Source organism: Phoca vitulina, unplaced genomic scaffold, assembly GCF_004348235.1.
Source record: "Phoca vitulina isolate PV1807 unplaced genomic scaffold, GSC_HSeal_1.0 scaffold18, whole genome shotgun sequence".
NCBI classification, from domain to species: domain Eukaryota; kingdom Metazoa; phylum Chordata; class Mammalia; order Carnivora; family Phocidae; genus Phoca; species Phoca vitulina.
Window position 1 is genome coordinate 15,920,708 of NW_022589721.1, and position 250,199 is coordinate 16,170,906.

General features: G+C 39.5%; 1 protein-coding gene across 1 annotated transcript; it reads left to right on the top strand.

Moving 5' to 3' along the window:
- The first annotated feature begins 24,906 nt into the window (after window positions 1-24,906).
- Window positions 24,907-234,423, top strand: COL14A1 (collagen type XIV alpha 1 chain). The gene is made up of 48 exons (XM_032415699.1): window positions 24,907-25,211; window positions 39,528-39,653; window positions 48,718-48,834; window positions 57,512-57,655; window positions 61,916-62,002; window positions 80,015-80,170; window positions 81,000-81,119; window positions 86,134-86,298; window positions 89,109-89,270; window positions 94,312-94,463; window positions 95,617-95,746; window positions 96,491-96,636; window positions 99,584-99,713; window positions 101,811-101,950; window positions 107,365-107,491; window positions 109,345-109,484; window positions 109,973-110,105; window positions 111,435-111,494; window positions 113,067-113,209; window positions 118,459-118,588; window positions 121,367-121,489; window positions 123,825-123,974; window positions 126,988-127,104; window positions 134,843-134,989; window positions 139,248-139,304; window positions 140,686-140,825; window positions 142,274-142,397; window positions 142,603-142,746; window positions 143,803-143,967; window positions 144,560-144,598; window positions 144,746-144,884; window positions 148,416-148,558; window positions 151,924-152,033; window positions 155,389-155,547; window positions 170,567-170,644; window positions 172,541-172,627; window positions 181,123-181,176; window positions 184,534-184,629; window positions 186,028-186,081; window positions 186,851-186,904; window positions 199,283-199,336; window positions 199,793-199,864; window positions 208,285-208,320; window positions 209,331-209,397; window positions 212,240-212,428; window positions 229,971-230,048; window positions 231,763-231,918; window positions 233,569-234,423. Exons 2-48 carry the CDS (start codon window positions 39,566-39,568, stop codon window positions 233,646-233,648), a joined length of 5,382 nt encoding a protein of 1,793 aa, XP_032271590.1. The 5' UTR covers window positions 24,907-25,211; window positions 39,528-39,565; the 3' UTR covers window positions 233,649-234,423.
- The last annotated feature ends 15,776 nt before the right edge of the window (window positions 234,424-250,199 follow it).

A 250,199-nucleotide genomic window follows, 5' to 3' on the forward strand; every position in this document is an offset into this window, starting at 1 on the left:
TGTGCATCTGCTACGTGCTAGGTGATGCACACCCTGGAGACAGAGCAGAAAACAAGACAGACACAGTGCCTTCAGGGATCATTTATTCCAGTCAGTCAGATAGACATTAAGCAGAGAATGCCAATAAAATATAAGACTAGAAAGCCCAGATACCTTTCTCTCAGAGAGATTAACCTTCCTTTATGTTTTAGCTGACTGCTAGGAAGAAGTAATTGAAAAACTGTGCAATAGTCATTTTCAACAGGGACTGATTTTGCCCTCAGGGGACATTTAGCAATGGCTGAGAACATATTTCGTTATCCTGACTGGGTGCTCCTAGCGTCTAGTGGGTAGAGACCGGGGATGCTTTTAAACACCCTACACTACACAGGACAGCCCCCTACAACAAAGAACTATCCAGCCCCAAATGTCAATAATGCCAAGGTTTAGAAAGTGACTCATAGCATTCGGCTAATACTTCAATATCTTTCCCAAACCTCCTGCCGTGCACAGGGCAGCCCCCCATAACAAAGAATTATCTGGCCCCAAATTTCAGTAGTGCCGCAGTTGAGAAATAGTGCTTGTTCTGCTCCAAATTCTGGCTCTTTATAAGCCCAGGAGTGGCTTTCTTCTACTTTTTTTTAAAGCCAAATTCTTTGGTATTATACTTACTACAAATAAATTATTAGCATTTATTATGAGCCAGGCATTGTGCTAACAACTAAATACTTGTGCTGTGCTAAGAAAGTTATATTATCTTATTTACTCATCAGGAAAATATGAGATAAGTAAGATTATTCTCATTTTATAAATAAGAAGACAGAGGTTCAAAGAGATTAAATAGTGTCCTCAAGGTCACACAGCCCATAAGCGGCAGAGCTATAGCATTTGAAACCCGGTTTACAAAGGCTCAGCCCTTAACCACCTCATTCTACCCTTCTCTTGTGATAATGTCATTACTTTGCAGTTTTATGACGTTTTGTAGTTTTCAAGGCCCTCGTACAAAATTATCCCTAAAGTATGGGTTTATGGTCAAGTGCTGGCTTGAAGTCTTATGTGTGTTTGAATCCTAGTCCTCACTTACTCTGTGACCTCAGATAAATTACTTGACCCCTTTTGGCTTCAGTATTCTCATCTCTAAAAAGAGTGCAGTGAACTAGTTGATTTCTTCATGCCCTTCCAGTTCTAATCTTTTTTTGCTAATAAATGATATAAGGTAAAACTGCCATCTATATCATTGCCTATCAAGCATCTTATTCATAACATATAGCAAGAGATTCATTTTGCATCATGGCTCAGTATATATAGATATAGATATAGATATAGATAGATATAGATATAGATATAGATATAGATATAGATATATAACTTAAAAGAAAAATCTCCAAATGATAAAGCAACAAAGATTTTGTCCTGGCTTATGTCATGTGCATCGTGAGGCAGCTGGGGAATCCTGCTCCACTTTGTCCTCATCCCACGACTCAGGCTGATGGAGCAGCCTCCTTCCCAAAGGTTGCCAGTCTCAGTAGCAGAGGGAAAGAGAACATGGCAGATCCCACACCAGCACTCAAAACTTCCACCTGGAGGGGCACATATCACTTCTGCTCACATTTCTTGTCATACCCAAGGGGTGGGGAAATGTAATTCCACATGCGCCTGGAAAAAGTACCAAAAATATCTGTTGAACTGCATGAATGACCACCACAAATATGTACTGTGATGGTCAACTTTATGTGTCAACTTGGCTGGGCCATGGTGCTTGGATATTTGGTCAAACATTATTCTGGATGTTTCTATGAGGGTGTTTTTGGATGAGATTGACATTTAAATTAGTGGACTTTAAGTAAGGTAGATTGTCATCCATGATGTGGATGGACCTCATCCAATCAGTTAAAAGTCTGAGTAGAACCAAAAACTGACCATCCCTGAACAAGAGGGAATTCTGCCAAGAGACAGCCTTTGGATCTGAAATGCAACATTGGCTCTTCCTGGGTCTCTAGACTGCTGACCCATTCTGCAGATTTTGGACTTGCTAACCTCGATATAAGCTGATTCCTTAAAATAATTCTCTTTGTACATATATATTTTATATATATATATATATATATATATATAGAATATGTATGGTATATATTCTCTATATACATATATACTATACATAATATATTAATACATGAATTCTACATATATACTATACTGATACAAGTATATATCTTATATATTTTAAAAATAACTCTATACTATATTATTTATATATTATATTATATTATATTATATTATATTATATTATACCATATTATATTATATATACATCCTAGTTCTGTTACTCTGGAGACTCGTGGCTAATATATATACCCATACTATGTAGGATGCATTCTGTTGTTCTCTTTTTCTTTCTTTCCCTTTTTTTTTTTAGATTTTATTTACTTATTAGAGAGGGAGAGCGAGAGCACGAGTGGTGGGGGGGAGGGCAGAGAGAGAGAGGGAGAAGCAGGCTTCCCACTGAGCAGGGAACAAGATGCAGGGCTTGATCCCAGGACCCCAGGAACATGACCTGAACCCAAGGCAGATGCTTAAACTACTGAGCCACCCAGGCACCCCTGTTATTCTCTTTTTCAATTTAATTGAGTTCTATTCTATCTAACCCTATTCTATTTCATTTTTTAAAAATGCTAGTTACAATCCAATAAATCTATTTCAAACTTGATCACAATCATAAACTTAAAAAAGACTGGCTGAGGGTTCTAGAGGGGAGGGGGGTGGGAGGATGGGTTAGCCTGGTGATGGGTATTAAAGAGGGCATGTTCTGCATGGAGCACTGGATGTTATACGCAAACAATGAATCATGGAACACTACATCAAAAACTAATGATGTGGGCGCCTGGGTGGCTCAGTCGTTAAAAGTCTGCCTTCGGCTCAGGTCATGATCCCAGGGTCCTGGGATCGAGCCCCGCATCGGGCTCCCTGCTCCGCGGGAAGCCTGCTTCTCCCTCTCCCACTCCCCCTGCTTGTGTTCCCTCTCTCACTGTGTCTCTCTCTGTCAAATAAATAAATAAAAAATCTTAAAAAAAAAAAACTAATGATGTAATATATGGTGATTAACATAGCATAATAATAAAAAAAAACAAAAAAATGTAAAAAAAAAGAATATATTGGCTCGTACGAATAAAAATTCATTTCACTCATATGTGGAATCTAAAGAATAAAACAAATGAATAAACAAACAAACAAACAAAAGACTGGCTTATAGCCAATTGGAAGTGACAGAGTTTGGAGTAGGCCTTAATTTTAGCCAATCAGAGATTCTTTTACTGGTTTTACACAGGAAATGTTATAGTGTGTATGTTTCTGTTCAAAGGGAAAAGAAAACAAAACAGAATAGTGCTTTATCTTAGCACAATCAGCAAGTCTCTCTTCTCATCAAAGGAAGCAGACTCTAATCATGTTCATTGATATAGCAGGAACAGATTATTGATCTGGAAGAACAGGGGCAAATCCCAAGTGATTGAACCCAGCCATGTCCAGAGTCAGGTTGCAATATTTAGCAAACATAGAAATGCCATCCTTAGGATAATGGATGTTATGGGTTGAATTGTTAGGAAATCCCCAGTACTTCAGAATTTATGAAACAATAATAGAATCCGTGGGGGCAGACTGAACCCACACTCTAGATTGAGACTTATTTATACCTTACTATACAATTAACATTCCATAATTATACAGCTCAAAATCCAGTTATTGAGCAATGGTATTCTACCAGAGAATACCAATTACTCCCTACCAGGGAACTGCTGAAAATCATTAATTTGTGTAAGTCTGTCCCAACAAATTCTATTGTCGTTTTATAAAGTCCAGTTAAACTCAGTAGGAATTATTATAAATAGATATATGGAATGGTCAGACTTTATCTATTTAAAGTAGATATATTCAGGCACAAAATAGGTAAAACCATGTTTTATGGGATCAATGCATATATGGGCCATGCTGGCTGCATACTGCACAACAGTAGGAGACACGCTGACACAGACTTTGAGGGATGGTGCCTCTTGGAGTTGTGCAACATGGTGGTATTGGCCAGGTAAGCAGTCTCCCATTTAGACTGTGCCTTGTAGGGCATTTTCCCTTTGGCTCTACCAGGTAAGCAAAGCTCTCAGCACAAGGTGATGGACTCAAAAATATTGCTTGATTCTATCTCCGTATGAAAGGAAATGAGGCTTTGGGAAATTGTAATGGGGGGCACCACCAAAGTGTTACAGCTGAAAAAAGATAGAGCCATTATGTAATTACGTCAGCACTCTTTTGTCTGCTCCTTCAAGATATTTCACTCCTGATTGAAGAACAAAAAACAAAAAACAACAACAGCAACGAAAAAAAAAAACAAATGGCAATCTTTGAGATAATATAATAATTGGAATTCTTAAACTAGGACTATATGGCTGAGCATAGGTATATAAAGAAAGAAGTGTCTAGATTCTCAGTGAATGAAACAGTTCCATTTCCAGGAACTTGACTTAACTTACAATGCACCTGAGCACAGGAAATAAAAACGGCGTTATCAAGAGCTCTTGCTCAATATGAAGAAACATGGAAGCAAGAAAAAGAGTCTTAAAATCTGGAAGCTTCTTCTACTCAGCCTGAAGCTTGGAGTTGTCTTTGCACTTACAGCTTCCGCACGGAGTCAGAAGATCTCTACAGCCTTGGGTCTGCCTGTTGCCTTGTTGTTTACCAAGGAGAAATCAGAGCCAAGAGTCACACTGTTTACAAGCTGTGAAAAGAAGCAAGTAATTTGTCTTCCCTGTTAGAAAGGTGAGAAACATCAAGAAGATTAAAGGAGCCTCCCCTGTTCTGTTCATGCAACCTACATGCAGGTGGGAGGGGAAAAAAATGGTGTAGAAGGAGAGAGGGACAGGCAGCCCCTGAGTGGAGTCGACTCTGTGGATTGCTGCTGTCTGTGGGTTCCGCATTTGTGAGAGAAGATGCATGACAGTGAGGAGAGATGCTCTTTCTGCAGTGAGGAGAGATGCTCAAATACCTAAATGACAGGGGGATTGTGGCCACGTGTGGGGAGACGGGAACTAAGACAAGAGTGAGTTGCGGGGCTGTGGTTGGTGCAAAACTCACCCTCCTCCTAAAGCATTCAACTGCTGGCGCTGTTTGTTTTCAGACAAAATAGAACAAATCCACTGCCCCAGCAAAACAAAACACCTCTGCAGGCCCCGTGCTCCCCTCAACCCACAGGTTTGTAGTCCCCGATTGAAAGGGTCAGAAGCTGGCAAGAGCTGTGCCTCTGTGTTTCCTGAAGGTCACAATTCTGCCCTTTCAATGTTCCTCACATCTGGAATTTTGTGATGCATAACAGTTTCTCTGGAGATTGGACTCTAGATTTTCACCATTTCACTAGGTCTTCAAGTATTGTTTTTTTTGTTTTGGTTTGGTTTTTTGGCCCCAATACAATAGCTATCACTAAGAAAATGTGGCCCTGTCCCCAGGTCTCATTGCTTCTCTCAAGGAGTAGCTGTGTCAGGTCAGACTCACTCTGTTCACCTCCTAGAATGCAGTAAGTAACACAGTCTCTGTCTTGAAAGCTTAGACATTCAAGGGACATCTTTACTATCCCTTGAAGGCTGGCTCAGTGGTGGTCCTGATAGACTGCTAGCTGCACCTTGCTTCCCTGTACTGATTTCATTGACATGGAGCGGGTATGGTGGGCTTAGACATCATTGTTGGAGCTAGGAACCCTCCAGTTGTGTATGGCCAGGTAATTAGGATGGTGGGAAGGATGTGCAGGTGTGTGTGTGTGTGTGTGTGAGAGAGAGAGAGAGAGAGAGAGAGAGGGAGGGAGAGAGAGAGAAAGAAAATGGTGAATGTAGAGCAGGGAAAAGGGTAAATAAATAGGAAAAGCAGCAGCTTGGACAGAAAAGGACCACATGGTGAACACCTGCTATGTGTCGGGTACTTGACATGCCCTATCTCATTTAACCTTCACACTGACTCCATCTAGTTAGGTGTTTGGCTATCCATCTAGTAATGAAAAATCTGAGAGAGGCTACATAATTTGCTTAAGTGTCAGAACTTGGGATCAAAGGCATGTGTGTACAGATTCCCCATTATATACTGGCACCTCTGGGCTGCCATGAGAATTAGAGTATAACATGATATGATGTGATATACATAGGAATAAGAAAAAGAGACAGCTGATCTTCCTAGGAAGACTTACTATGTGTCACCCAATTTATCTTAGTTCATTCTCATAACAATGCTGTAAATGAAAGACTACCATTTTGCCTATTTAATAGACAATGGAACTGGAGCTCAAAGGATGACGTTATTTCCTTAAGGTCACACAGTTATGTAGTAGAACAGGAATTCAGATTAAGTCAACTGATGGCTGAGTCACTTGCTCCCACGTCCCAGGACAGCATCCAACCCCAGAGAGGCCCTAATGTAGGTGCCGGGGGTGGGGGATGGGGGGTGGCATTAGAGGATCAGTGTCTGGGCAAGTAACAAGGAAAGCAGAGGTTGACTACCAATGCCTGTGCTTTAGCAAGCAGTTAAAACAGAATACTTAATTGCAAAAGGTTGAGAAGATTCTGTCTGAATGAGGAGCTTATTAAACCACAGAACAAACTCTCTCACCTTTTTGTAGTGATGGTGCCCTATTGGGGAGTATCGGCAAAAGATAATTTTGTATGGAAAATAAACCCATGAGAATTTAAGAGTATTTTCAGAAAAAAAAATTGCTTGAAGCAGGTTTGTCAATGATGTAGGTAGGTTTTGATCCCTTATTGGGTTGTGAAATACATGGAGTGGATTGAAACCAGCATCGTAAAAGGAAGCAATAGGATAGACTATAAATGATCCATTTGCACATACTTAAAGTGTGTATTGTTTCATTAAGCTTTTCTTTGTAAGCGTGTGTATTAGAGTGTATGTGTGTGTAAAGGAGCATGATGTAAGTTTTCTCAATGTAGTGAAAAAGGTTTTAAAAATACTAAGATATTTGTGACAGTATTGCATAGTTTGGAAAACAAAACAAAGGAAAACACGTTTTTGGAGTCAGAGACATCAAGGTTCAAATAGCTGCCCAACTATAATTTTTGTGAGAACCTAAGTCTAGGCTGCTTGCTCACTTGCTGCTCTCCAATGGGAGAGCCTTGTGGAAGAGGTTTAGAGAGTCTCCTGTATTTTCATAAGGAAGCCCATCCCTCTTACTGCTTACAAAACATTGTGAAATGCATTTCTTGGGGGTTCTGCTCCAAACATGCTTCTGAACATGATGGACTGGACCCCACAGACCTTTGCATGTGCTTCTCACATATCATCCATCATGATGTCTTTCTCACTTTCTCCACACCTGGGAGAATCCAAAGGTTGTTGAGGGGCCAGGGCTAACACTTGACTCAAAGATTCTGACATACCTTTGGTATAGAAAAGATTTTTTTTTCAGAATAATTTCTTACCAGATGGTTTATACTTGAGACCTAAGTGCCCAAGCTTTAGGGAGATCCTTGGGAAGGGAAAGACCAGGAGGTCATCTAGTTATGGAGAAACAGAAAATGATTACACTCCAAAGGAATTTGAACTCCCTTTTGGCAAGTACCCTCCATTTTTCCAGGCTCCCTGCCCAAACACAGATTCACTCCGCCCCTTGCAGGTGTCCACATGATGCAGTGGGATTCATTTCATGGTAGGAGTGTGGGCTGGAGAAGACCTGGCTCAATATCAGCACAGATAGTTTAGAGAGGAGAGGGGACTCAACTTCTTGATGTTTCCCCAACTCTCCCCTTTGCAACTAGATTCCTTTTCCCTGGAATTCAACTCTTGGAGTAGAGAACATCATTACATGTTTTCAAAATCAGAAAACATACACACAATTTTAAAAAAATCAAAATAACCTCTGTAAAAATCATAAAAGCAAGGCAGAATAATTATGGAGAACATTAACAATAGAGAGCAACAAAAAGAAAATTTATGTTATCTAGTATCTCAATGACTCATGGAAAACCTTGGTTTGTACCTTGGTATTTATTCTTCCAGATCTCCTTTATGCCTAGAAGACACAGTTGTTTGTTTGCTTTCTGATTATCCTTGTCACTTAAACTTCACACAGAGCCATGATCATTCCTTAAGATAATTCCTACAAGTGTAATTACTGCATTTCCTAAGTCAAACAGTACACATAGTTCGAAGTTCCTCTGTTTCAGAACCAGTTTTCATACACATTTCCAGTCCTGCCTCTGCCCTGTAACCTTCCCATGCAACCTGGACATATGTTGACACTCACAGCAGTGTTGGTGTTCTGCTGTAGTCCATATAATATCCCCTTTTGCTGAGGAATTATTTGATAAAATGCAGTGTCTGGTTATTCCTGTAAAGGACACCAGATTATGCCACCCCCCCCAAATATGCCACTTTGGTATGAGGATTGTTTTGAACTAAAAGCTATTGAGAAGTAGACATAAGAAAAACTCTCTGCTCTCCCCCAATTTGTCTAAAACAGGACATAACTTGATAAAGTTTCCTACCCCCCCCCATCTCTCTTTTCCAGGAAGGACAGAAAATCACCAGAGATAATTCTAGACCCCTATCAGCCTAGAGATGGCACCAGAGGAATCTACATAACAAATCTTGCTAAAACTAGCTCTTATCTACATTAGTTTTCCCATATATTTGCCTTCCCACGATTGCTGGCCCTAGAAGCTCAAAGTCCTTTTTCTTTGGCTTGCCAGCTCTAAAAATGTATTGTTCTTTTGTAAAGATGCTATGTAAGCCCAAGTTGAAACCACCCCTTTGAGTTCCTCATCACTGGGTACTCCCATGTGTATGCACAATGCATATGTTAATAAATTTCTGTTTGTGTTTCTCTTCTTAATCTGTCTTTTGTTAGCCTAACTGATAGAGCCCCAGCTGAAGAACCTAAGATAGTTAGAGGAAAAAGAATTTTTCCTCCCCTACACCTTCAAATGCCAATATTTTTATCCACCTACTATATGACTAAAATGAGTTCAAGGGACAACCTTGATAAATCTTAGATATAAATACTGTGAACTGAAGTTCATTGGTACAAGTGCTTAGAAGTATTGGTATAACCAAGAAGCGCAGAGGAGTTAGCTTTTTACGGCATGTGATATGACCAATGGTGAAAGAGAGACAGGGGAGTTTGTCTTCTAAGGGAATCCCTAGAAAGCAGTATTGCAGAAAAAAAAAAGAGAGAGAGAGAGAGAAAGTTACAAGGTAAGAGATGCGATTGATATTCACATTAATACTTAACAAATTTTACATGACAAACCCAACTCATTATACTTGGAGGTGCACTTTTACTTTCTCACTGGAGCCTCTGTATCAGTCAGGGTGCAGAGAAACAGAAGGGTGAAGAAGTAAACATGCCTGTAAGAGCTAATTAAACAGTCTTTGTGATACACTGTCTAGGCAGAGAGTGTGCCATTTTGCACACTTGTCAGGAACATGTGAGGGTACTCGTGCCTTGTCAGCAGAATACATCATCATTCTAATTAACTTTTATCACTCTGAGAAGTAAAAAATGATGTTTCTCCTTTTAATTTGAACTTAATTTTGGTGAGGTTGAAGTTCTTTCTATAGCATAAGGAATATTTTGTATCTTTTTAGGGGGCTATTTTCTGCTACAGGGGTTTTGCCCATGGGTTTTGGTCCTTTTTCATTTGATGTGAAAGAGTTCTGTACCTATTAGTGATATTAGTTCTTTATCTGCAATATATGCTGCAAATATTGTCTTCCATTTTGTAATTTGTCTTTTGACTTTGCTTATAGAGCTTTGTACCATGCAACTTCCTTTAATTTTTCTTTTGTTTTTATCCAGTTGAATTCATGATTGTTCCCTTTTATTTTATCTGAATTTTTAAACATATTTAGAAAGCATTTCCTTACAGGTTTAAAAAAAAAAAAAACTACCTACTTTTAGTTTCCTTTTAGTACTTGCCTGGCTTCCTTTTTATAATTAGGTTCTTTTTTTATAATTAGGTTTCTTATCCATTTGTTCTTTTCTGTATTCTCTCTGTGCATAATAGGAGTTAGGGATACAATTCTATCTCTTTCTTTCTAAGTAGATTTCCAGTTGTCCCAACATAATTTTGGTCCCAGTGCCTGGAGATGCCAACTTTATCACACATTACATTTCCATATGTATTTGTACTTCCTAGTCTATTCCATTGATTGATGTGTCTATTCATGAACTAGTGCAACACTCTTGTACTTATAACAGCTTTCCGATATATTTGACTATCTGATAGAGATTTCTACCTCCCTCACTCTTTAATGGCTCCTCTTGTTCAGTGTTTCCCTGGCTATCCTTGCATGCTTATTTTTTCATGTGACTTTTCATGTGAACTTATCCCATTTTAAGATAAAAGCTTTTTGGTATTTTTATGGAGGCTTTATGATTAACCTATGGAAAACTAATATCTTTATAACAATGAGTCATTTTATTCAAGAACAAGGGATGTCTGTCCATTTGATGAAGTTCATAAATCTTTTAAAAGTATTTTGAGATTTTTCTCATGTAGATTTTGCACATTTCATGTAAGCTTATTTCTAAGTATTTTATCTTTTTTATTGCTATTGTAAATGGAATTCACTCTTCTATTGTTTTTGTGTATATAAAGGACATTGATTTATATGTTAATTTTATTTTTTTTCTTTATTTTTTTTATTATGTTATGTTAGACACCATACAGTACATCGTTAGTTTTTGATGTAGTGATCCATGATTCACTGTTTGCATATAAAACCCAGTGCTCCATGCAATACATGCCCTCCTTAATACCCATCACCAGGCTAACCCATCCTCCCACCCCCCTCCCCTCTAGAACCCTCAGTTTGTTTCTCAGTCCATAGTCTCTCATGGTTCATCTCCCCCTCTGATTTCCCCCCCTTCATTTTTTCCCTTCCTTCTCCTAATGTCCTCCATGCTATTCCTTATGTTCCACAAATAAGAGAAACCATATGATAATTGACTTTCTCTGCTTGACTTATTTCACTTAGTATAATCTCCTCCAGTCCCATCCATGTTAATGCAAAAGTTGGGAATTCATCCTTTCTGATGGCTGAGTAATATTCCATCATATATATGGACCACATCTTCTTTACCCATTCATCTGTTAAAGGGCATCTCGGCTCTTTCCACAGTTTGGCTATTGTGGACATTGCTACTATGAACATTGGGGTGCATATGGCCCTTCTTTTCACTACATCTGTGTCTTTGGGGTAAATACCCAGTAGTACAATTGCTGGGTCACAGGGTAGCTCTATTTTTAATTGTGTGAGGCACCTCCACACTGTTTTCCAAAGTGGTTGTATCAACCTGCATTCCCACTAACAGTGTAGGAGGGTTCCCCTTTCTGCACAACCTCTCCAACATCTGTTGTTTCTTGCCTTGTCAATTTTTGCCATTCTAACTGGCATAAGGTGGTGTCTCACTGTGGTTTTGATTTGAATTTCCCTGATGGCTAATGATGATGAACATTTTTTTCATGTGTCTGTTAGCCATTTGTATGTCTTCTTTGGAGAAATGTCTGTTCATGTCTACAAGAGACTCATTTTGAACCTAAAGATATATCCAGACTGAAAATGAAGGGATGGAGAACCATTTTTCATGCCAACGGACCTCAAAAGAAACCTGGGGTGCAATTCTCATATCAGACAAATTAGATTTTAAGCTAAAGACTGTAGTTAGAGATACAGAAGGACACTATGTCATTCTTAAAGGGTCTATCCAACAAGAGGATCTAACAATTATAAATATCTATGCCCCCAACATGGGAGCAGCCAACTACATAAGCCACCTGTTAACTAAAATAGACATATTGATAATAATACGTTAATAGTAGGAGACCTCAACACTCCACTCTCAGCAAGAGACAGATCATCTAAGCAGAAAATCAACAAAGAAACAAGAGCTCTGAATGACACACTGGACCAGATGGACCTCATAGATATATACAGAACATTCCACCCTAAAACAACAGAATACTCATTCTTCTCGAGCACACATGGAACTTTCTCCAGAATAGACCACATCCTGGGGCACAAATCAGGTCTCAACTGATACCAAAAGACTGAGATTATTCCCTGCATATTCTTAGACCACAATGTTTTGAAACTGGAACTCAATCACAAGAAAAAATTTGAAAGAATGTCAAACACTTGGAAGCTAAAGACCATCCTGCTTAAGAATGTTTGGGTCAACCAGGAACTCAAAGAAGAACTTAAACAATTCATGGAAACCAATGAGAACAAAAACACATCAGTCCAAAACCTATGGGATACTGCAAAGGCAGTCCTAAGGGGAAAATACATAGCCATCCAAGCCTCCCTCAAAAAAATAGAAAAATCCCGAATTCACCAACTAATTTTACACATATGTTAATTTTATATCTTGCTATCTTTCAGATCTTTAACATTGTATGTGTTTTCATATTGATTCTCTAGATGCACTGAGTTTTTAATTTTTTAAGGATTAGGATTTTCTTTTCTAAACTCTCTTTTTTTGGGGCACCAGGATGGCTCAGTCAGTCATGCCTTCAGCTCAGGTCATGATTCTGGAGTCCATGATCCCAGAGTCCCCAGACTGAGCCCCAAGTTGGGGTCCCTGCTCAGTGTGGAGTCTGCCTCTCCCTCTCCCTCTGCCCCTCCTTCTGCTCCTTCTCTCTCTCTCTCTCTTGCTCATTCTCTCAAATAAATAAATAAAATCTTAAAAAAAAGACATGTTGAAATTGAGAATATGAGTAAGAAAGATTATTAAAATGGCTAAGCAGGTTTGAAAAGGGAAACTTTATTCTTTTTATTTTTTTTTTAAAGATTTTATTTCTTTATTTGAGAGAGAAAGTGCATGCGAGAGGGGGGAGGAGCAGAGGGTGAAGATCAAGCAGACTTCCACTTAGCACAGAGCCTGGTACCCCACGGGGCTCCGATCTCACCACTTGAGCCAAATCAAGAGTCAGACCCTTAACTAACTGAGTCACCCAGGCACCCCCCATCTTTTTATTTTCTTAAACATAACTTACTGTGTTCTTATTAATTTCACTATCTAAAGTCTTTGCAGATCTGGTTCTATTGTCTGTTGGTTTCTTTTCTACTGCCTGTTGCTCATGGTCTCTTATTTCCTTGTGTATTATGAGATTTTTTTTTTATTATGCATTCATATTCTTTGGAACTTTATCTATGGAATTATTTGAGGCCCGTGTTTAAAGTGAGTTCTTCTAGAGAGGCTCAAGTTTTTTTCTGCTAGATGTTTAGGGACAATATCAAATTGTGACCAATTCAAAATAATTCTTAGCCTTGAGGCTTTTTAATTCCATGGATAGTGTGAATTCAGGCCACAAACCTGGATGACTATCTTTGGGCTATAGTTTCTCAGAGAATCTCTTTCCCCACCCATTCACTCAGTTCCAAGATTTAAAAACAAAAACACAAGAAACACACTTTACTACCTGCTTCTCAGAGTGGGTTTATTTCTGGATTTCCCTTTCATGGATGGTGCAGCCATTTAGATTCCCAGCTGTATGTGGGAGTCACCTAGAAGAATTCCCCCTTGGAGAACCCTGGCCTTGAGCTTGAGAGGCTATAAAAATAGATTAATCTCCAGGGGTTGGTAGGTGTCCTAGGACAAAAGCATGCTTAAGTGCTTGCTCGCCTCTGGATTCTTGCCTTTTAATTTTTGACTTCTAAGGATTTTTTTTTTAACTTTCTTACTAGCTTAATGTATTTTATTAGATGTTATTTAAATATATTTATATAGCTTTTTGTTTTTTTCAATGGAAAAGCTGTTAAGAGTACCCAGGCTGTCCTACCTCCATGAGACTTGGAGGTCTAAGATGATTTTTAAAACATCAAATACATTTTAAATTAATTAAGATGTAGCTATCTATTTATATACATGGAAAGATGGTAATATTATGATCAGTGAAAAGAGTTACAAAATTGTAAAAAGTATAAGCTCATCATGAAATATTCTCAGAGATCCTTAGATACAGAGGAAAGTTTTTTGGTTTTTTTTTTTTAAGACTTTATTTACTTATTTGACAAAGAGAGCACAAGCAGGGGGAGCGACAGAGGGAGAGGGAGAAACAGACTCCCTGCTTAGCAGGGAGCCTGATGCGGGGCTCAATCCCAGGACCCTGAGATTATGACCTGAGCCAAAGGCAGACACTTAACCGACTGAGCCGCCCCCAAAGGAAAGAGTTTTAGTAGTGGCTCTTAACAGTAGCTATTTCAAGCAGGTTGAATTTGGGGAGATTCTTTTCTCTTTTATTTCTTCTTTTATAGTTTTCCTTAAGGAACATGAATTATTTGGCTAAAAATATAAAAAAAAAACTATTTAAAATTTACATAAATCTGACTTGAAACATTTCAATACTAAACAGGAATGGTGTTAAGTTTTTTCCATAGCCATTTGAGTTTCTTACAATGTATCAGCTCCGACTTAAAGTGTCTTTCTCCCTCTCTGGGTATAGATGTAGATGTAGTTCTAGATAGATATACACATGTGTTTATGTTGGTTTTCACCCCTCTGGGCAAAATCCTTTGGGTGTAGGTTTCTATTTTCTGGAGAGCTATTTGTTATCTAGGAAGGAAAGACTTTCTCCAAAATGAGGCTGTCAGTACAAAGGGAGGAGATGACGGTGGTTCTCCTTCACTGGAGTCTTGCAAAGTTTGAGGGTATTTTGAGGAGTTGAAATGACTTAGATGATGTCTTCCCTGAAAGCAGAAAATAGAGGAGATAATCCCCCAAATGCTCTCCAGTGGATGATTCTTTTATTTTGCATGAGTGTTCCCTGGCTGAAATGATTTCTCATTTTTCCTCTCACTACCTCATTTAACTAACTCCAGATGAAGAATCTTACATCTTTCAACTCTTTTAGGGTCAATATTGTTAATGGGTCTTTCTAGAATTGATTTGAAAGTATATAGACAGAAATTTATTATGGAAATCAGTAGGTCATGAGCTCCAAGGACACTGTTAACAGACCCTTTTCTAGGCAGATATGCAAGAAAATGCCACTCTAACAAGATCAACTGTGCGTAAAAGCAGCTGCTGTAATACAAGGAAAAAGTTTGGGAAAAACAAAAGGATACACTTGAGACTCCAGGAAAATTCCACTTGCATGTATCATATAATTAGAAAAAAAGGGAAAGACTGTGTAAGGCCATCCAAGTCAATTCTTGTCTTTCAGTTTAGCCCCACAGATTTGGTGGTGACCAAGAGTCACTTTAATTGTGAAGTTCAAACATATAAAGTATATTCATAATTTTTAAAGGGAACTACTTTTTTGAGACATGCTTCAGGTTTACCAGAATTTCACACCTTCACTTACAGAATTTTTGCTTCCTCTAGATGTGGCTGGGTTTAATTACTAAAACTCTCACAGTGTTACAAATGAATATAAATTGTACCCCATGAGCAAATCAACCATGCTACATCTACTTATTTCAAAGTTTAGATGGATACATTTATTGTGATCATTGATTTGAAACCTCTTAGATGAGAATGCATTTTTTCCTGTGTAGTAAGAACATATTTTGAAATCTTGTTCAGTTCTATCATCACAGACAGTAAAAAATTACTCCATTATCACAAGCGTTGACAGATCAGACTTGGCAAATTCCCTTCACAGGAGGTTTAGAATGAGCTGAAGGTTTGTGAGCATTTCTCCCCCAGTTTAAGGCTGGGTCTCTGTGTCAGATATGTCCCCTAGGCAAGGAATATACGTAACGCTTTATGGTCTTGGATCCTCTTCTGGGTTTCTAAGCAGAAGTGTTCTATGGTGTTTGAGAACTCAAGCCAATTAAATTACGCAGTGAGTTGAACCCCATCCTGAAGAGGTAGTTCTTCTGGGAATCTGCCATGGCCTATAGGAATCCTCTTTCTTCTTTAATTTTTTTATACCTCCATTAATTTTTCCAAATGGATGATACCATATGCTCTTTCTATAACAATAGCTTTGTGGTGAGGATCATGCATAATTGTTTATTTCGAGAAGTTTTGAAAGCAAAATGGCTATTCCATAAAATTCTTTTTATCGTTCTCAAAAACAAGACTTTCAGATAAGGGAAGAAAATGAGAAAGACAGATCTGGATGCTTGAATGATCTTCTTGGTAGTTAAATCCGACCGTATCACTCTTGGGTTTAGAATTGCCCTTCTCACGCAGAGTAAAAATCCAAAGTCTTTGCCTGTGGGCTTTATACTATGTGGACCCAATGACCTCTCTGATCTCCGCTCTCAACCACACCCATCTTGCTTACTCCTCTTTGACCTCAGAGGCCTCCTGGCAGTTCCTCCATCCTCTGAGGCTTTGCAGTTTGGGTTCTCTCTGCCCTTCTTCCAGCTAGTTGCCCCACTGGCTCCCTGCTCAAATGCCCTCTCCTGGAACTCATCCCTGACCTCTCCATCTAAAAGAGCAGCTTTTGTCCATTTCCATCCCCATATTATTCTTCTTTCTAGCACTTACCAATGACATTATGTTATATATTTATTGGTTTATGAATTTTCTGTCTCTCCCCACCATGAATAAGTTCTTAGAAGCAGGAACTTCTTTTCTTTACTGTGTATCCCCAGTACCTAGAATATGCTTGGAAGCTCACAGGTGATGAATAAGTATTTACTGATTGAATGGATACATAAATAAGTGGATGGCTCCTGAGGCTTTTGTCACCTGCCCTCTTAGACAGTCACCATGTGCTATGCCTATGGATTTAGGTGGATTTAAAACTGATGACAGCCATATGGGAAGAACTGAGGAGACATAATTGATTAACTTCATTCAATTCAATGTAGCAAACACTTATCAAGCCCCAATTATGAGTAAGACCCTATGTTGGAGTTGATATTAGCACATCTGCTTCTCTGTTGAAGCCTTGTAATTAATAGTTTTTACACAGGAAGAACCAAAGCAGAAAGACTTCTTCAACCAGTTGGGACCCTGCTTCTGTTGAAATAAACTTACACTGATAAGTCTTTGTTGAGTCCCTACTATAAGCAAGGCGCTAAGCCGTTGATTATCCCATTGATGTGTTTCACAATGGCTTCACTCTCTAAGGTTCAAATAATGGCAAATCTAATACTCAGGAAAGAGAATTTGGCCCAGCAAAACAGCTTAGGATTCTAGACTTCTGCAGAGCTGTATTGCGCTGAGAGCTTCTGGCGGTGCAAATATTAAAGCTATTAGAGTCCTGCTCCCACACTGCTCATTGATGTGCACTTTTGACCAAGACAAAAGTACATATTACAAATTAGTAAAATAAAATATATTTTTCTTGTTATTGTCTGAACATTTAGAATTAATTTTTGTGCAAACACTTATATAGGTTATTCCTGGCATATTTTATCTATATAATTTCCTAATAATAAATTTTAAATGCATGCATATATATTAAGACCTCATTGTACAAAAGGATGGAATAAAAACGGGAAGATACGCAGTATCTGGTCTCAGCTAACAGTGAGGAACTGACTGGCTGCCTCACACTCTTCTTAGGGCTTTAATGACTTAATTAGATTGGATGGATTAATTCATTTAATAGTCACAATATATCCATGAGTTAGGCATGCTTACTGTTCCCATTTTACAAATTAGGAAACGGGAATGAAGAGGTTCAGTGACTTATGCAAGGTTACTAGCGGTGCCAGGACTCTGTCCCAATCCATGCTCTTTGATATTGCTCGATTTTCTTGCCTCCCAGGAAGCACACATTCTACCTGGGCAGGTAGGAGAGAAATATGTTACATACTAACCAGAGTGGACAGCAATAGATGAGCTCTCTCAAAGTCATATACGATTTTTTTTTTTTCAAAAATAAACAATAATTACTGTACGAGTTCAAAGGAGGGAAAGGTGAGTTCTCTCTGGGATGGAGTTGAGTAAAAGTCAGAAATGGCTTCTTCATTACAACAGCAATGCTAGAAGCAAGAAATAAGGGAGAATTGTCTTCAAAATTTTGAAGGAAAATTCCTTCTAAGCTAAAATGCAATGCATAGCCAAACTAGTAATGAAATTTGAAAGTAAATACATACCAAATCTCAAAAATGTATCTCCCCTCCCCGGGCACCTATCTTATGATACCGCTAGAGGATGTCTTTCCTTAATACAATGGAGTAAACTAGATCTGGGAAGATGTGCAAAATTGAAAACAGGACATCCAGCACATGAGAGAAAGAACGAGAACCCCCAGAATAATAACTGTACTTCCGGCGGAGAGGGTAGCCGTTCAGATAGAAGTAGCATGACTCAAGAGACAAGCTTCATCACCATGCCTGCTGTGAATGGACCATCTTTTCAACCAGAGAAAACTCCTGGAGGATGTACTCCACCAAAACAAGAAAAAAGTATACTAAGAAAGAGGGAGACATGATTTCCAGGAAATAGGGAAGCCAATCTTGGAGAAAGACAGAGGGAATTCTAAGTAGCAAAGCAAAGGCCAAGATAACACTGAGCAGCAGGTCTAAAGAGAAATCCGCCTGGAGAAGGAGGAATGTTTAATTTTTTTTTTCTTTTTTTTTTTTTTTACCAAATATAAGTGGCTTTATGGAACACTGGACTAAGATGTTATTGCAAGTAGTTGGAAAGATCAGCAAAAAGAAAATTAAGCAGATGAATAAGCAAGGTAATGATTAACTCCAGGAAAAACTAAAAGCAAAAAGGAAAAATAATCATAATGCATTATGATGCTTTTATATGAATAATATTTACAAAGCCTATGCCTGGAAATAGTGAATATGGATTTAACAAAAAACTGTAATCATATTGGAGAGATAGAAGAGAAGAGAGGATAGATGCCTAAAAGATTACATCATCTTCTGCCACAATACAAAACCTACAAGTGATGTTTAAAATTAATTAATAAACAGATAGCAGTACATCCATTTCATTTAGAAACATGGAGATTTGAAAATGTCAGAAAAAAACTAAAAGAGTCAAAAGTTGCTACCTCTGGTAAGCAAGACAATATTTTAAAATAAGCTATTACTGGCGGCTGGGTGGCTCAGTCAGTTAAGCGACTGCCTTCGGCTCAGGTCATGATCCTGGAGTCCTGGGATCGAGTCCCGCATTGGGCTCCCTGCTCAGCAGGGAGTCTGCTTCTCCCTCTGACCCTCCTCCCTCTCATCTCTCTGTCTCTCATTCTCTCTCTCTCAAATAAATAAATAAAATCATTAAAATAAAATAAGCTATTAGTATTGTTTGCATTTTTAAGATACATGTAAGAATTAGTTTAATAAGATAATAATTTAAAAAAATTAGAATTGTCCATTTGAGTTTTCTCAAACGTTTGGTATTCAAAAGACTCTCAGTGAAGGCTTTTCTTATTATTAGGGCATTATTATTATGGGAAAGAGTTTTGGCCCATTGTCCGCTGATACTGAATCTAGTAATATCTGCCACTAACTCTTTCTGGGGATTTGGACAGGAGATTTGATTCACTGGACCTCTGTTTCTTCGTTTGTAAAGCGGAGGGGTTAGCACACTTGTATAATCCCTTAGGCCTGCACCAACCCTATTATGCCATGAATAGAACCTTTTATGCAACACGCATCCACTGACAGGGTGCTGTCACCCATGAAAAACTTGGCTATTTTTAAAGTCCTGACTTTGATCTGGGCCACGGAGCCGAGAAGATGAGGAATGTCTTAATCACTGGTTCAGGAACATGAAAGGTGATTGTGAGGAGATGGGGGGACTCCCGCCCCACAAAGGAAAGAATAAGACAGTATGATTTTAACCTCTGGAATGATTCTTGCCTTGCAGAGCCAATGTATTAAAACAGGATGATACACCTGCATGCACACTGTAAAGTGAAAACCCTCTATGAGCGTAGGAGGTATCCCCAGTATTATTTGGAAAAGGGTCAATGCACTCTACTGGGAAAAAGCTCTGGTCTAGGAGTTAAGACATTTGGATTCTAGTGTTGACTTTGCTATTAATCCTCTAGGGAAGGTTGGACAAGCTCTCTCATGTCCTTTGTCTCAGCTTCAGGGTTGGTAAAATGAAGATGGACTCAGTTGGGAGTTCTTTGGTTAGCAGAGAAAGAAAGCAGATATAGAAAAAAGGAGGTGGCTCACAAAACTGAGACAGAAGCTTCAGGAACTACAGAAGCCAGAGATGTTCTGGAGTTCTGTGCTGATATTAAAAAAATGGAACAACAATATGGCAGAGGCGCAGCCTGATCTGAGGGGCTGCCATTAGCTACACTAGAAGCCCTCAGCCGATATAGGCTGTCTTAGTCTGTTCCTGTTGGGCGGCTGGGCAGCTTATAAATGCCATAGGCTGGGCAACTTATAAACAACAGAAATGTGTTGCTCACAGTTCTGGAGGCTGGAAGTCTGAGCTCAGGGTGACAGCATGGCCAGGTGAGGAGCCTCTTCTGGATCCCAGACTTCTCGTTGTATTCTCACCTGGTGGAAAAGGCGAGGGATCTCTCTAGAGCATCTTTTATAATAGCACAGATCCCCTTCCTGAGGGTTCTAGCCTCATGATTTAAACAAGTTTTAAAGGCCCCATCTCCTAATACCACCACCTTTGGGGGCTAGGATTTCAACATATGAATTTTGGGGAGACGTAAACATTCAGACAATGGCACGAGGGTTAATTCTACAGTTGTTGGATCAAAGGGAGATCTGGGATAGTGGCCCCAGGAAGGGGATGGTGAAGAGGACATTCAGGCATGTGGGGAGACAGTTATTGACCACTTGCTATGGAAATATTTCAGTATTTCAACAACAGCTACAGCTGTGTTGGTGAGTTTCTGCTGGATGTTAGACCTATGTCTGGGTCTATTTATTGTTACCTCAGGCCTCATTGCTAGGATGATTTGAGATAAAAATTTAATGAACACTTTTTTCTGCCTTTGTATCCCACCACTTTATACTCCCATTTGAGGGATAGAGTATCTGGTTGGCCTACTTTAGAGTTTAGACCCACCCTTGGCTAAGGGAGAAGAGAGAACTCTGAGTGACAACCCACCACAGCTACATACAATAGGGTAGAAGCAATTTCCCAAGAACTCAGAGCCCTGGTACTCTAGGGTGAGATACAAAGGATTTAACAGCTGGTATGGCATCAGTTAGAAGGTACATTAGCCCTTGACGATGGGGCAGGGTCCTGAAATTTCCCTGCTGTGCTGGGGGTTAACTCTGTTACCAGCTGTGCTGTTGCAAGATTATGACAAACACTGGGAGTCTCAGGAGCAAGGATGGGATGTCAGCATGGAAGGGGGGAACATGGGAGCAGGGGCTCATACTGGCTGAGTATGAGCACTGTGTTAACAAAAGAAGGGGGAATGGATGCTAGGCTGAGGAAAAATCATAGCTGGCTGTTACAGGGGGGTTGGAGAAGAACTGCAAATAACTCATGAAGCTGGAAACTGTGGTTTTCTAGAGTGTATGAGGAAATGGACAGTGGTGTTTTTGGTTTTCACAGTGACTAGGAGAAGGGGAGAGTGCTCCTGGAAATTGGTGATGGAATCAGAAATAATAAATATCCTACAATGTCTGGGGCAGTCATGCTGTCCTACCCAAAATGCCCATAGCACCTCTGTTGAGAAACATTGCAAGGAGAATTTTCTGGAAGGGGCTGCTAAAGAGAGTACTACCATATGCAATGGGCAGAAGAGGGACAGTCCTAATTTGGGTGATACAGCTACCATTTATCATCATGATGGACTAGGTCCATAAACACATCTGTCATTTAATCCACAAAACCATCCCCTGAGATACAGTTAATAACTCTCTTCTTATACATAAAGAGTTAGGCTCAGAGGAGAAAATAACTTCACCAAAGTGACACAAGCAAGTGACACACTGCCTTCAATTCAAGTTTGTATCTATAGTCTTCTTGTAAGGTTCCACGGGATTGACTGGAGAAGGGAAACAGTGCGTGTGGGGGGTCCTTCGAGAGAAACAAGATTACAGTCATGTCAAACTCAGATGAGAGTCTAATAAGAGTTGCTGAGTCCTGAAATCAATGATTGTGGGAAGCGGACATTTTTGGATATCTTTGAGAAGGCTCCAGACGTTCACATGTTCATTCAGATACAATTTTTTTTCTAGATGGGGGGGAGGAGACCATTAATGGAGTCTTCCAGGCATTTCTATGATTCAGTTCTCAGTACTCTACCAGACTCTGAAGGCTGACCTTAAGATAAATGTTGAATAAACACTCCCTTGAAGGGGCTGGGAATTTACACACAACTGCAAAATAATGGACAACTGATTAAAACCAGCCATTCTAATTCAACATTAACTAAAGTTTATTTACATTGAAAGTGAAATGCCAGAAGTCAAAAGTTAAGATGAAGGAAGGATGAGCTAGAATTTTAAGAAATAACATTTGGTGTGGTTACAAAATCAATATACATTATTGTATAGGGTTTTTACCAAATACTATGCTTTTCTCTTTGCTGTATATAGATTTTTGGGCACACATTTCACATTTAAAAATCATCTGGGAATTCCTCATTTCTAATTTTCTATAGTTTCATCATAAATACTTTTCCCCCTCTGCCTAGAACTTTGCAGGAATACGCCACTACCTTCCCCAGAGGAATTACAGAAAAAGCTGAGCTTACATTGGTCATATACATCTTGGTAAAAACGAAAGACGTGAGTAGATTTAAAAAAAAAAAAAAAGAAATACCATGCAATCCAGTAATTCCACCACTGGGTATTTACCCAAGGAAAAGGAAAACACTAATTCAAAAAGATATGTGCACCCCTCTGTGTATTGCAGCATTATTTACAATAGCCAAGATACAGAAGCAAACTAGGTGTCCATCAATAGACGAATGGATAAAGGAGGTGGCATACACACACACACACACACACACACACACACACACCAGAATATTACTCAGCCTTAAAAAGAATGAGATCTTGCTATTGTGACAATATGGATAGACCTAGAGGATATTATGCTAAATGAAATAAGTCAGACAGAGAAAGACAAATGCCATATGATTTCACTTATATGTGAAATTAAAGACAAACAAACACAGCAGAAACAGACCCACAAATACAGAGAACAAATTGGTGGTTGCCACAAGGGAGGGAGTAGAGGGGTGGGCAAAATGGGTGAAGGGGAGTAGGAGGTACGGGCTTCCAGTTAGGGAACAAATACGTCCCAGGGATAGAAGGTCCAGCATAGGGAATGTAGTCAGTGGTATTGTAACAGGGCTGCATGGTGACAGATGGTAGCTACACTCGTGGTGAGCACGGCATACATACACAGGTGTCAAATTACTATGTTGTACACATGAAAATAATGTAACACGGTGTATCAGCTCTACTTACATTTTAAAAAAGAGATTTTATTAGTGAAAAGGGGGAACAGAGTACGATGGAAGTGGGCACTTGCATGGGGAGGTGGGACGAGGAACAATCGAAGTGGTGGTTGTCTTCAGGAATAAATCCCGCATTTCAGGAATCCTGGCCTCTGCACTTCAATCTAGGTGGACGGCTAGCTTTCCGGTTCCCGCCCTCTCCCAAGCCTCCAGGCGAGGACACCAGGTGGCGCTCGCACCCTTGCAGTAGTCTCCCCGAGCGCTTGGATTCCGAAGCCTGTCTCCTTAAAAATCGCGCTGGCTGCCCGACCCCAGAAAATTTTGTTCTGTGAAGCGCAGTTGCAAAAGGGCGCCGAGCTTGGCCGCGCCCTGGGGCCGAGCTGAGGCCAATTTGAAAAAGGACCAGCGGAGGCAGAGCATCGGCGGGGGCTGGAGCGGGCCCTTTGCACTCCAACCGCAGGGCCCGCGGGAAGTTGCCAGCCTTTCCAAGTGGATGAATCTGCACGCAACATCGGGGAAGGCGGAGTTGGTGGCTAATAGTGGTTGGGACGGTTAGAAAGTCTAATGGACCCCCTTTAAAGCTTTCAAAAGCCCTTCTCTCTGTATTCTCAGCTGGGCATGTGGGAAGCCTGTTAAGAGGACCCCTTGCCCTTTCTCTTCTCTCCATTACCGGCCTTTAGCCGTTTTCCAACGTGAGAAAGCATTTTCTTGCAAAAATGAGTTGTTGCTAAATTTCTGTCGTTTCTGTAACTCCCTCGCCAACATTTGTCCGCACAAAAGCTGGATTGTAAAGAACGCCGCCGAGGATTGGTGCCGGTTCAAAAACGGGTTAAGGACGATGACTTTCTAAAAGGGCCCAGAGGGTGACAGCGCAGCCCTGGTTCCTCGAGACCTGGCGCGAGGTCTGGCGCACCTCGTGTGCTTCACATTTCAGGTAAAGACTCCCGTAAGGTGGCCGGCATGGATCAGAACCACCGGGGTGTTTGATAAATGCAGAGTCCTTGGCCTCAGCCCAGACCTGCTGAAACAGGATCTTTGCGAGTGGGAATCAGTCGCAAAGATCCTGTTTCAGAAAGTCCAAGCCCTGGCCACTGCCAACATTCGTCCTTATAAGCCCACAAAAATATCTAGTTCAACACCCTCAAATGATTCTCCTGCACATTAAATTTTGAGCATCGCTGCTCTGGCGTTTTGCAGCCCTCGTTCGGACAAAGAAGCGAGAAGAGGGGAGGCAGGGTACCCCTTCGCAGGGCGTGCGCGCTCCCAAGCGCGAGGTCCTTGACGCGGGAAGGCAAGTCGTGTCTTGGGAACGGGGAAGTGGGCACCCAGTACCTGAGTCCTGGAGGGCGCCACACCTCGCCAAGCGACCGCAGGGCCTGACTCAGCGGCCCCACACGAGCCGCTGTCGGAGTGAAGGGGAAAGGCGGCTCTTTCTGGGCTCACGACACCCGACTGCGGCGCGCACCTGGGGCGGCCGCCAGGTCTGGGGACGCGCGGGGGACGCGCGGGGGCGGCGCGGGGGCGGGCTCCTCGGAGGACTTCTTGTGCGGCGGGGGTGGGGAAAGGAGGAGGAGATAGGTGGGGGGGCGTTTGAGACTTAGGCCTGCCTCCCACCTCCCCAACCTCCGCCTCCGCGGCCACCTTCCGCTCTATAATTGGCCGCCCACTGGCCTTCCTTTCTTCTTATCTGATCCTGGGCGCCTGGCAGGAGGGAAGCGCTGGAGAGGACGCAGCTCCGGGCTGCACAGAGTGGGAGCTGGAGTGGGAGAGGATGAAAGAGAGGGAGAGAAGAGGCTAATTAAAAGGGGGCACAACGCGGGAAGCAAGCGAGAGCCGTGCGCCGCCAAGAACCAACTCGCGGCGAACTTGGATCCTACCTAGGCGTCGAGAGGTCCCCATCTTGGGCTAGAACATTCCCCTGCACAGGTCAGTTCCAGTCTTTCTCTGCCCTACTTCGGGTCGGCTATGAAAAATCTATTCGTTAGGAAGGAAAAGTGGAGAGGGCGAGTCACCTGCAGAAGCAATGCAATTCCATGATGGACCTTCTCTACGCGCGCGCCCAGGATGGTCCGGGGACCTCTGGGCTGGGATGGGACCGTGCACCCAGATGCCTCCTCGCGGGGGTCGCTGGGCAGGGAGTTTGGAGGTGCTACGTGATGCGAATGCAAAGACAGCGACAATGCCTTGTGTTGCTCCCGGGAACTTTGCCCTGTACTTGGGTGCTGTGAGCGCGCGGCGGGAAGTGGGTTTGGCTTCGAGACTGGCGATTCCAGCATTTCCAAGTAGAAGGGGCTTAGTAGAGGCGACAATCTGGTGAGAAAGGGGGCTCAGGAATTTGTCTTGGAGAGCTGAATATAAATAGCACGCTATTTTTATTTAGATTGTATTTGGGGGCGCTTGGAAGAGCAGTCGGTGGAGGTCATGGGAGACAAAATTCACCCAGCCCCCCCTTGGTACGGCCACAGATCAGCGCTGGGGTCAGGCGCTAGACGCAAAGAGGAGCAAGCCGACCGAGCTCATTGATGGAGGACGTTGGCAGTAACAGCTCTTATGTGTCTCTGCTCCAGGAAACCCGGATGCTTCGCGCGTTTTGCTTTGGTGTCTGGACGCAGGAGGTTGCGGTTTTGAGATGCACGAGCGGGCTGTGGTGTTGGAGGGTCCTGTCTGCCCTGGCTTTTCCACCCCTAATCTCCTCCGGTTTTATCCCTTGGCACCCCCTTCCTGCTTCGAGCCCCCTGTTCCGCACGCAGCGCCTGGCGGAGATGCAGCCAGCCGAGCTGGGCTTTGGCATGCAGTGCGCCCAGGCAAGACAGGGTTAGGGAAAGGCCAAGAGGAGCCAGGGTGGAGCCACAGGAGTGGCCTCTGTCCTTGGCGAGCGCCTGGACGCCGCCTGCGAGTCCTGGACCACAGGCACTCCGATTTTGGCACTGGGTTCTTGGGTCCTCTGCGTGAAGCCTGCCCTCTGGCACAGGAGCTCAGGGTTGACTGGAGGTCACCCCTTCTACTTAGGTACAGGCTTAGGACTTGTCTTTAGGAGAAATGTCCAAATGGAGCTTGCGTGCAGCTCTCACAGGGGCCAGGATTTCCCCCTGAAAAATGCTTCTGGAGCTGCTACCCAAGCCCCCTTCCCTCCGGAAGGTTTGGACTCCCTTTTGGAAGTTTTGGAGAGTCTGCTGGGTAGCAGCTGAAGGGGATAGGAGAGGGAGGAACAAAGAAGTAGGGGGTAAGACTTTGGTGGCTCTGTGGGGAGCAGAAATGCAAACAAGTTTTCCTGGAATTCCGCTTTAAGACTTAGGGGCTCCTCCCCGACAAAGGGCCAAGGAGGGCACTTCCTAATTGCAGCATGGGATGAAGAGGTCTGTGTTCAAATCCTTAAGCAAACAGGCTTAAGCTGGGTGCAATTAGGAAAATTGGTGTTCTGTTTCTGATAAGGTGGTCCAGTTCTGCACACAGAGAACTCACAGGGACGTTTGGAAGGAGTAAATGAGTAAGTGAGTGAATGAAAGGATAGCATTTGGGTTTTTGCTTGTTTCAAAAGAGCAACTTAGATGGATTTCCTCTGAATCTGGCCCTAATAACTTGGTTACTGTAAGTAGACTTCAGGATATTTTTTTAAACAGCTTTATTGAGATATAATTCCTATACCACGCAAGTATACAATACCATGGTTTTTATATTCACCGAGTATATTCACGGAGTTGTGTAGCCATCAGCACTTGCAAGCAATTTTAGAACATTTTTATCATTCCAAGAAGAAATTCCATACTTATTAGCAGAAACTTCCCATTTCTCCCCAATCTGACCCCCCCCCATCTCCTGGCAACCACTAATCTACTTTTTGTTGATATTTCATTTAAATGGAGGCATACAATATGTGTGTGGTCCTTTGTGAGGGGCTTCTTTCACCTAGCAAAATGTTTTCAAGGTTTATCCCTGATGTACAGTATACTCACTCAACACTAGGCATCTCGTCCTTCTGCCTGGAGAGCCCCGTGCCAGGATAGACCTGAATCTCCACTGCAGCCCTGACCTCCTGGGGGTCCCTTTGAAAGGACAGGAGCCACATTGGTGAGGCCTCTCAGTCATTCCCTGGGAAGGATTTCTTGGAACCCATCAGAATTCCTGGAACAATTTTGGGCAGGTCCCAGGCTTTAGGATTGATGGGAAGAGCCCTTTGGCCCTTTTCCTGCTGCTAACGGTCCAGCTGAGGATTTCAAAGAACACTTGGGGCCTTCCATGAGTGTCTTGATTTTCTGAATCAGCCAGGGCTGTCAAGAATGGACTGAACAGGGTCGCCTAGGTGGCTCAGTCAGTTAAGCGGCTGCCTTTGGCTCAGGTCATGATCTCAGTTGTGTGACTTACGGGGCACTGGGTCAAGCCCCAGCCCACAAAAGGCTCCTTGGGGTGTGTGCCCTTTGGCTCTTAAATACTTCCTCATGTCACCTAGTAAAACACAGAGATCCTTTGCTGACAGTTGAGCAGTTATGTGACTCTAGAGCCACATTTGCTGTCATTTTTATCCAAACTCAGCCAAATGACTATTGTTTTCCTGGCCTGTCATGTGTAACCCAAGATTCCTTTCAAGGACAAGGGCCTTCCTGAATTACTGCAGGCTGAGGTGGTATTGTTTGAGTCCCCCTGAGCTAACACATTATCTGGGATTATGACAGTTTGCATAGAACAAGGTCATTGGTAAATGAGACTCTAGATGGTCCCTGGGGGAACAGAGGAGACAGCAGGGGTGTGGGCGGAGGGACAGGAAAGCTTAAAGGAGAATGAATAAAACAAACTTCCTCCTTGGCAGATTTGCCCTTGATAGGGCTGCTGGCATTTTTTTTTTTTTTTTTTTTTTTTTTGAGTACCTATTGAATACCTGCCTTTTTCTCTTTCAGAAACACATTTAAGTCCCTCAAATACTTGTAGAAGTAAATATTTTTCTTCCTTTAGAGATCAGATCACTGAGCTTCTGGGATATAAACTACCTTGCCTGGGGTTACAAAACCAGCCTGTGACAGATACAAGATTAAGAAAAGTCTGTATAAGATTTGAATCCCACTGGATACATTATCCATCAGCTTCTTGGATGGGGGGTGGGGGAGAGTTGTGTGACGGACATGGAGGCTGTCAACTGAGGCCGTATTAAGTAGCTGAAATGGGGTGGAAGGCAGGAAGATATGGGGGAATCTAAACTTGCTCCTTTTGTGCCCCTGTCCATGTTTCTTAACCTCTCTGAGCTTTAGTTTGCTCATCTAGAAAACAGGGATAACAGTAGCCACTCTATAGGGTTAAGATCTAAGATGATCTAGTACAGAGCCTGGAAGACAAAAAGTGGCTACTTTTGTCTACTGCAGCTTCTTCCTTCTTTCCACTTTCCCCATCTCTCTTTCTCTGCTCCATTTTTTGAGAGGATGGTGACTAGAAAGGCTATGGGAATTCTGAGAGTGGGGTGTCTACGTCAGGGCTTAGAGGCTAGACTTCCCATTTCTTCGAGGTGATTTTTTTTTTAAGATCTTATTTACTGGGGCACCTGGGTGGCTCAGTCGGTTGAGTGTCTGCTTTCAGCTCAGGTCATGATCCCAGGGTCTTCGGATCAAGTCCTGTGTCAGACTCCCCGCCGGGCAGGGAGCCCGATGCTGGGCTTGAACCCGGAATTTGGGATCATTACCTGAGCCAAAGGCAGACACTTAACCAGTTGGGCCACCCAGGTACCCCCCCCCCCCCAGGTGATTTTTTTAATCTATACTCTTGACAAACTTTTCCTGCAAAGGGCCTTTGTTGGAGCTACACTGGCAGGTGTCTCTAACTTCCAATTTTAGGGAACAGTGCTTGGTCTCTTTCCTCCCAGAAATTACCTGGATTGTTTATGAAAATTGATCCAGAGGGAGACTGGATTTGCTGAGTTCATCAAATGTCTTAGGATGTGTCTGTAACTAGGAGCACTCAGGGGACGCCTTCTAGGATAAATATCTGTTCCTGGATGGCTTTCCATCTGGTTTTATACACAGATTGGTATCTACACTGAAAAGAACTGATATCTAAAAATGATATTCCACTGCAGGTTTTTCGCTTCTATTCTTCCTCTACCTCCCAGACCTGACTCCTGCCATGTCCCAAAACTGTGCTAAGCATTCAAAATACAGTGGGTAACAATACACTTTGGCAGGTAGAAATGCAAATAGCCAATTACAGTACAGTGTTATGTGCTATAGAATGGAATATAAAGATTACTACCATAGGAACCATAGGGGGAGCACCTGGCCCAGACTTGGAAGATCAGGGAAGACTTCCTAAAGGATGGGATATCTGCACTGAGATGGGCAGCTACCCTTTATACTTCTTATAATATAGAGTTTAGTTAAAAACAATGCCCCATTTCTTTGACCAAGGAGCTATGTCAGTCCTTAAAAAAAGAAGAGAACAAAGAGAAGCCAGGTAATGGATCATTCCTGAATCAAGGAGCTGTCACTCGAATTTGCCATGCTTTGGGGATGGCTGTGCCTTCTACAGCCTGTAGAATTTACAGCACCTAGTTTAAGACTGAGCAGCTGCATTTCTGAGGCCAATTTGCAGTCAAGTCCCTTGCTGTTAATCTACATAGGGTCTTTATATAAATTAGTGAAAGGTGGTCTCTCTGAGCATAGCCATGCAGTTGGAAGAAGAAAATAGTGCCTTCTCCTCTGAATAACACAGCTTTGCATATAACTTGGAGAGCAAAGTGTCTGCCCATTTCACTCATCACTCACTCTTGGCCAAGGGCAAATTGTGCAGTGCATCAACTGCAACCTGTACACATCAGCCCTGATCATTCAGTCATCAATTATTCAATCAATCAACGTTTATTCATGACCTATTATGCACTTTGAACCTTTTTGATTATGGGTTAAACTGCAATATAGATATCTTCTAGTACCCAAAATCCAGAAGGTAAAAGTAGTTACCGAGGTCCTGCAGTCAGATGGAGAGTTTCAGTGGGATAAGGGGAAGATGCAATCCACTGGATGTGTGCAGTGAGGGGTTTAGGCCGGTGCTACACAGATTATGGTTTGCTGTTTGGTGCCCTTCCACACACTGTTACTTCTCCCTGCTGAGATAAAACTGTACCAGGATCAAATATGTCACTAAGCACAAATACGTAAATCAAGTATATCACTAAGCACGCTGTTAGTTCAGCTGAAATATTTTTTTTTCATAGCAAAGCTTTCCTGAAAAAGGAAGCAAGACAATGCGTTGATACACATTTTGGTATAATTTCCTTATCTCATTGTGGACCAATAACAAACAGTTCATAGACTGGTGATTTTGAGGAGCACCAATCTAGGTAACATTGGCCCATATCTGGCCAGGAAGGTGATCTTAGATCCTTTCTGTTTTTATACTATTTACTGTCTTCCTCTTTCCGTCCTTCTCCTCCTCCTCCTCCTTCTTCTTTTTCTCCTCCTTCTCCTTCTTATTTTCTACCTTCTTATCTTTGTCTTTATAATTTTTCTTCTCCTTCCTGTTTCCTTATTTCTAGCTTATTATTTCTTTCCCTTCCATTGTGATGTTGTGAATTTGATTCAGTTTTTTTTTTTTTGTAATTTAAAAAGCAAAATGAGAGGAGCCCAAATACATAAGATAAGAAATGAAATGAAATGAAAATAGAAAACAAGCACAAAATTAGAGGAATTTACAAGACTAGAATAGTAATTACAATTATTGTATGTCAATACATTAGAAAATGAGGATGTAATGGATTATTTTTAACAAAATAGAAATTACTAAATTACTAAAATACTCTAGGTTTACAGAAATTGTATATTATAAATAAGACAATAGGCATAAAAATTTTGAAAAGTAGTTAAAACGTAGTTAAAAAGCAGCCTCCCCCAAATGCCAAACTTCCATGGTTTTGCAATTAAATGCTAAAAAAAAGGAAAAAAATGTACAAAAAATTCAGTAATAGCAATACTATTATAACTGTTCCAAAGGACCATTTATAGAAAGAATGGAAACTTCATATTTTTATGAAATGTGTATATACTGATATACACATTTGACACAGCATAAAAAAGAAAGCTACAGATCATCTCACTTATTAATATGAATTAATGTGTATTAGCAAATAGAACCCAGTAACACATCAAAGAATAATATGCCTCTCTATTGTCATTGCAGTTGCTTTTTATAGGCTTGTTATCAGGAATTATGAGTGCTCTGACTTTGTTCTTCTTTTGTTTTTTTTTTAATATTTTATTTATTTATTTGTTAGAGAGAGAGAGCACACAGCAGAGCGAGTGGCAGGCAGAGGGAGAGAGGGAGAAGCGTCCCAGGGACACTGGGATCATGAACTGAACTAAAGGCAGATGCTTAACTGACTGAGCCACCCAGGTGTCCCTGACTTTGTTCTTTTTTAAAAGATTGTTTTGGTTTTTCTAAGTCCTTTGCATTTCCCTGCAAGTTCTTAGAATCAATTAGTTAATTTCTATAAAAAAATGACTTGAGATTTTTTATAAGATTGCTTTGAATCTATAGATTAATTTGAAGACTTCCTAACAATTGGGTTTTTCAATCCATGAACATGGTATACTGTTCTGTGTATTTAGGCATTTTTAAGTTTCTCTTAGGAATTCAGATTTGTATTTTTTTCTGGTTTTTACACCAAAGAATGTGGAACATACCATGTCTTACTGATTTCTAAGTATTTTGTGTTTATGATGTTATTGTATATGGAATTTTACAAACTATTTTCTTTTCCATTTGTTTGCTGCTAGAACATGATTAATTTTTGCCTATTGATCTGTGTCCTGCAAACTTCCTAAATTTACTTATTAGTTTAAGTAGGTTTTTTTTCTTTTATATGTTCTTTAGGATTTTTTGTGCAAAAAATCATGTTGATTTTAAAAATACAGTTTTGGTTCTTCCTTCCCATTCTTCCTTCCTTCCTTCCTTCTTTATTGCACTGGCTAGGACCTCTAGTAAAATGCTGAATGAAATGATAAAAATGTTACAGCATTGATATCCATGTCCTATTCTTGATCTTAGGAGAGAAACATTCAATATTTCTCCATTAAAATGATTTTTCAATAGATGCCCTTTGTCAGATTGATAAAGTTACCCTCTATTCTTATTTGCTGAGTTTCTTTTAATCATGAATGGGTAGTGGATTTTTCAACTGCTTTTCATGCTTCTAGTGAGATGATATGTATATTTATTTATATATTGGTCTAAGATGCAGAATGATATTGTTTTAAAATATTAACTAGTCATAACATTTGTAGAATATACCCCACTTGGTAATGATTTTTATTATTTTTATATATATTGGTGAATGGATTTTTGTTTCTATGTTCATGAGGGATATTCTGTAATTTTTATTTTTTATAATGACATCTGATTTTGATAAAAGGATTATGCTAGCTCACCTCTGTTTTCTGAAAAGGTTTGCATGGATTGATATTTTATCTCCCTTAAATATTTGATAGAATTCACTAGTGAAAGCATTTGGATTGTGATTTTCTTTTTAGGAATATATATATATATTAAATATTTATTTGAGTATAATTGACACACAATGGTACATGAGTTTCAGGTGTACAAGACAGTGAGTGATTCAACAAGTTTATACATTATGTTATGGTCACCACAAGTGTAACTACTATCTGTCCTGATACATTGCTATTACAATGTCATTGACATATTCTTTATGCTGTGCCTTTTATTCCCATGACTTATTCATTCCATAACTGGAAGCCTGTATCTCCCACTCCCCTTTATCCATTTTGTTCAACATCCATCCCCCTCCCCTCTGGCAACCATTAGTTTGTTAATATTTTTCAATCTCTATAATAGAGGGCTGTTTGGATTTTCTGTTTTTTCATGTGTCTGTTTTAGCAAGTTGAGTGTTACAAGGGTTTTTTCCAATTAAGTTAAATTGTTGGACATATTGGCATAAAGTTATTAATATTTTTCCTTTCTTCATGTGAAATATGTAGTGATATAATTTCTTTTTTTCCTTGTATTGTTAGTTGTGTTTCTGATCTTTGTTTCTTGATCACTCTTTCTTAAAATTTTTCAATTTATTAATATTTCAAAGAAGGAAATATTGGCTTTGCTAATTTTCACTAATATTAATTTTATAGTTCTTTGATTTTTACTCTTACCTTTATTAATCCCTTTCTTCAACTTAATTTGGATTTAATTTGCTCTTATTTTTCTGGCTTCTTTAGGTGGAACATTGAGATCATTGATTTTAAATCTTTCTTCTTTTTATGTAAATATATTAACCTCGAAATTTCTCTCTAATCCCTCAGCTGCATTCCACAGATGTTCATGTGTTGTCTTTGTATTTTTGTTCCCTTTCAAATATTTTTCTTAATTTCCATTTTCATTTCTTCTTTGACCTATGGATTAATTAGAAACATGTTTAATCTCCAGTTTTTGAATTTGTAAAGATATTTTAATATTGTTGATTTCTAATTAATACTGTTACTGTCAGAAGGCATACTCTGTAAACTTTCAAACTTTTGACATTTTTTTAAGTCTCATTTTATGGCCCAGAATGTGGCCTATTTTATAAAACTTTCTATGTACACTTAAAAAAACAGTGCATTCTGCAGTTGGTGGATGTAATGTTCAATAAATATAAATTTATTGATAGAGTTACTAACATCTGCTGTGTTCTTACTGATAGTTTGTTTAGTTTTTCGTCAATTTCTGAGAGGAGTGTTAACATCTCTAGCTTTGCTTATTATTCCATCCTTCCATTCCATTCCATATCAGTTTTTGCTTCATGTATTTTGAAGCTCTATTATTAAATGCACACACATTTACGATGGCTAAGTTTTTTTGATTCTTGACTCTTTATCATTCTGAAGTATCAAGGATTTGAGGAGAGTTTTTATCCTGATTTTATTTCTCCTTACTGTGGCTCACTCTTTTCTGAACATGTCCCTTCTCAATTTCCAGTCTCTGGAGTTCCTGAACTCTTCTGCTCTTTGATTCTTTATGCTAATAAGACTGGCTTTCCACTTGATCTCTAGTCAAAATGCCATGCCCAGTGAGGAGTTCACTCAGGGAGAGAAAGGCTAATCACCCAGGTAATAGTACCCAAACGAGGTTTTCTTTATTCCTAACTTAGAAGTGTTCTACTATGTCATGATGCTAACAGAGAAGAGTAATAACTACTAACTTCCTCTGGGGCTTGTTTTTAAGTAGACCTCATTAGCCAATCCTGGAAACTTCTTTGATTCTTCTGGATGTGAGGAGGGTGGTATTTTCATTGGAGAGAAGAAATAAGGAATGGTAAACAATGTCAACATGCTGGGTAATACATTAGATCTGTTTTTAGTCTTTGCTTTTTAATCTACAGATCTGTATAACCTAGATCATTGATTGACTGTAAAAGTCTCCTTGTATACTGTGAACATTAAAGTATAAACAAAGGAGGGTTGGGGAAAGCATCTCAGAGGTCATATTTTCCAGGTACCCTTCCTTTCTATAGCATCTGTTAGGGGCAAAACCTAACCTGCTACTGCCTCTGAATTTCTAGTAAGAGAGAACCGGTTCTAAGTGTGGAGAATTTTTACATCCAAATCCACATCTCTGTGGGTCAGTCCAGTGATTCAAGTTTGATTTGCAGAAGCTGCACAAAATATCTTGTTTTATTTTCCACATGAAAGCTCTTCAAATATTTGAAGACATTCATCACGTGCCTCTGATTCTGATTTTTCCTAGGCTTAAAACATGCTTCAACATCCCCAATTCTTTTAAATCTTCTTTGCATGAACTTGTCAACTAGAACTGCTAAGTCTTTTTTTTTTTTTTTTTTAAGTCTATGAGTTGCTCTTAAGTCAAATCTTCCACATCCTCATATGGTTGATTATTTTGAATCTATATAGAGCTGTCATCTGGAAAATGATAAAATATGGGTAGGAATATATTTGGAAAAGTTTAAAGCAGTTCACCCATGCAAATAATTGTGTCTCTATCATTATCTGGGTCCTCAGTTTTTGCCTAAGCCTTTTGCCAAGTTAGTCCCAACACCTTAATATGATGGGGTAGATAAAGACTTCTTGGATTTCCTTCCTCCTTTAGTATATACTCAAGTAGTAAATTTGTTGATTGTTATCATTACTTTGTCCTTCGTGTTCCTTCAACCCATTGCTAACATGAAATGAAGTAGAACTTTTTGAGAGCTATCTGTGTTCTAAGTACATTATCTGCATTACCTCAATCATTGGATAAAGTAGATGTTAATTTGCACATTTTGTATAAAGAAACCAAGTCTAAGTGGTTAAACCAGTTAGCCAAGTACCCCTAACAAATTATTGGCAGATTGTCTTCCTACCTCCCAGTTTTCTATTTATACCACCACTTTGTGCTAACTCTTTGTTCTATTTCATACTTATTTTATGTAGATTTGCAATGTATTTGCTGGTGGTCTTTCTTTTCAATAAAATAGTGAGATCACTGAGGGCAGGGATTATGTAGTATAACGTTTTGTATTTTCCTTAGGACCAAGTAGAGAGCTTTGGTTTCTAATACTACAAATAACACACTCTCTTAAGGTCTCTTAAGGCCATATGCCAGATGGCTAGCAACAATTTTGTTTAAGTTAATAGTTTTTTTCGTAAGTCAGCACTCATTGGATAGAACATTATCCAAGATTTGAATGTATATGTGTGTGTAAGTCTGTGCAAGTGTTTGTATATGTATACGAGTGGTTTACAAAAACTTTAGAATAAATGTTTTAAGGAATTTTGATAAAACTGGCTGTACTCAGAGCCTTTGCTCCTTATTAAACTCAGCTACACAAGTGACATTAAATAAAACAAACACATGAAGTAGAAGAAGGGCAAATTAGTCCTAACGGGGATAGTTTGAAATTACTGACTATGAAATTGTGGCAGTGTTTTGAGAAAACTTGTACTAAACATTATCAACTTTCCCAAAATTGGGTTTATACCTTCTGAACTTAGAACTAAGTGGCCATTTTTAACATGTTTTTAAACAACAGCAAAAAAAATTAAGGCAGTTATTTGTGTTGGGCAGGCTTTTAGGCAAAGTTTCAACAAATTAGGCTTTGACATTTTGGTAAATGTTAAAGTATCTCATGGCACTTTAATAGGAATTAGGATTTTTCTTGCCCCTATTTTACTGTCCAAAAATTTGGAGACTTGGCAGAAAACCTTGGGAAAACTAAAATTCCACTTCTCTCAATATGGTATTACTCATCCCAATTTAAAGTAAACAATAAAAAGGAAGATTTAAAGATGAGCTATGGATACAATTCTTTCCATATAAATAATACTGTTTTTTAAAAAGAAATTACCAAGAGTAGTGTAGAATTAGTTAATTAGTTAATTAATTAAAATTAAATTTTGTGAGAGTCCATAGTCTCTCATGATTCGTCTCCCCCTCCGATTTACCCCACTTCATTTTTCTCTTCCTGCTATAGTCTTCTTCTTTTTTTTTTTAAACATATAATGTATTATTTATTTCAGAGGTACAGATCTGTGATTCAATGGGTATTAAAGAGGGCACGTACTGAATGAAGCACTGGGTATTATACGCAAACAATGAATCATGGAATACTACATCAAAAACTAATGATGCAATGTATGGTGATTAACATAAAATAATAAAATTTTAAAAATAAATAAATTTTAAAAATGCAACATTAAAAAATTAATTTTTATAAGATGCAGATTAACGTCCAATGTGTCATGTTAATTATTGCTTCAAAACACCTGGACATAGGAATTGTAGTATTTTGAAGAGAACAGAGAAAGGCTTTTGGATTATGGCTTGTAAAAGGATCTTTTTCTCCTATGCTAAAAACTGTCATGTGGTATCTGATAAAAGTCCCCTGATTAAAGTGTATGCCGGAAACACAGATGTGGCGTGTTTCCTTACTTCTCCTTTTCTTTGCCTTGTTCTGATTAAAACCTATGGTTATAGTGTTGGGGCACAAAACCTTAGAATATTTATTTGAGTTGAGAGAGTGATTCTGCTGGTATGGTTTTTTTGGGGTGTAGTGGACAGCTCTCTGAGTGACTGGCAGATTTGTTGATTTCCTGGTTGCAATAGGGCTGAAGCCTACTCCCATATCTTTTCAAATCCTCTGTATTCATGCCTTCTGTCTACATAAATGCTACTCACATCCCTTTGGATAATCCACCTAATCTTGTTCTTTTTGCCTCTGTAGAGTGAGGGTTCTATATATGCCCCAGGGTCTTTCTTCCTTTAATTCATCAAAATTTATTCACCATTTGCCCAACTTCCTCTGGGTTGTGACAAATGGTTGGTTTACTAATCTGCAGTGAATCAACCCATGCTAAAATGCTCAATATATATAAAATAAATATATATGTTAATCCCTTAATGTGTTGCTTATTCTTTTAGGATAGGCACTTAATGTATTACCTATTCCATTAGGAATTTTAAGGAGCTGCCAATATGTGAATGTCTTAATCCAAGGAAATATTCTTTTGTAATTAGCATTTGGAAACGATGGTAGGCTGATAGAGGAAGATATTTTTTGGGTCCCTAGATACAATTGAGTACCTTCTTTAATTTTCATGATAGAATCTTAACTTGATTATTTATATGATTATAAAGTTACAGATCTCCCTTTTACTGGCAACACAAGAGTTGTACACACTGTCATTAGGTATTATAAAAAAAGTACTTGCCAAAAAAAATTTTTTTGAACAATTGCTTGAAGGAAATACAATTATTTATTCCTCTGGAGTCACTGTACTACTCTGGAATAACACCAGGATCTCAGAGATTTAAGTGCATCAGTCATATTGCTTTGAGAGTTCACAGACTTATACTTCGCTATATTCACTGAGATAACTCTTCAGTTAAAAAAAGAAATTAAAGCTTATGTGATGTGGCCAAAGCATATTCAGAGGAAAATTAATGGCCTCAAATAAAGAACCATATTATATTACTTTAAGATTCAACAAAAAAATTACAAAGAACAATGAAAAACAAATAAAACAATAAAAGCAGAAAAGCAAAAAGAAGCAATTCCTAATAAGTGCAGAAATAAAGAAATAAAACCCATAATATTGACAAGTTAAAAAAAAAAGCTTATTCTCAAAAAAACTGCAAGGTGGACAAATATATAGATTCTCCCCCATTCTGGAGGGACAGGAGAAGTCAGAAATACACTACTTTAATAGTGGTAATGGAACTGTAACCAAGAAAGATATGTTTTAAATTGAGAGATCATACAACTCTGCGCTAATAAACCTTATAATTAAATATGTCTCAAATATCACAGTAGACATACTAAAAACATTATTTGCTATTTATCTGAAATTTGCCTCAGATCCTTTGTGAAACAATATTGGAGAATGAATGAATGAATATATGAATGAAAAAATGCCCTGGGTAGAAGAGAACTTTTGAGATGTCTTTTTACTCTCTGTGAAAGAACTCAGAATTTCTCCTCGGTAATGGCTTATAATAGAGTTGTCATCAAGAATTTGTAGACTAGCCTCATAAATACCAACCAGTCACCCTTGCTTCTTCTCTCTCCATGCTGCTTCTTTTCCTCCTTCCTTCTTTTCTTCCTTTCCTACATTTTTCCCCTTTTCATCTCTCTCTCTTTTTCTTACAGTTTTTCTTTCATTGATTTCCTCGTGAAAAAGAAAACCCTGGACTTGTTTTTAGATTCACACATGAGAGAAAAAAAAAGTTATAAGAAAAGATGAAAGGATTATGGATTTTTCAGCCCAATGAAATAGAAGCAGAATAGTGATTCCATATTAGCACAAAGTGTTTTTTCACGTTCTTTTTGATTACCAGAGGAAAGGTCCCATATATCATCTTTACTTTGTAGGCAAAAGAAGGCAACAGTAGAACTTTTAACTTTATGTGAAAAATACTGGAGGAGCACATTACTGTCAAGGAAATTGTGATTGTCTGATGACAATGATCATTTTAGGTAAACTTTTGGAATTTATCCATTTGGAAAACTCCCTGGACAATGTATGCCTTACAAAGAGTCACTGAGGACTTTCTGAACTTCTTTTCCTACATATTTCATACCATTCTCCCCATTTGCAGCATCATCTCAGAAAATTTTCTCTTATCAGTTTATATTTCAGAGTGAAATATATGGTGCCGTAGGGAATGAATTACTTCCTGACATTACTAATCCATGTTGGTTGGCTTGCTTGCCTGTCCTGGATGACTACATATACTTCATTTTCAGGCTTCTGAAAATCTTCCTCTGCTCTCTATTTCCAGGACTGCTGCTGCATCCCATGTGAAAAGCAGAGGATAAAATGAAGATTTCTCAGTGCAACATGCAAAACTGGCCGTTTCCAGCTCTGCTGGTCATTGCTTATTTTTGCGCCATTGTCCAGGGTCAAGGTAACGCAAAACTTTAAGATAATCATTAGGGCCTGGGACTCTAGCTACATTGATTCTGGTTATTATTTATTTTATTTACCCTAATAGTGTTGCACGGGTTCTACTGTGTTTCTAGGCAGGGTCATATGTTGGCTTTTACTCAGTTTTACCAGCTGTTTACCTTGTAGAAATGTGCCACAACTTTGATGAGGGTTAAGACCTCACCAGGGACTGAGCATAGTAATTTTGTGGTGGTTTGTTAAACAGCTCATTCTTCACATGCTTCTGAAGAGGCTGTGCAGATTTAATTAGGAAAAGCCAAATTTGCATGCTACAAAATCAGTTCCATTAATGAGGAGCTATGATGGGTGTGTGTATGTACTCCAGTCATGCCTTGTCTCTTAAATAGAGGGTCTACAAAATATTTCTACCACTTCATACCTGGTCTTTATTATTTTGTTCCTTTCTTAAAAACTAGCACATAGTGTGAAGTTACCAAAAGCCTGGCAGAGGCTGCTGATATGCCATTTTAAGCATTTCCAAAGATTTCTAGCTTTGTTTTCATTGAACTTAGTTTTTGAATTCTATCTGTATTACTGGGATCTGCACTTCTATTCTCAATTTCCACTCGTTTTTATAAAATATGTTAGGAGTTGGTAAACTACCAACTCATGGGCCAAATCTGGCCCACTGTTTGTTTTGTCATCAAAGTTTTATTGGATGCAAATATTTGTTGACCTGTGTCTGTGCCAGCTTTCACACTGCGAAGTCGAGTAGTTGTAAAAAAGAGACTGTATAGCCCGCAGAGCCTGAAATATTTATTATCTGGCCTTTTGCAGAAAAAGCGTGCTAACCTCCGAAGTAAGTGCACAACATGTAGAAGTAAGCAAAACTCCATTGCTAGGTAAACATGATAATCTTGCAGAAGCAGAAATGTCGGTGCTGAAATAGTCATTCATCAGCTTAGCAAGGAAATCTACATGTGATAAAGAAAGTTATTTTAGGAGTGTTAATGTCTAAGGCTTGGAATTTATGGTTATAGAAAAGTCAAATATTAAGAACCACCACACCCTGCTTCCTTAAAGTGAGGCATGCTTGTTTGGAAAGGCATGGAACTTGACCCTTTGCACGTTCAAATAGTGTTAAAGCCATATCTCCAACTGCTTCATGCAACACATAGGAAACAGTTGGACAGACAAATTCTGCTTCCCCTACTTACATTAATACAAGGACGCTTTTGGAAGTGAGACTAGAAATCCCAGATAACTTACCATCTAAATTGTGGGATACAAGACATAAGGCCTTTGGAACAAAGGGCAGCCAAATCACAAAGCCCTTCAGAGCTGCCATCTTAGTCTAACTTAATTCAGAAATGGTCATTCGTGGAGTAACTGATCATACAGAGTCCTTCTGGGATACTTTTGGGGATGCCATTGACCAGATACACATTATTGGCCAAATTCCATTTTTAATGAACATTTATGGGGCACATACTGTGTGTCAGGTTCAGGATACAAAGTGAGTAGAACTTCACTCTGTCTTCCAGCAGCTTACTGTTACTCAGGAGACAGAGGTCTAGGCAGATAAATCGCCATGCAAGTTTTGGTGGGGTGGGGGTGGGGGGTTGTATAGCAAAAGACAAAGATGGAAAAGCATACTGGAGCCAGACTGTGGAGGATTTTAAACAGCTCCATTTTTTAGAGAGACTCTGATAGCAATATCGATGATACTCGTATTTGTGATTTATAGGGGCTTGGGGAATAAGTTAAGTAAGAGAGATCATTAGAAAATTATATTTACTATCTGGGAAGTAGCTGTTGGGGGCCTGAACTGGGCAGGAGAATAGAAAGAAGAGAATGAATCCAAGAAACATTTCAGAGGTAGAAGGGATAGAAGTTGTTTTCTGATTAGACGTGGAGGGAGTTGTGAAAGGAAAATGTCGAAGATCACTCTAAGGCTTTTTGCTGGAGAACTGAGTAGATGGGGCCTTTAATTTCGACCCCTATGTTATTGTTGCCTTTGTATCTTTGTGTCATAGTTGTTTGTTTACCTACGCTCATTAAAACAGTAGTTCTCTCCTTAGTGTCTGTATCTCTGATACAGAACAATGGCTCAGTCATAGTATACATTTGTTGAAGAGATTAATAAAAGAATAAGCAGGGCGCCCAGGTGGCTAAGTCAGTTAAGCGTCTGACTCTTGATTTCGGCTCAGGTGTTGATCTCAGGGTTGTGAGATCGAGCCCTGTGTCGGGCTCCATGGTTAGTGGGGAGTCTCCTTGAGATTCTCTCCCTCTCTCTCTGCCCCTCCCCCTGCTTGCGCACACACACTCTCTCTCTCTCTCTCTCAAATAAATAAATCTTTAAAGAAACAAAAGAATAAGCAATGAAGCAATTTTAAGCTGAAGATGATGAGGTCAGTCTTAGATACATATATGGAGCTTTAAAGGGCTTGTGGAACATTCAGGACAAGATGTCTGGTGGGTAGTGGATGGTCTGGAGCTTAGGTGAAAGAGGTGAGGGCAGGGAATATATCTGAATTGTTTTGTGCTTGGAGGTTAGCTGATAGGGTCCCGTGAACCAAAAAGGCATGGCCTGATGGAGAGAAGTGAGGATGAAATATGGAGGACATCAACAGTTAAGAAGTTAAAGGAAGAAAAAGGATGATTGAAATTTTCAAAAAAGCAATTGTAAAGAGGGTCAGGGGAATGTAGTGGCCTAGAAGTGAAGGCTGCAGAAACTTTCAAGAAGGAAGATAGTGGGCACATGCGGGAGGAAATCCTAGTAAGAAAAGGCTTTGGATGTCATTGACTTTGGCTTTTAGGAAAGTATGTAAGACATTTGAGAAACTGAATCTTAGTTCTATCTACCATGACACCATTTATTTACATGATTGTTTTGAGTAGAGAATAAAGAATGTGAAATGCTTTATTTGATTTATTTTCTCCTTTTTTTTTTTAAGATTTTTAAAATTTAAGTAGTCTCTATACCCAACATAGAGCTCAAACGTACAACTCCGAGGTCAAGAGTCGCATGCTCTACCAACTTAGCCAGCCAAGCACCCCGATTGATTTTCTACTTTCAATTTTTTTTCAAGTTTATTTTTAAGTAATCTCTATACCCAACGTGGGGCTCAAACTCACGACCCCAAGATCAAGAGTCGCAAGCTCTTCTGACTGAGCCAGTCAGGTGCCCTTGATTTTCTACTTTTAAAGCAGACATCGTAGCGATTTCCTGTGGGTTGGCCAATTTTGACACTAATCTGCAAAGCCACATGTGAATGTGTTTGACATTCAATACAGTACTTTGCTAAAGGCAGGTGTGTTGACTTGCTAGTCGACACTAATTACTCTCATACTTTATGTTCTTATAGACATTTTGGAGTCACATTTATTCACAAAATGAAAAGAAAAGGTCAGTGTGGTAGGCAGAATAATGTGCTCACAAAGATGCACACATCCTAATTTCTAGAACCTGTAAATATGCCATATTATATGGCAAAGGGGAATTTAAGATTGCTGATGGGATGAAAGTTGTTAATCAGCTGACTTTAAGATAGGGAGATTACCCTGGATTACCTAGGTGGGTCCACTTTGGACCCAATCACGGGGGTCATAAATATGGAAGAGGGAGGCAGAGGAAACAATGTCAGAGTGAAGTCATGTCAAAGACTTTGCTGGCTATTGATGGCTTTGAAGATGGAAAGGGGACTCAAGTCAAGGAATGCAGGAATCCTCTAGAAGCTGGAAAAGACAAGAAAATGGATGGTCTCTGAGTGCCTCCAGAAGGGAATGCAACCCTACCTACACCTTGATTTTAGCCCAGGGAGACCCATTTCAGGCTTCTGACCCCCAGAACTGTAAGATAATACATTTCTGTTGTTGTAAGCCACTGTATTAAGTCAGTATTAAAAGGCATATAGGAAATTAACTTTCCCCCTCTTAAATTGCTTAATCAACAGAATGTGCACCTTAGTGTCTTCAAGTAATTCTTTCTGAAGAACTTTCTGTCTCCAGAGAATGTGAATGCACATTGGCTCAAAAATAGCTGTTTATACCTAGATTATTCCAGCATCTTCTTTTCAAGACAAGTTGTGAAATGAACTGGAACACAGAAAACATATTGTTGTGTTGGCTGTAAGGAAAAAAAATATGTATTACATGACAGAATGGTGGGACTAATACTTTCCCAGTATTTCATAGTAAATCTGCAGTGGGTTTCAGCAACATTTGTTTTGGAAGGTTATAAGCAGAAACCACTGAAGGTAAAGTAACTGTCATTTAAAAACCTCAAAGCATATAAAATTGGAGACTTTGCATCAGGGCTTGATTTAACTTTATAAAGATCTCTGTGTTAAGAAATTTACACGTATTTTTTTGGTGTTAGTAGTAGTCAAACATGTTTGGACAGTGAGAATATTTTCTTTACTGCTCTTTTCAGCGTCTTTATAATGGGTCATGAAATGAAACATAGTAGGTTCTAAGCAAGATAAAAAGAACTCCCCCCAGTATATCCCACAGTAAATTTCTCTCATATTTTAAGTTCTCTTATTTATAGAACATTGGGCAACACACTTATTTATTTTTTTAAAGATTCATTTATTTATTTGCAAGAAAGCAAGAGAGGGGAGGGGCAGAGGGAGAGAAATCCTCAAGCCGACTCCCCGCTGAGCACAGAGCACAACCCAGGGTTCAGTCCCAGGACCCTGAGACCATGACCTGAGCCAAAATCAGGAGTCGACCCTTAACCAACCGAGCCACCCAGGCACCCCAGGGCAGTGCATTTAATTGAAAAATGACTGAGATAAAAAGCCTAGATTTTTGTTGTTTGTTTGGGTGTTTTTAGATCCCTTGGAAAAATAAGCCAAATACTTCTCTGCTGCTTAAAGGTCATTTACTTAATAAATATAAGAGGTTGTTCTATTGATACTGCACCCAAAACTATGTTTTGAAAGGGAACACATTCTTACTGCCCATACTACTCCATCTTGATCAGTTAGAGGTTTTTGGTTGCAAATAAAAGAAAACTTCTCTGGCCAATGTCAATTGAAGCAAAAAAAAAAAAAAAATGTATTTACTGGTAGGTAACAAAGTAGCTCATATCGTTAAAGTAAAAGTTAAATAATTAAGCTTTGAAAAGGATGGGACTCTAGGAACACCCTGAGTAAAATTTCTAGGAAACAGTGACCACTTTTTTTTAGGGCACGTTATTGCAATGAAATGATGAACTATTTTCCTTCCTTCCATTGCTGGACACAAGTTTCAGATTCTTGGGAGAGTCTGCCCGACCCTGTTTGAGTCATTTTCTTACCCCTTAGTCGGGGGAGTATCGCTGATTGATAGCACAGCCGAGGCCCCATGCAGTGCAGAGGGAGCGTTGTTCCGGGGAAGAAACCAGCAGGGTACTAAAAAAGGCAGACAGGAGGTGATCATGGGTAGTGAAGAACAGATCTTCATTTCAGTGTTCCCGTATAAAAAGTAGTGTTTCATGAAATTAATGAAAATATTTTATTTGAAATAAATATTTGGGGGTGCCTAGATGGCTCAGACGATTGAGTGTCCCACTCTTGATTTCAGCTCAGATCATGATCTCAGGATGGTGAGATCAAACCGCGAGTTGAGCTCTGCATTGGCCATGGAGCCTGCTTAAGATTCTCTCTCTCTCTCTTCCTCTGCCTTTCCCTCTGTCCTTCCTGCCCCTCCTCCCCAACACACATGCACACCCTCTCTCAAAAAAAAAAAAAAGAAATCTTTGCATAAGTTGTCACATAAAACAGCAAGATTTCAGTTGTTGAGTGAAGTGGAAGAAAGGAAAAAAAGAAAGAGAAGGAAGGGAGGGAGGGAGGAAGAAAGGGAAGAAGGGAAGGATGGAAATTAGCCCTTTAATAGGCACATTATGAAATAAAATTTCCCAAATGCCTATTGATAACAGCGAGGCTTCAATAAATCACGTAAACATTCATTTTCTGCCTACAAGATTTGATTTCTATGAGAATAATTGTAGTGAAATTTGGGGGTTTAAAAAAACTTCCCTCTCAAAAAAAACAAAAACAAAAACCCACAACACAACAAAACAAAAACAGCCCTATACTTTCAGTAACAAGCCTAACCCTGCAGTAGAGAGGAAAATAAAGAATGGACCCTCCTCATTCTTCCTCCTCCATTCCTCTTCAGGATGAAATACATATATTCACAAATGTTGTATTGGGCCCAATCCCACACAGGAAGCCTGGCTTCACCATGCAAGGAATGAGTTGGTTGGCTTACTGTGGGTTCTTGGTGTGGGCTAGAAATCAAACTTTATACTCATTTTTTGTCTTCTTAAAAAGCTTAGGATTTTAACTAACATGAATTAAATGCTGAGTCAAATTCACATCAGCATCTGTAATTATTACTGGAAGTTAAGGGTATGTATAGAAGCACCTCCTTTGTGCTTGCAAAAAGAAAAATCATGGGTCTGGCATCAAATATACCCAACTTTTCATTTCATGAGATAAGAGCAATGATTTCTGTACTGCATTTACAGCGTTTTTCTCAATCTTGGCTACCTTTGCTCTGATGTAAGCCCCAGGGTCTGTCTTCTGTACAGAGAAAAAAGGAGTTAACTTTGAAGTTTGAAACTATGACCTCATGCCTCCTTCCTTCTTAACTAGCCTTTTTTCTGTTCACTCTTTTTCTCCTAAAGGCAAAAAACTAAAGGAAATATGAACTTTGTGTCTAACCAAGATTTTCTTTTACTGATTGTGGGGGTATTTTTGCTGATCTAGCAATAGATGTGGTCTGTTGATAAAAGAGAACGGTGGTATTGCTTTTTACTAGCAGTCATAATGGGACCGTAGTCAGATGCATCATTGTTATCCTCATCACTTTCTCCTGGGGGTTCAAAAGGCTATGGTTATTAACTAATAAAATGTGGCAGGGCTATAATCTCAGACCACATTTAAAGAACAGTAGCCTGGTGGGGCACCGGGGTGGCTCAGTTAAGCATCTGCCTTTAGCTCAGGTCATGATCCAGGGGTCCTGGGATTGAGCCCTGCATTGGGCTCCCTGCTCAGAGGGGAGTCTACTTCTCCCTCTCCCTCTGACCACCCCCCCCCCCTGCTCATTCTCTCTCTCAAATAAATAAATAAAACCTTTAAAGAACAGTAGCCTGGGCAGAAAATGCTGTAAAGATTTCTATTCTTGAACTTAGGAATTCTGAATGTTGTTGACTTATTTGCCCTCCTTGAGAAGTCAGCACGCCTGGGGTACTGACAGAATTGGTTGATCCTCTTGCAACTAACTGTCTAGACTGCATCCTCCATCGTCCTTGTTGTACTTCTCCACTTGATGGTTCCCAGGCATGTCAGCTGTCTTTCACTAGGGCATTCATGTAGAACTTGGTAATAAGCTTGGCCAATGAGGTCTACCAGCCCACTGGCAAGATTTGGCCAAGCAACTGGATATATTGTTTAAAATTGTTTAATTCTTATTTTAAATTTTCTTCCATAAGTAATAAGAGCCTACCTATAAATAGATTATTCTCATCAAGTTACAGACTAAGCAAAAATAGTAATAGTTTTTCTGTTCATCCAAATGTTAGGTTTAGCCACCTTCCTCTTGAATTTCAAAATAGTTATTCTTATGATAAATCCATATTTTCCCATAAACGAGAGAAATGTCCAGTCTTTGTTCCACTGAGAATGGCTAGCATTCTCTACTAAGAGGTAGGAAAGGGCAACAGAAAGAGAATACCTACCCTTAAGATTGTGTCCTTCACTGCTTATTGAGTTTGAATGAGTGGGTAGTTTGTAGAGGAGTAGGTTACTCATTCATCTAGCTCAATGAAGGGTGCCTTCTTAATATGGCTTTTCTGCCGAAGAAACAGAGCATTTCACTTGGGGTCAGGGACTGTCATTCACCAGTATGTGAACTTGGGCAAGTCTCTAGCTTCTCTTTGGTTCCTTTATATATAAAATCGGTATGGCACTGTATTTTTGTGAGAATTAAATGAGCTTTTGAGATCATCTCTTAGATGATATAAAGGCAAGAGAAGCAAACATTTACAGTCTACTTTTTCTAAAAATAAAGTTTTGGAAGAAATAATCACTAAAGTTTCTTTATCTAATAAGTGACAGAACTGAAATAAAATTAATGCCCAAACCCCATATTGTGCTACATACCTATTAAGGAGAATGTTTGCTTCCTCCCCCTCTTTCTGTTTCCTAAAGTGAGAAAGAAAGGCAGGGCATGAGAGTGGGTAGCAAGTGCTAACTTTTCTGTTACATGTAAGCTTTTCTTTTTTGACAAACTAATTTCAATATTATGTAATTAAAATCTTCTTAAACTATTTCTTTTGAAATTCTGGAACACTGATGTAGGGTTCCAAAAACATGTTTTGAAGTTTGAATGACATACACAAGAGTAATATAGACCTACCCATTTTGTGAACTATCAGAAAAGATTAAATGTACTGGCATGACTCATGACCATATGCTATGTATCTTTCTGAAAGATATAAATCAGCTACACTTCAAGAATGGATCAAACTTTGTAATACATAATTATTTTTTATTTGGTCCTTTTTATTTTGGTCCTTTATAATCTCTTTCTCAAATGTTTTTAAATGAAGAGCTTATTAATGTAATATGTCCATGACAGCCTTCTTAAATGACCTTATCATAAAAAATATTGGATTACTAAAGTGAAAAACCTAAAGGCATAAAAACAGTTCCCAGTAGAGTGATTATAAAAGCTTACATGTTCCAAGTTGGAAAAAAAAAATCATCCTTGTAACATAATGAACATATTTTACAAGATTGGCTTCAATTTGAACTAGACTAGAGCGTTAAATTTTAACCCTAAGTCATAGCTCTTTGTCATAAGGTCAGTACTATTTGAATAAATGCTTATCTCTTGAGTAAGAAACAGATGCTCTTGGGTTTGTGTCATTGTGCAAACTGATCAATTCATTAATGAGGTTATAGAAAGAGCATATTTTGAGGCTGATGAAGTCATGTGTTTTGATTTCATGACATTGACTCTTCAGTTTAACTAATGGCAGCTTAAATGTTTCAACATTTAAACAATTTTTGTTTCTCCTTTTGCAGTGGCTCCACCCACACGGTTAAGATATACTGTATTATCTCATGACAGCATACAGATTTCATGGAAGGCTCCAAGGGGGAAATTTGGTGGATACAAACTTCTTGTGACTCCAGCTTCAGGTAAAAACAGTTGATTGTGTTTTCTAGAGTATTAGCAACTTTTTACACATAGATAACTAAAAATGTGAAGTATTGAGTGTTGCTTTAAAATCATTTGAAAGTTTTGTTTTTAATTTAATATTTGAACTTGAAATCTTACCCTCTAATCAAGGAAATAATGTTCCTAAAGTCTAAAGAGTCACTATTGGGCTCACCATAATTCTCAGGAGAAATTTCCAGACTATTAAAATCTTCACTACCTCTGTTTCAACAGAGTATGAATACTTTTGGTCTGTTGACACTTAAAAGAAAAAATGCAATACATCTGGAAAGCCAACAGTTGTGACCAGCTGAGTAAATTATGATTAACTAACTTGATAGTATATTATTCAGCAATTATACATTAAAATGATAAAAGCTAAGCAGACACTGTGAAAATAAGTGATAAATTAAAGCAGGAAAAGTAAAAGTTAGATTTATTGATCATGAAGATAAAGTAGTTATGCAAAATTTTTTAAATTAAATTTTTGGTTTAATTTTTTTCTTCTATTTTATGTTTTTATTACACAAATATGATCAATAAAACAATACAGAGTATGTAGAGGAATTGCCATTGTTACATAGGGTCATGGAGACAAAGATGGGGTTAATAGCATGAACTGCTTGAGCTCCACACCTGGTTCTGTGGTGTATAAGAAATGTCATTTGGGGGGGCGCCTGGGTGGCTCATTCGGTTAAGCGGCTGCCTTTGGCTCAGGTCATGGGATTGAGCCCTGCGTTGGGCTCCCACCTGGTTCTCCCTCTCCCTCTGCCTGTTGCTCTGCCTACTTGTGCTCTCTCTCTCTCTCTGTCAAATAAATAAATAATCTTAAAAAAAAAAAAAAGAAATGTCATTTGGGCAAGTTATATAACCTCTCCGTTCTCTGGTTTCTTCCTGTGTAAAATGCACAAACAGCACTAGTCCCCACCTCATGGAGTTGTAAGGCTTGGAACTCAAAATGTGATCTGAGATCCAGCACAGGCATCAGCTGAGAGCAAATGCAGAATATTGGTCCCCATCTCCCACCTGCTGAATCAGCATCTGATCTTTACAAAGATCCCCAGATGACTCCTATGCATGTTAAATTTGGGAAGCACTTGTTGTGAGGACTAAATGAATTTATAAAGGTAAAGCACTTAGAACAGTGACGGTTAGATAGTCAGAGCTCAATCATATTGCCCGTGATGATATAAAGATGATTTGAGTATGTCTCTCGGATCTCATTTCCTTTCCTAGGATCCCGTTTCACATAGTCTGTAAGAAATATTTAATAATAGAATATTTGTATAACACACACATATATATATATTTATATACTTATAATAATTTTTCCTCTTTATTGGTGATAAAGATGGTTATATGGACCTGGGCTCCTTGCTGTTAGAGTCCTTTTCCCAACTCATTTAATGAGGCTGACAGATGCTCTGTTGTTTATAATTGTGGACATCTTACCCAGTGGTGGATTTAAAATCTCAAACAAAACAAACACCTGAAACACCTGGCTTCTTGCTTGGCCATGAAAAACGAACCTTCTAGAAGGCTATTAGTAAATATTACCCACAGACTCCTTAGACTGATTTATGGTTCAGTGATACTGATGCCAACTTTACCCATGTTGGCTCACAGAAGTGACACACTTGCAGAAAGCAATATTTCATTCTCAAGCCTAGTTCAGAATTTTCATTTTGAAGTATAGCCTAATTTTGAAACAACTTTGACTTCTGAAAATGCAGTTTGTGTTCTGAAATAAGCCATCATGGGAAATTCAAGTTTAAGAGATTCTTGGGGCGAGTTAAGATGGCGGAGTAGTAGGGGGACCCTGAACTTACCTCACCCCTTGAACACAGCTAGATCAAAAAGCAAATCATTTTGAACAACTAGGAAATCGATCTGAGGATTAAGAAAACAATCCGCACAATTAGAGGGAGAGAACATGGCAGATGTGAGGTTTAGAGATGTGAATTGGGGGAGAGAAAAGCTGCGGTGCCACAGAGGGAAGGAAGCCCTTTTTGCAGAGGGAAGACAGAGAAAGAGGGGGAGAGGAAGAGAGAGAGTGGAGGCTGGAGCTGCTTACACCAAACTCAAAAGGTCAACACCAAGAAATATCATAGTGAAACTTGCAAAATACAAAGATAAAGAGAGAATTATGAAAACAGTGAGGGACAAAAGGTCCTTAACCTACAAGGGTAGACATAAGGTTAGCAGCAGACCTGTCCACAGAAACTTGGCAGACAGAAGAGAGTGACATGATATATTCAGAGTGACATGATATATTCAATGTGCTGAATGGGAAAAATGCAGTCAAGAATAGTATATCCAGCAAGGCTGTCATTCAGAATAGAAAGAGAAATAAAGAGTTTCCAAGACAAGCAAAAACTAAAGGAGTTCATGAACACCAAACCAGCTCTGCAAGAAATATTAAAGGGGACGCTTTGAGCAGGAAAGAGAAACCAAAAGCAACAAAGACTAGAAAGGAACAGAGACAGTCTACAGGAATGGCAACTTCACAGGTAGTACAATGGCACTAAATTCATATCTATCAATAATTACTCTGAATGTAAATGGACTAACTGTCCCAATCAAAAGACATAGGGTATGAGAATGGATAAAAAAACCAAACCCATTGATATGCTGCTTATAAGAGACTCATAGACCCAAAGACACCTCCAGATTGAAAGTGAAGGGGTGGAGAACCATTTATCATGCTAATGGACATCAAAAGAAAGCTGAGTAGCCATCCTTATATCAGGCAAACTAGATTTTAAACCAAAGACTGTAATAAGAGATGAAGAATGGCACTGTATCATAATAAAGGGTCTATCCAACAACAAGATCTAACAATTGCAAATATTTATACTCCCAACTTGGGAGCAGCCAAATATATAAATCAATAATAACAAACTTAAAGAAACTCATTGATAATAATGCAATAATAGTAGGGGACTTTAATACCCCACCCACAGCAATGGACAGATCACCTAAGCAGAAGATCAACAAGGAAACAATGGCTTTGAATGACAGACTGGAGCAGATAGACTTAACAGATATATTCAGAGCATTTCATCTTAAAGCAGCAGAATACACATTCTTTTCAAGTGCACATGGAACATTCTCCAGAATAGATCACATACTGGGTCACAAATTGGGCCTCAACCAGTACAAAAAGATGGAGATCATACCGTGCATATTTTCAGGCCACAATGCTATTAAACTTGAAGTCAACCATAAGAAAAAATTTGAAAAGATCACAAATGGAGGTTAAAGAACATCCTACTACAGAATGAGTGGGTTAACCAGGAAATTAAAGAAGAAATAAAAAAAATACATGGTAGCAAATGAAAATGAAAACATGACAGTCCAAAATCGTTGGGATGCAGCAAAGGCAGTCATTTAAGGGGGCAGTATATAGCCATTCAGGCCTTCCTCAAGAAGCAAGGAAAGTCTCAAATACACAACCTAACCTTATACCTAAAGGAGCTGGAAAAAGAACACCAAATAAAGCCTAAAACCAGCAGCAGAAGAGAAATAATAAAGATTAGAGCAGAAATAAATGATACAGAAATTTTAAAAACCCAGTAGAACAGATCAACACAATGAGGAGCTGGATCTTTGAAAGAATTAACAATACTGATAAACTCCTAGCCAGACTTATCAAAAAGAAAAGAGAAAGGTCCCAAATAAATAAAATCATGAATGAAAGAGGAGAGATCATAATCAATATCACAGAAATACAAACAATTATAAGAGAATATTATGAGCAATTATATGCCAACAAATTGGGCAATCTGGAAGAAATAGATACATTCCTAGAAACATATAAATGACCAAAACTGAAAGGAAGAAATAGAAAATTTCAACAGACCCATAACCAGCAAAGAAATTGAAACAGTAATCAAAAATCTCCCAACAGGGACGCCTGGTTGGCTCAGTCGGTTAAGCTACTGTCTTCAGCTCGGGTCATGATCTCAGGGTCCTGGGATTGAGCCCCATATCAGGCTCCCTGCTCAGTGGGGATCCTGCTTCTCCATCTCCCACTCCCCCTGCTTGTGTTCCCTCTCTTGCTGTCTCTCTCTCTGTCAAAAAAATAAATAAAATAAAAACCTTAAAAAAAAAAAAATCTCCCAACAAATGAGTCCAGGGCCAGATGGATTTCCAGGGGAATTCTACCATTTTAAAAAAGAAGTAATACCTATTCGTCTGAAACTGTTCCAAAAAATAGAAATGGAAGGAAAATTTCCAGAATCATTCTATGAAGCCAGCATTACTTCGATTCCAAAACCAGGCGAAGGCCCCACTAAAAAAGAGAATTACAGAACAATATCCCTGATGAACATGTATGCAAAAGTTCTCAACAAGATACTAGCTAATCAAATCCAACAGTACATTAAAAGGATTATTCACCACGATCAAGTGGGATTTATTCCTGGACTGCAAGAGTGGTTCAATATCTGCAAATCAATCAATGTGATACACCACATTAATAAAAGGACAAGAATCATATGATCCTCTCAATAGATGCAGAGAAAGCATTTGATAAAATACAGCATCCTTTCTTGATAAAAACCCTCAAGAAAGTAGGGATAGAGGGAACATATCTCAATATCATAAAGGCCATATATGAAAGACTCACAGCGGATATCATCCTCAAGGGAGAAAAACTGAGAGCTTTTCCCGAAAAGTCAGGAACACGGCAGGGATGTCCATTCTCATCACTGTTGTTCAGCATAGTACTGGAAGTCCTGGCCTCAGCAATCAGACAACCAAAAGAAATAACAGGCATCCAAATTGGCAAAGAAGTCAAACTTTCACTCTTCACAGACAACATGATACTCTGTGTAGAAAACCCTAAGTCTCCACCAAAAAATTCCTAGAACTGATACATGAATTCAGCAAAGTCACAGGATATAAAATCAATGTACAGAAATCTGTTGCATTTCTATACACCAATAATGAGGCAGTAGAAAGAGAAATCAAGGAATTGATCCCATTTACAACTGCATCAAAAAGCATAAGATACCTAAGAATAAACCTAACCAAAGAGGTAAAGGATCTGTACTGAAAACTATAGAACACTTATGAAAGAAATTGAAGAAGAAGACACAAAGAAATGGAAAATCATCCCTTGCTTATGGATTGGAAGAACAAATATTATTAAAATTTCTATACTACCCAAAGCAATCTATGCATTCAGGGCAATCCCTATCAAAATACCACCATCATTTTTCACAGAGCTAGAACAAACAGTTCTAAACTTTGTGTGGAACCAGAAAAGACCCCGAATAGCCAGAGGAATGTTGAAAAAGAAAACCAAAGCTGGGAGTATCACAATTCCAGACTTGAAGCTGTATTACAAAGATGTAATCATCAAGACACTATGGTACTGGCACAAAAACAGACACATAGTTCAATGGAACAGAATAGAGAACACAGAAATGGACCCGTGACTCTATGGTCAACTAATATTCGACAAAGCAGGAAAGAACATCCAATGGTAAAAAGACAGTCTCTTCAACAAATGGTGTTGGGAAAACTGGACAGCGACATGCAGAAGAATGAAACGAGACCACTTTCTTACGCCATACAGAAAAATAAATTCAAAATGGATGAAAGACCTAAATGTGAAACAGGAAACAATCAAAATCCTAGAGGAGAACACAGGCAGCAACCTCTTTGACCTTGGCCGCAGCAACTTCTTGCTAGACACGACTGCAGAGGCAAGGGAAACAAAAGCAAAAATGAACTCTTGGGACTTCATCAAGATAAAAAGCTTCTGCACAGTGAAGGAAACAGTCAACAAAACCAAAAGACAACCGACAGAATGGGAGAAGATATTTGCAAATGACATATCAGATAAAGGGCTAGTATCCAAAATCTATAAAGAACATATCAAACTCAACAGGCAAAAAATAATCCAGTTAAGAAATGGGCAGAAGACATGAACAGACATCTCTCCAAAGAAGACATACAAATGGCCAAGAGATACATGAAAAAATGCTCAGCATTACTCTGCATCAGGGAAATACAAATCAAAACCACAATGAGATATCACCTCATACCTGTCAGAATGGCTAACATTAAGAACTCAGGAAATAACATACGTTGGCGAAGATGCAGAGAAAGGGGAACCCTCTTACACTCTTGGTGGGAACACAAACTGGTACAGCCACTGTGGAACATAGTATGGAGCTTTCTCAAAAAGTTAAAAATAGAAATACCCTATGACCCATCAATTGCACTGTGACGTGTTTATTCAAAGGATAAAAAAATACTGATTCGAAAGGGCGCATGCACCCCAATGTTTTATAGCAGCATTATCAACAATAGCGAAATTATTAAAAGAGAGCTCAAATGTCCATCAACTGATGAATGGAAAAAGAAGATGTGGTATTTATACAAATATATATATATGCACACACACACGTATATACATACGTGTACATATATACATATACATATATAATATGGAATATTAGTCAGCCATCAAAAGGAATGAAATCTTGGCATTTGCAGCAACGTAGATGGAACTAGAGTGTATTATGCTAAGCAAAATAAGTCAGTCAGAGATAGATAAATACCATATGATTTTACTCATAGATGGAATTTAAAAAACAAAACAGATGAACATAGGGGAAGGGAAGAAAAAATGAGATAAAAACAGAGAGGGAAGCAACCCATAAGAGACCCTTAACTGTAGAGAACAAACTAAGGGTTGCTGGAGGGGAGGTGGGTGGGGGGACGGGCTAAATGGGTGATGGGCATTAAGCAGGGCACTTGTGATGAACACTGGGTGTTATATGTAAGCGATGAATCACTAAATTCTACTCCTATAATCAATACTACACTGTATGTTGACTAACTTGAATTTAAATAAAATCTTGGAAGAAAAAAAAAGAGATTCTTGAACATCATTATGACTTTAAAGGTGAAAATATGAGTTTCCAATTTGTGGTACCTCTGAGAATTCCCCATATCTGATCTTGAAAGTTTATTCTTTTTCCTCCAGGTAATTAGTATTTTAACTTTCCCTGATTAATTAACTGATAATACTAAACTATTCAGTATACCCTGTAGGTGGCATTAAAGAATCAGGGAGTCTCAGAAGTGACTTGTGTAGCCTCTGACCCAAATCTCAGCCAGATCCTTCAATCCCCTCTGCCGCAGCACACCCACAAAGCAAACCTCCAGCTCTTACTTAAACACCTCCAGAGACAAAATAAAAATTGAGGGTGAAAGCAAATTATTTCTTCATGAATACTGGTTATATTTTTTCCAGTGACTCAGTGTCCTTACTACAGTGACCCAAGCCAATAAGACAGTGTTGACACTCTGTTATCTACTTGATCAAACATAAAAGGGAGTGAATAAAAAAGAGTAATAAATGCATCCAGACACAAAATGTAGACATTTTAGCACTGCAAGACATGTTCCAAATACAGTTTATACCAGTCTTTCCCAAAGCGTGTTCCATGGTAATCTGCAAGATGCTCATAACTATTATACAACCATTTAAATGGTTTAATGGTCAAAGAAATTTAAGAAGTCCTATTTTAAAGAGTTTAAAGCCTTTTTATTGCAGAATTCTCAAAGCCTTTAGTAAAATAATACACCTGTGCCTCTCAGGGATTCTAATACAGAGTATTCTAAGTAACTTTTTTTTTCTTAGTGAAACACACATCAAGAAAGATTTATTTGGTGCACTTTGTAGTAGATGAGCTTTAAATAATAGACGTTTGTGAAACCGGGTTTAATATCTTGGACATAAATGCATTTGGCAAGAAAAAGGCTCAGTTCTGCCTTCTAGTAGCAGGCAGCCTGGATGATAGAAGCATCAAATTTCAGACATAACATCATTAATTTTATGAGAATATGATTACAATATATTATAATCTGTGTTATGTTTAATTCATTCAGCAAATTTCAGATCCTTTTTGCCTTCAGGGCTAGCAGGGCGGAAGCTTTAAATTTCTCCTTTCTCAGACTTAGTACCTACTGCCAGAAATTAGAAAGGAAAGGCATATTTGGAATTTTGCCTAAAAGTTGAGTATTTAACCAACAGTATTTCCACGAAAGTCTTAGATGTCAGTCTAATTTGATGGAGAGATAATGGAAGTTTGAAATCTTTTCACGACGCAAGCTAACGTTTAAGTAGCCGGGCAGTGATTGGTTCCGTCAACATCCTGAGCCAGTTACACTCAGACTTAATATAATTACATTGCTAATGCTTTAGGGATGCTTTGACTCAGTTTAGAGAGACCATAGCAAAAATTCCAGCGTAGATAATGGCACTCAGTCTGCCTCTATCTTTCCCTTCACTTTTAAGTGGAATTCTTTCCTTGAAGACTGTATCTGATGTTGAGGGCTTACTGTCTTCTAATCCTGTACTATGGCTTTCCCTAATGTATAAAAGCAATAATGCATTATGATGAAAGATTTTTGTAAATGTGTTCTGTCTAAATTAGACAAGTTATCTAATGCAAAGAGTACAACCAAGAATGATAAAGAACAGTGTTAAATTTAAGTGCTACGTGCCTATGCACCATTAGATATATATTTAAGTGTTTTCACCTTTTAAAATCTTGATTGGTGATTAATAAATTTTCTTAATGTATCCAGTTAACCTGTTTCTTAGTACTGACTTATCTTTTTGTTTTATTATAGGTGGCAAAACCAATCAGTTGAATCTCCAGAACACTGCAACTAAAGCAATTATTCAAGGTCTTATGCCGGACCAGAACTACACGGTTCAAATTATTGCATACAATAAAGACAAAGAAAGCAAGCCAGCCCAAGGTCAATTCAGAAGTACGTATTTACAGTTCTTAAAGTGCTACCATGGGACTCTGTTCCAGCTCTGAGTTTGAATCTGTGGTAAATATTGTAACAGGTTAAAATTGGATTGTTTAGATGAAGACATCTTGAAAGATATTTAGTGAAATCATCCATGAGTTCCTTCTATCACTAATACACTTCTGCCCCTCCCTTAACCTGTTGCACTGCATGCCTACTTAAATCCTCTAAGTTTTACATCTCAAATGCTCTCCCTCACACTGTCCTCGGAATCTTACCCAGACGTCTCGTCTACCCGGTACCTGATAGGTGCTCAGTGAATACTTACGAGTGATTCAGTGGCTGATGCTTACGCCTGCTTTATAGATCCCTAGCAAATGCCAGTCTAGCCTCTACGTAAACAATCTATACAAGGAATTTAACTCTTTTTAATAACGAATCAGTTGACTTTTATCATTGGCCTGTTATGTACCAGGTCCCATGACAAAGAGCTCTGTGAACGTGGTAAGTGTTAGGGAGAGAGATATGTTCCGGGCTCTATGCAGGGAGATGCTCTCTCTGTCCCAATAATGGGCTGGGATAAGAATGGATGGGGGATGGCTTCATATTTGAGCCAGTTCTCAAATAGCAAGTTGGGCAGACAGGGAAAGGCAGGGCATGCCGAGATATTCTAAGCAATGGAGAAAGCTTTGAGGCAGCCCAATCTATGTCATTAGAAAGTCTTTCCTATATTAAATTTAAAAGTTGTTCTTACAGGCTGTGATTCTTCTGTCTTTCAGGAGATAGATATTCATTCATTTATTCTTTTTTTCCATTTAACAAATATATATTGCATGGCTACTAAGTGTCAGGCCTTATTTTAGGCACTGGGAACATAACAAGCCCCTCCGCCATGGACCTTATATTCTCATGAGCAGAGACCCCAGCAACTACCTCTTCCTGGGAGTGGCCATTCATATATGGACGGCAAAGTTGTTTTTTTTTTTTTTATGTATTGTGAATGCAAACAGAAGAGGCCTGTCCTGGTTAACTTTCTGTTTATTTCATTGTTAATATAGACTCTTTAAAAATTCTAATTTTTAAAGGATAATTTTAAACATATTTTAAAAAATCAGCAGGATAGTATAATAAACCCCTAAGTATCCATCAGTCACCTCAACAATGAGCTATTCATGGCCAGTCTTGTTTCATATACTATCCTCCCCCCACCACTCTGCCCTAATTTTGAGGCAAATTCTGGACATCGTTTCAAATAACAGTAGCTTTTCATATCCTGCCATTAGATTAATCACAAATCTGGGAGGCTGTGGGATTTACCCATGAATCTGGAACTGTGTGTGTAGCAGTGTTCTAGCTGGATTTTCTGCCCCTCTCTCCTTTTTTTTCTCTTCTTCCTCTTCTAAGTAATGTTTTATGACATATATTTTGTGATTTTTTTAAATTAAAAAGCCCCCAACTTGGTTAACCTGCTACCTCTTAAAACTTCTGAACGAAGACATTTGGTAAATCCACCTGTTAGTAGGACATGCAGATGTTTTAAACATGACATTCTTTTGAGATTCACATTATCTGGAAGCTCTGGAAAGGGTTTTTTATGTTACTTCCAATATAAATCAGCCTCTGTCTGCCTTTATTGGCACTATACTTGCGTTTTTGGCCTCTGACATTTCAACATGAGTAAGCGAAATAACTCTTCTTAAAGTTTATGAGAAGCCGTGAAAGGACATGGAGACATTTTACTTTAGACTGAAGGCATTGCAATTGATTATTCCAGATAGTCCATTGACTGAGCATCCTAACAAACAATCCTAACCTGAAAAATCTTTGCCAAGAGCTAGTTACTCAAAACACTTCAAAGGAAATGCAGTTGTTTTCAGCTTGCTTAGCTCTGCTGAAATAATCTTATTGAGGCAGTCTAACTGGTATGTTGGATAACTTATATGTAAGCAGATACATTTTTTAGCTACATCATTATTATTGTCACGGATTAGTTCTTTCCAAATACAAGTTTGCACCAGTGATATTAAAAGAACTTTGGATGGTTTTCTTCTTCATTTTGCTCCTTGTGAGATGGAGCTAAAGTCTGGTTTCCCCTCCCTGGAAAACTTCCACAGTTGGGTCCAGGAAAATGATGATCCAGACAAATGCTGTGCATCTAAGTTTGCAGTTAGTGTAGAGATTTGAAGTCCTTATAAGTCCATCTTCTGATACAAAGGGAAGCATGAGAAACAATGCTTTTGGATTTTGAAGATAGAAAGGCATGTCTGATCTGGTGTGTGTATTTGGCCAAGCAAATCAAGCATGGCCTCAAGTTTTCTCATCTGCAAGTGGGGGTAATGATATATGGCTATTACTGTGGGTTAATGCACTTCAGCACATAGTAGGACATGGTTGCTGTTGTCATGATTAATGCCACTTTGCTTATGACAGTCTGTTTTCCAGTTTAATTTGCCTCCTGGATGAGGAAGACAGCAGCTTGGTGTGACCTATGTGTTGCATCTTATATGTAACCTAGGGGCACAATTGAAAGTGACTGTTATATGTTATATATGTATATAATATCAGAATGGTTTATGGCCCTATTTTGGCAAATTTTCTTTTTGGCCCCCATTTTCCTCTCTGGAATGACATTTTGCTAATCTCTGCCTGCAAAATCTTGCTCATCTTTCAAGTCTGGCTCAAATATCACCTTCCCTGTGAAGTTTCCCTGAGTCTCCACCTCTGGAATTATTCTTTGCCAGATCTATTTCTGCTTCTATGAACACTCAGCACATTTGTTCTCGTATTAAAATTGCAGATTTCTTTTACAGGATGTAAGCAACTTGAGGCCATGACCTATGGGTGGGTGGGGTTGAAGATATATATTTGGAAATTATTCACAGAAGGGTGAGCATTAAAATTGTGGGGCAATAAAATTATAGGCGGGGTGTGCAGAGATGCAGGGCAAATTTAGTATATGATCATGTTTCAGGAATGGAAGCAGAAAAAGGATCCAAAAAATGAGAATATAAAGGAGGGGTCAGAGGAATACAAGAAAATCCAGGATAATGCCTTTGTAAACCTGACAAAGAAAAGAATTTAAAGAAGGGGGTGTTCCAAAGTGGTTAAGGCTTGTAAAGAAGTCAGAGAGTGAGGTCTGAAAAAAATGGATTTAGAAAGTTAGAGGGTCAGTGGGAACAGCAGGATCAAGGCATCTTATTATTATTATTATTTTAATCTTGGAATTTAACCTCTAGGTACCAGAAAGCCAAGGATGGTTTCTAAGGAAACAAATAACAGAACTAGAGCAACATGACCTTGGCAACTGGCAAGTCTCAAACCCCTTCAGCAAAGGGATGGAAATCAGTAGAAAGAAGAGGAGGAGGAGGGGATGATAGAGACAGGGTTAATGGAATAACACCCTAGAGAAGGCAGGAAGGATGGTTCAGAGGAAATCATTCCTTCCCCTACATAGCCCACCCTGCAATAAATCTGCTGATTTCCATTAAGTGAATGCAACAATTAAATGAGATAGCTCACCAGAGGATCCCTTCTGCCTTTTCATGGGTGTTTTATTTGTGCAGAAACCATTGCCATTGGCGGTGGTCTGAGCTGACGCAGACAAGTTAAGGTGCCAAGCAATAGCAGGAAACTGCTATGGAGTTTAAGCAGTGGAAAGTGAAGGCATGAGGGAGTAGATTGGTATGGGTATATTAATTCTGGGCCCCTGAATAGTTCATACTGAAACTGACAAAGAAATACTACTACTTATTGGTAGGGAAGCTTTTTTTTTTTTTTAAGTTTGGAAGGAAATATTTTGGATTCTTCACCTTCTATTGCAGACAGACCAACTCCAAATGAAGATATTCATGGCCAAGATCTTTCTAGAACAGGGGCCAACTCATAGGCCTTGTTCAGAGACCAGAAGATATGGCTGAATCCTGGGCCAATACTTTCTGGTTTCATGAAATATGTTTTAATTACTTAGCTTCCTGGTCTTTCCTTCCCTCATGTAGGAAATGGGGATAATCATGCTGATTTTATAGCAGGTTGAATTTATTTGGTACATCTGCCCATAGTGAGTACTCGACCAAAGCAATTCCTTAAGTGGTTTCCACACCTTCCCATGAGGAGGTGAAATAAAATAGCATTTCCAATCTTTGGAAATGGAATTCTACCATGGAGCTAATTTCTACTTAATACTCTCGATACTTGCAAGGGTTTTAGTAGAAATCATTGAATATTTTCCTTTAGACTTTAACACGACATGTTGCTATGTTTCTCCTTTTCTTCCAGTTAAAGATTTGGAAAAAAGAAAGGAACCAAAACCCAGAGTCAAGGTTGTGGATAAAGGAAATGGGAACAAACCATCTCCAACTGAAGGTCAGTTTTTTTGTTTTTTTTTAAATTTACTCATTTGGGGGTTGAGTTGTTTTAATAACACAAGCAATACATACATACCTGGCCATTGGCCCGATCATGACACTCCTCCCCTCCTCATATCTGCTGCCAGTACTTTTCTCTCCCTTACTCTCCATCTTCAGTACCTCACCAAGTTCTCGTGGATTTATTTTCTGTTGAAATACTGGACAGAGTCTGTTCATTTCTTTCCATGTCTATTGCCAATACTCAGCAAAGCTGCCATTTCTTTTCTGGTATACAGGATTATTTAGCAAAATCTCAATTTGTTTTCTACTGAGAAGTTTGAAGAATCTTTTCAAAACAAATCTGACCTCACGCTCTCCCCACACACGCCTTAGAACCCATTCAATAGCTTCCCACTGCTCTTGGACCTCCAAGCCCTGCCTACCCTTGGAATTTACCCGTCCCTCCCTCTCCTTCCTTATCAAGCAGCTCACTGCTTTCTAGCCCCGCTGGCTCTTTCAGATCCTGGTTTCTCTCTGCTGCATTGTCTGCATGAGACACTCTCCCCCATCACCCACTCTGCATAAATACCTCCTCTTTTACCTGCAAGGCTCATTTCAATCATCACTTCCTTTGAAACACTTTCCTGACTACTCTCCTCCTTTACAGGCTCTCATATAACAACTGATTTTCCTTCACAGCATTTGCCATAGTTATAATTTCACATTTCCTGAATTGGATCCTTATCTCATTAATTTTCAATGATTCTCCTTTTTGTTATATCGGTTTTTAAGACTAAAATATCCAAGTACTGCTTTAGCTGTATCATGTAGATTTTGAGATTTATTATTAGTATTATGTAGCACATACTATTTTCTAATTTCCAGTAGGCTTTCTATTTTGATCCACAAGTTACTTAGAAATGTATTATTTAATTTCTTTTTTTTTAGATTTTATTTATTTATTTATTTATTTATTTATTTAGAGAGTGTATGAGCAAGGGGAGGGGTAGAGGGAGAGGGAGAGAGAATATCAAGCAGACTCTGCCCTGAGTGCGGAACCTGTCACGGGGCTCAAACCCACGACCCTGAGATCATGACCTGAGCCACAATCAAGAGTTGGACAGTCAAAGTGACTGAGCCACCCAGGTGCCCCAGGATTGTATTATTTAATTTCTAAATTTATGGAGAGTTTTAAAAAGATATTTATTTGTTTTTGGTGTTTAGCAAATTGCATTGTGGTTGGAATATTTTTTAAAAATTTGTGGAGACTTATTTTATTGTTTAAATGTGGGCAATGAGAAAAATTTTAATCTCTTTCTCTAATGTATGATTTGTCCATTTCTCTTTGTAACCCTGGTAATTTTCCTTTAAATAATGGGCTAGGTACATGTAAAATAAAAGTTGTATTTTCTCAGGGACTTTTTCTTTTGTAATGATTCTCTTTATTTTTAGTAATTGAATATTTGACTTGAAGACAGTTTTGTTTAATATTAATATAGCAGCACCGGCTTAATTTTCTTTAGTAGTCACATAATACATTGATTCTCTATCCTTTAACTTTCACCCTATTTGTGTCCTCAGGTTTAAGGTGAGTAATCTTGTGAAGAGCATTTAGTTAGATTTATAATATTATCTCTTACAATCTCTGTTTTTTGATTGGTGACTTTAGTCTACTTAGATTTGTTGAAGTTACTGAAAAGTTTGGATTTGCTCCTTGTTGTGTTCTTTCTACTACTGTACATTTTCCCCTATGTTTTCCCTCCTGTATGCCTGATTTATTTAGAATTGGTCAATTTTTTAAAAATGCATCCCCCCCCCCCCACTGAACTAAAAGGTATTGGTAAAAAACAAAAACAAAAACAAAAAAAACCACAAAATTTTGTATACATTAACTTCAATTATCCATCTCCTGTATTTTACATAATTCATGGCAAATACATTAAGCTTAGTTTATTTTTTGCCTCATGAAGTTATTATATTTATAATAATTATTACTTTAACAGCCAGGGTTTGTCTAGATTTTCCCATAGGTATGAATTTATTTGCTCAGCATTCTATCTTGTATGTCAGACCTCTACATGTTCAATTTCCTTTTTTATTCATACCAAAAATATCTTCAACAACCCCCCTTGATGTTGAAAGATTAGCTGGGTGCCAGGTTGAGAGTTGTTGTCTCCAGCCATTTAGAAGATGTGTCACTATCTTCTGGCTCCCGTTTTTGACAAGCCTGTTGTCAGTCTAAATGTTGTTCATTTTCAGGTAATTTCTCTTGCACCACACCCACACCTCTATCTATTTGTCTATCATCTATCTATCATCTATCTTGTTGTATCTTATATCTACCTTAGACCCATATCACAGAATTCATTCTTACCCCTTTCTTTCCATATTTATAACCCTTTTGCAAGAGCATTGGGAAACATGGCTCCCAATATCTTAAATATATCTGCTTACATGCTCAATCATAAAAGTGTTTTAGAATTTCAAATCTATACACACAGTAAAAAAATCTATTAATTAGACTTCAATACATGCCTTTAGTGTGGGTATATAATAAAACATCTGTGTTCAAAAGGATCTTGTGTTAGTTCTTTTCTTCCCCCTTCATTGTGGTTTTGTCATTCATTTTTAATACAGCTGGATTAATTTATGAATGCATAAACATTAATGTGGTTCCAAGAGCAAAAAAATTATACAAAGGTGTAATACTCAAGAGAAGTATCACTTTCCTTGTTTCATCTACCTAGTTTTACTCACCCCTTCTAAATAACCAAACTCGTTAGTTTCTGATTTATCTTTCTTATTTCTTTAAAAAAAATAGATTTGTAAATATTTTTCTGGAGGATTTTACATGTAGGTTCTCAGCTGAGTTTTGGCTTAGCATTCTTCACCATGTGGTGCTTTAAAAATGGCACTCAAGGTGAAATCTATCTTCTATCCATGGATTAGAGTTGGCCACAGAATTTAGCTCTAGCTTGATATTCCTAAATATTCTAAGTTCTTTATTTTTTCCCTGATTCACCTTCCTCCTGCCCTTTAAAATGAAAGATCAGGTGAAACGAATGAAATACAGGAAAATGGACAATGGAAAAGTAGGAATCACTTGGACATATGCTTTGATAACTGTGATGAACACCCAGAGGATCATTCCTTCAGCAGTGCATTTGCTTTACTCACTAAACACGATTATAGGGGCACCTGGGTGTCTTAGTCGGTTAAACGTCTGCCTTCAGCTCCAGTCATGATCCCACGGCATTGGCTGTGGGGGAGAATTGTCTTAAAAAGTAAGTTGTCAACAGTGGCGACAATCCAGGCAAGAGTTAGGGCTCCCGGGAGATTGGGGAAGAATGTTCACAGGGCCTGAAGGCAATAAGAAGGCCTTCCCCACCCGAGTTGTGATGTACCACTTGCCACATCCCCTCTTCCAAATGTGTTAGTCCCGTGATTCTCAGTGAACTCCGCTGCTCCTTGTTTTGTTTACAGTCTAATTTTTGGTCCAAGAGTTGACATTTATAGTGGTTCAGATACAATCAGACATATTTCACACACATAGTTTAGAATTTTGGTTTAAATGTAAAGAGCTAAGATCCTTAACAGAAGTTGCTGTGCAGCTAAAGAGTTACTTGCTTTCAATCGACTGTACATGTTTCTTCAATAATCCGAAACAAACTCACAAACAAAAGTGGTATTTGCCTTTGAGCGTAATACTGGCATGTTTGCCTCAACGGCTATTTCTCCTTTGTTGTCCAAACAGCTTTCTTCAGTTATTTTTGGTGTTTTGCACAAGAATGCAGAACCCGATTGAAAAAGATTATGAAACAGATAGGAAAAGTTGCATAGAGTTTGTTTTTTTCCCTCTTTGTGGTTTTTCAATTAAGACCTCTGACCTGCTTTGCTTTTTTTTTTAATGAAATAATTTTTTTTTTTTTTTTTTTTAGTTTTCTACAATGAGAAGATAAGGGGAGGGTCTTTTTTTCCTAGGAAAAAAATGAAATGAGCACAAGTTATTCTTTTGAGGATTGGCAAACTATGGCTCACAGGCCACGTACAGTCTTGTTTTCTTATATAAAGTTTTATTGGAACATAGCTGTGCTCGGTCCTTTACATATTGTCTGTAGCTGCTTTCCCACAAAAACCGAGCTGAGCAGATGCAACAGGTATCCTATGACCTGCAAAGACTAAAACATTTCCTATCCTGCCCTTTTCAGAAAAAGATTGCTGTTCCTTATTTTTGAATGTGCTGGAACAGAATCATTTGATGAACCGAGTAATTTCTTTCTGTCCTGAGAACAGCTGCTCTGTGTTCGTATTTCCAGTAAGGATTGCATAGATGTGCTCTCCCATGTAAACCTTCAGTGGACGCTGCTTCTCATACTAGCTATCCCATTTGACTTTTTTTAAAATCTGAAACATGGCAACTCCCAAAAGTTGGTTGTGAGATTGAATTAGTTAACATGTGTCAAGTGCCTAGAACATAGTAAGGGCTACATAAATATTGGCTACTGATACTACAATGTATAGTTTGCATGAATCAATATAATCACAGGCCAATCTTTTATGTTATTGATTTAACAATAAATGCATAGAGGAAGTTTGGTGATTACCCCTTAGTGCTGAGCACTGTGTTAGGCACTGGGAATTAACTGGTGATCACAGTAGGCAGGATTCTACCCTCACTCAACTAATATAGTCTGGCAGGGACTCATTCTTAGAGAGGAGTCAGGTCTGCATTACGTATCATCATTATGGTTGAAAACAGCCAGGACACATGATTATTCTGAAGGTGTATTTTTACTTACTAGGTTTGCTTATTTCCTGTTAATAGTTTTATGGTTTCTTGGCTTTGAGATAAATTTGAAATTTTACCACCTTTTCCACCAGTTATTCTGGGTCTTAGATCTACCAAGCTCAGGGCTAGTTGTTCAGTTCAACAAGAATGGGACTGTTGGGGATCTGAATTTGGGTAAGGCAGGAGTCAGAAGATCAGCGACAACAAAGGGGAATGGGTGGGGCTTGAAGGTTAATGCTGGCTAGATCTTGACTCTTAGAAGTGAGAGGGGAGGGGTTGGGTTCATTCATAAACTGGACATTGGAATTAGGTTCTGGGCTGGAAATCACGCATTAAAGTATTTAGAAGGGTGCCTGGCTCCTAGACATGCTCGGTAGATGTTTCCTCCTCCTCCTTTTCCTTCTTCTTCTGCTTCACTATCCCCTTCCTCCTTTTCCTTTTTTTCTTTATTGTTATAATAACTATTATCTAGACAGCTGATATAGTGTACCAGCAACAGCACCAGGGTGGACTAAAATATCTCTGCTCATATGCACAGGGAGAATTTGAGGAAGTGTCTCTGTCTACCCTGTGCTCTGAATGGGAAAACATCTTGAGAATTCATAACCATGGGCCTATACTATGTTCAAATTAAGCATTCAAATTTACACTCTTCAAGTGCTCTGGGATTCTTCCATTCAAGAGATTACTATAAAAATTGCTCAGAGTTGGTAAAAGTAGGGTGCCTGACAGATACAAACACAAAATCACATTTGAAGCACAACAAATAACTCAAATTCTAAAGATGGCCACAGATAAAGCAATGTCAAGAAAGAGCTCATAATCCAAACTTGTGAAACACAGAAGTAAACCATGTGCCAAGAGTAAGAATCAGAAGACACAAAAAGGGTGGTCTCAGAATCCCATGGATTTCAATTATGGAATGATTACATAAAGACTATAAAATAAACAATATTATTAAAGTCATAGAAATATTCAGAACAAGAGAAGAGATTGGGAGACTATGAAAAAGAGAATATGTAGATTTGAGAAGGGATCAAATAGAACATAAAGAGTCCTGAGGAGCATAAATAGATAGCCACACCCTGAGTCCTTGTTGGGGAAAAGGTAGAATGTCAGATTCAAAGATAAGATTTCAAAAGACAAAATCAGAATGAGGAGGAATAGAAGGAGTGGTTGAAACCATTTCTAAATGACAGAGACCTAGCCATGTGCTGTTGTATGTTCTTCAGTTTTTTTGGTGTATTAAATAAAACCCCTGTTTTGAGGGATGCCTGGGTGGCTCAGTTGGTGAAACCTCTGACTCTTGATTTCAGCTCAGGTCATGATCTCAGGGTTATCAGATCGAGCCCCGTGTTGGGCTCTGCACTGGGTGTGGATCCTGCTTGAGATTCTCTCTCTCCCTCTGCCCCTCCCCCATTAAAAAACCCCACTGTTTTTAAAAAGTGATGTTAGGTAATTTTATTTATTAATTTATTAAGAAAAAGGTTGAGAAGTTCAAGTTCAGCTTGCTCGATAAACTGGTGACCTAAGGAAGAAAAAATTAATTAACTAAAAAAAAAGGTTGCGAAATCCCGATCTGTTACAGGTGTGTAACAGAAAAGCTGTGATGTAATTATCGTCCTGTTTCCCCTTACTTCTTCCCTCCAAGAATTCCATAACATTTCACAGAAGCACAGAGCAAGCAAAGAATAGTCTCTCAGGTATAAGGCATTAGACACATCGTAGGTCCCTGAGTCTGGGGAAACATGCTCAAAGGAGACATCAGAAGATGATATGAATTGCTTTCCAGCTTGAGGTTTAAGAGAATAAATAAAAACATTTTCATCAGAATACTTTTTCCTTCCCATACAGAACTTTCTTTTTTCCCCCCTTGTTTTCCTTATTACTTTGGGAGATCACTGTGGCTTGGAATACAGCACACAGGTTTTGTGGTCAAACATCTCTCGCAGTGAAATCTTCCCTCGCTTGCTACCTAGTCATGCAAACTTAGGCATACAGCAGCCCCCCTTATCTGCTGGGGATGCATTCCAAGACCCCCAGTGGGTGCCTGAAATCAACGGATGGTACCGAACGCTCTATATATGATGTTTTTCCCTATATGTGCATACCTATGATAAAATTTAATTTGTAAATTAGGAACAGTGAGAGATTAACAACAAGAACTACTAATAAAATAGAACAATTATAACAATACACTGTCATAAAACTTCCATCAATGTGGTCTCTCTTCCTCTCTCAAAATTACCTTAGAGTCCCGTACTCACCTTCTTCTCCTTGTGAAGATGTGAGATAATAAAATGCTGGCATGATGAGATGAAGTGAGGAGAATAACGTAGGCACTGTGACGAAGCATTAGGCCACTCTTGTCCTTCTGATGATACCTCAGGGGAGGATCACCTACTTCTAGACCGCGAGGACCACGGGATAAGGGAGGACCATGGGTAAGGGGGGACTACTGCATTAACCTCTCTAAGCCCTAGTTTCTTCATTGGCAAAAGCAGCATAATAGTCAAAATAAGCATGCAGGGATGTGAGGATGAATCGCTGGCCCATGGATGACAGGCCTGGGACATCTCAGGCACCTAAGGACTGTCAGTCTCCAACCCATTTTCCATTTCCTGTTTCCTTAATGTCTTCATTTCAAAGAGAAAATAACATACAGAATGCAACAGAGTGTCTTACATTATCAACAGCTATTTGTTGAATATTTGGATGTGGCTTGTTTTAGACTCAAGGAGAGAGGGTCACAATCCTGTGGAGAAGATTCAGAAAGACTGTGTTAACAGAAAGAAGTTTTTATCATAAAAAAGGCAGAAAGCTGATTTCTGGTTTTTTTTTCCTTGATGTGAAACATTACAGTTCATGTTTTCAGGAATTCAGAGAGACACAAAGCAGGATCAGTCATTCAGAAAATAATCATTGAACAACTGCAAAGTACGTTATACCTGTGTATATAAAATGACAGGATTTCCTGAGGGCAAGGGGATGAGATTCTCCTAGCAACAGACTTCCAGTTCTTTTAGTCCTCCTCTCCCCAACACTTGATAAGACATTGTAGAAGGATTTTGACACCTTGTCTGTGGACCTCCAACAAATTTTATCATTCTTAGCCTGTGATTTCTCTGGTAGTAAGAGATCATAGTTCTTCCTTAAATAAGGTTTTAAATGTCCTCATTTTTAAAACGATTTTATTTATTTATTTGATATAGAGAGCCATGAGCGAGAGTGAGAAAGAGCACGCACAAGCAGCAGGGGGTGGAGGGTGGGGGGGTGGAGGGAGAGGGAGGAGCAGACTCCCCTCTGAGCAGGGAGTCCAATGCGGGCTAGATCCCAGGACCCTGAGATCATGACCTGAGCCAAAGGCAGAGGCTTAACTGACTGAGCCCCCCAGGAGCCCCTCAAGTATCCTCATTTTTAAAAGAACTTGTAATGTATGGGGTTTTTTTAAATCAAATACCTTCAGCTGTGAGCCCCGCTATAGATTCTCCTGTAGGAATGCTTAGTCTTGTCTGATTGATACCTTCCTTCTTGTCTAAGAATTTTGTATTAAACATCTTATTTCTATACCTGCAGCCCTGACTGTTGGTGTCAGATTGAGTAGGTGTCTCAGCCTTAGAAATTGCAAAATGTCATAATCTGTTTGTTATGGATGAGTTGGAATTATAGAGATGATCGAGTGGTTGTGTTTTTCAGAAACTCACCTAGCAACCAAAGTGAACATATACCCAAATCACGTAGTACTATATACAGACATGAAAATAAATGTGAATGCAATACACTGGCTTCTGAAGTTGAGAAAGTTTTGTTTTTAAATAAAGATGTTCAAGTGAAATAGCCTCTCTTGAGTCTGTATTATCTTAGAAAAATCAGGAAATAACCAGATAATTATACAAATAAATTTTAGAGCAAACTCTGTACAAAAGTATTTTAAAAGGACCATATATTTTTCAAGGAAGTAAAATCTATTTTAGGTATTTTGCATAGAAGTAAGTAAGGTTTGGAGAGGATAGGTGGAAACAAATGGTGGGGGGCAGAATGGGGGATAAAAATTGAGTCAAAAGTCTTAGAGATGGGACCATTTTGGGGGGAGAAGAGAGCAATTTTATTAGGATGAAGGGTGAAATAAATAGGGACAGGTCAAGTGGACTTGAATTATGGAAAGCTTTGAAGAGTACCATGAATAGTTCAGGTTTAATTTGGTAGGTGGGGGAGGGAAGAAATAATCTTAGAATTTTGAATAGGAAGGTACTTAGAGAGCCATGTAGTTCCATCAGTTGAGAGGATGGTTGAGACCTCTCAGTCATGCCCTTGAGGGTTGACTTGCATCTGCTTTCATTGACAGAGATCTCACTGTTTCCCAAGGCAGAGATCTATGGAAATCTTGACTGTTACTTCTTCATTGAGTTGAGTTGAAATCTGTCTCCTTGTGGACATACAGAACCCTACTAATCTATCCTTTGTATGACAGTCCTTTAAATATTTGAAGACAGCTATAGTGTCTCCTCCTGGTCCCTTATAGCTGTTGAGCAGAGAAGAAATGTAACGAATGTGATATTTATGGGACTGTCAGTTACTGTTAAGATGCAGGGCTCTGAGTGACAGCTGAGATGTTCTTTTGGCTGTGGTTCGGGGATTGGGCTTCATATGCCTACAAGTTGTCATGGTATTATTCATCCCAGGTTGGATAGAGGGCAAGTGAGTATGACTTTGATTTCATGCTCTTTTTAATGGCTCCTTCCCTCCCTCTTTCTTTCTTCCTTCCCTCCCTCCCTCCCTTATTCCTCCCTTCCCTCTTCCCTTCCTTCCTTGCAAATACTCCTGTGAAGGGAGTTGCATAGGACAATAGCTAAGTGGTTCAGGCTTTGGCGTTAGTCCTGGATTTGAATTTCAGCTTTTCCACCTGCTCAGTGTGTGATGATGGGCAAGTTACTTAACCTTTCTAAGCTTCTAAACTTTCTTTTTCAGTGGAGTGAGAAAAACACCTACCTTGTAGGATTAATATCAGGCTTAAATGGAAAAGATACATGCAAAGCGTCTGGTGAAAGCAGTCACTAAATGGCAGGTCTTTTTATTATTGTAAAAAAAGGAAGCAAAGACAACTGTTTGCTGCAGTCAATAAATAAATAACTACATATATATATATATAAAACTATGTAACTATATAACTATATATCTATATCAATATCTATATATCTATCTCTATCAATAGATAGATAGAGATAGATAAAATAGAGAGATAGATGATAGATAGATAGATAGATAGATAGATAGATAGATAGATAGATAGATATAAAGAGATTTATTATAAGGAATTGGCTCACGTGATTATGGAGGCTAAGAAGTCCGCAGGTCTGCAGTCAGCAAGCTGGAGACACAGGAGAGCTGGTGGTGTAAGTTTTAGTCTGCAGACTGGCAGGCTCGAGGTCCAAGCAGAGCCAATGTTTCAGATCGAGTCCGCTGTTCCAGCTCAAGGCAGTTAGGCAGGAGCAGTTCCCTTTTCCTCAGTCTTTTGTTCTGTTTAGGTCTTAAGTCAATTGGATGAGGAATGTGCTTTACTCCATCTATAGATTCAAATGCTAATGTCATCCTGAAACAACCCTCACAGACACCCCCAGAATGACATTCAACCAAATGTCTGGGCACTTTGTGGACCAGTCAAGTTGATACATAAAATTAACCATTCTACTATATATCCTATTTCTAGAAAGTAAGAAGTCCTGCAAAAAAATAAAAACAGAATAAAGGAAGAGAGTGACGGAGGAGTGCTATTTTAGGTAGGGCAGTCATCTGTCAGGGATGCTCTGAAAGGTAAGACTAGACTAAATGAGTGCTAAGCTCACTCTGATTCATGTGAACGAACACAACTGAGATGAGCCAGAAGCTCCCCACCTGCTAGATGGACAACTTGTAACATTAATGTGACAGATAACTAGTGACCATCCGTGTTGTATTGAGGACATTTTCTATGGTGGTGGTACATGGTCTGATGAAAAAGGCACATTGGACCAAACCTTTAGAAGACTTGGCATCCAGTACTGACTGTGGAGTAACCACTGATACATTCACTTGTCTCTCTGAACCTCAATTTCTTTTCTAAAAAATGAGGACAGTAATGGTACCCCCAAGAACGTTGAAAGAACCAGAATGTGCCAATGTACTGAAAAGCCCTTTTTAGAACCATTGGTAAAATAGTGTTAACTCTTTTAAAAAAAATCTTCAGTGATGTAGCTGAAGCCAATCTTGGAAGTGAGCTTTTGGTTTGGAAATCTGCACTTAACCTCATGAGTGACTTAAGTGAAAAATTGTTCTGTGACCACAGTTTTCCTTCAGATGTCTTGGTTAATGAATGGCCTAGCTAGGTATTTTGCTAGTGGCATAGAAAAAATAATTTGAAGCCACTAAATGAATCTGACCAGTTGTGGTGAAAATCATTGTGAGATTTTCTGAGTGCATATTAAGATAATGTGAGTAAAAATAGTACATGCTCTCCTTTCATTCAGCTTCGCCTCCTGCATTGGATAAATAGCAAGGAAGACAGGCAAATCTGATACCTAAATATCTGTAATCCACTTTCCCAGTGTGGCAGTGCACCAGGGTGGGAGGAGAGACCAAGTTTAACTGAGCCGTCATGGTTTATTTTTCTAGTGCCTTGCTGGAGGTATGAATTATATGAAAAGAGGAATTCCTTTTTAACAACACAATTCAGTGTAGTCCACATTCATTGATGTGCTTCATGCCAAAAACTGAGCCGGACAAAGGAGATAAAAAGAGAAAATGCAAATTTCTTTTCTCTCAGTGAGTTCAGTCAAATCAGGGAGATAGAAATGGAAACAAATCATAATAGTCCAGTGTTATGAATATAGCAAACCATGTACAAATGCAGAGGCAGTAAAGAGGGGCAGATAATGAGTCCCATCTGAGGACTATTGGAAAAGCTATGGAGTTGTGAAGTGTGACCTGGGTTTTGAAGGATGAATAGGAGTTTGCCTGGCAGAAAAAGGCTGCTTCTGTCAATTCTCTCTTTTCTGTTTTCATTAAGTATGTTGGTGAACACTTTTATCCATGAATACATTGTAAATATTTCTATTTAAGCCATAATTAGGTCATTAATTTGAATGCTATTAGAACAAAAAGAATAACATGGTATAAAAGGAAGACTTTTAATTTGGTAATTTCATGTCATTCTCACCAAAGTAACACCTCCCCCTCCACACAAGTACTCTTTATATCATTATGTTTATTTTTATAAAGCATTTTTAAAAATCTGAACTTACATTGTTTTGCTAGAGTGTGTTTCTTCTTACTAAGAATTTAAGCAGCTGCAAGGCAAGAACTTTGTTGTGTTCCTGATTGCCCAGAACAGTGCCTGGCATATAGTAAATATTAAATACATAATAAATAAATAAATAAATAAATAAATAAATAAATAAATAACATCCAGAAAATTAGTCTCATAATATCAAATTGATAAACAAGTTTAGAGTAGACTGGTTTATACTAATTCAGGGTGGTTGTATTTTTTTTTTCATGATCCACTGAAAAGCTTTTATTAAAAACCCTGGGGCGGTAGGTGGTTGGGGAGGGTTCAGTTCTGTTGCTTGATTCTGGAGGAATTGGCCTGGAGCACAGCCCCTGTGGACAGGTAGGGGTGCTTGAATTAACTTGTATTTTCAACACAAAATTCTTTCAGGATGTCAGTAGCACAGTGAAATTGGTATAAAATGACTGTTAAAGAGATGCTTTTCACATGGGCTATTTAAGTACCAAGTGCATTACATTTGGAAGGGAAAAAGTTTTAGACAATTGGAAATGCTTGCAAATGGCATATACTAGCTCTGGCGGTCACAGCAGGGGCCAGTTCTGTGGGACACCACTTCATATGGAGACTTTTTCCTCTGCTTTCTAAATCTGTATGATGTAGAGTGCGTTACAGAAGTCTATATAGCCCATGGGGCGCATGAGTGGCTCAGTTGGTTAAGCCTTTGATTCTTGATTTCGGCTCAGGTCATGATCTCAGGGTCCTGAGATCGAGCCCCACATTGGGCTCCACGCTCAGCAGGGAGTCTGCTTGAAATTCCCTCTCCCTCTGCCTCTCCCCCCACTTGTGCTCTCTCTCTCAAGTAAATAAATAAAACCTTTTATTTTTTTTAAAGAAGTCTATACAGCCCTGTGGCTAAAAGCTTAGGTTTTTTTTTTTTTTAATTTTTATTTATTTTTTTAGAGAGAGAGAGAAAGCATAGAGGGGAGCGGCAGAAGGAGAGGGAGAGAGAGAGAATCTCAAGCAGACTCCCCGTTGAGCACAGAGCCTGACGTAGGGCTCAATCTCCCGAGACCATGAGATCATGACCTGAGCTGAAGCCAAGGGGTCAGTCCCTTAACGACTGAGCTACTCAGGAATCCCCCAAAGCTTAGATTTTAAAGACATGATACTGGGGTCCAAACCTCAGGTTTGCCACCTCTTCACTGTGTCACCCCTTGGGCAAACCACTCAGCCCGTGTGTATCATCCTTTTCGGCCAGAAGTGGGACCAATAAAAATGGTACCTGCGTCATAGAGCTGTTGTGAGGACTCAATCCATAGATGAGCATAGAGGGCTTAACGTTGAATGTCAAGATGTACGTAACTTTCAGAGAGGGAGATGTTGATTTCTCCTGGGCCTCCTTGTCCTGCTCCTGCAGAGGGTGGAGTATCTACTGCGAGCCGTTCCTTCTGATGTCATCTGTGACCTCAGTGTTACACTTGTGATCTAACCTGTAGATTGGGTGCTTTCCTTTGATTGCCATCAGCTACGTAGCTTTTTTTTTCTTTTTACACTCCCTGCATTTTCAGAATTGCATTTTAGAGAGAGTCCATGTTAAGCCAAGAACTGAATTAAAACACAGTTCAAGAGATCATTTTCCCTGCACCTTTGCTTTAACGTTAAATACAACATGGAGGGCCAAAGGGATTTATTTTATTATAATAATTAATTACAGAATACTGTTTTAACAATGAAAGGATATGTACCTATCCCATTTGTTTGTTTGTTTATATTTTACCAATAAACTGTTTATAACTTGATTTTAAGAATTCACAGTCCTATTTGACTGTTAGGCTGACTTGATAACTAGGATTTCATGGGTTTTTTTGGGGGGGTAGTTCTTTTTATTTAATCTTTTTATTTAAAGCCAATTTAATTAACATATACTGTATTATTAGTTTCAAAGGTAGAATTTAGTGATTCATCAGTTGCATATCATACCCAGTGCTCATTACATCAAGTGCCCTCCTTAATGCCCATCACTCAATTACCCCATTCCCCCAATCCACCTCCCCTCCAGCAACCCTCAGTTTGTTTCCTATAGTTAAGAGTCTCCGATGGTTTGCCTCCCTCTCTATTTTCATCTTATTTTATTTTTCCTCCCCTTCCCCTGTGTTAGTCTGTTTTGTTTCTTAAATTCCACGTATGGATGAAATTGTATAATGCTTGTCTTTCTCTGATTGATTTATTTTGCTCAGCATAATACCCTCTAGTTTCATCCACATCATTGCAAATGACAAGATTTCATTTTTTTGTTGGCTGAGTAGTATTCCATTGTATACATATACCACATCTTTTTTATCCATTCATCTGTGGATGGACACCTGGGCTCTTCCCATCGTTTGGCTCTTGTGGACATGTACCTGTCCCTTTTAAATGCATTTTAAAATGACATTTGGCTACAGAGTTTTACATGACATTTATCTGGGCTCCCAGGTGTGTCTGGTTTTCCACCATTTGATTCCTTAGCACATTTTAAGATGCTTAATATTTTTTTTTCTGACTGGTCTCTCTCCTGTGGAATGCTGACATGGATAACATATTTTCCAGGGGAAGGAGATAGCATTTGTCATCAGTGCTGAATCTGGGCTCTTATTTTTAATAAGATTTGAATATACGCAAAAGTTCTTATTTTTAAAAAAGATTTAATTTATTTATTTGAGAGAGAGACAGACATAGTGACAGAGAACAGGAGCAGGGAGCCCAATGTGGGACTCTGATCCCAGGACCCTGAGATCATGAACTGAGCCGAAGGCAGACACTGACTGAGCCACCCAGGCACCCTGAATATATTCAAAATCTAATAAAATTTGAATATATATTTTAAAAGATTCACTAGAGCAGCTGGAGTCATGTTTGAGATGTGTGATTATTGAACTTGAACCTGGCAACTTTAAAACTACCTCTTGCCCCAAGTGCTTGAACATTGGTCTGCCTCGGGCACAAACACACTGGGCAGGGTACGCCCGGCGCAAACTCTATACACAGTTCGTTCCGCCTACATTAAATCTTAGTGGAGTTGGACATGCTGCATTTGTGCCCGCTACAGTGGGAGATAGCCCTTAGTATCATGGTGCTTGGACAGATCTTAGAGCTAATAATCAGGGTTTAGGGCATTTAAAAAAAATACTGTTTCCACAGTTCCCAAGTGTGTGTGCACTAATCTTGAAGCAAAATCATACTTTGAAATGCAAAATCAGGGGCGCCTGGGTGGCTCAGCCGCTAAGCGTCTGCCTTCGGCTCAGGTCATGATCCCAGGGTCCTGGGATCGAGCCCCGTGTCCGGCTCCCTGCTTGGCAGGAAGCGTGCTTCTCCCTCTCCCACTCCCCCTGCTTGTGTTCCCTCTCTCGCTGTATCTCTCTCTGAGTCAAATAAATAAATAAAATCTTTTAAAGAAATGCAAAAGCAATGATAATATTTTGACTTCGGAAATCCAACAACATCTTAAAAACTGCATCTTTCTGCTGATATAACAGATACCGGTCTTTAGTTAGAAAACAGGGCATACAGAGGCCTTGATTTCAAATCAAGTATGTGGAATTGTACCTTGTCTTTAAGGTTTGGTGTTTAAATTGTATGATATAAACACTGAAATTATTTTTCTAGTCAATATTTTCTGCATTCCAGGTAGGATTATTTTTGATTAGTCACTTAATCTGTTATTTTTTAATGGTATAATAATCATTCAAACCCCTCTCTCCCCCAGAAAAGCTAAGACTTTGCCTACAACCCACATATCACCAGAGGGCTACTGCCACCCCAATTCCTTGGTCCTTCTCACCCAAGACAATCACTGTCTTGGACTCTTTTCTTCATCACCCAACAACACCCCCCCCCCCCACTCCTAAACATAGATCTACGGTGTCCATATATATTTTTAAGAAGGGAATATTTTTATATTAATTATTTTTACCTTTATAAAAAGATGTCATGCTAATAGCAATATTTTGGGATTCATATTTCCCTCCACCAAATATTGCTACCTACCAAATAGCGGTATGTAGCTAAGATTCATCCAGATTGCTGCATTTCAGTGTAGCTCACCTATTTTTGCTCTCACATAAAATAATCAGTTTTCCTAGTCCTCTTCGAAATAAGCAGGGAGAAATTGCTCCCTTTCTAAGAGCCTATCTACAATGCACTCAAATAATTTATTACAAAGTGAAACAGTACCCCCCAGTAGTTTTGGAAAAGAAAGAAAAGGACTCTCCATCTGAAGTAAGTTTCCCCATAAAAACTGAGAGAGAGAGATTCTTAAAGCTTCAAAAGACTTCAGTTTTCCCTGATTATTTCCAAAAACCAAATTAATTTTTATCCCATGACTTCTTGCAATAATTCTGTTTTAGAATACTTCAGTGTAGTGGCTTTGTATTTGATTAATATTAAAGAAGGAAGATTTGGTGCCCAAAAATGTAATATATAAACTTTGGATTTATTGAGCTGTACTGTTAGCTTCCATAATGAGTACCTGATTATTTCATTGGTAAGTACATTTTTTCCCTTCTGGTAAAAGGATCTAAGTATTCCATGCGTATTTATGTCTGGGGAAAAAAAAGATTTTTTTAGAATAAATGTGACCTGGTAGGTTCAGGGGCATCTATTGAATTGCCCAGTCCAACTGTAGTAGGTTGATTATTTTTGCCCTGGGGGAAGATATTCATAAACACTTCTGTGTTTTGGTTTTCATTACATAAACTGTATTGTATTTCCAATATTGTTTTATTGTTATTTTAATGTTAGAAAACAAATGAGATAGGGACTAGCTGGGCAATTTCAAGAAGTTGACATGGACACAAAGAAAACACTCGCACTCTATTCATGATCACCAGTCCTAATATGAACTTTGAGCAAAGTTAAGTAGCCCATTTGGAAACACAAACTAGAGTATGAAGCAATGCTACTAAACGTACTAACCATACTGCAAAACTCTAAAGGTTCTAATACACTAAGAATATTTTAGTGTCTTGGCTCTGGAGGACAGACACCTAGTCAAGCACAAACCCAGCCTTATCAGACAGTGTCTTCCTTTGTTGCAAAGATCATTCCGGCTGAGACTTTTTCTATGGGTAAAGCTTAGGGTAGTTTTACTCTGGCTTCTGGGCATCTTTTCTAGCTCCTTATTCTAAAACCTAATTGAGCCATTTAAAAAATCAATTACTAAATGATTTTTAGGGACAAAACCTTATTGTCACATGGATACAATATGCGTAAGAATTTAAATATGGGGAAACTCCCGGGCCCTTTTCCAATTTTCTTCTTCCACAAACCCTTCCTACTTTAGCAAAGATCTGTATATTTTTCTTTTCTTTTTTTTTAAATTTTTATTTACATTCAATTAGCCAACCTATAGTACATCATTGGTTTCGGATGTAGAGTCAGTAATTCATCAGTTGCATGTAACACCCAGTGCTCATCACATCACACTGTGTACCTTTCTTAGATTAAATGCACGGCTGTGATTTTTCCTGGGATTCAGGAAGCCCCTATTTCGTTTCTATCACTTCCGCCAACATAGGCTTATCAGAACAGGAGAGCCGCCTCTCTGCCTTCTGGCCATCGTCCCATCTCTGCTGACTCCCTCACACTGGTGGCTAAGACCTTTCCTGGAAAGAATCTACAGGCTAAAACCCAAAGCTGGATGATTTTTCGCAGACACTACTCTAAAATACACAGAAGGCTTGAGTTGCCAGAACGGTGTGAACCTGCCAGTGTTTTGCTAACTATTTCCAGAACACTCACTGCTGCTAGCTGTTACCATATTTTTTTCCTAGTAAGAATGCATTTAAGGGAAAGGTTGTAAAAACGCAGTTGCTTTAGTAGGAACTTTCTTGTATAATTAGCACTAAGTTATCGGAAAGATATAAAATAGAATCACTTTTTAAAAAAAAAATGATCGCAGCAGCGATATAGATCATTTTCTGGGTTGCGCTTTGCAGAAGTGAAGTTTTTCTGTGAAACTCCAGCCATTGCTGATATTGTGATCCTGGTTGATGGTTCATGGAGTATTGGAAGATTCAACTTCAGACTGGTTCGGCTTTTCTTGGAGAACCTGGTGACAGCCTTCAACGTGGACTCAGAAAAGACACGAATTGGTACATGTTCTGTTATTAGCGGAAGTCAGCTGTCAGTGTAAATATGCTGGGAAGCTTCATAAGAGATTTCAAAAACTTTAGAGAGCGGCTTTTAGAATTATAGGATCAGCTGTGGTGATATTTCTAGGAGCACAAGTTTGGATCAATAAATATCTTTTCCTACTAATTTACACTGAATGATGCTGTCATTCAATTAATTATTGAACACATTTTAATTTTCTAAAAAGTCAAAATCTTCTGTGCCTTAAAATAGTAACTTTTAAAGTTGCAACTGGTTTAAGAATTTTTCAGGTAGAAGTTTTCTTTTTATTTAAAAGAAACAGCTGAATCCAGTGGAATTTTGAACTAAGAAAATTGGAAATTGGAAATAGATTTAGAGTACAAAATAATCTTTGCCAAGTTAATTCCAGCTAAGATCAAAAAAAAGTTATAAATCTTTGAGCAGTATATCCCACTTTATCATATAGAGTCTCATAGTTTCACTTTTATATAGCCATTAAGGAAAATCATTCCTTTGAGGATAAAAATGAACCAGTAAATCTAGACCTTTTATTTACAAATATAATCAGATTTGTTTTTTAAATACCAAGTACCTAATTAGGTGCTACTTCTAAATGGCTAGAAAATATGTACTTTCCTCCTGCTCCAAGATATGTCCAAACTAATTCCTTAAATTGATGCCAAGAATTCTTTTTGAAAATACACAGTGAAGCAGAGAAAGAATTGTTATAAAGATCAGGCCCTTTATTACTCTGGTTTCAAAAACAGTGCACTACATCTTTGAGTAACCCATCATTTCTGGGTGGGCTGTCTCATCTTTTTTTACCAGGTCTTGCACAGTATAGCGGCGACCCCCGAATAGAATGGCACTTGAATGCCTTCAGCACAAAAGATGAGGTCATCGAAGCGGTCCGAAATCTACCCTATAAGGGAGGAAATACACTAACAGGTATGTTTCATTCAGTTTGTGTTTTTAGCAACGTATCTTGCCAAAGATTCATTTCATTTCTTCATTCTGCCACTTTGTAAGACTTGGCATAGTATTTTTAAACCAAACTAAAATCTGAAATTCTTAGATGGCTCTTTTCTCAAACTCAGCCTTAAGAACTAAAACCCAGATGTGCCATTCCTTTGGCTACCTGAATGTAATGTCCCCAGAAGGGCGTGGTTGGGCCAGAAGGAGATGGAGCAATGCCGAGGCTGACAGTCTTAGGGGGGCTGGCCGTCTTAGCTTTTGCCAGTTCATTTTCCTTCCTCTTTTCACTTGGGTTCTCCTCTAGCCACCCCATCATTTATTTTTTTTAATTAATTAATAATTTTTTTAAAAGATTATATTTATTTATTTTAGAGAGAGTGAGCTCAAGTCAGGGGAGGGGCAGAGAGAGATGCCAAGCAGACTCTGCACTGAGAGTGGAGCCTGACATGGGGCTTGATCCTGGGACCCTGAGATCATGACCTGAGCCGAAATTAAGAGTTGGACACTCATCAACAGAGCCATCCAGGCACCCCTAGCCACCCCATCTTTATTTATTTATTTATTTATTTATTTATTTTATTTGAGAGAGAGAGAATGAGAGAGAGAGCACATGAGAGGGGGGAGGGTCAGAGGGAGAAGCAGACTCCCTGCCGAGCAGGGAGCCCGATGCGGGACTCGATCCTGGGACTCCAGGATCATGACCTGAGCCGAAGGCAGTCGCTTAACCAACTGAGCCACCCAGGCGCCCGCCACCCCATCTTTAAATGGAAACAAATTTCTACCTTATTTATTTTCAAGGAAGGTATTTTCTTTGCCCTTATTCTGCAATCAGTAGTTATCATAAAAATATTTATGGGTCTTTGGCTCACCAGTATTTTTGGTAAACAAGGAATGTAAGAATATTTAGATTATAATTATTCCAACCACAAAGGGTTGTCACAGGTTTTAACCTTAGTACCTGCTCTTTACTTCTGTAAGTGCACAGTACAGATGCTCATTTTAAATAGTAGCGATGCTATCATTGACTTTTAAGTAAACCATTGAAATCTTGGTAATTGCTTTGCCACTTTGAGGCATAATCTTTTTGTTAATGCAACAAAAAACTTCATTAAACTCAAATCTTATAACAATATTGCAGCATTTCTTATCTTTTTCTGGATAAAAAGTGTTATGCTCAAAAGGCAGGAATTCGGTGATCATTTTGGATCTGCTTCCACTATCCCTAAAAAAAGAGACCGAGAGAATTTTTGGTCCTTTAGACCATCATAAACAAATTTTTGATAATATTTGGGACTGTTGCTTCTGTGTGGGTATTCTTGCTTCATCCTAAATTATAAAGGTTTACATTTTCTTGTACACAGATCTGTCAACATTGATTGGCCATGAATTTAATGTTCTTTGTAAATGCTAGTTTCTGAAATGATGGACTATTCAGTTATTCATATTACCTCTATTCTGATAGATTTTAGGTTTTCATCAGATCTGTCAAGAAAAAAAGGTCATTATAAAAATGAAGATGAAAATTCATATCTAATAAAAAAACTTTTTTAAATTTTATTTTATCATGTTATATAAGTCACCATACAATACATCATTAATTTTTGATGTAGTGATCCAAGATTCATTGTTTTTGTATAACACCCAGTGCTCCATGCAGTACATGCCCTCCTTAATACCCGTCACCGGGCTAACCCATCCCCCCCCCCACCCCTCCCCTCTAAATCCCTCAGTTTGTTTCTCAGAGTCCGTAGTCTCTCATGGTTCGTCTCCCCCTCTGATTTCCCCCGCCTTCATTTTTCTCTTCCTTCTCCTAATGTCCTCCATGCTATTCCTTATGTTCCACAAGTAAGGGAAACCATATGATAATTGACTTTCTCTGCTTGACTTATTTCACTTAGCATAATCTCCTCCAGTCCCATCCATGTTGATGTAAAAGTTGGGTATTCATCCTTTCTGATGGCTGGGTAATATTCCATTGTATATATGGACCACATCTTCTTTATCCATTCATCTGTTGAAGGGCATCTCGGCTCTTTCCACAGTTTGGCTATTGCGGACATTGCTGCTATGAACATTGGGGTGCATGTGGCCCTTCTTTTCACTACATCTGTGTCTTTGGGGTAAATACCCAGGAGTGCAATTGCTGGGTCATAGGGTAGCTCTGTTTTTAATTTTCTGAGGCACCTCCACACTGTTTTCTGAAGTGGCTGTACCAACTTAATTCCTACCAACAGCGTAAGAGGGTTCCCCTTTCTCCACAACCTCACCAACATTTTTGTTTCTTGCCTTGTCAATTTTTGCCATTCTAACTGGTGTAAGGTGGTATCTCAGTGTGGTTTTGATTTGAATTTCCCTGATGGCTAATGATGATGAACATTTTTTCATGTGTCTGTTAGCCATTTGTATGTCTTCTTTGGAGAAGTGTCTGTTCATGTCTTCTGCCCATTTTTTGACTTGATAATTTGGTTTTTGGGTGATGAGTTTGAGAAGTTCTTTATACATCTTTGATAACAGCCCTTTATCTGTAGTGTCATTTGCAAATATCTTCTCCCATTCTGTGGGTTGCCTCCTTGTTTTGTTGACTGTTTCCTTTGCTGTGCAGAAACTTTTTATCTTGATGAAGTCCCAAAAGTTCATTTTTGCTTTTGTTTCACTAGCCTTTGGAGATGTATTTTGAAAGAAGTTGCTGTGGCCGATGTCAAAGAGGTTACTGCCTATGTTCTTCTCTAGGATTTTGATGGATTCCTGTCTCACGTTGAGGTCTTTCATCCATTTTGAGTTTATCTTTGTGTGTGGTGTTAGAGAATGGTGGAGTTTCATTCTTCTGCATGTGGCTGTCTGATTTTCCCAGCACCATTTATTGAAGAGACTGTCTTTTTTCCATTGCATATTTTTTCCTGCTTTGTCGAAGATTATTTGACCATAGAGTTGAGGATCCATATGTGGGCTCTCTATTCTGTTCCATTGGTCTATATGTCTGTTTTTGTGCCAGGACCATGCTGTCTTGGTGATCACTGCTTTGTAATATAGCTTGAAATCGGCAATGTGATGCCCCCAGCTTTGTTTTTCTTTTTCAACATTTCCTTGGCAATTCGGGGTCTTTTCTGATTCCATACAAATTTTAGGATTGTTTGTTCCAGCACTTTGAAAAATGTCATTGGAATTTTGATCGGGATGGCACTGAAGGTATAGATTGCTCTGGGTAGCATAGACATTTTAACAATGTTTATTCTTCTGATCCATGAGCATGGAATGTTTTTCCATCTTTTTGTGTCTTCTTCGATTTCTTTCATGAGTGTTCTGTAGTTCCTAGAGTATAGATCCTTTACCTCTTTGGGTAGGTTTATTCTGAGGTATCTTACGGTTTTTGGTGCTATTGTAAATGGAATCGTTTCTCTAATTTCTCTTTCTATAGTTGCATTGTTAGTGTATAAGAAAGCAACTGATTTCTGTGCATTGATTTTGTATCCTGCCACATTACTGAATTGTTGTATGAGTTCTAGTAATTTGGGGGTGGAGCCTTTTGGGTTTTCCACATAAAGTATCATGTCATCTGCAAAAAGAGAGAGAGTTTGACTTCTTCTTTGGCAATTTGAATACATTTTATTTCTTTTTGTTGTCTGATTGCTATTGCTAGGACTTCTAGTACTATGTTGAATAATAGTGGTGAGAGTGGGCATCCTTGACATGTTCCTGATCTTAAGGGAAAGGCTCTCAGCTTTTCCCCATTGAGGATGATATTCACTGTGGGGTTTTCATAGATGGACTTTATGAACTTGAGAAATGTTCCTTCTATCCCTATACTCTGAAGAGTTTTAATCAGGAAAGGATGCTGTATTTTGTCAAATGCTTTTTCTGCATCAATTGAGAGGACCGTATGGTTCTTCTCTCTCCTCTTATTAACGTGTTCTATCACATTGATTGATTTGCGAATGTTGAACCACCCTTGCATCCCAGGGATAAATCCCACTTGGTCGTGGTGGATGATCCTTTTAATGTATTGTTGGATCCTATTAGCTAGGATTTTGGAATCCATATTCATCAGGGATATTGGTCTGAAATTTTCCTTTTTGATGGGGTCTTTGCCTGGTTTGGGGAATAAAGTAATGTTGGCCTCATAGAATGAGTCTGGAAGCTTTCTGTTTCTATCTTTTGAAACAGCTTCAGGAGAATAGGTATTATTTCTTCGTTGAATGTTTGGTAGAATTCCCCAGGGAATCCATCAGGCCCTGGACTCTTGTTTTTTGGGAGGATTTTGATCACTTCTTCAATCTCGTTACTGGTTATTGGCCTATTCAGGTTGTCAATTTCTTCCTGTTTCAGTCTTGGGAGTTTATAGGTTTCCAGGAAGGCATCCATTTCATCCAGGTTGCTCAGCTTATTGGCATATAGTTGTTGATAATAATTTCTAATAATTGTTTCTATTTCCTTGGTGTTAGTCGTGATCTCTCCCCTTTCATTCATAATTTTATTAATTTGGGTCCTTTCTCTTTTCTTTTGGGTAAGTCTGGGCAGTAGTTTATTGATCTTATTGATTCTTTCAAAGAACCAGCTTCTAGAGTCATTGATCTGATCTACTGTGTTTCTGGTTTCTAACTCATTGATCTCTGCTCTAATCTTTTTTTTTTTTTTTTTTTTTAGATTTTTGTTTGTTTGTTTGTTTTTAAAGATTTTATTTATTCATTTGAGACACAGAGATACAGAGAGAGAGAGCATGAGCAGGGAGAGAGGCAGAGGGAGAAGGAGAAGCAGGCTCCCTGCTGAGCCAGGAGCCCAATGTGGGGCTCGATCCCAGGACCCTGGAATCGTGACCTGAGCCGAAGGCAGATGCTTAACCATCTGAGCCACCCAGGCACCCCTCTAATCTTAATTAATAAAAAAAATTTAGGTCAATAAGTTACTCATATTTTGGTTTAATTTTGCAGAATTGGAAGACTTTTTATTAGAGGTGATTGGTTTGTGTTTATTTTTTCTTGTTTTCTCCCAGGTCTTGCTTTGAACTACATTTTTGAAAATAGCTTTAAACCAGAAGCAGGAGCAAGGACTGGAGTGTCCAAAATTGGCATTTTAATCACAGATGGAAAGTCCCAAGATGATATTATTCCACCATCTAGAAACCTCCGTGAATCTGGTGTAGAACTCTTCGCCATAGGTATGTGTTATCATGGTCCTATTTCAGTAATGGGCACAGACACACAACCACTTAAAACAATTTGTAATTGTACATGCAAAGGGCACTTCATTGAAAGCCAGGAGACCTGGACTGTTTCTAGTCCTGACTCTAGTTGTAGCCAGTCTTGTGACCTGAGCCCAACTTCATTACATTTAAGATGGAAGTGGTGGTAACTTTCATATACCCTATAGTGTGAGGATCTCTGGATGAGATGCCATCCATAAAATGTGAAAAGCGTAAAGTAGCATGCAAAGATTAGGTACATGCTTGTTAGCTTTTAATTAGTGAAGACTTTCTCTCTCTCTCTCTTTTTTTTTGTAAAGATGTATTTATTTATTTGAGAGAGAGAGAGAGAGGAGAGAGGGGGGAGGGGCAGAGGGAGAGGGAGAGAGAATCTCAGACTCTCCGCTGAGCACAGAGTCCGACTTGGGGCTTGATCTCGCAACCCTGAGATCATGACCCTGAGATCATGACCTGAGCTGAAACCAAGAGTCGGATGCATAACCACTGAGCCACCCAGGCACCAGGACTTTCTCTTTAGTATCACTTTATAGCAATCTCTTCTCCGGTAGTATAGGGAGAAACCAGTTCATTGTTTCCAAGGAATTCAGGTCCTGCAACTATTTAGAAAACCTAAAGTTCTAGATATGCAGTATTATTTCTTTGAGATGAACTCTTTATAAGGTACTGTTCTTGTGGAAAAGGATACATGTGGCACACATTCCAAATAACTGCAAAACATTTAGATGATGCAACTTTGCTCTCGATTAAAATATTTACAGTTTCTTTGGCAGCAGGAAAGTCTTTTACTTAGTAGAGACCAACCAAAACAAAACAGAACAAAACAAAGCAAAATCCCCAAACAAGAAACAAGTCATCTGACCCCTTCCTAGATTTTCTACTGGAAATGTGGTTTATAGAGTGTTCCATTCAAGAAGTTTGTGCTTACATGCTCTGTGCCAGGCATTGTGGTGGGTGCTGGGCCACAGAGATAAGGAAGGCAAAATCCTTGCAGAACAAATTCCTTCCAAGTCCTGATGACCTTTTCTTCTCTTTTCCAAGCTGTTTGCAACAAACTATTTAGTTTGGAAAGGTAAGAGAGAGATAGTAGAGATTTGGGGCTATCTTCCTTAAAATATACTTTCTGTTGTTTTTATTGGAGTTAGAGGGTTTTTTTTCATAGAATATTCTTATATATGAATACAAACTTGCTGGTTTTACTTAAAAGCCATCAAAAGCATTATTGATATTAAGTTCATTGTCTCTTCATGTACTCGGTGCTTTTTGTTCCTGTGGACACAGATCCAACTGTACATTTTAGAAGCTTTTGTTGAAGTCTATCAGGCAAGAAACATCAGAGAAATTTATCTAATTTTTATTTTTTATTTTACCATCCTTTTGTCCAAGAGAGGAAATCTTTTTATACAATAAACTAATGGGATTAATATATGTGTTTAATTTCCATTCTGTGGTCTTGTTCATAATGAATGGGTAAGTTTTTAAACAAAACTTTAAGTGAACTCACAGATGTAATTTGGACTTTTTCTCTGGAAATTACCTGGAAATCATTAGTATTTATTATCTTATAATCCCCTAAAGCACATAGTTCAGAGACAACTAACACTGTGTCACTCAATATGTCAAGGGTAGAAGATAAATCAAATGGCACAGCCAGGCATATGAGAAGTCATTCATGTTGCCCTAGGTAATCTCTCTTCCCTGCTTCCACAGCACCTTTAAAAAAAAAATACCTTTAGGTGATTGCAATGATGGATTTATAAAGAAAGGCTCCTTGTTTGCTGAAGCCTGGGGAAGAGAAATCTACCTCCGCACCCATAAAACCCAACTCTGTGCCTTCCTTTTCTATTTATAGTTTCACTTACTCATTTTAATTTGCGATCTTCTGAGAGGTGGCATGATATAGTGGTTAAGAGCATATGACTTTAGATCTAGACTACTTGGTGGGAATCCCAGCTGTACACTCACTGGTGTGTTTCCTTGAGCAAGTTAATTAACGTTTCTGTGCAACACCTTACAATGAGAGCAACAATAGTACCAAATTCCTAGGGTTGATTGTGGGGATTAAATGTGTTCATATACATAAAGCACCGCAGTTCCTGGGGCATAGCATGTACACTTTAAGTGTTAGCATCCACTGCTAAGATAGATGGGGAAAGTTGCATGGGAGCTGAGGATTTTCTGTCTCCCTCTGTTCCCTGCTGCATTCCAAACACCCAGCATTGTGCTTGACTTGTAGCAATGGAATTCCACAAAGATTGTGGGAAAAGCAGAACTTCCCTATTTGCATTAGCAAAATTGCAGTGGTTACTAGTCAACCAGTTGTACTTGAATATGTTAAAATTTTTTTCCCAAGCTGTCTCTTAATGCTATATAATAACACTATAAATAGTAATAACAATACTTCTATATATATAATTTTTATTCTAACAGTAGCTCTTAATTTAAGTAAACTTATTTTCTAGAAATTGAAACCTAAGGTATTGATAGTTTAGAAGGCTGGTTTAATTACTATTGCTTCTGCACTCTTCATGCAAGACAGACATTATTATCTTCCTGTTAAGATACACCGAACAAAATTAGGATGTAATCATTTAAAAATGATGCTGAAGGTGATTTTTACAAAACAATCTAACATGAGATGCACCTCTTTAAAGTAGCAGATGCTTCGATTGCAGGGGGGTTACAATGGGCTCAGGACAGGCTCACGGAGGTTGGTTTTTCAAATGGGGCACGAATGTCATGACCCTCCCTCTTGTCCTCAATGCAAGGGGTGAAAAACGCAGATGAGAACGAACTACAGGAGATCGCCTCTGAACCAGACAGCACTCATGTCTACAATGTTGCCGAATTTGACCTGATGCACACAGTTGTGGAGAGCCTGACGAGGACTGTCTGCTCCCGGGTGGAAGAACAGGACAGGGAGATCAAAGGTAAAGCGAGCAACAGAAGGCAGTCATTCTGTTCATGTGGATATTACTCTGCCCAAATGTCTATTGTGGATTATGAAAATTCTTATCATTTTTCATGTTGACTTTCTAAATAGAGCCCTTTATTCCCCTAAGACGTGAGTCATGAGAGTAGAAAGGGAATATACTGACAGCCCACTGAGGGAGGAATAGTTTAACCACTAGATCATTTTCTCCATGGTGTTGCATTTGGACCATCATGAGTGTTTGTTTTTAACTAAACTTTGGATTTTGAGGTAATGGTACATTCATATAAAGTTATAAGAAATAAGATGGAGAGAGATCGTGTATACATTACCAAGTTCCCCTTAATGGTGAGATACTCCAGAACTCCAGTACAATATCCCAGGCAGGATACTGGAATTGAGAGCCAAAGTACAGAACACTTCCATCACCACAGAGATCATTCCTGTTGTCCTCTTACGGCCCCATTCACTTGTTCCTCCCCACAACGTCTCCCTCACCCCGGACAACCCGTGATCGGTGTTCCATCTCTAAACAGTTTTCATTTTGAAAATATTATGTAAATGGAATTATGCAGTATGTCCTCTTTGGGGACTGGCTTTTTATTCAGGATAATTTCCTGACAATTCATCCTACTTGTTGCATTTATCAGTAGCTCTTTCCTTTTTACTGCTCTGTCATATTCCATGATATGGACGAACCACAGTCTGCTTAACTGTGGACACATTGAAAGTCAATCAGAGAAAGACAATTATCATATGATTTCACTCATATTGGAATTTCAGAAACAAAACAGAGGAACATAGGGGAAGGAAGGGAAAAATAAAAATAAGATGAAACCAGAGAGGGAGACAAAGCATGAGAGACTCTTAACCATAGGAAACAAACTGAGGGTCCCTAGAGGGGTGGGGGTGGGGGGAAGTGGTAACTGGGTGATGGGTATGAAGGAGGGCACGTGATGGAATGAACACTGGGTGTTACACACAACTGATGAATCCCTAAATTCTTCCTCTGTAACTAATAATACAGTATATGTGAATTAATTGAATTAAAATAAAATAAAATTATAAAAAAAGAGAAAGGAAGACATCTGAGTTGTTTTCATTTTGGGCTGTTACAAATAAATCTGCTATGAATGTTCACATACAGGTTCTTGTGTGAACATAAGTTTTCATTTCGCTGGGATAATGCCTGGAGTGCACAATTGCTGTATCATATTGTAGCAGCATGTTTAATTTAGCTTAGTGTTAGTTAGGAAACTGCCACACTGTTTTCCAGGGAGGCTGCAGCATTCTACACTCCCACCAGCAATATATGAGTGATTCTGTTTCTGTGCATGGTCACCATGGTCACCAATATTTGTTGTTGTTACTGTATTTTATTTTAGGCATTCTGATATGTGTGTAGTGGTATCTCATTGTGGCTTTAATGTGATGGCTAATGAAATTGGATCTTTTTTGCGTGCTTATTTTACATCTGTATTTGGTCTTAGGCTGTTCATATCTTTTGCCAATTTTTAATTAGATGAATGTGTGTGTGTGTTTAGTTTTTATCTGTTAAGTTTTGACAATTCTTCATTTATATTCTAGATGCTAATCCTTTGTTAGACCTTTTTACAAGGTCTTTTGCAGAACAAAAGTTTTAAATTTTGATTAGGTCCAATTTATCAATTTATCAATTTTGCATTTTATGGTTATTGCTTTTGGTATCTAGTCTAAGTAAGTACTCTTTGGCCGTAAATGCTAAAAATTTTCTTTTGTATTTTTATTCTAAAAGTTTTATGTTTTACATTTAAGTCCATGATCCAGGTTAAAATTTTGTAGAAGATTTGAAGTTTAGATCAAGGCTTTTGGGTTTTTTTGCCTATCAACGTACAATTCTCACACACTACTTCCTGAAAATGCTCTATTTCTGCCATTGAATTGCTTGGCACGTTTGTCAAGGATCAGTCGGGGAAATTTGTGTGAGTTTATATCTGAATTCTCTATTCTGTTCTATTGGGTCTATGAGTCTAACCCTCTTCCAGTATCCTACAAGCTTAATTTCCTATAGCTATATAAGTCTTGAGATTGGATGGACTGAATTCTCCCACTTGATTATTCTGTTTGAAAATTGCTTTCACTATTTTACTTTCTTTACCTTTCCATATAAATATTAGAGAAATCTTTATTCTACAAAAAGCTTGTTGGGATTTTGTTAGGAATTGCATTAAATCAATACTCAATTATCAAATATTAACATGGGAAGAACTGACATCCTTACTGTGTGGATTCTTCCAGTCCTTGAACATGGTAAATTCCTCCATTTGTTTAGATATCCTTTGATTTCTTCATCAGCATTTTGTAGTTTTCAGGATACAAGTTCTATACAGGTTTTGTTCTGTTTACATCTCTGTATTTAATTTTATTTTGGGGAATTTTAGTTATATTTTATTTTTTATTTTGGTGTCCATATGTTCATTGTGAGTATATACGGATACAATTATATTTTTGTATGTTTATTTTGTGTCCTATGACCTTATTATTTGAATTTGCTAATTCTAGGATTTTTTTCCTTTAGATTTTCAGGGATTTTTCTATGTAGGTGATAAATCATATACTGTGCAAATAGGGATAGTTTTATTTCTTTGCTTTTGATCTCTGTGCTTTTTATTTTCTTGCCTTGTTTCACTGGCTAAAATTTCCTGTACTGTGTTGAATAAGAGTGATGAGAGTGAACATCCTTGCCTTATTCCCCATCTTAGGGTGAGACTTTCAGCTTTTCATGGAAATGGTTCATTCCATAGAATTTGTAGATTATATGTGTGGAAAGTTATTCATAGTATTGTTCCCTTATTATTCATTTGATGTCTGTAGGGTCTGTAGTGATAGTCTCTGGTTTTTTTCCCCGATATTGGTAATTATTATCTTCTCTCTCTCTCTTTTTTTTCTTTCTCAGCCTTGCTAGAGATTTGTTCTTAAAACAAAACAAAACAAGCAAACAAACAAAAAACGTTTTCAAAGAACTGGCTCTTGGTTTCATTGATTTTCTCTATTTTTCCTCTGTTTTTAATTTCATTCATTTCTGCTCTTATTTTTCTTATTTTGTTTCTTTTACTGGTTTTGAGTTTATCTTGCTCATACTTTTCCAGATTGTTGAGCTGAGAACTTGGATTACTGATTTGCAATGTTCCCTCTTTTTCTAATTACTTAAATGCTATAATTTTCCTTCTCAGCACTGCTTTAGCTGTGCTCTACAAATTTTGATATGTTGTATTTTCACTTTTATTCATTTCAAAGTATTTTTTGATCTTCTTTGACCTGTTCTCTTTGACTCATTGATTATTTAGAAGTGGTTGTTTATAATTTCAAAGTGTTTGGGTGTTTTTCTGTTACCTTTCTGCGAGTAGTTTCTAGTTTGATTTCACTGTCATTAGAGAGCACACTCTGTGTGATTTTTATTGTTTTAAATTTTCTGAGGTTTGTTTTCTGGCCTAGGATATGGTCTGTCTTGCTACATACATGCCCTGTGGGTGCTTGAAAAGGATGTGTATTCTGCTATTGTCATGTGCAATATTCTGTAAGTTTGACTGGATCCCATTGGTTGATGGTCTTGTTGAGTTCTGTATCCTTGCTAATTTTTCTGTCCAGTCATCTTATCAATAGATTCTGGATTCTTTATGTTCCCTGTCTAGGACATATGAGGTGAAAGGAAAACTCAGGGGATTCACCACTATATCATTCTTCAGGTCCTGCAATTCCTCCACCATATACCTTCTTCTCTCTTTCAGTGTCTTCTTATGCTTGTCTTAATACATAGTTTCCAGAATTTTTAGTTGTACTTAGCAGAAATAATTGGGGAAAGTACATCAATTCTATCTTCCTGGAAGCACAACCATCATGTATTTTTTTAACCTTTGTCCCTCATGATATCATTGGTCTGCAGGTTATATCTGGTTTACAGGGATGTGATCTGAGGAGAGGGTAATATCAAGATCTTCCTTTGAGAATTTGGTTTTATTTCCTGCCTTCATTGTATCCAGGGTGTGGAATGATTCTATTTGGCTACATCTCTTCCATCATTCTCTCTGGACCAGATCTCTTGGGACTAGGTTTGACAGCCAAGCAGTAGTTTCTTGAATACATTTCTCTGAGCTTTTAATGTGACTACTTTAAAGACCAACTTTTCCCACAAAAAAACTCTACCTGTGGTTGTTGATAGAGCATATAATATAGTCCCTGGCCATAAGTTAAGTGCTCAGTAACTACGTTTTTTTTCTCATTAATATGGTTATTAAGGTTGCTTTGGATAAGTCCCTAGAGGATAAGAAATACTAAAGTTCTAGGACTTTGAACTTTACATGTCCCAAATCTTTTATAGAGTCATTTGTCTTAATATGTATATAACATACACAAAGTGCTTACATAGTGTGTAGCTTATAGTGAGCATTCAGTATATGTTATTTGCCTTTTCTTCTCTTTTTACTTTTAGATACTGGCCATTTGTTGAATTGAAGTCTTCTGTAAAGAGACTGTACCCCCTGATGCTTAAAAACACAGGCTCTTATATCAAAAACTCAAGTATCAATCTCAGCTCTGATACTTACTAAGTGTGAGACTTGGTCAAGTTGTTTAGCTTCATTGTGCCTTGGTTTTCTCACCTACAAAATGGGAACAATAATAGTAACTACTGAGAATTAAGATAATACTTCTAAAGAGCTCAGGAGAGTACCTTTAGATACACACGTGCTCAATCAATGTTGTGTTTCTGTTTTTGTTTTTTTTAATTATTCTATAGCAATGTGTTTAAGAGAGTTTTTTGGAGTCAAGGACTCTCTTATTTAAGTTTGTATCCTCAGAACCTAACATAGTGGTTGGTATGTAATAGGCACTTAAATGTTTCAGTGAACAAATATAGGAATGAATAATTGAATCAATTTGTCAAGAGACGAAATCTTAGAGGTAGCACAAAACCAATAGTCATTTCTGACTAATGGAGTTTCACAGGCTTATGAGAAGTAATTTTGGGAACGAGGTTCACTTAATGTATTTCTATACTTTAGCCTCAGCTCTTGCCACCATTGGGCCACCTACAGAGCTGATTACTTCTGAAGTCACTGCCAGAAGCTTTATGGTTAACTGGACTCATGCCCCAGGAAAAGTGGAAAAATACAGAGTCGTGTATTATCCTGCCAGGGGTGGAAAACCAGAGGAGGTAATAAGGAGACGATATTTTCAAACTATTATTTTCATTCTTTCAAGTCTTCCACGGTAGTGAGGACAAGACTGAAATGCATGTGATTATTCTGTCACAAACATTTAAAATTCGTTGGACTGAAATATATTTCCAAGTTTCTACTTTATTCTCCCATCTCTCAGGTTATGGCATTCATACTTTCTCCTCCCATCTCTATCCAATAACCCTCAGAATGAGTCATGTGTTCATTTCTAACACAACTTATTTTGACTTTTTTTCCTTTTTAAAATTATTAAGTTCTAAAGCAGAAGGAATCAGTAGTTCATTATATGGCCAGAACCCCTTTTTCCTATTCATGTAGTCTTTCTACTTTGGGAGTGGTCTGAATTGTCTGCCTTATTGAAGACTGTGTGTTCCAAATTATGTGGTCATATAGTCCTCTAAGGTTTGAGATTTCTGGGACATTGGTGGAGATTAGTGCAACTGAGAAGCCATAATAAAGCATCTGTGGCTGGGCTTTTTCATGGTTTGGCCATCACAGGAGAGAACGTGTATTGAGAGATGATTGATTGGATTTTTCCCATTTCCTACCTTTGACATAGCAATCACAGGGAATATGTTAAAATGTGATGAAATCTCCCCCCCCCCCCCCTTTTTTTTGAAGTGCAAACCTTTTGTTGTTCCAACCTTTGGTTGACCTCAGCATGTTTCACAGTATTCGTCCATATTATGGCAAGATTTTTAAATTTTTTTAAGTGTTCAAGAAGTAGATCAGGGAAATTTAAATCATCTGGACTGAAAAAGAAGTCAGAGTGCTTCCAATACCTCTATCTTTTTCATGACTAATAAGTCTGTTAAATGCTTCCCAAAACTCCATGGAAAAATATCACATGTCAATTTTAAGTGGAGGTGGTTAAGATAACAATTAGCCTGGGAAAGACACTCTCCATCAGATATAACTTAATAAGGGACTTTTGGACATATTTCATAAAAGGTGCATCAATTCCCGGAGGAATTCAAGGAGAATTGACTGCCTCAGTGGAAAAGACGATGTGGCACAAATAAGAAAATATTGAATGATGTGTTCTTGCTAGAGATATTTTGCTCTTTGGTTTCAATTCTGCATGTCAGATATTCCATACTCTCATTCCTCGAACTGTTCTTTAATCAGGTGGTGGTGGATGGAAGTGTGTCTTCCACGGTGTTGAAAGGCTTAATGTCTTTAACTGAATATCAGATAGCAGTCTTCGCAATATATGCTCACACGGCCAGTGAAGGCTTACGGGGAACCGAAACCACACGTATGTATTGAGTTCTACCCCACGTCTGACCTTGTACAGCATTGCTTAGGTGGCCTTTCTTAAGTTGGAATTCTGCTCAGGTTGTATTGATGGCCATCCTAAATCCAATTCCTAGGCAATGGTTGTGGTGCTCTATGCGATATGGGTCCATGTTGTAGTTGCAGTTTGCAAGTGCTGCATATTCAGAGGAATATTATAGACCTCTGCTTTGATAAGGAGAGAGCAACCTTGGTGATGAAGGACACAAAATATATGTATTCACTTAATAAGCAAGTATTTAGTGAATGTGTATTGTGAACTAATTTAACTACCGACTCATTCATGTCTCCTCATTGTGTCTGCGTGGATGGGTATATATTCATTCACATATTTGTTCATCCAGCCACACATTCTGTCATTTACTAAGTGACACAATGACTGTTTAATAGCTGCCTCATGGCAGACGCTTGGCAAGGGCCATAAGACAGTGGTCAGAATAGTCTCCTTGCTCTTGACTGGCTCCCAGAGAAACGTGCCCATCACTGTAGTGGGATATAAGAAACTAGAAGATGTTGTTCCTGCTTTTAAACATTCGCTATGTTTGCCCTCCTGGAAGGGGTTGGCATGACTGTGTGAACATATTTAAGGATGAATATTATTTGAAAAGTAAACTATGTTTACTTAGTAGATAGTAACACCTAGATACTTTGAAATAGACAAGCATACTGATAAATGGCTGAACATTAATAAAAAAATCTCTTGCAGTTGCTTTACCCATGGTTTCTGATCTTGAACTATATGATGTAACCGAGAACAGTCTGAGGGCAAAATGGAATGCAGTGCCTGGAGCATCGGGATACCTGATTCTCTATGCTCCTCTCACGGAGGGTCTGGCTGGGGATGAAAAAGAGGTAACCACCTGCTGCCTACTAGAATCCTAGAATCTTTGACTTCCTGAAAATGGCTTTTTTTAATTCTAAAAGTTAAATGTATAAAATTTAGAAAATTTACATTAGTTAAAAGGGGAAAATCACTTGTAATCCCCCCACCTAGAAATAGCTATTGTTAATATTTACTTAAGTCCTTTTTAATGCATTTTTTTAAACACAGAAAATGGGAATGGTTTTGTAGTCTCCTGTTTTTATTTTGTTTATTGTGAATATCTTTTCATACCACTAAATAATATTTTATATGGTTGTTTTAAATGGTGCTATAGTATTACATTGTTTTTTTGTATCAGGACATGTTTAATAAATTACACGTTATTGGGCATTTAGATAATCTGTTGAATAAATATGCTTTTGTGATCATTCTTAACATATAACTTTGCAAGGTTGTCAGATTATTTCCTTAGGATAAATTCCTAGAAATGGAGTTCATCTTTTCCAAAGGGCATGCAAAGGCTTATGCTAAGTATTAGCAAATGATTTTACAGAAATTTGTTATAATTTATATTGATGTATGCAATTCACAGATGGTTGTTTCCCCATATGTACACTGACTTAGAAAGTTTTTTTCCTAATTTGAGAAGTAGAAAAATGGATTAGCATGGATTTTTTTTGCATTTTTTCCATTTTAAATGATGAATCTTTGACTTTCAAATGATTTATTTTAGGCTTTGTTTTTAATTTATAAGGAATGATTACTATAATATAGATATTCAAGGAATGATGAGGAAATATCTGTAACACTTGGGAGTGTTTGACTAGGCAGATAGAGTGGTCAAGAGGGAGTTCAGAACTCAAATCTTTACTATTGTCTAAACATTGTCTTTAACATTGCTTCTGGTGACAGAAATGTTTAGGGCCAAAAATATGGTGAATCTGAGTGTCAGGAACAGAGCATTGGTGACATGTTTTTGTTTGTTTGTCTTGTTTTCGCCTAATGTTTAGAAAGCTTTAGTTCATTTGGATTTAATGTTGATCTGAATTATTTTGGCAGAAGGGAGACAAAAAAATGAAGCTAGAAAGATGATCAGCTTCACCAAGAAGGAAAAAATAAGAAAGAAAGTAATACCAGTTCACACCCAGTAGATTAGCAGTTTTTAAAGTTTAGTAATAATTGCATATTAGTGAGCATATGGGAAAAAGAATTATTCATGTAAATTGGTATGTGAATTGGAGAATTTTGAAATAATTTGAATAATTTGAAAGATATCATCAAGTTGAAGATATGTATAACCTTTTAAGGAATATATCATAAGGAAACCTCCTGCAAGGCTTTTTGGGATGCAAGCATTTGTTCAAAACACAATGTTGCAAACGATTGACATGTTCATCAATAGAGGGATGGAAAATAGCAGAATATTTACACAAAAGAATACCATAAAGGAATTAATAATGTCATCTCTGTCCCTGCCCATCAACCTGGATACACCTTGAAACAGAATATTGACAGAAAAAAAAAGTTGCAAAAAATTATGTTGATATGATTCCCTTTATGTACATTGTTAAACATACAGAACTGTATGTTATTTACAGATACATACATAGTAGAAGTAAATAACTGGATCAGTAAGATACACCTCAACATTAGGGTAGAGATAGGGAACGGAAAGAATGAGAAAGAACTTCTGTTTTATCTGAATATGTTAGCTCTTTTAAAAATAAGATCGGAAGACATTGGGAGGGTATGTGCTATGGTGAGTGCTGTGAATTGTGTAGGACTGTTGAATCACAGACCTGTACCTCTGAAACAAATAATACATTATATGTTAAAAAAAAGAAGATAGTAGAAGGGGAAAAATGAAGGGGGGGAATCGGCGGGGGAGACGAACCATGAGAGACTATGGACTCTGAGAAACAAACTGAGGGTTCTAGAGGGGAGGGGGTTGGGGGATGGGTTAACCTGGTGATGGGTATTAAAGAGGGCATGTACTGCATGGAGCACTGGGTGTTATACGCAAAGAATGAATCATGGAACACTACATCAAAAACTAATGATGTGATGTATGGTGATTAACATAACATAATAAAATAAAATTTAAAAAAATAAGATCAGAAGTCAATATGACAAAATGTTCATATTTATTAAATTTGAGTGGTGGGTGCAACAGGGTGAATCACATTCATTTCTCTACATTTATTTTATATGTGTGGAAATATTTCAGAATTAAAATTTCTAATTTGACAATAACATTGGCACTTGTGTGATTGGAGACTGACTCTGGAGATATTTTTCTTCCTTCCAAAACAAAAATAAAACCATGCTGTCAGGCAGTTGTCACACAACTGAGAATGTTGGCTAGTTTATTTGACTCCAAGGGTCAGAAAAGTCATCCCGGAATCAAAAAGCAAATTGCCACGTTGGATGTCAAGGTGGATTGATCTCTTCTGCAACCTGGAAAGAACTTGCAGTCCAAGTGCACGGGCCCCTTTGTTGAATGGGGCAACAAAACTGGTCCAGCTCAGTCAGGCTTGAAGTGAAGACTGGGCACCCAGCCAAGGGACTGGTTAAAATTAGCCAGTGATGAGAGATGCCCACTTGGCTCTGTCCCCAGCTTGCTGACCTAGAGCTTATACTCTTTCTAGACAACATTTCTGACTCAGTTCCACCCACACTCTTCTGAGGACTAAATTTGTGACTCTGTTATTCTGGCTGAGATTACTACTTGTCCAGATGTAAAGCGTTATCCTAAAACAGCATGCATGGGTACGTTCAGTTTTGTATGGCTCCATGGCACCTGTTCCTAATATAAAATGACACCAGACAATGAAAAATTATGGCTGAAGCGTTTGAATAAGGGGTTGTGAGGACACAAAATCTTACTCCACGAAGTCTCACCTTTACTCAGCCACACTCTGATCAACATGAATGGTACACATTGGCTAACGATCTGATAACATGTGTTCTTTTCAGATGAAAATTGGAGACACCCACACAGATATTGAATTGAGTGGGTTGATGCCCAATACGGAGTACACAGTTACAGTTTATGCCATGTTCGGAGAAGAGGCCAGCGATCCTGTCACAGGCCAAGAAACCACACGTGAGCAGCTCAGTCATTCAGAGGAAGTACTGGAATAAAAGCCCAAATACCTGTTGGGATTCTAAACTGGGAATACTGGCTTAGGTTGAAACCCCTTAGGAGCTAATTGTAACTTAAGAAAATGTGTATTTTATTTAGTGGCAGGAAATATACCAGTTGATTAAAAAAGGAGGGGGATGGTCCTAAAAAAAATGATGTCTGTGGGTACCTGTTCCTAGGACTGGCATTTTTATCCAGAAAGGAAACTAGACATCGTTCCACCCAACTGCTAAATTTAACTGAACTCCAGAAAAATTTGGAGCAAAGCGTACACAACACTTAAAATAATTATATTGCTTTTCTCTCTCCTATACTTTCTCTCCAGCCCCTGAAGTATTAAGAGAGTCACTAAACTCTGTAGGCTCTTTATGGCCAAATAGTCAATATGTATTGAATGAGTGAAAAGAATTGGTCTTTTCACCAATTTTCACTTTTTTTTTTTTTTTTTAAAGATTTTATTTATTTATTTGACAGAGAGAGACACAGCGAGAGAGGGAATACAAGCAGGGGGAGTGGGAGAGGGAGAAGCAGGCTTCCCACGGAGCAGGGAGCCCGATGCGGGGCTCGATCCCAGGACCCTGGGATCATGACCTGAGCCGAAGGCAGACGCTTAACGACTGAGCCACCCAGGCACCCCCCAATTTTCACTTTTTGCTAATTGGGTGAAGAAGCATCGTACTTTGTGGCGATGGCTGACAACTGTTATTTTTTGTCTTCTAGGTGTTTGCTTTGTTGGCTCTCTCAGCCCTCTATCACAGGCTCATGAATCGATCGATTGATTGATTGCCTGGATTTAACTCTAACTGCTCTTCTGTTCCTACTAACTGTGACCTTGGCCAAGTTACCTCAGTTTTATGACCTATATAATGGGGATATTATAATCTCCTTGCAGGCTATTGTAAGGGTTTAATGAGAGACATGAGTTATAACGATCTGTTCCAGAGCATCTCAGACTCATAGAGCATGTGATAAACCTTAACAGTTGGTTGTACTATAAGCCTGTAAAAGCTCATGAAACTCAAAAATTATTGACAAATTTTAATCTGTTGAATCAGGAGAGGGCCCTTGAAGAAGTACAGAAAACCATGGAATTGATAGGAATCTGCAGAAATACTAATGCCTCTTCATATAATTTTAGAGCAACTGCAAAGTGTTCATTTTTACACCTTCCCACAAAGCCAGTGGGATTTATCCAGGGCAGGCCTCCTACTCATGGAGTCAACAAATATATATATTGAGAACTTGCTACACTGGGGATAAAGCCGGGAACAAAATTAATCCCTAATCCTCTGAGGTTACAATATATGGAGGGAGAGAGACAGTAGATCAATAAAATCACAATATAAGAAATAAACCAGGGACGGGAGTTGGGGATGGGGTGGAAGCATTATTTTACGGACGGTGATCCTGGAGGGCCTCAGTGGGAAGGTGACCTATGTTCAGAAACCTGAACGTTGGATGACTCAAGGGTTTTTGGCCTGAACAATAGGAAGGATGGAGTTTCCATTTGTTCAGAGGGAGAGATTGAGAGAGAAGATTGGAAAAGTTGGCAGGAGTCAGTAGTTCGGTTTGGGACAGGTTAAGTTGAAAATGCCTAGTAGATCCCCAAGTAGAGAGGACAGAGGCCATCAACCTCGCTTTACACGTGGGACATTGTGGAGAAGACCAGCAGAGTGATTTGCCAACATCGAATTACAGTTGAATGAAATAGCTAAGATTTAATTTCAGGTGCCTTGGTTTTTGATCCATTAAGTTTCTTATTTATAGCAGGCTGTAATAATAGCATTGATTGGAAAAGAAAGACACAGAAAATGTACCTAAATCTTATTTATTTCTAAGCACGTGTAACTTATTAATACTATTCATTCCTTACAAGGAAAGTTTTTTTCTTTGTTAATTTGTTCATTTTCTTTGTTGTAAGTTATTATCTGGGTAAAATTTTTCATATGTGAGTCGTTTAGAAATCAAAGATGCTGGGGTGGTGGTTTTTTTTTTTTGGCTTTTTTAGGTGTATGTTATTTAACATTTTAATTATTTTCTATTCCACTTACTGCAAAGTGCCTTTAAGTCCACCAAGAAACCTGAGAATCTCCAATGTTGGCTCGAACAGTGCTCGGTTAGCCTGGGACCCAACGTCAAGAAAGATCAGTGGTTATCGAATTGTATATAACAATGCAGATGGCACGGAAATTAATGAGGTAAGCTGTGGATCACAATATCTATTTTTTTTTTTTTTTTTTTTGGTGGGTGTATGTTAGCTTTTTCTGGCTGCATAACCGATCATTCCCAAAACTATAGTGGCTTAAAACAATACAAATTGTTTATTTTCTCTCACAGTTTCTGCCAGGAATTAGTGCGTCAACTACTTGGATCTATATTTCTGGCTTGGGGTCACTCATGAGATCATTGCCAGATAGTGGCTGGTGCTGATGTCATCACAACGGCTTTTCATTCAAATGTCTGGTGCCTGGTCTGGGAAGACTGGATCAGCTGGGAGCCAGAGCAGCTCTCCGTGTCTCTAACTAGACTCTTTACAGGATCCCTCCAGCATGGCAGTTTTAGGGACTTGTTACATGCTGGCTCAGGAGTCCCCAGACATGTGTCCAAAGAGACAAAGAGAAAGAGAGAGAGAGAGAGCACTAGGTGAAAGCTCTGTCACCTTCAGTTACTCAGGAAGTCACAGAATACCACCTCCACCCCACGCCACTGGTAGGAGATATCACAAGTCCCCACATGGATTCAACATGAGGAGGAACACAGGTCCCACCTATGGTGAGAGGCAGGTGGGATGGGAGATATATGTTGATGTGGCCATCTTTGGAGTATATAGTCTGCCCCAGTGCAAGGAGGTGGGGAAGTAGGTATCTTCCTAGATGTTGTAAACTAGAATTAATGTCAGTGTAGCCCACTTTATCTCTCTGCTTTTGAGTAAACTACCATCTGAAAGATGCTAGTTAGATGAGTTAAATACAAAACTGAGTAATTCAAGTTTTGTGTAGGAAGATACTTTAAAATAGCAGAACTTCCTAGAACTCATGAAGATACAGTATCTTATGCTCAGTCACTAATAACTTCTTCACAAATAATAATTTCTCCACAAATTCCTTCCTTGGGAATATATTTTAACAGGATGGATAGCAAAGTTATTATTATTTTTCCTCAGCTTGATCCAAGAAGTTAAGACCAAGAGGGAAATATGTTGGATTACATCACTTCTATTTTCTGACCAGATGAAGAAACTATTTTCATTTGCAGAGACAAACTGTTTCCTACAATTAAATCCAAGCAGTATTTTGCAGAATGCCCCCTCACATGGGACATTGGATAATGAATGCAAAATACTGCACATTTGCTAGTATTTGATATTTGTATATATTGTGAAATGATCAGCACAAGAAATGTACTTAACATCCATTAAAAAAAATTATAGCTGTTGTGGCCTCTTATGGTATTTTAGGTTATTTGCCATTATAAAGAATGACCCCAGACTAATATATTTGTTGAGAACTACATGTGTTTTTTTGTAATGTTTTTCTTGGAGATGCATTTGGCACTTGCTATTTCTAATTTGTATTGTGCTGGGAAATTAGAAAACTATATTTGGTAAAACTGAATTTAAAACATGAGAAAATGGTCTATGAATTAAAATCTGAGAAAATTTTATTTGAGTAAAATACATAAACAATATGTGGTTTTGTAGCATTTCCAATTTGACTGGTGTGTATATGTCTGTGTGTGTGTGTGTGTTCTTATTTCTTAATTCTTAACCATGCCATTGAGACTAAATGTTGCTAGACAAATGTCTTTTGTCTAAGTGTGATATTACTTTGCCTAATTTTGGAATATATGATTTTAAGGGTGAGTATTCCTACTATATTTTGCTTTAACTTGGGTTAATTAAGCTTTTATTTATAGGCAATGCTATAGTTGGGTTTTAGGAAGCTTCCAAAACATTCTGGAATGAACTTTAAAATGTCCCAACCAAAATCTACTTAGTTATGTAACCTGCCATTGATCATAAGCTTTTGCTTTTGACTCAATTTATATTTCTCTGATTTACTTCCTGTTCCTCCCATCTTCCCTCCTTCACTTCCTCTTTCTCCCTTTTGTCTTTTCTGTATTATCCCTCTCTCCAACTGCTTGGAGACCAAGGTAGAAAAATGAAACAGGGCACCCAAATGTCAATGGTGATGATGGTGATGGCAGCTAACCCATGTTGAGTGCTTACCTTGAACCAGCCACTGTTCTGAGAGTTTACAGAGAGCCCCTCATGCAACCCTTAGAGAAAACATGCTGAAAACATGGCTTGTCAGCTGAGGACAGGGCCATCTCAGAGAGCATGTGCTGGGAGAGGATTTGGGGAAATGTGCAAGCAGGATGGAAAACTAAAGTGCTGCCATTTGAGTTTTATAAATGAAAGGCCAGTTTTTAGACTCAGACGCAAGTCCAGTTCCCGACAGCTATGACTCAACAAGAGAGCCCAGAGCGGAGCCCAGTCCCTTGTTCCTCATCAAGGACTCTTTCTTTATCCATCCCAGAATTAGACTGAAATTAAGCTTTTAGGCCAGACTATTTGAAAATTTTTCAAAAATAGTTATATAACCATGAGATCATGGTCATTTGTTATCATTTTCTCAAATTCTTCTCCTACATCTTAAAAGTACTACCAACAAAATCAGTTCCAGAACTCAGTCTAAAACATAATATAACTAATAAAAATAGATTACACCTTAACGTTGTCATTTGATGGAATAAAATAATCAGTAGTTAATGCATAAAATATGGTCTGTTCAAAGTCAAATAATGCTTTAATAAATAAAAGAGATCTTTTCAACAGATATATATATATATGTTTCAACATGTATGCTGAAAAGATATGTATGTATATACATATGTATCTATGTACATATATAAAAGGGGAAAACTGTGTGTGTATATACACACTTTTTCCCTTTTTGTCTCTTGGTGTACCAAAGAAAGTTTGATTTTTAACTGCTTTGTGTATGTTTGGTATCTTCATGAAATGCCTATTTGTCACAGATTTGGGACTTAGAAGTCAAGGCATAACTACCCATTCCAGCTAATAGATTTATGTCCTGGAAGTTAGTTTAGGTCTTTAGGCCTTCCATTCCTTGTTTGTAAAATAGCTATTATAAATACCTAGGGTTTAGTGGGGGGAAGAGGGGGCTAAACACGACAATGAATGTAAAGTTCTTGATATGTTGTAAGTGCTCAGTAAACCCAGCTATTATAATCCAGAACAACAGAGGCAATATGTAAATATCATTTAGAAGAACATGTCTTGAACTCCTATTTTAAATACGGATTTGTCTTTTCTGTGAGTTTAATGAAGCCATACTGTGCATAGGATTTTGAGTCCTATAAAATACTTGTGTTGACGCACTGGGTACTAGCTGGTTTTCCATTGGCAAGTTCCTTAACTTTTCAGAGTCTCATTTTCACCATCTTCAAATTAAGGGTAATAATTAGCTACTCTACAAGGTTGTGGACTACTGGTTAAAGGAACTAATACACAGGAAGCATGCAGACAATACCAAAACCAAAGTAAACATTAAATGCTAAGAATGACCTATAATATTATCAGACCCAGATTCAGAAGAAGATAATCAATATTTTCAGTTCACTCCTGTAACTAATACCCTGGCTTAAAATAATAATCCATGATTATGCAACCTGGGCAGAGCTCAGCTGGACAGCTTGGCTCTGCTGATCCATGTGGTGTCAGCTGAGGTGACTCTTGCATTCATGAGGGAGCTTGACTGAGCCAGAATTTCCAAGATGACTTCACTTCTCTGTCTGGTATCTCAGCAGGGGTGGCTGAGGTTGGTTGGCCCTCTCTAGAAGAGTGGCTAAGGGTTCCAAAAGGATGAAAATGGAAGCTCCTTCCCCCAAGACTCACACTCTCTTTTTTGACCTGCATTTGATTTCTTAGCGATGTATATGGTTTCTGGATTGCTCTGAGTTCTAATGAGCCCTTTATTATCTTTCTTAAAAATGATCTTTGATGCCTCCTCTGTTCACTCAAAAACAAATATAATTCAACATGCAGTACTGAAGAAGCTAAACAAGGTCCTGCCCTGGAGGGGCTTACCCTCTACGCAGGAGAAAATAAATATATAAAATAATCGCAGGCTGTGTTTGGTGCTGGGAGGAAACAAACAAGGGCAGTGTTAGGGGATAGCCCTACTGAGGTAGGTGACAAGAGAAACCCCCTGTCAGGAGGTAAAAGTTAAGCACAGTCCTGAGAGATGGCAAAGGTCTAGTTTTGAAAAGAGCTAGGATCCCAAAAAGCATGAATTGCATGTGCAAAGGCCCTGAGGTGGGAAAGACACTACCTGAGAGGTCAGTGTGGTTGGAGCCCAGCGGGTGATTCAAATTATGGCAAGAAAAGGGAGCACTGCTCCAGATTATGCAAGACCAAGAGGTCATCGCAGGATGCTTGGTTTTGATTTGGAAGGCAACAGAGGTAGCCAAGGAAGGTTTTAAGTAGGACAGTGACACATTTTATATTTTGGTAAAGGTCACATTGACTGCCGTGAGCAAATCCATACAGTAAGCTTAGTCACCTTCCCCTTAACCTCAGGTGCTATCAAGTTTAGTCACTGATAGTATTGTAAATAATGGATCTTATTGATATTGCTCTAAATACCTCTTGAAAACATTTTAAATGGTATCTTTTTTTGGCAGAGTCTGCTATCAGGTAAATAGGTTCATTTCTTCCATTCCTCAGCATCTTATTATTAAGTGCCTCCCCTACAGGGGTTTTGGAAGGGTTAATCGAGACAATGTACAGAAAATGCTTAAGTCAGGCACCATTTACTTGGTCTAGAATATGCCCCCAGTGCTATGTAGCTCAGCGGCCCAAGATCCAAACTTTCAGTGATAAAGCTGTGTGTGTTTTTTCTCTTCATCGAGGATGGCTTTGCTCAGGGCTCTGTGTTCTAAATCCTGCTTCCATTTCTTCTTACTTTATGGTTTCTTTCTTCATTCTTTGCTGTTCCCTTTCTAATCCTTCCTATACCCTGGGTCCTTATCCTTAACACTTCATCCCTTATGTACTCTAAAGAGATTGGTACATATTTTTCCCAAATAAATCTCTCTGTGGAAGATAAAGGAATATTTCAAATGTTTACTACGATCTTTGGTGTGAATACCGCCTGATTCTTCCCCTGCATGGTTGCTCATCGGGGTAGCTCTTACAGGAGTTATTGTGTGATACTTAGTCATGGGTCAGGGAGCCCAGCCAGTGAAGCCACAAACTGGCTGCTCCTAGCAGATCAGGCTGGAAACGTTATATGTATTTCTGGTAGCATTGTCAGGTGTGTGTACTTTCCCTTCTAGATCTTTAACGAGTGGAAATAACATTGTTTGCAAAGATGTCCTCAGAATTAACGGAGAGGTAATCTATTTAAAGGTGAAGATTAGAATTGTGTAATACAGAAGCTGACTGGTTCTAGAATTCGGTAATATTTTGGAAGTCTTTATAGCTCTGCTGCCAGGCCCAGTGAACTACAGACAATAAGGAAATGCCTTTTGTTTCCTGTGTCTGGAGAGTATCGGATGTAGCTGGTCCGACTTCTCTGTTTTGCAGGTTGAAGTCGATCCTGTTACTACCTTCCCTCTGAAGGGCTTGACGCCGCTCACGGAGTACACTGTGGCCATTATCTCTATCTATGATGAGGGGCAGTCGGAGCCTCTGACTGGAATTTTTACCACGGGTAAGCCTTATTACGGTTTGGAAGTTTCCAAGAGTAACCATATAGAAACCAGAAGCTGGAGCAGTTTCCTCAACTGTGATTTTGAAGAGATTGCATTTTGATCTTTGTGTTGTATTATTATTATTTTTAAAGATTTATTTGAGAGAGAGAGAGAGAGCACACACGTGCTCATGTGTGGGGGGGAGGGGCAGGGGAAGAGGGAGAGAGAGAATCTCAAGCAGGTTCCCCACTGAGCACAGAGCCCAAGACGGGGCTCCATCTCATGACCCTGAGATCACGACCTGAACCAAAACCAAGAGTTGGATGCTTAACCGACTGAGCCACCCAGGCGCCCCTACGTTGCATTAACAACTGAACAATTAGGTGACTAGAATGTGTACTGCTTAATTATTTTCTATCAAAGCAAGGGAAAGAGAGGACAGATCATCTAAATTCAAAAGGTCCCAGTTAAATAAATGTGTGTACTCTTCTATTCCTAATCTTACACCATTTCTTTTGTTCTATGGGTCTAAAAATTTCACAGCTTTCTTCTGTTTTCATATGCATGTATGTTAAGTTGAACTTCCAAAATTGCTGATACCCAACAATTTTTTGACCTGCAAGAATGACAGTTTCATACTATGTAACCTAAGACATCAATCTGTAGCCAATAATGTATTCATGCAGCCTGATATATTAATACAACGGTATGGAATCTTTTAAATACTAAAATAAAAAACATAAGGCATGACTGCATGATTTTCCTTTTCTATATATACTCTGTAGTCAATAAATACAAAAATTTTTTGCCTCTTGGTGGCAACAATTCTATTGTTTGCTTTCTGAACTTAACATTGCTTTGCTTGGGAAAACAATTGAGTGCTGTACTGAGGACAGGAGGAGCTATTTTGGAGAGAGAAGAAATATGCTCCATTGAGAAATAATGTTGACAGAAAAAAGTTCAGTAATTCCACAAAACTTCCTGAGGGCTAACTCCAGTTGGGATTCTCCTGGTGTCCTGTGAAAGAGTTTTAAAATCTCTAATTTCAGGGCGCCTGGGTGGCTCAGTGGGTTAAACGTCTGCCTTCGGCTGAGGTCATGATCCCTGAGTCCATGATCCTGGAGTCCCGGGATCAAGCCCCATGTTGGGCTCCCTGCTCAGTGGGGAGTCTGCTTCTCCCTCTCCCTTAGCCCCTCCCCCTGCTTGTGTTCTGTTTCTCTCTCAAATAAATAAATAAAATCTTTTAAAAAATAAATAATAAAATCTCTAATTTCAAGTAATAAAAATCAATGACTGAGAATGACTGACACACAGTTGGATGTCGGGCTCTTGTACATCCCTGAAGTATGAAACTGTGGAAGGTCTGATGAATCATCTTTCACTTCCGATGGCACCCATATGTACAAGATTAAAAGGATGTCAGTTCTTCTTTAACTTATTACAAGGGGATAATTTAAGCACAAAAGCAAATAAAACTAACAGGGACATCTCCCAGACCTTGAGGACACCAATTTGTTAATTTCCTCAACATAATGAGAAAATAATATCTTGGTAAACTAATGAATAGGACACTCTTACTTTTTATAGTTCGTGAAAAGAGCCAAATAGAGAATCTAAGAGTTCTGGAAATTACTGGAAGACTTTAAAAACTGTGCTGTGTCCATGGTCTTCCTGATTTATACTGTGGGTAAATGCTGGCTGCAGAAACTTGAGGTCCCACTGGGCTGATGGGCATGGCTTTCTCAGCTTCCATGTGCTTTCCTAAAGCCAGGGGTTCCTCAGAGAGCCTTCTTCCCACAGCCCTGGGAGCTGCTTGAGTTTGGCTTCCTTGCCTTCTCCATTCTCTGACAAAGTCTCCTTCCTTGGCTCACAGAGGAGGTTCCAGCCCAGCAATACTTGGAAATCGATGAGGTGACGACAGATAGTTTCAGAGTGACCTGGCATCCCCTTTCAGCTGATGAAGGGCAGCACAAGTTGATGTGGATTCCAGTCTATGGTGGGAAGACTGAAGAAGTGAGTTGTCTGAAATAGACTGAAAAGTAATCTGGAGCATTTTCTCTGGAAGTGGATACCCACTGCACATTTGAGTTGGTCTTCACTTTAGAAGAGATTGAGAATCCCAGAAGTAATTAATATTTTGCCTGGCATGGAGTTTTATAAATGTCAAATCATATGATTTTTCTAAGATTAAAATGGCATTTTTTTGGCTAGGGTCTTCGTCACATATATATTTTCAGGTCCTTTGACTTTTATAAATGACATTGAATAAAAAAAAATTTCAACTAGTACTTTTGCAATATTAATAGCTTGTTTGTTGAGGGAATGGAAAGGAATTAGGTCTCTACTTTGAATTTAAAATTGAATTCAGTGGCCCTGGAGTTCTTTATGCTTAGTTGTTTCTTGCTTATGCTCAGGATGACTTTTTTTCCTTTTTATTATTTTTTCTTAACTTTCACTGCTATTCCAGTAAACCCAGTTACTAAGCACCAAATGCTTTTCAGGTTCTCCTGAAAGAAGACCAAGACTCACATGTTATTGAAGGCCTGGAGCCCGGCACTGAATATGAAGTGTCGCTCTTGGCCATAATGGATGATGGGAGCGAGAGTGAGGTGGTAACCGCTGTGGGGACCACACGTAAGTGTCGGTCTGGCTGAGGGGACTTCACCGGTGGCCATCATCCATTCTGATACCCTCCCCCGCCCACCTGGTTGCCTGCCCATCCACCTTATTCCTGCCTACAGAGGCTTCCATTTCTCTATATCCCCCAGAGTTCTTCATGTGCTCTCACCTTTTTAATGAAACTGCTATGTGAAGCATATGAGAATCCTAGGCTATCACCATAAAGGCAGAGACCATATCTGTCTTGTTCACCATTATGTCCCCAGCAGTAGCATAATGCTTGTTATATTTTAACTGTGCAATAAATACTTGTTGAATGGACGGATGGATGGGTAAAATAGTTTATAAGTGAATAAATGAGCGAACAAATAAGCTGAGGGCAAGCATGTCCAAGAGCTTTTGGAATTTCCCAAGTCAATCTTGGTTCCAAGAATCTTGTATAAAATGCACTCGCTGATTCATTCATCCCTTCATTTTTTAAATATGAGCTATTAACCACATATTAAATTTTCTTTGATGAGGTTCCCTGGAATCAGATTCTGAGACAGAAAATTGCATCCAGAAGGTTAATTGAAGACTGTAGTTGGGAGATACATCTGTAAGGAAGTAAGGATGGCAGGATGAGGCATAGGGAGAAGCTCAAACTGAGCCTTTGGCTAATTCCATGAGAGTTCTGGACCTGGGATGACCCTCCGCAGTTGTCCCAAACTGAGTCAATGAGGCTGAGCCTTTGTATCCCTGCATCTCCAGTATTTGGAGGTGGGCCATCCCATAACAGAGTCTGTGACCTCAGGTGGGGGGCAGTTCCCAGAGCTCTGAGCCATTGGCAGCCAGTATTCCAGAAGCTGGTGATGAATGTGTTGACCCTGAAGAGGGGCTCTGGGCGGAGAACCACACAACTGCTCCAATGCGCTGGTTGCCCAGGGTGAATACATGACATAGAAAATGCACTTACTCTCTTCCTTGGTGGTCTTGTTTGGCTGCCCTTTCACAGCATGATCTACAGCACTGTTTATTTTCCTTTAATTACCATGGTTATGCCCCATTTCACAGTAACAGGAGGTTTCACAAAGTTATATGTGTAATTCAAATGTTTATCTGAAGGCTAGTATCTGTGGTTAGAAACATTCACTTCTTTGGGGTTCAGTTTCCTTATCAGCAGAATAGGTATCACGTCTGCTTTATTTACAGCTCATTTCTTCTTTCTTGCAACCAGAGTCAAGGTGGTTGGGAGAAACAAGTGAGATAATATAGGTGAAATTTTCTTTGAAAACTATAAAATGCTATACACAAATGTGTAGTTATGATCATTACAGAATTTTAAAGTAATGAATATTTTTTTAGTTGACAGTTTTTGGACCGAACCATCTACGACCATAGCCCCCACCAGACCTGTGACGTCAGGTAAGGACAAATAGAATTTGTCCCCATTTACCCATAAGAAAAGTTTGATTTAAACAGAAGTTATGTTGTCCCAGTTTTATTTATTTTACATTATTATTTAGGAATGGGGCCTTCCAATTCAAATTTTATTCCTCTTAGAACCTCTCAACCTTTCCTTAGCCCTAAATGCCATGAGCCTTTGGACTTCACTGTGACATCTCTACCTGTTCCATCTTTGTTTTGGGTTCCTATTTAGTCTTTCAGAGAATGTTCACATAGCACAGCCCAGGACTTTATTCCTTCTCTTGATTACAGTGACTTCTATTGCCGTCTGTTGAGAATTACTCACATCATGGTGTCCTTGCATTTCTGTGGGTAACCGAGACCTGGCTGGTCTAATGGGCTTCCCACCTCAGCTATTTTCTCTTTCAACTTAACTTTCGCCTCCCTCACCCCCATTATGATACACCTTCCAACTAGCTGTCAGAGTCAACTAGGTGAAACACAAGTTTGATTATACTGCTTTTTTTCCCACCTAAAACCCTCAGTGGCTCTCCATCACCCATTCATTCATTCACTGATTCATTCATTCTCCAGTTAATCTTTATCGAGCCCTTCTTTAGCACAGTGCCCCAAATCTCTTTATCATAACATCCAAGATCCTTCTGCTTTTCTTCTTGGACTCAATCATATTTTCCAAGCTCTCCCATTTCCTCCTGCCATCTAGAACTCCTAGCCCTGAAGGTGAGACATTGCCTCTCATTCCCACTACCTGGTACCCTCCCCCAATTTTGCCTGCTAAATGTCACTCTCTTCCCTCCTCTGTGACTTTTACTGTTTTTGTCAAGTGTTCATCCCTGTGTATCTCAAAGGCCTAACACAGTCTGACATAAAGGAAACACTCAGTGAATGTTTGCTGAGTGAATGGATGAATGAAGAGAAGAAAGAATCACTGGAGATGGACAGAGTGAAATGAAGTCAGATGGGATAAAGGAGGAAGCCAGCATCTCGGGAGAGGAGAAGGAGTGTGTCAGAGAGCATGGGTGAAGGAGTTTGGACAGATATCAGAGGAAGGATAATATCCACATGGGCTGAATGGATAGAGGCAGCCATGGTGAGAGATGTGTGCTTTGAGTGACAGGTGTTGAAATAGAAATGAGGGAACAAATGAATAGGATGTATGTTGGATGCTGGATCATACACTGAGGCTGACCCCATCTGGTCCCTCATTTTTGCTTCTCCAGCAGAGCACTGGTGGGAGGTGTTTGTGGGCATGCTCCCCTGGAGGCTCCCCTTGCCCAAGGACTTCTCCCCAGTTCCCTTTACTGATATATATATATATATATAGTTTTGAGGGGTCCATGGTCCACCTTGTAAGTATCTCTTAAACTCATTTCTATCTGCTACCTGTAGATATGATGCCCACCCCCACCCCCGCCATTAACCACTAAAGCTGAATTGTTCTTCATATGACTCTACATTAGAGAGATATATTAAGTGATATTTGTTGCCATGTCCGCAGACGGTCTCTAGAGCTCATTTTGGAATATGATGGGTTAAAAGTTCTTTAATCCTTGGTTGTGCTTATTCCAGTTTTCCGAACAGGAATCAGAAACCTGGTTGTAGATGACGAAACCACTTCTAGCCTGCGGGTAAAATGGGACATTTCAGACAGCAGCGTGCAGCAGTTCAGGGTGACCTACCTGACTGCTCAAGGGGACCATGCGGACGAAGTGGTAGGAACGGTCTGTATATGTACAACTGCCTAGAAACCATGCAGTTCCCTGACTAACAGAGCTAATGAGGCTGTCTCCAGAGATCCGTGCAAACTGGACTGCTCATTTCTTGGTGACTCTACCATCTCCAGAAACTAATGTTTTCTGTTCACGCAGACTTCACTACTGGTTTCTTGATGACCTTTCTATCTCCAAAACTAGCTCCACATACAACTTGCTTCAAATTGAGCAAGCTTCTGAACCTTGTCTCCCATGCTGCTTCTGCTGCCCTGACAATTGGTTAGAGCACCAAAGTTGGGTCAGACGTTGTCCACTGCATACCGTCACTGTGTGTATATACAGTTGACCCTCGAACAACACGGGTTCGAATTGCGCAGGTCCACTTATATGTGGATTTTTTTTGATAGATACAATACAGTCCTGTGTATGTATTTTCTCTTCCTTGTGATTGTCTTGATAACATTTTTTTCTAGCTGACTTTATAGTAAGAATACATCATGGAATACATACAACATACAAAAATATGTGTTAATCAACTATTTACACAAATCGGTAGGGCTTCTTGTCAACAGAAGGCTATTGGTAGTTAAGTTTTAGGGGCGTCAAAAGTTATACATGGATTTTGGACTGTGCAGGGGCTCACCAGCCTTAATACCTGTGTCGTTCAAGGATCAACCACACACATATATAAACTTCTAACATATAGACTTTTAATATATACACATATACTAAACTTCTTTGCCCTTGGGAATATGATTAAAAGTTTCTATGCAAAGCATGCATGAAAGGTTGTCTTTATATAGTTGAAGTGTTCCTAATAAGAGAACATCCATTAATACATAGTTATGTATTTCACTGACATCAACTCATTTTCGACAGTTCTATAGTCATTTCTAACTTATTCTTAAATCTGACTGTTTCCCTAAGGGGATTTGGATTTTTATATGCTGAGTTTTCTTTGTTTCATCTAATTTGTTTTTTTATATTAAAAACCTGGGTACACTTTGAGTCATGGCCTTCCCGTGTTTTCTTAATTGACACCACATCATTCCTTTTATTCAAGAACCTGAACATTGTTTCCTGGATGTGCTTCCTATCAGACCAGATAACTCCAGTTTGCATCTAAAGGAAATTTTTCTTTTTAGTCATGGACTATGCCTTCTTTAACCTCATATTACTTGTATTTCTTGCCCCCTACTGCATTATTTTGAGACACTCTAGGAAAGACATCTCCAAATTCATTATTGCTCAATGAATAACATTATTATCCTTTGTTCCTCCTCCTTACATATAAAGCCTTTGATGAAAAATTATTTTCATTTATGTGCTTACATAAACAATTATTTGAGCCTAAAATTGTCTCAGGAAAGTATTTAATTTCAGGCTGATAGAGGACTTGTTACAGAGCACAATGATACCCTTCGGAATAAGTCAGGTGCACGGTGAATAACCAGAAGGTCCATGAAATTGGTCTGGGGTACTTTTAGAAGGTTGATGGACACTTAAACAAATTAAATTGAGTTATAAATTCACTCAGATCATACATTTCAAATGACCCACGATTGAAAAATTCAAAATAAGATTGTACTTAACAATGGTAACTAGGGACATAATTTGGATGTTTCATTTGCCCTGTTATTGTCCCATATTTTAATTTAGTTCCTAAAAATGAGACCCATAAAAACTTCCCAGAATAAGAGTTTTGTTTTTTATTTCTACTCTTTCCAAGAAACATATTAAGCTTCTTGCTAAATTATCTTGCAATTTGGGAAGACTAACAATTTAATCTCATGCATGTACTTGTAAGTTATGCAAGTTAAAATAATAATAATATTTACTTTGGGTTGTCTCTAGATAATATTCCCTTTACTAGTTTCTTTCATTTCACACTGTTTATTTTGAAACACTTGGACACCTACATGAAGGAAAAAAAAGATCAAAAGTCTGAAACACACATGTGGCCCCAGTTAAGCAAACCCTTCATAAAAATGAAAAATATTGATAAATTTGGTGGTGATTATTTACTGTGCAGAAGTGTTTTTGCTAAACCGAAGAAAGTACTGTGGAATTTTAAATATCAAGCTCCTCTACCGAATTCCACTTGAATTGGATTTGTACACACTTAATTTACAGGCATATTTTCAGGGACCCAACTGAGGATTAATTGAGAATTCATATCTCAGTGTTTAGAAAATGTTACTTCTACATCAGTGTATTATTATTATTAGAGACAGAAAGTGGGTGCATCTAGATTTAGATTATAAAACAAAAATAGGGAGGCAGTTGCAAATCTGTAACAAAATTCAAAGGCCTTGAACTCCCAACACCAAATGAGTATCTTTAAGTAATAATGCATGACAGAGAAAGGCAGAGAGCTAAAGCACATTATAAAAGTGAGAAAGTTGTGTCCAGATAAGAGAAATGCCTCTTACCGTCTTACCAAATTTTCCTTAACTATAAAAGCTGATTAGATTTGCTTGAGGAAATGATCAAATGAGAGCATCGTATTCGTCTGTAACATTAGTAAACAAAGTAAAACTTCAGTATATGGAAAACAAGGAGAATTCAATTTCCTTTTCCAATCGAGTAAGTGAAGTATTCATATATTTGCTAAACCTAATCAAATCTACCAAATATTTCCAATAAAAAGCTTTTGAACTTGCAGAAAGTAAAGCTACTTGACCAGCAATGACTTTGCCCTGAATTTGTTGTCAGAGTATGGAGGTCTCACACTTCTTTATTTGTGAAAGGCTGATCAGGATTTCAGACTTTTCTAGAGCCTAGATGTCAACATCCATAACCATGACCTGAATTCTGATTTGCAAGAAATGTTCCAGAACACGTATACTCAGCGTGTGGCTCTGTCTCCTACAAGATAAGTTCGGATAGTAAGATTAAGCTTTTAGAAACATTTATAGCGATTTGACGATCCTGCAACATCCAAGGACATGATCATTTTTTCCAGAAATTTTGTTTTATTGTATTTTATAAAAATATTAGTCTTCAATAGATTGGAGTTAAAATGGCAGCACCAAATCTACCCAGCCCCCTACCACAGATAGCATTTGACTCACTGTCTAGACACAGTTTTATAAGGTGGGAACACAATGAGATGCAGGGAACCCTATTTCTACTGATGGGATCCAGGCTGCTCCGAACAGCTTTGGACAATAATGGAGCCAGACATGAAGTTCCATTTCTAAAAGAAAATTTAAAATGTGAAAGTTCACTGGTTAGATTTGCATCTCATTTAATCATAAGCATCTTTTATAGAATTGTTTTATAAACAAAACTGCCATCTGCTGTGATCTGCTGCATCTGTTTTTAGTAAGAGCCCATCTTTACCCTGCTCTGTGCAAACAAGCAGAGGCCAAGCAGAAGGAACTTTGCATTCCCAAGAGGAGATTTACATTTTATTCTTGGAAATGAATATCATTAGGGTAAAAAGGTTCAAGTGGTGTAGCCACATGGAGCAGGGTGTAGTAGTTAAAGTACTACAGGCTCAGGCTAGGTATCCTGGATTTCAGGATGGCTTCTTTACTCAATAGCTGTGTGGGCCTCAGTTTCCCCATATGTAAAATTCATGTAAGGTTACTCCTTACCTCAAAAGGTTGTGGTGAAGAGTAAGTGAATTGCTATATTAAAATTCTTAGGGTAGCACCTGGCGCATAGTAATTGCTGGGTAAAAGATGACTATTATTATAAACCACAGCAACTACTTCCTAACAAGCTCAGTGATTCCTCCAAAACGGCACTACTGCTTTCAGAATTCCACCGTCTAAATGTGATTGGTTCCAAGCCCGTGCATTTCTCAGTTTGAGAGATGACCTTATTTAAGGAGTATCAACATGGGTGGTTTGCTAAACAGACAGCTTGGACCGAATGCCCAGGCTCTGTGTTTCGAAGGAGTTCTATTTAAAAGAAGTGCCCTGAAGGAAGCTACATTGGTGGGGTAATGCAAGTCAGGGCAACCCCTGTTCTTCCTTTACCTGTCCTTAATGCTGGGCTTATCTAACTCATTCGAGAATAAAGCAGAGCTCTTTAAAAAAAAAAAAAAAATCTTCCTCCCGGGTCCACATCCATACAACCCTGTAGTATATTTCAGTGTCCCTTTCATTCAAGGAGTAAAATCATACTAATTCAATATAAAATCACCTAATTCAGACTTCCTTTTTAACAGTATATTTTAGAAAATTGCTTTTAGAGCTTAGCAGTATCTTAGCAACAGCTGCTTCTGGGTTCAACTCGAGGCTTCCTAGGGCTTATTCCATGATTTATAGGTCTCGTCCCTCATCCAGAAGTAGACAGCACAGCCCTTTGCCTGCTGGCACTTTACCCAGCCCTTGAATCAGAAAGCATCTCCAGCGGTCCCAGTCTTGTGACTCCTTGAAACACGTTTGGGTCAGTTCTTAGATCTTACTTAGCATTTTTCCAGCCATGATTAAGTTCCTCAAATGGCCCAGAGATGTGCCAGCATCTGACTGCAGAAGCAGAGGCAGAAAGGCTTGTGGTTTTAACATTGAGAACATGTGGCTTTTCTGGTCCATATGCTCTTTGGGGGGATACCAGAATTTTCACTACTGAGCCACGTGGCGTGTTACACCGATGCTTGTGCAGTGTGGACCTCACCCCTGCATTTCCGTTTTTGTAGCCTTGAGAGGTAGAGTGATGGTGATTTCAGATTGAGGAAGACATCTCCTTTTAGAAATAAAAAAGCTGCCTCAGTTTTTAGTCCTACTGGTAACTCTGTTTTGCTCTGGAAAACGCGGATTTAATGTGTGGTTCTGTTGTTCTTGGCTAGTTTCCATACTTTTCTAAAGTGCTGGGATTGGACTATGTCTGAGAGAGTAAAGAATGGAAGGCTGAATTTTCAAGAGGATACTTAAGTGGAATAAAAAATGATAAGCAGGCTGGGTTATAGAATGAACCCTCCTAAGCTATAAACGCCTGCTTTCCAAATAGATGATGATTCTCACTTCTGGGTACTTTACAAATGCTGAAAAGATGTTGAGAGAAGACGATTCCTCAGAGCCTAATTGCTTCAAATTTAAACCTGCTTTAGAGGTTATAAGCTGAGGGCTGCTGTGAGGGGAATTCCAGAGAGAAATGCTTTTGCATGCATGCCTCTTTTTCTCAAGCACATTGCCTTGCTTCTGATTATTTCCAAGTCCCCATAGTCCTGCTCCATTAGTAGAACAACAGGAATAAAGGTCTTAAGCAGCACCATGGTCCTTTGTTTTTCTCTTCAGGTTATGGTGCCTGGGAGCCAGAACAATCTCCTTCTGAAGCCTCTGCTTCCCAATACCGAGTACAAAGTCACGGTGACTCCCATCTACGATGATGGAGAAGGTGTCAGCGTCTCTGCCCCTGGAAAAACCTGTGAGTGAAGCCTTCTCTCTGTGCCTACTAGCTGACTAATTAATTGAAAATGCCCATCCCCTGCAATGTGCCCCGAAAGCCACAGTGGAGTGTGGTGAAAAGAGCAAAAGAGACTGAGAGACAGAAAAATCTGAATCCTGTCTCCACCCAGGCAAGCTGTATGGCTTTGGGCAAGGTGAGCAAGCTGCTCTGGGCTTCAGTTTTCTCGTGTGTAAAAGCTAAGATTTAACAAACTACGTCTTCCTCTTGCAACATCTAATTCATCACAAGTCCTGTTGATTCTCCAAAATGTGTTCTGCGGGCCAGTCCTCTTTTGTCTTCATCTGACGGCTCCGCCCTGATCCACGCCTTACTCTGTCACTAAAATGAGCGCTTCCACTCTTTGATCCTTCACTCTCCTCCCGGCAGCCCGAGAAGCTTCTCAAAATACCAATCATCTCATGTCAGAACTCTGTGTCAAGTCTCCCAATGGCCTCCCGTTGTACTCAGGATAAAATCCAACATCCTTCCCGTGGCCCTACAAGGTGCTCTAAGACCTGGATCCCGCCAATTTCCTTAATCTCACCTCCTAACAAGCGTCCCAGCCATACCTCCTTTCCTGTTCTTCACTGGACATTTTAAGCTGTTGCTGCCTTAGGACTGATGTACTATTCCTCCCATACAGAATATCCTTCCCCAGATGTCTGCATTTTGGGCTTTTTCTTGCCATTTTGGTTCCAGCTCAAAGTCACCTCCTCAGGCTTTTCTGACCACTCCATGCAGAGTAGCTCCCACTCTCTAAGATCTCAACCTGTTCTTTGGTTGTTGTTTTGTTGTTGTTGTTTTATCATGTTATGGCACTAATGACTACCTGATATTTTCTTGTTCACTCATGTATTTGTCTATTGTCTGTCTCCCTCCCTTGGAGAGCAGCAGCACGAGAGGCCAGAACCTCATCCATATTGTTTGCCTTTTCATGCAAAGCTCCTACGGTGCTGGGTGGCTCAGAGGGGGCATCACTCAGTGTTTGTTTTGGGTGACTTGGCCATGACGGTCAAGCAAGGAGTATACACCAAGGAGCATGCCATTGGTTAAAGGCACTACAAAGTCTTAGCTGTCTTCATTGCTGTGTGGTTGTCTGTACTTGCATGAACTACCTCAGAACCCAGTGGCTTCAAATAGGAACCATTTTATTCTAGTGCATGATTTTATAGGTCAGGAAATTAGGCCAGGCTTGCTGGAAATTCTCCTCCACGTGGTATGGATTAAGGTCACCTGGTGGCTGGGTTGGTCTAGAGCATCCAACACAACTTTACCCACATGTCTGGCTGGCATGTTGGTGGGGACACTTGGAAGGCTGGACTCAGCTGAGCCTCTCTCTTTCCATGTGGTCGCCGAGCCTCTCCATGTACTGTTTCCAGCAGGAGAGTCATAGTTCATACGTGATGACTCAGGACTCTAAGAGCAAGAGTTCCAAGAGGTGGAAAGTGGGAACTGTCATGACAGTTAAGGGCTATGTTTGGCCCTGGTACAGTCACTTCTGCTGTAGTCTGTTGGGTGAGGTATTCATAGAACCCACCCAAATTCAAAGGGAGGGCCATTGCCTCCACCACTCAATGGGAGGAGGGTAAAAATCCTGCACCCATCTTTAATCCACCACAGTTACCAACCAGTTATGTATGACTGGGCAAGGCCTGAATTCTGTACTTGGGCACTTAAGTGTGACTTTTTCAAGTAAGTATACAAGCCATGAAAATTCTGGATCTGCTGGTTTAAAATAAGCACAGTGAATTCTGTTGTTCTGAGTTGGTTTTGGATTATTTTTAACACTCAAATATTCTATAAAGTTACTGTAAACCCTGCCACTGTAGGGAGGGAGGGAAAGGGAAGGAAGGGACGCAATGGGAAGGCAATGGGGCTCCATCTAACTGCTGCTGACCTGGGCTCAAAGATCTACTTTGAACTGTCGTATGTTAAAAATTAGCATAATCTGTAAAAGGCTTTCATGATGAGCAAATATATGCACTCACACAAATAAAAACCATTTAAAGACTTAAATCTTATTGCAGAAATACCACCACATACAACAATTATCTATATAGTAGAATTATTTCAAGGTGTTAGTAGATGATCTTCCTATTGTAAGCAAAATAGTCAACACAGCTATGTTCCATCAACAGTAACAAAAATGATGACAATAGTATCTGTCAATATGCACAGTGGTTTACAAAGGTTCTCCATGTAAATGGCTTAATGTTTTAATAAAACATTGTAAATGTTTTTAATAAAACATAATAAAACATTTAATAAAACAATATATATTATTGGTAAACAATAATATATGGTTTCGAACAATATAGGCAATATGAAGATGAAAGCAAAAAAAAAATCACCAGAATCTTCCCTCCTGGAGTTACCATCATTACCATGGTGCGAGCACCCTGGATATTGCTGTACAAACATACTTTGATAGTGGAACACAGTGGTGTATAGACAGAAATGTTTAATAAACACTATTCGATTCAGTTTTACTCAAAATAAACTGAAGACAAAAGAATGAGAATGACCTTGAATGAACTACTGATCTTCACATGAAAGTGTTTCACCACAAGAATTAATTTTCTATATATTTAATTTTTAGAACAACCATAGACTCTCAAAATCTCACTGTGTGTTTTAATACATTTTTACTTGTAAATATTTTTAACATTATGGGAAGCTAGCTTAGATTTTGTTAACAGTGTTGTTTGTAAAGATGGAAACTACACTAAACCACTGGTTTTGCTTTTCTCTGCTCAGTGCCGCCCTCTGGTCCCCAAAACTTACGAGTCTCAGAAGAGTGGTATAACAGGTTGCGCATTACATGGGATCCCCCACCTTCCCCCGTAAAAGGCTATAGGATTGTCTACAAACCTGTTAGTGGTAAGTAATGCTTTGTAAAAAAAATATTGTTACCATAATTAGGGATCTGAAATGGTTTTCAAGATAAGTTATTTTTGTTTTGATTTTCTATCTATCTTTGCTTTTATCTTTAGTTTTGAGAAGTGGGAAGGGTCTTAACTTTTTTGAAAAAAATTTTTTTTCCTTGTATGGTTAGTTTTCCTTGTATGTATGGTTAGGCTTCTGTTATCAGAACAATGAAGTTATGACTCCACCTAAAAAGTGACTGGGCATGTTTATGAGCAGAATACATACTTGTTATGCGCCTAACCTAGGTGCACCCCAGACAAGGAACCAGCCGAAGGACGTCTTGACTTGGTAGGAGTAGGAAGCTTCTATGGCTCAGTGGATATATAAGCCCTAAACATTCAGAATCTCTAATTTCTAATTCCTCTTCTATCTCTTCTTGGATTAGTAGGAAAAAGTTGGTTTACCAACTTCTTAGTCTCTTCATTTTGGAAACTGTATTGGAAACTGTATAAAATTTGGAAACTGTATAAATTTCATCAAAGCCCTAAGGTTGTGGTTGTAAAATGCTTTTCCATCAGCCTCTTAGCCACCTGGATGAGGAGATCTCTCTCTCTCCTTACCTGCCACATCTTTCCATCCTGAAAGCAGGAGAATGGCACCAACAGGGGCAATCATGGCCTTGATCCAGATGTCTGGAGAGATGAGGCACTTGTTACACTATGAACTCCTGACATTAAGCACTTCTGTGAAGTTTAAACAGGAAACTAAAAGTAGATATTAGAGGGGTCTTGTCCGTTTTCTGGACTTGGGCCTTTAACTCTGATTATTCATAAGAAAGGGGTTCTCTAATTATGTTTACTGATTCGGCAAGAAAATTTAAAGAGTATTCTTTCAACCATTAAAAACCTCTTTCTGCCTTCAAAGAGCACATGAGGCTCAGTGTGTCATCTGAGATGTTGTTGCTCTTGCCTCTGGAACACTTTTCACCTTTTTCTATTGTGTCCTATTACCCAGGTCCATACAAGTAAAATACCCCCACCTCCAATTTCTCCAGACATCTCTACGAACTGAAAATAAAATAGCAAGAATATACCATGGATGCACTGGCTTGCTCAAGACTGATTCTTTGCGATCCATCACCAATTTTGTGGTTGCTTTTCTTTAGGCCTGAAGCATGTGTTAATTCATAAAACAGCCTTGCTACATTCGTTCTTTGGACCATTTTGTAAATATTTATCAGATGTTCTGAGGGAAAACAGCTTTGTTTTAGGCCGGTGATTGTCAATTGATGCAATTTTGCAGCCCAACAGAGAGATTTTTGATTGCTACAACTTGGGAGGATGAGGGGTTGCTATGGGCATCTGACAGGTACTGTTAAGCATCGTACGAGTCACAGCACCTCCCCCTGCCCCCTGCCATCCCAGAATTAAGAATTTTCCAGCCCAAAATGTCCATAGCCCTGAGGTTGAGAAATCTTGCTCTAAGTTAAGTGGGAGAATTGTATGTGGTCATTTGAGTTAAGATTTTCGTGCATGAGAAAATCACTACTGAGATAACATGCACATATAGAAATATATAAATACGTTGTTGGGAGGGGGTTCTGAAGTAAAGTAAGGAGTATTTTAGGAACTTGTTAGTAACTCAGAACTCTTAAAGTATGAGCACAGATGGGAAAACGTAGGAGGTAAATAAGTTTGTATAGGAATGTTTTTAATGCTAAATCAAAGACTCCACTGGGCTGAAAAAGAGGTGAAAATGTAAAGACACCGAAGAAGCCAACTGGTCAAGGGCCTTGGGATAATAGTGTCATCTGTCTGTTCTTAAAAATGCTCAGAGGAGGGGATAGGACTGGTAGTGGTAACATTTATGCTGGACCCGCATGTGGCAAGGTACAGCACAGTGTCCAACGTAAAATCTGCTCCTCCTGTCTCTTGCAGGCCTGCTGGGGACAAGGCTGGGTGTCTGAGAAGGGACAATTGAGAATGACATCTTTAGTTTGGCAAGTGCCCCAAAGCCTACAAAGCCTGTGGCAATGTAGTCGCTCCACTGTGACAGCCTTACAATATGGCAGATGGTGGATTGTGAGGTAGACCAGCTTCTCTGAATAAGCACTAGGGAAAGAACTGTATTTGAGGGAAAGGACTAGATCCCTAAAAAGAGCCCTAGCCTGGTAATCAGGTATGTCCGTCTCAGAGCCAGATGGGGCTAGGTTCAAAACCCAGCTCTGCTGTTTGTCTTCTACGTAATCCTGGGCAACTGAAACACAGTCAAACCAGTGCAATTCCCGTCAGGAGTGTTCCCATTTTTCCATATTCTGGTGTAACTGAAATCACTCTTTCTCCCTTAGTTGCTGGCCCGACCCTGGAAACTTTTGTGGGAGCTGACATTAACACCATTCTTATCACAAACCTCCTCAGCGGAATGGACTACAATGTGAAAATATTTGCCTCCCAGGCCTCAGGCTTCAGCGACGCTCTGACGGGCGTGGTGAAAACATGTAAGACTGATGTCCCGTTGCCTCAGCCCCTGCATGTGGTTTTGCTGCTTTGTTTTCACTGTAACTCAACTCCTGCTTCAGCTTGGCGGTTGGTTTTTATTTTCCTCAGCATTGCCCTTCCTGGATGGTGTTTCATGGAAAGAAAAGTGTGCTCCTCACTCAGGGCTGTGTAGTTCAGCGTCCTGGTTGGCAGGCTGAACATCAGAACCTGGCATTCAAATATACTTGGTGGTGGCGGATAGGATTTCCTTCTGGAAAGTCTTTGTTGGCATTTTTCACATTAGGTGAAATTTTCCAACCAGCCTGTAGCCTGACATGGCCAATGCCAGTCAAAGTTGGGCCAGAGGGGGTTGGGGGTGGGGGAGGTTTGCCTTTTCTCAAAGTCTTTGCCCCTCCCCCCTTATGTGAACACACACACACACACACACACACATACACTTGCCACCCATAAAAGATACAAAAAGGACTTTCTTCTGTACCTTTTAAGGGTTTTCATGCTGTCTGCACACCATCTGGGACTTCTCATTGGCATATACCACTTCCAGACAGCCATGGTATAAGGCAATGTTTTCCAAACTCCAGCACGTATGTTCCATATTCCTCATGTTTGTTGTCCTTCCACACCATCTGTTTAATATATTTCTTTAAATCGACTTACAATTTTTTTAACTTAAATACTTTTCAAAACCCACGTAATTATCCTAATACACATTAAAGATAATACATAAATAATGAAAATAAACATGGTGTGGCTGTATGCTAATTAAAATCATGCTGAGTGCTCTCAGCTGTGCGAGCCCCACACCTGAGAAGGATAGTCAAAAGTAGAAGTCTTGGGGCACCTGGGTGGCTCAGTCGTTAAGCGTCTGCCTTCGGCTCAGGTCATGATCCCGGGGTCCTGGGATCGAGCCCCGCATCGGGCTCTCCGCTCAGCGGGAAGCCTGCTTCTCCCTCTCCACTCCCCCTGCCTTGTGTTCCTTCTCTCGCTGTGTCTCTCTGTCAAATAAATAAAATCTTTAAAAAAAAAAAAAAAAGTAGAAGTCTTAAATCTGCCACTTATTGGCTATTATCTTGAGCAAATGACTTAACTTCTCTGAGCTCCAGTTTTCTCAACTCTAAAATGAAGATAATAGGCTAATTGTGAGGCTTGCAGAAATAATGCGTAAAATGTCTGCCCTATGGCAAGCACTAGTGAATAACCATTATTATTATTGTAATAATTGTGCTTTATACCCTTAGCCCATAAGTCACTCTCATCCCTCATCAAATAATTTATCTGATGAATAGAATGTTGCAAGAATGGGGCATATATTAAACCAGACCCCAAGCCACCTATATTTGGCCACCTACATGTTAGATAGGGCCAGGCTTTTCACTAGAGGAGGCTTCCTGAATCTTTTTGTATGGATTACTTTAAGACCTTAAAGGCTGGATTACAAATCAATTTAATCTCAAAAGAAATAGTCTGTCTTCAACAGATCTAGGAAGATGTTGGCCTATGGTTCTGATCTTGTACTTGGCTGGTGCCGTGATACCATTCTGGGCACCAGGGTAACCTCCAAGGGATTTTCCTGTTGTTCTATTATAGCAATCCCACTGTCCTTCCTTAGGAGCACCCTAGACTCTCCTGCACATTTTCCCTCCCCCTCTCTTCCCTTCACTGGCTTATCTTCATTTCCTCTCTAGATCACTCTTTCTCTCAGGGCCACTTTTTCTGTCGCTGTGATTTTTTTATTGGCCTCTCTTCTCCATGCTCTGTCTTGTCTCTTTCTATCCTCTTTTCTCTGCTTCTCTTCTTCTTCTGTCCCATTCCTCTTCTCTCCTTCAATAAATACTTTGGGTATTCCAAATATATCTTAAAAGAGAGTATTGAATTGTTTCATATTCTGTCCATAAAGTAAAAATTAGATGGGCTTTTTATTTGTTTTCTCTCTTTCTCCCAAGCAGAGTAAAAGCCCATACAATGCAAATAAATTAATTTAAGGTGTTTGTTAAATTTAGTGTGGTGACATAAATCATCAATGATTTCCTTTTTTTTTTTTTTTTTATGGAACAAGAGGGCTTATTTATTCGGCATTGGGAAAAGAGGTCTTCTCTCTAATTTAACAGAAAGGAACAATGTGAAGATGTAAATTTTGATTACACAAGATTATTTTTACCATCTTGAAAAATAATTTTAAACTATTTTTGTGATATAAGGTAGCGAAGACAGAGGGAAAAACAAGAGAAAATGATGTGGACAAAAGTCAGAGGTCATTAGAGAAAGTAAATATTAATTTTCTACTTTTTCTGCTTGAGTCTAAATGATAAACACCAGATACTTACTCCTTTCTTGTATTGGAGAAACACTATTTTTATTGCTTCCCCCAGATAACCTTTCTGTGAATCATTTTTGTGTATCAGTGTTCTGCAATGAATAGGAATCTGTGTATTTGTTTTTTATAATTTTTAATGTGTTAAATCTTTCATTTTTACATTTTCAAAAACGTGTTCACCTCCTTCAATCACGTCTTTGAAGGCCAGTCCTTATGAAACTGCTCTTGTTTGAGTAAGACTTCCCTTTTGTCAATTTTCTTGTCCCTTTTATTGAAGCCAAGGCCATCCTTCAGTGGTTGATAAGTGCATATTGTATTTAATTTTTTTATAAAAGTATTATATATTAATTATGGAATATTTAAGAAAACACAAATAAATAAAGAGGGAAGATTAAAAATCACTCAGAATTTCACCATCCATTACATCTGGTCTTTTCCCTGTGAACAGATATTTCCTTTTTTGTTTACAAGTATCAAACAGACCATATTATCCATAATGTTTTGCAACTGCTCTTTCCAGTAATAAAATAGTTATCTTTTGTGCACTAATTTATTGAGTTGATGGATTTCCCACCACTGGCTATGGGAATTCTAATTCTTTGAATTAGAATTTTATTGTGTTAAAGTTCACTTCAGGCTTGGCGACATTTATGGCATTGTCGGTAGCGTGACGTAGGTATGTTTCTATTTCATTCTAGTGTTCTTGGGCGTGACCAGTCTTCAAGCAGACCAGATTCAAATGACCAGCTTGTGTGCTCGGTGGCAGGTGCATCGTCATGCCACCGCCTATAGGGTGGTTATAGAATCACTCCAGGGTAAGTGCAAGCCTGATTTTGTCAGGCACTCATGTACTTGGTTCTGTGTAAATCTCTGTGGAGAACATGTACGTAACATTAGCGCAGAGCCCTCTTCTTGAGGAGGTGACGTTGTATTATGGATCATGCAGGATATGGAGTCAAAATGGCTAGTTAAGCCAGTTCTTTAACCTCTCCAAATGATCATTTTCTCATCTGTTTAATGGGTATGACCATGACGATCTTGTGGCATTCTGTGAGGTTTAAACTGAGATAAATCCACGTGAGACATTTACAACAGTGCTTTGCACACAGTAAGCTCCAGAGAAATGTTATCTGCTACTGGTAATAGGAGACAAACAGCCAGGACTAACACACAGTAAAATTATATGGTGCTATTATTTTGGCATTTACTCCATGGGGATCTCAGTTTGCCTTTAATGTTTTTTCTTACTCTTTTTATTTTGGGGGATAGTTGGTGAACAACAAATTCGTTCAGGAGATGGTTTAATATATCTCTGCCATCAGAGGCAGGTTTTTCAGTTATTACCATTCTCAGGTACATCTACAGTTTGGGACTTAGTTTTAAAGTTGAAACACTAAAAATGTATGTTTATTTCAAGTAAAAGTTTCAAGAATAACAACAAAAGGCTGATTCCCAAAAAGTGAGTTTCTAGGGACTGTGAATCCTGTTTTCACATTATCAGCTTGGATAATATTCAGAAGATGAGATCAAATAATGAAAAATACTTTGATCTGATTTGTATTTTTTTTAAAGATTTTATTTATTTATTTGACAGAAAAAGACACAGGGAGAGAGGGAACACAAGCAGGGAGAGTGAGAGAGGGAGAAGCAGGCTTCCCGCTGAGCAAGGAGCCAAATGTGGGGCTCGATCCCTAGACCCTGGGATCATGTCCTGAGCCGAAGGCAGACGCTTAACGACTGAGCCACCCAGGCGCCCGATCTGATTTATATTATCCGTAGAAAAGATATGTCTTGTTATTTGGGGGAGACTCTAGGAGACACTGGAGAATCCCAAGTGATTCTTCTAATCTTTCAAATTCGGTAATAAAATTGGTAAAAAAAAAAAATTTTTCTTTCTGGACAAATGATCATGGTTTTCTCATTTTAAAAAGCAGGAGCTAATTTTGGGGGTCTGAATGGGACTGGGCTTAGTAGCCCATATCTTGGGTATAACTACATCCAAAGTACAGAAATTTCACTTTTGGTCTAATCCAGAGAGTGGAAAGCACAGATTAGTAGAGCGGTGAGGGCATTTGGAAATACAGGGAGAATGTGAGAATAGAACATAAGCAACACGAGAAGAGACTCCTGCCAACCCCAGCCAAGACAGTGTCTCAACAGACATGCTAAGCCACTAATTCCTTGATCCCCTGTGTGTGATCCTATAAGGATCCCTTTAGCCTGGCATGACTAAACATATGGGAGTGGCTTTATTCTGGAATAAACAGTGAGTAAGGAAAAGTCAGGACAAGTCATAAGGATTTCATGGTTGTATTTAATATGATTTATGGGATGTTTAAGCAAAAGCACATGAAAGCCATACAATTGTTTGAGAAACAAGTATAAAATCTTGAGGAGTTATGTTTCATATATCTTTATAAAATGAGTTAAGTCACATTTTCATATAGAAAGGTTGACATTTAGTGGTATTTGTTAGGCCTTTAAAAAAATACTGAGGATAAAAATCACACTCCCAAACTATCCCACAATTTTTTTTAGCCTTTTATATCATTTAAGAAGTTGAGGTGAAGGGACATAGGCTCCTCTGGATATTCATTGTCTTTCATAAAAATTATATAGACTGACAAAAACATATATCAAAACTGGCTTTATTAATGGAATTAGTGAGCTCCATAGTCTTTTTTAAATTAAATATCTTTAGCATATTTGCAAACTAGCACTGGGATTTTTATCAGAAAATAGGGGATGGATGTGTCTGATAACATTGATCTGGTAGTCTAAAACCTCAAAAAGCTCTTTCTGAAGCCAAGACCTTTGTTAGCAAAAAAAATATGAGTCTACATTTCCTTCTTATCTTCAAGAGAAGTTAACTTGTACTCCCTCAGTATTGTTTCCAGGATTCCAAATACCTCTTCAACTGAGCCTTGATAGCCTCAATTAAACAAGAATGAACAAAGTGTTGCTCAATTGATTTTTCATCAACATTTATAGCTGGGAGATTTATGAGCCCAATTAGCTTACGTCTCATTCATCCAGTTGTTTAACTGAATAATATTAATTAACAGACAGCAACAGTTTCTAATTCACAGCCTCAAAGAGGAGTGTTGGGGGTGGGGAGGGAGCGTGAGGATAGCAGTAGGGAGTATGTTTATTTTAATATATAGTTTAGATCAAGTCATAGTCTTCCTACTCTAGAGTAGGGAAGAATTAGGTTGCGTTTCTTTTCTTTTTTTAGCATTTTGACCTCCTTCACTGATTTCTCCTACACACCCCCCACCCCAACTCCTGCCCCTGGCAACCAGGAATCTGTTCTCTGTATCTATGAGCTTGATTTCAGGTTGAGTTCCTTTATTTTACAAAGAAATGCGACCGTTATCCTGATTGGTGCCTTTGAAGGACTCTGGTCAGATGCAGATTCTTCCATAGGCAGATGGTTTCAAAGCCCCCTTTGTTTTAACTTTGGAATATCTCCCATTGGCTACATATGCTGCCTGTGCAGAAATTTTAGTCCTTCCACCCGAGAGGCGATACTAGAGAGAAGTGGGATCTAATTCCTCCATGTGATAGAGAAAAGCTTTGTCCCAGAGTGACCTATTTTTGAATGCTTCTGACCAATTCCTACTGTTTGACAAGTAATTTTTTTCAGTTGTTTTTCTCTTTTTTTTTTTTTAATTTTATTTTATTATGTTATGCTAATCACCATACATTACATCATTAGTTTTTGATGTAGTATAGCCCCCATGGTCTGGTCGTGTGCATTTGTATTCTGAGATGAAGTCAGTGGAGAGGCCTCTGTTTTAACCATAATTGCTAGTCAACTTCTCTGGGCTTCAGTTTCTCTAAAATTACTTTTTTTTTTTGAGGCTTTTATCTGAGGTCATACCTACAAATTTCCAAGGTTTTTGTGAATAAAGTAGTCAGGCTGTATCATTCAGGTTTGTTTGTAAATGCTAGAAGTGCAGATAAAAGGAACTTAAGCAAAGGGTCAATTAATTGACTAATATACTGGGAAGTTTGGAAGTGTCTAGCACCAGGCACATCTGGATCTAAGTGTTCAAACAATGCCATCAAGACCAAGTCTTGCTCTCTTCTGCTCTGTGCTTATGCTCAGCCAGATTCTCTGAGTTGGCCCCAGTCAGATCCAGAATGACATCCTCCCAGCTAAGAGCTTAACCAGTCTGAGTGAAAAGAGAGCTTCTCTTTCTCAATAATTCCAACAAAAGTCCAGGAACTGAGTCATATTGGCTTGGCTTGGGTCACATGCCCCTAAATCTGTCATTGAGTTCAAGGGCATGAAATAAACTGGTCAGACTTGGTTGCCTCCCATCTCTGTATCTGGAGGAGAGGAGGGTTGTTATTCAGTTCTTCCCAAATCATAAAGACCAAGAGTAGGGAAGAAAAGATTCAAAGAAAGAGGGAATAGATGCAAACCAGGCAAAAACAACAGATGTCCTCTACTCATATAAATATTATGACTTTTTTTATTGCCAAGAAGAAAAAAAAAAAAAAAAAAAAGAAAGAAAGATTACCAGAAGGATGAGGTCCTCTCAGGAGAGACTGAAATAAATCTGTGTTTGAGTCACTCATCCCCTTGCCAAATTAAAATTGTAGGCTTTTGGTTAATGGTAGGACAGACCAAAGTCAGTGACTTTTGGTTGTCCTTGGGTGGCTCAGAACCCCATGAGAGCCTCCATTAGTTCTGTGGATGCTCTGGGATTCTGTCTCTCTCTCCAGCTATTTTTGAGTTGACTTGGCACCCAACGTTGGGTATAGCATTTCCCTTTAAGTTCACGTATTTAGATTCTACATGGTCCCAAATACTTTATTCCCTTCCTAATCTCCATAACTTGGTGAATTTCTTTCTAGACTGCTTAAGGAAGGTTTCAAAGGACGTTCAACTTGTCTTCTGTCTTTTGGTGTTGAAATGCCAGTTTTGCGGTATCATTGACAAACAGAATGGGCAGCATAGTGGAGAGCCTACCTTACCAGACACCAGATCCAAAGCAAAAGATCATATGAAACAAAACATATTTTCAAGATTAAACTTTTTGAAGCAGTGACATTATGATTGCTGGTCAGGGTATTTGAGAGACCTGGGGATTGGAAGTATTGATATCATAAAATGCCAGCAGAGTATCCTGGATCCTGGATATTCTTTGCGTGGATCTCAGTAAGTACTCATAGGACATTTTGGTGAGTCAAGCTGATAGCATCGTTATCAGCAGAATAATAACCCAGACGATATATTCAGCCTTGCTTCATAAGAATGAAGGCACAAAGACAGAATTTCTTCCCCTTTTCCAAAAAAATAGATTAACTCCCTGCTTTTGGCACAAGGGGTTGAGGAAATTAGTCATCATTTGATCAGTTTGAATGTTTTCCTTTAAGGCAAAGCCAGTAGACCTAAATCACACATGCCAAAAGCAACATGGATACATCCCCATTCATGTAACCCCTCTTTGTTATTATTGGGAATTAAAGCGATATTGTTTCCCAATAATTTTACAGTGCTTGTTCCAGTTTTCCAATGTTTTGAGATTTTTTTGTTGTTGTTTTAGCAGTAAAATCCATTTATATTCTATTGTCGAGGGTCTATAAAGTGTATGAGTATCCACAAGAAATAGAGATGACAGAAAAACACTTTCTAGAATTGATTCCTGGAGAGTTCCTGGAAGCTTTTATGGAGATGGATTAATATCCATGCCATAGGATGTTTGTTTTACAGATGACTCACAACGGCTTGCAAGAGGGTCCAAAGTTGTGGGTAAAGGTTAGAAAGAAGCAGTTTGTGTGGGGTCTTGAGCCTGGGAACCACAGACTGAACTTGGACGTGAGCAAAGCAGAGTGCAGAGTTTATAAACATTTTCTTACTATCAAATTCCTGTCATAGCAAGATACAATTTCACAAACACCTGAACAACTCTTTTTTATTTCATCATTTGATAATATATATGATAAGAAAATTTTTGAAGTAGACCTTAATTCGTTCTGAACAAATATATTACTAAAGATTATATAAATTTCACTTTTGAAACTCCTTTATATTTTCAATCATAAAAATAAAAAAATAAATTTCAAATTCCATTTAACAAGTAGCTTTAATTTATTTATATTTTTAAAAACCTTATTTATATTTTTTAAAAAAGGATTTTGTCCAGACAAATTTTAAATGACATGTCATGTTTGTTCTGATATATGTGTGTTGTAATAGATGTATGTTTTGTTCCAAAATATATTAAAATATAGATTGAAATTTAATAGGTATTATATATTCAAAATAGAAAAATTACTATTTGACAATTTTTGTATTTTGTACTGTTCTGTTTTCAAGTTTTCTATATTTTGTTTATATTTAATAATCTGCAACTAACACTTTGAAGGAGTTCTTTTGAACCACTAAATAATATATGTAATGTATTCAATCAATGTAGTTTTTAACACAGGTTTTTAAATTCCTAGAAATAAAGCTAGATAAGGCATTAAGTAGACTGATACAGCTTATGGGTGAAATAAAGCTCAATCTAGAGCTTTTTAAATAATTGTTCTTTTCACAGTAGCAGTGATTTTTCCTTTTAACCAGTTATCCACACGGTAAAAAAAAAAAGAAAAGAAAAACACTCTATGCCAATGAAGAAAATCAATTTGAAACCCTTCAGTAATTAAAGCTGCCAAAGGAGGCAGCTTTATCCAGTGGAGAAATAAAGCACTGAATCATAAGGGATCCTCTTCCGATCTCTGCCAGATATCACATTTGCTTAATTTCATATGCACTCCACAGATCTCAAACTGCTTTATTTAGAAAAACCACACATGTAACTTCCACTGTTTCATGATGTATTAGTGGAAATTAAAGCAGCATCCTCTGAAACTGTGATTTAGAGTTCTGAATTTAATTTCAGTTCTGCTACTTAGCATATGGACTTGATTAGGAGACTAACTTTTTTGGCCTTCAGTTTCTTATCTTTAGATTGGGGATAATTATACATATTATAAGGATCAAATGAGTCGATCCACATAAAATCTTTAGAATAGTGCCTGGCACATGACAAATGCTCATTAAATATTGGTTATTATCATTCTTGTTGTTACAACGCACAGAACCTGGCACACAGTAAGCCCTCAGAAAATGATGAATATCATTAATCCAACTACCCTAGACTCCAGACCCAAGAGCCAGCACTAACTTCTCCAGGAAGGCAAAGCCATCTTGCTCTGAATATCGGAATGAAGAAAGTAGCCAACAGTTAAACTGGGTCTACTAGGTTCTTTGTGCTTCTGCCATGGTGGAGACAAGAAAGAGAAGGTCCTTTGTGGAGATGGCTGTGTATGGCTGTCTTTTTGGTAGAACCAAAAGAACTTTGGAACCAGGAGTTGGAAAATAGTTCTACAGAATGTAGAGCCCTAAGCCACAGAAGCACCATGTTTTACTTATTCAGTTATGATTTTGAAAGAAGAGAAAATGATTTTCAGAGTGGATCCAGCCTCCTCTGAACTTCCTAGGAGTCTTCATTGCCATTAAAAGAAATCATGAGTGTCAGTTAGAAATGAATGCTGAGAGGTAGGAAATTGGGCATTATGGGGACTTCCTGACTGTCTCAGCGCCACTCCAAACTCTTTTTTTTTTAAGATTTTTTTTTTAAATTTATCCATTTGAGAGAGAGAGAATGAGAGAGAGAGCACGAGAGGGGGAAGATCAGAGGGAGAAGCAGACTCCCCACTGAGCAGGGAGCCCAGTGCGGGACTCGATCCCTGGACTCCAGGATCATGACCTGAGCCGAAGGCAGTTGCTTAGCCAACTGAGCCACCCAGGCGCCCTGCCACTCCAAACTCTTGCCTGCATTTGTGGCTGTTCTGAAAATAATCTGGACCTGTGAATGAAGCTTCTGAGACCCTGGAAGCACACCTCTTCATCCACAGGCATAAGGACTGCCTAGAATTCTATAATCCTAACTCAATACCTATATTTTTATTTTTATTTTTTTAAGTAAGCTCCACACCCAGTGTGGGGCTTGAACTCACCACCCTAGGAGTAAGAGTTGCATGTTCTTCTGACTAAACCAACCAGGCACCCCAGCATACCTATATTTTTAGGCCACTGGCAGGAAGGGCATCTTGTTGCATGGTAGAAAGTTGTATGGGGCCAAAAGGATGTGTCTTTTTGTCAATTTGTAATTGGTTGGCTGTGTTCTGGAGATTCATGTTGATAAAAGAATATTCTAATTTTTAAAAAGTAAATATGCTCACCTCCCCACCTGTCCAAAAGATCAATTATGACATGTACACACAATTATATATGCTAATAATTTTCCATTAAAGCGTTGATCTCAGGAGTCTTTTATTCTCATTTTTGAACATAATGAAAATGTGATTTTCAATTATAAAAAAAAAATCAGTGGATATATTAACTCTTTAGAAAAAGGTACAGTACCTAAACAAGTATATTCAATCTGAAGTTATCTGATTAGGCCATGCATATTAAGCATTTTAGAAGCAAATCATCTACTGATAACTGTTTTTAAAAATTTCATGTGTGTATGTTTTGTTTTATTATAGACACAAAAAAGCAAGAATCCACTGTGGGTGGAGGGACAACCAGGCATTGCTTCTATGGACTTCAGCCTGATTCAGAATATAAAATCAGTGTTTACACAAAGCTTCAGGAGATCGAGGGACCCAGTGTGAGCATAATGGAAAAAACACGTAAGTCAAGTGTGTCCTCTCCGATCCCTGTCTCCATGGACAAATAGTATTTTACGCATCCTGTTTTGGTTCAAAAACTTTATTCCATTTAGAGAAATGTTAGCTATTGCTGCCCAGGAATACCTGTAATACAAGTTTTCTTCCTCTTCTCCAGTCCCATAATTCACTGCATGTGGCCCACTGATGTCATCTGTATGGGGTTTTTTCCATCCTCCATATGTTTCACAAAGGACTGTAAGGCCATATGATAGCAAAGGGCTTGAAACAATGACCTTTTTTGTGATCTATGTCCATAAGGAACGTTTGTGGTATGCAGAGTGTGAAATGAAGTTTAAGGCCCGGGTCCTGACATTCAAACAATGGCATGTTACCACAGCTATGAGGTGGGAATGGAGCCAAGATGTTCCAAATGGCTGACCCTCAAGTTATTGCCTACTTAAGAGGCTCTTGCACTTTTTCCAAGTTGGCTGCAGATCTGATGTGCTGAAGGGAAACGGAAAGTATAAAATTAAAACAAAACCCTTTTTACATGTTCTAAAGACCAAGGAGAGTGTCAACTTCTTGGAATGGCTTTTAATCAAGGATTTCTGATGTAAAGGCACAAACATGAAAATTGTAGCGAATTCTGGGGAAATTTGTGTACTTAACTCAGTATCTTGAACTTAGACTCAAAGTCCCTGAGGATTTTGTATCTGAATAGGTGGTGGGCGATGGGTTTTCTTGGTAGCCCCTCTATCTTATATCTGACATTTGGAAAGTTCTGTCTATGTATATAGGTCTTCCAGTTCATCTGGCACAGGCAGGAAGAAATCATCAGCAATGTGTGACCTTCAAAAACAGACAGTGAAAGTATAATAAATGGCATCATCCAATTTTTTTCTAATATGAAGATTTTATTTCTTAACACTAAAATATTCCACATTTTATATTGCATATATAGTTTTAAGGTATAGTCTATATATCGTAAAATTCACCTATTTTAAATGTACAATTCAATGATTTAAAGAGTTGTATAGTCATTACCAGAATCCAATTTTAGAACATTTCCATCAACCCAAAGAGTTCTTTCATACTCATTCACACTCCTCTGTCCCATCTTCAGTCCCAGGCTATTTGCTTTCTTTTCTTTTCTTTTCTTTTTTTTTTAAGATTTTATTTATTTATTTGAAAGAGAGAGAGTGATTTTTTTTTTAAGATTTTATTTACTTATTTTACAGAGAGAGACACAGCGAGAGAGGGGACACAAGCTGGGGAGTGGGAGAGGGAGAAGCAGGCTTCCCATGGAGCAGGGAGCCCGACACGGGGCTTGATCCCAGGACCCTGGGATCATGACCTGAGCCGAAGGCAGACGCTTAACGACTGAGTCACCCAGGCACCCCTGCTTTCTTTTCTTATACATTTACCTTTTCTGGACATTTCAAAGATGCATCTGGCATCTTCACTTACCGTATGTTTTTGAGCTTATTCATGTTGTAGGATGTATCAATAGTATGTTTCTTTTTATGGCTGATTAGAATTCTATTTTATAGTTAGAGGATCATATAATTTTGAAGTTACTAGGGACCTGGCAGTGCACAAGATTTTGAGTCAAACAGACTTCTTTGGGACCCTTTCTAACATGGTGGCCTTGGGCAGTTCCACATCTCTGAGCTTCTTTTTGCTCAGCAGTAAAAATTAAACACTTGTTCTCTTACCCCATGTGGTGGTGGTAAAGATCCAAGAGAACCTGTTGAGGAACTTTTCTACCCATATCTTAATGAACAGGTATTCTATATCACCATGGCTGTCTTCTTAGAAGTCACAAACTGATGGCCACGGGGTAGATATCACCGTGAAACAGGTTTTCTCTGAGCCATACATTTTTTTCCCAGGCTTTAAAGAATCTGTTCAAAGTTCGAAAGATTTGACAACCCAGGACACACATATCATGGTGCCAATCTGCTGAGACCAACTGCTGTCTCTTTTATACAGTATATGTGCTCTCAAGTTTGTTCCTTGTTAATGTGTAGGCTAGTTCTTTGCTCATTTTCATTACTTGCCTGACCTTTAAAAATATTTTGGGTTTGTGATCCCTGGTCTACTTCAGCATCCCCTAACCTTAACTCCACAAGTGTTAATTACCAACCCAGGGTTAATTTGGATAGCTCTGTTTGATGTGCTTCCCTTATGTTGGGGATATCTGTATTCTTGTAGCTTCTACCCACTGGCTCTAGTTCACCTTTCTGAATCAATGCAGATCAAGATTGCTCCCTCTTCTATGGGACAGCCCCTCACATATTGAAGACAGGGACCATCTGTATGCCACATAGAGGATATAAATATATATCACCAGTTCACTGTGGTTCTTCCTACCCAAAAGAGTCTTTGGCCAGATGTTCTGCCCAAACATATTGATCTGTCTGCCATTGCTTCTCATTGATTTGGTTCTTAGGACTTAGAACTTAGGATATGCCTCAATTTCCCACAATAAAGAAGATGGACAATTATAAAGATGACCCACTACGTCCACAGATTTTAAGATAAATACATCTGGCTTTAGAAGCATTTTATGGTGCTTTCAAGAAAGTTTTACAGTCCTAGTTTTGGTATTAAGATTTCTCACTTTTTATTTTACATTTGACACTTTTTAGCTTCAAAAATTGCCTTTAAAAGATAAAAGTGATATATATTCACAATAATGGAACAGAAGGTAAAAAGTACTTTGTTGACTTCCCTCTTTCCCCATTCTTCCTTCCCACAAGTGCCCATTTGTACCAGCTTGGTCTCCTTCAAGAAATTCTCCATAATCTATCTATCTATCTATCTATCTATCTATCTATCTATCCAATCTATATCTATATAGAGATATAGAGATATATTGATATACATCAGATACATATGTATCTGATAGGTTTTTTTATGTTTCACAAATAGGATCATAGCTTGGTATTCTGTGACTTGCTTCATTTCACATACTAATTAATCTCAAACATTTTTCTATATTGGTAATATACAGTTACTTCGTTTTTTTAAAATGTTGAATTATTTTATTCAAATAATTGTATTTTATTGCCTCTTAGGGGCGCCTGGGTGGCTCAGTCGTTAAGCGTCTGCCTTCGGCTCAGGTCATGGTCCCAGGGTCCTGGGATCGAGCCCCACATCAGGCTCCCTGCTCCACGGGAAGCCTGCTTCTCTCTCTCCCACTCCCTCTCTTGTTGCTTGTGTTCCCTCTCTTGCTGTGTCTCTCTCTGTCAAATAAATAAATAAAATAAAATAAAATAAATAAATAAATATTGCCTCTTAGAATTGAAAGAGACCTTAAAATTAAAATTTATCTCTCCAACCTTCCTGCCAGTGAAGGAATTCCCTTTATAACATTCCTGACCAAGTAATCAGTCTGCCTGAACTCAGATCTTTCCAGCTATTTGGTGCTCACCTGTTTCAGAGGGAATGGCTATAATTATTCAAGAGTTTTCCCTCATATTAATCTGAGATGATAAAAAGAATTTTCTCAGTTTTTCTTAAATTTTTAGTGCCAAATAAGAACAAGAAAAGAATATAGTAACATTTAGGATGTTTACCTAAAGATGCCATGATTTCCTTGCTCTTTACCACATGAACTGTTGTGAAAGTCACCACTCTCATGTAACTATCCCCCGTTCCTTTAGCCAATCACACTTTGCATATTACATGAATGTCTCATCCCTCATCATCCAGGTTGAACTGATCTGGACACACGGTGGCCTCCCAGTGTCTTGCCATTTGGTCCTCAGAACTGAAAGTTTTCCAGATAGAGTCTGAGCAGAAAAGAGAGCAAATTAGATTCCACTGGGGACCACATCCTGGGGATGCAGGGTGAGAAGAGGGGGAAAGTGCTATTGAACAAGAATTGATGGTCAGTCCTTAGTTAGGCAGAATAGAAATGAAGTTTATTATATGTGTGAAAGAAGCCAGAGACTAATCCGAAATGGGCTGGCAAGAGTCTTGCCTTAAATCAGCATTAGAACCACTTTGTAGTTGACAGTTTGATTGCATTGACTCCTGCTGGGTAAACTGAATTGTGGCAAAATGGCATTTCAAGCTTTCAGTCTGAGTTTAGGGGTTGGATGGAGCCAGTTTTCACAGGCTGTGGCTGATTTATAGTAGTCACTAACTTCACTATATTCTCCAAGAAGACAATGGCCAAAATCATTGACTTTACTGAAGAATTATTACTCCATGACCTCCCTCTCTTCACCACAGATGTGACGGCTAATCCATGTTCCTTTTCTCTCTACAGAGTCACCTCCTACTCAACCACCTACTTTTCCTCCGACCATTCCACCAGCAAAAGAAGGTAAAAGAATAATATGATAATGCTGTGATTTTAGGTTCAGGTTTTCTCTTGGTTTTGTTTATTAAACAAACATTAAAAAGAAGAAAAGGGTACAAGGAAGAAATTTAAGAACACAATTTCATATCCCAGAGGTAATTCCTTCATGCATTTTGATGTATTTTTTCTCTGATTTATTACAGAAATTTTCATTTTGAGTATATATTCACATAGATTTTGCTCTCATTTCAAAGTTGAAATCTCATCTTGATTTCATTTTTCTTTGGTAACAGAGGACCAGATTTTCTTTAATAAGCTTATAATTAGCAGATCTTGTGATCCCTTTCAGCTCTAAATTCAAACCATAAATTTGTAAAATTTTATAAATCTCAGAACTTAGAAGAACAACCTTACCAGATCCTTATTGTCCCTGGATTATTACCTCGCCTGGAGATAGTTTATTCTATATTATAAATAGCTTTAAGGGAACAGCTTTAAGTACAACTTAATAAAATAAAAACCAAGTGCTTTTTTTTCCTAAAGAAAGGAGAAAGGCACACTATCTCATAGAATATTTGTGTGCAACTGGCCTAAGATTAAAAGATTCAGATTATTGAAGAGTAAATTATTTGTTTCATCATAAAACAGAGTCAACCACAATGATCCACACTAATAAGGGGAAGACAGGCATAGATAATCTGAAACAGCATAGGACACCAATGAAGGACTACTGAAAAATGCTTTAGGTGGAGTGGGTTTTTGTTGGTGTGTTTCTTGCTTGTTATGTTGGTATCAGTAATAACTACTAATAATAGTCTCCCTGGGCTAGCATTAATGTACATTTCTTGACAAGTACCAATGGGTGGCAAAAAGGCATAGACAGAATTTTAGAGCAAGGCTGGAAGTTTGCTTACAGCCTTAGCCCAAATGCATATCAAATTGTAGATTAATCTGCTTCCATTATGTCCTGTGCCTTCCTTCTGAATTTGAATCTCTCTGAAGTTACTGACTCAATAAGCAAAGAATAGGGTACTTAGAGTAATAGCTTGGACTTTCTTCTAATAAGTGAGTACTTGAGAGTATTTGTTGCTACTTCTGTCTCTAAATCACTTTAGTTCTTCATTTTTCTATTCTTTAATTTTCTATTTTGGAGGGCTGAGATTGATTTTTTTCATAATTCTACATGTTTGATAAAACTTCTCAGTCATGAAGTCAAGCTTCTCCTTGACTACAGGAAAGAAATGATTATCAGGAAGTATAATGAGCAAGAGCTTGGAATGTGATTTATACCTTTCCTTTGGGAAAGAGCTGTAGTTACCAGAAGGAAACCATCATCTGCTTTGTTGGTTGTAATAACTACTGTTTTCCCCTTATCTCGAATTCAAAATTCATTCCTGGTCTTCAGTATGCAGAGCTGCCAAGGCAGACCTGGTATTTATGGTGGATGGATCCTGGAGTATTGGAGATGAAAATTTCAATAAGATCATTAACTTTCTGTATAGCACTGTTGGAGCCCTGAACAAGATCGGTGCTGATGGAACTCAAGTAAGGCTAACTGAACAATCTTTAATTCATTCTATGCATTAAAAAATTATCCCACGCTATTGTTATGGCTACTTGTCAGTTGATATGGATAATATAGTGATCAGATCTGACCCTAAATGAGAGGATAGACAAGTCTGGGTTTGGAAGCAGCTTACTGATGCCAAGAGTCGGACGCTCAACCGACTGAGCCACCCAGGTACCCCTGCCACTGGAAAGTTTTAAGGAGAGAATAAAAGTCATTCTGACTGTTTTATGGACTGTGAATAGTAACACGGGTAAGAGTGGCTGCAGAGAGACCAACACAGAGATGAGTTGGAGGCCTGGGCATGGGTGGTAACAAGGAGATGCACCGGTAGGAACAGATTCGGAATGTATCGTGGAGGAATGGCTGAGAAAATTTGGATGTAAGGGGAACCATAAGAGAAAAATAGATAAAGTGCTAAGGCATTTCAGGGAGCAAGGAATTTATTTTGGATAGAAGGGTCAGATGTGGTTCCCTAGAGATGGTGACATCTGCAGCAGTGGCCCTTGAAAGCTGGGAGCAGCTGAAGGCTCACACAATCAAAGAAAGCACTTTGAAGATGCTGTATTTATTCCCTCCCATGATCATGCTGAAAAGCAAACAAAAAAAATCCCAGTAAATTAAAGATAACCCCCAAATTCCACTGTTAGAAAAGCAAACTATAGGAAATGAAGCCAGGAAGGCTTTTATTGTAGTGGTTAAAAACATAGAGTTTGGGGGCGCCTGGGTGGTTCAGTCAGTTGAGTGTCCAACTCTTGATTTCAGCTCAGGTCATGATCTCAGCGTCTTGAGATGGAGCCCTGCATGGGCCCTGCACTCAGCAAGGAGTCTGCTTGAGAGTCTCTCCCTCTCTCTGCTCCTCCCCTCACTCACTTTCTAAATAAATAAAGAAAAATCTTTAAAGAAAAAGAACATGGATTTTGAGGTGGGATTTACTTGGCTTCAACTGTGGGTTCTGCAGTGGCCACCCTTGGGATTTTGTGCAAGGCACGTGACTTTGAGTGCCTTTGTCTTCTCGTGTGTAAAACGGTGGAACAGTAGTAATTACTTCACAGGTTTGTTTCATGAAGACATCCTTGTAAAGAATCCACCTCGGATTCTCTGACCTTTGTCAAATTACAAGGCTGCTTTTTTTTCCATCTGTCAAACAAGAAAGCAAAAGGTCTACATACTTTCGAAGGAGATTGTTAGGAGACTGAGAGAAATTTTTAAAAATAAACTGTTTCCTGAAAAATACTTAGAGAACAAAAAATACTACTTAATGTGTTGTCAGATTTGCTATGTAACCTGTGTGAAATTTTAAGCCAAGGAAATTGTGGTTTGGGTTAAAAAAGAAATTAAAATCATAGGTGTAATCATGCCATTGTGTGTGCTCTCTGGAGGAAGTCTTTATATATGTGAAAACAAATAAGTTGTCTCTCTCCAGGTTGCAATGGTTCAGTTCACTGATGACCCCAGAACAGAATTTAAACTAAATGCCTACAACACCAAAGAGACCCTTCTTGATGCAATTAAACGTATTTCATACAAAGGAGGAAATACAAAAACAGGTAAGAATAACCGCAACAGCAAAACTCAGCAAAGACCCAGAGTAATTCATCATTAATAATTACTGAAATGACTTTTTTGGAGGCATAAGAATATAGATTTTTTTGAAAAGATTTTTTTACTGATCTAAGAACTTACACCCTTCCCTCCCCAGCGAAACAAACAAGGGGAGGAATGAAATTGAACAGTTGCCTTCCTCTGTTTCAGGAAAAGCAATCAAGCATGTCCGGGATAGTTTGTTCACTGCAGAGTCAGGGACCAGAAGAGGTATCCCAAAGGTCATCGTGGTTATAACTGATGGCAGGTCACAAGATGATGTGAACAAAATCTCCGGGGAGATGCAATCAAATGGTAAGTCACAGATAGTAATGTTGCCATTGTTTTCTGAATACAAATTTATAGGCCCATCAGAATGATTTAAGTGTTTCTAAATCTTTCTGAATATTTAATGTAAATCTTTTTTAATGTTAACTAGACAATGTGATTTTTATTTTTTTATTTTTTATTATGTTCAGTTAGCCAACATATAGTACATCATTAGTTTTTGATGTAGTATTCAGTGATTCGTTAGTTGCATATTACACCCAGTGCTCATTACCACACATGCCCTCCTTAATACCCATCACCTGGTTACCCCATCCCCCCACCCCCCTCCCTTCTGTAACCCTCAGTTTGTTTCCCAGAGTCCAGAGTCTCTCATAGACAATGTGATTTTTAAAAAACGTTCCAAGTTACAAATCTAATATTCTGCTGTATTTTCTCTAATACTTTTGTTACATACAGGACGCCCTGTATAAGAAATTGTAGCAATTAAGTGCAATACTGTGAAAAGGACCATTATGAAGGGCCAGAGAGGGAACCTGATCACAGAAGCTCCTCAGCCTCCTCATCTGTAAAATGGAGATTCTCATTGGATTATCATGAAGATTACATTTTTTAAGACATGCCTGGCAAACAGTAGTTTAATATTTATTTGCCAAGCATGGAACCATGACCCACCTCAGGCTGCTAGCCTATTAATACCTCAGGTTTTACATGTTAAGAATAAACTGAGATAAAGTTTCTCTGTCTCAACTACATTTCATCCCATAAACCTTAAAATAATTTTTAGAAGTATATAGCATAAAGATGTTCCTCCAATGGCAACTATTTTGTCTCAAGCACTGACTGGGGCATTGCCTGTCTTGAGTTTTCTTTAAAATGGAAAATCGCTTAGGGGGTGATGGAGTAATTATCATTTGGTGGCATGTGCCCATGCAGAATTCTGATGGACAATAAAAAATGAATTATCCACCCCCACCAGGCCTCCTTCATCAACATTTTAAACACAGGGACGTGTCTTACGTTGCATTATTTGTATTTTGTGCAGTTTAAAATAATCAGAACTCTCTTCCCCTCCTGCCACAGGTTACAGCGTCTTTGCAGTTGGTGTGGCCGATGCAGATTACTCAGAGTTGGTTAGCATTGGCAGCAAGCCCAGTGCACGGCATGTCTTCTTTGTGGATGACTTTGACGCCTTTAAGAAAATTGAAGATGAGTTGATTACTTTTGTCTGCGAAACCGCTTCAGCAAGTTAGTTCTTTGGAATTTGTACTTAACTCATGTTGCTTAATGGCTGAAATATTTCATACCAGTTAAATAATGAGTCCCATCTTGATCTGAGAAAAGAATATGTATTTGCAGAGCTGTTTAGTATGCAGACATTAAGTTTTGTGGTTTTGAGCATTTGGAAATAAACCTCCGCTCTCCCCCGTTTAGGGTTTTAGGTTGATAAAAACTTTCCCTAATGAGATGAGAGTCTATGTCTAAAAGCAACTCTGCCTAAACAGCTGTAGTAAATGGTTTTCAAAATGTAGTAAGACTGCTCATCAGGGTGACACACTAGAAATGAGACTACTCCCAACACATGCTCTCAAGAGACCACCATAGATTTTAATAGATCCATGAGAGGAGAAGGAAGCCGTGTCCTTTTGGTTGTAGTAGGCCAAGGGAGAGCATTTCAATCTTTAGGAATCTACAAAAAACCATAGCCACATGTGGTTTGGATTCCCTTCACAATTGACTTCCGCAAAGATTATGTTAGTTTCCTGTTCTCAGGACAGGGAAAGAATATGTTTGGAAAATATCTAAATCAGGGTTTTATATTGTTTGTTTTGCTTCCCAGCCTGCCCGCTGGTGTACAAGGATGGCGTAGATCTTGCAGGTATGCATTATCACAATCTTTCCAAATACATTTGGGAAATACAAAACAGGTCCAGATTTTTTTTATCTTTAAAAGACTAATTTTGAAATTTAAAATCCTAAAATGCCTGTTTTTTTTTCCTTTCTTTCTCTCTCTCTCTCTCTTTAGGATTTAAGATGATGGAAATGTTTGGTTTGGTTGAGAAGGATTTTTCATCTGTGGAGGGGGTTTCCATGGAGCCTGGTACCTTCAATGTGTATCCCTGTTACCGAATTCATAAAGATGCCCTGGTTTCCCAGCCAACCAAGTATGTTTCCCTTGCAAGATATTAAAGCCAATCATTTGTTATTGTATCTCAAAGTGAAAATGATGTCAACTTGAAATATGCTGTAATAGTTCCCAGTAGGATTTTCCATGATGATAAGAACAAATGATTAGACTTCTTTGTTTAAAAACATTAGACTCACACATAATGCCAGTTGAACTTTAATAACTGTGAGTCTGAGAAAATATATGAAGATAGTTGATCTTTACCCAACGCCACCATGTACCAGTCATTGTTCTACGTGCTTAAGCACCTTAACTCACTCGAAGCTCCAAACAGCTCTATGCCTTAGATTCACTTATTATCTCAGTTCTAGAAATACTGAAACTAAAGCACAAAGAAGCTAAATGACTTGAGTGAGATCACATGGTTTGTTTAGTGAAAATGCTGGGGTTTGCATCTGGCAGTCAGGCCCCAGAGCTCACACCCTGAACCATGTCATTCCAGTGCCAATAATTCAGCTCATTTTTAATTTTTGAGAAGTCACAACAGCAACCCCACGTAGTGGATGTGTAGTATTGGATGTATGTACAAACCACATTATCTACTTGCTTTATAGTTCATAATGCACATAGGATTCCTGGGCCTGTTTACAGCAAATTCCTGGTTCAAGGGATCATCTCTCAAGATGTTGTCTGCTATTTTACATTCCAATGTGAAACATTTTCAGTGTCCAGATGTTGATGTAGTGTGCACTTGTGCACGGACCAATGGGAGAGATCATATTAGAGTATTAAATTCATCTATCCAATGTATACACAAGTTGCTTTGCTAGCTTCTTCGAAAATATTATTTATTAAATTTTAGCCTATTACAAATACTATCCAAATTATTTTATTGTGCTTCATTTGGGAAGATATTATTTGAAATAAGTAGACCTCTATTAATAATGCAAAATATTTGCTGTTATAGGTGTAGCTTCATTTTCTAGAAAATTGTTAAAAATGCCTTTGACCTATAGAGTATATGTGCTTTTAGATAGAGCCAACATCTGGTGTTACCTTTTAGCAGGTTTTCTTTTTCCACAGTCTAGGGATGAATATTAAAATGGGTATTTGAAAAAGCCTCCATGGAGTCCTAGCCAAAAATGAGAATTGCCAAAGGGAAAATCCTCTCTACCCCACTGAAATGGCTCATCCAGTGAACAGCACCGTCCACCATCAAAATCCATTTACAGGCTCCCAGCCCTTATCTTACTCCTCCTTCACCAGCATTTGACATAGTTGCTCACTTCTTCCTCTTGGATTCACTTTCCTCACTGGGCTTCTGGGACACACACTCTTTAGAGCTTCTGCCTACATTACCGGCTGTTCATTTTCAGTGCTGCCTCCTCTTCTCACCTCCACTTCTTCATGCTGGAGGGATTAGGTCTGGATCCTTGACGTTCTTGTTTTCCTTGTCTATACCCACTCTCTGGTGATCTTTTGAGTAGTGTTCAGCATTATCTATATGCCAACGACTCCTAAATTTGTATTTCCAGTCCCCTCCCATTTCCCCATAACTAGACTAGCATACCTAATTGCGTACTAGGCATCTTGCTTGGCTATCTAAATGGACATTTCAAACTCTGCATGTTCAAGACCATGCTGACCTTCGTTCCAGAGCCAGCTTCACTTACAACCTTTTCCATCTTAATGACAATTACATCTAACCAGTTTCTCAGGCAAAAAAAATGGACTCTTTCATGTCCCACATCCACTCTACAAAGGAATCCAGTTGTCTGTGCCTTCCCGCCATCTCCACTGCCTTAACTCCACATGGGGTGCTGTCATCTCTTCCCAAGCTCATTGCAGCAGGCTTCTCATTGGTCTTCCTGCTCAGACCCTTGCCTTCCTAGAGTCTGTTCTCCAAGTAGCAGTCAGAGTAATTCTTTTAAAATGTAAATCATGTCACTCCAAAATCTCCACGATTCCCCATTCCCCTTGCATTAAAAGTCAGAACTCTTGAATGGCCTATAGGGTCTACATTATCTGGGTACCTATTACCTCTTTGACTTCACCTCTTGTCTCCTTCAGTCCATTCTCCAGACATACCAGGCACACTCCACTTTGGTGTCTTTGTACTAGCTGGATGTCTTTGTCTCTTCTGAGGTTTTCTTCAAATCTAACTTTCTCAATGAACCTTTGCTCAAATGTAACCTTCTCAAGGAGCCTTCTAAGTGAAGCCAGTGGTGATGACTTCATTTAACGCTGCAAAACAATACATTCTAGCATTCCCAATCCCCATTAAACTGCTCTATTTTTCTTGTTGTTTTTTTTTAATGGCATGTTTACCTTCTAATACACTGTATAATTCACCCTGCTAGAATTTAAGTGCTTCTACAAGGATAGGGACATTGTTGGTTTCATTCATTGATGTTTCTTAAGTGCCTATTACAATGTCTGGCACATAGCAAGCACACAATAAATATTTGTTGAATGAATGAATGAACTAATATATAAACAAAATGAATGAAATATTTTTATCTATGCAAATCAAACTTTCATTTTCAAATTTATGCTAAAATCCCATATTCTCAAATTTATCCACTTAATAACTATTACGGGGCTCCTATATATGTAAAGGGCTATATTTGTTGCTTTGGGGAAAAATTTAAAAGTATATAAGTGCTCCACTTAATTGTTAGAGAGAGATAAAATGGTATAGGAGGCTCGGTTCCTCAGAGGCAGATCCAGAGGTGGAGATGAGTGTTCGAGGAAGCTGATGTGGATGTGCTCTCATGGAAGGGAATAGAAGGAGGTGAGATGAGACGAAGGAGAAAAGTCAAGCCGTGAAATAATCTCACTGAAAGTCTCAGGTGGCCCACATACAGGAGTTCTGAAAATGAAGCTGCCTCCATTTGAATGAGAGGCTCTGGTCTTCATATGCCCTCAAAGACCAGTCATTGAAAACAAGTGCCATAAAAAAAGTTGGCATGACCTTGGGAGAGCCCTTCTTTCTGCTGAGCAGTCTCTGATGAGAGTTGGTATTTGAGAGCTGTCTACAGACATCACTCCCAGTAGCAGTAGTAATATATTCTTAACTCTTGAAGGTAGATCTAGCTGGTGCATCCCAGCACGAAGCATGGACAGGAATGCAGCTAACTACAACCTATAGTAGAAAGTGACAGTGTCTTAAGTTTTATAAAAAGACTGTAGATAAACATTATTTGTAATACCAAAACTTTTGAAATGACTTAAGTGTTTGAGAAGAAGTGACCAGTTAGACAAATTATGGAATAGCCAGACAATAAAAGATTGTGCAGACATTAAATACCATACTTTTAAAAAATATTTAAGGAAATATAAACTGTGTAGTAAATGGTGCTAGGAAAAGGGGCAGCATTCTTTAAAAACTGGAGGGAAATGTACCACCTCAAAACAGTGGTCATCTCTGGATGGGATTAATAGTCCTCTGTTATTTTTTTTTCTGTTTTTCCAAATCTTTATAATTAAAGTGCATTTGCTTTCATAATTAGATAAGTAACTTTTTGAAAGGGATGCAATGAAATACTATTTTCTTTCCATTTTTCAGATATTTGCATCCAGAAGGATTGCCCTCTGACTACACAATGAGTTTTCTATTCCGGATTCTTCCTGACACTCCAGAGGAGCCATTTGCTCTTTGGGAGATTTTAAATAAAAATTCTGACCCATTGGTTGGAGTCATTTTAGATAGTAAGTATATTCATTTATATGTTTGCACACACATGTATGAGTAATGTATATGGCATGCCATCTTGCCTGTTTTGTGTATGCTAGACCCTTGAACAACATGGGTTTGAAATGCATGAGTCCATTTCTACAAGGATATTTTTTTTTTGATAAATGTGGTACAATACTGTAAATGTATTTTCCTTATAATTTTCTTAATAGCATTTTATTTTCTCTAGCCTACTTTATTGTAGGAATATAATATATATAAAATACATAATACATATAATATACAGAATATATGTTGATCAACTGTTTATGTTATAAGTAAGGCTTCTGGTCAGCAACAGGTTATTAGTAGTTAAGATTTTGGGAGTCAAGTTACATGTGGATTTTCAACTACTTGAGGTGTTGGTGCCCTTAACCCCCACATTGTTCAAGGGTCAACTGTATATTGTAGAATAACTCATTTATCTTAAGCCATGAGTAAATACTAGCAATAAATTATGTAACAGTTGTTTCATTCATTCATCCACTCATTCATTCAGCATGTATTCACTGAGTTTCTACTATGTGCCAGCACTAGGCTCTGGGATTCAGCAGTGGGCAAGGCAGAAAGATACAATTACTGGGGTAGTAAAAATTGCAGGAAGAGCTAAGTTGATGGTGGGAGGAGTCGGAGGGTTACTGGGAGGGGAGGAACAAGAATCATTTTTGCACATGGATATGATAAGTATAAGATTTTTCTTTTGGGTTCCTTGGCCCAATTCCAATGTGTGTGTTGGGGGGTATCAGGAGGGTGGAGAGTTTTACACACAATACCAAGCAGTTCTCAGATACCAGCAGGATGCTGAGAATTCAACTCAGTTCTAATACTTCTACCCAGAGATAACATCAAATCCCATAGGTTAAGGGTTCAGTCCCATAAGACTGTGCCCTCCCACCGCCCCTTTCAGACTCCAGTTGCAAGCCAGGCTGTTACCTGTGTTTCTGATTGACTGGTTATAAATCAGAGGTTCCAAAAAAAAAAAAATCAGTCAATCAATTAATCAATCAGAGATTCCTCTGAGCTCTTCTTGGGCTTGATTAATTTGCTAGAATGGCTCACAGAACTTAGAGAAACATTTTGTTTGCTAGATTACTGCTTTATTATAAAAGGATATAACTCAGGAGCAGCCAGCTGGAAGAGATGCTTAAGGCAGAATATGTGGGAAGAGGCACAGAGGGTCCATCCCTCTCCAGGCAAGCCACCCTCCCTAGTCCCCAAGTATTCAGCAACCCAAAAGCTCTCTGAACCCCATCCTTTGTATTTTTATTGAGGCTTCGTTAAATAGGCATGATTCATTAAATTATTGGCCATTGGCAACTGAACTCCATCTCTAGCTACTCTCCACTCCCTCGAAGTCCGGGAAAGAACTGGGAATGAAAGTTCCAGCCTGGTGATGGGTATTAAAGAGGGCACGTACTGAATGGAGCACTGGGTGTTATACGCAAGCAATGAATCATGGAGCACTACATCAAAAACTAATGATGTAATGTACGGTGATTAACATAACATAAAAAAAAAGTTCCAACCCTCTAATCACAGGGTTGGTTCCCTTGGCAACGAGCCCTCCACACTTAGGTTACCTAAGGGCTTTCTAAAAGTCACCTTATTAACATAACAAAAACATCTTTATAGCTCTTATCACAGAAAATTCCAAGTGTTTTAGGAGCTGTGAGCCAGGAACCAGGGACCAAGACCAAATTGTATTTTTCATATATATTTGAATGACCAAATATATATTTCTTATAAATTGCAATATCACAATGCCTAGTTCATATCCCAGAAAAAATGCCAGATTTGCAGCAGCATATTTTGGGAAGAATTCTGGGATGGGGATATACATTTGCAATTGTATATGTGTCTGGAAAGAGAATAGGTCTGAAGACTGGGACAGTCCATTGTTTGGAGGTTGGAAAGATGAGGGGAACCAGTGAAGGAAGCTTCTCGATCACATGCTCTTGGATGTCACACATGATAATCATTTAAGAGGATCGTCAAGTTTTCAGTTAATGTCACTGAGTTTTCTAAATACCTTTTTTGTTTAGGATTCCAATCAAGCTAGGAACCAAAATGTGGTGGCTATTGTTAGGTGCTAACTCACATATTTGGATAAGGAATGTATTTAACATTTAAGCTTATCTCCAACTAGTATTTTTTTTTTTTTAAGATTTTATTTATTTATTTGACAGAGCGAAAGAGCACAAGCAGGGAGAGCAGCAGAGGGAGAGGAAGAAGCAGGCCCGCTGCCGAGCAGGGAGCCTGATGCGGGACTCCATCCCAGGACCCTGGGATCATAACCCAAGCCGAAGGCAGATGCTTAACCATCTGAGCCACCCAGGCACCCTCCAACTAGTATTTGTAAAAGGACTTTTCAGTATATGGAAATGAATCAACAACTAAATATGATATTGTGAAAGCATTTTGCATCCATACTGAAACTAAGGGAAAGCTGTAGATTAAAAGGGTATAAATAATTAACTCCATATTCACATGGGACTTGAAAACAAAGAAATCTCTCAAAATGATTAAGACTAGCTTATTCCCAGGCACCTGGGTGACTCAGTTGGTTAAGTGTCTGACTCTTGGTTTTTGGCTTAGGTCATGATCTTGGGTTCTGGAATGGAGCCCCACATCAGGCTCCATGCTCAGCAGGAAGTCTGCTTCTCTGTCTCTCCCTCTGCCCCTCCCACCCCCACACTGTCACACTCTTGCACGCTCTCTCTCTCTAAAATGAATAAATAAAATCTTTTAAAAAAAGACTACTTTATTCCCTTTGAAATCACAGTGAATAATTAAATTGTAACCTAGGAATTAATTAGTGAAAAAATATTCTTTTTTTTCTTTTTTGTAATTCCTTGTCCTGAAGATTAGGAAGATTTAGTTTGTGGATTTAGTTTGTTCATAATAAAAGTCATATTGGGATATCACTTTGGGGGTGGTATAAGTTGCATGTCCTGGAAAAGTTGGTTGCTCCAGGGGTTAATAAAGCAAAGGGTTTGGTCTCTAGGTCTTAAAATAGGATTAACTTTATTCTCCCTTTTTTTTTCTGCTTCTACTCCCAGCTTTAGACAACCATCTCCTGGGAGGGTATTGGGGATGAGAGTATAGGCAAGTAAGTCCAGAGGAAGAATATATGTAGGGGTCCTTACTTCACTATCATCACCACATGATTAAGTCAGTTAATTGGCCAACTGAAAGCCTGGGGCAACCCAAGGACTATAGATCATTTCCTTCCTTACTTATCATTTTGTTCTAAACACAGCCTCTGCCTTGACTTGAATTTTATGAAAATTATTTACCCATTATAATACTTTCTAAACTGTTTTTATTTTTCTTTGATTAGATGGTGGTAAAACCTTAACATATTTCAACTATGACTACAGTGGGGATTTTCAAACTGTTACTTTTGAAGGACCTGAAATTAGGAAAATTTTCCATGGTAGCTTTCACAAGGTGAGTAATGGCTTATATACATATACTCCTTATTCTATTTGCTTTGTGCAAAGCAACAGAGATATACATTCTTTATTCTATTTGTTGTGGGCCAAGCAACAGAGAAGTGTAAAATAAATCCCATAGTGCTTTGGATTTCATATTTCAATTGGAGTAAGCTTCTTCCAACTTGGTAGTTCTAAGATGCAACCACAAAGTGTGCATTTTTACCAGGTACCCCAAGAGATGTTGATAGAAGTGGTCCAGGTTGACACTTTGAGTAACAGTGTAATAGAGGATACTACATTACTAGGAGGACAGTTGTTAATTCGCCGTATTATGTGTGATGTGGAAAGGATTGCTGGTCTACCCAGCCACCAGTGAAGATGAAAGCACAATCAACCAATTCATGTTAGTTTGTAGAAGATAGTTTGTACTGATATATTTATATATATACAGACAACCCATCACTACCATTATAAAAATTATTCTGAGGAGGGATTTTGTAAAGCCTGACTATAGTTTTTATTTTTACCTGGTATTTGTGATAGAACTCTGTTCCTTATGACTTCATATCTCTGAAACAGTTTTGGTGAGCACTAGAGTAGCCATGCTTCCTTCCAACATGTATGGTTTCCTTTGTGTTTAGCAAATGATCCCACTGATCTCTGGGCTGTTAAGTAATGCAGCTTGCCAGCGCTGCATGTACAGCAGAACATTTATAAGTGGTGCTGCAAATAACCTTGCCTCTTGATCCTCCCTTCTGTGTGTTGAGTGAAGGAAGGGATGCTGCAGTGCAGTCTTCATCTTGGCTTCTGTCTCCTGACCTAGAACATGGTCAAGTCCATCTATTTTACACATGGTTGCTACTTTCTGGGGTCTTGAATACCCTCTCTGCATAAGAACAACTATATACCAAGATCCTTAATCTTTTTTGCACAAGAAAAGTTACATACAAAAATTTTGTTGTTGTTGTTTAGTAGGACTGTACAACCAGAAGTATAATATCTTAAAACCATGAGATGCACGTAGAGATTTATTAGTTCATGGTTCAAAATAATCCCATTAGCATCTCTTTGTGGAGATATTGTCATTTACTCACCAAGTTCCTCTTGTCTTGAAACAATTCTTTCTTGGTTAAGCAGAGTCTATTGCAAAGTAGTCAAGAAAAATTATAAGGGAGATGTAAGATTTCATAAGTGTTAAAAACACATTGCTATCATAACATAAATGTGTAATTATCATTCCAAAGAATCATTTATGAGTCTTAGGTGCATGTTAAGCTTTACTCACCTTACTGGAAGATCTTAAAGACCTTATAAGTAAGAGTCATTAAAAATCCAGTTTTAAATTTATAAAAACCTTCCAGTTTTTTAAAGTTATTAAAAAAAAAGCCTTCCTCTACTCTTTTCAGTACTGTTAATAAAGCCAAACAGCCAGACTAACCAAAAAGAAAAGGCTTACCATGTAGTAAACTACTCCATTAATAGATATACTAATTGAAAATCTTGATGCAAATTCAATATGTAGAGATCAAATTTGATTTGCTCATAGAATTGTATTTAATTGAATACATTACCTTAGTTTCTTGTTTTTCAGTTGGCTTTAATTTCTACACTTTGAATATGAAGTGTGACCCCAAGGTCTTTCAAAAAGTTGATAATTATATAAACAGATCCTTAAATGCAATTAAATAAGCAAAATATTTTTGAAAAGTTTTCAATGTCTCTTGTTGTAAAGCAAAAGTTGTTTAAAAAAAAAACTTGAATATCTCCCCACAAGTAAATGGTTCTTGAAGCATGAATATTATATACAAGGTTGTCTAGCACCCAGCATGAAAATTTCTGTAATTTGTAATAATGAAAAGTATTCCAAGTTTCAAAAACATATGAGTCAAATTAGATCCTTCTAAATGATCATAAGAGAGATGTTAGTAGGAAGGAAGTAATGTGGGGGATTTACTCCAGCAGTGTTTCTCCAGTTGAATAATGGCTTAACTCCTCTTCGAAGGAAAAAGAATTCTCAAGAGCCTCTACTGTTGACTTAAATTATTTTTATCATGATTTAACATAAAACATTAAATGAAAATTGATATACATCCTTATGCTTTCAGTTCCTATGCAACTATGAAACAAAAATAAAGATCGAATAAAACCAATAATGTTAATGGGACACCTGGGTGGCTCAGTTGGTTAAGTGTCTGACTCTTGGTTTCAGCTCGGGTCATGATCTCAGGGTTCTGAAATCCAGCCTCCTGTCAGGCTCCCTGCTCAGCGGGGAGTCTGCTACCCCACTCTCTCTCTCTTTGCCCCTCCCCCTGCTCATGCACTCTTTCTCTCTCTCTCTAAAATAAATAAATCTTAAAAAAAACCAATAAAGTTAAAAGTAATATTATTTTAATATGAAAGATGATGTTTCACTGATATTGACCTCTGCTCACAATGCAAATACATTACTAGCTGCTATAACTCCTGTAACTATTGCCTAGTACCTTTTTTCTTTGAACTAACATACCTTCCCTTGTGTAGCTATTTATACCTTTTTTTGGCTTTCACTTAATGTAAAATCATTATTTGCCTATTAATTCCACTCTTTGAGCTCCCGAAAAAAGTAGCCTTCCACAAAAAAGAAATACCCACGAGGCAAACACCATCATAAATTGAAACGCACTTATAAGCACTGAAATTTCATGGCAGAACTTGCTTACAATGTGGTTCATTTAAAATATGCTTACCTTTGACTCTCACCTCCAGAATAACACACATTTTTACAAATCCTCACAAAGAATGTGTAGACTCCTGAATATATTACCATAGACATGCAGATTCTAGAAATTTCACTTTGAGAAAACTGTACCACACATTAAGCCGAAGAGCTTTATTTCTTTTGGTCCTGGAGTCCCCAGAAAGCATTCCTCCTTCCCTTTCAGATTCTAGATCTCCTGTCTTCATCTTAACTTAAATAAATATTATCAAAATGTGGTTTGCCGACAACTGGTAGTACCATAGATAACTTTTGCTGGTAAATCACTTAGCATTTTTTGTTTTAATATTTTTGTGTTCATTTTAATGTGCATTCAGAAAAGGCCACACTAATCCTGTCACTTCAGGATGTTGCTGCTTTAGATGAATGCTAGATCGTGATTCCTTTCAAAGTTATTAAAAAGTAATTTCAAAGTAAATAAAAACAGAAGTGCTACCTGAATGTGGGACAATCATGGTGGTGGTAAATGTAGAACCTCTCACTTCTAGCAAAATGCATAGTGATAGAATTCCTTCTCTTGCCTGCTTTTTAGTGACGAGTCATGCAATTACATAAGTTTGATTGATATTTCTTCCTGCTTCCTACCTCCTAAAACATCTTTACTTTTACCCAGATACACATTGTTGTCAGCAAGACTTTGGTCCAAGTGGTTATTGACTGCAAGCATGTGGCTGAGAAGGCAATAAACGCCTCAGCTAATATCACGTCGGATGGTGTTGAAGTCCTGGGGAGAATGGTCAGATCAAGGGGACCAAATGGAAACTCTGCACCAGTAAGTGGATAAACAAGTGGAGCTGTGTTGTTATTATAGAAAAAAAAGGGTTTTCCAGGGGAAAAATTTGGTAAGAGAATGAATGGATAGATGGGTGGATGATTGGATGATGGCTGGATGGATGGATGGCTGGCTGGCTGGCTGGCAGCCTGGCTGGCTGGCTGGCTGGCTGGCTGGATAAATGGAAGAATAACAGCCTCTTTAAATGAAATAAAACATTCAAAGTTCTTGGCAGTATACTTCTGCTATATTATAATAAGAATGCTCTGAGAATTAGACTAGTTTATTTTCTAAAGGCATTTAAAAATGCAAATAGTAAAATACTTATCAAATGACTTGTGGAATAAAAGGTTTGCTAATGAGAATCAAAACTGTAAATCAGAACTCTAAGCAAATATAAATTCATGCAAAATATGTGACTATTATACATAGTACACACAGGAAATTTATTTAAGTTTCTCAGTTGGGTTAGATTTGGGCATTATTAAACTAGATTTTTGTTATTGCTAATATGAAGTTTACCCTTTAATCATAGGTTATTTAAGTAACAAATCATTCTAAGATAATATATTTTTCATCATATAACAGAATTTAAGACAAGGAGACTTCCAATTGGCAAAGAAATCACATTCTTTTCTCTCACTACCCACAAAAAAAGAATAGTGTACACAAGCTTTTGTTTTAACACCATGTGTTCACAGCTAATTAGCAATGTTCTCTAATTTGAGTCATTTCATAATTAGAACCAATTAGCCTGGAGGGCATTTTATTTTTGTAAATAATTCCAACTATTTTAATGAACATTTCTATGTAACAGAATCATCAGGTTAATTATGAGTCACTATTACTGTCTTGTGCTTTCTAGATCTGTAACACTAGCCAGCTATATGGAACTGGAGAATGCCCTGATGGTTCTGAGTCTTTTTAAGTTGAAGATCACTTTGTACAAATGAAATCTTCTAGTATGTCAAACAAATAAATAAGATTGAAACAGACCCATGCTAATTGAATGGGAGAGAGGACATGGAGTAGCAGGTTACTCCATCCTCCAAAGGTCCCTAAGGGAACTTCAAGGAGCACGGTTCTAATTCCACATCTAGTATGACCCATTCACTTTATATACCTGCAAACAGTCCCAGAGTGGTAAAGTGATTTACTTTGGGACATTTCACTATTTAGTGGCATTTCTCTTTGTGGTACAATACAAGGGAAATCCTTGTGTACATAGGGGAGCATTAATGCTTTCAGACTTTGATAGATGTGTGGTAGGTTAACACTTAGCTTTGATGCATCTTTATTTTTTTTAATTTAATTTTATTATGTTATGTTATTCACCATGCAATGCATCATTGGTTTTTGATGTAGTGATCCACGATTCATTGTTTTCGTATAACACCCAGTGCTCCATGTAGTACGTGCCCTCTTTAATACCCATCACTGGGCTAACCCATCCCCCCCAAAAAACCCTCACTTTGTTTCCTGGAGTCCATAGTCTCTCATGGTTTGTCTCTCCCTCTGATTTCCACCCCTTCATTTTTCCCTTCCTTCTCCTAGTGTCCTCCATGCTCTTCCTTATGTTCCACAAATAAGTGAAACCATATGATAATTGACTTTCTCTACTTGACTTATTTCACTTAGCATAATCTCCACCAGTCCCATCCATGTTGATGTACATGTTGGGTATTCATCCTTTCTGATGGCTGAGTAATATTCCATTGTATATATGGACCACATCTTCTTTATCCATTCATCTGTTGAAGGGCATCTCGGCTCTTTCCACAGTTTGGCTATTGCGGACATTGCTGCTATGAACATTGGGGTGCATATGGCCCTTCTTTTCACTACATCTGTGTCTTTGAGGTAAATACCCAGGAGTGCAATTGCTGGGTCATAGGGTAGCTCTGTTTTTAATTGTTTGAGGCACCTCCACACTGTTTTCCAAAGTGGCTATACCAACTTGCATTCCCACCAACAGTGTAAGAGGGTTCCCCTTTCTCCACAACCTCACCAACATTTGTTGTTTCTTGCCCTGTCAATTTTTGCCATTCTAACTGGTGTAAGGTGGTATCTCATTGTGGTTTTGATTTGAATTTCCCTGATGGCTAATGATGATGAACATTTTTTCATGTGTCTGTTAGCCATTTGTATGTCTTCTTTGGAGAAGTGTCTGTTCATGTCTTCTGCCCATTTTTTGACTTGATTATTTGTTTTTTGGGTGTTGAGTTTGAGAAGTTCTTTATAGATCTTTGATACCAGCCCTTTATCTGTAGTGTCATTTGCAAATATCTTCTCCCATTCTGTGGGTTGCCTCTTTGTTTTATTGACTGTTTCCTTTGCTGTGCAGAAGTTTTTATCTTTTTTTTTTTTAAGATTTTATTTATTCATTTGACAGAGACAGCGAGAGAGGGAACACAAGCAGGGGGAGTGGGAGAGGGAGAAGCAGGCTTCCCGCTGAGCAGGGAGCCCGATGCGGGGCTCGATCCCAGGACCCTGGGATCATGACCTGAGCTGAAGGCAGATGCTTTAACGACTGAGCCACCAAGGTGCCCCCAGGAGTTTTTATCTTGATGAAGTCCCAAAAGTTCATTTTTGCTTTTGTTTCACTAGCCTTTGGAGATGTATCTTGAAAGAAGTTGCTGTGGCCGATTGTCAAAGAGGTTACTGCCTATGTTCTCAGCTAAGATTTTGATGGATTTCTGTCTCACATTGAGGTCTTTCATCCATTTTGAGTTTATCTTTGTGTGTGGTGTTAGAGAATGGTGGAGTTTCATTCTTCTGTATATAGCTGTCCAATTTTCCCAGCACCATTTATTGAAGAGACTGTCTTTTTTCCATTGCATATTTTTTCCTGCTTTGTCGAAGATTATTTGACCATAAAGTTGAGGGTCCATATTTGGGCTCTCTATTCTGTTCCATTGGTCTATATGTCTGTTTTTGTGCCAGTACCATGCTGGCTTGGTGATCACTGCTTTGTAATATAGCTTGAAATTGGCAACGTGATGCCCCCAGCTTTGTTTTTCTTTTTCAAAATTTCCTTGGCGATTTCGGGTCTTTTCTGATTCCATACAAATTTTAGGATTGTTTGTTCCAGCACTTTGAAAAATGTCATTGGAATTTTGATCGGGATGGCACTGAAGGTATAGATTGTTCTGGGTAGCATAGACATTCTAACAATGTTTATTCTTCTGATCCATGAGCATGGAATGTTTTCCCATCTTTTTGTGTCTTCTTCAATTTCTTTCATGAGTGTTCTGTAGTTCCTAGAGTATCGATCCTTTACCTCTTTGGTTAGGTTTATTCCGAGGTATCTTATGGTTTTTGGTGCTATTGTAAATGGAATCGTTTCTCTAATTTCTTTCTACAGTTGCATTGTTAGTGTATAAGAAAGCAACTGATTTCTGCGCATTGATTTTGTATCCTGCCACATTACTGAATTGCTGTATGAGTTCTAGTAATTTGGGGGTGGAGTATTGGATTTTCCACATAAAGTATCATGTCATCTGCGAAGAGAGAGAGTTTGACTTCTTCTTTGCCAATTTAAATACCTTTTATTTCTTTTTGTTGTCTGATTGCTGTTGCTAGGACTTCTAGTACTATGCTGAACAATAGTGGTGAGAGTGGGCATCCTTGTCGTGTTCCTGATCTTAAGGGAAAGGCTCTCAGCTTTTCCCCATTGAGGATGATATTCACTGTGGGTTTTTCATAGATGGACTTTATGAACTTGAGGAATGTTCCCTCTATCCCTATACTCTGAAGAGTTTTAATCAGGAAAGGATGCTGTATTTTGTTAAATGCTTTTTCTGCATCAATTGAGAGGACCATATGGTTCTTCTCCCTCCTCTTATTAATGTGTTCTATCACATTGATTGATTTGCGAATGTTGAACCACCCTTGCATCCCGGGGATAAATCCCACTTGGTCATGGTGGATGATCCTTTTAATGTATTGTTGGATCCTATTAGCTAGGATTTTGTTGAGAATTTTGGAATCCATATTCATCAGGGATATCGGTCTGAAATTCTCCTTTTTGATGGGATCTTTGCCTGGTTTGGGGATTAAGGTAATGCTGGCCTCATAGAATGAGTCTGGAAGCTTTCCTTCTGTTTCTATCTTTTGAAACAGCTTCAGGAGAATAGGTATTATTTCTTCGTTGAATGTTTGGTAGAATTCCCCAGGGAATCCATCAGGCCCTGGACTCTTGTTTTTTGGGAGGATTTTGATCACTTCTTCAATCTCGTTACTGGTTATTGGCCTATTCAGGTTGGCAATTTCTTTCTGTTTCAGTCTTGGGAGTTTATAGGTTTCCAGGAAGGCATCCATTTCATCCAAGTTGCTCAATTTATTGGCATATAGTTGTTGATAATAATTTCTAATAATTGTTTCTATTTCCTTGGTGTTAGTTGTGATCTCTCCCCTTTCATTCATAATTTTATTTATTTATTTATTTTTTATTATGTTATGTTAATCACCATACATTACAACATTAGCTTTTGATGTAGTGTTCCATGATTCATTGTTTGCGTATAACACCCAGTGCTCCGTGCAGAACGTGCCCTCTTTAATACCCGTCACCAGGCTAACCCATCCCCCCACCCCTCTCCCCTCTAGAACCCTCAGTTTGTTTTTCAGAGTCCATAGTCTCTCATGGTTCGTCTCCCCCTCTGCTTTCCCCCCCTTCATTCTTCCCCTCCTGCTATCTTCTTTTTTTTTTTTTTGACATATAATGTATTATTTGTTTCAGAGGTCCAGGTCTGTTTCATAATTTTATTAATTTGAGTCCTTTCTCTTTTCTTTTGGGTAAGTCTGGCCAGTGGTTTATCGATCTTTTTAATTCTTTCAAAGAAGCAGCTTCTCGTTTCGTTGATCTGATCTACCGTGTTTCTGGTTTCTAATTCATTGATCTCTGCTCTAATCTTAATTATTTCTCTTCTAATGGGTGGCTTAGGCATTGTTTGTTGCTTTTTCTCTAGTTCTTTAAGGTATAAAGTTAGTTGGTGAATTCAGGATTTTTCTATTTTTTTGAGTGAGGTTTGGATGGCTATGTATTTCCCCCTTAGGACTGCCTTTGCAGTATCCCATAGGTTTTGGACCGATGTGTTTTCATTCTCATTGGTTTCCATGAATTGTTTAAGTTCTTTGACTTCCTGGTTCACCAAAACATTCTTGAGCAGAGTGGTCTTTAGCTTCCAAGTGTTTGAATTTCTGCCAAATTTTTTCTTGTGATTGAGTTCCAGTTTTAAAGCATTATGGTCTGAGAATATGCAGGGAATAATCTCAATCTTTTGGTATCGGCTGAGACCTGAGTTGTGACTCAGTATGTGGTCTATTCTGGAGAAAGTTCCATGTGCGCTTGATAAGAGTAAGTATTCTGTTGTTTTAGGGTAGAATGTTCTGTATATATCTATGAGGTCCATCTGGTCCAGTGTGTCATTCAAAGCTCTTGTGTCTTTGTTGATTTTCTGCTTAGATGATCTGTCTATTGCTGAGAGTGGAGTATTGAGCTCTCCTACAATTAACGTATTGTTGTCAATATGACTTTTTATTTTGGTTAACAGTTGGCTTATGTAGATGACTGCTCCCATGTTGGAGACGTAGGTATTTACAATTGTTAGATCTTCTTGTTGCATAGACCCTTTAAGAATGATATAGTGCCCTTCTGTGTCTCTAACTACAGTCTTTAGTTTAAAATCTAATTTGTCTAATAAAAGAATTGCTACCCCAGCTTTCTTTTGAGGTCTGTTGGCATGGAAGATGGATCTCCATCCCTTCACTTTCAGTCTGGATGTATCTTTAGGTTCAAAATGAGTCTCTTGTAGACAGCATATGGATAGGTCCTGTCTTTTTATCCAATCTGCAACCCTGTGCCGTTTTATGGGAGCATTTAGGCCGTTCACATTGAGAGTGATTATTGAAAGATATGAATTAATTGTCATCATGTTGCCTGTGAAGACCTTGTTTTTATAGATTGTCCCTGTAAATTTCTGTTCTATATCACTCTTGGAGTCTTTCTCCTTTTATAGAACCCCCCCCTTAATATTTCTTGCAGGGCCGGCTTAGTGGTCACATATTCTTTCAGTTTCTGCCTGTCTTGGAAGCTCTGCATCTCTCCATCCATTTTAAATGACAGCCTTGCTGGGTAAAGTATTCTTGGCTGCATGTTCTTCTCATTTAGTACCCTGAATGTGCTTGCCAGGCCTTTCTGGCTTGCCAGGTCTCTGTGGATAGGTCTGGCGTTATTCTGATGTTCCTCCCTCTGTACGTAAGGAATCTCTTCCCCCTAACAGCCCTTAAGATGGTTTCCTTGGTTCTAAGATTTGTGAGTTTTACTATTATATGCCGGGGTGTTGGCCCGTTTTCCTTGATCTTGGGAGGGGTCCTCTCTGCCTCTAGAACACGAATATTTGTTTCATTCCCCAGATTAAGGAAGTTCTCAGCTACAGTTTGCTCAATATATCTTCTAGTCCTCTCTCTCCACCCCTCAGGGATCCCAAAAATTCTGACATTGGAACATTTCATGGTGTCACTTACTTCTCTGATTCTATTTTCATGGATTTTGAGTTGTTTCTCCTGGCCTCCTCTTTTCTCTTCTTATCTATTAATTGGTCTTCTAGATCACTAATTCGTTATTCTGCCTCGCTTACCCTAGCTGTTAGATTATCTGATTAGATTGGATCTCATTGATAGCATTTTTAAGTTCTGCCAGTTCAGCTTTCATTTCTGCCCTTAGAGACTCTATATTGCCATTAATTGATTTCTCCATTCTAGCTATTGTCTTCACAATTGCTACCCTGAATTCCATCTCCGACATCTTGGTATATCTGAATCCATTTGTAAATCTGTGGCATAAATCACAGTCTTTGAATCTTTCCTATTTTGGGGGTTCCTCCTCCTAGTCATTCTGTTGAGGGTTGGCTGAGAGAAAGTATAGAGTCCAAATTATTGACCACAACCCAAGCAAGATGCACCTGTTTTATAGGGACCTTAGGGTTACTGGCCTCTTCTTTTCCCAGCCTGTTTTCTGTGGGAGGGGCCTGCCGCGCTGTTATTCAGGCAACCCTGTTTGGGCAGAGTTGCCCTGCCCCCTCTGGCAGGGGATGGGCTCAGTGGAAACCGGCTTTTTGGGGCTTTTGTTCCCTGGTGGCTTTCCCTGGCAGCTTTCTGAGTCTCTTCCGCGAGTCAGAGCAGAAGAGACCGTTTCCAACCCTCTGCCTCAGAGCAGAGAGATTGCAGTCTGTTCTTCAGTGAGCTCTCCAGGTCATACTATCTCTGTTTCTGTCTGTGCTGCTATAAACTGCAGCGTCCTGTGTTGTGCGCCCCTCAGCAGCGCTCCCAGTCCTCACCTCCAGGTCAGGGCACGTCTCTGCCCTTTGTGCTTCTAAAACCGCCAGCCGCCCCCAGAGTGCACGCACGGCCCCACCGCTCTGGGTTTCCGTCAGGGGGACTGCCCTAAAGTCCTTTCCCCCTGGTACCAGTCTGCAAGTCTGTGCCCCATCCCCAGTGCAGGAGGCTATCGCTCATCGGCGGTGTAGGATCCCAAGGGCTTGGCTCCCTCCCCCTGCCATTTATCCTCCAATATCTGCCCGTGGAATCATGGCTTCCCACTTTGTACCTTGAAACCAACCGCCTGCAATATTCCGTTTGTAGAGATCCAGATCTATATTCTTACATCACAGGCTGATTTCATGGGTGTTCAGAGTGGTCTGGGAGATATCCAGCTCAATTCTGGGAACCGGTTGGAATAGGGTCCCCTACTCCTCTGCCATCTTTTTCTTGATGTATCTTTAAAAGTACTTTTGTTTTAACTTACCTTTGGAGAACCCATGGAATAGATGTTTGGAAAGAGAGAATATAAAAGCTATGGAAGGCTCTCTTGTTTTCAGTTATGGTAAGGGACTTTTAAGAATGTTTACATTATAACCCTTTCATGAGGATGGTGCCAAAAGTGAAGAAGGAAGCCCCTTCTCCTCCCAAAGCCAAAGCTTAGAAGGCCAAGAAACTGGTGCTGAAAGTTGTCCCCTCCCCCACACACACACAAACATCCACAAAAGATTCACATGTCCCCTACCTTCTGAGGGCCTAAGGTGCTGCATTTCTGCAGGCAGCCCAAATATCCTTGAAAGAGCGCCCCTAGAAGAAACAAGCTTGACTACTATGCCATCATCAAGTTCCCTCTGACCACCAAGTCAGCCATGAGGAAAATAGAAGACAACATACTTGTCTTCATTGTAGATGTCAAGGCCAGGAGGTACTAGATCAAACAGGCTGTGAAGGAGCTCTATGACATTGTCGTGGCCAAGGTTAGTACCTTGATCAAGCCCAGTGGAGAGAAGAAGGCATATGTTTGGCTCCTGACTATGATGCTTTGAATGTTGCTGACAAAATTGGGATCACTAAACTGAGTCCAGCTGTTGGATCTAAATATAAATATTTTCACTATAAAAAAAAGAATGTTTACATTATATCGAGGAGTTGTCAACTCTTAATGTTTTGTATTTCATGCTGATTAAGAAACACACCAACTTCTGCTTCACAGAAAAGACTTTTATGATAGCACACTCCAGAATTTATAAGGCTCCATAATTAGCAAACTAGGGATTATTTTGTAGGGATAAATGGATGTATATAGATGGATGCTTCGATGGATGAATGAATAGGCTCCAATTTAAGAAAGAGAAACAATTCTAGGTGTTTGAAATTCTGGGCCCAAATCACTTAGTATTAATATTATTATTATTATTTTAGAAATAATGCATATAAAATCCCTGACACTTAGTAGCATTCAATGAAGAGCAGCTATTCCTGAAGGATGTCAATATTACCTTCTCCATCTCACCTTTTCTAAACCTCTAATGCTTAACACTTGATTATTTGTAGCCATCTATTATTTTCTTGCTCTTCTGAATATTTTCATTTTGCCTCTAGCCAGAGTATAAATCTTAAAATAGAAACCAGGTCATGGTCTTCGTTTACAACTACCTCCTTCTACCCCACAGTATCTAATAAATTCAAATGAACAGGTCAAGTTCTCAAGAAACACTTGATAGAAATTAAATAGAATGTCATCTATTTGAATTTTGTCGTGTTTTTTCTTAAAACGTTGTTTTGTATATATTGTATTCCATAGGTGGTATTGATAATAGACAAGTTATATATATATATATCTTACCTTTACCTAATTATAATTTGTATTTTAAAATTACAGTTTTATAATTACAATTATATTAATTATATTTCAAAGTATAACCTATGTAATAATGGTACTCCAAATATATGACCAATTAAATATCGTGGAATTTATTTCTGAAAGCAAAAGTGCCTGTAGGCTTTAAGTCTACCGGTAATAAATCTTTACTTTGGGGCATGAAAGAAAAGCAATTAAACAGAGCACTCTCTGTGGTAACTTCCAGCCTGTAGTAGACAAAGGGGAATTTATAGAAGTCAATAATTAAAGAGTTCTTTGTAAGGCTACTAAGAACAAAGTTGTGGCTTTTGTTAGAATCTAGAAGTCTACAAAGGATTGCTAAATAGATTTTCAGTCTGCCCACTTATTGAAGAATTTGATTACGTTGAAGTGGATAATATTAGATTAGATCTCAAGAATGTGATTGGAAACTTACTTGCTCTTTTGGGTTATTAACTGTTTGAGTCCAAAGCAAGAGAGAAGCTTCAAGTCTTCAGTTTTCAATTTAGAAGTCACAAACTGGCAACATAATCTTGATTTACATCTGTACCCCAATACCGAGCAAAAGGGGACATGTAATGTGTAAGTTTTGGATTATTCCAGGAGTAATTATCATATAAGAGTGATTAGTAGTTTATAGGTCAGCATTCCCTGGCAAATTCAGCAGTGGTTCAAAAAATGCCAGATGATGGGAAAACTCTAAATATTCAGTCCTTAAAGAAAATAGATTCTTTTTAAACCAAAGTTGAGTGGAGGAGAGATTAATGGATTTAGGGATACAGTAACTACTATATCAAAGTTGCTCACATTTGTAATAAAAACAGCTTGTGTTCAGTAATGCGAGATGTTATAGATAGCGAAGAGTCCCTAGTGGGACTAAGCCAATAAATTGGCTTAATTTAGCCGTCAAAACACACATGGGAAGAAACTTAACAACTGTGTTTCTCCTTTCTGTTCTTCTCTCTCCTAAGAATTTTCATCTACCTTTTCTGATACCTGATGAAATTATAATGCTGCCAGAGATGATCTTAGAAATATTTTGAGCTTCTGGCGTGTGATCACGTTCTTAGTGTCTTTCTTTCCCATTTCAGATCTAACACTTTTATGATTATCCAACTGACTTTTGTTTAGTCCTCTGCTATGTAAATAAAGACAAATACAAGTTATGTTACAGAGTTTTTTTATAACATGACTTACTGAGTTAAAGCTTTTATGTAGGAATCAACAGTAGACTAGTCAATGATGCTATAGAAACAAGTGTTTTTAAAACTGTAAGAAAATAATCATGTTTTCCTATGATTATATACTTTAATCCTTAAAATGATAATAGTAGCTAATATTTATTGCATGCCTGCGATGGACCAGGCAGTGTGTGCTTTTCTGAGATTATCTTGTTTAATCTTCCAATAACCACAGGAAGAGACACATATTATCCATACTTTATAGATTCAGAAACTGAGACTTGAAGAAGTTAGAGAGGGATCCCCTTTCAAAAAGTGAGGAAAATAAGATATGAGACTGTATCTGACTTGCACAGAGATACCTGCTTACCATGCTAAGCTCTCTTCCACTGGGTCAGGCTGATCATTAAGGAACTTAAAGCAGAGGAGGGAGTTTGGTCTGTGTGTATGCCCTGTCTGTTCCCTGACATGTTCAGAGACACCATTATTTCAGTTCTGACCTTGAAAGTAAATGCAATCAAAATGTTCCCCCACAAAGTATGCCTACACCTAAACATTTTAATGACTACCAATAGGTACAATGGCTGTTAATTTTCATCTCTTCATTGAATTAGTGCCATTATGGTTTCCCTTAAATTCAATAAATTGAAAGCAAGTAAAAACACCATGTTAAATAGCTGGGAAGGAGTAGATGCTTAATAAATCTTAGCTTTGAGATGGGGTCAATAAAAGTTAAACACCAAATTAAAGCAGAAGGTGGCCAACGTCCTCCGTGCTCTTTCTCCAGTATTCCTGTGCCATGTAAATCTCTCTAAATATTTGTATAATTTTAGGTATAGCTTGACTTCAAATTACAAGCTTAGTTATGCTATGCTGGAGAAAAATCAGAGGATAAAATGTGGTAATGAGTGGAAAGTTGAGCCAGGCTACATTTTTATTCTCATTCACAGATCACAGTGACTCAACGGATGAGAAATATTTTAATCTTATTTTCATGCTAACATTTGACCCCAAATGACTTGCCTTTTGTGTTACACTCAGAGCAAAAGGTCCAGTAATGAAAAACGAGCCTTTGTAATTGGCTAAGCATTCCCTTGGAAGGTATTATAAAAGGTGAAAGTAGGAGCTCATGCATCCCTTTCCTCTCGCTCTCTTTCGCACATGGATTTTTTATAATGTTCAGTTAGAAAGGAAAGAAGTTACGAAAAGTAAAAAGAGTCTGACTCTTGCTCATTTTGAACTGCATTGTCTTGCATTTTCAGACACTCAAATATAAAATCCTTTGACATGTCTGTACTGTTTCCTACATAATTTCTCTACCAATATGTATGTCATTGCCTTTGGAATAAAAGCCAGAGGGTTTTTTTAATCAAGCCCCGGAAATGTGCCTTGGAAAGAAGTCCCTAAATAATGGCTGAGGAATCTAAGCTATTACGAATGCAATACAATTATGAATAAATTTGTTGTATTCACACACACAAACACAAAAGGCTGCTGACTTCATCAAACTTGAAAAAGAAAAGGCAACCCACAAGCATTCCTCAAATGATAGTATTGACTTCATTCAGCACTTAGTAGGCATTCAGCCCCTTGAATAAATAAGATGAACTCATAAGGATCCCAATAACTCAATGGGACATAAGTTTAGCCAAAGGTGTGTATGTAGACCTCATAGTGTTTTAGGCGATTAGGTGGTAAATGTTTATTTGAAAAACTTCAAGAAAGCCTGGTCCTTACTGGGGCTAATGAAAGTCCTTTCCTTTACATACATCTTTCCATTCAATAAAATGCTTTCACACTGAGGGGTCTATTCAGAAATGGGGAATTTCTTAATGGATGAATGACTTAGATTGAACTGGATCTATCTAATACTGTCATAATGGGCCCCATTTAATAAATGCCCCAGACAAATGGCATCGTAAAGTTAGTTAGGCTGGGGTATCCGCATTTTAAACATTAGACCAAAGATCCTTTCACTGCAAAATGAACTACAAGAAAATGAAACATGCTATTCAAATCCCAACCAGACCTCCAATTTCAACATGTGCTTACATTTCTTAGGTTCTTTGTTCCCAGGTCCCAATCTGCAGAATGGGGTTGGCATTACTTATTATATATACCTCATAGTGGTGATCTAAAGATTGTATGATACGAGCAAAGTCCTTAAGATAGTGCCTGGCACATTGTAGTTTTTCAACAAATGCCCACTGCTATTGTTGCCATTATTTGCTTAGATTTTTCTCAACCAAAGTATTAAGCAGATACGATTATTGTGGAAACAAACTACTGTTATATATCTGCCCTCAGTATGCATTACTTTTTTTTTTTTTTTAAGATTTTATTTATTTATTTGAGAGAGAGAATGAGACAGAGAGAAGAGAGCATGAGAGGGGGGAGGGTCAGAGGGAGAAGCAGGCTCCCCGCTGAGCAGGGAGCCTGATGCGGGACTCGATCCGGGGACTCCAGGATCATGACCTGAGCCGAAGGCAGTGGCTTAACCAACTGAGCCACCCAGGCGCCCCAGTATGCATTACTTTTATTTAGATTCTACTCTTTTGGCCTTTGTATTATATTCTTCTGCACCTTAAAGAATTCAATAATGAAAGGGCTGTACATGCTCCATTAAAATAATATTTAGGGGCACCTGTGTGGCTCAGCTGATTAAGCATGACCTCATGTGGCTCAGGTTATGATCTCAGGGTCGTGAGATTGAGCCCCGCATTGGGTTCTGCACTCAGCATGGAGTCTGCTTGTCCTTCTCCCTCTGCTCCTCCCCCTGCTCATTCTCACTCAAATAAATAAATAAATAAATAAAATCTTTAAATAATAATACTTATTATTTATAATAACTATATTCTAGGCACTGTTATACATATTTCCCTACATTAACTCATTTTACTGTTATACCTACTATTATTACACTAATGAATAGCTATTATTAAAGAGCCACTATTATTATATTGATTTTACAGATGAAAACTTGGACTTGAACACATTACATAATTTGTTCAAAATGACTTAGTTTGTGAGAGGAGGATTCAAGGCTTACACCCAGGCAGTCTAGCTCCATAGCTTTCTCACCCCTATGGTCCTTGAAATGCTTCTGTTGCTATCGTTCATAAAAATCAGCATCCACATTCCTTAAAAATGTTTTAATTTGAAAAACCTATTTTTTCTTGGTCCAAAAACCTTAAAACCTGAATTTTTTAATTTTATTTTGTTGTATGTTTGCCCTCCACAGACTCCGATATCCTACCTATTGGGAACTTTTTTCTTTAATCTGGAGAAAAAAGAGAGGCGAGCCATGCACATATTTCTTCAAACAACTCAATAGTTGTATATAGAAAAAAGCCAACAGAAAAAACACGATGCCTTAATTCATGGATCTGCTTTCAAAATTTAAGCTTTACTTTACTCATCTTGCAAACCTCACTTGGGAAAGCATATTTGCAGCAAAGCACAGTTCTTACATATTACAAGAGAAAGCTTGATTTTATTCTCTTTACTGTCAGATAGAGCAGGCTCTTCTGTTATGCTGCATGCATTGTGAGTAACTATTTTGTAGTACTTTCTACTTAGGTATTCTCATTTTCATCTACGGGACCCCTGACAGGGATGAGTAGTATTTGGGGGACAAAATAAGGCACCAAGAAAGGTTCTAGCACTTGCTGAAAACACCACTTGCTAAAGGAAGTTTGTAGATTTAAAATGAAAAGATTCCATCCTTCTCCTAGCTCTGTAATCGGTGACACTTGTAATACTCAAAAATAATATCAGAAGAAACATAATATTAGGATTGGTTGGGTCATGAAGCTAATGTCAGCCCTTAATAATATTATAATGATGTTCCTGTATATTTCAAAATGTACACTGGGTTTTGCCAACATACATGAGTAGAACAAGACTAATATTTATGGCATGATCAATGGCTTAAATAAAAATACATCAGCACAGATTCTCACAATACTATTTGTGAATTTGTCACAACACTTACAATGTTGTAAACAGCATTCACGTGCCTACCTTTCGCTCCCAGTAAGATCTCTGAGGGCAGGATTTTGGTTTTGTTCATTTTCATATTCTAAAGTTTGATGTAGTATCTGGCTTGCATTACACACTAAAGAAAAATTTGTTGAATGTATGCATAAGCAATTGAAGTCAGAATTAATTTGACAAGGTTTCATGAATCCCTACTCCCTCCCACATACGATGGGGACACAAAGATGAAGAAGTGGTTCTCTGTCCCTTGAAGAGCTCACAGTCTAAGGAGGAGTTAATATAAATAATCACACTGTATGGTGGGAGACGTGCCAGGAAAGAGCTACGTGGGGTGTTGTGGGGTGGCAGAGGCCTGGTCATGACCATGAGGGCAGAACGGGGCGAGTTTCAACAGGGGTGCTAAGATCCTTCAGGCAGAGATGAGAAGTTGTGATAAATACGGGAGTTCAGAGGTTGGATGGAGTAACTATAGACAAAATCTTAAATCACTGTGTGTCTGAGGAACAAAATCAATTTGATGTTGTTAGAATGACTTTATTTACTGTAAAGTTATGTTACAAATGTATCAGTTCTATTACGTGATACAGGATATGAAATCATAATTATAGACGGAGTGTACCTATTTTTTATTGAATGACAATTTTGTTTTAAATTGCAGTTCCAGTTACAGATGTTTGATATTATCTGTTCCACATCATGGGCCAATAGAGACAAATGCTGTGAACTTCCAGGCCTGGTAAGAATTCTTCTTTTATTGGTAGGTCTGTTCTTTATTGAAATGTTCTAAAGTTGTATTTGATTTTCTCTGAAAATTAAATGCTAGTTCATAAAACTCATAACAAGGCAATTCATTGTGATGATAATGAAAATCAGAAGAGGTTAAGAAGGAGGCGTGTCTGACATCAGCAGGACACACTGACATGCGTGGCGGGAGTTGCACACCTCCAGGGGGTGCCATCTACACGGAGTCCAGAGGTTCTCAAACTTCCTGGTTCAGGAAACCTTTGGTGTTGCAATAATTTTTTTCATGGTACCACTAAGCCAAAAAAATGCCAAACAATTCCATATATGAATCCATTAGGTCCAAAAATCTTAAGTGTTTATGCTCTAAGAACTCAGTAGCCATATGAAAAAATAATACACATGAATTGAAAGAAGAAAATGGGATTGTTATTTTATTCCTAAATAACCAGAATAACTTAGGAATGGGATGGATGAGCCTGTCAGGAGTTCCCAATTTTTCATACGTTGGAATCTGATTGGACGTTGCCACCTCACTTCTTTTTCCACATTGATTTTTTCCATGGTAGTTGTTTTCCATCACAGCAACTGCCAGAACCCCAGATTTGCAAGTATATGACATCATCAGAAAAGTATTTCAATATCTAATGTTAAGATCATGATCTACCTTGAGCTAGTGGTTCATAAGAAGTCCAATGGGTGCCGAATATTGCTAATTCTCTTGAGGTTTTAAAATGTTCATGGTGCCCCTGTAAGTTTGCTAAGGTGCCCCAAGGCATCATGGGACACAGTTCTGAAATCGTAGTCATAATCTGTGTAACCTGTGTGATGTTACAGAAAATCAATCTTTTCATCATTATTACTACCAAGTATAACCCAAGCAGGGGGGGTTCCTATAATGAGCTGAAAGCTTTGACTGTTGTCCAACATTTAGAGAAAAGTGTATATAGTATACATGGGCCCTCTGCTCAACATTTCCTGGGTTTCCGTTGTGAACGTTTCAGAGACCGAGATTATTTTCCACTTGATCATTTAATTATCATCCGTGCTCTATTCAGTTCCAGCTTTACTTTTCCCCTGATTCTTAAAAAGTGAAGCTTATTTTCTCCCTGTCCAACGGGACTGGTGAACCCTGTGAAGGTCTGCAGTTTCTTATCCCGGTGCAGACTTCTTTTTGGCCGGTACTTCAAATGGGATAGCCACAAATTGCGTGATAGCTGTTAGCAGGTGCTCTGTCTTCATACCCCAGTTACTCATCCAGAGATGTTAGACTGATGTTCATAATCTATCTTGTAATGTCATGTGGCAACGAAATTGTGCAAGAGAAGAAAAATGAGCTCCTATCCCAAAGCTTTAGATGGATGCTGTTGGTGTTTCCTTATGTTCAACCACAGAGCGTGAGTCATAAGGAAAGTTGTTACAGGGACTTGATGATGCGTTTAAGCACTGTTTTTATTTTGTTTTATGTGTTTTAGTGTAGATGCAGTTGTTCTGATCGACTATTCCAACATGTTTTTTTTAATCCTTTGAAATAGAAATAAGAAAGTGTTCAAGACCTTTAGTTCATAGAGTACTCCTACTCAAACTGAATGAAATAGTAACCAGAATCTTTTATACCCACTTCTGCCTTCCTTTCTTCACCTGCATCCCCAAGCTCATTTTATCAACATCCTTTGGTAATGATGATTATCAATGACTCACTAGACACTCATTCATTTTTCTTTAAGGAAAATATTTTGTGGGCAGGAGAGAATATTCTTTGCCTTTCCACACCAATGTTCACTTGAAAGTTTTTTTTTTAAGTGTCTTAAAGTGTTTTCTTTGAGTCCATAAAGCTATTTGTATAGGTTGTCCTGTTAACAGTTATGCTATTTTTTTTTTCTCCCTTCAGAGGGATGAGGAGACTTGCCCAGAGCTACCACATTCCTGCTCCTGTTCTGAAGTCAATACCGGGACTCTGGGACCAGCAGGCCCACCAGTAAGTCTTGCCTCATTCAGACTTAAATGTTCTTTAATAATATTCATAGCTATCACTTGTGTGTCTAATATGTGCTTGCCACTGTGCTAAACACGTACTTAATCCTATGAGCAAACCAAAGCACAGAGATGTTAAGAAACTTGCCTAAAGAGGGGCGCCTGGGTGGCTCAGTCAGTTAAGCGTCGGCTTTTGGCTCAGGTCATGATCCCAGGGTCCTGGGATCGAGCCCCACGTTGGGCCCCTTGCTCAGTGGGGAATCTGCTTCTCCCTTTCCCTATACCCGCCACCCCCCACTTGTGCTCTCTGGCTCTCAGGTCATGATCTCACGGTGTCGGGAGATTGAGCCTTACATCAGGAGTCTGCTTGAGATTCTCTCTCTCCCTCTGCCCCTCCCCTCCATGCTCTCTCTCTCTCTCAAAAATAAACAAATAAAAATCTTAAAAAAATAAAATCTAAGCTTTTAGCCACAAGGCTGTATAGACTTCTTTAAAAAAAAAAAAAAAGATTTTATTTATTTATTTGAGAGAGAGAGAGCACAAATGGGGGAAGAGGCAGAGGGAGAGGGAATTTCAAGCAGACTCCACGCCCAGCATGGAGCCCAACTTGGGGCTTGATCTCAAGACCCTGAGATCATGAGCTGAGCTGAAACCAAGAGTCAACCGACTGAGCCACCCTGCGCCCCTGTGGTTGTTATTTTAAATAAGACTCCCTTTGTGTTGGTAAGATGGAGCAATTTTTCATTTGTCTCTGAGTCATTTAAATTCCTTTCTATATAAATACCTGTTTATAAACTTTTCTGGGATTTTGTTGTGCAGATTTTTTACTTATTAGTTTCTAAGTGGTTTTATGTATTCTGGAAACTAATCCTTTATTAATGATATGGTTTGCAAATATCATTTCCTGGTCTGTGGCTTCTTTATTGTTTATGGGACTTTTTATTGTCTAGAAATTTTAAATCCAATGTAGTTAAATTTAATATTTCTGTGAGCTATCATTTTTTATGTTTGTCTTTATTCCTTCTTTTTAGCCACAGTTCACTTAGAAGTGTCTTTTTAAATTTCCGATCATATGTGCAATTTTTTTTGTTGTATTAATTTTATTGCACTTTTTTATGGAAGATAGTCTCCATAGTACCAATTTTTAGACATTTGTTGATTCTTTGACATTTGCTTTGTGGCCTTTTGTCAAGTTTTATTGCTGTTCCATGTATGCTTTAGAAGAATGTGTGTTTTCTAATTGTGGAGTTAAGAGTTCTAAATATTGGGGTGCCTGGGTGGCTCAGTCAGTTAAGAGTTCTAAATATAAATATCCAGTAAATCAAACTGTAAATTATGTTGTTAGAATCTTCTTTATCTGCATTAATTCTTTATCTTTCAATTGCTGAGATAGATGTTTAAAATCTTCTACTTCAATTTCAATCTGTCAAATTTTGTTTGTAATTCTGCTTTGTATATCCTGAGATTGTGTTACAGTGTACAAAAAATTGAGAACAATCATCTTGCTAGTGACTTGCAATATCATCATTTCTCTTTTGGGTTATTTTCCGGGTATATGTATATATTTTTTATTTGAATTCAATTAGCGAACATATAGTACATCATTAGTTTCAGATGTAGAGTTCAATAATTCATCAGTTGCATATAACAACCAGTGCTCATCACATCACCTGCCCTCCTTAATGCCCATTTTCTTCATCCTTCTAGTTTCAGCCTTTCTGTTGTCTTTAAGTTTGAGATGAGTTCTGTTTAAATAGTATATGGCTAGGTTTTGTTTTCAATCTGGTTTTGTAATTTTTTTAGAGTTTAGTCCATTCATTCTGTTATTTGTGGTAATTAACCTCTTTGGGCAAATATTCCTATAAATATCACCTTACTTTTTGCTTTCTATTTGTCCCACATGATGTATATATGTGACTTTCTTGGTTGGTTGAGGTTTTATCTACTTATTTACACTTTTTGGCTTTTTGTTGTTTTTCTTTTCTTCTCCCCTCCCCTAATTTGGAAATTATACTCTCCGTAGCTGTTCTTTTAGTAGTCAATGAAGAGATTTTAACAAACATATTTAGCTTGACAAAGTCTAAAAAGAATCAAGATTTTCACCCTATTTCAACAGATAGATTTTCTTGGAATTTATTTCTCTTGGATCATCCTTTTTATAAATTATGCACTGTTGCTATCCAGTATTTTTTTAACATCACAAACCAGACATTTTATTAGTACTTGTTATAAATTACTATGTGTTAAAACTTGCCTCTATACTTGCTATTTCTTTGCTCACAATATCTTCTGGTAACATTTTTATTTCTCCTGGAATATACGCTTTGGATGTTCCTTCTATTTACTTACTTACTTATTTATTTATTTATTTATGAGAGAGAGAGAGAGAGTGCAAGCAAGCAGGGGGAGGGTTAGAGAGAGGGGGAGAGAGATAATCTCAAGCAGACTCCCTGCTGAGCATGGAGCCCTCCACGGGGCTCAATCTCAGGACCCCAAGATCATGACCTGAGCTGAAACCAAGAGTCGGACACTTAACCAACTATGACTCCCAGGTGCCCCAAGATGTTCCTTTAATGAGAGACTATTGATAGTAAATTTCCAATTTTTGTTCATCGCAAAATGCTTTTATTTCCCATATTATCAAAAGATAGTTTTGATGGTTGTTACAGAGATTGTTGATTGTACTTCCTGCATTCATTGCCGCTGCTTCTTTTCATAGTAGAATTCCCCGAGTTTTAGCTCAGTACGTGGCCATTCACCTAGGCACTTGACTTCTTAGCATCTGTACAAGTGGGTATCACCTTATGACCAAGTTCTGGCCAGTGAGAGAAAAGGGATATGCAATTAACCTAGACGTTGTTCTTAAATGAAAACAAAATAACTTCCTTATCCATCCTCACCCCTCTCAACATACTACTCTGGGAACATGTGGTACTGGTTCACTTTGGTAAGCAGTGTCCTAGAACACAGCAGAGCAATAAAATAGAAGCAACTGAGCTTCCACGTTGCCTTACGTGGTAAAGCTACTCTAGAACACTGAACCGATTATCAGCTCAGATTTTAATATAAGAGAATAATAAGCCTCCTGTCTTGCTTAAAAATTTTTAATATTGGCCTTAATTAAAGCAGTGAGACAACTTTCCAAACTAATAAACGGGAAGATCTTGTTTGCAAGATCCCTTTGTCTTTAGTGATCTGAGGTTTCGCTATGGTATGCTCTGGTGTGGGGTTTTGATGTAGATAATCTGCCATTTTGGAAAACTTATGACTTCATGAGTTTCGATGGCAATGTTTCTCATTAAATTTGGAGTTTTCTTAGTCACTAACTCTTCGAATATTGCCTCTCTCCTATCATCTCTATTATGTTTTTCTGAAATTCAACTGATGTAATTTTTTTACTCTCACATCTCTTAATTTTTTTAATTTATTTCTGCTTCTATCTCCAGGCTTCTTCTGTGTAATTTCTTCAAATTTAGTTTCTAGTGTATTCTATATTTAGCTATGTTTAATATGCTGTTTAACCTATCCATTGCATTTCTGATTTTGATGACTATATTTAACACAGCTAGAAGTTATATTTGGTTCCTTTTCAAAACTTCTGGGCATTTCTATACTCTTTCTTCTTTTGTAATACTTCAAAACTATTTTTTCTTTCAATATTTTAAGTACAGTTTATTGTTTTATCTGATCATTTCAATATCTGCATTGTATGTGTTTCGGAGTCTGCCATTTTTTTTTTTTTTCTGCTGATGTTACTCATGCTATCTTGTTTCCATATGTACTGTGCGATTTTGGGGGGCTGTATATTTGAGCTGTATTAATTGAAATTTTATCTCAGGGGATATTGTGAGCTAGTTTGGGGCTGTATTCCTCCAGAGAATATCTGTGCCTGCTTCTGCTAAGCTCCTGGGTAGACAACCAACTGAAATCCACCTTAGATGTTTGACTTTGGAGTTTTGTTTGCTCCTGACAGGCAGGATGAATTCTGATCTCTAGAATGTCTGAGAATCAGCTTCTGGGTAATATTTCTTAGCAAAGACATTTCCAACTCCTCCCATAGCTACATTGGAACATTGGAAGCAACATCTTGGTCATCCACCTGCTATTTTTTACTGTTTGTTTGTTTTCTCCCCTACCTGATTCACAGTGAAGCTTTTCAAGTTCCTCAGCTTTAAACATTTCATTTTCAGCCCTGCCCCCACCTATCATAGGCTCAAGTTCACATTTCCTCGCTTTGTGTGGGCTATACAATACAAGCTTTGCAGCAATCCTGAACCTTTTTCCCCATCCTCCCCCAGGGCAGTCTCTGTGCACATGCTTGTGTCTCTGGTTTTTCTTTATTCTTTATTCCTGGTACTTATGCATTCAGTTCTTAATTATAATAATGTTTGTTTTATTTTAAGCAGCATTAATAAGCTTTTTTAGCTGGAGGGTTTTCAAGTTTTTTCATCTGCAATACTGCTGGAACAAGTTGTAAAATATTTACATATGACCTAAGAGTCAAACTTTGTAATGAGAAAAAAGCAGAGAAGTGAAAGAGAAGGGTTGAGCTCTGACTTGGAAAGAAAGATATAAAATAGGAGAAAAGTTATTAAAATTTTTAAATATTTAAAGTATAATAAACTATTCAAGAAATAGTATCCGAAAACAATATGCAGTAAACCCTGGCTAATGATTTAACATAGGTAAATTCTCATTCAAGAATTTACACATGGGTGTTTTGTGCCAATAAACTACAAAACAGCTGTAGGAAGGTATGGGTGAATTAACCATATTCCCTTTGCCTAGGCTAACTCTTTCTTATTTTGTGGAAGTTAACATCCACAAAAATGTATTGAATTCTTGTCATGTGCTCAGTGTTGAAGGTTAAGGATAAGGTGCAAAATAAGTTACAAATATAAAAGGCTCCAGACTTTTAGACATGGTGCCTCCGGCATGAATAGTTATGAGCCAAATTGTCACATTTGAACAAAACCTGCAGTGAAAAACCAATCATTAAAGATGCGCAGAAAAAGTTAAAGAGTTTGTGCCAGAATGGTATATTAATTGGGATGCATTGCACTAGCTGCAAGGAACAGAAAATTCGACTGACACAGTAGTGTAAACCACCGGGACATTTAGATATTTATTGTTTGCTCAGCAAAAGATTTAGAGGTGGATGGTCCCCCAAGCTTGTCCCAGCTTCCCACTTTCCTTTCTATAGGCTTATGGCCTCTTGGTCACATTAGCCCAAAGTGACTAATGTGCCCATTCCTGGTTGCAAAGGAGGCGGGGCAAGCAAATCCGTCTTTTTCAGCCTTTGTAGTAGGAGAAATAAAATGGACAAGGGAGTCAGGAAAGACTGCTTGGTAGCCAACCAACAGTGTCTGCCACTCTGGGGAAAAATAATTTGCATCCCATACAGCAGTGAAAGGTGTGGTATCCAAATATATGAGGAATTTCTACACATTAAAGAGAAGAAGACATGCAACCCATTAGAAAACTGAGTAAGATATAGAAATTGGTACTTGCATTGAGATTAAATGCAAATGGGCAAATGTTATGAAAAGATGCCCCATTAAAGTAGTGTTAAGGAAAATGAAAATTAAAATAAGAGTAAAATATTATTTTTTACCAATTAGTTTGGTAAAAATGTAAAGTTTGACAACATTGTTGGGGGAGGAAAAATAATTTTCCCTCTACTCTTCTGGATTCTTGGCTAAGACACCCCTTTAATAAAAAGATTAACAGAAGAGAAATAATCAAGAGTTTAATAACACACATACCTCCTGTTTACATGGGACATACCCAGGAAAACTGAATAACTCCCCAACATGGCTGAAGCCAGCACTTTAAATATCATCCTCAGCTAAAGACAAAAAAAAAGGGGGGGGTGTTAGGGATGGAGAGTCTGTTTGGGGAGGTTACCAGGAAAGGTGCAGCAAACAAGGGTGAAGCTGTTATGCAGACCCTAGTCTCTGCCTTCTTCATAAGTAAGTTTCTAGAGATTTAGGGTCATCCTTTTTTTCCTGGTACAAAAGGAGAAACCTTTACAAATAGAGGCAACCCTCATAAATGTAAATGTCTTTTTTTTTTTTTAAAGATTTTATTTATTTATTTGACAGAGAGAGACATAGCGAGAGAGGGAACACAAGCAGGGGGAGTGGGAGAGGGAGAAGCAGGCTTCCCCGCGGTGCAGGGAGCCCGATGCGGGGCTCGATCCCAGGACCCCGGGATCACGACCTGAGCCGAAGGCAGACGCTTAACGACTGAGCCACCCAGGCGCCCAATGTAAATGTCTTCTATAAAACTTTTACTCGGTTTTTGGTTTTCAGGGCTTCTCCTGTGTCTGCAGTTTCTTAAATAATCAGACTAAAATAATCCTTACGCCAAAGGGGCACACTGTGAGGTGACAAATTCTGCTCCACTTCAAGATCAGGTGGTGACTAAGGTTTAGAGAAGCAGGAACCCTCTTAAACTCTTGGTGGATGAGTAAATTGGCACAGGTGTTTTGGAGCACAGTTTGACAATATATCTGCCTACCAATCAAATTTCATTTATAATTCTACTTGTCGATATCCTAAATATTAACATTTGCACTTAAATATTAAAGTTTGTACTTCAGGGCTGTTTAAGGATGTTAATGGCAGAAGTGTTTAAACAGCAAAAAAAAAAAAAAATGTGTGAGAAAACCCTATGTTTTCAGTCATAAAGAATGGTTAAACAAACGATTATATAATTCAAGGTTTGGAAAACTACGCAACTCGGTCAGAATAAGCTAAATCATATGTTAAGTCATGGAAAAGAATCTCTAAAATATATTAAGTTAAAAAACTTAGGAGTATGTAAGAAGTGTGATGTCACATATGTAATTTATAATACATCATTGTAATAGTAAAAAATACTATAGGTAATAGTTTCTATAGGTACATATATGCATATAATAAAATCTTTTTCAAACAAGTTTTTTGAAGATTTTATTTATTTATTTGACAGAGAGAGAGAGACAGCAAGAGAGGGAACACAAGCAGGGGGAGTGGGAGAGGGAGAAGCAGGCTTCCCACCAAGCAGGGAGCCGGATGCAGGGCTCAATCCCAGGACCCTGGGACCATGACCCGAGTCGAAGGCAGACGCTTAACGACTGAGCCACCCGGGCACTCCGCATATAATGCAATTTTATAATTATATTTTAAAAGTCTGGAAGAGGGGCGCCCAGGTGGCTCACTGGGTTAAGTGTCTGCCTTCGGCTCAGGTCATGATCTCAGGGTCCTGGGATCAGCCCACATAGGGCTCCCTGCTCAGTGGGAGAATCTGCCTGTCCCTCTCCCTCTGCCCTTCCCCCTGCTTGTGCTCACTCTCTCTCTCAAATAAATAAAATCTTTAAAAAAAATTAAAGTCTGGAAGATAAGCAACCAGGTGTTATTGGGGAGGGGAATGAATTTAAGTGGTTAAAACAAGCTGGAAGAAACCTTAAAGGTCACCAGATCCAGTCTTTACCCAAGTGATACGAGTGTTCTGCTGATGGTACACAAAATGCTTTTCAGGAAATAAATTGGAAACACACACTGAGAAAGCTATTCCATTTTCAGTGAGCTTTTAATCCTTCTGCTCAGGTGAAAGAGATATTCTCAATCTGGTGCACACTAATACTTACTTGTCTCCCTTTTTAACAAAGAACAAGCCCATGGCTTACAGACTTCAATAGGAACAAAATCTAGCTAAATTTAATAACATTATTTATAGTGTATTTTTAAGGTTACTTTCTATTCTTAATAAGTAATACATTTTTCCATTAACTATAGTGTTATAATGTTTGCTTTTAAGATTAGATTTAAGTGAAATAGTGAGTCAATTGAAAAATATTCAGTGTATACACATATGTATTTATGCACATATATACAAAGAATATGTTTGCAAGAGTACATATACACATACATATGTATGTATTATGTATGTACATATATATCTAGATAAGGAAAATGATATTAAGTAATTGTGCAGATGTGCCTTAATAAGGCAAAAGTATTAGGGAAAATGCAGATAACTGAAGTTTCAGTAACACTGATTAGCCTTTTATGGTGTAATTAAAATAAAAATCCCAGTCTTGACTTACTGCTTCAATATGGTCACAATTAAAAAACTATTTTTATATGCTTTTTATAATTTAATTGAATAATCTCAAAGTTGTGGTATAAGACACACAATTTTAGATTAGCAGTGTATTTTATTTGCATCCATTAATAGTAACAGTTTTACACACTAAATTTCAAAATACTGTAGCTTTTTTAATTTGAAAGGATTTGGCATAGAAAGCTTTCTCAAACTATGAAATCATCAGCAGGAAGAGGTGAGTCTAGGTGGCAGATTTCCAGTAAAGGATCATAATGAACATACACCATTACACAATAAGTTGGCCTTTATTCAAAATAAGAATTACATAATCCATATTACTGAAGAAAAGGGATGAAATATGCTGTTTAAGACTTGTCTTTGTGCTAATACTTAACATCTGTTTGCCAGGGTGGTCCAGGACTCCGAGGACCAAAGGGCCAACGAGGTGAACAGGGTCCAAAGGTAATGTTCTCTCTGTCTCTCTGTATCTCTGTCTCTCTCATAATTAGCAATAATATAATTTTGAAGTTCAGTACTGTTTACCCTTTGCAATCTAGAACCCTTTATGTTTTTGTGGAAAGTTGTGTCTAAGTCTTTTCCTTTAAAGACTTCTGTTTTTTCATAAAAATATTTAAGAGCTTAGTGAAAGAAAGGTTGGTTTCCAGGTCAAAAATAGAATGTCAGTGTTCTGAGTGGTTTAGTTTCAAAGGTAGTATTCTTTTGTGTATATTCTTCTCTTTCTCGACCTACAACAAAGTAAGGAGAAAACTGAATCACAACTAGGCAGCATTCCCTCCCAGGTAATTTCTCAAGTTTTAGAGTCCTACTCCCTCCCCACTACGTATAATCAAACACACAGCTCTGTTTTCCTTTCTCCCTGCCCAGGGCCACCACGTGTGCTGGTGTAGGCCATGCGCTGCACAAAAGCACCAGCTGAGACGACCAAGCCCTGCCAAGCCGTGTCCAGGCACACGTTTTCCTACTTTGCACAAAGGCACCCTAAGGGATGGGCAGAAGCCCAGCCACTAATTGAATTCAGGCCTCACCATCTTCTATCTGGCTTTTGGCAAATCTTCTAACTGGTCTGCTGGCTCCAGTGATTTTGATTTTCTGATGGATTCTTCACATCTGCCCCCAGATTTATTTCTTTAAAGTTATGCTGGGTTGTATCATACTTTTAAATCTGTAGTCATATGCTATTGCCTTGAGAATACAATTCACCTTCCTTGGCGTGGCATTCAAGGCTCTCTATAATTAGACTCCCCTTTTCATTTGTACCTGTTGCCCCACATGATCTCCTCTCCACCCCCCTTGCAGTCTTGACTTACTGCTTCAATATGGTCACTTACTCAATTTGCATGGTATTTTTTCGTGGGGAAGAGAACACTGCAAAAATTTTTACTGTAAAACTGGAAGCAAGTGCAGCAAGGTAGGAGCTAATATTGGGGGGGGTAAATGAAAGAAGACTGAAGATAATGAGGCACTAGCCAACCCAAAATATGACATATCTCCTTTTTTGTTTAATTTTCTGATATTGTGACACATATCTTAGCCATAGACTTGATGTTTCTTACCTGGCTCTCTGTCTTATGGTCCTACAAGGAAGGCCAGTGATTTTAAAGCTTCTTCTCAGACAGCAATACACTGGTCTTCCTCAGTTCCACCTCAAGGCAGTCCCAGGAGCTCCTGCAGATTCTGGCTTCCTCCTCCCATTGGGATCCCAGCAGGATCCCATTGTTTTTCCAACATTCTCACTGGATGATGATTCTGATCATGAAGACTTATTAGGAGCTCAAAGATGTTTGATGATCCCAACATTGACCCCTTACCTCTGATAATCATTTTCCACAGGACCACTACTGAGGTGGTTATTTTTACATGATGATTTTAATGAATCACAGATATAAGTATGAAGTGGCTTTAGGAAAATGTCTTGTTAGACAGATGATCCTTACATGTCCACCAATGCCATAGTGTAGGAACAGATAAAGTATACCTTCCATATGGAAAGCCCCATGCTGTATTATTTTCCATTTTGTGGGTCCATATTTTAATTGCAGCAAACAGATAATAAGAATTTAGAAGCTTAAAGCAGCCATGATGCTGGGCTCTCGGTCATTTTTGTCTCATACTGTATAGAATAAAATGAGACCACATAGTTTCTGCTCTTCTGCTCCATTCTCAGTTCCTCAATAATATTTAATTGATATATGATTAAATGATTATAAGCATTAACCAATATTTGTCAATTACCGGCTTGTTTCTTCCATCATATTTTTTAAATCTACCTCTATCTCCCCTCCTCCTACACTATGTCTCTTGTAAGAATAGATTTCATTTGTTTTCTGCATCCTCAGTTCCAAGTGTTTTTTTTTTTTTTTGGTACATAAATATTCATAGTATCTTTACTTACAATAGCAAAAAACTGGAAATGATTCAAATGTTCATTAATAGGTGAAAAAATTTTCTATATATCCATGCAGTGGAGTACCACTCAGCAATCAAAAGGAACATACTATGGAAACATGCAACAAAATGTATGAACCTCAATACCACTCTGACACATGAAAGAATCATGAACCAATGAAGTTCATAGTATATAATTCCATTTATATACAACCAGAATCATACTTAGCCTGCATATGACTTCTGTTCCTATAAGAATCCTGTAAAATGGCTCTTATTAAGGTCCTCGATTACCTCCTTATTATCAAATCCACAGGCTATGGCTTAATTCCTATCTTACTTGAGATCTCTACAGCATTTGATATGGTTGGACACCTTTTTATTAGAAATCCTCCCCACCCCTTGGCCTTTCCTACACTGCTCAGGCTTCTCTTTTTCTCCCTTCTACCTGCTTTTCATCTCATCTTTATCAGTTTCTTCTGTTCTCAACAGTCTCCTTAAGAACCTCACCCACAAACACATCTTTAGCTACTCCAAAATCCATCTCAGCTCAGACATCTCTCGATCTCCAGACTGTTGGACATGTCCACATGGTTATCCCCATGAACCTGAAACTTAACTGGCTACGCTCATAATCTGTCCCCACTTTTTCTTCTGTATTGCTTGTCCCAAGTAATGGATTCATCAGTCTTACATTTAACATGATATCCAGGTGTTGGAAGTCTTAACTTATACTAGTTTTCACTGGAGTCCCAGAATGAGAGAAGGGCAAGAAGAAGAGGTTGAGGATGTAGTTTTTCTAGAACTAAGATTACAGAGGTGATAGACCAAGGTTCAAACTATGGAAATAAGAGCTGCTAATGTGACAGGAGTGCGTGATCCTGAGAAGAAAGAAAATCCAGTAATATTACACTGAGGGCAGGTCATTAGGCAGACACGGAAGACAGAGGAATGGTGGGGTCAAGATGAGGAAGCAAACAGGGACTGGGGGCAAAGTCTTCAGTAATGCAGGAGTGCCCCCAAGATGGGTGGCTGACAGGGGTGGAGGTGGAGAGAATGTAGTTCAACTGGATGGTATGAACCTACATGCCACAGACCAGGAGGGTGGTCTTGAAGTATTTCTGTATTTTGGATTTGTTATGGAATGTGGGGGGTCTAGTTACTCACGTAGTTGGCATAGCCTTCTTATTTATGGAAGAAAATAAAGTTGCAGCAACCGCCATGTGTTTACTCTTTTGGTTTACTGATGACATCTTGTCTGGGAGGCATGTTGTCTTGCTCTATCCTATCAGCGCTTTGTGTCTTAGGAACATTCCATAAGGAAATAAATTATAAGTGCTCTAAGCAGAAATATCTTTTGAGTACCGAGAATCTAACTTACCTCTGGAATGATTTTCTTCTCTTGTGTTCCAGGGACCAGAGGGCCCTCGAGGTGACACAGGCCCTCCAGGACCCCAGGGTCCCCCTGGACCCCAAGGACCAAGTGGTCTGTCCATTCAAGGAATGCCTGTGAGTAGTGTGTAAACATTTGGGTGGATTTTATAGTGATCATCTTTTCATGAGTTATAAAGAGTGCACTTTTGTCTTCTCTGCTCTTTATAATGAGCCTCAGTCCCATCCAACCCCTAAAAATAAGAATTGAGAAATGGAAGTAGTAACTGAGAGTTCATGAGTACATTCATTAGCCAATTTTTTGTTAAGTGATGAGGGTCTTTTGCAAATAGATACATCCACACAGAGTGGGTATATCCGTAAGCAGTTTGTCTAAGGAGAGAAACAGGGCTATGACATGTATTGTCCTTTTTCTTGTTGGACCAAGTCCTTAACAGTTGTAATAAAATCTAGAAAGTAACAAATTCAAGTTGTTCATTATGTATTTGTAGTAATTATGGATATTGATTCATGGAAGCCATTTGTTTATGATTTTTATCTCAGTGGGCATCAAATGACAGTGCACTCAGTTAGAGTTTTAGATTATAGACAGTGTACTTTTATACAGCCGCTCTGTTTGTAAAAGCTGTTTATATCACGGAAAACAAATTTAATGCCACTCACTGATTGTCATTAATCTTCCTCTAGGGATCAAGATTTCAAGAATAAAACCGATTTCTATTAAATAAAATTAATATTTGGGGCGCCTGGGTGGCTCAGTCGTTAAGCGTCTGCCTTCGGCTCAGGTCATGATCCCAGGGTCCTGGGATCGAGCCCCGCATCGGGCTCCCTGCTCCGCGGGAAGCCTGCTTCTCCCTCTCTCACTCCCCCTGCTGGTGTTCCCTCTCTCGCTGTGTCTCTCTCTGTCAAATAAATAAATAAAATCTTTATAAAAAAAAAAAAAAAATAAAATAAAATTAATATTTGAAGCAAACAAGCCTTTTAAGCACATTTTAGCCGTCTTTCTGGGCATATGATTCTATCTCCCTCACTGAGAAATTTTCTGTTCCGGGTTATTTTCACAGTTTAGAAATCATTAGCATTCCAGTTATGCAATTGCTACTACTACTAATAAGCCTTTGATAAGGTCTTGCTACCTGTCAGATTCTGTTTGCTTTTTCATTCGTTTATCTTTCTAGCCAAAATAAAAGCAAAACTCTAGATAGAGATGAACTTTAAAAATCTAAGCTATCGATAGTATCGTACTGTTCCATCTCTCACACAGATGTACAGCATGGGCTCAGCCATATCAGATGGTATGTTCTGTGTTTAAGCTGTTGTGCCGTATAAATGTTCAGCTCCGTAGGAATGCTTACATACAGGGGGTAGCGTATGTGAGAAGTGAAACATGCCAGGTTTGGATGTTAGCGCGAAAGCAAGTTAATGTTGAAAATGTTAGCGCAGGAAGAGGAGAGAAAGAAAAGACAAAGAATTGACCCTACGTGAATTTAACCCCGAATGCTTTTGGCTATTCAGGGAATGCCGGGTGCTAAAGGAGAAAAAGGAGAGACTGGCCTTCCTGGCCCACAGGTATGAGTTTTACTTTTTAGTCTGCTAAAAAAAAATGCTTTTAGCTTGGGGCCCCTGGGTGGCTCAGTCAGCGAAACGTCCAAGTCTTGATTTCCGCTCAGGTCATGATCTCGGGGTTGTGGGATCGAGGCCCGCATCAGGCTCCGTATGTAGCCTGCTTAAGATTCTCTGTCTCCAGGCATCTGGGTGGGTCAGTCGTTGGGCGTCTGCCTTTGGCTCAGGTCATGGTCCCAGGGTCCTGGGATGGAGCTCCACATTGAGTTCCACATCAGGCTCCCTGCTTGGCAGGAAGCCTGCTTCTCCCTCTCCCACTCCCTGTGCTTGTGTTCCTTCTCTCGCTGTGTCTCTCTCTGGCATAAAATAAATAAATAATCTTAAAAAAAAAAAAAAAAAAGATTCTCTGTCTCCTTCTCCCTCTGCCCCTCCCCCACCAAATATTCTTAGCTCTAGAGCCTTGCCAAGGTTGGGCGGATGGGTGGGAAGGTGGGGAAGGCTGTAGCTTCTAAAGTCAGCTGTGATTCTAGCAGTAAGTGGTTTCTGTATTAAAGACTGTTAGCCTGTGTCTATTCACTGTAGTAGTCTCTGAGAGTCATACTGATGCTCTGGAGGGGAACATTTCTTTCATATAAATCATTTCTGGATTCTGAATTCACCTTTATGCTATTACGTTTGTTTGGAGGTCTTGATCTATTTCAGGGAAGCTGGGTGGAAAGGCAATTGATTTCTGATTTCCGTGACTCTGACTTTTTTTGGTCCTTGCTCTACCTAGGGTATCCCGGGAAGCATTGGTTCACCAGGACGCGATGGCTCTCCAGGCCAGAGGGTAAGGACCTGCCCAAGGTTGTTAGCACAGGAGATTCCTTACCAAGACATTCTTTGTTTCTGATGGTTTTCTATGGAAGGAAGTCAAACTAGGTGGTTTTTTTCCTTATTATTCCTCCTCTCTGTCTATATTCTGCCTATCCTGTGTCTATTTCCCTTCACTGACATCTTCTATGTCCATTAGTTTCATCAAAACCTGAGAACTTCCATCAAACCTTCCCAAATTAGCAACACCTCTTTCTGAATGTTCCCATAACCAGAATGCAATTTGCACTGAATTGTGTCCACTGGTTTAGCAGATTTTCCAGTTTTTTTTCAATTTTCTAGGCACAAACCTAAAGGAAATCAAGGATCATAGGAGTTGAAATTTAAGTATTATGGCTATGCACAGTGTTCTTCATTTATTTGCTATATGTCAATTATCTAGTCTTTTAACGTGTTCACGTGGACAGCAGTGAAAGACATTATAAGGATGGTCAGGACAGGAGTGAGTTAACATCCAGTGTTTGTTTAGTCAACACGTTTTCACTAAACCCGATTTAAAGTTCTTATCCTCAACGAGTTTGTAGCTTAATGGGAGAATACATAACCAAAGAAGAAACTGTAATGCATTCTATGGATGGGGGCATTTGCGGAGCCCTATGAGGGTATTTACAAAGAATAGAAAACTAAGCCAGACTTGACGGGTTGGGGAAAGCTTCCTGGGTGAGGCACCATCGAGGCTGAGTCTCAAATGAGAGACAAAAATTAGCCAGGTGCATGGGAATAGGAAAGCTATTGCAAGCAGAGAACAGAATCTACAAAGGCGTGGAGATGAAGAGAAGGGGGGCCATTTCCAATATTGCACAGAGTTAGTGTGGCTGGAGAGTAGAGTGCAATGTGTGCATGAGTGGGTGCATATCTGTGTATACACACATACACACAGTTAGATTTGGAAAGACTGTCAAGAAATGAAGCTGGAGAGGTAAACACAAATTCAAGCAAATCTTTTTTTTTTTTTCCTTAAACTGTCACTGATTTAGGATGTGGGTGGCTCCACAGTTTCCCTCAAAGACTGAATTATGTAGAGTGGCAACCACTCAGATCCAATCCAATGAAGGACAGCACATTTGGCAAGCAATGCTTATTTTTGGAACAAATTACCCACTGGATTAGAAAATGATTGGCTGGAAGACTTACTTCTCCACTCAAACAAGACCTGCCTTTAGCTCAGGGTGGCTATATGGCTCAAGAATAAGGAGATTGTTTTTTTCTATAGAAGCCTGGGTGTGGGGCCTTAAATTCCTTCCATGTTCTTTTTTTGTTTTTTCACCAGACTTTCGCTTGCTTAAAATCTGTTTAATCTTTGCCCATTAAATGGAACTACTGAATCTGTAAATCATGTCCACGTAACTGCATCTAAAGGAGGCGTTCTTTAAAAGTTAGATTTATGTAGGTTTCTTGTATATGTGGAAGGAGTATCTAGAAGTATTTATATGTTTTGGCAAAGGGCTTAGGCCAAGATCCTGTTTGGTTACACACCTAGATTCTTCTGTGATTCCTGAAGCTCTGAAAATGGCAATTCTAAAGGTTTGGTTCAGTGAATTTACTTGATTTATCTATGCGTGGAGACAAGTCTTGGCAAAGAACTCCCAAATCACACATATTGGATTGGTGTTTGGATCATTGGGTTTTAGAATACTTTCCTTTAAAAATTCTTTTTTTCCTTTTAAAACCAATATACCAACACAGACTTTTTATAATTATTGTGCTATTCCTTCAAGCATGTTTTCTTTTAGAGAATGAACAATCTTAGACCTGTAATAAAGTGAGGAGATATCTGTATGTGGATTTTATTGTCCTCTCTCCCTCAGTATGGAGGCAAAAAAAACTTTCAGAATGTGTTCGGTTCCTATTTTGAAAAATTCTTGGATGGAAATGGACTTACTTTTAAAAACTGGCTTTCAGAAGATACTCGTTCTTTGCAGGGTCATGTTTAAAAAGTATTGTGCAAATTCTGTGACAGTTGTTTTAGAAAAGGACAATAGTATTCCAGTGTAGAGCTTTACGGGGTGCCATTCACACAGAATAAAATATAATGGCGCCCCCTAGAACTGTGTAACATGGAGGCCCTGTTTGAGGGAGCGGCTGCATTGATCTTATTTAATAAGATATTTGTTGAGCACTTACCTTAATTGAGCACATACTGTGTGCCAGGTGCTGTGCTCAGCCTGGAGAGGGTTGTCCATTGCTGCCTCCAGAGAGGAAAGAACCAGAAGAAGAGAGATTTTCAATAGCTAAAGGAGGCAATTCCTAGACCATCAACCTGGAGGACATGAAAGGGTGTGGTGGTATCAGGAACATGACCTGGGCCAGGAAAACAAATGGGTCTTCCTCAGAGACAGCAGAGAAGGAAGGAAAAGTGGATGAAAACGGAGTTGTTTAGGTGGCTCTGCTCTGTTTAGTCAAATATGTGGGGGGTTAAGGAAAGTAAAAGGTCTAAAACAATGAGATAGTTACTGAGCAGGATTGTAAAGTAGGAGGTCCTGAGCCAATATTTATGGGGATCATAGCAGATCCAGGACACGGAGCACCTTGATGGAGAGCCAGGTCTTTCTGGGACAGCAGGTCTCCGTGGTTCGACAGTGGGAGAGAAGTGTTGCTGAGAGTACTAGGGACAAAACTTCATGATTATTCCTCCTCTGCCATAGCCATCTTAAAAGGCAAAGAAAAAAGTAAAAGAAATAACAGTAACAACCACGGTATAGAACAGACACTGGATGATGAGACTTCCCACTGAAATGCCTGAAAAGCCACTTCCAGAAAACGGTCCGGTTAGGCTTGACTGTCCAGGGAGTCGGGAAGGCTTGACTGTCCAGGGAGTCGGGAAGGCAGAGCTATTTTGTCTTTTCGTCTCATTACCCCCTGAAATCACTTCCTGTTGCCACACCTTCATTGCCCCTGATCCTGAATGAGGAAAGCCCACTCTAGACAGAGGAGGATGTGGTTGGAATAAATCCGTGTGATGGTGTCCAGCCAGTGCCTCGGTCCTTGGACTCTCTCAGGAGGTGAGAGCATGAGGCGGGCTGTAAGAGCGGTAGGTTACTCCTTCCTGCTCATCCATCTTTCTTTTTAATCTCTGTCTTCTCTTGTTGACAGGTAAGAACTCCCAGCTCAGAGGGAGCACCACCACCTTGACTGTCGGCTTAGGGAAAGGTTAGCACCTCTTTCCTGGAGCTGGTGTCAATGTTACCCCTTAATTTGGCCTGGAAGGAAGGAGAGCTTAGCAAAAATAAAAAGGAGAAGATTAAACATCTCCTCTTTAAACAGGGAACATATTTTCTGATGTTTTCTGACTTATTCTGGCTTTTCCCATGGGGAATCTGACTCTTCGAGGCAACTCATACTAGGCACTGGGCCTGGGGCCATAAGCACGTCCAGCAAAAGTTGGACTTCTTCACTGAACAGGTCTTGGCCTCCTGCTGGCAAGTGATGGAGCACAGTGCAGGACCACATTTTAAAAGGCAACAAGGGCTAAGAGAGGAGGTCTCAAATGTTCATGCCACAAACAAGAAATGGTCACCATGTGATGGGATGGAGGTGGTAGCTGAGATTATGGTGGCGATCATTTGGCGATATATAAATGTATCAAATCAGCATGTTGGCACCTTAAACTTACACAGGTCCTATGTCAATTATGTCTCAATAAAGCTGAGAAGAAATTGTATATTCAAAAAATAAAAAAAAAATTAAGAAGTAAATAGAAATAGAAAGCAACAGCATAAGTCCAGATTCAACAGTTGAGTGTAGTCACCTTCATTCCCAGCCATTCCGGCCAACAGCATTCGGGATTCCTCTTTCTTTTTCACTGTATGTCTTGCCACTTCCCTCTTGTTCTTCCCTCTTCTTTCCTTGGTGTCTGTGACCCCAGGGCCTTCCTGTGATCTTTGAGCTCCTCTGATGAAGGGTGGGTCTGTCAGCCCCGACCCTAGACATCAGATGGTCCTTAGTGAAACTAGGGGGAACAGGCAAGACATGGATGATGAATAGAAGAAGAAAGAACTGAAAAGGGAGGAAAACAAAGAAAACACAACCTCTTTTCCAGTTCTGAAGTTCACTTACGTCCAAGACCTCGAGCTTTCTGTCAAACGCTCCAAATAGAAACTGTAAAAATTATTTTTATTTTCCAATTCTTCATATGGTTAGATAAAAAAGGCAGAGAGACAAGAAATAAAAATGACAAGGAGATAGATCTTCTATGGCTCCTGGAAGATAGTAATTCCTCCATTGTATGGAGGGTATTCATTTTTAAATTCCGAGTAAACTGAATTTGGAATGGTTCCTTTGCCCCAGGTTACTGTTCCCTACATTTTCATGCCATAACCACAGCCTCCCTTTCTCAGCTGTAAAAGATGAAATAGTTAAAAAAAAAAAATCTGCATATGAATTCTGCTGAACTTGCAAGGTTATGAGAAGCAGGAAGGGCCAGTGGTGAATATGATAGATTTGGGCTGTTAGCCAGGCCTGAGTTTGAACCCTTACCACAATGACATTGGACCAGTTACTTACTATTTCCAAGCCTCACTTTACTCATCTGTGAAGTAGAAAAAATATTTGACTCCGTAGAGTTGCTGTGGGAATTAATTCATATAAAGAATTTCTATATAAAAAATTAATTTTAGCTAGTCTTAGTACACGGTTTTCAATGTAAACCTACTAAGTCAGGACAGTATAATATTTTATAATGCCTGTGCTTGATGTATTAAAATGGCTTAGAAGATTTTAAACTATAAAAAAAAAGAATCTGAAGAAAAAACAAGTGGTTTGTTGCTGTTGTTTAACTTTCTTGGATTCCATGCTGAAAGGACACTTGGAACATGCTTCCTTTTGATGTGGGTTCAATGTATACAAAGACCATTTTTGTGATGAATGTCCCATTTCATCGAAGTGAGTTGGACTTAAAATATCCTTGAGAAATGGAACTTGAGTCAGTTATCTGGATTTAATTCCTGTCATAAATGTTAAGTGATGATGAGAGATTCATCTAAGGAATATTTTGTTAAATACGAAGATTCAAGATAATATCCCCCTTGAGGATATTCCTCATTCAGAAGAGGAAATGTAAAAAGCCAGCACAAAGCTAGTGGAGAGGATGATTTGATTTTCTTTCATGTGAGTCTAGATGGGTTTTTATAAATCAACCACAGTGATGATAGTATATGCAGTTGGAACTTCGCAGCTTATTTGAATGAAAATAGCAGGCATCACTATTACTAATTATTGACTAAGTGCATGTGCTTTACGATGTTATGTTCTATAAACCTCAGAATAACCACAAATGCCAGGCACTGTTAATCCATTTTACAGATGAAGAATCTGAAGCTTAAAAAAATGGAAGCACTTGAACAATGCCATTCAGCTAGGAAGTGTTGGAGCCAGGATTATAATCCATCTCTCTGCCTCCAACACTGAGCTCTTTCTTTCCACAAAATTCTGTCTCATAAAGGTCACTGGGAGATTTTGCTCATGTAGGAAAGTCTTCCATTCGAGATATTTAATTAAACAGGACAGAAGATACCTCGTCTAGAATTTCAGGGCTGGAAGAACCCAGTTTGGGCTACTTTCTTGGTGAAGTCGAAGTTGATAATTCACACCTAGGAATATGTTTCGATTACTTTTCACGTTTATTTGCATGGTGGCACATCTGGGCACACTTGAGAACAGTTCCTTGGGGAATTTGTCATACGTTGTAACCAGTTTGCAGATACTCCTGTTGGAGCATAGGGTGCAGGTGATATCTGCCTTGCACTCCGGTTCCAGGGCCATCCTTCAGGGTCAGGCCAGAGGCTCTATATTTGCAAACCAGCACTTCCTCAACGTAAGGGATCAGGTCGTTTCAAGTTTTGCTGTATTTTTAAACAACCGATTCCCGGGCTTCAACCTCAGAGATTCAAATACACAAGGTCTTGGGTATGACTTTGGAATTTATCGTTCTAAGAAGCTTAATGGTTCTGATAATCAGCTAGGTGTTAGATTCACTGGATGGTACAGTGGGTTAGGCCTATTGTATGTCTAAATAATTGTTTGCACAGAATTTTCCTGCTGTTTCAATTCACCCAAGTCGTCACTTCAGGTTACTAAAAATATGTTTGCATTTCTCTCTATCTATACATTTAAATTATACATGTAATATATGCATATGTGAACATAAGAAGTGTGTTGTGCATATGTATGTAAATATGTGCACATGTTTATATATATATTTATACGCACACATAGGTACTGTGTGTGTGTCTGAAAATTCTCCAGGGTGGCTCAACATGGTACCACACATAAGGACTGATCTTGGATATCTAGGCTGGGCCAGTATTTACAGAGTCTGTGGCTTTTTGGGGCCTGGCTCTTAATCTGGTGGTTGGTCTTAATCCTTTGCCTTCCTTCTTATGGCTGACCGCCATGCTGGTATGTCTGCTGGTGCTCACAGCAGTCCGGACCCATGCCACAGGGTAGAAATCATGCAGCAGGAGTTTCTTCAAGTGTTTCTCTAACCCTCACTGCTTGGGTTTGCTTCCTCTAAACAAACTCAGCGGATGCCAGCTATTGACAGATCTCACTATACCTGAGAGTGTGGTGTAAGTCAGAGGACCTTAACCATTGGCATGTTCAGAATCTTAGGGTTAATATCTGTGACTCACCATTCCAGGCTTCAAAAAAGGGCATGGGTGGTGTGTATCAGGATTGAGTCACGAGTTCTGAGTGCTATGGGATAGCCACATAAACATAAATATTCTAACTTCTGACTTTAATTTTAATTACGACATTCTTTGTGGGCACATCGGTTTCAGCCTTTAAATGCCATAGACAGAGAACTTAGAAACTACAAAGTTTTTAAGACCCTACAGGAAATGCCTGCCACCTCAATACATACATATATATATGCGCCACGGCAGGGCAAGGGAAACTGCAAAATGGACATTAAAGAATGGTTAATTAAATGTCTATAAAACAGTACACTTTGCCAGTTTCAGCCATAGGTAAATTTAGTATTCATTCAAATATCAGTGATTTTAAAAGCAAATGTTAGGGCTGATTTCCCTTTGCTGATAAATCATAGCCAACCATAACTTAGTAACTTACTCATAGCCATCTCTTTTCAAAAACAAATTGTAAAAATCCTTTCAAGTTTTTAGAGCAAAACTTATTTTTGATGTGGGCTGTGGGTGCATATTAATATTTTGAGGTGGGAATCTCAGAAAAAGAAAAATGCCTGGAGCTATTCATGTTATAAAACATGCCTGTTTGTGGGTGGCTGACTTCAAGCACTTGAAAACTGTATTTGTCGGCTTAAGTGAATGTCTACATTATGCTTATCACTTAATCTTCTATTCCCTGCTATTTGTTCTTTGTTGCTTACTTGGGGTTTCCACTTTTTATGAGGGTGCTTAATCCACAAACACATCTTCTCAGATTGGTTAGTTAATATGAAGTGGAAAATTTATAGATATAGAAATGTCCTGGGAAATGAAACACATTTTTAGCTGATAAGGGTTGAAGACCATTCATTCAGTGAGCTTTGATTAAAATTAAGCTGAGGGGCGAGTGGCTCAGTCGTTAAGCGTCTGCCTTTGGCTCAGGTCATGATCCCAGGGTCCTGGGATTGAGCCCCGCATCGGGCTCCCTGCTCCGCGGGAAGCCTGCTTCTCCCTTTCTCACTCCCCCTGCTTGTGTTCCCTCTCTCGCTGTGTCTCTCTCTGTCAAATAAATAAACAAAATCTTTAAAAAAAAAAAAAATTAAGCTGAATCACAATGCTAGAATTTGCCATTTATTTCGCCTTATAACATGCAGACATTTTACAGAGTTTTTCTTTTCACCAAGTTTATTGCTTTTGTATAAAAATCCGCTGCCCTCGCTCCTCACCCTGAGGTGAAGAGGTGTGAAGGGGGACCTGAGCCCTGGTTAAACGTTGCCTAGCTTGCAAGGATGGGCTATAACATGGGGCCACAGTGGCCCATGAGCAGGGAGACTCATGTGATGGCCCAGTCATCCTGGGTCCCCTGATTTAAACATCTCTCCGGTGAAGCCCTCTCTCCCATCCCATGCCAAGATGAGCTATTCTTCCTACATGTTCTCTTGGAACTCTCTCGTCCATCATCATAGCACTGTGTCATTTTCTTTCGATTATTGGCTTTGCTCAAAACTGGAAACTCCTTGGAAAGACTGTCTTGTTTACCATCAGCTATGCAAATCCTACCAGAACGCACAGTATAGAGTAGCTTTGCAAATACTTTTCTAATGTGACCAATGTGTGTCTTACAACTAAAAATCTTTCAACAGTAAATTTACTCGTGTGATTAAAAAGTTAAAATGTAAAACTCTTTACATGATGAAAAATGTGAAGTTTTTATTTTCTAGGGTTAGGAAGAAACTTTGGGAAAATGGGTTTGATGATGTTTCTAAAATGGTATTAAGAGTAACATCCTTTTAGTTATAACAATGTGGAACAAGTATATTTTAATTTGCAATCAGGGAAACGGGTAACTCACAGTAACCTTAAGCATGCCTTTCTTCTTGTATTTAAATTCAATTAGCCAACACATAGTACATCATTAGTTTCAGATGTAGTGTTCAATAATTTATCAGTTGTGTATAACACCCAATGCTCATCACATCACGTGCCCTCCTCAGTGCCCATCACCCAGATGACCCATTCCTCCACCCACCTCCCTTCCAGCAACCTATGGATGCTGACTGCTAACGATTCAGAATTGGCCCTTCCACAGAGAATTGCCCTTGGAAATGCCACGTTGGCCCCAGTCCATGACTAACTGATATGGGTGAATAAAACCTTACCATAGGTCAACTCTGGGGTGTAACTCACACTCCAGCTCTCTCCGTGGGATAAGCTGATGGCCAGACTTCAGCAAAAGCCAATTCTCATGCCTCTTTCCCTGCCCTCTCCTGCTTCCTTCACTACGTGGCTGGTTTCTCCCAAAAACAGTCCCTCTATAAATCAAAGGCATAACATCCAGGTCTGCTTCTAGGAAACTACCCTTAAGATACTCACTGAAATGAAATTTCAGCTTCTGAGGGTACATGACTCCTGATGCCTTTCCTCTGTGCTCATGGAGGGCTCAGGAGCAAGGACAGATGACATGGCATTTCCTCCCTGCCCTATATATTTCCAGAATGATTATACCCGAGACTAATACTTATTCAGTCAACATGATAATCAGAGCACTTCTTCCAGGAGCCTCAATTTTGTTCAAATTAAACATTTTGTTAGTACCTATTTTGCACCAGCTATGTGCTAGGAAAATATTAGGAATGGAACAAAGAATAAAACATAATTTCTGCCTTCTCAGCTTCTGGTAGGTAGAAGAACACGAAGTGAACAAACATCTTGTCTAGTATCCTCTTTCGGTCACACTAAAGCCCTGGCACCTCCACCAAGTTTAGCTCCTGTTACGTAAGAGCATTTCTCTGTCTTCCCTTCCAGATGAGTCACACGTGGGGTCTAGAAATCAGGTGAACGCAGAACGGTTCACAAGAACATCCTTTAGTGCCCCGTGGAGGAGAGCCCTGACAGATCACGGCTTTATCATCTCCTTCCACGTGATCGGGAGGGGGGTGTACATGCGTTCTTTCCCGCAGACCTTCCTTGGAATAACGCAGTGTTCTCTTAAGAAAATATGCCATGGCTCGCCTCCCTCTGTAAATCAATTTGCCTCTGGGTTTCGGGGCAGGCCTTGTGCTGCAGTGCTGATTGCCGGGCGTCGTGTTGGCCATGTGTCGTGTGGGGGCCCACATGGGTGCGTGTGTCCTCCCCATCCACTGCTGGAAGACTTCTAGGGCAGGAAGCCAAAAAATGTCCTTTTTCAAACATCTTCTTAAATTATTGACTATGTACCCAGAGTCCATTTTTTTCTTATGTGAACTTTATTGAGGAAATAATAGATTTTTAAATTCCTTTTGAAAAAATGTTTTTAATTCCTTTTTTTTTTTTTTAATGGTAAGGTCTCCTAACCTCTTTTGGCCCCAACTTTCCTCACTTACAACATGAAGGGATTGAACTGGAGGAGTTCTCAGGTCCTGTTCATCTCTCACGTGTTCTGATTTTTTATGGCCTCTTCCCGGACATGTTATATTTATTTATTTATTTTATTTTTTTAAAGATTTTATTTATTTATTTGAGAGAGAGAGACTGAGAGATAGAGCACATGAGAGGGGGGAGGGTCAGAGGGAGAAGCAGACTCCCTGCTGAGCAGGGAGCCTGATGCGGGACTCGATCCAGGGACTCCAGGATCATGACCTGAGCCGAAGGCAGTCGCTTAACCAACTGAGCCACCCAGGCGCCCCCAGACATGTTATATTTAAACAACATGCAAAATGATTTCTTTCAGACTATGTCAGCATTAATTTTTGCTGTTTAGTTAGCAAATCCAAGAAAAGGTGTGTGTGTGTGTGTGTGTGTGTGTGCGCGCGTAACTTAATCTATATCAGGGTCTATTACTGCAGTCTTCTGACTTTTTTTTTTTTAAGTAAGCTCTATGTCCAACGTGGGGCTTGAACTCATGACCCCAGGATCAAGAGTCACATGCTCTCCTGACTGAGCCAGCTAGGCGCCCCCTGACTTAGTGTATTTTTGACTGAATATCTGAAATGATAAAACAGAAGTGTTAGTAAAAAAAAAAAACCCAAACAACTAGCTTGTATATTAGTATAGGATAAATGCTATAACAAACCATCCTAAAATCTCAATGGTTTAATGCAGTAAAATAAAATAAAGTCTGTTGTTGGTTCACAACCCGATGCTGTCAACGGGACAGAGAGAGGAGTGGGGAGGTCTAGTCTCTGCTCTATATGGTCATTGAGAAACTTGGGGTCTCTCCATCGTGGGAGACTTTAATCTTCAACACATGGGCTCTGAAGTTGCTACAAAAGGTGAAAAGAAAGTGGAGGATTACCCACAGGAAATTTTCATAAGCCAGAACTGGAACTGGCCCCTTTCCATTGGCCAGAATTCAGCCCTGTGGCTCCAACATGATTGCTGGAACAGGAGGCTGGGAATTTTGCCTCACACTGTGCCAGGGGCAGAAAAGGAAAATCACAAATACTGGTGAGCTCTAGAATTGTCAGCCTTATCTGGTTTTCAGACTTGTCAGTATTGCAGTTGGAGAGCATGCAGGAGAGGGCCTTGCTGCCCAGTGCTGTTCCTACACACTTATCCCACCCCCTCCTCATGCCCCCTTATGTTCCTTTCTCCCCATTCACACACCATTTCCTTTCTTCCAGCCTCATCTTTACTCTTTTATTTGACACCCTGAGGTAGGGAGACATAATGTGAATGTGGATGGGGAGCCATAAGAAGATGATTTTCATGGACAAGACAAGTAGAAAAACAGCTCACTGGAAAACTATCATGAGTTTCAGAAAGGGAATTGGGGGAGGCAGCGAGTGAGCAAAGAGGGGTTGGTTTGACTTGGTTTGATTTGGTTTGAGATGGAAGTGGGTTATTCCAAAAAAAAGACAAATCTCAAGACAAAAAGTTCACTTCTCCATGGAGTAGAAAATGATGTTTTGATCCATATTTTACTAACTTCTTATAAAATTCAAATTGAACAACCTCATTCATATTTTTAACTACTTTGGAAAGACCGGCATCCACAATTAAGAACTACAACCATTTAAGAGTAGCTCATTCCGGCTGTTATATTTTTCACATATATACCCACATTCAATAATTTAGGAAGATATTTTTCAAAAGAACATAATTTGCTTTCTGCCTTAAACTCTTCCAACGTGGAATGGGAAGCCAACATCTACTCATTTGTAAGCCGGCGGTGACACACTTTGAGCAAGCTTGCCCAGCAGTCAAAACTGTATCATTGCAACAGGAAACCCGCCCCCCCCCCATAGTCTCCTGCAGGCTGCTCCTGAAGAGTTGCAGTTTCAGATCTTGTAGTAATTTGTAATGTAGGTTTCTTTGATAGGTAGTCCTTGCCCCAAACTCTCGCTGACCCCAGGTCATGAAAGACTAACTCATCTTTTTGTCTTTTTGTCTGATTAATTACCAAGACTTCATCTCCTTTTTCATTTGCTATGCTTGGTTTAATGAAAAAAAAAAAAAAAAAAGCACTTTCTGGAAACAAGTTCCTGTTTAGTTTGTAAGTGGCATGTCTTAGACCTAAAATTCTTGTGCTGGACAATTTCATAGAGCCAACAGACACAAAAGTCTTGCCAAGAACAGTTCTCATGAAGCGTTTAAAAGCAGTGAATCCTTAGAAGTCCAGCGGAAGCCACAGGATTTGCCCCCCAAATATTAAATGGGATTAGGCACATCTATTCTGAAAACCATATAAAGCAAATGCATAGTTGACACATTGTGTTTCTTTTCTCCAGGGCTTTCCTGGAAAGGATGGATCCTCTGGCCCTCCAGGACCACCAGGGCCAATTGTAAGTATTTCCACAAACTACTAGGATTTAAAGCATTTCATTTCTTTTGAGAAATTTTCTTTTGCTCAACTTTTCACCTGGGCAGCCATTTTTGCTCTAGGGTAACAACTCACTCTTTGGTGCAATGTTCTCCCTACTATATCCATGTGGCTTGATCATTCTATCAGAGCCACTTTGCCCATACGATCCCCTGCATTGATCTAGTTTTTATTGAACATAGGTAAGGCTTGAGTTTGAAAGAACTGCACCTGACTGATAACATGACTACTAAAAAATGTCTCCCCTCCTTTTTTGGTAGTTGGGAACAGGAATGAGCAATGGATCCTGAAGTCTTGGTGTTGAGAGGGAGGGAAGCTATCACTGTGTGTGTTTGTTACTCCTTCTTGAGAGCTGGCTGTCTTCGATGAGAATGTATGAGTACTCACATTTGCTCCATTTTCCTGTCTCTCTATTTAGGGCATTCCCGGAAACCCTGGAGTCCCAGGGATCACAGGAAGCATGGGACCTCAAGGAGCCCTGGGGCCACCTGTGAGTATTACAGCAGTAGCCAGTCATCTTTCGCTTAATTGTGTGTTTAAATTTACCAGCATCTCTGTTGAACAAAAATGTTTATTCCTTACTGGACTCTGTGGCATCCATAAAGGAAACCAGAGAAACTCCTGGGGGAAAGATTGAGATCAGGCTGTACGTATATCATGGCTAGAGACAAATGACCCCAATAGGGAATAATCAGCTATGATTCTCTTTACATATTATATTTCCATTGTTTGTTATTCTGTATTCGTCTAAGTAAATCCAATGTCATCTTTACAGGGATTGGGCATAAAAGCTATGTGTTAATTAGGCCTGTCTCCTGGGTAAAAAAAAAAAATACGAAGTTGAGAAATTCAAGGATGAGTAAGGATGGGAATAGATTTTTCTTTCTAAGTTCTACAAGAAAGACAGGATGTCCCATCAAACACACACTCACACGTAAGCAAATAAATTTAAGTGAAAGCCAGTGAATGAAACTAATTATCTCCCATTTTTGTGCTTCTCATCTCTTTGGGTGTTCAAGTGTGATCAATGGGAGGGGTAGAGATAGGATGGGGGAGAAAGAAATGAGCACATCTGGGTTGGTTTCTTCATCTGTAAGTTAAGGTGGTTGCATTAAATGGCCTCCAAAGACAACATCTGTTGTCTTCTGTTACTTTCAAGTTGTTTCTTCTAGGTGTAGGTATTAGTCAGCATTCTGACATTACCTGTGATATACTGAGCCTGTATCCACATACTAGAGTAACTGAGATGTGTAAGTGTATGTATGACTGCAAACAGGTGAAGAATTTGTGGAAGAATGCAATCTGAAGCGTGAGGGTAGGAGAGGTTAATGATGAAATTTCTATGGCTGCCATAACACATTCCTACAGTCTCGGTGGCTCAAAACTACACAAACGTATTAACTTACAGTTCTGCAGGTCAGAAGTCTGACACAGTCTCACTGGGTTAAAATCAAGGTTTGGCATTTCCTTTCTGGAGCTTCTAGGAGAGAATCTATTTCCTTGTCTTCTCTAGCATCCAAAGACTTCCCACATTCCTTGGCTCATGGCCCACTTCCATCTTCAAAGCCAGCAGTGTTTCATCTCTCTGGCCATTCTTCAATAATCACATTTCCCTCTGAGCCCAGTCCAGAAAGGTTCTTTGCTTTAAGGACCTTTATGATTGTATCTGGGCCACTGGGTAATCCTCGATAGTGTCCCTAGATAACCTCGAGATGCTTGACTAAGTCACATTTGCAAAGTCCCTTTTGCCACATAAGGTAATATACTCACAGGTTCTGGGGATGAGGGCATGGACACTCTGGGGGGTGTGTTTTTCTGCCTACCACAATGAACAAAACATAACAGAAACATCGGTTCACATTTGGAAAGACCCCTCTCTCCCTCTCGCCACCCAGAGAGCCATATTACTTTTTATTCTCAAAACTCATTTCAATAAAATTTCATCTCAGAGTCCTTTCCCAAGATAGGAACATAAAAAATGCCTCCAGATTTTAGCCAGCATGTCCCTATTTGCACACCCGAATGAATGCTCTCCTCAGCAGTCACTTTACAAAGCAGTATACTCATTCCAAAAACAATGGCCTTGTTCAAAATAGTTTTATATCTCCTCTTTTTAAATCCAGCTAATAATGGGTCACAGAAAAAGATTCTATTGCTTTATCTTCACACGTCTTTTTTTTTAATCCACAATGATATTACTGAGAATGGTCATGCACATGGAAACGTACTCTACACTCACACATGTGATCATATGCAAACACGCACGCACATACACACACACACTCACTCCTGTCTCTACCATTCTTTTACTGCAAACTTCTCTATGCATTTGGCCCAAGGCTATTTCTCACCAGAAAAGTGATTTGAAAACATCATCTCTGCTACCAGTCTTCGGTCAACTTCCCAAAATGTGCTCCTGGGAGCAAGAGTTCCAGAATATTTCAGCAGGGCTCCAAGAGCAGTGGGGGTGGGGTGGGGAGGGGGCTGGTTAAAGCAGTGTCAGAGACCATGCATACACAACCTGTTTCTCAGAAAGCCATGAGAGATTTTAGGACATCAAAAGTTCTGAGGCCTCCTGAAGTAAAATGAGAAAAAACAAAAGCTGCTTTAATATGATCTAATGTATGTGTGCCTGAGCCGCCCTTTCCATTCCTTGCACTCTTGTTGCTGACACCTCCTAGAACTAATTTCCCTTACCCCAAGCTGGGTTGATCCTGAGCCACGAGGAATGGACTGGGAAAGAAGAGCTGGCTGGGAGGTCTTAGGGGGAGAAAATGGGGTGCACGAGGGGTGCAGAACACATTAGGTAAGTAGAACCCCACCCTGCTCATCCACCTGGCGGGTTGTAGCTCTCGAATAGACTCTAAATATGGGGCACACCGAAATGCCAATAAACTTTGTCCCAGAAATAAAGCCCTTGTTAATAGTATTATCTTCAATTATTGTAAATCAACGGGAAAGGGCCCCTTGCTGGTGGCATGAGGGGCCCCGTGGCACTGGCATTTTAATCAGAGACAGGAGCCATGTAGTGTATAGGCACCGGGTGGTTGTAGGCTTTGGGGATCCTCTCAAAAGCCATCTGTTCTCCAAACTGTCCAGCCCAGACTTCCGAGCGCTCTGGGACGTGAGCAGCCAGAGGCCTGCTGGCCGCCAGTCTGGCGTGACCAGTAAGGCAGGCTCGGCGTCCTGGTGTTAGGGCCTTGACTGATTTCCCGTGGATGTCTGTCTAGGAAGGCAGGAGGGAAAGAGACCAAGAAAGACAGACTGCCCCACTGAAGATAGCAACATGCCTCCTAGGGCGGTGCCAGGAACGTGCGCTTTCCTGCGCTCTGCCCAGGGTGCAGCGTGTGTTGGTGCCCCTGCTGCCATCCTAATTCCTACCTGGGGTTTAAGTCTAGGCCGACAGGTGGGGTTTAAGTCTCGGCCGACAGGCAGGGCCTCGCCTGCAGCGCAGCAGGTGGTGATGAAGCACATGTAAGAAGCGGCCATGCAGCACGGGTAGATGGGTCCATTCCAGCATTTAGAGAGCACCGCATTAGAAGTCAGGATGCCTGCGTTCTAGATGTGGCCCTGCCATGACCTTACCTAGCTGTGCAGCCACATCCCTCCAGCAATTTATCTAGGCCCTCAGGACGTCAGTTTCCCAATTCATTCATTTAAAACGATGTACTGGGTAGCCACAATATGGACCAGATACATGGGGGAGAGGGGTTCCTAGGGGTACAAAAGGTGACCAAGATATTTTTCCACATCCATGGCAAATCTAGAGAGAATAATGTTTTTTCTATAAGTAGGGATAATAAAAGGCAGAAAGTGAGAAATGCCTTAAGGGAAGGACAACGAAGTTGCCATGAAAGCCCCATTGAGAGACAGAGAGACAAAGAGGGAGAGACCGAAAGATGCAGAGGAGAGACAGAGAGGGGGATACCACCTGAGTTGATGGGGTGGGGAGAATAGCACCTGAACGAGGCAGCATTTCACTTAGATCTTGAAATGTGGGTGTGATTTCCACCCACAAAGACAGGAAGATGGCATTGATGGGGATTGCAGTAAGACATAAAGCAAACACAAGGCACCCCATCTTTTATACATTTTAGTATTTTTCAACTCTTTCTCTTACTTCATGGCCACTGTCACAGTTTTATTCTGACCCCTCTTCATTTCTCAGAGTTTATCACAGGAAGCCCTAAGTGGCCCCCTTGCTCTTGCCCTGGTCTTGTCCATTCCCCAGCTGCTGAGTGATCCTTCCTGTATATCTTTGATGTGTCATTCCCTGGCTTGAATCTCCTCACTGGATCCCTATAACCAAGGGATGGGTCCCAAATATTCAACCAAGTATACATGGCCCTTCATGATGGTCCCTTCCTTTACCTTCCAGCTGACCTCCTACCATCTCTTCGTTTGGAGTTGAGTCACCTAAAATTATGTAGAGCTCCCCCAACACATGCCATACCGTTTCACACTTGTTTAGCCTTCGGGGCATCCTTCCATTTGTCTGAGCTGTTTTCTCCTCCTTTCTCCAGCTGGTGAGATTCTGGCTAGTCTCTCTTTAAAACTGTGCACTTCATGTGTGAGGCCCCCCTCACCTCCTCAGGCTGAGACCACATCCAGCCCTCCACTGAAACGCTCCATTCCTCAAGGGCAGAAATGTCATCATACTCGTACTCATAAGTTTTTGTTCCTAGATTCCAGCTCTGTTTCATAGAGGGCTCTTATAGGTCTTTGTTAAAAGAAAGAAAGAATGAAGTTATGTTTGCATTCCAGTTAGGCTGATGTGCAGGGGAGTACTAGAAGATTATTCTTAGAAGATTATTTCTCCATGGTCTAACATGGGAGACCATTAGAGCCGAGCTAGGATGTTTTGATTTATGTTAACAGGTATCTTTAATATGTGGGACTTGGACCACGATGAGATCATTCCTCTTCCCTCAGCATTAAAATTCTGTGAATCTATGAATGTAGCTACTGTAGTTTCTTTTCTTTACATTTCAAGGGTTCCTAAAATTATAGGAAAATGTGCCATTTTTCTTGCCTACATCGACAGGGAATATGTGTTTTCCCTCAAAGCATACTTTGGTGGAGTTATGGACCTTCCTTTGCTCAGGAATTTTTATTTTGTTTTTGTTTTACTTTGCAAAAATCAAAGGAAAGATGTCAGAGACGTTGGAATAAAAAATAACTTCTTGCTGTACAGATATTCTACTAAATGGATCTTTCACTGAGACTGCCTGGCTGTGTCCTGTAGCTACTTAATAACCAGCATCATGAGGCCGAGTTTGAGGAATTTCAGGTTGGATTAAACACATCCATTCTTATGTACTAGAAGGGGCTGATGCTGTGTGTTTTTCCTTATCACTTGGGTTCACCCTCTAATTTCTTTTTCTAAGTTTCAAGGAAGCCAATTTAACAAATGATAGCTAGCAATGGAGATGTCAAATAGTGTATTGGTTCAGAAATAAAAATATTTGAGACCAAATGCTTTTAAGAAATGACTCAGGTTAACACCGAGTTCTGAGTTGCTAGGGTTAGATTGGAGGGACTCATGATTGCTTTTTTATTATTGTTTAGCTAGGAAACAGAGTTGAAGATATTGGCTGGCAGAATTGTTGAATAGTGTTCTCATTCACTTTGCTAGAAGCACACTTTGTTGGGGAGATCACGGGCTCTGGAGCCCAGCTGATTGGGTTCCGGTCCCAGAGTTCCCATTTTCTCACTGTGTGATCATGGGCGAGTTATTTAACCTCTTTGTGAATCAGTTTTCTTATGTATAAAGTGGAAATAACATCTCCTAGGGTTGTTAGAAAGAATGAATTAGATTATTTTATAGGAGTCTTTAAATAATAAGAATTAAATAATGAATTAATCTGATAAGGCTGTGACAGAGTTAAATGGGTTAATACACTAAGAACAATGCTTGGAACGTGGTAAAAGCACTTCAGTGTTAAACTGCTTGTATTTACCAATAGCTTCTGAATATATTAATAACGTAGAATATTTACTTATTTTTGTTTGCTGATTTTTGGGTTTTGTTTTGCATCTAATGCTTGAAAAGCTGGCTCCACTAAAGGTTGATTTCATGATAACATAAGTAGCTCTTTTCTCCAGTTAGACCTACAAGGGGACATTACTGCATTTTTAGGGATTTGGCCACTTGTGGAGCCTAAGACATGAGGAGGATGACACCAGTACATCTATATCTCAAAAGAATTGCGAGGGAAGAATGCCTTGTAAATCTTACTTTTGCAAACAGTTTTTATAAAGGAGATTGGATACTTTTTAACAGAATCAACTCTTGGATACTTTTTAACGGAATCAACTCTTGGATACTTTTTAACGGAATCAACTCTTTTTACTTGCAGTAAAATTCAGCCATTCATTCATTCATTCATTCACTCACTCATTCGGTTAACATATCTTTGAGCACTTGCTCTGGCCCAAGCACAGTCCTGGGAACTGGGGAACAGGAGTTTGTGAGCTAGACACAGACTGACTATGGAACTTACACGCTGAGAGTGGTTGTAGTGAGGATATGCTTTCTTTGTAGAGTTGTTGATTCTCCCCTGGCAAGTCCAGCTTTGTATTTTTCATAAATTCTGTTCCATGTGTTACCCCGTTCCAAATAATGACATTATGAGATGCTAACACATTATCCTTGTAAGGAACCCCGGAGACCATTTAACTTAATGGCCTGATCTTACAAAGAAGCTCAGAGAGTTTAAGTGGCTTACAGATCCTATCTCATCTGTTTTTCCCCAAAATATTAGTATGAAAAATTTCAAACAAAATTCAAAGAATTTAGAGTGAACACCTATATACCCAGCACTAAAGTTGTACTATTCTGTGTATGAGTTTGTGTATATTTTTCAATAACGTTCTCTTGGGTGTTGTTGATTATTGATCTCATTTGTAATCTTGAAAAATTATCTTATGGCAAACTAAAAGGTGGATTTATTCTTCTAGTTGAAGTCAGCTAATATTTTTCTTCTCACTTTATTGACAGAACAAAAGGAAGCTCAAGGTCTGAGGAAGTAGACAACAATCCTAGATTTATAATGACTATTTCAATTTAATATTGGACTTAGTTGAATGTCTGAGTCACTCTGTTATGCGGGAAACAGGCTAGGTGGTTTTAGAAATAGAAAGTAACATAAGTTATGCTTTCCAGTTTTAGAGATCTTACCATCTACACAGAGAGAAGAGAAATCCACGAGTTGACTTGTAGCTAAGTACATTGGACAATAATAAAAAATGCAGTGTCATATAACTGATATTGGAACTAAGTACTGCATTAGAATATTTCTTCTGTTGATATCTAATTTATAAGATTTATGTTTATAAATACTTTAATATTTTTCTCACATTTCAAATGTTTTCATACACTGAGTAGATCAGGTCTGTGGGGATGCGAAAGTGTAATTTTGAGGAGTAGAAGTTAGGGAGGTTGGAACTAGATAACAAAAGACTTTGAATTGAAGAACCAACTTTGTCACATGGGTCTAAGAATCGCTGAGTGGTTCTGAATAGAGGAAGAGCTGCTGTCACTCAGTACTCACTGAACCCTCTACGTTGTATGCTGGTAGTATCTGAGGAAGGACCCATGGTTATGTGGGGGATGAACTAGAAGCAGGGGGGGTCTTTAGTTAGGGAAGTCCATTAGAAGGAAGTTTCAAATGCCCTGGTGTAAGACAGTGAGGGTAGCACCTGGGTCATGGAACAGAAGGCTATGAGAGATTGCAATGCAAGAAAATGTGTGTGTGTTGAATAGACACATGAGATGCAAGGGAAGGGAGGAGAAAAGACAACCAGTGGTGGTCTCAAGCTGCTTGTACCTTCTTCTCTTCCTTTCTCAACTCTGTCTTCAGTGACAGCACATTTGTAGCTTGAAATCAACCATGGTAGATAGATTTATGCCTCCAGTAGCAGCAAACTCTGCAAGTCCGGGCATCTTATTTTTCCAGAAAGCCAATTTACCTGCACACCAATGGTGTGAAACCAGAAGTTTGAATTTAGGTGACTGTTAATGGAATAGAGATTCTGGAGAAGATATTTGGTTGGGACTTGTTGAGTTTATTGTAACAACGGGGAACCGTCTGACAATGTGGGTAAATTCCATCTGTAAAGGCTATTTGCTATCCTTTTGGTAGAGACATAAAAATGTTGTTCAGTGGATCTATTACATTGCTTCAGAGTTGAAACAAAAAGATGAAATGCTCTGAAGACACATGTTTTGCTTATTAGTATAATTTCATTACAGAAACACTTGAAATCTCCATTATTTTTTCAGTAAAAATTTTTACGGTAATAATACAGTTTCTTACGGCTCAAAGAGTAGCTAAGCCACACAACAAAATAATAATTCAGCTGAGAATTCGCGTTAATATGAGTTCCTGTTATCAGGGAGAATCGGGGAGAAGAACTGTGTGCTGTGATGCAGACAGAAAGCAGAGTTATGGGAATCTACAAATCTCATCTCTTACCTGAACCCTTAGGATGGAAGATCGTTTACTTCCTTTGAGAGATAGTCTTTTAAAAATGGAAACAATTTAGCTATTCAGCAGAGCCTTGTAAAATAAATCCTGAAGCATCAGTAGAGTATAATTCACGGAGCGGTGCTTAGGGTGGAAAGATATAAATGACCGATTCGGTGATATGACGTCACAAAGCAGTATTGCTGCATGATCTCAATTTCGTGTGAAAAAATACTGTCTACGTATTAAAAGGCTGGGGGAGTAAAATGTTTAAAAGTGTTACTTCTGTTTGCTGTTTGTTTATTCCTGTTGTGTATCGATTTTTGCTGCAGAATCGCTAGAGCTAGGAAAACCATCTTAATAAAATAAGAAAACATGCACTCTCATTATGGCCAGCTGAAGGCAGTGTTACAAGGAACTTGACAATTTAAATTTTTTACAGGGTATCCCTGGAGCCAAGGGAGAGCGCGGAGAAAGGGTGAGTATCCTCTGGCTCTGTTCACCAGGCGCAGCTTGCTGCACACCTTTCATTGCATAAGGCTGAGACTGGATGACCATCGACTATCGTGACTGTTACTGCCATGACTGTTCATTGCTCTTATTCCGTTCCCTCTCTCCTCCCTCTCCTCAACCCACTGGACTGTGGGCATGTTGTCAGGTGGAAAAACACCCCGTGGGCTAGAAGTCAGGAGAGCTGGTTTCTAGTTGCCCCTCTGCTACCATTCAGCTGGATGACCTCGGGCCCCTTTCTTTAAGGATAAAATGGAGAGAATCAAACTCCGCTAACTCCAAAGTGGATCTGATGACAAAATTATATAATGGACGTAAAAAGGCTTCAGAAAAGTAAAAACTCTATGCAAATGCCAAGTAGTAGAAAGGGGCTTGTGTTTTCTCTGATGGGCGGACATTGGCAGCCAATGGCAGACGCAGGGTCAAGGAACTGGCTGGGGAACTTAAATCAGTTTATTTCCAGGACCTTCTCTCTCTTTTGAGAAATTATGCAGCTGCTCATATAATTGTGCTGTCGCCTGTAGTAGAAACAACTGTGACTTTGGGCTCATCCAGTCACCTCTGTGAACCCTTGGGCAACGTGTTTAACTCTGTTCATTTATCAAATGGGTTTAACATTTTTCCTTGGAGTTTGTGCTAATATGAAATAAGCCACTGCCTGAGAAAGTGTTATCGTTTATAAGCTCTAAAGAGCCATAAATGAGGTATTCAATATATATGGGTTTGTGTCAAAACTATGAAATTCTTTTAGAATCTGGGACCAGAAATACTTGATTTGTCATTTAATGAAGGTTCCCAGGAACCTTGCGCCATGAATGTCAAATTGCTTCCTCCTTCTCTGACCGTGGGGGCCAATCCTATCTGGTGTGGGAGCCAACGAGGTGGGAGCAGGGGGTTGAGTCAGATCTGCATGCCGGAAGTCTGGCCACGGGGCTGGGCTTGTGGCCGAGACTCAGAGGATGCTTTCTTCTCACGCAGGGGGACCTGCAGTCTCAAGCCATGGTGCGGGCGGTGGCACGTCAGGTGTGCGAACAGCTCATCCAGAGTAAGTGCATTATGGTTCCAATGTCGTTCTCTGTTCCTTGTCCCAATGGGGATCTGCCTTGCCCAGAAGTTAGTGACTCGGGAAAACACCGCGAAAACTTTGTCTTGGTGCAGATAGGTAAGCTTTACAGATGGTCATAACTATCCCTGGTAAGAGGTCATTACAGATCACCCTCGAGTCCTGTATCCATGTCACAGACACCGGCTGCCTCTGTGGCATCTGTCCAAGAGCCTTCCTTTGGCCCACATAGATATAACTTAGCTGCCCAGATCAGATCTTTTATTCTTTCCTTGTCTTCAAATGGATAGATTTTTTTTTCTCAAGTACTCAGCACTTGAAAGTTGTCAGACTAAGGAATCAGAAGCTGCTTTCAAAAAGATGATCCATAGTGTTGATTTCTATCAACTCACTAGATTTAAATCAATACCTGCTTTTTTTTATCCTTTTCTTTTGGTTAGCCCAAGGTCCTTGGCTTCATTCTTCTTTTCTGTAAATTTAAATTCAATTAGCTAATACATAGTACATCATTACTTTCAGATGTAGTGTCCCATGTCTTCATTTTAAACTTGAACTTTCCAGCAACACGGTATTCCAGTTACTTGTTTGTGTTCATTCACTTGCGTACCCACCCATTTTGCGTTTCACCCAGGCCCACTGACATTTTGTCTCAGTAATCTAACCAGAGGGTTACTAGTATGGGCCCTTTGCCAATAATTTGCTCAATTCCAGAAAGATCTAAGGCCAGGTAGAGATGAAATAGTCAAACCCAGCCATCCCTGGCCTAGCTCTGTAGTCAAGTCTCCTACTCTGGTAGCACACCACTCCACCTTCATTACCTGAGTGGCTGTCTTAGCTTTGGAAGGTTACGTTTTTTTAACCCAGGAATGTCTGGGAGTCCCATAAGTGTCCAAGAAGGTGTAATGGCTGGTTCCTAAATCCCATCTGTAGTAGATAAACCCAGATCTCATCTTTGGGAAGGCATCAAGTGAAGGTGCACATCAGCTTGGGAGAGTTTTCATTAAGACATTAATTGTGCAAACCATGTACAAAGCTGTCATCGTCAGACATAACAGTAATGCTCCCTATATTTTAACTTTATTTCATTTATATTATATTGCCCAAATTAAATGTGTGTATCTGAGAGAATTGACCAGTTTTAAATGAAACTATTTAAGTTTATTGCCAAAGCAAGATCTTTAAAAACACAATAAATTATAAAAGTTAAATTGAACATTATAAAAGCTAAATTGAACATTGAACGATAAATTATAAAAGCTAAATTGAACATTGAATATGTCTAAAGCTAACCTGTACCTTGGATTATTTTGTAGGTTTCTCATTTCAAGTATACAGTGTAAATGAGCAAGGAATTATTTTAAGGAAGCCTAGGGGTTAAATCCAGGTAGGACTCACTGACCACAGTATGTGGGAGATTTCACAATAGTTGCTGTCATATTCCACTGTAGAATAAAAATCTTATATAAATATATGATCATTTTAAGACATGCCCTAAAAATTGAGAGTTCAAAATTGCATCTTTCCCCTTCGGGAATTCTCAGATTCTTGTGAATGACTTCGAGGAAATGGAAGACAGCAGGGAGTGATGCAAGGAAGCTGAAAGAAGCCTGTAGAATAGGGAGGCCCTGTCTGTGGATGCAGCTGGGAGAGAAGAAATAGAAAAGATTGCACACAACTTTATGAGCAAGACCCAACCCGCCCAGGGGCTGTTGCTGGCACCTCAGCCACCTTCCCACGTGCTACTTCAGGTTCCTCTGGGCTCCTTATTCCATTGCTTAGGTTTCTCCTCAGAACTTGATTCATCAGTTAGCATATAATTCCTCACATGCTCAGTTATCCGGATTTTAGTCCAGAGCTGATCAGAAGAATTACTCTAGGAAAGGTGACATGGGAAACTGTGAGACCAAAGTGATGATAGCCAGAGACATGATAAAGGAAGAACCTGGAAAAGCAGATGTGGAAATGTCGACCCCACTCGGACAATCGTGGACATGCCTACAGATGGCCTCCGAGTCATCAGTTGCGGTCATGGTTCTATGCTTAAGAAGGCATTGAATATATTTTAGAAATAATCCCTCTAGAATGGTTACTATTCTTTATTTAGATCTGTATGTTAGAAAAGGGATAGGTTTTCATCTAGAAAATTCACTCATGTGGGAACATCTTATCTTCTGATGTTGCCAGAAAACCGAGGTGTTACGATATCAAGCACTTTACCAATGTATACTTCTGATTATTAAAATACGTTCTTCCAGGCATAACTGAGTTAAGGGATTATAGGAGGGAGAGCCAGATTTAAAACAAAATAAATAAAGCTAGTGGGAGTATCTGCAGCTGGGACCCAAGTAAAGGTTCCTGCAAAAAGGCTTGGCAACGAAGAGTCAGATTGAAACAAAACACTTGTCTGGGGGTTTGTGAGCAAGAGGGTGGAGCAGGCTTTGTGGGTTGGAAAAAAGACAAATAAGTTGGGGAGAGGGGTGTTGCTAGAGAAAAGGGGCAGCTGGGTGAGGGTTTAGGGGTCAGATAAATGTTGGGGGCAAAAACCAAATTTATGACTTCTGCCCATGATGTTTACTGAGGTGCTGATGTGAGCTGTGGAATTCCAAACACTTGAGATGCACCTTGAATACGGTCCAGCTGTTAATATCATCCAAAGTAAAATGTCATCATTTTTAAGTTGGAAATCAACATATTTCAGAGAGTGTGCTTTTCCTCTTGTGGTTGTCGAACGGAATGGTTCGGAGCCTTGACCGATAATACCGCTGGTCTTCCCTTTCTGCGTGTGACAGTTCACTGAAGGATGTCTCTGCCCTTTGTGTCTCAGGTCACATGGCCAGGTACACGGCCATCCTCAACCAGATTCCCAGCCAGTCCTCATCAGTCCGGACCGTCCAGGGGCCTCCTGGGGAGCCTGGCAGACCAGGGTCACCTGGAAACCCTGGTGAACAAGGACCCCCAGGGACCCCAGGCTTCCCAGGAAATGCAGGCATGCCAGGGGCCCCGGGAGAACGAGGTAAGCTGAGCCACCTCTCCCATTGGAACACCACTGAGGTGTGTGCAGTGAAGCATGGTGTAAACAGTGGTGCTTATACAATGATGATGTCCAAAATAATGAATGTTCATTACCACCACCCCATCTCTTTTCCAGCTTATTTATTTTTCCCCAAGATTCCCCAGTGAGTAAGTTGAGTAATCTACAAAGTATTTCATCAAGAGCCATATCTACTCGTATGAAAAAGGAGGATCAGGACCCCCAACTCACCTCTCAGAGGCTTTTGAGCTAATGAGAGAAAGGTGTCCCCTCTAGATGGAGGAATTAAGAACAGGTGCCCTTTCCACGTGGAAGAATTAGAAAATGATGCCCTCCTCTGGACAGATGTGGCATCACACATATGTCATGGTAAGCTGAGAGCTCACTTCCGAGGTCAGATGCTTTTTTTATGCAGTGCCCACAGTGGGCAACAGTTGGTGGCAGCCCTCAGGTGAGTCATGGGTCCTATCGACAAATGATTTACATATGCCTATGTAGACCATGCCAGCTATAAACTTCAAGTGAAAATACTGGTTGTGGTTCATCTTCCTATAATATAAGGCAGCATTTTATTTATTAGTTTCACGGGCCAATGTTTTGTCTTTTCTACCAAAGTTTCTTGAAAACAGAAATCCCACTTAGCCTTTTCTGTTTTCCCCTACAGGTCTTAGCAGTGTTGTATAATACAATAATAAGACTTTGATTGAATTTCATTCAGTTCTATAATTGACCTAGATCTCCCCCTCTAGATTAAAGAGATGTGGGAAATTAGGGTTACATATGAACCACAAAGAAAGTGATGGGAAATAAGACAACTGATTAAAAGTATTTTCTAAGACACCATGTTCTAGAATGTAGATCTGGGGAAAAGCTGTTACCTATTTGCCATGTGAATCCTGTTACTTTTGTGAGCCGGGTAGGATATGTTCCTTTTATCACATTGGAGATGTGACATGCAGATTCCAAAGTTAGTACTTCATGTTCATTCTTGATCTGTACCAACAGGGCTTTCTGCCTCTGTGCTTTCATATGCCTTGTTCCCCGCTTTGGAAATGTCCTTTGCTTTCCCTATCTTAGGTGTGTTCTTACTCTTAGTGCAAGGCTCAGCTGCACTTCTGTTTCAGGAATGACATTTTCATTGATTGCCCCAGACCACACAGTGGCTCCATCCCCAGGACCCCGGATGCATTGTCTTTCCCATGCATTTTAGCACTCATCAGGGGGAGGTGAACAGCTCGATTGCCAAGAGCAGCATCAGTTCTGAACCGCATTGCACATGATAGGTCCTCCCTCAGTAGTTGTTGCTCTCTTAGCACCCCAGTCCTGGTTTTCCTTTCTGAAGGTTTTTCCCGTGCCAGGACATGAAATCAGCTGATGTAGAGAAAGGCATGTTTCCCTCACAGCACTCAGAAGATCTGGCCGCCGGGCATCCTCTGACGGTGTTGGTGATGGATCACCTGTGACACGGGGGGCACAGGGCCAGTGCCTGAGTCACTCTCAGCAAGTCACAAGTTGTGTTTGTTTTTTTTGGAAGTCCTATTCTTGTTCTTGCCAGACTGAGTCTTCCCTGCTCCTCAAGAGGAATTGAATGCTTCGACCATAGGAAAATCTTCCAGGAGTTCTCAAACAATGGCCCAGACAGCCTTTGAAATATGATTTTCCATGATATAATTTTCTGACCTACATATGTCGATATACATGTATCCCTAAAGAGTGTAGTAGACAAAGCAAAATCCTGTCCTGCAAATACATGGAGAGTGACAGTGTGACAGAAAGTGAGACATGCCCTCTGAACATGAGGGAAAGTGATTTTTAGATGATCGCCAATGGATGGTCATGGTTTTGCATTTAAGGTCAGGGTTTATAGGTCAAGGCTCAAGGGACTTTTCATTCCTAGCAAAGTATTTCAATCCTGTTGCAGTTGGGATTTGTTGCTGCAAGGAAGACAATGATTTTTTATTTGTTTGTTTGATCTTGTGGTCCAAATACCCAGGAAGTATTGAGAGAGAGAAATATCTACATTTCCACTAAATCAAACAATAGAATTTTAAAACTGAAGACACTTCAGCCATCTTTTCTCCTCACCCTCATTTTGTGTAAAAGAGAGCATATGAAGATAATGAGGCCCAAAGAGTCTTGAAATCAGCCAATGTTAGGACTAGAAATAAAAACCAGAGGTTGTGGGGTTGTTGTTGCTATATAAAATATGATTATCATGATGCTCTCTATATAATATAACTTTGAAAGGACACTACATTGTAGTAAGTAAAAATAAGTATTATTACTCAAGAGTGTATTTAGATAAATGCTAAACTACAAAAGCAAGGCAAAAAGAAATATGGCGTTGAGTACTCTGGCCTAGCATTTAAGTGAACCTCACTTTCTTGGGGTTTTCTATGTGTCTCACATGAGTCTTCCTAAAAGAAATTCACCACTCCATTGACTTGGCGAATTTTTCATAGGAAGTGCTCCATCTGGTTTCCCTATTATAATTTTTCAAAAATTTTTACAGTAAGCTCTCTGCCCCACAGGGCTTGAACTCAACCCTGAGATCGAGGGTTGCGTGCTCCACTGACTGAGCCAGCCAGGCGCCCCTAATTTTTCAAGTTTTTTGAACTCTTTTACAGAGGATGTACAGTAAGAAATACATTTTGCATCACGATGTAGTATGCAAGTCCATGTGTATGCATGCAAACTTGTATGACTGAGGCAAAAAGAAATACTACTGATCCTTACTATGGTTTCCTGTTTTCCTCCATTAAAAGGGCTGAGGGGCAACCTTGTATTTTCTGACCTCAGTTCAAAATGCACTGTTGATTAACCCAGTCATTATCATTGAACTAGCAAAGAATATGCATTTTTGGAGAACAGAAAAGGAATTACAAATACTCCCCCCCATATCAGCAGTGTGAAATAGAGACTGTTCTCGACTTTCCTTATCACCCAACAGAAGACTGTATTTTGCCTCCATCTGATTAGCTACCTCCTTTTCATTAGTCCTTTGTCTCCTTTAACTTAAACAAAGTATTGTTCATAAGTTTGTGGGGAATCGTCGTTTAGCTGTGTTTTCACATGGATCGCAATATATACAGAATCCTTAGAAGTTAAGGATTTGAAGGACTCCTGCAGCTCACATTGTTCATCTAAGGCTTGAACTCCAACTTGGACTTGTCTGATTATTAGCACCCAGCAGTAAAGAGGTTCCATCTGCGTAGCATAAGCAAGATGTTCTGTAGCCCAATTTCTCACCTGCTTTTTCTTCTTGTCACTTATACTCCATGGCTCACATACAGCAAAGAAAAGCTGTTTTTCCTTGCCTGTCCCCATTAAATACTGCACTGTCTTCAGAAATGACTCTATATCCTGGCTTCCAAAGTTCACAAAAGCTCTAAAGTTTCTCTTTTCTTCCCTGACCTGAAACAACTGAGTCCTGACTTTTCTGACTTGAACACACTCTCCAGTCACAACCTTGTGTGATTCTAACTAGACCCCAGAAGACAGCTCCGTTTCTAATTCTGATCTTTGTGTAATCGTTCCTGGATGACTAATCTCCTATTTTCTTATTCCATTTATTGAAATGTTCATATTCCTCACTGGTATCTTAAACCATATATTAACCCAGTCAAAAATAAGTTGGCTGGTCTATAGTTGGCCAAATTGAGTTCCTTTATTTACTTGAAAAGAACTGGGACAGTTTCCTGATTTCAGTCTTTATGCAATTCCTTCAGTTTCCATCATTCTCCAAAAAATATTGGATCACAGGAGCCATCCAACTGAAGATTTTCATGTTCAGATTGTACATCCATAAAGCTGGAATTATAGCTAATTTATTTTGGACAATAAGTCAGTAAATATTTATTGAATGCAGGGTTCATGTAAGGCTTTTGAGTTGACAGTGTGTGAGATAATACTATTTATTTATGGCTTTCACTTATTAGGCACTAAATGTATCTGCCAGTATTGTGTTCAGTCCTATATGCACACTCCCTCATTTGGATAAAATAGAAGACATGGTTTGGATAAGGAAGGAATGCGAAACATTACTGAATGTGCAAGTTGGGAGAGTAAACGTGAAATGAGTTGTGTAGAAAGTAAATGCTGTCAGAATTTAGAGGAAGACATCACTGTGCGCTTTGAAAAGAAGGGTTCCAGCATTTATTAAGCGACTAGTGTTGTTAAGCTACTATTAGTTGCTTGGCACATTATTAACGCTCATAAAAATCTTGCAAGGTCAGTATTAGCTCCATTTTTTTAAAAAAGATTTTATTATTTATTTATTTGAGAGAGAGAGAGAGCGTGCATGAGCACAGGGGGAGGGGCAGAGGGAGAGAGAATCTCAAGCAGACTCCCCGATGAGTGCAGAGCCCGATGTGGGGCTCCATCCCAGGACCCCAAGATCATAACCTGAGCTGAAACCAAAAGTCAGATGCTCAACCGACTGAGCCACCCAGATTACCCTAGCTCCATTTTTAAGTTAGGAAACTGAGGCTCAGCTAGTTTGTCAGTTGTCCAAGGTCACCCCGCTGGACCATAGGGGACCAGAATTCAAGTCCACATCTGCATGATTCCAGAATATCTGTGCTTGCTCCACTCTGTCCTCTTGCCACCTTGGAATTCATGGTGTAGTGGGGGACTCCCATGGGAGAGGCCAGAACCATGCAGGGTCTGGTGGACCCCCGTTTCGTTATGGCCTCTACTAACCACAATTCACGGCTCAGTTCACACAAACAAGTCAACAGCTGAACTGACCAGAATGGCACAGTGGGTCATAGTTGTACTATTCGCAAGCTCCCTGCACACTGTGTTCTGTTTTTGGAGAGCCTTGGGACATCCTTGACCTGGCAAATGACCAACTTTGAGGTGATTTGTTGGATAAATATGAATGTGATAAAAATATTTTCCATGATTATACATTTTGACACTTGAAAGTTTTTCTAGTATTTTAGCATGTGCCCAGGCTATAGAAGAGTCCAAGTAGAGGAATTACCTGGAGGGAAGCTGGCCGTGGATCTGGCAACCTGAGGTACACCTATAGAATTAGTGTAACATCTAACCCTAGGAGAAATAGAAACCTAGAACAAGGCAATTCAGTCTTGTTTTACTTGTGATATTTTAGAAGAGAAACCGATTTCACTTCCCTACTTGTGATGCTGCTTACCTGAGTAGCAGGACGGGATGTCGTTTGAGGCATCAGTCACATATGAGTCAGGATCTGAGCTTGGCCACTTACTAGCTGTGTGATCTTGGCTGCTTAATCGTACATCTTAATCTTTCTGTATCTTCATTCACTCACCTAACCAGCACTTACTGAGCATCTACCACACATCAGGCACACTGTTGGGTGTTAATGACATAGTAGTAAACAGGGCATACATTTCCTACCTTTCCTGTCCCTAGCATGGACACAGATATTAAACAGACTAACAAAAACTACACGAATAGTTTCATTTAGTTACATTAGTTGTGTCATGAAAAAAATCCATGATGCTATGCAAATGTAGAAGAGGGGGCTCTGACTTACTCTGGCATGTCAGTGATGGTTTAGCTGAGACCTGAAAGCTTAGGACTTTGGCATATCAATAAGAGAGTCAGAGGAGAGCATTCTAGGCAGAGACAGCAATAACATGTGCAAAGATCCTGAGGTGGGAAAGGGCTTGAAACTCTAAAGCCATGATTCTCAATAGTAGTCAACATATTGTCTCCTTTTCAACAAATAATTTACATCTCTTTTACTGTTCAAAAATGAAATTCATAGACAATACATATAACCTGCCTTCACACATAATTAAAAAAAACTAGACTGCCATCTAGTGTAATGTAAAGAAGTAAAACTAAAGTAATTTCTCGTTAAACTGTTTATTCCAATATGCATATTCTCAGCATGACTACACTGGAAGCATAATGAAGTCAAAATGTGTTTATATTAAATAATTACTGAGAATGCAACAGCTACAAGTTAGCTGAGCTTTATCAATAACATGTCTTTCTGCATTTGTGTCTATTGTGTTCACAGTGAAGATCATAAGAGCAAATACGTCATCAGCATTATGCAAATAACTGTAAATTATCTTCTACTTTTTCAGACACCTGTTCCTTGATTAACAGATCTCTTGGTTTTCCATTTTATTTCTTTTTCCTACTGGGCCTCTCTCCAGAGAGGTCTTATACTACTGACTAGACGTCTCCTCCCACCCATCGGCAGTGGTGATGTCTTTACCCATGCTAGTGACTGGAGAAAGTTAAGTGGAAATGACTGGGAGGTATCATTCTAAAGATTTCCCCATTGGAACGCATTGGTTTCTATAAATGTCATTAGTACTTTATACCTACTCTGTGGGATCAAATATTTGGGATGCAGTATTACCATTGAGGATTAAAAAAATAACAGTGTTAGAATGTCATCTTTAATCACAAGAAAATTTCATGTTTTTGTTTAAGAGCTTGATGCAAGGGCAGTTTCCCCACTCTGTTTGTCACCCAGATTAATTTTTTATTGTTCTTTGAGGATATAATCCCTGAACGACTTTTTGAAGTTGGAAAATTATTCCCCTTGAGGTTTCCCTGCCACAGAAGACAAAATTTCTAAGGAGTGAATGTAAAGAAAGACAAGATTTAAGGATCAATTCTTATATCAGTCCTAAGGTTCTGTGGTTAATTTGAAAAAGATGGACTTTGTTCCCGAAAATGAGAAAGGGGGGTTGTGAGAAGGATGAGAAGATGCAACACAACCCACCCCCCCCCCCAAAGCAAACACAGGTAGAAAAGGAGTCAGCCACACTCTGGTGGCTGGAAGTCAGTGACAACCCCCTTCAGAGACACAGAAATGGCAGTCGGAGCCGAGAAGAGCTGCATACACCCGAAAGCTAAATCTGAGTCCCTACAGCTCATGCCCCCCACCTGGGAATCAACAAGCCTGAGGAGGCTGGGTCTCAGGACGATTCGAAGCTGGGAGAGAGAAGTAGGGTTCTTGCATTCGCTATTTCTGTGGTTGAAAAGAGCTGTTGGCAGTGAAGATACATTTGGCTGAAAACTTCGGTCACGAATGCAGAATAATAGCGTAGCAGTTGCCAACCAGGAATGCCTTGATGCTAAGCATCTGTGGAACTTCTTAATGTCCTCTTTATCCTGGTTTATTCCTGGAAAAGTTATCTTTATGGGACAGATCAACTTGATTAAAGATAGAGGGTTGGCAGGGCTCCTGTAATAATTGGCTGTTTGATGCTTAAATATTTACAAGTCTTCCCTGTGATGTTGTATTATCTTTGATATTCGGTTGCACAAGGCATAGTCTTTTCATTGCTGTTAAAAATCTGCTGACGTGTATGTTTCTTTCCTCATCCCCTTCCTCCCATCTCCTGAGAGATGAACTCCAGAGAAATGAAGGTAGCTTTCTCTTCTCTCACCCAAGAGCTATGTTGTAAAGTCCAGTTTGAATGTGCTTTGGAACAAGACTTTTCTCTAAAGGTCTGATGTATTGCTTTTTCATAATGTATAGTAACCTGAACGCATTGAAAAGGAATGCTTTTTCTTTTTCTTCACTGTATCATCTTTTATTTTGTAAGGGTTTTTTTTCCCCTTCTATTACAAACTGACTCTTTACATTCAACATGGCTGCAGAGAGAAGCTCTATGTGTTAATGATTTATTACTATATAACAAGTTACCCTAAAACTTAGCAACTTAAAACAACAAAACCTACATGATCGTGGTTTTTCTGGGTCAGGGATTCAGAAGTGGTCTAGCTGGGTGCTTCTGACTCTGGGTCTTCCACGAGGTTGAGTCAAGATGTCAGCAAGGGCTACAGTCCATTTTGTCTTCTTTTTTTTTTTTGCCATGAAAGCTAATATAATTGTTTCTGTAGCTTAAAATATTTTGAAACCCTTAATTGGAGGGTCTGTGTAGTAGATCTGATCAGATTCTTGTGTTGGATTTCAGTCTCTGTCTGGGGTAACGGGGATTGTGCTGGAAATACCACTCAAGGTTAATGCCATCTCAGCATGATATCTTTGTATGGTCCCGGTTCCTATTTTCCACTTCACTTCAAGTATGTACGTTTTGCTCTAGCCAAACTGAACTGCTCTGTGCTCTCAGTATTAGTCAGCTTTTGCTGCATAACAAACCACAAACATCTCAGTAGGATACAATGATAAATATTATTTTTTTCACCACATATCTGTGGAAAACAGGGGCAGTTCTGCTCTGCTGGGGCCCTGGCTGGGAGGGCTAATAGTTTCCTAGAGTATGTAATCCTCATAACAGGGGCAGAAACGAAACAGGGCAACCCAACCACCCAATCCTATTTCAAGCCTCTGTTTGAGTTATTGCCTCTAACATCTCATGGGTCAAAGCAGGTCACATGGCCATGGCCACACCCAACCCCAAGAGGTAAGGAAGAACACGGCCCAAAGCAAGAGAATGGGTGTGTCAGTGTTTCTCAGAGCGATGAGGAAGTGAGACCACTCATTCAGTTTACCACATTCTTCATACGTGTGTTTCCCTTTCCTATTGCCCTCAGTGCCGATTCCCGTTGTGTGCCTTTCTTGTACCTGTTCATGGATTTTCACCTGGTCTTCCCACTCCCTAGAACCTTCTTTCTTCCTCTGTCTCATTCATACTCCAACTTCAAAACTCATCTCAAGAGTCACCTCTGCCAGACCACTCGTTCCTCCCTGTGGTTTGTTTGGCTCGTGTGTTGGTTGTTTCTGCCCTACTCTACTCCAGCTGAACTAGATTGAGTAAACTCTCCCGGAGCACATGTGTCCACCCCAGCAGTTTCTCATTATACTGTCATGGTTGGTGTGCTTGTTTGTCTTCCCACTGGACTGTGAGTTACTTGAATGGGGCTGTGCCTTTCATCTCTACATCCCCCCGCCCCACCGAGAAGCCTGAACAAGAATTGGATCCATGAATAGATGGCTACCTCACTAGTGTGTGAAACGGATCATTTAGCACCCAGGTAGAATATACTTTCTTGAATTGCTTTAATGATTTCACTTCCGTTAATCCTGTCTCACCAGGAAGGCTGCATATTCCCCAAACACCAAACTTACTGTCGATTTTCCTTTTATTTTCCATAATACCTGAAGTGCAATAGTCATTTCGTGAATCATAAGTGATTTATGGTGTTGATTACTACTTGGCTAGTTTTTTTGGCTGCCATTTGTCCTTCACGCTAGAGCCATGAAAAAAAACAGAAGTCTGCCGTGTGGCTATAGGACATCAATCCTAAGACATCCTGTTAATAGCCAGTTACTGCCAACTTGACAATGTCAGCATTTTCTTCAAGTCATTATTGTGTAAATTTAGCCAGGAAAACAGGGTGAGATTTTTAAATAGGAAGGATTTTTCAACTGGGTAGGAAATACATAAATAGAAAATACATTGGACATTTCAGTGCCCAGATTTTAGTGTGTCTAATTTAGATGTCTGTGATCAAAAGATCAACTGACCTCCTGCTTATTATGCCTGTGTGTGTGTGTGTGTTTACTGTATCTATATGTAAATATTGATAGAGAGAGGCAGAGAACTACTTTCTTTTGACTGTAGGAATGTACTTAGTCATTTTCTAAATTTCTGGCCTTGAACATAAACAAGTAAAATGGAAATATAACATGTAATAATTTAGATGAAAACTAAAGCTGTTTATATTAGCTATGGTAAACTATTTTCAGTGACTTTTTTAACATGGCTTTTAAAGTGGTAAATACTTTATATATATAAATAATATATATAAATAAATATATATAAATATATCAAAATGCATTTGTATAGCTGAGTGAAAACATACATAGAAAAGATATATTCATTAACTTTTTTCATTTTCACTGTTTCTAGGTTTAACTAGATATAAGATGTATTCATCTTAATAGTGGATTCTTCATGATTGTTATGAAGGGCTGTTGGCCTTCATGAATTTTTTTTTTTTAAAGATTTTATTTATTTATTTGACAGAGAGAGAGATAGCGAGAGCAGGAACACAAGCAGGGGGAGTGGGAGAGGGAGAAGCAGGCTTCCTGCCTAACAGAGAGCCCGATGCGGGACTCGATCCCAGGACCCCGGGATCATGACCTGAGCCGAAGGCAGACGCTTAACGACTGAGCCACCCAGGCGCCCATGAATTTTTTTAATAGATTTTATTTATTTATTTGACAGAGGGAGACACAGCGAGAGGGAACACAAGCAGGGGGAGTGGGAGAGAGAGAAGCAGGTTCCTGGCTGAGCAGAGAGCCCGATGCAGGGCTCAATCCCAGGACCCTGGGACCATGACCTGAGCCGAAGGCAGACGCTTAACGACTGAGCCACCCAGGCGCTCCCGCATTTTGTTTTAAACTCTGCAGACACGGGCCTCATCCCAAAGCCCTGACACAGCTCTCTTCTTTTCCAAGAGTCGAGAGCATCATATCACTTTTCATTTCTGCAAGGAATGAAAACTAGACCAAGCTCTAATTTAAATATCATCAACTGGTTGAATATTCATGCCAAATCTGAAATGTTCATTTTTGAAGCCATAGAAATTGGCTCATTTTTCTGTTAACTTTGAATTAGTAATAGTTTTCCTAACGGTCCATGCTGGAAATAATACAATGGCATTGAAGGGGGACCAGTCAAAACTTGGGAGGTGAAGCTGGTCAATGGGCGTTTGGTCTGATACTCTTATTATGTGCCCATAAGATCATAGTATCAGTTTGCAAAACTGTGTGGACAAAAATCCAGGATTCCTGGTGCCAAATGTAATCCCTGTTCGTTTTTGCCAGGTACCTGCATGTGTGAACAGCCTGCAGACGCCTACATGGGGTTGGTGTGCATGATGAAGGGCGCTCCTCCTCATCCTCTCTTTTCCCTTCTTCCTTTACAGCCCCCATGCTGCCCCTTCACCTCCCTCCTCCCAGCTGCACTTCTTTCCCCTCTCTCACTGCCCAGACATCAGCGTGTCTAATTTAGATGTGTGTGGTCAAAAGACCAAAGGACCTCCTGCCAATATTACCATGTCTCAAACTGATAGAAAAACCTAAAGTGCAAAATATCTTGTCTTGATCTTGATCTCGTAGTGGTTCCTTTGACCACTGGACAGCCCTACTTAATGCTTTGACATGTTTTCCTCTGGCTTTTCTGTGGGACTAGCTCAGTGTTTATTGGTGGAGTTGAGCTCTGCGGGATTTTTCAGTCCACTTTACCAATTGTATTGCTTTGCAGCACCCAGCAGGGGCAGATCCATGTTTTAAGGAGCCTGAGGCTTCAGCACTTTGGACTTCCTCTTTGAGAAAAAGAGGGTGAAGTTACAAAAAAAAAAAAAAAAATTGGTAGATGGTATTGGAGGGGTTCTGTGCACACGAGGGGAAAGGGTGGTATCCAAACTCCTTTGGCCAGCCAGAAGACCGGCTTCTTATTCTACCACTCCCAAACCTGCTGCAGCCAAAGTCCTGCCAAACCTCTTGGCATTCCCCAGGCACGCCCAGTTCGCTTTCATCTGCAGTTCTCTGTACACGTACTTGCATCTGCCCTTCTTTGGGTGGCTAACGCCTGCTCTCCAAGACTTAGCTTCAAGGGTCAGCTCTATTGGAGAGCCTCCTGTGATTCCCCACAGATGCCTCAATTCTGTGCTTTCATATTTGTTGTAGCTCTTCTCAGACTGCATAATGGCTCTCCATTTGTCCCTTTCCCTGCTACGGGGTGACCCACTACAGGCAGGAAGGGCGCCTCTGACTCTGAATACTCAGAGCCTGATACTGGGACTGGACGAGGCAGTTGGCTTCCAGTCAGCGCTTCTCCCTCCTTTAGCTGTGCATCACTGCCTTTCTGGGCTCCCATGTCCCCCTGCTCCTGGGAAGGTTCAGCCAATGGGAGGCTTTAAGAAGGATTAGAGGGTTTGAACAGGGGAGAAGTCAGGATATTTCTCCCCTCACCCAATCCCTGGCTCCCCTGCAATTCTGGTTGTGGTGACAACCCTTACAAGGCTCCTGCTTCCACTGGAAATCTCTCCCTCTGCTTCTAGATCCTACCAGAAGGTTCTAGGCTCTGGGCTCCAGTCACACCATTCCTTTCCATTGTCCCTATGCTCCTCAAGATGAGAGTGACTTCCTGCTTTGCTAATTTATCAGTGGCCTCCTCATCTTTAATTGGCTTCTCAGTCCTTCCATCACCCATGTAAACAAGTCCCTGGATTAAATTCTCTTTGCCTGAACAATCTAGAGTGCTTTATCTTTCCCTGACTGAGTCCTGAATTATACTGTCATAGTGGATGGGCAGTTATTTTATAAAAACGACAATAAGAAGGGAAACTCTTGGCAATTGTTTGCAAAGTTTGTTTACATTGAAAACAATCATGTATTTTCCAATCTTTGTCCTCTTAACCGAGACCTTAGCCAAAACATGGAGTCCCACATGCTGGTACTAATGCTACAGGCCCAAAATGTAAAAATAGCAGACTCTGGAAATTGCACGAAGTATTTAGTGAATTACGTCCAATTAATCTGCCACCTTGTAGCTAGGTATCTGTCCAGTACTTCGCTTCTAGTAGGCATTCAAACATATTTTGAGTGGGAAGCAGACTGTGCTTGCCATGCATTGTCAGCATTTCCTAGGTAACAGACAGTATAATAACATAGCTGAAGCTCTGTCTCACTGTTTCTATGACTTTTTGGTGCAGTTACAATGAAAGCATTGCCCGGGCTTTGCATATGTGCCTGGGCATAAATCCTGGGAGTTGCTCAAAATGTCTGGGATCAAGAGACTCACCGCGGTCCACGGAGTAGCATGAGGCTCCAGTGTGGAGTGCTTGGTGTGGTCAGAGGGCAGAGAAATGAGTAAAACTTCTCTATTCAGAGACCAACAGGCCAAAGAAGGTAGGAAATGGACAACCAAGTGCCAGATCCTAGACATGTAGTCAGTGGGAGCCGGAGAGAGCCACTAAACATCAACCCTGAATCTTGCTCAGAGCAGAGGACAAAAATGCCAACTGAGGGAAGTAGGCTGAGGAAATGTGATAACCACAGGGCTGATTGCTGAGCACGGGGCCAGAGCAAATGTGCAGACTGACTCGGCAGGTAGCTCAGGAAGCCTCGACTGCAAAGAACAAGACAAGAAGTGCAGCCTGCTCACTTGGCATGAAAAGGCAGGGAGGACAGTGGTTCAGCGTCTGGACTTCGGCACCATCCTGACGGGGTTGAAATCTTGGCTCTACTACTTCCTAGCTAAGGGCAGCCCCCTTGGGGGTTAATAGTAGTGCCCGCCCTCTTGGTTCTTGTGAAACCTAAATGAGCTCACACATGTCAAGCATCTAGCGTGCAGAATCTACTGAGTTCATTTATAGGCTTAGCTGATAAACTGGCCACATTCTTGGTTTGTCAAAGTCTGCAGCTGAACTTAGTATTTCATTCATTCATTCATCTGTTTGACACGTATTTCTTGAGTGCCTTAAGTATGTGCCTGGAGCTGGGAATATAAATGGACAGGTCTCTGCCTTTGTAGACCAGTAAAAGAAAATATTGGAGGTTCAGTGTTAGGTTCGTGGTAAGGGAGAATCAGGTAGCCCTGAAATGGTTTCTAATGAGACACTTAAAAAAGAATGAGTATGACAAAGGTACCTCTCTGATGGGGGATGTTGATGATGCATGTGTAGGGGCGGAAGGTATATGGGAAATCTCTGTACTTACCATTCAGTATTGCTGTGAACCTAGAATCCCTTGCAAAAAAAATAAATTTATTAAAATATTTTTAAAAGAAAGAACAGATGAATGGAGAGATAATAATAATCTCTGATTATCCTAAATATTTTTGGTAACTCAAAAAAAAAAAACTAAAGATATTTTAATCTTATTTAAAATCATATTTTTGGAAAACTAGATCTTCATTTATATCAGCTATGCTCAGTTTTTAGAAATGGCGGAAACTGAAACTTAATTGTGATCAATTATATTCATCTCTAAGAAACACGAGCAGCTGAGACTGCCACGTGAGGAACTTGTTAGAAAAGGCAGTGTTCCCACAAGCTAGGCACGTGAAAGTAAAAAGCAAAGCTCCAGGGTAAGGAATTTTGTTTGTTGATCCTTCAAAGGTCAGGCTTGCTTTTAAGAGTCAGCAGCATGTTGGTGTAGACATGTAGTCATTCAGTTAGGCTTCTAGAACTTACTGGGCCACCTACTATGTGTGAGGTTTGGCTTGGATCCGACACTAACAATGAAGAAGACATGATCCCCGCAGTCAGCAGGCTCGTAGTCTTAGGCTAAGTGAGCATGAGGACAAACAATGCAGTGGGGTAGGTGCAAGAGGAGGCAAGGACAATATGGAATCAGAGAATTCATTCATTCATTCAGTAAGTAGGTAAGTAAGTAAGTATAAGTTTCATACTATGTGGAAGACACCCTAGCCGTGTCAGGGATACAGCCATGAATCAGATCGATAATTCCTGTCCTCTTGAATCCAGTAGGCTTCTGCTCATTATGGTTGCAGAGAAGCCTTGAGCTGGGTCTTGAAGAATAAGTATTTATGGAGACAGCCAATGTGAAACGGGTGTTCCAGAAGGAGGGGCATCCTGTGCACTCAGGAGTCCCAATGCCTTTGTGGCGGGAATGCAGGCACTTGGCTCCAGGGACTCCATCTCAACAACAAATGGCTCCCACCTTCAGCCCTCACAAAGAGATTGTTGAGAGAAGCCCTTAGTATGAGTAATGACAGCGTTTTGTCTGTAAAGAAGGACTATGCCCAGATTCCACTGCCGCTGACATCTCATAAATGGGGGGACATTTCAGGACATTTCACTTCTTTCCTTTTAATCATGGCTTACAGGCTTATCAAAAGTATATGCAGGTCTATGCACACCTGGGTGGCTCAGTCAGTTAAGCGTCTGCCTTCGGCTCAGGTCATGATCCCAGGGTCCTGGGATCAAGCTCCGCATCGGGCTCCCTGCTCAGCGGGAAGCCTGCTTCTCCCTCTCCCACTCCCCCTGCTTGTGTTCCCTCTCTCTCTGTCAAAAAATAAATAAAATCTAAAAAAAAAAAAAAGTATATGCAGATCTATTTTTAGAGCTCTGAGGTCTCTAAGCTTACCTTTTAATTTCAGTCCTCATCTTAAGTCCTTAATTATTGATTTTTAACATGATTTTTTCATTCCAAGAAGAAGATTTACAACCAAACTCAGTTGTCATGGACATGAATGTTCCTGCAGTCTCAGAACCATAAGTGAACACGTGGACAGATATTAATCTATTAGCCTCCGTGTACCTGGAATAGATCTTCATTTCAAGGATAATAAAATCTAAAATTCTCTGTTAATATAATTACATCCTTAGAATTTTTTCAAGACATTTTGAGGGGCTGGAATATTTTTGTGAGACTCTTCCTCTCTTACTTTGATTTGTAGTGCAGGTAATATCAAATGCCACTTGTTTTTCTCTACATAACTAGAAAATTAAAACAACCAGAATCCCTACTCCCCAATCTTCCCCACCTTTTACTTTCTTAATGAAGAAGCAACGGGTAAGTCAAGAAATTCTTATCAGAGAGTTTTTCCTAATACTTTCCTGCATGTCCTATTCAGCCTCATCAACTGCATCTCCCACTTTAGAGAATCACTGAGAAGCCATGTTGGTAATGTTGATCCTTGAGTACCATAAGGTCGTGGGAGGCCTCTGAGTCACCACACACTTAATCATGAGCAGCCTGCCATTAGTCATCTGTGTATTTTATTGTGTTCTAATTCTTTAAAAATTAGTGGCTCCCTGTGGGGAAAGTGACTCTCATTCAAACAGAAGAGGAGGCAGTTTCTGCTAAATTCCCAGATGCCTGGTGGAGTATATTTGCAACTGAGAGAACACCTACCAGCTGAAAAGTACTTATTCTAATTAGCTACTAAACTAATAGCTAAACTGGTAGCTAATTGGGTAATATCCAGTAGATGTACCCAAGGTGCTTTTCTGTCTGGACAACTTGATGAGCAATTGAGCATTACGTGTTGGTTAGTCTGAGTATGTTGTGTGCTTTTTAAACTCAGACGAAATTGTATTTTTACTCTTGAGAAATTACTGTCTTCCTTATGGGTTCCTAAGACAAGAGTCAGACCCAAAACAGGAGGCCATCAGAGGCTCAGTGGTCAGTGTCCTTCTCTCTCCCTAAAGTCCTGGTCTCTTGTGAGCTCAGAAAATCCTCCGGAGGCCACGTGCAATAGGCATGGGTGTTGGGGAAGCATAGCAGGGGTGGGGCAGCCCTGAGGACCACTAACAAAGAAGGAGGACTTTTTCAAAGGTGCCAGATATACCTTGGCCCCAAAAGGAGGTCCCAAGGAACACAACAGCTACCAGCGTTCATATCAAGGGACAGTGGTGATGTGTGCCGTGTAGAAAAAAGTGCCAGTGGCTCCCCAATCTTCTTTATTTTTTTTTTTTCCCCAACTATTCCCAGAGCAAATACTACATGAACACCTTTCTTTCTGGAAGTTATAAACAAGATGTGAAAAGTGATTGTTTTCAAGGGCTGGAGTCCTGGCTCGTTGAGTCTCTTCATTTGTCTGTCGTGAATACGCACCGCCTTTAGGAAAAGGGAAAAGTTATTTGTCACTTTAAACATTTTAAATCACTGGCATGCCTGCCACCTCTCAAATTGGTTATTGTCATTTATTTATGTTTCCTTCCAGGCTTCTCCAATTCACACATAATTTCTTTGTAAGTGTAATCACATGCATATGCAATGCTGCATTCTGCTACTTCAAAGCATTGTTGTACATGAAAAACAGGCAGCAGAGACCTTCTGTGGTGTGAGCCGGGGTAACGCCCCCCTCCCGCCCCCCAGCTGATGCAACTCTCTCTGGGACGGGTGGGCCTCAGTATAGCATGTTCTCACCTGTCCGGCAATCTTGTGATAGGAGCTGTTTGGATGACGAGGTGGCAGAGTATATGTTTCTTTGGGGTTTTTTTGTTTTTTGTTTTTTTTGCCTGAAAACGTATAGTTTGTTAATAGCACTGTAAATTATTTGGAATAAGGAATCTGCTCAGTGGAAAAGAAACATGAATAGGTTTAGATTTTTATGGGGCTGAATCAGCCAAATCAAACACAGGCTTTCCTGGAGCTTCCAAGTTTTTAATGGAAACTCATGCTCTTCAGAACTTTGCTGCCTAATTATAATTCATGCCTTTTGCAGATACGTTACAGGGTGGACCAAAAGGAAAATGTTAGACATGTTCACTTGTGATTTCTGTTGTGTGACCGTGGAGTGCCAGCTGCATATGTCGAACGGCCTGGTGCGTGTAAAGACACGGGGCCAGATCCTGGCAGGCTGAACCCCTTCAGTAGGAAGGTGGATAGACTTACAGTACTGCAAATACGGACAGCATGCTCAGCTACAGAACCAGCCTTCTATATGTGCTGGTACATAATTCACAGTGTCAGAATTTAATTTAAAAGTCCCCTGGGAACCATAACCCCAAACCAACCCACATCTTTATCTTTATAAGAGAGGTCTTTTTGAAAGATTTTGCTTAGATTTTATTTTAAAGACTTTTTCTTTCTTTCCTTTTTTTTGTTTTTTTTAAACAGGTCTAACTGGTGTCAAGGGAGAAAAAGGAAATCCAGGCATTGGAACCCAAGGTCCAAGAGGCCCCCCTGGACCAGCAGGTAAATCTTCCTACCTAATAGGAAACTGCAAGATGGAAATCCTAACACTTTTTATTTACTTGACATCACCGGTGAGGAAAATGGCCGTATTACATCCACAGGACATTGTATCTGACGGCAAAGGCTGAGTTTCTCACTCATTTTCTTGGAAAGCCAGTTTGTTAAGTGAAGATCCTCCCAGTACAGAAGCCTTAAAGGCTTCTAGCGTATTCTGGGGTCCTATTGGCTTCATGAGTTAGGCTGTGCTAGGCTAGGCTATAGTAACAAATAATCCCAAATGCTTAGTAGATTGACACAATCAGGGTTTATTTTATACTACCCCAAAGTTTGATGTGGGTAAGGTGGCCTTTCCCCCATGCTGGAAAAAAAGGCCTCCAGGAGAAAGATAAAGGAGGCACATCAACCTTCACCCTCCTAAATGGACAACGACGTACATCGCAGTGATGCATATTTCACTGGCTGGAACTAGCCAGTCTCCGTTGAGCCACATGGGAGGCTCCAAACACAGAGGGACACATGGATGTTTGATAAACACTCATAGTTTCTGCCACCATGGCCTTCTTACTGGATGAATTTCGTGTCAGTTTTGAGTTTTGTATTGCTTTGTGTTTTTACAAAGGTCTCCAGACTATGATCCTCATTATTAGACTTGTAAGTTTGCAGTCCTGTTGGACATTTATAATCTGGTTGTAGCCACATCAAGTCGAATACTTTATACATTTTTTCTTTCCAACCTAATAGTGATTTTGGGAAGTACTTTTCCTGGGAGGGATTCCTAATGGAAAAGATTCACTTTGAGCACAAATGCTCCTATCTATCCTTAGAGCTTCTATGAGAGGCTGATCTAGCATCACGTGTTATACAGAAAGGATGGTTGGTGAGAGTTGACTGAATGGGACTGAACCTACTTAGAGCTGCAACACTTTTCAAATATAAGGTGATACTTGTTCCTCATTTTCATTTAGAACTAGAGTTGAAGGGTTCATTCCAACTAGAGTTGAAGAATCTCATTTTTAGTTGAAGAATGCCTTTTAAACACTATTGGATCTAGACCTCAAAGCAAACATAAAAACACCCAGCCTGATAGACTTCCAAAAATCACAAAAATTTTAAGCTCCCTCCTATTTTCACTCAATCTAAGTTCTCCATTGATATAAGGTAGCCTAAAGACATTTTGGATTAGTATTTTAGGTCTGACTTCAGACTTTGCCTTTTTCTCCTGTAGGATAATTTCTTTCACACTCAGGCTAATGTATTTCAATTACCCAGGGCCATAAAGCAGTACAGATTATGAGGCTGAGATTGAGTGGGTGTGAGTGTGTGCGTGTGTGCCCCCGCGTGTGCTTGTCTGCCCATATGCTGCATTCATAAGGACTGCATTGGGAAACAGGAGCTCCATAAAGAAAGCCAGGTTGACAGTGGTATGTATTTTTCCCTTTAATATCCAAGAGGAGACAGCAAAGAATACATTTTGCTTTCCAGTATCCTGAACTGATTGAAAGTATTCTCCAGGAGAATGTATGATTACAATATGATCCTCTGTCCAGCAAGTCCAGTTTAGGAACAAAAACTCAATGAGCAGAGAGAGGTATCTTATCCTAATTGTTAAGATGTGTGAGGTGGCTTCTCTTAAGAGACTACCAAGAGTTTCCTTCTTACCATCCACTCTGTGATGGTCAAAGACCAACTGTTTTCCTTTGTGGGTGCTTCTTAGGACCTTCAGGGGAGAGTCGGCCAGGAAGCCCCGGGCCCCCCGGCTCTCCTGGGCCCAGGGGTCCACCTGGTCACCTGGGGGTGCCTGGACCACAAGGTCCTTCTGGCCAGCCTGGATACTGCGACCCCTCTTCGTGTTCTGCCTACGGGGTAGGAGGTAAGTGCCTCTCGTGGGCTTTGAACAATGTTTTGCTACAATTAGAACTATAATGATGAGGGTGCAGTGAGCAGTAGACCAATTATGGGAGGGAAGCTGAACTTGAATGCCTCATTACCTTAAATTATCCAGAGACCTCTTCTGTAAAGTGCAAATTACTATCAAGGCTACCCCTTGAAAAACCTTAAGAGGAAAATGAAAATAACAACACAACTAAATCTTCCTTGTTTATAAATGGCAGTCCACACTAACTTGACCTCCGACCTCATATTTGGTCATTGGGGGACATGTTTGAACTTTCTGTGGGGGCCCTAATTCTGTGTTACTGCTGTGGTGTGGTCGTGATGCCTGTCATATTTTACTCTTGTTTTGGAAAAGCCTCAAACTTACGACTTCCCCTTAATGCGGAGGGCTCCCTAGATTCTTTTGGGTGACATTCTGCCCACCACATGCCCACCATTTTTGGTGACCAAAGATAGTCTTAAGAAGAAACAAGAGTGACCATGCCTGTCCCTGCCTCATTACTAACTCCTGGCCTGAGATTGTGAAAGATAATGCTTCCTAAAAACATCTGCAGCCTGCATGTCCGCGAGTTGTGCAATGGGACATTTTCTGACATAGTCACTCTTGGAAGCATCAAGAGAGATGTTCAGAGACTGCTTTGGGGCAATAAACTTCTTAGTCAAAGAATTTAAGTGTTCTGCTTTAGGAGAAATTTAACCTTATTTGCCAGAGGAACTGGTCAGAGTTTTGCTGATGTGTTTTTCTCTGTTCATCTCTTCCCTCCCTGTTCTCTCAAATCTCCCTGTCCCTTATTAAGATCTGATTCCTTACAATGATTACCAGCACTGAGGTGGAGCTCCTCCACTCTGATTCCATTGGCCTGGGCAATTGGCTACGGATCCAGAACTGTCCTGTTGACCACCCCCCCCGCCCCCAGCCCCTGCCCCTAACCATGGGCACTCCGCTTCCCTGCCTCACCTGCTTCCCTACCTGCCCACTGTCACGTCTCTTGCCCTCCCCGCTCCCGACACATACACTGAGAATACTGGAAATTAACCAAATCACAAGTGTCCGTTGTAATAGAAACTGACTGCTCTGTATCAGCCTGGATGTCAGTATATGACTGTGTACCAAGAATTTATCCCCAACTTTTCTGTGTGAAGGCTCGGTAATAGCTGTCTAAATGTGCCTTCTCCTCTTTCCTGTCCCCACACAAGATTGACGGGCACCTTTCTCCCTGACCATCCTCCTCTCCATCCTCCTCTGATGCCCTCCCTTCCTGACTGTCCCCCTGGTGATGGGTTTCTAACATGAGATCAGTTTTAAACATTTATTTTTCTGTTAAAATTCTGCTGAGATTCAGGGTTCCTTTTGTAAATAAAACACATACTATTTAAGCAGTTGGCCGTGATTCTAATTTTCTAACCATTTCTGTAACGGATCTGTCCCTTCTTTGCTAACCATCTGAAACCTCGCGGGGAAGGTGCAAGCGGCATGGTGGTCAAGCAAGCTACTGCTTTCCACCCAAGCAGGCTTTCTCTCTCGTGTATTGACCAAATCTGTGTCTCTTATGGACCTGTGTGAGGGGAGAATATCAATTTACAGTTCCTGGTCCTATCAAGTCCCCACCCCACTCTTCCTCTCTAGCTCCCCATCCCGATCAACCGGAATTCACTCCTGTCCAAGATGAGCTAGAAGCCATGGAACTGTGGGGCTCGGGCATCTGATCGCCTCAGGACAAATTCGAAGACCAACTGCAAGAACTCTTAGAGAAACTTATTCAAGAAGAATGTCATTATGTGGTTTGTATGCTACCTTTGGGGGGCTTATCTCAGCAGCCTAAATCTCCTTGGACATTGCTAATATTGGCATTATTAGCAAAAAAATTATATTTTAAAAAATCCCCTTAATCTATGATGCCACAGGATTTATTTTTCTTTGTTATTTTAATGGCGTGCCAGATGATTTGTTTTTCCAGAGAAGAGTGCTCAAAGGAAAATTGGCACACACAAAAAAATTGAACTCTGGAATCTTTTCTGTGTTAGATGATCTCAAGTCCTAAAGTGCATCAAGACAGCTTGATTGTATTCAAAGGAAATGGGGCCCTCGCAGAATAAGAATTTAAAGAGATTCAAAGATTATGCCATTTATCCCTATCTCCTCTGGCCTTGCTGAAAAGAAAGAGGGATATTATTGGAGAAACTACCTCTTGATTAACTGATCTGCCCAGCTCTGAGATCACGTGGTACCTCATTTCACTGGTGTCTAAGAATATGTATCAGAATATAACCTTTCTGAATTTGGTGATTTTAAAAATAGATTTAGTTTTTTCAATGGTTTGACATGTAAAACAGTGACTTTCCACCAGTTCTGATGCGAAGAGATCCAATTTTGATGAACGACTTATCCAGCAGTATTCCAAGGCTTGCCCTCTTTATCTACATGGATTCCTTTGTACATGCAGATAAGTTTTTGCAAACCCATTTCCATTCTCTTTTATAAGCAAATAAAAATTTAAAACAACGTATGTGGATTCTTTTTACTGCATTTCTAAATGTCACCTTAAACTTCTATAGTCTTAGCTGAGTTTTAACCAGAAAAACAACAGTTGGCTTCCTTTAGACAGGCATTCAAATTTTCATTCATTCATTCATTTACTCATTCATCCTGTGTAGTAAGAAGCTTAACAGAAGAAACAGTTGATTTGGGCCTAAGAGACTGGTAGAATTTTTTTTTTCTAAGATTTTGTTTTATTTATTTGAGAGAAAGAGTGAGAGAAGGAGCAGGGGGAGGGGCAGAGGGAGAAGGAGAAGCAGACTCCCGGCTGAGCAGGGAGCCTGATGTGGGGCTCGATCCTGGGACTCTGGGATCATGACCCGAGCTGAAAGCAGATGCTCAACTGACTAAGCCACCCAGACACCCCAAGACTGGTAGAATTTTATCGTTCATTTAAAACCCACAAGAAAACGCAAGACTGGGGCTAAATAAATGTTCACCAGTAGTTTACCAACAGTTGACTAAAGAGCCATCTTTCTTCTGGTATTAAGAAGAGTCTGAAAAACCCTAGAAAGGAAGAAAGGATATGATATTGAGCCTAACAGACTCTAACACCTGAACTATAATATGTCTTTTGCTCACAAAGGAAAAATCTAGATATTTGAAAAAGATTTCGGTTCTATTATTTGCTTGTTGAAAATAAAATGGAAGAATCACAAACTTAGTGTATGCTCTTTTCCTGTATCATCTCCCTAGTAACAGCTAATTTTAAAAAGTAAAGATGGGGCCATTTATAACGAGAAGTTGGGATTCTTCCTAGATCAGTAAGGTCTTTCGACCTTCTTTGATTTCCTTCACCAAACAGATCTGATTTAAGACCTCTCCAGCCAAAGGATTCAAACAGTAAGGTCTACGTATGTGCCTTTGGGGATCAAGGCAAAGAGTTTTGTGGTGCCTTTGCAGGAAATGAAAGAAGACCGTGAGCAGATAACCAGCAGCTGTTTCCTTTTAGTTATGGCAAATCATTCCACATGTAGGAAGCAGGACTGATGAGAAAGAAAGCTTGCACAAGGTTGATCAGAATGACTTGACCCAGAATCACCTAAGCGAACTCCTCTGTAAATGACTAGGGTATGTGATTAGTCACTTCATATTTTTATATCAGATTTCTTAGTCTTTTAACAGGTGAGTAGAGAGAATAATCTGTGTGCTTGGCTCTTGGAAAAGCATAGTCTAATATCGTGGCACTAAGAGGACTCTCAAAGTCTCTAATAAATGGTGACATATAAACTACCGGAGGTTCTAATCCATTCATATCATTCTTGAGTTATGCAGATACGCTTGGCTTTGATTTCACTTGATGGTCTAAATCTGTTTATTTAAGCTACAGGAAGGTTCCATTAGTTTGGAAGTGTCATCACTTGGACCCAGTATTTCAGATTTTTATTGAGTGAAACTCACGATTCAGGACTTTTGTGGTTACAATAAATTGTCTTGTGAAAAGCTGATTTTGAATTGCATTTTTATTGACTTACCTATTTTGGCAGGAATATACTTATATCTTAATTTATAGCTTATCCCGTTTCTAAAAGTAAGAAAGCATCATCCCATATAAAGAAAAACATTACTTTTCAGAATTCTCATCACTTCTGTTAGAAACTCTCAATGTCTCTGGGGAATAGTCATTTTAGGGTAGTATCTTATATTCAGGAAAACCTCAGTTTAATTGCAGGATGACCCTCCCTCTCTTTTCCTACCTCCTCTGCCCCTTTCCATCCTCTCATAACTAATCTTGCTGTATACTAGGAACTGTTTCATTCTTAGGATAAAAACATGAATAAGAGAAATGTGGGTTTATCTTCATGGAGCTTCCTCTCTAGTGCTAGAGAAGACGGGAAAGGAGTGAATAAACAAGCAAGATTCATCTCCAATTGTGTCCGATAGTATGAAAGACACAAGAAAAGTGCTGAGAAAGGAATATGAAGAGGATATAAAGGCGCATCTGCTTCCATCTGGGTGGGCAGAGATGGCCTCTCTGAGGGGCTGATGTTTAAGTTGAGACATGAAGATAAGAAGAGGCATGGAAGGAGAATCCAAGCCCAGATCTTGTCAAATACAAAGGCCCTTTGTCAGGAAGGTGCTTGTTCATGTTCAAGGAGGTAAAAGGCCAGTGTGGCAGGGGAGTGAACAGGATAAGGCTGGAGACCACAGCAATGTAGGCAATGTGCCAGTTAGCGATTTAGATTTGGAGTCCATCACTAGCTTAAAACATACCCCTGATCATGTCACTCCTCTGCTCCATCAATTGTTTCTCATGGAACTTAAAATCTCAATCACCAGCTGGAATCCTGCCTACATTGCTGTGGTCTCCAGCCTTATCTTGTCTCAGACGGAAGCAGTGTGGAACAATGAGCCAGGACATGGAGGACAGTTTCCCTGCTCTCTTGTGTAACCAAGAAATAGATGCATATTGTGTTAAGCTCTTGAGACATTAGGAACTGGAAGAGCCATGTTGCTGGAATTCTCTTCTGAAGCTGTCATTAAGCAGTTACTCCAGGCCAGGGCTACTCCAAGGTCTTTAAAGTTGAACCAGTGAGGTTGGGTTGTACTATGCTGCGGTAACAACAATTTCTTCAACACTTCCATATCAGCATGTACCTCCATGATTGCTATGAGAAGAGAAGAGAGGCCATGGAGAATCATCTCCCCCAGCTTCCTCCAGAAGTGACACACGCTACTTCCACTCACATTTTATTGGTCTATGTAAATCGCATGAGCCCACCGAACTCCACAGGGGTGAAGAAGTACAATCTTCCCACATGCTAGGAAGCAGAAGAGAACCAGAAATATTGGTGAGAAGCAAGAAAAGCTACTCCTTAGGTTTTAATTCATTTGATCATCACAGCAACTAACGAGCTAGTTCACTATTTTCTTAATTGTCCTGGTGAAGAGACAGCAGCACAGAAAAGTTAGGTTACCTACCTGAGAACACACAGCTAGAAATCAAATGTAGACATTCTGACTCAAAGTATCCACTCTTAATCTCTAGGCTACTCTGCCTCACATATTGGTAACTCTTACATTTTAATGGCAAAAAGGGATGGTGATAGGGCTTATTCAGGTATGAATTCCTGGACCCTGAGGAATCCCCAAAGATTGTGCTTCAGTTGTCTGGGTTGGAAACTCTGCTTTTTTTTTTTTTTAAACCAAGCACCTCAGTGAACTACAGTTTGAGAAACACTATTTTGAGATCATTCTAGTTGCACAGTGGAGAATGGGTTGGTTGGAGGAGATCACAGTAGATGAGGGAACATTAGTAACACTATTGTCATGGTCTGATGAAAGCTTGTGGAGGACTGAACCAAGGTGGTGGATTTGACAGGACTCGTTAGAAATGGAGACGAGGAGAGGAACGTGACTAGGATAATCCAGGTGTCTGGCGTAAGCAACTGGGCAATGGAGACACATCTGTCCCTCCGAGAATCACGGATTTGGGGCAGGGAGGTGGAAAAGTTCAGTTTCGGAGATAAACTGAGTGTGAGGTGCTAAGTAGGTCATTTGGAGCTTCGAGAGTAATCCGGGTCAGAGACATAAAGTTAAGAGTCATGTGCTTGTAGGTAGCATTTATTTTTTTTATTTTTTTATTTTTTAAAGATTTTATTTATTTATTTATTTGACAGAGAAAGACACAGTGAGAGAGGGAACACAAGCAGCGGGAGTGGGAGAGGGAGAAGCAGGCTTCCTGCTGAGCAGGGAGCCCGATGCGGGGCTCGATCCCAGAACCCTGGGATCATGACCTGAGCCGAAGGCAGACGCTTAACGACTGAGCCACCCAGGCGCCCCTGTAGGTAGCATTTAAAGGCCACAGGAATGAACGAGATCCCCTGGAGATTTTTCCGCTTCCTTCTCTCCCTCTTTCATTTTTGTTTCCACAGATTCTTCAACCTGTTTTTTTTCCCTATTTTATTTTGAAATGTATCTTTCAGCTGAGTTATTCATAGTCTCCAAACTACAGCCACAATGAACTAGTTGCAAAAACCTTAATGCATGTTCTCTCTTATTTCTCTATCTTTGACCTGCTTGCCTTTTTTTTCCCACTTGGAAGGCCCTTTTCTGCCCCACCTCAGTTTAAATGACCTACTTATATTTATACTCAACCTCCAAAACTCACCCAGGTTCCTCTTCCTATATGAAGTCTTCCCTGAACCCCACCATGACCACCTGGACAACCTTGACGACCATTACACCACAGTCCCCTTTTCTAGTTAGTTCTTTAACCTCTGTGTCCCCATATTATTTGTGTGCATTCTTTAGGAGCTCTCCAACTGCCCACAGTGTGCTTAGCATTGAAAGCTGCTCAGTAAATGTTTGTAGAATCATTTCATCCTGGCACAGTTTCATTTATAACCTGTCTGCAGTAGGAAGAGTTTTCTCTATATATTAGCCATTACATTTGGGAGACAGGAATAAAGCCTAGGAACAAATGATCAGCTTCTATAGGGACTTGCAAATTGAGATCTATTAAGTATTGCAGAATGTGAGGAAGAGGTATATAAGTCATGTCTTCCTATAAATCTAGTTATTCATGGGCTCATGTACCCATTCGTCTGTGCATGCATGCATGCATCCGTCGGATTTGTAACTAGTATCTGCTGTGGGTTCAGCCATGGATTGGGGTGATGGAGAAGAAAAGATGAATACAGAGTCATAGGAGCTTCCTCACTTCCTGCTGGAATTGGAAGTGGGTAAGGTCATTTGTACCAGCTTGTGGAAGATCTACCCCAGGCTAAAATGTTCAGATTTCTGCCTGACGGCAGTAGGAAACCACTGGGTATCTAAGCAAATGAGCAATCTGGTTGCACTTATTATTTGGAGGCACAATTTTGATCCAGTGTGCGTGACAGACTGGTGTTGGGGACGATCAAGGAAGGAAAAAGACATTTCATGAAGACTTCCCATTTGCTAGCTTCTGTTCTGGATACCCTACATTAAGTTGATTTTCACAAGTTAAGCTAAGTATTCCCTTTTTACAAAGGCTCAAACACGTAAGGTAATAACACGTCCAATGTTACACAAATACATTGAAAAGGTGAAGAAGGGTTTCTAATTCTGGTTGCTGCCATAGCTCATGGCCCCTCTCCTGTGTGTTCCGTGCTGCCAGTTGCTGCGGGTCAGAAGGCGAGGGCCTGCCCCACAGCCCTGCAATGGGGAATAGGAGGAGGGGCCAGCTTTGAGAACAGATGAGGAAGTCTGATGAGCAGAACTTGATGACTGATGGGATAAGGGGGGTGGGGAGGTCACAGGCAGAAGGTAAGAAGAGCTTCAAGATTTCAAGTTTGGGAGATGGAGCGAATGGTAATATCACTAAGTGAGCTAGAAACTTGAGGAGGAAGAGAGAATAACTTTAACATGGCACATTGGTTTTTGAGGTTTTTCTGCTTTTTCCAGAGTAAGTACAATATGAGCAGACAACAGGGACTTAAGAAGGACGAAACAGGGTGGGATGATTGAAGATGACTAATTTAAACTACAACAGCTGGGCAGGACTTAATCTCTCTGCGCCATCCCCAACAGAAGGGCTGTTCAGATGTAGAGTGGAGGTTTCCAAGGTGTGAATCAAAATATTTAGTTTAAAAAAAAATCATAACATCTTATTCTGATTTGATGTGGCCTTGGAAACACTGATGTAAAAGGTTCATTTGTGCTAGACAAGCTCAGAGTTCAGAGAATTCCTTTGCTACAAAGTCCTGGTTCTTCTAGACTCTTTAGAATTATTCTGTCACTAAGAAAAATTAACTACATGAATAAACTTGCAATATTTTTACATTATGTATCAGACTGAGTAATTTGATTACACATGTGGCTGACACAAGATATTCAACTGTATTGTTAGATGAAAAAAGCAAATTGCTGAACAGTATGTATGATATTTATCTATTATTCTGCTCTCATCTATCCATAATGAAAGATTGGGGTGAATAAACTCCAGACACCTAACCATGGTTATCTCCTGTGTTTGCGGGGATTGCGGGGAACTTTCAGTTTTTTAAGTAAAGTATTAATTTCACCGAAATGCTGATTTTTGACATTTCTGTATTGCATGAAAACATTGTGCAAAAAATATGTGCTCTCAGAAGCTTAACGCTTTACAGGAAAATCACAAAAGATTTTAAAATAAAATTCTGCTTTATAAAGACTTTACCTTCTTAATATCCTCGTCATAACTAATGACTTGGAATAAATGAAGAAAAATGAGTCATTTTAGGATATTTAGAAAGATCGTAGGCAACGATAATTTTAAAAGCAGAACAAAAGGGGCAGGAGGTTAAATGCATTACCAGGAGTGGTGGAATGATTTGCTTGTTTTGGTAGCATTTGTAAATGCATAAATGTTGGTAATGATTTATTTTTTTCTCTGTATCTTGCTAAGTAATAAAAAACACATGCGGGCTGACTTACCATATTTTGTTAGCTGTTTGTTTCTTTGTTTAGTTGCATTTTATCTCACTGATTAGAAAAGACCCATTACCCATGTGGTGAAATTCAGCTTCATTAACTTAAGTTTAAAAGAAATTTTATAATGAAATCCAGAGAAGTAAACATACCTTTTTTTTTTCAGCTCTAAAATGAATGTTGTATGGTAACAAAGCAAAACTAAGTGAGCGTGACAGCGAAGAGAAGTGTAATTACTGAAGACATTTATCTCCATTTTTCATTCTCCTGTCATCTGGCACAAATCAGTGAATCCTGATGAAATTGTATCCCTGTTACGCACTAAAAACTATGTCACAAAATCATTAACCAACTCAGCTTTCATTGTGAGGAGTCATTTTTATTTGAATGTGTCACTGACTAGATGTATTGAAGAGAAGTCAGTTATTAGAAAATTCACGTGTTTTCACTTTACCTGTCCTTTCTCACGTCCTGCTCACATTATGCCTGTGAACTGGCAAGTTTGGAGGCCGACAGGATTCGACTTCCCAAACTGAGTTCTTTTTATGCACGTGCCAGCTATCCGATTTGGACACCCCAATTAGAAGGCCGGCTAACTAACTCTTCCATGTCCGCTCGCTCCTGCTCGTGTCCTTGGAGCGTTGCCAACGGGTTCTATCCGATTCCACTGTCAGGTATGAGCATGGTTTATCAAACCAGGACAGAGCCACAGCTCTCGTGACCGAGAGCAATGGAAAAGCTAGAAAAAATGGATATGACTCAAAAGCCGGCTGTGCAGGGAGCAGTAACAGTCTGTCCACATTCTACAGCTTTGGGGATGTTTACTTTTCTTCTCCTGAAATATCTACCATTCTGTATCTGGGTGTTTTTGAAAGGAATTGGAAATATACCTGTATGGCTAAAGATAGTGTTCAAGGATGGGGAGTGATCAAAGGGGCCATGAACCCAGTAGCTTGGCAGTGTGAACGTGATGGCTTCTATTGGAAATAGGCTGATGGCTTCTATTGTTGTATTTCTAGACAGCTGAACAATGATGTTTATGGTTACCAGGAAGACTGTGGCTTGGACACCATTTTTGAATCTTGACATTTATTTGGTTTTTGAATTTTTATTCCTATCAAAGCAGGCCCTGACTACAGCGAACACAAGTGCGTTTGGAAGCAATCACCTGCTTTGTTACTTGTTAGGGATTGTATTATCTTGGACTTCTTGTCCATACATTCTTTCCTTAACTGATGAAAGTCTAGATTTCTTACCTTCCTGACTCCAGTATCACCAAAGAGACACTTACATCTAGTGTACCGAGAATTTCCTATTGGCTTCGATGTTAGAGCCTTGCTAGCTTCCGCTAAAACTATATTCTCGTCTTCTCGAATACAAAGTAGATTTTTATTGCCCAGACCCCCTCCGTATGGCTGTATAACATGTTCTCAACCAATGAAATATATATGTGACTTCTGAGTCAAGGAAGTTAAGATGTGTGTGTGTGTGTGTGTCTGTGTGTGTGTGTTTTGTTTACTTGCTTTTTTCCCATTTGCTACCTGAATGCAGAGGACTACAAGGTCTTTGAGGAGGCTGGAGTCATAAGATGGAAGGTGTTTGGGTTCCGGAATGACTTTGCAAAAAGCCAGTGACTGATTAGGAACATCTGCATTGCATTGTTACATGACCAAGAAATAAACTTTTATAGAGTAACAACAGCCCAGAAATATGTGTGTGTGTTACATTAGCTAACCATATTGTAGCTAATACAGCTGCCGTTACTCATGCAACAAATATTTATTATAGACTCTGGGCCTCTTATGTGCCAGACACTCTTAGAGGTTTTCCATGAGCCACACACTGTGTTAGGTGCTGGGATACACAAAAGAAGAGACACATTCTCTGCCTTCAATAAGCTCAGCTCATCAATGGAGCAATAAGCAATTACAACACAATAAAACAATGGTTATATTGATGTATTACATGGGACAGAGATAACAAGGGAGAAGAAATACTTAAGAATGCCTGGAAAGAATAGATGTATGAGCATTGGTGGAAATGGGATTGGTAGAGAATAAATGAAGAGAGTTTATTCCATGGCATAGAGGCATGAGGACATGCTTGTTTGGCAATTACCAATGGTTAAGAAGGACTGAAATGTAAAGTCCTACAATAGAAGTAGAGGGAGATGAGAATGGAGAGGTGGGCTTACAAAACTCTGACAGAGACTTATAGGCCTTACTAAGGTGTGTGGATTTTAGACCAGGTGATGGGGAATCACCAAAGTATTTTGGTTTGGGAGTGATATGAAGAAACCTCTATGTTAGAAGTATCTCTTTGGCTTCAATGTAAGGATGGATTTTGGTATGTGTTGGCTTGAGTTCTTTTGGATGAAACAAGGATTTCAGGGCAGGTAGTTTATTTGGGAGGTGATCTAAAGAAATAGCAATGAAGAGCAGTGCAAATGAGACAGGGAACAAGAGAAAGCCAATATAAAGATAGATAATCAGGATCACTGCTGTAGGCTGCATGGATTCAGTTCCTTCATGCCCTTTGAGGAGTGAGAGACTACTTTTTAGAACTGTCTCCAGAGGGTGGGAGGCTGAAGCTTTCCTCCTCTCACTCCCTGTCTCCCACTGGTTGAGCCTTGGTTTGGGGGGTATTAACTTCTAATTTCGGGGACTGTCTTTGCATGACAGTACTATGAGACAGAAAGTAGAAGTTCCTAGCATACCCATGAGATAGGACGCTGCCAGCAGGGTTGAGTCTGAACTCACAGAACTATCCACCATAACTCTGGCTAAGCCATAGGTGAGCAGAAGGGATATGTAATATGAGGGTAGAAATGTGAGTCCGGGAGACTAGTTAGGAACCATTGCGATTTGCCCAAGTTATTACATACATTTGGACTATGGGCATGTGTTTATGGCGCAACAACGACATATCCCTGGCATATTTCAGGCACATGGAATACATCAACAAGATTGATGCACAAAAATCGCTCTCTCATTTGAGCTTGTATTCTAGTGAGAATGATAGAAAATATATAATAAACCTAATAAGTAAGTAAATGACACACACATAGGAAGAATGTGTTATGGAAAAGTAAAGGTAAGAGGATTGAAGGAGCTGAGGGTGAGAAGGAAGAGGGCTATAGTTTTAAATAAGGTGGTCAGAGTAGGCCTTATGAGTAGTGACATTTGAGCAAAGACCTGAAGGACAGGGAGGAGGAAGGCACGGAGAGCCTTCACGGCAGTGGAAATGGCGAGAGCATAGGCCCTTGGTGGGAAGATGCCTGGGGTATTCCGGAAGCAGTAAAGAAGTTAGCATGGCCAAGCAGAAGGAGCAGAAGAAGAATTGCAGGAGATAAGATGAGAGTGGTCACTGGGGGCCAGATTACATATTGGGCTGTGGGCCATGGTATAAATGTTGGCTTTTATTCTGAGATACATGGAAAGTGTGGAGGTCATTTGAAACGAATCAAGAAGCAATTTTGGTAGAATGGCGAGGGCAAAAGCTTGAGAGAATTGAAGAGAAAAAGAGGGATTATAAAAAAATGGAGAGAACAAGTATATTCCACTCTTTGGATGAGTCTTGGTGCAAAAAGGAGCAAAGAAATAGGGGAGTGGTGCAAAAAGCAGGGTCAAGAAAAACTTTTTCTTTTTACTTCCTTAAGAAGACTCAAATTTGTTTCATTTTTCTTCTTATTTCACTGTCTTGGCATACTGGGGTAAGGGAAGCCGCAGGTGAGTGCCCAGAGGTTTGGGTAAAGGGTCAAAGTGGATCACCTCTTTCTTTCCCACTCTATTCAATCTGTCAAAATTCCTGCTAACTCGGGCTTAAAAACCACAGAAGTCAACCTCTTCTTCCCTTTGCATGTTGGGTAAATTGTATATAAAATATAAATATATAAAATATCCACTTCACCGCCCACTTCCTCTATCTCCAAGGTAGCAAAATACCTCCCAATCCCTTGACTTTGCCTTGGAAGACATCAACCAGCATGACACACAAGCATGACACACACTGGATGTCCCCGCACATCACACAAGCGGAGGTTTGAAATCTGCTTGCGTGGTTAGGCTTGCTTTCTTGTGTTTCTGTCTTTCACCGTGAGAATGTGCCTCATGCCCCCAGCAGCCACTGGCCCAAGGACGGCCAGAGATGTGTGGAAGAGACCCGGACCCAGACTGTGGCTTGAAGGCAAGCCCAGTTCCAGCTGGCTGAACTCCAGCTGACTTGCACACACGAAAGGAAAAAAACAAATGATCGCTTTCGAGTGGTGTTGTGCAAGAGGATCGTGGCAATAGCTGAGAGATCTCATACTTAACACCTGCGAATATAACTTTATATAACTTCTCTCTAGGTAACGTATTCTGTCTGCTGTCTGCACCCCTTCACTAGAATGTAGACTCCAGTGTGAAACCCATTCCAACGTGTGCTTTAACACCTGAAGTAATGAACTCCATTCTCTGTGGACACTGATCGTGTCCCACAGATTCAACTCAATCCTGGAGACAGTCAGATCCTGGGGACAGATCCTACAGGCTAGGAGCTCAGTCCCCCGCTCAATACCAACGACAAATCTAGGTTGTCTCCTGTGCCTCCCTCCTTGGGTTTGATTACTTTGCTAAAGCAGCTCACAGAACTCAGGCAGCCCATTGACTCACTGGATCACCAGCTTATTACAAAGGGTATTAAAAGGATACGAATCAACAGCTACATGAAATGACACATAGGGTGAGGTCCCAAACACAAGAGCTTCTGTCCCCATGGGGTTTGGGGCCTGGCATGTCGACGTGTGGATGTATTTTGGTTCGCCAACCTGGAAGCTCTCAGAACCCTGACCTTTCGGCGTTTCACAGAGGCTTTATTACAGAGGCATGACTGATTAACTCACTGGCCACTGGTGATTTATTCAACCTCCAGTCCCTCTCTCTTCCCTGGAGGTCGGGGTGGGACTGAAGGCTCCAGTCCTCTACCCTGTGGCTGGTTCTGGCAACCAGTCCCCATCCTTAGGTGCGATCCCAAAGTCATCTCATTAATATAACAAAATATATCTTTACCACTCTCACCAGTTAGGAAATTCCAAGAGTTTTAGCTCTGTGCCAGAAACAGGATGAAGACCAAATATATACATTTCTTATTATAAATCACAGTAGCACACCATGATAGCAGGAAACTTATTCCCGTATCTATTTCAAGCACCTAGAATAGTTTCTGGAACATAAATATTGGTTGAATGGCTGAATGAAATACAGCAGCTGATCCTTTGTTAATATAGACTGGAGAGCCGGCTGATGAATCACCGCTTCCAAGGTTTAGACTTCGGGGTCCAGTTTTCTGAAGGGTACACATATTCACATTTCTCATGACTTACTGACTCCACCTATACACGGTGATGGTAACGGTGTGTAATAATGAAATAACTGGCAGTATTTTTCTCACACAAGTTGTACAAATATTTTATTTGGATTTTGTGAATTTGCCAAAAAGTCAAAGACAGTTGCTTATATTATACTCAAAATTTTCTCTAAATACCAAGACCCCTTTGAGTTTTGTGATTGCGAAAGACGTCGGATGGCATCATCATTTCGGAGTGGTGATTCTGAACGATTTAGTATAGGCTGACGAGCTGGAGCCCCACAACAGCACCCTATAAAGCACAGGTGTCACGCTTGAAACAGTAGGGTCTTCTAGGGGCCTCTGTTTGCAAGGCTTTAATGAGTATTATCTTTGGACTTGAGAAGTGAGGGCAGTGAAAGCAAAGTTAAGCCTTGAAATAAAGATCTGTTTGAAATCAAAGGGTTTCTCGTGGACCAAATGGCACAGATACAAACCCGTGTCTCCTTCTGAGGTCCTGTTTATGCTGTCTTTGTGTGGAAAATGTATCCTAAACCTTCTTGGCGGCCAGCCTACTAGAAGTTGGGGCGCGTGTGGGGCACCCATCTGTTTTACCAGTAGCTGATCTCAGATTTACATTCTTCTAAGGTGAAGCCCTGAGCGGTCGAGATGCTGCAAAACTATTCAACTCTCTTATTTCAGATTTTTGGGCAGAGAGAGAGATACCATTTCTCTGTAAGAGCCTGTATTTAAGTTGAAATGTAGCCTTCGTGTCGGTCTTGGAAAGATCATACCTTCTTAAATAGGGTTTTATCCAATTCAAACTCAGCACTGTGGAGCTTGGCAGCAGAACCCCTCCTGGGGTTCGAAGGCTTTGCCGATTCAGAACTTGCTACCTGTTCCACCGGGAAGTTTTCAGCCAGGAAGAACAGTGGACAGTTAGTGTTGTTCTTGCTACATGTGGTACTAAGCCCCTTCAACAGGAGAGAAGGTCAGAAAACAAATCATGCAGCAAAAAAAAAAAAAACAAAAAAGATGGGGTCACAAGCACAGTGACAGTGTCTGGGTGCAGCTAGCAGGGAATTCGCAACAGAGGAGGAAGGAACTATGGTGGGAATCTGATCACGGCCGTTTGCATGTTTTTTAAAACCTCCTTCATCTAAATTAAGCCTACAATTAAAACAAAATTCTGCTTTGCAATCACTTTTAAAGATGGCAACATTGCTTCATTATCACAATCCTCGCCTCTGGGTCAGCACGTGGCCCGGTCTGTCCACACCGAGGGACATTATCAGTCTCACCGGTCCTAGTTCTTTGTATTTGCTTTGTAAATTTGGAGTAGGAATTAGGACAGGCAAGAAAAGGATTGCATTCTGGGCAACGATGCCTTTAAAAGGCCCGCTGTAGAACCTAGCTTTGTGTTGGCCCACCTGTGAGGTGCTGATGGAAGCCTGGGGATGGCCCCGCCTGCAGAGGAGGGCAGGCCACCGTGCCTACAAAGGAGGCCTTCCAGGGAGGTGCTCCCAACTCGGGCTCAGACTCGACAGGGAGATGGCACCGGACTTTAGCACAGTATCTCCCATGTGGCCAACTTCTGCTGGGGTTGGGGGAGGGTGACCTCTTAGGGCCCCACAAGAGTCAGCCTGACAGAAGGAGGTGCCAAACCAGCGATTACAGTGAGTAGAGCCGTCTGCCCTATAACATGGCATATGCATCCCTAAAAAAATAATCCCTGGATGGCAGAATTTTGCACTCCCAAAATAACAGGGATTATGGGAAAAGGGGAGTTGGGCAGGAAGCTCAGACCTTGTACCATCTTGTGATACAAGAAAACTATCATAATTTTAAACATAAGTTCCTAATAAACATGATAGTAAATACAGAATGTTGTTTTGACAAGACATGACGTTGGCTTAGTGGAGGTGTTTATAGTGAGGGGTTGTGGCTTGTGAACTATGGAAAACAGGTAAAAGGAAGATTCAAGTTTTTCGAATGAAATGGGGTACTGGAGGTAGATGGCTGTGGTCCTGGTCCTTGTCCTGGTTTTTGTTCCTCTGCATTAGCTTCAAACAGAAATCCGACTTTTCTGGTTTTGTTAGTTCCCACCTCTCATAAAGAAGCTGTTTGCGTGACCCCAACGAGGAGATGACAGAGTGCTCTCGTGCTGCATCAGATTTGGGGTTACCTTCAGCCCCCAGCAAATGAGTGCTTGTCAGGCTTCAGCTGCCTGGAAAACAGGTGATTCTTGGGAAGTTAAGATTACGCTCTTGCCTCTTTTGTTTTCAGTGTTGCCTCCTGTGTTCATGAGTGTGCTTAAGGCCGACCGCCGACGGCAACAGCGCACTCTCGTTTCAGAGCTTTTGCAATGCCTAAGGCTTTTCCTTTGCCACTTATGATCAGGACACCACCCTGTGTTTTCCTGAGAGAATACAGTAGGCGATGCACTTGCGGAAAACTGAGAGAGGTGTTTTGTATTATTCTACCACCGGTCATTATGCGCAGCTGGATGGTGTTTTTCACGTTTACCTGGTGTTAGCGAATAGTGCAAAACTGCGTATGAACCAATACAAATTTGGTTTTAGTGATTTGATTCCTATTTATCTGCACCAATTTGCACATTACACATAGCCATTATATATATATTTATCTATCTATATCTATATATATCAGCTTTCTTTTCCTTCCCATAGGACTCTTGAAATAATTATGGTTTCCTTCTTTTTCTGTAAGAAAACAAAAGTTCTCTTTTGTTTCTTCTCTTCATTTCAGTGATGACTTCAGTAGGAGCCACGATTCCAGTGGTCGGTCTTGTCTTCCTCCCTGAGGTTACTGGGTCCCCTACAGCGAGTGGTGATTTCCGCTTGGCTACCTGTGGTGGTGCTCTCTTAGGACACGTACAGGTCAGGCTGTTAAACTCTCGAGCAATGGCAAAAGGGCAGGAAGGTCTGTAACACAGTCTGCTTCGGAAGGCCATTTACGGAGTGCAAAAGCCTCCCTGCTCTGGTTTTCTCCGTATGCAAAATGGAGTCAGCACCTAATGGTAAGGAGGAGCGACTCAGTCCACCAATATAGCCTTTGTTTAGGTCTAGACGGTTCTACAGGGTCAGGCGGCCCCTCCCCCACCAAGGGGGCTCTCCCACAGCAAGTGAGAGTGGGGTTTATGGCGATCGGTGCCCATATTCTTACTGAATATGATGAGGACTGGGCTCAATGTTACTGTAGAGCATGTTGCTCTGCTCTCACTTCCTCAAATCCTGCAGTTAGAAACCAAGGCTTTCTTTAGTGAGCCTTTCTCAATCAAGAAATACCTGCCGGGCATTGTTTTAGGTGTTCGGGCTACACCAGACCAATTTCCTCTCTATTAAAGCTACTGCATCAGGAGCTGGAGGCTTATTTCATATTGACTCACACCTACAGTTACCACATCACAGGGAAGGGAGGGGGGAGCTTCTTTTTTGGTCCAACGGTTTAAAATAGAACTGCCACTTCCTTGCAAATGGTAGCTGTTGACCTGGACCAGGTTATGCTTGCTTTATTACAGAATTTGTGATACAGAAACATAAACACTTTTTCTCAGCGAGCAGTGGCTAAGTCCATGGGCTTTTGAACCAGACGGGCTGGACTCAAATCCTGATGACCACTCAGCAGTTCACTTCTGTGACCTTGGCCAAGTTACCTAACTTGTTGCTACTTCAGCTTTTCTGTTTTTAAATGGGGAGGGTTACATTATGTACATTATAGGGTTGCAGTATGGATTACATGCACTTATATAAAGCTGTTGTGCTTGGCAAGTTGGCAGATGCTTACTAGCAATACTCCCTCTTTAATTTTAGTTACTGTTTTCCTCTACACATACTTACTACCATCACAGCTCATACAGACTTAATGTCCGCACCTCTGACACCCAAGGGCACTTATTTACAAGTCGATCTACAGCTCCTTTCCAGTAGACTGTATATGCTCTTTGCTGGGGCAAGACATGTGTGATTTCTATTTTCCCAACA

What these genes read in the sequence shown, in the direction of transcription:
- COL14A1 (XM_032415699.1), top strand. Translation starts at nt 39,566, where the DNA reads ATGAAGATTTCTCAGTGCAACATGCAAAACTGGCCGTTTCCAGCTCTG. An exon ending in GAGGTGAACAGGGTCCAAAG is followed by an intron (nt 181,177 to 184,533) that starts GTAATGTTCTCT and finishes CTTGTGTTCCAG; the next exon opens with GGACCAGAGGGCCCTCGAGG. An exon ending in AGGCCCCCCTGGACCAGCAG is followed by an intron (nt 230,049 to 231,762) that starts GTAAATCTTCCT and finishes GGTGCTTCTTAG; the next exon opens with GACCTTCAGGGGAGAGTCGG.